General features: G+C 39.1%; 4 protein-coding genes and 2 non-coding genes across 17 annotated transcripts; 4 read left to right on the top strand and 2 right to left on the bottom strand.

Annotated features, from left to right (window-relative positions):
- Window positions 1-17,202: 17,202 nt before the first annotated feature.
- Window positions 17,203-53,099, bottom strand: Reep5 (receptor accessory protein 5). Its single transcript, XM_020183985.2, has 5 exons — window positions 52,881-53,099; window positions 52,276-52,369; window positions 35,347-35,485; window positions 24,072-24,240; window positions 17,203-19,265 (listed from the first exon to the last, which is right to left on the bottom strand). Exons 1-5 carry the CDS (start codon window positions 52,996-52,998, stop codon window positions 19,216-19,218), a joined length of 570 nt encoding a protein of 189 aa, XP_020039574.1. The 5' UTR covers window positions 52,999-53,099; the 3' UTR covers window positions 17,203-19,215.
- Window positions 53,100-80,184: 27,085 nt separating this feature from the next.
- Window positions 80,185-111,927, top strand: Pkd2l2 (polycystin 2 like 2, transient receptor potential cation channel). The gene is made up of 14 exons (XM_020163324.2): window positions 80,185-80,302; window positions 81,168-81,266; window positions 83,075-83,208; window positions 85,049-85,305; window positions 88,651-88,872; window positions 93,051-93,279; window positions 94,876-95,046; window positions 95,321-95,502; window positions 102,332-102,452; window positions 103,400-103,501; window positions 105,447-105,511; window positions 106,612-106,666; window positions 110,812-110,924; window positions 111,780-111,927. The coding sequence occupies exons 1-14, from the start codon at window positions 80,272-80,274 to the stop codon at window positions 111,874-111,876; spliced, it is 1,878 nt and encodes a 625-aa protein (XP_020018913.2). The 5' UTR covers window positions 80,185-80,271; the 3' UTR covers window positions 111,877-111,927.
- A 591-nt stretch (window positions 111,928-112,518) lies between these two features.
- Window positions 112,519-220,391, bottom strand: Fam13b (family with sequence similarity 13 member B). 12 transcript variants are annotated; one of them, XM_074076943.1, is made up of 24 exons: window positions 220,212-220,391; window positions 191,374-191,540; window positions 188,381-188,572; window positions 187,745-187,957; window positions 185,364-185,541; window positions 184,920-185,058; window positions 176,970-177,130; window positions 161,542-161,583; window positions 160,609-160,764; window positions 158,837-158,969; window positions 148,214-148,278; window positions 146,066-146,114; window positions 145,505-145,652; window positions 142,220-142,285; window positions 140,106-140,316; window positions 139,268-139,397; window positions 138,652-138,733; window positions 129,781-130,010; window positions 127,442-127,525; window positions 127,070-127,165; window positions 117,996-118,079; window positions 117,744-117,907; window positions 117,095-117,196; window positions 112,519-115,826 (listed from the first exon to the last, which is right to left on the bottom strand). In XM_074076943.1, exons 3-24 carry the CDS (start codon window positions 188,535-188,537, stop codon window positions 115,703-115,705), a joined length of 2,814 nt encoding a protein of 937 aa, XP_073933044.1. In that variant the 5' UTR covers window positions 188,538-188,572; window positions 191,374-191,540; window positions 220,212-220,391; the 3' UTR covers window positions 112,519-115,702. The 12 variants fall into 12 exon arrangements, with proteins under 12 accessions (XP_073933044.1, XP_073933043.1, XP_073933041.1 ...); XM_074076942.1 differs by lacking the exon at window positions 220,212-220,391 and adding an exon at window positions 213,097-213,224; XM_074076940.1 differs by lacking the exon at window positions 220,212-220,391 and adding an exon at window positions 204,979-205,118.
- An 8,656-nt stretch (window positions 220,392-229,047) lies between these two features.
- On the top strand, window positions 229,048-229,152 carry LOC141424427 (U6 spliceosomal RNA). The gene has a single exon (XR_012449361.1). It is a non-coding gene; the product is annotated as a U6 spliceosomal RNA (small nuclear RNA).
- A 2,139-nt stretch (window positions 229,153-231,291) lies between these two features.
- LOC141424552 (small nucleolar RNA SNORA76) lies at window positions 231,292-231,428 on the top strand. The gene has a single exon (XR_012449453.1). It is a non-coding gene; the product is annotated as a small nucleolar RNA SNORA76 (small nucleolar RNA).
- Window positions 231,429-239,808: 8,380 nt separating this feature from the next.
- Wnt8a (Wnt family member 8A) lies at window positions 239,809-244,146 on the top strand. The gene is made up of 6 exons (XM_020185235.2): window positions 239,809-239,888; window positions 239,981-240,014; window positions 240,231-240,369; window positions 241,471-241,596; window positions 242,262-242,404; window positions 243,598-244,146. Exons 1-6 carry the CDS (start codon window positions 239,809-239,811, stop codon window positions 244,144-244,146), a joined length of 1,071 nt encoding a protein of 356 aa, XP_020040824.1.
- The last annotated feature ends 21,850 nt before the right edge of the window (window positions 244,147-265,996 follow it).

The raw sequence follows: 265,996 nt of genomic DNA, 5'->3' as shown, positions 1-265,996 counted from the left end.
ATATATCATTTATATCTTTTTTTCGGTCTTTTTTGGTGCTGGGATCGAACCCAGGGCCTCATGCATGCTAGACAAGTGCTCTACCACTGAGCTACATCCTAGCCCCATTTATATCTTTTAGATATACATTTTTGGGGGGGTGGTACTGGGGTTGAACTCAGGGTCTTGAGCTTGCTAGGCAGGCACCCTAGCTCATGAGTCATGCCCCAGCCCTTTTTGCTTCAGTTATTTTTCATACAGGATCTTACATTTTTGCCTGGGCCAGCCTGGACCACGATCCTCCTCTTTACTCCTCCCCAGTAGCTGGGATCATAAATGTATTCCACCACACTCAGTTTTATGGTTGAGATGGGATCTACTAACTTTTTGTCTGGGCAGACTTTGAATTGCAGTCCTCCCAATCTTTGCCTCCCAAGTAGCTGGATTACAGGTCTGAGCCTCCATGCCCAGCAGATAGCATCTATTTTTGGCAAGGTACTCAGGTGATTTGGGGTTTTTTGGGTTTTGGGTTTTTGAGGGTTTTGGGGGGCTTTTTTGTTTTTTTTTGAGACAGAGTCTTGCTGTGTTGCCCAGGTTGGTCTGAAACTCCTGAGCTCAAAAAATACTCCTGCCTCAGCTTCCCAAGTAGTTGGGACTATAGGTGTACACTGCCACACCCAGCTCCTTAGGTTATTCTAGTATGCCATTAGCCAAGTCTGAAAACATCTGTTCAAAATGTGAAGATTTATCATTTACTAAAATGCAATGCCTGAACTGTCAACATTACCTCAGATATTGAAAATGCAAAACTTTCAGCTCTACTCTAGCCCCACTCAATCAGAAACTTTGGAATAAGTGTCCAGCAATCTGTTTTAAACTCTCCCCCCCAACACACACACACCTTGAAATTCTGACACACACTAAAATTTGAGAACCACTGATCCAGCCAAAGAAACTCATTGGTCATAATTTCTGACAATAATTATACATATTAATAGGGGTCAATGTGATATTTCCATACATGCACACAGCATGCACAGATAGAATCACCTTTTTTCCACCCCACTAATACCCTACACCCTTCCCAATCCCTTGTGTTAGAAATATCCAATCACAAATCAGATATACACACTAGAAAATTGATGGGCAAGGCAAAATTTACCCTGCAGAAGGATGTGTGTGTCTCTGACCTAAGTCAGGCAAGCCAGCACACACAGGAGGGTGGAAGGACCCCTCAGTTTTTATCCCTGACGTAGGACTTCCCCTTGCTCTAAGGAGAGAGCTCAGGTTCAGTCTGGGATTGACTAAGGTCGAGGTTTAGGGGAGGGCATAGGGGAAGAGCAGACATGATTGGAGAGCATAGACATGAGACTTGACTTGATTGATGTACCCAAAGACAAAGAGGTGACCCACAAGGTAGGAATTTCTAGGATTCTGGGAAAACTGAGGCCTGAAAATGACTGACTTGGAAAGGCAGCACCAAGTATATAATTAACTTGTGGGCCAAGGGAACCTTGAAGCAGAGATTCCTCTGGACAATGATTATCCTAAGACTAGCAGTTTGAGTTTTAGGACATCTGATGACAAACAACTCTCTGCTTAAAGGCAGAAACTTTACAGTCAGGCAATGTGCCACCCAGTACATAGACAACTGGGGAAATTAGCTAATACCCACACAATGACAGATATATTCCATAGTATAGATATTAGGTGGAGGACAGAAAGGGGTTCAAACCCACAAACCCAAAATTAGGAATCTAATGCTTTACTGACTGAGCTAACTCTTTGACAGAAAAGACTCAATTTAGTTGATTCTTATACCTAGTAATCACTCTTTTACTAATTTTTATTTTCCATATACAAGGGAAAATATGCATGTTGGCCTTTTTCACTTAACAGAATGTCCTCTAGTTCCACCATTTGCCATAATGACAAGATTTCATTCTTCATAGCTGAGTAACATTCTTTATGTGTATATGACACATTTCTTTTATCCATTCATTTGCTGATGGATACCTTAACTGCTTCCATATCTTAGCTATTGTGAATACTGCTGTAATAAACAAAGGCATACCTATATCTCTTTGATGTATTGATTTTATTTCCTTTGTATATATACCCAGAAATGGGGTAGTTGGGTCACATGATAAGTCTAGTTTTACTTTTTGAGGAACCACCATTCCATTCTTGTAATAGCTATACTAATTTACATTCCCACTAACAGTGTATAAGAGTTCCTTTTTCTCCACATCCTTGCCAGCATTTGTCATTTTTTGTTTGTTTTGATAGTAGGCATTTTAATAGAGTGAGATGGTATCTCGTTATAGCTTTGATTTGCCTTTACCTGGTGGTTAATGATATTGAGCATTTTGACCCCAAAACATTTGTGGGTCATTTGTATTTCTTTCTTTAAGAAGTGTCTATTCTGATCATTTGTGCTTTTTTTTTTTTTCCTGTGGTACTGGGATCGAACACAGGACCTTGTGCATGCTAGGCAAACACTTAGCCCCTGAGCTACATCCCCAGGCCTCATTTGTGCATTTTTTGATTGGGTTTTTTGTTCTTTTTTGTGTGTGTCCTTGGATATTAACTCTCTGTCAACTGAAGTTGGCAGCTTTCTTTCATTCTGGAGGATGCAACTTCTATTGATTGTTTCCTTTGCTATACAAAAGCTTTTCTGTTTGAAGTAATTTCATTTTTTTTTTGCAGTACTGGGACTTGAACTCAGGGCCTTCACCTTGAGCCTCTCCACCAGCCCTAATTTTGTAAAGGGTTTTTCGAGATAGGGTCTGCCTCCTGAATAGCTAGGATTAAGGCGTGAGCCATGGGCACCTAGCCATTTGTCAATTCTTGTGTTTGTTTCTTATGCCTATGGGTTCTATACAGAAAATTGCCACAGTTGGCCATAGATTCATGGGTTTATCTCTGGAATTTCTACTCTGTTCCACTAGTCTATGAGTTTGTTTTTATGTCAATACCATGCTGTTTTGGTTATTGTGACTCTTCCTAGGTCTTGAAGTTAGGTATTGTAATAATCTCTGACTTTGTTTTGCTTAAAATTGCTTTATTTGGGGACTTTTGTGCTTCTCTATGAAGAATTTTAGGAATATCATTGGTATTCTGATAGAGATTTCTTTGAATCTGTAATTCACTTTGGGTAGTATGACATTATGTTAAAGTTTTAATATTATTAAAATATTAACTCTTCCAACCCATGAACATGGGAGATCTTTCCACTTTTTGTGTGTTTTTTTCCTTACAATTTCTTTTTTCAGTGTTTTACAGTTTTCATTGTAGAGATTTTCTTTTACTTCATTGATTAAGTTTATTCCTAAGAGGGCTTTTTTCATAGCTATTATAATTTATCCTAGATTGCTTTTATGATTACTTTCTTAGAAATTCATTATTGGCATAATAGAAAATCATAGAAAAACTACTGATTTTTATGTGCTGATTTTGTGTTCTGTTACTTTATCAAATTTATCCATTCAAATAGTCTTTTGGTAGAGTCTAGGGTTTTCTGTGTATAAAATCATATCATCATTAAACAGGAATAATTTGACTTCTTCCCTTCCCATGTGTATGCCTTTTCTTCTCTTCTCTTCTCTTGCTTAATTACTTTGGCTAAAACGTCTATTACTATATTGAAAAAGAACAATGAGAATGACACCATTGTCTTATTTCTGATCTTAGAGGAAATGCTTTCAGTTTATCCCATGATGTTGGCTGTAGGTTTGTCATATATAACTTTTATCATGTTGAGGTACAATCCTTCTATTCCTCCCTTGTCAGGGCTTTTGTCATGAAAGAATGATGAATTTTCTCAAATGATTTTACTGCATCTATTGAGAAGATCACACAATTTTATACTAATTTTGTTGCTGTGATACATTATATTTATTGAATTGCATGTGTTGAACCATCCTTCCATCTCTGGAATAAAACCAACTTGATCGTGGTGAGTGATCTTTTTCATACCTTGTTGAATTCAATTTGCTAATGTTTTGTTGGGGAATGCTGGCCTCATAGAGTGAGTTTGAAAGAATCCCTTCCTTTTAGTACTTTGGAATAGTTTAAGAAGAATTAGCATTAGTTCTTCTTTAAGACTTTGATAAAATTCAGCAGTGAAGCCATATGGTCCCAGGATTTTCTTTGTAGAGAGACTTTTTTTTTTTAAAGAGGGATAAAAATGTTTAATTGTTGAAATAAATTGAGAAATTCAGAAACTCACATTGTGTTAGTAAGCAGTTATACATATCATTAGCAAATTAAGAACTTTCCAAATACCCCACTAATCATCAATCATAACTCCTTCAAAATAGTATAGAATTAACATGATGACATGTGACAGTTACACAAGGGTAGAATGGGAGACTCAATGGCTCAGAAGTACTTGTAGTTACATCAGCCTTTGATTAAAGAAAACAAGAATTTAATCAACATGTGCACATGGCATGCAAACTTAACTACTTTGTTTTTAAACACTGCAATGTGATATTGTTAGGAAAAACGCTGCTCACAAAGAAAGCTCAAGAGAAAAGTCTCACATCCATAGAGCAAAGTTTAATGGCAGGCCCAAACTGCCAGGCTGGCCAGAGAAAGATGGCTCAGCAGCGATTCTGGGTGAGGAGTGGCTTTTATAGAAGGGGAAGGTTAAGGAAGTTAGTGCATACACAGTAGTCTCTGGTAGGGGTGGAGCTGTCTTAGGGTGCAGGAATTTCTGTTAAGGGTGGGGCTGTCCTTGGAAGTTTCTCAAGTGAGGTCTGAGGATAAAATGGCCACCAATTTATAAATGGCAAATTATTGTTCTATCATTCCCCCATTTTTTCTTTAATAATGATGAGGGTAGGGGCTGAGGATCAGGAATTGGGGCAAAGCATCGGCCTCTTTAGCTGCTTCCTGCTGGCAGGGGGCATTGTATGGGGCAGGATCCTCAGATTCCTGCATCCTGGTAGGTTGATATCCCTGGATGTACAGCTGGTTAAACTTTTAATTAGCACTAGCAGACATGTATTACGATACAAGGGAGGAAGCTTAAGAATAGGAGAGCAAGATCATAGGCATTAGGACGGGCATTGGCCAGGAGAACCACTGTGAAATGTTGTTCCCTAGACAATTTCAAGGGTCTTCCAATTTCCTTCTCCATTTTTCTAACTGTTTCTTGATAGGTGTCACCACTGGGGGATCCCATTGAGCTTGATAGCAGTGGGTGTTGTGAGAATGACCAGATGAGGGCTGGTCCATCAAAGTCCCAATGGAGAGGGTAGAATATCCTTTTTGGAGAACAAGATGCCCTGGTTTAACAGAAATTGTTATAGGGTGGGGCAGGATCTGGTCTGCATGCTCTCTGAGAAGTTCCCTGAGAAGGTTAAGATAAGGTAGGTAGTCAGCCAGAGGAGCAGAGTCTGTTGGAGGCAAGTTTATTAGAAGGAACATAAAAGGTGTCTGCTAAAGGACTGCATATCTGTAACTCCCAAGAAAGCTGTAAGCTGCTTTATGGTATGGGTGGGAAGGAAACGGAAGATTGGGTCAATGCACTCATGACTCAGGGAGTGAGTCTGTTCCTTTAAGGACGTGCCTAGGTAGGTGACCTGTGGGAGGCAGAGGCTGTCAGGATTTAGGTTAAGTGTAACACTCTTGGATAAAAGAGAGCTCTAGTTCATTTTTATATAACTTTGTAAATGTTTGTACCATATTTAGATAAAGTATAGATACAACAATGTTACAAGATGGTCATTTAAGACACATAAGCAAATATGTAAGTGAACTCTGATTTAGTAGTACTTAAAGCTTGACAAGGTCAAGCTTTGACAGATAAAATCTTTCTCTGTAATAGTTTTTTGTAGATGTTACTCAGAGCAGAACAATATTAAGAGAACCTTGTTATTTTATAGACCTAGAGAATTTGATTTTAGTTTGACATGATCCTAAAAATCTTTTAGGCAACTCTTAGATTATACTCAACTTTAACTTTATTACACACCAAAGCTTTTTATTATACACTTTTAAAACTTACTCAGACCTTTATATAACATACTAAACCCTTTGATGGCTTGTTCTTATCCCTCCTATTTAAAACAATCTTTAGGACAAACCCTTCTTTACAAAATCCTTTCTCATCCAAAAACATTCCTTTTTCCTTTAACTTCTCAAAAAATACATTCACTATCTATCTATATCCTTTCTAGTTGTTTACTTTGTAACTTGTATTTTAAAATTAACTTTTATAAGAATTTTAAATTTATTATAGGGGCTGGAGCAACTAACTAGTAGCCCTTGTTGTTTTAAGGAATTTATGATAGTCTTAAGGCCTCATTGTCCCTCAGGCTTGAGGGGATATTGTTTTGGTGTGGAAACTGTGAGGGATTTTTGAGTTTTATTTGAATAGGGAGGGCCATCCTGGCTCACCCTACACTCATCTCATCAGTCCACACTGTGGAATCTCTTTGTTCCTGAAGGAGGAGGCAGCAGAGACAGCTGCCTGGGGGAGGAGAATTTGAGCTTTTAGTTGAGATAGTAAATCCTGTCCCACCAGGGACATTGGAGTTTTAGGTGCTATGAAGAAAGAGTGACAGACGAGGAGGTCTTCCCAAGAGCAGGCCAGAGGCCGGTTAAAATAGCGCTCTAGGGGCTTGCTAGATTTACCCTGAACGATAACCTTGTCATTGGACCGGGGACCGGAGAGAAAGGTAAGACAGAGAAACGAGCTCCACTGTCTAGCCGGAAAATGGTCTGTTTTTCTGCCATAATGGCTATCATAAGGCTCTTCAACATCGATGCCAAGAAGTGGAGCATGGACAGGAGGCTGGGACCTATCAATCCATAGGAGGTGACACCTCACCTTCCATCTGGAGGCGGGGGCACTTAGGCCTCCAGTGGTTACCCTTACAGAGGGCAGGGTCCTGGTTGGGGGTGGGGCTGTCTCACAGGCTGTCCCCCCTTAATTATTTTCTGCAGAAATGCCCCTCCTGTCCACCATGGTAGTGAGTTCAGGATGCAGGCCCCAGTCGGGTGGGGGCAGCAATGAGGTCATGGTGTCGCTTATCTTTTTCTCTCCTGTTAGTAATGTCCTGGTTATAGTATACAGACATGGCTAGTTGTATTGGTTGATCCAGTGACTTTTCTTCTTCAGCCACAGACTGAGTTTTTTACAAATATCTGGAGTTGACTGTTAGAAATTTATCTTTGAGGAGAACCTCTCTCACCTGTTACGCTGGGTCCACTGTGGTATGCTTTCTGATAGCGTCCTTAAGATGTTGCAGAAAGGTAAGGGGATTTTCTTCAGAGCACTGCTATAAAGCAAAGTTGTTATTTTATATTGACACCTGATACTCTGGAGAGCAGGTCTCTGAACCGTTCTGGGCCTGTTTCCTCACTTGAAGAATGAGGGATTTGGTCTAGGTTAAACTACTTTCTTCCACTATGAGATGGCTGAACTGACATTAACACCACTTATCTTCCTTACCATTTTTTTTTTTAAGCAATGGTGGGGAATTGAACCCAGGGCCTTGTACTTGCTGGGCAGACACTCGCCCACTGAGCTACTGCTTGAGCCATATCACCAGCCCCTTTTGGTGTGGATCTGTCAAGGACTGCCTGTGCCCCTGTGGGTAGGCACATTTATTCCCTCATTTCCAGGTGCCACTAGTATTGAGGCTCATTGTAAATGGTAATCATTTTTAACCTGAGTGGCCTGGGCTAGAACCCATTGCTTTTCTAATGAGACAAGAGTCTGATCTAGTAGAAGCATAATATCCTTTCATGTCAGTTGAAAGGTTTGGATCACAGAGATGAAGGCTTGAATGTATTTGTCTGGGCATCAGTATAGCTGTCCAGATGTTTTTTAATTTCCCTTAGGTCTGATAGCTGGAAGGGGACATAGACTCATCCTCTTCCTTCCATTACCTGTTGAAGGGGGAAGCACCCATTAGGATGTTTTGAATATTGGGGTGGCTTAGAAGGTAGGGCAGAGGGTGGAGCAGTAGGGGTGGGCTTTGTCATTGATAAGGGGCTTTTCTGGTCCTCCTTTCCATGTTTATCCTGTGACTTACAAAGAATGGCCAGTGTTTGAGTATCTAAATAGCAATTGTGGAGCCAATCTGAGATGAAAGAAAATTTGTATAGAGGACCTCAGCTTACTTTTTTCCCTTTTATAAAAAAGGTCTAATTGGAGTATGGTATTGTAATTTAAGGAACCCTGTGAAGGCCACTTCTCTTAGTCACCCAAGGCAAACTGAGGCCAGGCCTCAGTACAAAGCTTCCAGCATCTACAAGCCAGAAGACTGGAAGGTGCAGGTCCCATATAGAAAGAACAAAATGCTAGGATCCTGTCTTTTAGCTAACAGCAGACAGCCTCTTTAATAAAGGCTACCTTTTAAACAAAGGAATAAATTGTAAAGTTAGAGAAGGGCATTCAGAGGGCATCCTGGGCCAATAACAGTACCATATGGGACAACTAGTGTTAATATTTGGAGGGAAAAATTTATGTTGAGGCCGAAAGTATAGAAAATTTTAAATGACAAGTTTATTACAGTAATGTCCACTTTGTTATTTTTGGGACTATAACCTTGAGCTAACAATTGGCTTACAAGGGCTGGGTCCAGTGCCCCGAGGTGTGAGGTGGGGCTAGGAGCAGGGCTTGTGCAAGGTGCCACTCCCTCCACACACACCTGGGACAAGGGAGCCTGACTGCCTAGGCCTGATCCTGTGGCCTGTCGTCCCTCTCCCTTCCTGTGTACTCTGCGCATTTTATTCTAGGGGAAGTGGCGGTGGGCTGCAGCCACCGCCATGTGCGGCTGGTGGCCTAGGATGTGTGTTGGGTTGGCCTATGGATTCTCTTAGCTATGGCAGGCATTCCTGCCTGTGCACGAGTGTGCCTATTTGCTTTCCCTCCTCCCCTTGTGAGGGCAGAGTTAGGGTGTTAGCATGGCAGCTGTAGTTTTTTGTAAGGGCTTTTTGTAAAGCAGCTGATTTAAAGTTACTTTAGACTGAGAGGCCTGAAAAACTAGTTGGAATAGCTTAAGTCATAAGGTACTATGCTACAAGTTTTTCATGGGAGGCAGGGTCCCAGTAACCCCAGGGAGGGGAAGGCAGACAGAGACAAAGGACACGTGGTGAGACCATGGAGGAAGCAGAAAAGGTGTCCTGACATCTTAGGTAAGGGAAGGGAAGGCAGCGCCTGGAGGCATGACACACACCTGAGGGATTAGCCATCACCTGTGCCTCTAGGTTGCTCCCATTGACTGGTACTGGAACACTTTCAGCAACAGAAAACCTCCACTCTCTGGTTGCTGTCTCAGGAAAAAGGAGCATTAGACAGGGGTGGGGGGGGGGGAAGAGAAGCAGTCTTCAGATGCCATAATCAAACAGGACACCCCCAATGTAGCATGAGGCATACCTGAATAAACCCCAGGCTTGGTCTCAGCCCACAGGGAGGGAGCATGAGCTCTCCCAGAGCTGGAATCACCTTGAGGCCAGAGTTGGCAAGGAGTGGCTTGACACCATGATGGGAAAGTCCCTCAGGAAGATAGGAAGAAACAGGCAGGAACAGCAGCACAAGAAGTCTGCTTACATGGGGAAGGAGGAGGTTTGGGAGAGGATTTGGTTTGTTTAGAAACTAGTTTAGAGGCTAATAGAACCTGTGCAGGGGAACAGGAAGTACAGAGGGAGGGTTTGGTGTGGACATAGGAAAAGGATTGGGTGTAGGGTATTTCCTTCCATTTACCAGCATGCTCACAGAAATTGTATAAATCCCTTAAAATACTGGGATCAAAAGTGCCATTGAGTGGCCATTTGGAGACATTGTCTAATGGGTATAGGGGCCATGCCTGATTACAGAGAAAAATGAGCTTTCATGGCTTAAGATCAAGAGTTAGGCGTAGGGGCCCAAGATTGGCCAGAAGACATACCAATGGGGAGTCTGAAGGAATTTTGGATGGTCCAACTCTCATGGTAAGGCCTGACCTGAGGAGAGATATGGCAGGCATCCCCAAAATATCAGGCCCTCAGGAGAGAGAGATGTGGAGTACCCAGAGGGAATGTCTTCACCATGGGGGTCCACAGTCCCTAGTGGGGAACCCGGTTCCCAGGGATGGGAGAGAGCCGAGACCTAGCAGTAGGATTTCGAGGAAATGAGAGAGAGAGATCACGACTCTGTGTGCGAGGAGGACTCACCAAGAGAGGACCTTGAGGGAAGATTGGCTGGTGGTGGATGGCAATTGGAGGTGCGCTGGGGTGGAGGAAACTCCCTGTAAGCTGTGAGAGAGTGGCGTTTTCTAGGATCAGGGGTTCCAGCAAAGCAGCTCAGATCCAGGAGGAAGGGAATGGGAGTAGAGAGAGAGAGAGAGAGAGAGAGAGAGTGGGATGGGGTGGGGGAGGCCGGGAGAGCAAGGTCAGTGCCGGGAGTGCACCCCGATCCAAGTCACGGCACCAAAATGTTAGGGAAAACGCCGCTCACAAAGAAAGCTCACAAGAAAAGTCTCATGTCCATAGAGCAAAGTTTAATGGCAGGCCCAAACTGCCAGGCTGGCTGGGGGAAAGATGGCGCAGCAGCAATTCTGGGCCAGGCGTGGCTTTTATAGAAGGGGGAGGTTAAGGAAGTTAGCGCATGTGTAGTAGTCTCTGGTCGGGGTGGGGCTGTCTTAGAGCATGGGAATTTCTGTTAAGGGCGGGGCTGTCCTTGGAAGTTTCTCAAGTGAGGTCAGAGGATAAAATGGCCACCGATTTATAAATGGCGACATTACTGTTCTATCAGATATACTGTTCCTAATGAAATTCTCTGACATTTAGATCATATTTGAAACTAAATAATAAAAAAGGGAAGAAGATATAGTAAGAACCCATTTACCTATTTCACAGCTAAAAATTAATGTGAAGTAGAAATAGTGAAAGATCAGAGACAAATATATACTTTAGGCAATTCATTTATAGTGCCCTACTATCCTAAGTTATAAAAAGAATAAAGATTTTGCTATATAAAAGCTATCAAAAAAGTATCAATGAAAAGACATGACCTCTGTGAACTGTGTGTTGAGGGGCCAGGATGAAAAGTGCTGCGGAACCTGGAGCCCAGCAGACCAGGCCCAGCAGCCACAGCCCCATGGGAGTCTTCACCCATCTCACATGGAAGGGCTGCAGGACATTCCACAAATGAGCACTGACCCCCCAACTTTCCTTTATTACCCCAGCATTCAGCAGTACTCATGGCTTCAACATACACTGACAGTTGGGGGCGAGGGGCACCAGGACAACTGTTTAGTTTACTGGAAAATGTGCATGATTTGATGTCTCTGGAGCCAAATAGCTCCCATCTTGATGAGAAGGCTCTTGATTAGTGAGTTGTGATGTTATCATCCTCTAATTTTTTCATGCAGTCTTTGGACACCATATTAACTGCTTCAGACGGAAGGCCAACATACACACCTCTTGTCCTCTTCTGTTACATCTTTAGCTGCTCCTGCAGGGCCTCGGCCAGCGCCGCACTGGTGGCAGTGGAGGTCCCGCAGCCAGGGGAAGCTGCGCTCGGGTGCTGGTGTACTGGGGACGGAGACCGCATGGGGCCCCACAGGACTGGGGGACACGCATGCCAGTCCCTCCACCCGCTGGCCAAGGAGGCACCATGGGGCAGCAGGCCGGGCGAAAGCCATGGGGCAGCCGACCCCCTCCCAAGTCCCTGCGACCCACTCTGGGACCCTGCGGGAGCCACACGTCCCCTCCTAGAGAGACTTTTTATTACTGATTCGTTCTCATTACTTCTTATTGGTCTATCTAGGGGTCTTTTCCTGTCCTCATGATTCAATTCTGGTATTCAGAAATTTGCCCTTTCTTACCAGTTTTCCAGTGTTAGCATATAGTTTTTTCGTAATAATCCTAAAGATCTTTTGGATTTCTGTGGTGTCAATTGTAATGTTTCCTTTTTCATCTCTTAATTTTACTTATTTGGGTAGCCTCTCCATTTTTCTTGCTTTAGTATAAAGATTTGTCAATTTATCTTCTTAAAGAATCAATTCTTTGTTTCATTAATCCTTTGTATTTTTTCACAATCTCTGTTTCATTTATTTCTGCTCTGATATTTCTTTCCTTCCACTAACTTCTAGTTAAGTCCCTAAGATTCATCCTTGGGTGTTTCTGAAATTTCCTTTGTATATATTTTTTGAAATTTCACCTCCCTCTCTCTCTCTATATATATATATATGTATGTATATAAATAAATTATACATATATTGCTATAAATTTCTCTCTGAAAACTGCTCTTTGGCTGGGCACCGGTGTCTCACACCTATAATTCTAGCTACTTAGGAGGCATAGATCAAGAGGATCTCTGCTAGAAGCCAGCCCAGATAAATAGTTCAAGAGACCTTATCTCAAAAAAAAAAAAAAAATCGTAAAAAAAGGGCTGGTGGAGGGCCTCAGTGAAGGCCCTGAGTTCAAACCCCAGTACCACAAAAAGAAAAAAAAGAAAGAAAAACTGCTCTTACTGGGCACCAGTGGCTTCATGCCTGTAATCCTAGCCACCCAGGAGACAAAGAGAGCTGGTGGAGTGGCTCCTTCTAACTGTTGCCTTTTTTTGTTTTTTCTGACTTCCTTGATGACCCACTGTTTTTCCAAGTGTGTTGTTTAGTACCAGTGTAGGTGTATACTTTCTAATCTCTTTGTGATTGACTTCTAATTTTATTCCATTGTGATCAGAGAAGATGATTTAAAATTTTTTTGAATTTATTGACTTCTTTTGTGGCCTAATATGTAGTCTATGCTAGAGAAAGTTCCATGAACTAATGAAAAGAATGGGCTGGTAGGGTGCTTCAAGTGGTAGAACACCTACTTGGCAAGTGTGAGGCCCTGAATTCAAATCCCAGTACCAAAAAAGAAAAAGAATGTGTAGTCTGCATCTGTTTGATGGAATGTTGTTGCTATTGTTGTGTGTTGTGGTGCTGAGGATTGAATTGAGGCCCTCACACATGCTAGGCAGGTGCTATAACACTGAGCCACATTCCCAGCCCTCATGGAATATCTATTGATGTCTTAATTCCATCTTATCCATAGTATAGTTGACATTGATACATCTCTGTTGTTGCTGTTAGATTTGGATGGTCTGTCCATTGATGAAAGTAGAGCATTGAAATCATACACTATTACTGTATTGGAGCCTATCTCTTCCTTTGGGCATCACAGTGTTTGTTTCATAACAAACACTTTAACATTAGGCACATATAGATTTATAAGTGATTATATCTTCTTGTTGAATTGATTTCCGATCATTATACAGTGACCTTACTTGTCTCTTCTTACAGTTTTTGTCCTAAGTCTGTTTTGTCAAATACACATATAGCTACTGCTGTTCACTGTAGACTTCCATTCGCTTGGAATATGATTTTCTATGCTTTCACTTTTGTTCTGTGTGGGTCATTACTGGTAAAGTGAGTTTCTTGTAGGCAGCATATTGTTTACATTCAAGGTGGCTAGTGATAGGTAAAGACTTATTTTTATTATTTTGCTGATTTTCTTCTAGTTGTTTTGAACATTGTTCTTTTCCTCTCTTGTTCATCTTTATAGATTGATGGACTACTCTATCAGTAATGATTGATTCTTTTCTTTTTGTGGTGTCAGGATTTTGCATGTATTCAGCAAGCACACTATTACCGAGCTTCACCTTTTGCCAATAATTGGTTCTTTCTCTTTTTCTTTTGTGTATCTATTCTTCTGTTGGGATTTATAGTTTCACATGTGTTCATGATGATAGTTTTTTTGTTTTTTTCCTTCCTTTCTGGATTTAAGATTCCCTTAAGCATCTTTCATAAAGATGGCTGGATGATCATGAAGGATAGCATTGCTGAGTTAGTAATATTGACTGGCAGTTATTTTCTTTCACAACTTGGACTATAGGATTTATGAATTGCATTTTTTTGACATTACTGAGGTTTGAATTCAGGGCCTCATGCTTACCAGACAGGTATTCTACCAGTGGAGCCACTCCACCAGCCCTCTTTTCTTTTTTTGAGACATGATCTATTTCCTAGGCTGCCTCAACCTACTAAGTAGCTGAGATTATAGGCATGTACCACCTCCAGCTTTTTATCCATTTCAATTTCTTTGGAATCTTGCTAGAGTTACTGTGTTCCTTTGGAGGTATTGTATTACCTGCTTTTTCATATTTCTTATGCTTCTACATTGAGATTTGCACATCTGGTAGATCAGATATGGTCTTCTTAGTAAGCAGTTTTTCCTGAAGATGTCTGTTATGTTGGCCTTGATTCTTGCTGGGCACTGTGGTGCTGTCTTCCTGTATCTTCTTTAGCTTTAATTAATGACTTTAGGCACAGTGTGTGCCATGGCAGTCAGAGAGACCCACTATCCCTGCAAGAGTGGGGACAGTAGCAATTCAGGCAGATATGGCATAGACACCAGTATCTATGTGGTGTTTACTGTGTAGCTATTCATATAATGGGAGCAGTGGGCTCCTATCAGGCAACAGCTGTTTCATCAGGCACTGTTGATATTAGCTGTGCTAGTTGCTAGTGCCTCTGGCAACTAGCATTGTTGAAGCACTTGTCCTCTGACCAGTCAGTGGTGTAAGCCCAGTTGCTGTACAAGGAAAGGTGGTCATGAGAACTTCAGCACACTTTATGCAGTACTCATAACCTGTCCTGACAGTGATACATGGCCAAAATGCAGGGACAGGCTGCAGTGGGATTCATGTAGTTGAGGTGACCATAGGAATTGCATGTTCTTCTCTGATGCTTTGGTGGCAGTGCCTGCCTAGTAAAGAACCTTGCTGGACAAAGTTCCTCTCAGGGGCCTCCCTATTCCTGTAAGCTTGGAGGCCAGGTGATAGAGGCATGGAGTTGCACAACGGCTCCTCACAGTGCCTGTAGACAAGAAAGCAGTAGGAACCATGGTGTTCCCTCTCCACACTTCCAGTAACAGGTTCCTGAGCTCAGTGCAGCTGAGGAGAGGTAATAGGAACCACATGAGCACCTGTCCTCAGTCCTGGCACTGGAGTAAGTTCACATGTACTGGCTATGCCCTTGGTTTCAGAAGGCAAGCCCCCTGATCTCCTGGTCCTTGAGGGCAGCAATGTTCGTTCTCTTCCCCCCAACAACCATTCCCTATTTTGCAGAGCACCCAGTGGCCTTACATTATAGTCACTCTGCTAGAACCAAGTTGGATTTGCTAGGCAGCTACTTCCCAAGCCAGATAGGGAAATATGCAGGGGTTTCTGACTTCTAGTACAGATAGTCTCTAAATTCAGACAATATCTCCCTTCTCAAGAAGGCTCCTGGCTACTGCACCCTGGGTGTTTGCTGGAAAATGACACTGAGATCTTTTCCAAAGCAAGGCTTCTGTGCAGATTTCAGATTACTTATCTGACTGGGCTGCAAGGATTGGGAAATTCCCATTAGCTAGGACTGCCAGCATCAGCACTGATGGGAATTTGCTGGGGACTCCATCTTTCACACTTACCCCTACAAAAGGGAGACTCTTCTTCCCTAGGCTATGCAGCTGAGGTGTCAGATGCTGGGGTATTTTTTTTCTTTCTATGCTCTTGTCCCAGGTCTCTGAATCTAACCAGGTTCCAATCTCTCTCTGATTCCAGTATTCTCCTGCAGTCACTCACCTCAAAATGCAACTAAGTGAGTGCTAGGCATCTCCATCAGTCATTTTTCTTTCTTTCTTTTCTCTCTCTCCTCTCTCTCTCTTCTCTTCTCTTCCTTCTCTCTCTCTCTCTCTCTCTCTCTCTCTCTCTCTCTCTCTCTGTCTCTCTCTCCTCTCTTTCTTTTTTGGTGGGACTAGGATTTAAATTCAGGCCCTTTGCAGTTGCAAAACAGGTGCTCTACCACTTGTGCCAACCTCCAGCCCATTTGCTCTGGTTATTTTGGAGATGGGGGTCTATTTGCCCAGGCTGGCCTCAAACCACAATCCTCCCAATCTCATCCTCCCAAGTAGCTAGGATTACAGGTGTGAGCTACTGGCACCCAACTTCTACTTAGTCATCTGATTATGAAGTATATGTTTAGAGATTTTTAAGAGTAAACATTACAGTCAGGAGCCAGAAAAACCTCAACGTATCATTTTAAATGTATTTACTTTCCTGTCATGCTATATGCAACTATATGGTGCCATTTATACTAAATGCCATGATTATTTATACAAAAGGCCTCTGTAGGAGACCAGTGACCAAAGCACATCCTTTTTGGGCAGCTGGGGATGAAATCTAGGTCCTCACACATACCAAACACTCTTTACCACAAAGCTGTACCTCAGGCCTGGAAGTATTTTAAATTTCTTTTCTTTTTTTTTTTTGGTCCCTTAAAACAGCACAGAATGACTTGAAAGGACATACAAGATATGTTTACTACATCCATCTATCTATGCAATATACCATCTTGGGTCCTATGAGACTTCTTTTGTGTGTAATGCAATATGCAGGCAGAAAGCAGTGATACTGATAGAAATAATTGATGGCATAGTTTCTTTAGGGGAAGTCTTTTCCTTAAAAGGACTGAACCAACAAAGGAAAATTGTTAGCCAGGTAAGGAATGGGTTAATAAATTCAGTTCTCATTTGACTATTTGCTTTTGTGGGGCTTTTTTCCTAACCCAGAATTATCTGAGCAAAGTTTTAAGTAACTACAATAAGGAACACTAAACACTGCTGTTTATTTACAGTCTTCCCTCTTATCTGCAGTCTCACTTTCCTTGGTTTCAGTTACTCAGGGCCAACCGGTCTGAAACAGTACAGCACAGTAAGTGTTGTAAGAGACCACATTCATGTAACTTTTATTGCAATATGTTAGTTTTTCTATTTTATTATGATTTCTTATTTTTCCTAACTTATAAACTTTATCATAGTCATGTTTGCATAGGAAAAAGCAGTATACGTAGGGCTCAGTACTCTGAGGTTTCAGGCATCTACTGGGGGTTGTGGAACATATCTCCCTTTCATGAATGGGACTACTGTACATCCATTCTGTTCAGGGTGGATGATGACTTATTTAAAGGCTATGATCATTTTCTGCAGGCCGTGAGTGGAGGACTTGCCCCACAGTAGCAGTAATCTCATTGATGTGAATAATTAAAGAGGAAGAATTGTTGCAAGAATTTTTTGTTTTGAGAAATTTTAAATGTTTAGTAGGAATTCTTTAGCTTCATATACCCTCACCATTTGTATACAAATAAACGCTTTCCCTTCTAGCCAGACACAGGCTCCACTGGTTTTTTTCAAACATTCTCGTCATAACAGTATTTTATTTGGGAAATATAAACAGAGAATCCAACTCATAACTTCTACCATTAATGTACAAATCAACTGGCTAAAAGAGTAATTTAAATTTGATGTAGAATGCACTGTAAGAGAAAGCTGTGATACCAAGACAACAAAAGATCTGCATTTTAGAATATATTTTGCTATACTATCTTTTATACTTATATTAATCTTTAAGTGATTACAAGTAATATTTTATGCCTCCCCAGCCTAATAATATATTCTGTATACTGACAACCTGATTATATATTCTATATGCTAGAAATTGTTAATTTTCATTCTTTTACCACCAAGAAAAGTATACTTTTATTTATGGGAAAGGGATTTTTTTAACCTAGATTTGATTATTTTCCCAATAATAATTGTTTTCTAAAAAGTTTTTTCCCTAATATAATGCTTAATAATCCTTGGCTTTCACAGGAAAAAATAAATATGATCCATGTTATCATAGTATTTGGCTGACAATACACCTTATTTTTTGTATCTTTAATATTTTTATCACTATTTTTATCACTATGATATCTTAACTGATTATTACCTGAAGGAAAGCCAATCAAGTTTATTTGCCTTGAATTTATTTTGACTAAATATTTAATATTGTCAGTTTTTTAGACAATTGTTTTCGTCTAGTTTAGTCTTCTTCAAAAGAATCAGATTTTCTTCCTTTTTTTCCCACAGATTTGAACTCAGGGCTTCACACTTGCTAGACAGGCACTGTACCACTTGGGCCACACCTCTTGCCCTGAAGTTCAGATTTTCTAGTCTAGGCCTCCATAATCTATTTGGCCAATCAAGATTCAGGCATTAATTTAAACTTTTTAATTGTTCATCAAAACAAAATAAAGATGAAGGCATTTAAAAAGAGTACAAATAATTATTACTAGTAGACTAGGGAGGCTTCTTGAGTTCAACCTTTAAAGGGCAGAGAAAAAGCAGTTGGATTTCACCACTGCCAACCAGAGGACAGATTATGTCACACTCCCTTTCACTTCCCAGCACCACTCTCAGAGCGAGGCATCATCTCTGGCATGCTACTGCTAATGGTGTCAACAAGAGCTCACATTACGTGTAATCAGAGGTGGTGTGTCTTGGGAGTTCCTTAAAATGACTTTTAAAAAGACAGAATAAGCCAACACATTACTCAGGAATGGTTTCCAAATCTAAAACTCAGAAGCAGATAAGACAGTATTACTATTTCTACAAAGAATTAGGAGCTGTAGATTACTGGTGTGTGTGCAAATTTCCCCACTTTTCACTAGAGCTGTCCTGGAATTCAGGTCTACAACGTTCGGAAAATGAGTAGCTCATTCTCCATTCAATCTCACTACATATTACTCATTTGTATTAATTTTCTGAACTATTATTTAGCAGATCACACCAGCGTAACAGTACCTTCAGCTTTTAGCAGGTGGTCTTATTGTCCAGAACTTATAAATGACATATACAACCTTCTCTTTGGCTCATTCCTCATAATCATTATGAATGTTAGAGTGACACACTAACATTTTCAGATATATATATATATGTGTATATATATATAGGCACAAATACATTAAAAACATTTTAAGAACAATATAAAACTGTACATTACATGAAGTGGAACCATAAAGATTATCCTAAATGTTAATTATAGAGAAAATGCATGCAAAGTGAGCCCAGTAAAGTACACAGCCTGTGGGATATGTAATTTTATTTTTAGTTTATAGTTCCTGAAGGATAGTAACAGATCTTTTCCTACTCAGAGGCAAAATATATTTTCAAAATTATAGATACTGCCCACTGCATTAAATTTAAATGAAAATGCTCCCTGTGTATACAATAAAAGTAAGCAAAACAACTTACAACACATTCCATTTTTTTATATGTCAAAAATGTTTCCAAGGCAGTATTATTAAAACGGTTATGCCACAGTCCTTAATGTAACATCGAGCTCTACATGGAAGGTACAGAGAGGACAGGAAAGTGCCACATAGGAGCTTAGGTGCTTTTCTTTTCTTCGCCCAGTAAATTCACAGTAGCTTTCTTGGCTGTTAGGAGGGAAAATAAAATTTTATCAAAACTTTTTATAATAAAAGTTCATTGCCTAATGTAGCTACTAGATAAAACTTGGATGACTCATGTACAGATGACAGCACACTCAGGTTTGTGGTCATGGCTAAGAGGGGCTCCAGGAAACAGACAAAGCACTTCTTTAGAGCACAGATCCTAAAAACTTAAGCAAAACTTATTTATTTTCTTTCTTTCTTTCTTTCCTTCCTCCCTCCCTCCCTCTCTCCTTTTCCCATCCCTTCTCTCTCTCTCTCTCTCTCTCTGTCTCTCTCTCTCTCTCTCTCTCATCTTTCTATCTTTCTCAGATCTAAGAGACTTGAGTGGAATTCTTTCCTTTTCATTCTCGCTCTCTCTCTGGTAGAACTGGGGTTTGAACTCAGGATTTTGTGCTTGCAAAGCAGGCACTCTACCATTTGAGCTGCACCTCCAGTCCATTTTGTTCTGGTTATTTTGGAGTGAACTATTTGCCTGGGCTGGCTTCAACCACAATCCTACTGACCTCAGCCTCCCAAGTAGCTAGGATTACAGGCATGAGCCACTGGCACTCAGCTAGATGTGAGCAAAATTCTTGAAGGTCATCTGGCCTTAACATTTCTGGGATGGTGTCATCTAAACTATCTGCCCTCTCTCCTTCTTTAAGCATCAAAAGAAGCAGAGATTCCTTAGAAGTAAGGTTCCCCAGTCAGTTTCTCTTTCTTTTTCCCTTTTTGGTGGGATTGGGGAATTGAACTCAGTATTTCATGCTTGCAAAGCAGGAGCTCTACCGTTTGAGCTACACCTCCCCCAGTCAGCTTATTTGCATCTAGGTACTTGCCTATAAGGTTTAACTAGTCATCAGTCTGACGAGAACTAAGTCATGCTATCTATTCCATGGTGATAAAAACCAGAGAAACTCCTCATGCCAGAAATACTTAACACTCTCTCACTGTGCCACCATTTCCCTCTACAATGGAAATAATTTGGGATCTATTATAAGAACCACTGTGATGTGTGAGATGGTGGGTGGGGCTAGGTTGCCCCTCAGTGAGATTCTACAAAGCAGCTGCTTTCGATGGAGCCCATTGTCAGTGATGAGGACCAAGGAATCCCTCTTTGTCTACCAGCTGCCCGACAGCTGCTCTCCCTAAACTCAAAATTGCTGAACAAAGTTAACAAAGAAGAAATTGTAGCCATTCTCAACTAGCCTGTGTGAAAATTCCTAATGAATCCAGAAGCTCTGAGAAAAGTCTACAATGTGTCATCATATAAGTTCCCCTTAATTTAATTCCTATGCTTCTGTTTCAGAATAGATATTAAATTGTATATTAAAGTACTGATATGTACAAGAACTAAGAGGCTATAAAAAGGTGGATGAGCCAGACAGAAATGACATCACCAGGGATTTTTGGTTAGGCTAAGGGCTGGAGGTACAGAAAAGAAAGTTCTAAAAAAAAAAATGGGTAGCCAGGCGCCAGTGGCTCACACCTACAACTCTATGTATTTGGGAGGACAAGATTGGGAGGACCACAGTTTGAGGCCAGTCCAGGCAAATGGTTCATGAGACCCCCACCTCCAAAATAATCAGAACAAAATGGACAGGAGGTGTGGCTCAAGTGATAGAGCACCTGCTTTGCAAATGTCAAGCTCTGAGTTCTAACCCCAGTCCCGCTAAAGGAAAAAAAAACAAAAACAGAAAAGAAATTGGCAATCCCAAAAGGGGAGGACATGAAGTCTACAAGTTGGAACATACTTAAAGTTGTTTTGGGTTTTTTTTTTTAATGTACTGAAGCAGACTAGAGTTTTATGCCCAGAAAAAGGAATCCAGCTGTGCACAGTAGCTTAAGCATACAATCCTAGCTACTTGGGAGGCCAAATGTGGAAGACTGCAGTTCTAGGCCAGCCCAGGCAAAAAGTTCACAGGACCCCATCTCAACCAATGACTGAGTGTTGTGGTATGCACCTGTCATCCCAGCTATACAGGGTGGTACAAACAAGGAGGATCATAGTCCAGGCCGGCCTGGTCATAAAGTGAGACCCTATCTCAAACATACCAACACAAAAAGGGCTGGTGGCATGGCCCAAATGGTATGGTACCTACTTACCAAGCACAAGGCCCTGAGTTCAGTCCCCAATACTGCTCCCTCCCCCCAAAAAAAAGAAGGAAAAGAGGGAGGAAGGGAGAGACAGAAAGAAAGGAAGAAAGGGAGGAAGGGAGAGAGGGAGAGGGGAAAAGGAAAGAAAGGAGAGGAAGGAAGGGAGAAAGGTAAGAGAGGAGAGGAAAAGGGAAAAGAAAGGAGGGGGGAAGAGGGGGAGAGAGAGAGAGAGAGAGAGAGAGGAGAAAAATCCAGAAGCAAGAGGTCTGTCAAGGAGTGTGGGACATATATCCTCTGGGGCATCAGTGCTGCAGCACTGTCTTACTTCCCAGTGGTGAGACCACCTCTCAACTCCCACTTCTAACTCTCCACCTGCTCTGTAACTACTCTGTATGGACTAATTTCACTTTAAATTCATGGACCCAGATCTCAAGTAAGCCTTCGGTACTCTGTGGCAATCACATGACCCTCTCCTACTCTGTCCTGGGAGGGTCAGTAAACTATAGCCACAATCCTTTACCTGTAGTCATATTGTCCTAGGTTGCTTTACACTACAATGCAGACCTGAGTAGTTGCAACAGACACCTGATGGCCCACAACTCCTGAAATATTTTAAATCAGGCCCTTTACAAAAAGTTTGTCAAACTCTTTTCTACACAACTATTCATACCTCTCCTTTTTCTCATCTCCTTCCTTCCTACTTTTCTGAGAAATTTGAAGCAATCAGAAAATCACTTCTTAAGGCTCCCAGTCACATATATCCACCTACCAGCATCCCCTCCTATTATTATAATGTTTCAGCCCCTCTGACCAATCCCTGCCTTTGTATCCTAGATCCTATCTCAGGTCTACTCAAGGACAAAGCTTTCATGGAATTGCTCTGCTCAAAGATAGCAATCCACCCTCTCTTATCATTTTTTGCTCTCTGCTGGATCATTCCCATTAATCTACAAACATGGCTTGTTTCTCCTACCTTAAGAAAGTTTTAAAATTCTAAGGACCACATTCTTTTCTTCCAGTTAACAGCCCCATTCTTGTACTCCCTTCTGTAGGAAATTTCTCAAAAGTGTATATTCACTAATGCCTTTTCTCCCATTCTCTCAAATCCCTTCCAATCAGGAGTTTGTTCCCAGAACTCCACAAAATTTGCTTTCTCAACATCACTAGTGCCTTCTTCTTTGCTAAATTCAATGGTCACTTCTCAGTCTTCATCTTACTTGACCTGTCAACAGCATGTGACACATGGATTACTTCCTCCTCTTTGAAATACCTTCCTCACTTGGCCCCAAAGACACCACACTCTCATGAATCTCATCTATCTCAACTGGCCTTTCCCTATCAGACTAACTGGCTGACTACTTCTCATCACTCTTGTCTCTTGATTCCAGACCTATTTCCTGAACTCTTGACATCTGTATCTACTAGCTGTTTGACTACTCCATATAGGTATCTAATAGACACCTTAAACATATGTCCAGAACTGAACTGCATATTTCCCCTACTTAAAACTATACCAGTCTTTCCCAGCTCAATGGCAACTTTATCTTCTAGCTGTTCAGGCTGAAAAGTTTGGTCTGTGCCTTGACTTTTCTCTTTCAAACTGCATGCCTGATCAATAAGCAAATCCTATTGGTTCTACTTTCAAAAAAATCAAGAATCTGATACTGGCTAGGGGTGTGGCTGAAGTGGTAGAACGCTTGCCTAGCAAGCACAAGGCCCTCAGTTCAAACCCCAGTACCACCAAAAACAAAAAAAAAAAAAGATACTCACTACTCCCTTACTACTAATAATACAAACCACAAACCAAGAAACTATTATCACCTCCAGCCAGATCACAGAAGGAACATTTTAACTTGTCTCTCAATTTCCTCCTTGTCTCCCTTCAGTCCACTCTTAATACAGTGGCCACAGATCACGTTACTCCTTTGCTCAAAATTCTCCAACAGCACCTTGTCACACAGAGTAAAAGTCAAAGCCTTTCAGCGGCCTATAAGGCATTATGTGATCTGTCACTTGGCCTCTGCCGCAACCTGTCCAACCTTGTCTCCTACTTGCTGTACCACTGCTCCCACTCGGTGCTTTTGCACATGCGGCAACTGGAGCGATCTTCCCCATGGTTCCTTCCTTTACTGCTTCCAAGTCTGACTCAGTATAGCCTTCTTGGTGAGGACTTCCTAATTCTGCTACTTAAAACTGTAACCATTCCTCCAAGTCCTGTTTTTGTCCATCTGCTTTATTTTTCTCTATATCGTCTGCTATTGTGTTTCTCAACTAGGCTGTAAGCTTAGGAGTATGGTTTCTTTGGTTCACTGACAGTGCTAGGAACATGTTTGGCACAAATTAAGCACCTCAATAAATAAATATTGAAATCAATCAGGGGAGCTGAGAGAGAGGGTATTCTTTTGTACCTATAACAAAAACAATTTGAACAGCATACCAAACAGGTCAACCTGAACTGAATTAAAGAGATTTGTATTTATATATACAGATGATCTCTGAAATTTCTGCCTGCAGTAGGGAAGTTGCTTTTCCTAAGGCTGCATTAAATATGTGTGTCACAGAGGAAGTATCTGGGGAAAAGTAAAATGCAAAAGACAAACTCTTTGTAAAGAAATTCCTTTAGAGGCCATGACATTTGACTGAGAAAAGCTGAACAGACCCAATGTATCACAACTTCTCCACATGCTGAACCAAACTGTCCTCAAGTCTTACCTTCTTTAGTGATGGCATCTGCAGTTTCTTTGGCTTTGTCTTTCAGGTCCTTCACCACACTGTCCACCTGGGACTGGTGCTTCAGGAAGAAGGGCCGGATGATACGCTTGTAGAGCAGCTCAGCCCCATTAGAAGGACTTGGGGCCATACACCACAACAGGAAGCCACACTGTGCGAACAGAGCAGCACTGGTAAGAGGGAGGGGCCCACTGCTACTCTGAGGACAGGTGTGTCCTCTAGCATTTTCTCTAATAGCATTTCTAGTGTTTTCTGCAGGCTAATGGTAGATTTTTCTCAGGTGGAAAAAACTTGACCAATAATGAACTAGTAAGGAAAGCTAGAAATGAAAAGGAAGGATTAAAACATATGAGGCCCAGTAGCTTTTTCGTTTACAGCAATAAGAGACTTCTAATATATAACGCTAAAAAAATCTGTTTTAAAAAATGTCCTTACCTGAGTGTATAAAGCCCTGCACACTACCAGGTATGAGTGTGCTACCTACAATCCCATGCTTGGGAAGTTGAGAAGGGTTGGTGAGTTCAAAGCCAGCCCGGATTACATAGCAAGTTCCAGGCAAGCCTGAGCTACGAGAGACTTTGTTTCAAAAACCAAACAAGTAAACAAAAAGGCCCTGTACAGATAAGTCTGATGTCCATGAGGCTTGTTTTCAGTAGGCCTGCTGAAAACAAGTCTGTCACATTCATCCATCCTATTACAGAACAAATACTCTGACCATAGATTGTTCCCTTGAGAGGACCTAGTTTTGGTGGATCTATAGCCTTCAAGGGATCTTCATAGTGAACTGTTCAGTATCTCTCACTTTGAATGTAGTTATTATACCTCTTTATGGCTCTCCTTTGCCATTGAGAAAGTTGACAAGAATTCTACCCTAATAACTTAAAATTAAATGCTTACTATTTACTGAGAGAGGTTTTTTTTTGTTTTCTTGCAGAGCTAGAGACTGAGCCCGGGGCCTGGAACATACTAGGCAGGCATTCTAGCACTGAGCTATATCCCCAGCCCATTTATTCAAATAATGAATACTAACTTGGCACTTCAAATCATTCAAACAATTTATTCCTCTATATAGAGGAAAAAGGTGATTTGCTCATTTCCCTAGGACATTAAATAAATAACATATTGAGTTATTTTAGTTTAACAGATTCTAACTACATTGTATTCCACACAGCCTACATGATTCCACATAAACCAAGAAGGGACTTCCAGGGATTCCAAATCTGCACTTTTATAACTTTCTCTTAAAGTAAAACCCTCTGAACTTCTTATGCCTTAAACCCACAGGCTTCTTCTTATCCCAGACCAAGGAAAGCATCCAAATAATCAAGATGCAGGGCCTTTCTAAGGAAGTCTGTTCAGTTTGCTCTACAGATGCAAAGACAGCAAGAAGCTAACACTAAGGACAGAGAGCTTGAGCTTAAATGTTTACTCCATCAACACATCCTGGCTCTGGGAATTTGGGTTACATTCTGAATATGTATTACACTCAAAAGAACAAAATGCAGTTACAGGGGGCATGCCTGTAGTTCCAGATACTCAGGAGCCTAAGGCAGGAGATCAAATGAGTCCAGGAGTTTAAGACCATCCTGGACAACAAATCTACAAAGTTCTGGAAAAGTAATATTCATTAATTAAAATTTATTACAGATGCACAAGAATTTTTAGACGACAAAGGGTATAAGACTGAATTAAACTATATATACCCTTTTTTTTAACAGAAGGTCTTGCTATATATAGCCCAGGCTGAACTTGAACTCATGATCCTCCTACTCAGTCTCCTGAGGGCTGGGAATGCAAGCATGTGTCACCGTGTCCAGCCCTTTATGCTTGGTGTAAAGAACACACCTAGGGCTGGGGGTGTAGTTGAGACATATTTTGAGTGCATGCCCAACATGTACAGGCTCTGGGTTTAATCCCCAGCACCACAGAATAAGTAAGAAACGTCTAAAACAAAACTAATTAGGAACACTGAAAATAAAGGAATGCAAAAACATTCATCAGACAAACACCAATTCCCAAAATAGCTCATATAGGAATATTAATAAACATTATTTAAGGCAAAATAAGTAAATAGAATAAGGAAAACAAGTTATTAAGTATTAAAATTCCTGAACTTATATAATTTTTGAAATATGTAAATATAAATAGCTTTTTGTATATTTGTATTTTTATAATATATAATTTATATTTTTACAATTATAGCTATATTTTTAAATATATAAATTTAAAGTTAAGGACTAAAGTATACAAACATAGATTTTAACAGTTCCATCAGGAATTCATATCAAATTGGAAATTACCAAGAATACGGAACAAAGAACACAAAATTAGAAATCTTCTTTGTTGTTTGTGTACGAGAGTTCGAACTAGTACTGGCAAGGCAGGCATTCTACCACTTAAGTCATGCCCGGGTCCTTTTTTGCATTAGTTATTTTGTTGATAGGATCACTTGCTTTTTGCCCAGACTTGGACTGAGATCCTCCTACCTAACCACCTGAGTAACTGGGAAAACAGATATGTACCTTAAAAATTTAAAAATCTTAATCTAACAATATATACAGATCTTTCTAACAGGGATTCTTTTTTTAAGAGGTGAGTCCTGCATGCTGTCCAGATGCCTAAGCTGGCCTCGAACTCTTGGGCTCAAGAGGATCTTCTGACCTCAGCCTCAGCTTTCTTAGCAGCTGGGACTACAGGAATAGCCACTGCACCTGGCTAAAAAGGGATTTCTACGAATCAGTTCAGCAGACAGAGGATAAAAGGATGGGCTCATAGAAACCGAGTTTCAGTCCTGGATATTCATTTGCCAGTGGGCAAACCTTGTATAAGTTACTTAAAGGCTTAGTTTGTTTTTCCTCTATAAATTAGGAATTATTTGAAAATTTAAAAAGTCTACCTCTTACAATTTTGTAAGAAATTTCTATAAGAAAATAAACAGTATTTGGATACTTATTCGCATAATTGGGGCTTTGTTCCAAGAATACTGTGTCTTTTACCAATATCCATGAAACAGTAACAGGCTAAGTTATTTGTTTTAAATAGAATAAAAGCAAATCCCAGAACCAATATTTTTTAAAAAAATGTTTTGCAGCTCTCCTTTTACTACCTGAAATGAAATTCAAAGTAATGATATACTTAACAAGTAATATAATTCTAACTACAATAAAAAGGAAAATGTGCCAGGCCTATACTCCTACCTACTTGGGAGGGAGAGATCAGGAGGACTGCAGTCTGAGGCCAGCCTGGGGAAAAAAGTTCACAAGACCCCAATTCAACCAATAAAAAGCTGGGTACAGTGGCTCACATATGTAATCCCAGCTACTCAGGAGACAAAGATCAAAAGGATCATGGATTGAGACCAGCCTAGGCAAAAACTTTGAGACACCCCAATTCAACCAATAAAAAGCTGTATGTGATGGCACACCTGTCATCCAGCCATGAGGGAAGGATACACAGGAGGATTGCAGCCCAGGCAAAACTGCAAGACCCTATTCAAAAAAACCAAAGCGAAAAGGGCTTGGGGAAATGGCTCAAGTGGTAGAGCATGAGGCCCTGAGTTCAAACCCAAGTATTGCAAAAAAACATTTCAATATGCAAATACACAAAATTATATGACAAAACACCATAAAATACTCATAAGTAGAATTGGTGGCTGTAATAGGTATAAACAATATCCTCCATATTTCCACCAAAGGTTGAGAATTTCTGGGCTGGAGGACCTATACAGCCTGTTTTCCTCATTAAAGCACACTGCCAAATGCATTCACTGCTGTTCTCTCCAAGTTATAATTTTAAGCCCACCCTCCCTTCACTTTTCCCATTCCTCACATCTGATAGACTCCAAGCTCATTATTGAGATTTGATTCTGGAACATACCATGTTCCAAGTGAGGAAGGCTCAGGAAGGGAAAGGGTGGCCATAGGAAAGGGAGGGGTTAAGGATTCAAATTAACCATCTAGTGTAATCTCACTACACATCCACAATAACACTACATACACGAACAGACAAACACACAAAAACTAATCTGGGGCTGGGGTGTAGCCTAGTGGTAGAAGGCCTGGGCCCTGGGTTCAATCTCCAAAACTGTCTGTTGTTAAAGGTCCAAGCAACCCAATGGAATCAAGGCCACACCATCAATGAGACACCTCAGTATGGGTAGGAGGTGCACATGTACTGTTAGTTCTCCTGGCAACTCTGCTCTAGCAGATATGATTGGCCAGAAGATCTCAGTGAATTACCAGAAAGGTGCCAGAGAAAACCTTGGTTTTCTGAGCTACACATCTGCATTAACCCAGACTAGAGAACTAAGTGACTGAATTTTTCACAATCTATAGCTTTCAATCTTTTTAGTGCCAGGTTAATTATAGTAGGCCCTGCAGACTATCTCTGCAGCTAACATTTCTCTGTGGAAGCCTTTAGATTTTAATATCCAAGTTTCATATAATGTTTTCCCATGGTCAGTTATATAGGAAATGCTAACACTTACACACCCCACTCAAACAAAATAATGTCCAAGGAAGTCCTGAGTTTTAATTTTGAAAGAACTTCATAATTCCTCTGGACATTTTTTTTTTTTTGAGACAAGTTCTCACTATGTTGTCCAGAATGGCCTAGAACTCTGGATCATCCTAACTCTATCTCCAGAGTACTGAGATTAGGATTACCTTGCAGTAATTTTGTTTTATTTTATAACTTTTTTGGTGGGACTAGAATTTGAACTCAGGGCTTTGTCCTTGCAAAGCAGGTATTCTACTGCTTGAGCCACACCGCCAGTCCATTTTGCTCTTGTTATTTTGGAAATGGTGTCTCACAAACTATTTGCCCAAGCTGGTCTCAAACTTCAGTCCTTCCTGATCTCAGCCTCCCAAAGACCTAAGGTTACAGGCATAAGCCATTCATTTTAAAAAGCATGCAGAGTTGGACAGATGGAGTGGCTTAAGTGGTAGAGTTCCTACCTAGCAATTCTGAGGCCCAGAGTTCAGACACCAGTACCACTGAAAAATAAATTAAAAAAGAACATTCAGAGCACCAAAAGGGATGTACTATACACTACTGTGCACAAAGCAAGTTTCTTACTAACTATAGTAAGTGGCGAGCAGGATGTTTTTTTAGTACCTAACATTCTAATGTGATATTTGCTACTTATATATAGGTATTTTGCTGTTTTATTAATATATAGTAAATTGTTTGGGAGTTTTAGATGACCTGAAATACATTAAATTTTTCTCATTTAAAATAATGAAGCTGGATGCAGTAGTACATGTTTGTAGTTCCAGCTACTCAGGAGGATCACTTGAGCCCCAAAATTCAAGGACAGCCTGGTCAACATAGTGAGACACTATGTCAAAACAAACAAAAAAAAAAGGAAAATAGTTATTCCTCCATAGAATATCTGATTTTTAGGAATCAACAATGGAGAGACAAATCCCCAAATGAGAACCAGAGGTATCAAGATGAGGTAACATGGTTCACTGGATTATCAAGAATCAGGAGAGATAGGGTTTGCTTCATAACTTCAGGCCAGTCTAAGAGCCAACCTTCTCTTCTAAAGAGTTTTAGGAAAGTCATAAATTAATGTCTTTAAAGAAAGTATATCAGATAGCAGTAGTATTACCTAAAGTTCTTGCTACTGTTGAAAACCCGTGAAACATTATCTGCCTATGTAGATGCCAACCTTTTAGCAATCCAGCTAAGCTTTATGTGTTCTGGATAAATTAAAGCAAGACCACCAGACAGGACAGGAGTGAAGTATCCACATTTTGTGTCTCTTCAAAGTGATTACTTTGTAGGTTACACTCCAGACTGTTAATTGAGTACTCTCTGGTGCCCTCTAACTATTGTCTTGAGACAGTAAAGTAATTACTGCTTTCTACGTACATCCTTAGCACTTTCTAGTTCTCAAATGAAATCACTTTCTTACATTAAAAATAAAGTTAATTACTGTTCAACTCTTAAGGTGATTTTCAGCTGTCAGCTTTTACAACTCTCTCCTATTCTGAAGCCCAGGAATATCAAGTTGATTAAAGTCATCCACACAGATGTAGCCATCTTTTTCAGCAAGCTGCCTTCAAAGTGCCCTCTGACAGTTCTCCCAGGGGTAGCCATAAGACCACGTTACCTGCAGTTCAGACAAAGAACACATGGGCATTATAGCTGGACTCTTAGAACTATCAGTACTGACACAAGGAACTCATAAATTCCAACAGGCCAGACAATTCTATGGTTTCAATACTGTCACCCTCTGACTTTACCTCAGAAGAGGTATGTCCAGGGTAGGGATATAATTAACACACAGGTAGGGGACTATCCTGGTCTAATACAACTGAGTTAATGTCAGAAAAACTGTATTTTAACACTCACTTCCTAATATGCTGCAATGACTTGATCAGAAATCGAAGTCTTAGAAAAACCTTTGCAATGTAGCCAGAAGAATAGTGATAGACTAAATTTAAAACCAGTTGCTCAAGCTGGGCACTGTGGTACATGCCTATAGTCCAGTTACTTAGGAGGCTGAGGCAGAAGGATCACTTTAGCTCAGGAGTTTGAGGCCAGCTTGGGCAAAACAGTGAGACTCTGACTCAAGGAAAAAAGCAAAAACGATTACTTGGTCTGCATGATAAAAACTAAAAAAAGAGCATAGTAAGGGGAATATTTCCCTATCTTTTTGGCCTCCTACAAAGGCCTAAAAGAAAACTGTTATGCTCTTTGTTAGTGGGAAGAACAGCACAGGTACGATCTGGATCAGAACTTAAACCTGCCAGTTTACTTAACCTTGTTCTAGAAACAAACCTAGAAAATGACTTAGGTGAAGGTAAACATGAGGTACAAGGATACTCATTGCCACATTATTTATAATAGCAAAACAACTATCCTCAATGTCTCTCAAAAGGGAACTGGGTCAGTTATTAGCTATAATTGGGCCACTATGTTAATTGAGTAACGTAGGAAAATATTCATAATGTAGTAACTGAAAAAGGAGTGGTACAGAATCATATACATTGTATGTGATCTCAATCATATGTAAGTCATTTAGTCAGATATATGTAGTTTCTATGTATACCTATATAGATAGACTAATAAATTTGAACACTAAAAATAGAACAACTACTCCAAGATTTTAATGGTAGTATGATTTTTTTTTTGTGGTCCTGAGGTTTGAACTCAGGGCCTACACCTTGAGCCACCCCACCAGCTCTTTTTTGTGATGGGTTTTTTCAAGATAGAATCGCGTGAACTATTTGCCAGGGCTGTCTTTGAACCATGATCCTCCTGATCTCTGCCTCCTAAATAGCTAGGATTACAGGCGTGAGCCACCAGTGCCTGGCATATATGTAAATACATACACACACACATATAAATTGGTGGCACTGAGCACTAGGGTTTGAACTCAGGGCCTCAAACTTGCTAGGCAGGCGATCTACAGTATGATTATAAATGTTATTTAATTTACTATCAAAAACATGCCTTTCCTACACAAATGTAAGCAGTATGTTCACAAAGTGTCCCCTAGACCTAGAACAGAATCTAGCACATAGGGGTTCTAAATAAATATCTGTTGAATAAAGAAATAAGCATATATGAATTTTATAATCAGAAAAGAAAGGCTTATTTATTTTCTTAGCATAATGGGGACTGAACCCAGGGCTTTGCACATGCTATGCAAGCACTCTACCACTGAGCTACATCTCCAGCCCTAGTTTTTTTGAGATAAGGCCCAGACGGCCTTGAACTCAAAATCCTCCTGCCTGAGCCTCCCACATGCTGGAATTATAGGTGTGTACCACTATACCCAACCCCTCCCCCACAAATAAAAGGGATTTTAAACCTACTTTTCAACACTCCTGTGCAAGGACAGACCTCACAGCAAAATCAGAATACCTATGATCATCTAGCTAAATACAATGTATATTATCTCCTCAAACAAACTTTGACACCCAGCCACTGGCTCCTCTTATTTTTCTCCAATCTTATAGGCTATTTTAGAAAAGATGAGAAAAAAAAAAAAAAGCCAACAATATTAATTCTGCAAAAGATAAAATATATAAATATCCTTACCTGTTGGTCTCTTTTTTATATTCCCATACAGTCATTATGCTATTCCTTAAAAATGTGAGATTTCCCTAAAACTTCAACAGATTCTACAAGTCCAAGGCCCTTTCTCAATCTGTTCACTGAAGCTATTCAGAATATGCACGGATGCAGGAAGACAGCATTTTGATTGCCAGCATCAATTTATAATCATCTCAAGTATATTTGGAACATGAAATAAGGCCACTCATTGACACCATGATGGCTATGCAGCTGGGGACCACTAATGGATGAACATTCATTTTACCATTTGGGAAGAAATTTTGCTGCAAAGCAGTTTTTTTTAATGCTTCCAAACCAAATATAAATGATTCAGTGACTGCCTCTTATTCTGAACCCTCTTGCTACCTCTGCCAGACAGTATTAACATTAACAGATGTGAACAGAAGCAAGCTAGAAATCAGCTTGCTCATGTTTGGAAGTCTGAGGTCCTAGTAACAGGGTATTATTAGTCACTGCAGTGAGCCAGTGGCCCACAGCAAAAGCCACATTTCTTTCCATTAAATTCTGCACAGTAAAGTCACTGCTATTAGAGAAAACTTATTAAGGGGTTCAAAATTATTTAAAGTTTAAAATATATCATATCCAGGTTAAAGATTATAAAAATAAGCTGATGGCTCATGCCTGTAATCCCAGCTATTCAGGAGGCAAAAATCAGTAGGATCACAGTTTGAGGTCAGAACAGGCAGTTAGAAAAACCCTATCTTGAAAATAGCTAACATAAAAAAGAGGGCTAGCAGAGTGGCTTAAGTGGTAGAGCGCCTGCCTAGCTTCACCTGTGTGAAGCCCTGAGTTCAAACTCCAGTACCACCAAAAAAAAAAAAAAAAAAAAAATTTATGTTAAATGCTTTTGAATAGCAAAAGCAAAAAATCCAGCAATCTTTGAAATCTTAAATCTTCAAACAGACCAATTTTCTTCTGTTTGTCTTGAAAGGAAAATTCTCCAATTGCCTTACAAGATATTCTGTGGTGATGACATTGAAAATGCAAGTAATCTATATTGATCATGTTTTCATTTCATTTTTTAAAACTTTATTTACCTTCTTGTCTTTTTTTAACCATAGTGTTGCACTATGTACTACTCTATAATGTTTTATAATTAATGACTTATGCAGCAATTTCTGTGTCTATACATATGGATCTATTTCATTCCACTTAACTGTATTGATGTACTATTAACTCACTTAATCATTTACCTTTTGATAGACTCCAGTTGTCCATAATTTTTAGTCATAACAAAAATTACTACAATGAGTACCCTTCTGAAACCCTTATTGTACTGTGACTACTTCCTTAAGATACAATTGTCAGGGTACAATTTTTTAATTCAGTAAGAAATTATTTCTGGGCATGGTGGTACATGTCTGTAATTCCAGCTACATGGGAGGTGGAGACAGGAGGATCACAGTCCAAGGCAAAAGCATGAGACACTATCTGAAAATCAAACTAAAGCAGAAAGGGCTGGGTGAGTGGCTCAAGTGGTAGAGTGCCTGCCTAGCAACCATGAGGGCATACAAGTCCTGTCCTTGTGAGGTCCTGAGGAAAACAGGTGGTGACTAACCAATCAAGCACAGTTACTTCCCTACCTCTCCAGCGCCAACTGAATACAGCTAAGAAGCATCTTTGACAATGGAGGGTGTGGGGTGAAGCCTAGCCTGAGGGTCTGCTTTGTGGCAAAATGTTATTAGCTGGCTCCTCTGCTCCCCACCACAGGATCATCCACTCCCTACCCAGAGCTCAATAAGACTAGTGTGAATGAACGTAGTCTTCCTCCATTCCACTGCCTGACAAGAGTATCAAAGACCTGGAGGAAAATGTGTTTACAGACCAAAATAATAAGAAAAAGATGAGTACAACCATTTTTAAATAAAAACAACATAATCAACTACAGATTCTGTCAGGAGCAAAGCTATTAGAACTGGCCGATCTAGAATTTTGGAACAGTTTGCTAACCATAGTAAAAAAAATAAGAGAATATGATCAATATGAAATAAAACAAGAAAACACAGGAAAGTGCCAAGCAAAATTAACTGGGTTGGAAAAAATATAATAGTTGGAACAAAAAATCACAATATATGGTATTACTTGAGAATGGTTATAATATAATTATGCAACAAATGTGAAAATTGTAAATTCAGATTGAGAAATCTCCCAGGAAAAGTACAAATAAATAGATTTTAAAAGCAGACAAGCAGAAAGATAAGAGCAAAGCAAAGAAAAAATAGAACTATGATTACCCAGATTAAAAATAAAGATTTTATCAGTGACAGTACAGAATTACTTGAACCTTTAACTTATACCATGTGTAGCCTTTATTAAAATGAATAGTAATAAAAAGGAAGAAGGGAAAGAAGAAAACCCAAAATCCCTGGCTGGACACACCACGCTCTTCTCCAGCTGTTCAGTTCACAAGTCTGGCTCTGAGAACCAGAGGCATTATTTACATCATACCAACTAACTGGGAGCAGGAGCTCTTATGGGAGACATGTGAGGAACCACCTGAAGGCAGCTTGTCTCACTTAGTGAAAAAAAACCACTCCATTAAGAGTTTTCATTCTCACTCACCTCTGGTGCAAGTCAGAAGTCCACAGATATCCTATCAGGAATAAGTTTCAACTTCCTGTCCCCTTTCCCAGAATGTTGATAATTAAGGCTAGACTTGTGCCAAACACAAGGTATGGTAAGGCTGATCCCTGACTACTGCAACTGCCAAAGTCACTAAAATAATTTTCTCAGAGAGCCAGCTGCACATTTTTCCCAAACCTATTACTAAGTAGTTTTTCTTCCAGAAATAACGACCCCCGCTCACAATGTGAATAACTGATTATCTGCGGAAATCTGCAACGCTTCTACATCACACGTAGACAACTGCATGAAGACAAGATCTTAGCAAACTAACGGCAATACTTGCACTAGGTTACAGCATTTCCATCCTTTACTATTACCAAACACATCTCGAACACACAATTGCTCTGAATGTTCCCAAGACAGTATATAAATGAAAGTGGACATTAAATCCTGTCTTCTTATTTATAATCTGAGACAGACCTGTGGATGGCCAACATTCAAGCATTTGTTCCTATTCCTTGTCCTGAGATGGAGTTTTTGTGGCAGGGGAGCAAAGCAAATACATATGTGAAAGGAAACAGTAGTTTAGAAACCAATGTACCTTCAGCATGTAGTAGAAGGGGAACCATGAGAGGAAGAGATCAGAGAAGAATTCGGCAATGCTGAACACACCATATACTACCCAGTAGGTCAGCCACTGGGTATCATCATCTTTGTTGGGACTCTCTATGGCTTTCATTCTGAAAGGCAATACAAAGAAAGTAGATCATTTAGTAAGATCTCAATGAAACATCTTCAAACATTATTCTTTCACAACCTATTCTCCATCACCACTGACAAACTCAAGCAAATGTATGCCCTGTATCACTAGATGTGAAATTACAACATAAAGACACAAGCAATGTGCAGATACCAGAACAAGCTATTACCACCACTTGTTCCCACTCTTCTGGCCACCAGAGAAATGAGCACAGGCTGTCATTGCCGGTAGATCTATAGCCTGCCAGAGCCTCCACCCAGGCCCTACGACTGCAAACTAGAGCAATGGCTACTCCCAGGCTGGTCCCCCAGGGATCTATCAGGAAGAATTCTCTCATGGTAACTAGGCCCTTACGCATGTTTAGTAGTTGAAATACATCACAGGTAAGTAGGGGGTTCTCATAAGGGAACTTTTAGAACATGTCGGCACTTCCCAAAGTCCTTAACATACTGCATAATGCACAGTGAAAACCTCATGGTGTCCATTTAGTTCAGACAGTGTATGATCCTTAGGCTGCGGACCCTCTTCCCCACACCAGCATGATGTTCCCACCCTAACATTCTGTAAATGGATGGAAATAAATTTTAAATAATCTTTTACTTCTGAATCACAGAAATGTTCTTCAGTCCTAGGAATCTCTTTTAAACCACTTCTCATCCTCTCCTAAGATATATCTGTATATTTATCGTAACTGACTGAGCTACACTAAAACCATAAACCAGAAGAAATCTGAATTTTCTAGTCTGTAAGACAGATTAACCACTGAAAATACATTGGCTTCTGTGAAACTTCCCTAAGGAAACAAGCTGCTGAATCATGCTGAGTCATCCACTGAGAAAGCCCTTGTAAAGTTGATTAGATGCGGCCAAGTATGCCTATGTCCGTGCACGTGTGTTTTAAGAAAATAACTACGGGACGGGGGGCGGGGTGGGGGGAGATGGATGTGATGGTGTATGGAAGTGTTAGAGAGGTAACTTCAGGACTAGGCAAAAAAAGGTCACTTTCAGCATAAGAATCACATTGCATGAATTTAAGAAAGCTAATTACAGAGTAATGTCTTAAAACATGTGAGCTAAGTCTGTGTCTTAGCTTTCCACAGACAGAAACCAGCTAAGGTAATGGAAGGCCAAAGAAAAAGTATAGGCAAGCATGTTAACCAAAACATGAACACAGCGTACCTTTTAGATGTAAGATGTTTTCCTTCTGCTTTACTTGGTTAAGTGAGGTTTATCTATTTTTATTTAAGTGGACTGTTAAAGTTTTTAGTATAATAAAAATCTGTTTCTTATAAATTTATCCTGTCCAGAGTGGATACATAATTAAATTTCACTGGATTTCAGTTTTGTAGACCAGAATATTCCATGACTACACTCTCAACAATATGAATTCAAAAGTTGTCATGTTAGTACACTGGAACATTATACAGTTAATACTACAAAGTAGAAATACAAAAACTCACATCTGAGAGGCTGAAGTAGAAGAATCACAAGTTTGAGGCCAGGCTGGGTTACACAGCAACACCCTGTCTCAAAAAAACAAAACAAACAGGGCAGGCAAGGTGACTCACACCTTTAATCCCAGCAATTTGGGAGGTGGAGATCAAAATCAGGAGGATGGAGGTTCGAGTCCAGCCCAGGCAAAAAGTTAGTGAGATCCCATCTCAATAAAAGAAAGCTGGGTGTGTTGATATGCATCTATAATGCCAGCTATGCTGGAGGCGTTAAGTAGGAGGATCACAATCCAGGCTGGCCCAAGCGAAAAAAATGAAAGACCCTATCTGAAAAAAAGCCAAAGCAAAAAAAAAAGGCCGGGGGTGTGGCTGAAGTGGTAGAGCTCCTGCCTAGCAACCATGAGTTCCTGGGTTCAAACCCTAGCACTGTAAAAAGAAAAATAAAGAACTAAAAATCAGACACATACATTGACCACAACTTTGTAGAAAACCAAGACACATGAGACAGGTCAAAAAGATCAAAAAGAGTCTTACTAAGCTAAAAAGAGTTTGTTTGTTTTTTGACAGAAAGTAGCCCAGGCTGGTCTTGAACTTGTGATCCTCCTGATACTGCCTCCAGTACTAAGATTACAGGTGTGCATCACCATGCCCAGCTAAAAGGATTTTCTTTATAGAACTTCTCATAGTATTGAAGCATTTAATTATTGTTTTTAACTTTTGGGGGATTTTTTGTGGTACTAGGGCTTGAACTCAGGGCCTTCACCTTGAGCCACTCCACTAGCCCTTTTTTTGTTTTGATTTTTGTTTTGTGACGGGATTTTTCAAGATAGGGTCTCTTGAACTATTTGCCCAGGCTGGCTTCGATCTGAGATCCTCCTGATCTCTGCCTCCTGAGTAGCTAGGATTACAGGTGTGAGCATGCTAGGCATACGCCCACCTGTTTTAACTTTAAAAAGTGTGATGTTCATATTTTCAAACTGTGTCTACAATGTCGTAACATCGTAAGCCACTGGAAACAAAGACAACCGGGGCTGGATGCAGCAGCATACTCCCAGCTACACGGGAGGTGAAGGTAGTAGGTTCATGGTCAAGGACTGTGCCAGGTGAAAATGTGAGACCCTCTCTGAAAAATAACTCAAGCAAGAGAGGCTGGGAAGATGGCTCAAGTGGTAGAACTCCTGCCTAGCCATCCATCACTAGTTCAATCCCCAGTACTGGGGAAGAAAAAAAAAAAAAAACTGTAAGAAACTAGGACTCAAAAGGTGAGGTGCTCCTCTAGTCATAGTGAGAGAGGTGAAGTTAAAACGGGTTTCTTGAGTACTGTTTACTTACATAGCTTCTGAATAGACTTTCTGGTCCAAGTGAGTAGACACAGGTGATCCTCCAACAGTGTACTTTACTGCCTTGAATGTTGGATCGTATTACAGCTGGGTGTATCAGATGAGGCTATAACAACTTATCAAGCAATAGGGAATTCAAGAAGTCAAGTGCTCTAGGTCACTTGTAGTCTAGCCAATATGGCCAACGTAAGGAATGGTAGAAAGGGGTGGGAACCTAGTACCTATTTAATTTAACCCTCATAATAGCCTATTAAATAGGTATCACTGTGCCTATTTTTGAGAGGAAGCAACTGAATCTTGGAGAGGAGAAGTAAGATGTGAGGGCACTAAGCTCTAAGCAGCAGACTGGGTTATACCTAAAGTCCAAAGCCTGTGCTTGTTTCCCTACCCCATGCTGTTTTCTTAACTAGAAAAACAACTCACCACCAGACTGGACAGCACTTGACAAAATGTCTGATACAAAGTAGGCATTCAATATTTATTGAATTAATAAAAATGTAATAGGAGTTTGCAATCCTACTTTTGGAGGGGACCACAGAAATCTAGTCCTATACTGAAGAAACCAAAACTCAAAAATCTGGTTACAGAACAGAAAAAGAGGAAAGATTCATAATTTCGAGGTCCAAATCCCTAGAGAAGCTCTCCACTCTCCTTACTTGGGCAGTATGGGGGAACCATCAGAAGTAACAGGATGGTGCTGAGTTGGTGCTCTGTTCTGCTGGTCCATTCACCAAGGGAAGCTACTAAAATACACATGCTTGGGTCCCTCTTGAGCCCTACTGATTGAGCTATCTAGCAGGTAAGCACAGGCATGTGGTTTTTTTGTTTTGTTTTTTGGTTTTTTTTTGGCTTGTTAGGCTTGCTAGGCATGCGCTCTACTGAGTCACTCCCCCAGCCCTATGTTCTTATAAAGTTGTGCAGGAGCTGCTGTTATGACTTATGACTGTAATCCCAGCACTTGGGAGGTAGAGGCCAACCTGGGCTACATAGTGAGACACCCAACTCAAAAAATAATATTGTGCAGCTGATCCTAATTCAGAACCACTTGAAAACCATCAGCTCAAAGTTTGTCTTAACAGGACCACCCCTATTCATATGCAGGAAAGAAAATCCAAATGGGTCCAATGAGCTACACCTAAAGGGCAGGTTATCCATCCCAGCAATGGTGGAGAGGCCAAGACAGAGAAAAGTTGCACAGAAGCTGCACATAGAAGCAAATTGAATAATAACTGCAAGTAGAACAAATCTACTCTAACAGGACCTAGAATGTTCATCTGAACATTCTCAAATTTTGCAAAGAATTCAAGATAAAAACATTTAATCAGAACTGTTCAAGATCAAGAACTACATCTAAAAGCCCTGTATTTGCAAGAACATCAACCTCTCCAGGTCCTTTGGGTCACCAGCTAAACCCCAGCAGAGTTCTGGAACTCTTGCAACAGCAGCTAGCAACAACTGCAACCGTTCTCTACACTGGCCCAGGTTGCTGTCCTATGGGCCTCTCTCTAGTTGCCACTTCATCCTCAAGTGGCAGACACTGATCTTGGCTCTGAACTCCTAGGCTATAAATCCACGTTTTACTTCTCTGAGCAGAACAGACGATGGTGTTATAAATCCATTACTCTCTGAAGAGCCTTACTGCCATAGTCTTATCACTGGCCCAAAGCCTGAATACCTTGGCTCAGTATTGTAGCTTCCTTGTTTTATCTCCTAAGCTACCTCCCATGTCTGGGGGCGGGGCTCCACTTCACCAAAGCAGATGGAAAAAGAGAAGCTAGGTTGGGTAAGCAGCAGAGACAGGGCTAAGGTGGAAAAGATGGCTGGCTGTTCTGTGCAGACAGTCAGCAGTTTTAAAATTCATGGAGCAGAATTAAGAATAATATAATTTTGAGTTAGAGACATCTCATAGGTGAACTAGCTCAAATTCTACATTTTATATACAAAGAGAATGAAGTTCAAAGAGGACAGTGTAATATCAAAATGAATTTCAGTATGTTAAAATAAAAGATTATGCCTCGAGCCTACTAGGCAAGTGCTCTACCACTTGACAGGCACACACCATCACACCCAGCTTTTACTGACTGAGATGGAGTCTCACCAACTATTGCCTGGGGTTGGTGTAAAACTATAATCCTTCGTCTGTACCTCCCAAGTAGCTAGAATTACACATTTGAGCCACACCTGGCTGTTTGAGTTTACTTTTCAGATAGGGTCTTGAGATTTTGCCTAGGGCCAGCCTTGGACCTTGATCCTCTTATCTCCAACTACTAACTGGGATTATAGGTATTTGCCACCATGTCCAGCTTGGTTTTTTGAGGTAGGGTCTCATTTTTTTTGCCCAGTCTGGCCTCAAACATCAATCCTCCCATCTCTGCCTCCTCAGATAGCTGGGATTCCATGTATAAACCAACACACCAATCTTAAATATTCTGGTGTGAAGCCTTTACAAAAAATAACAAGGAATGATAATCTAAAATATAATGTTGAATGTAAAAAGCAGAGATGGGGATTATGGCTCAAGGCCAGCCCAGACAAAATAGTTAATGAGACCTCATCTCAAACAATAAGCCAAATATGGTGGTATGTAGTTATAATCCCAGGCTTCCTGGGAGGTATAGGTAGGTGAATCAAAGTCTGAAGCCGGCCCAAAGGAAAAACTCAAGACCCTATTTAAAAAATAACTAAAGCAAAAGGGGTTAGAAGTGTGGCTAGAATGCATACCTAGCAAGTCTGAGGTCCTAATTCAAACCTCATTACAATAAAAAAAAAAGTATCAAACTTTCTGTAACTACTCCTTCCTATGAGACTAACTGTCTCTTTAGGGCTTTGTTAACAACAAACAGTAAAGGGAACACCAGACATTCATTTAATTTCTCTCTTGAGGAAACAGCTAATGATTTTCTTAAAAACTTCTGTAACAATAACCAGGCACAGTCTGTTGTGTTTTAGAGCTTTAAAAAGGCCTTCAACACGTACACATAGAGAGAGAAAAGAGAGCCATACAGCCCAACAGATGAAATTGACTCATTTGAACAATTTTTTTATATAATTTTTTTTGGAAGCAGTAGGGCTTGAACTTAGGATCTCACACTTGCTAGTCAAGCACTCTACCACTTGAGTTACTCCAGGAGTCCTATTTTTTTTTTGGTACTGGGGTTTGGACTCGGGTCTTGCAGTTGCTAGGCAGGTGCTCTATCACTTAAGCCACGCCCTCAATCCTTTATTTTGCTTTGGTTATTTTTGAGACAGGGTCTCGCTTTGTGCCTGAGATACCTGAGCCACAATTCTATTTACCCTTCCTGTGTAGCTGGGGAGACAGGCATGCCTTAGCTTGCTCATCTGAGGATGGTAGTCCTCACTGTGTGGCTGTGAAGATTAAAGTGGTGAGGATGTGTGAAGCACTTAGGAACAGTGAACGGCAAAGTCCCTCCTTACTGGGTAGTAACTATAGTACAGTAATCACTTATTATTCACAGGGAAGTAAGAGATTAAAAAGAGAAAAGAAGACTCCACTCCCTCTGGCTAAGTAAAGCTGGCAGAGTCTATTATGGTTAATAAGGCTAAAAGATTAGTAAATTACCCACGGCCTTTAATTATACCCCAAATCCCAAATGCTGAAGTCCCTCAAATTCTGCTTGCTAGGTAGTAGGGAAAAAGAAAAAAAGGAAACTGGCAAAAACATTCTTCAGACCACCCTAAAAGATATACTGGCAAAAATTCTTTTCATTGGTATTAAACTGGTACTGATAAGCACTAACTCAGTGACAGCCCACTGGGCCCCAGAAATTGGAAATGTAGCCCATTTACTTGTTCACACCTTGGATGCTGTTAACTGAAAACAAGGGCAAGAACCAGGTACACCGAAGAATTATGTTAAACACGCCTGAAGAAAACAGTGGTTGAGCAGAGACGATCCTGGGCTACAACATTCTCCTAGCACCCTGGTTGCTGCTACACTAGGGAGCCGATGCATAGACGAGGAGTACATGGGAAATCTCCACCTCCTGCTCAGTTCTGCTGTCAATCTAAAGTTACTCTAAAAAATACAAAAAGATGAAATCCATTAAGAATATCATTTCACAAATAATATGCACGAGGCCCTGGATTTGATCCTAGCACTGTGCAAAAAAAAAAAAGTTAAGTTTAAGCAATTGTAAATATGATAAAAAAAAATACCATCTAATATGCTACTCAACTTTTATCTATAGTTATGATTACAAGTTACATTCTATCATTAAAAATTAAAATTAGTAAATACAAAGAACAGCTATGGGAAGAAAAGACATAGTTTCTGTCTTTTAGGTATTTCTGACATAGTTTCAATCATTGAGATTTTCTTCTTCCAAAATTTACAATTTAGTTTTACTGGAATGGTCATTACATTCTCTTACTTAGTATGGCTATACATTAAGCATTTTGACATTGAGGTAGCTCTTTCAGATGCAAAGCTATTCCTGCCTAATGAATATTTCACCACCTTCCCTCATGTCATCAAATTAGGAAATATCAGTTTCTTACATTACAATGGAGCATTTATGAATAGATCTTACATCTGTGTATTATATACATATTGTATACAATGAAAGGAAAGAAAAAAAACTCATTTAGAAGATTTTAAGTATTCATTCCTACATCCTGTATTCCAAATGATACACTTACTGCCTAGCAGGCAGTAAGACTGCCTGGCTTAATAATCTTTACTTCAGTGTAGTATTTCTTAGGACTTTAAAGAAATGAAGTAAGTAAGTAAGATTGTCAGTTCAAAGCAAAACACTGAGTGACTTTTCTCCACTAAATTCTTACTGGTGGTGATGACATGAAATGGGCACAGGTGGCTTACCAGAGAGAACAGCATCTCTGGGTAACTCACCACAGAGTATCAGTGATAGTATATATCATACACTTACAATGCACCAGACACTATACTTAACCCTTGGGGCCAAGAACCTAAAATCAAGTAAAAAGATAGTTCCAGAGCCAGGCATGGTGGCACACACCTGCAATCCCAGCATTTGGGAGGCTAAGGCAAGAGAATTTAGAGTTTGAGGCCAGTGTGGGCTACACAGGAAGTTCTAGCCCAGTCTGGGTTACATAGCAAGGCCCTGTCTCAAAAAAAAAAAAAAAAAAGGTGTGTTAACATGTGTACTTGGGAGGGAAGTCCTATGAGGGAGTTATAGACATGGAAATAGAGCTAAGTAAAAAATGGACTTAATGTTAAAAAACTGATAGTCCAAGTTATACCCAGTGCATAGGAACACAAAGTCCACTGAACCAAAGCAGAAGAAAACCACAAGCCACATAACATACTTCAACCTTGCAAGAATGTTTTTTTGCTCCTTGAATAATGATGTCTTAAGCTGCCGATTTAAGCACGGAAAAAAAAAAAAAAAAAAACGACCAGTAAGACAAAAACAAAAAAAAGAATAAGGGGGAAAACTATGATTAAAAATGATTGTTTAAAAGCTGAATGACATAAAGTTAGAGAGTGATTAAGTCAATTTCCCTTTGTATATTAATAAAAGTAACCACCCTTAATTGAACACTTATAGAATGCTTGATTCTGTGCTGTTTGAAGTGTTACCCTCCCCTTTTACAGATGAGAAAACTGAGTTTTATAAGAGTTGTTTGCCCAAGGGTATGTAATACACTTAGTAATTATCAGCTCAAACTCTCAATTCTCAAACTCTCCATTCTCTTGCTTCTGAATACTCATGCCTAGACACTCAGCACACTACAAGTACTGTATATGGTTCCTAAGCAACTCATTATTACAATTCACATAAAATTAAGCAATAGTATGTCTTCAAAGTATTGACTTTACTATTAAAATCAATTGTACCAATCTAAGGATTTTAGCAAGTGAATTATACTACCAGAAAGGAAATGTACCAAAAGTGGCTCGTTTAAAAAAGAAAGAAAAAAGGTTAGGAGGTGCAGTTGGTTAAAGAACAGAAGTTTGCTTCTGGTCCACGTGCTTTATGTGTCATCGTTAATCTGGTGAAGTGTTTAAATAGCAAATATTCCCGAGCTCAAGGCAGGTTCCTCGAAGCTTGAATCTGAGGAACATGGACCGTAATGTTCATTATCCTTACTGCTTATTATCCAGCAGAAACACAATATGACCACCCACCACAGGATTGCCTTTGGCTGAGCTTATCAGAGAGAATATAGGAATTCTGATAACTCAAAATGATTTTCCGATTAGCAGTGCTTCACCTAAGAAGGAAGGAAAATAATACATCTTAAGACTTAAACATTAGTATGTTTCTATGTCATTGAGGAAACAAATTTCTTCTTTACAGAAAAAAAGAAGGTAAAAAAACTATGGGTGATGAGAAGGTTACACTTTATCACTGAAGGATGTGTGTGCTTTCAAAGCAAGAGAGATGACTGATACAGACAAAATGCAACTAATTTGCTTACCTACTGTTTATGCCATGTATCCCCCCACACCAAAACAAACAAAAACCATGAGATAGCTGGTGGTTAGTATGCTTCTATACATATTTATATGTAGAAACTATCTTCTCAGATGTCTATACAAAAACAATGAAAAATATACTATGCTCCTGTACTCTTTAATACAGTAACTCCTACTGTAGCAAATGACATACCTACTATACTATAAGTTAAATTAATAGGCAAAACCTACCAGGACAACCCTTTGTCAATAAAACTGATGGCTCAATAAATATGTTTGTCAAGTATGGTATCATAAAGTTTAATTTAAGCTAGGCATATTGGTGCATACCTGTAATCCCAGTACTCAGGAGGAAGAAAAATCACAAGTTTGAGACCAGGCCAAGCTATATAGTAAATTTGAGGCCAGCCTGAACTACATAACAATCCCTGTCTCAAAAAAAAAAAAAAAAAAAAATCCAGGCTGGTGGAGTGGCTCAAGTGGTAAAGCACCTGCCAGCAAGCATGAGGCCTTGAGTTCAAACCCCAGTATCACCAAAAAAATAAACAAGGTCTGGGGCTATAGCTCAGTGCTAGAGTACCTGTCAGCATATGCAGGCTCCTGGCTTCCATCCCCAGCACCAAAAGAGAAAAAAAAGTTTACCTTAAGCGTGGTAGAGCACTAACCTAACAAGTATGAGGCCCTACGTTCCATCCCCAGTACCACTTAAAAAAACTCTGGAGCCTGGCTCCTTGGGTTCAAATACCAGTTTCACCACCTACTCATTGTGAGACCTTGATCAAGTTACTTAACTTTTCTTTCTGTTTCCTCATCTGTAAAAATAGGAATAATCCTAACAATTACATAATAGGGTTGGTTTGAGCATTAATTGAGCTATATTTGTAAAGGCCTTAGACAAAGACAGATACATAGATACATGTAATTTTCAATTAAATAAAATGCTACGCAAGTGTCCAGCAACCTACAGGGCATAAAAATAAAATTCTTTGTATTGGCTAAAACTTAAAATGGGCTGGAGAGGATACTCAGAAAACAACACATCACCGAAGTGGGTATGAGATGTCAAAAGCATTAGCAAACATTAAATTAAATATAAATTCCACAATGCTGGACTCGTATTTAATCTTTCCAGTCTGGCACTAACATATGCCTAAATGTGCTTTCACATTCCCGGTTCTCATCCCAGCCTGGCCTCTGTGTGACCTTGGGAAAGACTTTGCCTTTCTCTGTCCCTGGACCATCATTTCAAAACTAAAGGAAGCTGTGGGTGTAGCTCAGGGGTATAGCGCTTGCCTAGCAGGTACAAGGCCTGGGTTCAATGCCCAGCATCAGAGAAAACAAACACAACTACAGGAACTGTACATCTGACCTCTAAGGCCCAACTCTGGCAATCCCAGAAAGATGGTAGCCTGATTCTTAAGGAAAATATGAAAAGTAATACATATTTTTACAGAATTTTTAACAAAAAGGTAGCTAGGTAGGACAGAAAGCCAATTCTTCCCCTTTTCTCTCACTGCAGGGCAAAAGTAAAAATAGAAAACCAAGTCATTAGACTGCCTCATAATTTTATGGGAACAAGGCTAGCGCCCCCAACTGAACTAGTACCACACTGGAGGGCCACACCAGGTAGGGGTCATCTTAGGTCTCAGGAAACAGACTCTGCATATAAAGGTGCAGCACAGCATCACATTTTCCAGGTCTCAGAGAAAGACCTTTATATGAACAATGCCATTCAAAACAGGGCTGCTGAGCTGGGGCCGGTGGCGCATGCCTGTAATTCTCGTAACTCAGAACTATTTTCCAGCCTGGGCAAATAGTTCACAAGAGCCTATCTCTAAAATACCCAATACAAAAAAGGGGCTAGTGAGTGTCTCAAGTGGTAGAGCGCCTCCCTAACAAGCATGAGGCCCTGAGTTCAAACCTCATGTCTTTCTCTCTCTCTCTCTCTCTCTCTCTCTCTCTCTCTCTCTCTCTCTCTCTCTGTCTGTCACACACACACACACACACACACACACACAAAACAAAAACAAGGCTTCACTAGACATAAAAGACCACAAAGTATATGATCCTATTTAAATGAAATGTTTAGAATAGACAGATCCATAGAGACAGAAAGTAAATTAGTGGTTTCCAGGAGCTGAGATAAGAGAAATAGGAATGACTGCTAACGATTTCCTTTTGGGGAGATAAAAAATATCTAATGGAATTAGATAGTGGTATTACTTATACAACTTTGTGAACAAATGGGCCACTAAACTGTATACTTCAAAACCATGGTACATGAATTATATCTCAGTAATGGGGAAAGGGAAGGTCTACCTTTATCAGAGGTTTCTGTTATTATCCAGTAGTCCACCTTCTCTTATCAATAACAGAGGGAAATAAGGAGATTAAGGAACTTCTGTCAACAGTTCTTGATAACAAGAAGGCTGGGATTAGATTTCAAAGTGCCTACATAGGGTAGCCAAAAAGTCTGGAAACACAGAGTCAGGGATTAAAGGCCCTGTTCCCAAGGAGTTCAAAGAGAAATCATGTACACAGAAAATAAGAATGGCCAGTGAGAAGGGGATACACTGGAAGGCACTAACTGCCCCAGTGATCACTGGCCAATCCTTCAGCTCCAAGATCTACATGCTCCAGAACTCAGTGAGGCCTGAGCTTCGCCCAGGCATCTCCCAAGGGGGTGAGTAATAAGAAAAGGCAGGAGGCCAAATGAGCTATTCCAAATTTAATTTCTGCATCTTGTGGTCTCTAGGCATTTATACAGAATGCCCCTCCCTAAGATGGTCCAGGGGAGAGAACAGCAAGAACAAAATTGAAAGGTGAGAAAAGGAAATAAATCTCTGGTAAGAGTTTGGCAGAACTACCAATTCCTTCCAGAGGTCACAGCAGCCATTTATGCTTTATCTTAAAATTTAAGTTGTGTCATGTCACCCCCTATTTGAAACCCATCCGAAGCAATCAGAAATAATGTATACTCCCTACAAATGTCTGGAATAAAATGTACACATTACTCATGGTCCTGACCCTGGCTACTGGCACCCCTATGCCTCTCCAGTACCTCCCTCACTATTCTTCCCTGTCACAGAGCCAAGGTGTCTGCTGCCACAGGGCCTGCCCGCTCTACTTCCTCTACCTGGCTCTGCTCTTGGCTGGCTCTTTCTCATTCCTCAGATCTTAAATAGTATTACTGATAAGTATCCAAAAATCTTTCCTTTTATTCCCTACTATACAGTTTCCTGTTTATTTTCTTTTGGGGGCTTCCCATGCTGTTATTATTTGACCTATTTCTTGCCTTTTTTTGCCCAAGCAAATTGTTTATTCAAAGAGAAGAAAGAGCACATCTATCTTATTCTGCACCATATCTAAAGTGATACTATAATGCCCAGCATATGGCTGGCATTTGATATTTGCTAAACAGATGAGCCTGAATTTCTGAACTCTGGCTGAGAAGCATGAAGAATTATAAGAGGCATGGAGAATAATGGAAGTGAAGGTAACTGCTATAATCTGACTGTTGGTGCCCCCAAATTCATATGATGGATTCTCATACCCAATGTGATAGTATTAGGAGATGAGGGTCTTCAGGAGGTAATTAGGTAATGAGGGCTCGCTCTACCCTCATGAATGAGAGCTCGCTCTACCCTCATGAATGAGATTAGTGCCCTTATAAAAAAGGTTTGAGGAAGTCTGTTTGCCCCTTCTGCCCTCTGAGGATGCAACAAGGTGACATCTTTGAAGCAGGGAACAAGCTACCGACTGGACACCAAATCAACTAGTGCCTTGATTTCTGACTTCCAAGCCTCCAGAGCTAGGAGCAAAAAAATTCTGTTGTTTATAAATCACCCAATCTAAGGTATTTTGTTATAGTAGCCCAACTGGACTAAGATGGCAATTATAGATCGCACTTTAAGCAACAAAGATTTGAGCACTACTAAAAACCACCATTTTCAAGGACTTTTCTTTTAAACATTGGTTAAGCAACAAACAGATCTGATTAGATTAACAGAATACTGACTGCCTAAATGTTATTAACTAGAGGTCTGTTTGCTTTATACTGTCTATACAATCCTTTTTTTCCTTGAACCTCCTGCACAAAAGCAGAACTCTAGGTAGACCTCTGGACTATTCCAAGGGCCAGCAGGTCATTTTTCCCTCCCTTTCACCCAATCTTCACATGCAAAAAGAACTACCTGTGTAGTGGTTACTAATGCCACTCTCCGAACATTGGGTCCTCAACACTGACTGTACATTAGAATCCCTTAAAAATTTTAAAATATTGAGGAGCCTTTAAAAAAAATGTAGACTAGTACAACCACTCTGGAAAAAAATTTGGAGGCTACTTAAAAAGCTGGACATCGATCTACCATTTGATCCAGCAATACCACTCTTGGGGATATACCCAAAAGACTGTTACTCCAGAGGCACCTGCACATCCATGTTTATTGCGGCACTATTCGCAATAGCCAAGTTATGGAAACAGCCAAGATGCCCCAGCACTGAAGAATGGATTAAGAAAATGTGGGATCTATACACAATGGAATTTTATGCAGCCATGAAGAAGAACGAAATGTTATCATTCGCTGGTAAATGGATGGAATTGGAGAACATCATTCTGAGTGAGGTTAGCCTGGCCCAAAAGACCAAAAATCGTATGTTCTCCCTCATATGTGGACATTAGATCAAGGGCAAACACAACAAGGGGATTGGACTATGAGCACATGATAAAAGCGAGAGCACACAAGGGAGGGGTGAGGATAGGTAAGACACCTAAAAAACTAGCTAGCATTTGTTGCCCTTAATGCAGAGAAACTAAAGCAGATACCTTAAAGCAACTGAGACCAATAGGAAAAGGGGAACAGGTACTAGAGAAAAGGTTATATCAAAAAGAATTAACCTAGAAGGTAACACCCACGCACAGGAAATCAATGTGAGTCAATGCCCTGTATAGCTATCCTTATCTCAACCAGCAAAACCCCTTGTTCCTTCCTATTATTGCTTATACTCTCTCTACAACAAAATTAGAGATAAGGGCAAAATAGTTTCTGCTGGGTATTGAGGGGGGGGGAGCGAGAGGGGGTGGAGTGGGTGGTAAGGGAGGGGGTGGGGGCAGGGGGAAGAAATGAACCAAGCCTTGTATGCACATATGAATAATAAAAGAAAAATGAAAAAAAAAAAGAAAAATACAATCTTTAAGAACTTTCCGAATTCAAGTATCCCTAAGTAATATTTTTGTCATAAAAAATATTTGTTTAATAAAATCCAAAGTAAAGAAATGAAAAAAAAAATTTTTTAAATATTGAGGAGCCTTTAAAAAAAAAAAAAAATAGGCCATATCCAGACCAATTACATCAGAGTCCATGAGCATGGGATCCAAGCAGCCATCAACATTTTTTAAAGCTTCTCAAATGACTCCCATGGGTATACAGATCTAATGACCACTCTTTTAGGGAAAAGTCCAAGTATGCAGAAACCAACCTTCAGTTAATTTCATATTGTCATAGAATCCTATGTTTATTTAAAAGATAAAAGAGTTGGACCTACCAAAAGTTAGCATCCTATGAATAAATACCAATCTAGAGATAATTTAATGATTCTTTTAAATCAAAATCATTAAACTTTATCAGATTTTTAAATATCTTTCCAACTCCTATTAAAGTGTATTACACATATCATTTTGTCTCAGAAAGTTCAAATTCTATCGGTAAAGAGAATAATCCTAAAATATGCAAAATTCACTTCCTTATATTACTCAGAAATTTGACCAGCTCTACTGTTTCATAGAATTTCTAGCAACTGACTAACATTTAGCATCTTGTAAGTAAAGAGTTAATAATGCCCAATTGATTGTGTAGAAATGGATGAAAGAATTATAATAAACAAATGACAAAACTGAATTTGCTGGCTTAAGCACACTATAAAATGTGACTGAAATTTTTAAAAATGTGACTGAAAATGGCCCTTGCTGGGATTAATTCACTTCTGGTCAAGGAGAAGCACATTCTAATTCTGCCCACATTTCCAGTCACAGTCACATCCATGTTCACACACACGTGTTCCATCTGGCAACAAACAACTTTCTATAGCTCACACAGTCTCATCACACCAACACAGAAGATGATGTTTCAGCTGAGTACTGAGGTTGAAAAAAAGCAAGTTTATGTAATCCGGTAATTTTAAGAATCCATATTATTTTCTGGCTTAATATCAAGTAGCAAAACAACTATCACTCAAGACTAGTCCTGAAGGTGATCAGTAAAATCTAAACCACACACCAGAAAAATGCTTCAAAATCTTTCTTTCTAAAAGAACTGGAAGTAGAACACACAAACAGAAGGAGGCAAGTAACCCAGTGCACCACTGGGTTATTGTGTCTCTGATAACAGACACAATGGTGTACAAGCTATTTTTAATTAAAATGCCTTTAAACTTTCTATATACCATCTAGCAGGAGATGAAATTTTACAGAAAACTATTACTTTTGTAGCTTTTATCAAACAAGTTTTCCAGGTGTGCCTTGGGGATCTCTTGGTATACACATGACACCTGGCTGGTACATTAGGAGGCAATGCTGGAAAGAGTAAAGCTCTTCTCAACCTGAAGACTGCCAACTTCAAAAGCAGGCAGTGTCCTATAGGTAGCTGGACTTCACCCGTACGAGTAAAGGTGTGCACCAGACCAATACAGTAACAACTACTCACGGGCTTGCAATTTAATTGCTTAAGCTACAACTAACTTCTAAAAACACTTCCTCCCTTCCAGTCACGTATTAAAATTCTACCCTGAACAATGGCAGACACAATATGTTACCTGAATCCTACCCTCCCAGGTTAATCTTTTTTTCTTCCTTTATTTAATCCCTACGGTCAAGGAAAGTTGCAGAAATCAACTGAGTGAATCACAGACTTTCTTGGAGTATAAAACAAAATTCTTCTGTGGAGAGGAATAACTCCGATTTAAACAAATTAGAAATGAGAAATTATAGCATATTTTCAAAACACACTGTAAAATAAAAATCTCATTAGCTCCTAATCTTATAAAATTCACTTTAAATTTAATGATACAAATGAATCATCATTTACATAACCAAGGAGCTACAGAATGGATGAATTTTACAAGGCTTGTTAGAGTACACATTTTCCAAATATTCTGTAATAATTGGACTTTTTAAAAATCAAAAAGTCCAAATTCTTCCCCTTTGTCTGAATTAAGGAAGCCCTAACCGATGGGGTTTTACTGTCTACAGACATAAACATATGGTGAAACGCCCATTAAAATAACAAGCAGGGCGTAGCAACCCGCTGGTTCCTGTTGCGATCCCCCACCCGCAAGGACAGCCCGGAGCTCTAACACTCGGTCGGGGCTCCTCGACCCGCCAGTGCGAGCTGATGAAAAAACACTTCTGGCTAGTCCAGAGGAGATCCGGGATCGAGTTAGGGGCCCACACGTGTAACCTTAAGCGTGGGGACCTCCACCTCTCCCTGGAGACCCGGGGATACACCGTCTACCACAGCAGCGGGGATGGGGCCAGCTGCGGAGGGAAAGGGTGAGCCACTTACGAGACGTAGGCTGGGTAGCCAAATCCTATCAGGTTGCAGAGGAGAGAGGCTCCACAGCCGAACATCAGGTACAAGGCCACCAGCCCGATGACACCTGGAGACACGAGGACACAAGTGGGTCGGATGGCCCCAGCGGCGCTCTGGCGGGACACCCCCGCCCGCACTGCGAGGCTCGGCCTGTTCCAGGCGGTTTCCTCCCGACCCGACTAAAGGAGAAAAACCCGACCCCACGAAGGTTGGGCCTGCGCGCCCGTGAGGCGCAGCCTGGGGTCGGGGGATAGCCGCGGCCCTCCCCCTGGGTACCTGACCTCCCCCCCGCGGGTGCCGCGCCCTGCACGGGCCCGCAGAGGCCGGAATTCCCCGGCGAGGCCGCTCCTGGACCGGCACCCGCCCGCAGGGGCCCGGCGCGGAGCACCGCGACACGTCAGCTCCCGGCCCCGGCCGCCCCGGGATGGCCCGCAGGCCCGAGCGCGGCCCCCGAGGACCACCCGCCCCGCCGGCCCAGCCAGCCCTCTCCCCGCTTGCTTTCTTCCCCGGCAGCTGGTGCAGCCGCGGGCTCCGGGGACAAGCCGGGGCAGCGACCCCCGGCCCGCGTGGCCACCCACCCAGCGCGATGAAGCGCCGGTTCACGCCAGTCTTGGCCTCGAGCTTGGCCAGGAGGTCGGTCATGCAGTTCTTCTCATGCAAGAACTGGTCGAACCTCTCCCTCATGGCTGCAGACATGGCGGGACCGTCGCGCCGCAGCCTGGGCTGCTGCCGGTGCCGGGTGGACGCAGAACAGGGCTGGCGGGGCGGCGGGCGGGGACCGCGGCGCGTCTGCGCGTCCTCGCGGCACGCGCGTCCCCTGTCCCCCGCCCCCCTCCACGCCCGGCCCCGCCCAGCCCCGCGCCCCGCCGCGCCACTCCCCGGCCGAGGCGAGGTGGCCCCAGCTGTTAACAGCCTCAAGCCACTAAGGGGTTCAAAGGGCGGTGAGGAGACCGGTATTTTGTGTCTTTTGTGGGGACTGGTGCAAAATGATAGAAAATCGACAAGCGTCCTTGTTCCTGCCAGCAACTGAGTGGGACTGGTTTGGTGGACTTACACTGCAGTGCTAAACCTGATAGGGCGCTTTTGATGTAAAAATGGAAATGTATGACTCCTGAAAGAACTCTGCGAATGCAGGCCTGCTTCCTCCCTGGGCCAGGACTCGCAGAGGCAGAGGCTTGAAATCAACCCCTTTGCTTCCTTCAGCTTGTGGTGCCCGGGTTCCTCCTCTGCCTAAACTAGGCTCTGATGGTGATATCTCGCCCATATTGTCTGAGGACACTCATTTTGAAGTTTCTGACTCCTGTTCTGCACCCGGCTGCAGACTTTTCCTCACTGCATAAATTCAAAGGCTCTCCATTACTGACAAACTAGAGCTTGGTTTCTCAGGAGAGCATGCAAGGCCCTATGGGGAAACAGACCCCCAACATTCTTAATTCCCGAACTGCTTTTCCATTTATGAAAAAAGAAAATGACCTTGCCCACTCCAGTGTTCTCCTTTTATGCGAATTCTCCATCTTCTTTTCTTCCCCGGGGGGTCTTAGCCCAACTCTCTAAGCTGCCACCAACATTCAGACAAATTAGTGAGCAACGATATAGAAAATTAATGCCAGGCATGGTGGTGCCAGGCATGGTGGCTCAGGCCTCTAATCGCAGCTACTCAGGAGGTAGAGATCCAGAGGATTCGAAATCAAGGCCAACATCAGGCAAAAATGTGAGACCCTATCTGAAAAATAACTTAAAAACAAAAATGGGAACTGCATGGCTCAAGCAGTAGAGCTCCTGCTTTCAGAGAGTGAAACCCAGCCTTACCCAAAAAAAAAAAAAAAGGGCTGGAGGAGTGGCTCAAGAATTAGACAGCTTGCCTAGCAAGCACTAGGCAAAGTTCAAACCACAGTACCACCAAAAAAAAGAAGAAGGAAGAAGAAGAAATGAAAAGTAATTAATTATATCATTATAATAGCCTCCCAACCCGGCTTGTAACGGGAACAATGACAGAGGTGACTCCATTTTGGATGAGAGAGGCACTTTAGGAGCAGACATGTAAAAGGACATGGGAAACATGGGAAACAACAGGCTTTCTGTTACCAAAATAACAGAATGCAGCTGCACAGTGTTGGTAGTGGGCCCCAAAGCTAGGATGAATTGAGCAGACTTCCAAGGCCAAGACCAACTGACCAGACCTTCTTGGAATGCTCTGTTCAATAAGGAACGGGACAGACAGGGGGCCAAGTTCAGTGAGATGCTGACTTGGTGCCAACCAATTTCAAATACAATTTCAAGGTAGAATAATTGGACCTAAGCCAGGTAGCACCTTCTATCACCCCATAGACTTCAGCTATACTATGACTTTAGCTTTCCTAAGCCCCTCCTGTGCTAGGGAGCTTTTGCTGTCCTTTCAATAAACTTTGTGCCGCTTTACTCTTAACTCCTGGTCCATCATCTTCAGTCATCTACTTTGCCAGGATAGCAACTTGGGATCAACAATCAGTATCAGGCTGTCCATTTCTCTCTTCACTTACAGTTAATTCTCGATGTGTCAGTCAGAGAGATCTTTTTAAAATGTGGGTGAAGTTGTGCTCTTTTTTTTTTTTCTCTTTACACCCCGCACCATGGGCTCCCAATCTGTCTAAAAAATGGCCTGGATCACAGGTGCTTCACCCCTCCCCTTTCTGATTTCATCCCCTACTGCCTGCCTCCTTGGTGAGCCCCGAACAAGCTAAGCACACTCCTGTCTCTTCTTCTCTCTTAGTGGTTCTCAGCCAGGAGTAATTTGGCCCTGAAGGGATATGTAGCAATGTCCAGAGACACTTTGATTGCCAAATTGTCACTACTGAGAGGTTCGAAAAGGATGCTAGTGGGTAGAGACTGAGATGCTTCTTTCGCAGGACAGCCAAACAACAGAGAATTATCCAGCCCCAAATGTCAAGAGTGCTGAGGTGCCAAAAATCTCTTTTATTTTTGTTTTGTTTTATATAATTATGGGTAGTTCTATGATATACATATACTTTGGGGATTGGGAAGTTGGTTTTTATTTGGGGCAATACTCAAGTTTGAACTCAGGGCAGGCACTCTGCCACTTGAGCCACGACCGGGATAGGATCTCAGTATGTAGCTGAGGCTGGCCTGGTACTTGCTGTGTGTCCAAGGCTAGCTTGAACTCACAATCTTCCTGCCTTAGACTTTCAAGTGCTAGAATTACAGGTGCTTTCCAGTACCACTGGCTAAAACCCTCTTCTATCTAAGAAATTCTTTCCCTAGAAAACCTCCTTCCTTCTCTCACTATTAAGCCTTTGCTGAAATGGCACCTCCTAATCCCAAATCACAATACTTAATGGTCTCTAGCTCCTGTTTCACTTGATTTTTTTCCTCCATAGCAGTTACTACTGTCTGATATTTTATGTGTTCTACATTTTTGTCTTTTTTTCCACACCAGTTTATGATCTCGTTGATGATAGGTATTTTGTCTATTTTATTTGCTTCTATCTTTCAAAGCACTTCAAACAGTGCCTGGCACTTACCAGGTATTTGATAACTATGTTTTAAATAAATGACTATCTCACATGTATAGCACTACCCAGTATTCTAAATGTTACACAGAGTAATTCATCTAATCCTCACATGAGGAAGGTACTATCTGTCTTATCCTCATTTAAAGGAAGGAAATAAGGTACAACAAGGTCTCATAGCTTATAGAGGGCAGAGCAAGAATTTAGATCCAGGTTCTTATCCCTATATATTCTGGGATTATGGGTTCAATTTTACCCCCTCCCCACAAGAAGACAATATCTTAGATCTTGTTAGGCGATAGGGTCTTCATAGAAGTAATAAAATTAAAATGAGGTTATAGGGTGGGTTACAATCCAGTATGATTGTTGTCCTAAAAAGGGGTGGGGAGCCAGGCTCCAGTAGCTCATGGCTGTAATCCTAGCTACTCAGGAGGCAGAGATCAGGACGATGAAGGTTCACACCCAGCCCAGGCAAATAGTTCCATGAGACCCTATCCTGAAAAATCCTTCTGGTGGAGTGGCTCAAGGTGAAGGCCCTGAGTTCAAGCTCCAGTACCACAAAAACAAACAAACAAACAAAAGGGGTGGAGAATTTGGAAACACACACACACACACACACACACAGAAGATAACTGATGAGAAACAGGGAGAAGATAGCCATCCACAAACTCAGGAGAGACAGCTGGAACAGGGCCTTCCCTCACAGCCCTCACAAAGAACTGACCCTGCTGACACCTTGATCTTGGACTTCCAGCCTCCAGATGTGTAAGACAATAAATTTCTCTTATTTAAGCCACTCCTTTTGTGGTACTTTGTTATAATTGCCCTAGCAAACTAATAAAAATCAGCTAACAAAGTAAAGGAATTCTGAGCTTTTAATAAGTCTTGAGTTTGTATATTTTCATACTGAGTATAGTATTTGTTCACATCAGGAAGGTGATACTACTTTTAAGTACTTAAGGTGATTCACAATTTGATAGTCTTATTTATTTTTAGCTAAGGAGCACAATCCTTTTAAGTACTCAAATCAGTCATACAGTGACATTTTGTCCTTTATCAACTATGCATGTAGTATCTAAAAGAATACTGCTCATTTGAATTTCTTTTATATAAATATTCTCCCAGCCAAGTGCTGGTGGCTCACACTTGTAATCCTAGCTTCTCAGGAGGCAGAGATCAGAAAAATCTCGGGTTAGAAGTCAGCCCTAAGCAAATAGTTCCAGAAACGCTAAAACTCCAGTGCCACCAAAAAAAAAAAAAAAAAAAACTCCCTTCCTAATTTTCTCCTGACTTAAGATTTCAGATTTCTTCTTTCCTCCATCATTCAACCAACCACACACTGGTAAATGTAGTAAGGCATGGTATGTGGAGCACTGTCTCTGGATCCAGTCTAAACAGGCTAAATCCCAGCTCAACCATTTAGCTGTGTCACTTTGGGCAAGTTTCATACACTTTCTGTGACCCTGTACCCTCATCTGTAAAGCAGGAATTATTACAATAGTACCTATCTCACAGGTTCTCATGATTGAGTTATGTCTCATAAAGTTTTTAGAAGAGTGTCTGATGGAAAGTGTTGACTAATTAAGAAAGAAAATTATAGGTAGGAGCTAAACCTTAGAAAAAATTTACATAATTCTTGTCCTTAGAAAATAGCCATCAGATTGCAGGAGTGTGAGACCTTTAACTCCTGCTGTCATCACTACAAACCTCAGACTCTTTCACAGATGACAAGAGATTTAAGATACCAACCCTGCCTCAGGTCTCCAATGAGTCACCCACTCCTATTCATTGAGTATGTCCTATGTGCCAGAACACTGTTACACCTGGAAACCAGACAGACCAGGCATCTGTCTGGGAAGCCATGGGGTAGGCTGGGCTGGTGCCAGAGCAGGTTGACTTTGGCAGTTCTTTTGTTTTGTTTTGTTGGTGGTACTGGGATTCGAACTGAGGGCCTCATGTTTACTAGGCAGGTGCTCTACCACTTGAGCCGTTCCACCAGCCCTTAACAGTTCCTAAGAAGGAGGTCAACCCAACATGGGATGGCACCAGTGCTGTTACTACACCAGCCATGACCTGGCGAAGATTCTGCTGCACAACTGTGATTGGGTTATTGTGATTGGGTTATTCTTCTTCTGTACAACTGTTGGTTTGGGGTATTTGAAGTCATAACACATTTGTTCTAATTTTCATCTATATTGGGAAGAAGAGGTAAGCCTAATTTGTCCGATAATCTCTTCATTAATCTCCTTTTCCCTCTCATTGGTAGGGTAGCCTGGCTTTTATCAGTGCATGGCACCTAGAAGGCAGCCAGCCTTCTCAGTCCCTATAGATACCTGTCAGCATCCACCCCGCCCCCCCTCTGCTGGAGGAGGCTTTGATGACATGCCATCTAAATGAAAAGGGGAAAAAGTAAACAAAGCCTGAGACTGAAACTTGCCAGACACAGAAAGAAAATGCAGAGGCTAAATATAATTCAAGAAACAGTTTTAAAAGGTATAAAATGTGAAAATTACCATGACTCATTGAATATATTTGAATTACATTTTGTTTTCCTCATTTGTCTTGGTTTTAAACATTTTCCACTGAAAATGTGGACAAAGCATTCTACTATATTTCTCCATTTATCAAATAAGAAGTTAAATTTCAGAAAAACATTGCTCACAATTGAGAGGAAACCAACCTGAGAATGTCCATTAGTTTAGCAAAAGTATTTTTATTCTGAAATGAAATGCTATGTGCCATTGCTATTGCTCATAAATCTAAAGATTTTTATCAGGCATAAAAATGCCCCTTTTTACCCTTCATTTCTCTAGTGGCACCTGCATGGCAGACAAATAGTCAAAGTCACTCATTGGCAGGTTGTTTCTCCATGTTCAAGAGCAGTTAGTCCAGTTCTGGACAAACCCTGGGTTTGGATTACATAAAGGGGTAGTATTGTGTTCATTGGCCCTGGGGTGTGGATCCAGCCAAAGAGAACAATCTGTATTTGCCTCATAGCTTGAGGGGTGGCATGCAGTTTTGCTTTTCTTTTCATGTAAGAGAAGAACCAGGGGAGTCAATTTGTTGCACTTCCCTTTGTGACTAAGCATCAGGGAAATTTAATTAACTTAAATAAAGAAACAGACCAATTATATTCATTTTCTATTAGTACTGTTCCAAATTATCACAAACCTGGTGACTTAACAGTCTAACTAAGACTAACTTAGTCTTAACTAAATGTGTCTTGGAGTTCTCTATGCCAGAAATCTGACAGAGATTTACCAGGTTAAAATCAAGCTGTTATCTGTAGGGCTTCACGACTTCTTGGAGGTTCAGGGAAGGATTGCTTCTTTGCTCATTTGGGTGGATGGCAGAATTCACTTCCTTGTGGTCATAAGACTGACCTCCCCACTTCCTTCCTCACTTTCAAAGCTAGCAACTGTGGGTTGAATCCCTGTCATACTTCAAATCTCTTTTCCGCTGTCTAATCTCTGACCCATCTACTTTCTACTTTCATATGATTAGATGGGCCTACTCAAATAAGCCAAGATAATCCCCCATTTTAATGTCTGTAACCTTAATCATACCATGCAATGTGTGCTATGTGCTATAGTTTGAATCTGGAAAGTCCCCAAAGATCCATGTGCTAAAGTCTTAGTTCCCATCTTGGCATTGGGGTGGGGATGGAAATTTTAAAAGGTGGGGGCCAGGTTGGAGGCTTTGCTCTATCATGCACTCCCGTCCACCATGTGCTTCCTCAACACAGGCCAAAAATAACAGGGCCAATCAGTCATAGACTGATACCTCAAACTGTGAGCCAAAATAAAGCTTTCCTCTTTTTAGGTTGATTTATCTCTGGTGTTTATTACAATAATGGAAAGTTGAATATGAAAGGTAACATATTCGTAGGTTCTGGATATTAGGCATGGGCATTTTAGGGAGAGGTTCTTTATTCTGTCTACCACAATGGCCTTACATGGGAGACCCACATCCAGCCTCAAGGTCCCTGAAAAGAATAAACATATTGAGATCAGACAGCTGGTTGAGTCCTTTCATTCAATCTAGGGCCAATCCAGGACATAATACAGGGTTAAGGCACAGGACCTGTAGCAGAGGCCCTAGCCTAAAGTTGTGCTGAAGAAGTGTTATAGCTAATCTGAAAGAGTTACAACTAAATGAAGTAGACAGTCACAAGAGTTGATACCTTAATGGTAGAGCACCTGCCTAGCAAATGTGAGGCCCTGAGTTCAATCCCCAGTACCACAATGAAAAAAAAGTTGATACCTAAAATTCTAATATATTGTCTGGTTACTTTGATTCATAAAGTGGTATCTGTGAAAATCAAAATACTCTAGGAGAAATAAGAGTACATTTTCATCAGTAATTTGACCATAGTAAAGAGGGGAAAGTGAAAATGTGTTCTGAGCACCTGTTTTGTGTTTGTCAGTTTGCATGTAGGAGTGCAGAGTGGCAGGTGACTGAAGACTAAAGCAATAGATTTCCCAAGATGCAAAGGAGTGAAATAAAATTGTTTAGTTTCTACTTTCTTCCCTTGCACTAACCAGTGGCCAAGGGAAATGGACTAGTTAGGCTTACACAGATGTGGGCAAGGAATTGGGCTAAATACACATCAGGTCAAAGTCAAGCTGCCCTCTGGGAGCAGCAGCTGAATGATGCACTCTTTATCTCTGAGCAGTTTCTAAATGCTTCCTGTCTCCCTTTGGTCTCTGACTTTCAGCCTTCTTTTTTTGGAGGCATTTTGGCCCACACTCTCCAGCTCTTGCACATCAGTCAATCCATGACCATGCAGGCTGACTCAAGGACGTGCTTATTCCTTTGAATACATAAATAGCTTTTGGTCTGTGATGAGCTCTGCTGCCACATAGACCACAAAACCTTTTGCTTTCTACCCAGAATGGTCTCTCTAAAACCGTAGTGAAGATTTATAACTCACTAGTATTGCAGGGATTTGGAACAGGTTTGGAGGGACAGGCTTAACTTCTTTCACACCTTTTTTTCTAACAACTTTTTATCCACCACCATAACAAAAACACCCTGCTAAAAATGAGAATTCATCACTCTAAAAAAAAATGATGCATACTGTCTCTAAATAACACCAACTGTTCTATCATAATAACCAGCTTTATAAATTTTAACAAAAGTCACAAAAGAGCCTCTAATTTGATACTTTTGATGATCATTCTTATACATGTAGTTTTGACCTGGAAACTTCTAATTTTGTTCAAGAGTAACTTAATTGATATTTAATATACTATACCCAGTCTATATCACATATTTATACATACACATACACACACACATATATGGTATGTTTATAATCCAACACACTGGCATATGAAATAGATCAAATGGGGGGTTTTATTCTTTGAGGTTGTGATTTACTTTTAGGATAGATTTATTTATATTTTAGACAGCACTGGGGTTTGAACTTAGGGCCTCACAGTTGCTAAGCAGGTCCTCTTAATGCTTGAGCCACTCCAGCCCTCCTGACTTACCTTTAGCTTGTGTTTTGAACATGTAGGAAGACCTTTATGTTTAGAATATCTGATATAAATTGCAAAGCTTTTATTTAATACTAAGCAGTGCCAGAATTAGACCATATGACAATACCCTAAATGAATCACAAAAGACTTACGTATAAATTTAAGTAGGGGATAAGCAGTTATCCTAATAAAATAGAACAGAAGCCAATTTCAAACTCTTTTTTTTTTTTTGGCACTGGGGTTTGAACTCAGGGCCTCACACTTGTTAGGCAGGAACTCTACCACTTGAGCCACTCCACCAACCCTTTTTTATATTGGGTATTTTCAAGATAGGACCTCAAACCTCAGTCCTTCTGATCTCTGCCTCCTGAGTAGCTAGGATTGCAGGTGTGACCCACTAGCACCCCTCAGACTAATATTTTTTAAATAAATTAATTTTCATAGTTACCTCAAATCATGTTTCCAATTCTTATTAATTTAGAGGAAAAATTTTCAAAAGTCATGAACTGAAGACCAACATCAGTAGTCTTCTCTTTTTTTTCTTTGGTGGTACCAGTGATTGAACCCAGGGCCTCAAACTCACTAGACAAGTGTTCTACCACATGTGTTACACCCCCAGCAAATAACTTGAAAGTTATTTTCATTGTTTTTTTTCTTTTGGCCTAATGGGATTTGAGCTCAGGGCTTCACTCTTTTGAGGCAGGCACTCTACCACTTGAAACTATCAGTGGTTTTTCATTTGCCTTAGACATCATCTCTACTGGCAGAGGTAAGTGAAGAGTTAAAACAGTTATCTTAGGATTTTACGAGTAAAAACTGTATCAATAATTACTTGGTGTAGACAGCCAAGCTATGGCCTTCCAACAGAGAACAACTGGACATGGGTAGATTTTTCGGGATGAATTAGTTTTAGACCAAGGAATAGTCAGTATTGGTTTTGTCAATTACAAAGTAGATTCCAGAACGCAATTCTCTTACCCTTGAAGTCCCTTCTTAGCAATATTGACTTAATTTTTTTTGGCAGTACTGGGGCTTAAACTCAGGACCTTATGCTCACTAGGCAGGCGCTCTTACCACTTGAGCCACTCCACCAGCCCTGAACCCAATTATGTAGATTTAATTTGTCAAAGGATATTTTTAGAAGGCTAATGACTGAGATTGTTTAATGTTCATTCATTCATTCACTGGCAGCTATTTACCAAGCACCTACTATTTTCTGCTAGGCATTGAAGACACATCAGGAACCAAAATGGATATGGCCCCAGCCTTATGGATCTCACAGTAGATAATAATCATAGTAACATTTGATATCTATCAAGAGTTTGAAACAAAGTTCAGGGACCTAATATGTACATTTTTCTCATCACTAAGAAAAAAACTATTATCAATAAGAAAGCTCTCATTTTGACTCTTTATCATCTGATACCATTTGTTCTCTCTCTCCCAGTAACTCTCAACTCTGCTATAGCAAATCCTTTTCAACTCCATCAGCTTCTCTGTTCCCTTTTCCTCAAATCCAGCAGGAGTTGGGAGAGCAGAGGCTTCTTGGTTGAGTCATTTTGCTACATTACATAACAAATTCATAAATACTAACAGTGGAAAAAAACTAAAACAGTGTGGAAAAATCCACTGTTCATCCCTTATCTTTCAGTCCCCCAGATTTGTCCTAGGGGTGTCACTTATTAAATGGTCAGACCCATGAAGACTGAAGAGAGAGTTAACCAACGACCTGACCAAACATTTGACCATAATGATCTCTCTTATTCTATGTGGAGACACTTAAAACTGTATAAATAGACACTTTCTTGTTTTACTTTGGCGCAAAATAGGTTAGCACTTAGCAATTGTTTGTTATGCCTTAACATCTGTTAGCAATAAGATTCTAGCATACCACCCAACATGAGTAATTCTGAGGGAATAAAGTCAGAGTAGCAGAGTAGCGGTCACCCAAAATAACCCTGGAACTGCAGCTTTGGGCATAGCAACCCCTAGGCAAAACTCCTAAGGAAGCAGAGCTGTGCATCAGTTAACTCCTCTGTATTATACACATCTGTATAGTGCCTGTAATGTGCCAAGTATTCTGCAGAATCCTGCCCAAACATAAATTTTAGCTTCTTTCTCCTGATTTTTCTTACCCCTACACACCCTACATGACCAGAATTGCAGTGCTCTTCACCTTTTTCTCTCTTGATTCCTTTCATCAAAACTCTTTTTTTTCAGTACTGGGGATTAAACCAGGGCCTCACACATCCTAATCCTAAACAAGCAAGAGCTCTACCGTGTAAGCCACTCCCCCAGCCCTTTTTTCTTTTTGTTTTTGAAATAGGGTCTTGCCAACTTTCCCCAGGCTGGCCTTGAATTCATTATCTTCCTGCCACCACCTCCTGAGTAGCCAGGATTATAGATTACAGGTTTGACTACCAGGCCTGCCCCAAAACAAAACAAAACAAACAAAAAAAACCAACTTTATAAATTGGGGAAAAAGTGATTTTTGGAGAAAGGGATCCCCCTCCAGCTGAGGCAATAACACAAATGGCAAGACTTTAGGCATTGGTGAAGCAATTGTGGAGACTTTTTTTGACCTGAATGTATATTTCTCAAGATCCACCATGCATGGATAGGACCAGACCTGATTTGGAGTTCTGAATACTGTTTACTTTTAGATATGAGCCCTAATAAACCAAAGTGATTACATTTGAGTTTTTTTGGTCTTAGTATAACTAGACTAAAAAAATTTCAAGCATTAGAGTATATATTTTTTTAGTCTGCAAGTAAAGTAACTTATTCATCCAATAACTGCTTGTTGGGTACCTATAAAATGCCAATAACGCTGTTAAATAAAAATAAACATTTCTTTTGGCATTAGTAACTAGATATAAAATATACCTGATCTTAGCCAAAAGGCCAGAAGTTTTTTGTTTTGTTTGTTTATTGTTTTGTTTTGTTTTGCGGCAGGGTCTCCCCACATAACCAAAGCTGGCCTCAAACTCTGAACCCTCCTGCCTTAGCCTCCCAAATGCTGCCCATAGGCCCTGCCCACAAAACATAAAATAAATAAACATAAATTTGATAAGATGTGTGCTGAACATATTTAAATAAAACTATATAACCTGACTGAGGCATGTAATAGACCAGGGACATATTGAATATTATAAATATGTTAACTCTCCACAAATGTCACCACATGTTTAGCATAGTCTGAACATCTGAGATTTGACAAAATGATTATGAATTTCACCAGCAAGAAGAAACATACAACCAACTAGGTGTTGATGCTCACAACTGTAATTCCAGGACTTGGGAGACTGAGACAGGAGGCTAACAATTTTGAGCTATGGGGTACATAGCAAGGCCCTGTCTCAAAATGCCAAATAAAAATGAACAAAAGAACACAATTTGGTTTGTAACTAGCCACATTATTTTCTGTACAAATAAAATCATGTATCTGTGTGTGAAGATATGGATTTATATTTGTATCTGCATATAAAAACACATGATTTTTGCTCAATACAGGGTCATGCTGGTTACATACATATTACTTGGTAACTTCATTTTTCATTCTGTAAAATATAAAGGGTGTTTAGGATCTATTAAGTAAAAAAATAAGGTTGTAAAAAGTAGAAAAAGACAGTAGTTTGGACAAGTAGGTTCTTTGGCAGAGAGAGTATAGGTGATTTTTTTCCTATACTCATCTTCCTAAAAGTTTTAAGCTTTTAGAAATATTGAACATGCATTGCTTTTTCATGTTATTTTCATAACTAGAAAAAAATATATTTCTATTAGAAAGAGAAAAAACAATATTACTGAAAGACATGAGAGATAGCATTGGCTGAGGTCTTACCAATAAACAGTGGGTTATTACTCCTATGATTTTCTATCTCCTGTCTAAAAGTTAATATTAATATTCTATATCTTTGTAAGTCAAAATATGAGCTATATAAACTGAATATATTTCAAGTGAATTGTGAATACATTTAGGATTTCTGGATGGGACAGAGCATGTTTTTGTGGTTTTATTGACTTAGTTATTTCTAATAAATTCAGCAATAACAGAAAAGACTGATGCTCTCTCACAAGGTGAAAAATGAACTGCAATCATTTTTCTTTGCCATTTTGTTATTGCTATAGGTGGTGAGATTGATTTCCTCTGTACATCCAGAGAAGTGAGCTATAAATGAACTTTCCAAGGTGAGCGGAGGGAGAACACTTTTCCCCAGAAACTTCTGTGTCTCTGGCATCTACTGTGTTATGCTGAGGGCTGTGAGGACAAGACTGGCCTGCTGTGCAGATTCAGTCCTGGCTAAGCTGGGTGTGGGGTTTGCCTAAGCACCTCCACAGCCTCTTCTCTGCCCTTTCTTCTCTGGGGACAAGTGCTTGTCTACTCTCATTTGCATTTTCTTTATAAAATCTGCTTTCAGAAAAGAGCCTGAAATGTACTCATCAAGTGCCACCTTTACCAAAGGTTTCTGAGTTTACATACGGAACAACCTTGACACAAAGCTGGGGCTAGAATGGCCAAGTTCAGGACAATCTATAGAGCTCCACTATATATCTGAAGAGAAAAGCTCCTGCACCATATACCCTACATCTATGTGGAGCTGGTTTGTACTCATGGTAAAAGATTTTATTTCATGAAATTCTGGCCAAGTATATGGGTGTACTTTTTGACCATGGATATTTTTCTCCTACATCTATTATGGTCTTGCTTTTTGTGCCTCTGTTTCTTCTCTGTTTTCTTCTTTTTCTCCTCTTAAGAAGCTACAATGTAATGAAAAAAATTGTTACTTGTTAGCTTTATCAAATAATTACATTTCCATATAGTTTATGTTGAGTGAAATAGCTGTCAGTTATTTAGAGGTATGGGATCAACGATATTTTATATTTATTTAAAGCACTGATCACCAACTGACTGCTGTGGTTTGTTTATAACACAGAATTTAAGTGTTGGAAACTCAGTTCCTAATGCAGCAGTGTTGAGAGATGGGACCTTGAGAGGTAGTTGGGGACATGGTAAATAGAACAGTTAGTGGATTAATGGATTATTGTGGGGATGGTTTTGTTATAAAAGTGAGCTGTCTTTGGCATGCTTGCTCCATCTTTCCAGTTGTTGAGCCAGCAAAAGGCCCTTAGCAGAAGCCAGTGCTGTGCTCTTAGAATTTCCATCCTCCAGAACCGTGAGTTATTTTAAAATGACACAGTCTGTGGTATTCATTTAGAGAAACAGAAAATGCTGACATTGTGTTATTCATTTGTTGGTTTATCTCTGCCAGTACGATGGTAAAGTCTCTGAGGCTGGACCTTGTTCTCATTCTCTGTTGTATCCCAATTGGGTACCTTTGCCAAATTACCTCAGGGGTGCTTCATTTACCCTGTCTTAATCCCAAGCCTTTCCCCTAAAAGTAATGACATGTTGACTTTTATGGTCATTACTTCCTTGGTCTTCTTTATGGTTCTGTCACCCATAATGTAGCTCCAAATCCTGATGTTTGAGCCAGGTCTAGTGGTGCATACCTGTAATCGCAGTACTCAGGGGGCTGAGGCAAGAAGAGTGAGTGTTTGAGGCCAGCTTGGGCTACATAGTAAGACCCTGTTAGAAAAAAAACAAGCAACCTACCAACAAACAAAAAACCTGAAGTTTAATTTGGCTTTAAAAAATGTACATCTTTTATGTCTCTTCTCCTGTAACCCTTCATTACCTTCTTACCCCACCTTTTCCTATACAACTTAGTTCTGGGGGGAAAAAAAAGACTAGATTGTTTGACTTGACTTCTGGAGCTTTCCACATCTGGATTTTTCTGATTACATTCCCATGCAGTTTACCCAGTTCTTCTGTCTTCTGTGATTTCTATCAGTTGGTAGTGGGATCAGGGCAATATCTCTTTGTGTCTGACAGATAGGAAACAGGTGATATCTGATTATCTCTTTTTATATGATGTTAGCAGTCATTGGTCCATTTACTTAAGTCACAAACTGATGATACTTTTTTGGAGGGGGCAGTACTGGGGTTTGAACTCAGGGCCTTATGCTTACTAGACAGGCACTCTACTTCTTGAGTCATTCCACCAGTCCCTTGATGATACTTAAATTTATTCATTTCTTCTTAAATTAGTAGATGTAACACTTCCATAATGACAAACTTCTCTTCAATTTCTATTTGTATTCTTTGTATGAGAAAGGCAGAACAATGCTTGATGAAAATGCATTTATATATATACATATAAAACATATAATATATATTTATATATATAAATGTAATCATAAAGTGAACATATAAAATAAGAGAAATTCATAATCACAGACTGATAGTGAAAGATCTACTAAAAACATACTTCAATTAGAAGAACAGTAAACTCAGGAAGAAGAAATTAGATACAAGAAAAAATGAGAGTACAGAAATTGACAAATTAAGATGCTAAACACTATCAATTATAAAAATAATATGTGCTTACTGGTTAATTAAAGCATGTTTAACTTTGTGTCTTGTTCAGGAGAAAGAAAAAACACTGCATAGTTGAAGAATTTGTAGAAAAAATGTAGAGATAAATATGCATGTGAAAAAATAGAAATACGTTTTATAGCCTCAGATTCAACAAAGAGGAAAACACCTTCATTAGTCCTGAAGAACACAGAAAAGGAATTTGAAAAAATGAATAGTAAGAGAAGACTTCAATTACAGGGTAGAAATAAATTCAAATATACCAGAATCACTCTAAAAGTTAATTAGATAGATCTCATTTACTAAAAGATCAGACATCCATTTCATTTATAAGGAAGCAACAAGTAAAACTACAGTTCAAAAGGCACAGACAAAACCATCCAGAAATTCAAAAATAAAAATGAGGAAAAATATGACAGTCTAGAAATGAAAAAGAAAGAGTAGCAGGAATGTTAATAGCATTTAATGGATTTAAGAGCAAACAAATGGAATTTAAAATGAGAAGCATTATTTGGGATAAAAATAAAACTCTTTGATGAAATAAAGAATAATTTACCAGAAGACATAGCAATTAATAACCATAGTTTTGATTAGGCATGGTGGCGCCAGCCTGTAATTCCCACACTAGTAAGGCTGAGGCAGGAGGATTTTGAGTTCAAATCCAGCCTAGACTACATAGCAAAACCCTGTCTCAAAAAGAAAACATAGTTTCAAAATGATAGAATAATGATCCAAAGCTCAATCAAGGAGGATGATCTCCTTTAATTTTAATAGACCAAGATGGCCAAAAGAAATAAAATTTATAAGCTTGATTGCATTGAATAAAAACAAATAGAGCAGAGTGTCCCACCTGTGTTAGTTACTTTTGAATAGCTATGACCAAAATACCTGAGAGAACAACTTAAAGAGGAAAGATCTTTTTGGGCTCAGAGTTTCAGAGGGTTCAGTCCATAGTTGGTTGGGCCGCAGAGCTTTGACAGAACATCATGGCAGCAGAGGTGTGTGAAGGAAGAGGCTGCTCACCTCATGGCAAACAGAAAGCAGAGAGCAAGGAAAGGACTGGAGATCAGGTATAACCTTCAGAGGGTTGCCCTGGGGACCTACTTTCTCCAGATAGGCCCCACCTCTTAAAATTTTGACCATCTTTCAAAATGTGCCATCAGCTAGGGACCAAGCCTTCAACATATGAGCCTGTGGGGGACATTTCATATTCAGACTGTGACACCACCTGATGACCCTCCTAAGCCAGTCGGTGAGCAGAGCGTGGTGCGTGTGGCTGCCTCTCCACCGTTATAGACTATATTAACATTAATCAAGCAAGGTAGATACAAACAAGAACTTGCCTTGCGGCATTTTTCGTTGTTGTTTTTGGTGCTGGAGACCAAAGCGAGGGCCTTGCTCATGCTAGGCAAGCACTCTGCCACTAAGCTACCCTGTTTTTTGAAACAGGGTCTAATGACGTAGCTCAGACTAACTTTGAACTTGCTGTGTAGCCCAGGATAGTCTTGAGCTTTCTGACCTCCTGCCTGTGCTGGGATTACAGCTATGAGCCACCATAACCAGTTAACAATTTTTTTGAACCTGGGAAAAACTGAAAGTAAATTTAAGTGTACATCAATAGGAAAATGAATTTGCTAAAATTAAATTTTAGGTAGCAGTTCAAATAAATGTTCTAAAGTACAGTATAAATGAGATAAATTGCAAATACATATTGTGAAGGGAAAAAAAGGGAATTGCAAACTAATAATTAGAATATGATAGCATTTAAAATTTTGGGGCTGGTGGCATGACTCAAGTAGACCACCTACTTAGCAAGTACGAGACCCTGAATTCAAATCCCAGCACCACCCAAAATAAATAAATAAGTTTAATTTGATTTAAAAACATACACAGCAATAAAATGTTGTTCACTGATACATACTTAGAATTTTTCTTTTTCTTTTTTTTGGTGGCACTGGGGCTTTGAACTCAGGGCCTCACACTCACTAGGTAGGCATTATTAATGCTTAAGCCTCCCTGCCAGCTGTTTATTGATACATATCAATGTGGTAAAAAATATGAAAAATGCATGAGAATGATATATAACTATTTATAGAACGATTGATCAATAAAAGGAGAGACTTACAATGTTTTAAATATAAATATGCTTAAATATGTGAGTACCATATTCTTTATATATATTTACTGGTATGAGTAGACTTACTAAGTTTTTTTTTAAATTGTTTTATTATTCATATGTGCATACAAGGCTTGGGTCATTTCTCCTCCCTGCCCCCACCCCCTCCCTTACCACCCACTCCGCCCCCTCCCTCTCTCCCCACCCCCTCAATACCCAGCAGAAACTATTTTGCCCTTATCTCTAATTTTGTTGTAGAGAGAGTATAAGCAATAATAGGAAGGAACAAGGGTTTTTGCTGGTTGAGATAAGGATAGCTATACCGGGCATTGACTCACATTGATTTCCTGTGCGTGGGTGTTACCTTCTAGGTTAATTCTTTTTGATCTAACTTTTTCTCTAGTTCCTGGTCCCCTTTTCCTATTGGCCTCAGTTGCTTTTAAGGTATCTGCTTTAGTTTCTCTGCGTTAAGGGCAACAAATGCTAGCTAGTTTTTTAGGTGTCTTACCTATCCTCACCCCTCCCTTGTGTGCTCTCGCTGTTATCATGTGCTCAAGACTTACTAAGTTTATACAAGTCTAAGATAATAGTCTGAAGTCACTAGAATGGCACTCATAGGTTTCTGCTATCGTTTTTCAGAACTGCAGCAGCTATATCAACAAGGCAATAATCCGGATTCCTTGGGAAATCTGGCAGTTGGGAACCACGTGTTGCTTTTAGCTGAGTTGCCTTCAGTTACTTGTCATTTCTAAACACACTCAAATTGGGTTTGTATGACTTAGGTTGAGTTAATTCATCAAGAGTTCATTTTTATTGAATGTCATGTCTGGAAGGTACAGTAGGATATTCAAAATGCATATGAGATATTTCCTCTTCTCCCAAAGAGCTTAAAATTTAATTCTAGAGATAAGACCAACAGAGAAGAATAAAACCAAGAGTGGGCTAATTACTATATCACGTGTTATAAGAATTTAGAAAAGCTGGAGATGAGGGTGGACTGTGGTAGCAATTGGTAAAGCTTTGTGAGGTGAGGATTTGAAAATCTGAGCTGGGATTTTTTAAATGAGAAGAATTTATTCTGGTGCAGAATGTACTTTAAAAGTAAGACTTTCCTCATGCTGTGTTCTTGTTCCAGATCTGTGAAAGACACGCCTCCATCAACTATCAGCTCTGGATTTAAAAGTAGTTCAACTTTAAAAACGTTGGCCAGTGGGGAACTTTGGGGTTGTATAATTCAGTACTCAGTTCCTTCCCTGCCTCTATTTTTCACTAGGTATAAAACCAAAATGAGAACAAGGACCATGCTGTCCTTCCTTCTGTCCCATTGAGTCTAGTGTCTTATGGTAAGGTCAGAAACCCATCCAAATGTACAAAAGTGAAAAAGAGAGCTTACTGGACACATACTGAGGCTTAGTGGAAGTCAGTCAGGCTTCAGAGGGCCTGTGAATTGGAGAGTCATGCTTGAAATCCATCTCATCTTTTTCTTCCCTGTTTTTCTGTTCTGTCTCGTTTGCTCATCTTGAACATAGTCCAAAATGTCAGCTGCTAAAATTTATTTATTTTATTCATTTTTATTATCATATTATTATTTCATTGGGGGTACATTGTGACATTTACAAAAGTTCTTACAATAGATCATCGTTGAATTCACCCCCTCCATCATTCTCCTTTATCTTCTCTGCTTCCATTTCCAGAATAGTTTCAACAGGTCTCATTTCTCCATTTATCAAAACTTTAGATATACATTCCTTTTGCCTTTGCAATCCACCTCTTGGAATTTATATGGTATAGATATATCTATACAACTGTGCAAAAAATCAATGCATAAAGAGCATGGTTAAAAAAAAAAAAAGCATACAAACATGACACAATCTAAATATTCATCAGGAAGAGACTACTTTCCAGGCCTGTAGTCCCAGCTACTAAAGAGGTTAAAGTGGGAGGATCACTTGAGGATAAGAGTTGGAGACCAGCCTAGGCAACATAGTGAGACCTCAAAAATTAATTAAAAAGGGCGGCGGGGGTAGGGGGGTGGCTCAGCAGTAGAGCACTTGCCTAGCATGCATGAGGCTCTGAATTTGATCCTCAGCACCACAAAAAAGGGACTGCTTTAATTAGACAATACTCACTAAATGATCTATGTGGTAGACATTTCTAGTGCTTACAAATATTTCTCGATTCCTTGTCCTTCTGAGTACACAGAAAAATTATATGCATCCCTGCTCCTTTGTGGTTTGGGATGCCAATGTATTTGCTTTTGCCCATGGAGATTCTGCACGTTCTCTTCTGCCCCAGCAAGTGTAGAATCATGTACTGAGATGGAGTCATGAGATGAAAGCCATTACAGGGAGGACAGCAAACCTCACTTGAGCAAGAAATAAACTTGTTTTGTGTTAAACCACTGAATTGGGGGGCTTTGTTATCACGATATAATCCTGAGCCAGACACAGGATACTGTGCAGCAATAAAATGAATGAGATAGATATATATGTACTGAAATGAAAAAAAGTACAGGACATATTTAAGTGGAAAAAGCAAGGGGCATAACTACATATAGAATTATTCTATTTGTGATTTTTTAAAAAGGTATCTATAGAAAGACTGAAGAAATTTTTCAGATTAAAAGACACTGAAAGAGATGTGACAACTTTATGCAATGTAGATTTTTGGTTAGACCTGAACCAGAAAAAAATTCTTTTTCTTTTGCTATTAAAGACATTAGTGGAGGCTATGGGTGTGAGTCAATGGTAGAGCACTTGCCTACCATATGTAAGTCTCTAGGTTCAATCCCTATCACAACCACCACCACCACCACAACAACAACAAAACAGGATGAAAAAAGATACATTAGTAGATTAATTAGTGAAACTTGAATAAGGCTTATAGATTAGATAATAATTTTATGTTAATTTCTTAATTTTTATAATTGTACTATGGTTATAAAATAAAATGCTTTGTTTTTTAGGAAACACAGTGATGTATTTGTGGTACAATGGCATCATATTTGCAATTTAATCTCAATCTGTTCAGAAAAAATGTATAGAGAGAGAGCAGCATACATCAAGTATGGTAAAATGCTAATATTTGGGAAGTCTGGATGAAAGGCATGTATTTTTGTAATTTTTCTATATCCAAAATTGTTTCAAAATTAGAATCCAAAAATATCTTTCTCCATATGTCTATATGTTTATATATGCTTAGAGATATTTGTAGAGCTGTGCAGTTTCCTCTGCGTAGGTGGATGGGTAGATGGAACTGGTGTTCTGGGACAGAAAGGAGACTTATATTTTTCTTGGGTGCACTTTCATCCCACGTGAATTCCCCAGAGATAGTAATGTCCATTGTTATTTTTAGACATTACAACACTTTGAGGCAAATTCTTTTAGATAATAAATATACCAGATGACTCCTAGCAAAACAGAAACTGCTGTGGGAGAAAGATGACAACCTGAACCACAACCACGGCAAGAGGATTTATCAAGATTCACATACAAAGAATAAAAGATAAAACAAAAAGGATTCAACATACAGTATGAAAGAGTGTTTCTGGAAACTGTAGCATAATGTTCTAATTTTAAAATTTAGTAGATAAATTTAAATAAAAGGTAGTAATAGTAAGCTCTGAGTTAGTGTCCTGGAAAATTAAGTGGAAGAAATATTTCAAAATGTAGAAGAAAAGAGGAATATGAATAGTGACAAATATAAAAGATTTGGAAGGTAGATACTGGAAAGGCAACATGCAAATAATATTATCTGAAGGAGAAAAGAAGCAAATGGAGGAAAGACAATAATATTAAAAAGAAAAAAAATAAGGGCTTAAAGGCTAGTGGAGTGGCCCAAGTGGTAGAGTACCTGACTAGCAAGGACAAAGTCCTGAGTTCAAACCCCAGTACTGCTGCAAGACAAAACAAAAAGCTTGTGTGCTTTAAAAAGAAGAAAAATTGTCAGTGCTAAGAACAAGTTACATATGAAGATTAAAGGCTAATGGTTGATGAACTTTGTATACAAGAATGAATATAGAGGAGGCAGGCAAGAGAGATGGCCCAAACAATGTATGCACATATGAATAAATGAATTTTAAAAAGAATGAATATAAAATTTGTAAGCCTGTTGAAATCATCATAAGGAGATTAGAACAGGAGAAAAATGGAGGGGATGAGCCAATTTGGAATATAATACATATATACATGGAAATGCTGCAATGAAACACCGTGTATGCTAGCTATCTCTTTTTTTTGTGTGTGTGTGGTACTGGGGCTTGAACTCAGAGCCTTCACCTTGAGCCACTCTGCCAGCCCTTTTTGTGACAGGTATTATCAAGATAGGGTCTCATAGATTATTTGCCTGGGCTGGCTTCAAACAATGATCCACATGATCTCTGCCTCCTGAGTAACTAGGATTACAGGTGTGAATTACTGGCGCCCAGCTCAATTTTTTTTTTTTTTTTTTGCAGCACTGGGGTTTGAACTCAGGGCCTCATGCTTGCTAGGCAGGCACTCCTACCGTTTTAGCCACTCTGCCAGCCGTTTTTTTTTTCCTTCAAAAACAGAGAACAGAAAGGTAAAACAAGTCCTGTCTGAGGGTTGGTACCAGTGGGATGGGGGAGAATATAAGGAAAGGATGCAAGAGGGTGAATGTGGTGTAAATATTATGTACTCATGTATGAAAATGGAAAAGTGAGACCTGTTGAAACTATTCCAGGAATGGGGAGAAGGGGGATAAAGGAGAATGATGGAGGGGGCGAATTCAACTGATATATTGTAAGAACTTTTTTAAATGTCACAATGTACCCCCAGCACAACAATAATATGATAATAAAAAAATTTTAAAGGCCTTACTGCATTCCAATCAGGTTGATTAACTATGTACACTTCTGCCCCACTAATGTCACTCCCGCTAGTCCTCAGAAATAAATGCAACAGCAGCACGTAAGCACATGCCTCAAAGGACTTTCATTGTAGCACTTTTTATAGGGACAAAAAACTGGGAAAAATGTATTTCCATCAATAAATGATGGATTAAATTGTGGTATGCCCACTTCATAGACTATTAAGATACTATTAGACTCAAAAGAATAACTCTATCATCAGTTGAGTTAGACTTCCACTACGTATTTTTACTAAGAAAAGGAAATGCAGAGAAATTAATGCCTTTTATTTTGTAAAACAATAAGAACAAAATATCCATATACACATGCCTGTTTAGTTAAAAGAGTAGGGAGGAAGTATGCAAGGATTCACACTAGGCTGTTAACATTTCCAGGACCAGAGGGATGGGGCTAGAAGGGAGAGGGAAGGTAGACAAGACTGGTGACATAAGGAAGGCAAGGAAAATGAGCAATAATTCAGTTATTCATTACATGCATAGAACTTACATAGAGTGGGCTGATGCTTTTCAAATAATACTTTAAATTTGTGAAAGCTAACATATGTTTTTGTATAGCTTTTATGGCTGTTTTCTAATTATAGGGCTCTGGCTGAGTGGAAATTTTATATAGTGGGTGTATGCTATATTATCCAAGCTTAGCACTGCAAATTCTCTTCTGAAGAAAATTTGATGAGCAGATTTTAATGTAGGTACTGAAACAAGGCCAAACCAGAAGTTCTTCTGAGAACTGGCAGTCTGCCTATTGGTCATTATTGTTTCCCAAACAAATATATCTGAAGAAATGATATTTAAAACCTAGAGGTACATAATCTTTAAGACATATAATTTTGAAAACTGTAATCTCATGGTTCACATAATCTCTGTCATGACTACAGTGGTCTATATGGGGAAATATTTAGAAATTACAAATCTACTTTTGGCATATTAAAAATATCATGGCCTGGACTATTTAAGCATAAATTTTGCTTACATTACTTTTCTCAGAATGAGTCCCTTCATTGATTTGTATAAATTTTTCATATGCAAAGTTAAGAAAATTAATTCTTAAAAAATTAACTCTAGAAACAATGAGGTTCTTTTAAGTAGTAAAATAGAAGGTACTAATTTTTGCTTAAAAAGAGAAATTTCTTTTAAGGCTGTATGAGTGATAAAGTTTAATGTTTAACTCTCTTCATAGACATTTGCATTTTAGAGGGAAAAAAGGCTTGGGACAGGCATAATATTCTGAAATACATGAACATCAATGAAAATAAGGATTTGACCCCTAATAGGCAGGGAGCCTTCTAGGATGCAAACAACTAGAACCAAGAGAAATAGGACCTATTCCTGTCACACAGGCTCCCTACCTGAAATCCAGCTCCATCCCTCACAGCCCAGTAGCCAACAAAGGCCAAATGTTGATCCTCTCACTTTGATTAGAACAGTTGCCAAAATCCTTCAGTTCATTTCTAACTTGATCTTTTATTATTGTCTCTACCTTGTAAAGTGAAATCTCCTCACCCAACACTCTCCTTTCCTGTTCCACACCCCTTCCCAAATCTGAATCTGCTTAGGGCCATCTAGACCTGGTGTTTGTACTTGGTTTATGAGGTGCAGTTCAACTGTTCACTCTCAAATAGTTTTGATCTGGACTCTCCTTCCTTCTTTTCAGGGCCCTTTACTGTGCTGACAGAAAGCTACCTAGGATGTAAAACTGTAATCTCAAGTTTGCTTGAAGAGTGTTGAGTTGAAATGGAACCTAGGTTGAGTGATTTGAAAGGTTAAAGGGCCTACTAGAGTCATTACGTGGAAGTACTGCCAAGCTAATGGTCAAGTTGACTGCTCAGTATGTCCCCAGCCTGTGGGACTCAGGGAGGCAGTGCCACATCCTGCATTTCAGGCCTCCTTCAGGCTGTTCCCTCTGTACCTTGTTAACTCATTGATTTTTTTAGACTTATTGTTAGCCAATGTGTAATCCTGTTCTGCTTGAGACACATTTCTGCAGTATCCTATTTCATTCATGATACATTTTTTATTATTGTAATTATGTCTTCAAATTCTCCAACTTTTAGAGGTTATTCTTGTCTAGTGCCAAATGAGTGAGATCTAAGTTCCCACTTCCATTTCCAAGGTTGCCCTCTTGCTTTGGACTGCTGCTGTCCTCCTGCTAATCACCGCTAATCCTCTTAAACCTTTTTATGGGTTGCTTTGCTTTCCTAGTAAATATTGTATTATTTTTTTGTCACTGTGATGAAATATCTGAGGCAGAACTCTTATGAAGAAAAAAGAGACTTATTCACCTCAAAGTTTTAGATTCAAAGGCTGGCATAGGCTCAGCTCTGAAGAGAGCCCTCTTGGCCATATTACATCATAATGGATAGCAAAAGTGGGAGTGTGTAAGGGAGCAAGTGGTCACCTCACCAGAGGAAACGAGAACTGGGTGGGGCCAGGCTCAGGCTTTTAAAACAACTCTCTGGAGAGAACTACCAAGGGACACCATGAGAAATACCTTTTTTTTTTTTGCGGTACTGGGGTTTGAACTCAGGACCTACTCCTTGAGCCACTCCACCAGTCCTTTTTTTGTGATAGGCTTTTTTTTTTTAGATAAGATCTTGTGAACTATTTGCCCAGGCTGACTTTGAACTTCAATCTTCCTGATCTCTGCCACCAGTACCCCAGAAAGATGCCTTTTAAGGAAATATCCTTTTAAGGACATGTTCCCAATGACCCAAGAACTTCCCATTAGGCCCTCCGTCTTAAAGGTTCCATACCATTCCCCACTGAGGACTCAGTTTCTGACATGGACCCTTGAGGGACAAATCACAACCAAACCATAGTAACTACATACCCCAAATTTTTGTACAGACCTCTCACTGGATTCTCCAAGACATTGGAAGAGCAGGCTTACTGTGTTAAGTCAGAACTCATGGTTTCAAGAAACAGAAAATCAGCTTCAATGGCTCAAAGAAAAATACCAATAATGACAGCAAAAGGGAGTGTTAGCTAATGTGTTTAAAAACACAAGGACTGCACGTAGTTCAAGGTTTGGTTGAATTCCAGGGTTCCAATAATAGGAATCATTGGAGGAATCAGCTTCTCTTCATCTCTTGCCCCTGCTTTTCTCTGTTTTGACTTCATTCTCATGAAGGCTCTCCTGGGTGGCAGCAGAGAGGATTTTTGTTCCTAGGACTTTAGCAAGTCCATCAAAAAGAAGAAACATTTCTTTCCAAGTACAGAAAACATCCCAGTATTAGGAGTTTTGCAGCCTGGCTTAGATGTCTAACTTATTCCTTAAATAATCACTTGGCAAATGTTCTTGGTGACTGGGGGCTAGGTTGGAGGGACTGGGATGAGGAATCAACCGTACCCACCACACATGAATGAGAGCAATGGAGGAGTTACTACTTGGGAAGAAAAAATGGCTACATGTTACCAGAGGGAAAACCAATGCTGAAAGTTTAGAGAAAAAAACAAAACAACAAAAAAAAAATGGCAGATGCTCATTACATATGAACATTAGCAAAGAAAATTTTTAGCTTAAAACATTTTAAAATCTACCTTAAAATTAATTCATATTGCTGTCCTGGGTTTTCCGTCTCTGCAGAAGGAGATGACTCAAGTGGTACAGCACCTGCCTAGCAAGTGTGAGGCCCTGAATTCAAACCCCAATCCTGCCAAAAAAAAAAAAAAAATTAAACCTGAAAATACCTCATATGTATAGGCAGGGTTAATAACTATTGAATAGGACAATTTGCAAAATAAGAAAAGCCAAATAGGACAAGCATGGGAAGCATGTTTAATCTCACTTGTAATTTTTTAAAAAAAAACTACTGACTAAAACAAGTTAATATTTTAGGCTGGTAGGTGAAAAAACTAGTAAAACTGGTAATACCCAGGGATGAAGACAGAAAGCAGAAAACATATGCAAGGATACCCTATCATTGTTAATAATACCAAAACTTTGGAAACAACCTAAAAGCTGCTGTGTAGACAATCAATTAAATGCTAATAGTAAAGTCACACAGTGAGATAGAGAACAGTTAAAAATGATCACATGGAGACTGGGTGTGACCCAGTGGTAAAGTGCTTGCTTAGCATTTTCGAGACCCTAGGTTCAATCACCAGCACCTCATGCACACAAATCAATCACATAGACAATATTAATTGATAGAAATGCTGTCTATTGTGTATACTCTATTAATACTTGAAGTATTAATTTTTCATCTTTTAGAATAGGTAACATATACAGTATTAAGTAAATTTTTAAACTTTCCTCTACTTACACCTAACCTCCTGACCCACCTTCCATCTCATTGCCTGTCAATGAAACTTTGGTTCATAAACTGCCAGGTCACTTCCTGCACAAATAAAATCATAAGTCTGTGTGTGTAGATATGAACAGATCTGTATCAACATTATTTGTAGCCATATACTCATACAGGATTTCTTAACAAAATAGGGCTCATAAAGTGTGCATACATGTTACTCAGTAACTTCCTTTTTATGCTATAAGATATAAAGAATGTCGATGGTACATTAAATTAAAAAAATAAAGTAAAACAATAGGTATAGTGTGAACCTGCTTTTGTAAAGTGTGTAGACAGAAAAAAGTTGAACCTACTTTTGTAAAGTGTGAGTGTGTAGACAGAAAAAAGTTTTGATAAGTAGGTTCCTCCATGGAAACAATACAGGTGATTTTTTTCTATATTCATCTTCCTATTTAAATTTTTAAAATAATGAATTGTTTATAAAGTTTTTAAAATAATATGTACTACTTTTCTTCATATTACTTTTATAGCCAAAATAAAACCAATTTTCATTACAAAGAGAAAAAAGTAGTATTACTGGGAAACATAATATTCTACGTATTTGTAAGTCAAACATGAGATACATGAACTGTATTTAAAGTGAATCGTAAGTACACTTAGGAATTTTTTTTTTTAGTGGTTCTGGGGTTTTGAATTCAGGGCTTCGCATTGGTTAGGCAGGTGCTCTACCACTTGAGTCTCACCTCCAGCCCCATTTTGTAATCTAGGTAAGATGGAGCGTGTGTGTTACTTTTCTTTTCCTTTTAAAGACAAAATCTGATTACGGAGCCCAGGTTGGCCTTGAGCTCCAGATCCTACTGCCTCTGCCTCCTGCGTGCTATGCCACGAGGAAGAAATGAACTACACTTTTTTTCTTTTTTTGTCATTTTTGCTACTGTCATAGGTGGCGATGCTGATTTCTCTTCTCTCCACAGACGCGAGCTATAAATGAGCCTTCCGTAGCAGCGCGCCACCGCACTTCCCAGCCTGCGGCCAGCAAGGTGCGACTTCGGAATCCAGGGGCTCACCGCAGCGCGCGTTCCGGGCGTGGAGAAATTCGAGCTCTCGCGGGCGCAGGCGCTGGCGCTGACGCAGGCGCAGGCGCTGACGCAGGCGCAGGCGCTGACGCAGGCGCAGGCGCAGGCGCAGACGCAGAAGCTGACGCAGGCGCAGACTCAGGCGCAGGCGTTCGGCCGCGTGCGCCGAAGGACGTTCGCGCCCGCGCGACGAACGGGCGGCGGCGTCTTGGTCCGCGATGGCTGAGGCGTCTCGGTGGCACCGAGGAGGTGAGGGTTCGCCTAGAGCGAGAGGTGGGGCGCAGTGGGCGTTTCGCGCACACACTCCCTTGTAGTCTGATTTACAGAAGTTTGAAAAGCGTGGTCTAAGGAGGCTGGAGCTGGCCCCGGTTACCAGCTGTGCAGTGACTGTCCCCCGACTGCTGGAAGGAGTCGCGGCCTTGGGCGGACCCAGCCAGCAGGGCCGCCGGAGGAATTTGTGTGTTTTGTATGTTGGTTTTCATTTTAAGACACGACTGGAGAGGAAACATCCATGTCATAAAAACCTGTTCGTATACAGTCATGAAATGGCTGTCCACTTACCCACAGGAAGATTTAGTAATTATCCCTGGCTCATAAAATTGGGAATTAAAAGAAACAAGCTGTGCGGGCTTTCCTTCACGCAGTGTGACAGCTCAAAGTGGTGATGGTGTTCCATCATTGTTACTTAGATACATTATAATTGTTTGGCCGGTGGGCCAAACACCCCATGGTGATCAGGAACTCTGCTCACTTTCCACTCCAACCCCTCCTTCCCTTCATGATTACCATGGCAACTCCTGCTGGCAGGCTATGGGTCTGACCCATATTACCCCGAACTCCTCCCCACCAAACCTCGACCTATCCCGATGCCCCATAATACCTTAAGCTCTTGACTTCACCCAGGATATAAAAACTGGGCTGCCATTTCTCCGGAGCGACTTCTCTGGCCCTGCTCTTTGGGGATGGTGAACCTCGCCCGAGAGCGCGCTCTCAATAAAGCCTGCTTAAAGCCTGCTTGCTTTATTATTTGGCTCCAATTTGGCCTTCCCATCAGCGTCGACCTAACAATAATTATATAGTAATGTAAAGAAATTTTTTGTTTTATATCTCACAGGGACTTCAAAACATCTGTATTACAGAAAGGAAATAGAAATTAGAACCACGCTTCAGGAGTTGTTGCTCTACTTTATTTTTTTAATAAACCTATGTATATGTAAGTACACGGATGTAGATAAGGATGTTGATTATTCTAGAAGTTAAAATATGGAGATAAAAATAAAGCATACAGACTTTATAGATCATATGTCGTCATACTACTAAAATTTCCCCAAAACAGTAACACATATTCCACCTCATTATCCTACGATTAACACTTATTTCCTGTTTTTAAGGGGCAAAACTTGAGGCCACAAATGTAACGAAAAGCTTCCTTCATCAACACTGAGTGAATATAATTATTCCTTTCATTTAGTAGATTTATTTGAAGCATAATCCCTTGGGTTGACAATTGTAATTTTATCTCTAGGAGCCATGTAGACATATTAGCTCAGTTTCATAAGTAAAGTACAAATGGGACCATACATAGAAATTCACCTGGTGAATTAGCTTTGTTCTTTTCACTGAGGTGTTGCACAGATAATAGTTAAATATGTTTGTGCTGAATCCATGCAGACCTTTAAGGAGAACTAGGAAAACCTTTGAAGCCAAAATCTGCTGTCTTGGGTCCATGGCATTGCCTTAATATGTGAAGGACATATTAAAGAGCATTTTATCTGTTAAGTGCCCAACATACAGTAGTTCTAAGCTCACTTGCAGGATTTCTCTCATGTCACCATTGCTACACATTGGCACTTGTGTTCCAGTGAACTAATTCATTGGTGTTGCAGGGGTTAAGTTTGAGTCAGGGCTAAATTAAAGACAGCGGTAACTAACTATAAATTAAAGTATCTTATGTTTATAGGAGCTTAGTTATAAAAATAACATGCTTATAGAACATTCAGAAGATGGAAAAATACAAGCAAAAGGATTGTTCATAATCCCACTGATCAGCGATATTTTAACACTTATAGTGAATTGAAAACAGCTTAAATGTCTACCTTAGTAAGGGAATTTAACATTGTGGTATATATAGTGAAATAAATGTAACTATTAAAGAATGGTATAGGTTCATATGTACCAGGGAATATTGAAGATACATGGTTACTTTAAGGGCTTCTGGAAAAAATTTAAGACATACTTAGTCTATTCTCTGAAATTCACAAACACCCCCCAAAAAGGAAGAAAGAAGTAACATTTTTTTAATTCTTAATATGTACCAAAGCATGAGGTTTTTGGGGGATGTGTGTGGTGGGGGGACTGGGGTTTGAACTCAGGGCTTCACACTTGCAAACAGGTACTCTTATCACTTGAGCCACACCTCCAGTCCATTTTACTGTAGTTATTTTGGAGATAAGAGTCTTGTGAACTATTTGCCTGGGTTGGACTTGAACCTTGATTCTCCCAATCTTATTCTCCCACATAGCTAAGATTACAGGCATAAACCAACAGCACTCTGCTCCAAAGCACATTTATTTTAAATGTTCTGTGTGCAACATGTTACCCCTCACAACAGAACAAAAAGTAGGAGATATCTCTACTACAATGGGGCTCAAACCCTTACCTGCTGAATTCAAAGATCATAGCTTCAGCCACTCACTGTACAATATTTCCTATTCTCACTATAGAGAAAAAAGCCAACATGAAGTATAGTGGATATGTTGTGACCTCACTTTCATAAAGAAATTTTTTTTATAAATGTGTGTATGGAAAATGTCAAATTTTTTATGACCAACCCTAGTAATGGGATTATATGAAACTTCTTCCTGCTTTGTATATTTCTGTTTTAAATTCTTAATTATGACTTTATAATTAGGCAAAATAATAAGGTGGAATTTTCAAAACAATGGGGAATAAAACATAACATTTAATCCTGACAAACTGAGTAATTAAACATAAATTCTTACAAGAAATTCTTCTCCTTAGTGACTTTTGGGATGGTAAATCCACATACGTATTACTTAAACAAGGTTATGTCATCTCTGTTTCTGGACACTTCTGTACCTAATGATGAAAGAACCAACTTTAAGTCTATTCGCAGCATAACTGATTTTTGGAAGGTAAGGTATGTGACTGTGGTTGAAGTAGCTATTCCATAAACCCTTGCCACACCTAGTAAGAGCTCAGGGAATATTTGTTGAAGGAATGAGTAAAAATGAGTATCATTTCTTTAAATTATTAGAGTCAACCAACCCTTAGTGTTTATTGAGAGCCTGTATTCACAGTATGATACTATTCTTACAGCTTTAAGTTTTTGATACTTTTCCAGACATTTCTCATTTCCTTTGGAAAATATAAGACTTGATTCTTAAGTGAGGATTAGGATCTAAAGTTAGTTTATAATTGTGTATAAAAAATACATATAAGTGACTCAGGACTTCAGTGCTTACAAAGCAGGTGCTCTACCACTTAAGCCACACCTCCAGTCCATTTTGCTCTAGTTATTTTGGAGATGAGGGTCTCGTGAACTATTTGCCCAGGCTGGCCTTGAACCTTGATCCACCCAATCTCAGCTTCCCAAGTAGTTAGGATTACAGGTGTGAGCTACTGGTGCCTGGCTAGCATGCAACTTGTACTATGTATGTTACAGTAGTTTACAGTATATAATAAGTATATAGAGAATATTGCAGTATTTTGAATTACAAAAGAGAAGCATTCTTACAGCGTTGAATAGACTTGGTTTTACCAGTACACATAACATAGGAATTCTTCCTATGAAGAAGAAAGAACAGTTAAGGGAACAGCAGTCTGAGATCCCATGACACGTGTGCATAAAGGACAAGACAGTTAGGAAGTGCTGTGCAGAAGTGATGACTGAAACTGAGTTTTAAAAGTATGAATAAGGGAAGTCATTCTAGGAATAAGGAACAATATGTACTATCCATGATTCTACATGTAGAGCTATGTTTGATTTGTAGGCATACAAAAGATAAAATAGAAAAGAGAAAATTATGATTGGACAATGGTCACAGCATGAATACCATGCTAGGAAATTAAAACCTACCAAGGACATAAAATCATTCCCTGAGAGGGAGAGGATGTGATGGTTAATTTTATCAACTCAGTTGGATTGAGAGGTGGGGTTAGGTTAGTAAAACATACCTCCAATGTGTCTGTGAAGGCATTTCCAGAAAGGATGAACTCTGGGACCTGGGTGGAATGAAAGTGAGGAAAGGAGAATGTCCTTTACAGCACAGGCATTCTCTTTCTGCTTCCTGGCAGCCATGATGAGAACTCTGTTCTGCCATGCCCATCACACTATGATGGATTGAAACCTCTGAAATCATGAGCTGAAATAAATCTTTCCTTCCCTTCAGATGTTTTGTCAAGTATTTTGTCAGTGATGAGAAAGTCTGACTAACAGGAATGAGATAAGGGCTAAAAGATCATAAGTCATTAGAATGACAGGAGAAGAATTGGAGCTCATCCTACCTCTCTTTTATTGTGCTGTCTTGAGACATGTACATGACCAATGGCAAAGACAACAAAGGAAGAGAAGAAAAAATGAACCCTGTATTTGTGATGATTTAGAATGAGCAGATAGACCGCCAGGAATAGCAGTTTCCATGGCCAGAGTTGGGGAAAGAAACAGGAAGGGTATAAACACATTTAGGGTAAAGTCAAGAGCTCTGATATTTACATATTGCAAGGCAATGTTCAATATACTCATAAGCAGGAGAGAAGAGGGTTGTGGGATTAAATTAGTTAATACTTATAATGTGCTTAGAGTAATGCCTAGTACAACTCTTGCTCAATAAGTATTCGCCAGTAGCAGCATTATTAATATTAAAGGTGTCTTGGACAGTAATTTTCATACAACCTCTTATACAAAATGTTATGAATACAGACTCTGTGGATATAAAAATATTTTTCCCATGACATTTATCTTTCGATACGAAGTTTATGGAAGGACCCCTTTTGGAAGGTTTATACTGGGACTCATGGTACAATAACCAGAAGCTGTATAATTTAAACAACAGCAGTCGCATCTATTATGAGAACATACTTTTGGGAGTTCCCAGAGTCCGACAACTAAAAGTCCGCAATAATACATGCAAGATCTATTCACCTTTTAAATCTTTGGTGAGTGAATGCTATGACAAATATACTTCGGAAAATGAAGACCTGTCTGATTTTGGCCTCAAACATGATACTGAGTAAGTAATATATAAAATTATGCAGTAACTTGTTCTAGCAGATACCATTGTATATTTTAAAAATTATAAAAATGTGTTAGTTTTCCAACTAACACAGGCTGTGGGCTGGCAGGCAGGTGACTCGGAGATAGCAGTGCTTAAAAAGAAGAGTGGGGCTGGAGGTGCGTGTGGCTCAAGCCTGCTTTGCAAAGCTTTCTTTGCAAGTGTGAATCCCTGAGTTCAAACCCCAGTTCCATCAAAAAAAAAAAAGGTTAATTAAGAGTGAGCCTTTTTTTTTTTTTTTTCCGGGGTGGTGGAGGACTGGGAGGGTAGAGGGGTATTTTTTTGTTTTGTTATTGTTTGCTTACCTTAGGATACAAAGTTTTTTTTTCTGGCTATGGAATGTGAAATACTTAGTCATAGTGGATACAAGGCAGAACATCAGTTTTTGTTGTGCAGTAGTCACTTGGCTTTTCTGGCTCTGGCCAGATTCCCTCAAATTCACCCCGAAAATTTTGTGGGATCCTTAGGGAGCATCTTGGGTGTTCTTTCCATTTTCCTCCCTCTTTACTCTGGCTTACCTCAGTGATGTTTTCTGTGGCTATCACTACTAAAGTGGGCACTTGTGCTCTTCAGGCAACTGAATCTAATGATGCTTGCCAAAGATACTGTGGTCACCGTTCTCCAGAATGGCTGACTCCAAAGTTGGGGTAGACTCACATCTACACTCCATGTTGAAAATGTGGAAGCCCAAAGCCACTGGCACCGCCTTCCCTTGACAAAAATCTACTGGGATCAGTGCTGTTTACACTTTGTGCTTTTAGAGTCCTGTGAAATTGTAGGAGAAAGAGAATAAACCTTTTTTGTATTTAATATTCTACTGAAGTGATATAGATATTTACAAAGTTCTTCCCGTTCCTACTCATAATTCTCACTCTCCAGAAAACAGCTACTCTTTGCTCTGTTATCACTCCTGGAACATACTTCTAGGATTTTTTTTTTTTTGGTGGTGGTACTGGAGTTTGAACTCAGGGCCTCACCCTTGCTGGACAGGCACTCTACCACTTGAGTCACTCCAACCCGCCCTACTTCCTGTTTTTATATAACATCCTCATACTGCTATTACTTGAATTTACAGTCTGTATATTTATTGTTTTCTATCATGGAACGTTGTCTGTTACGTAGTTCTTTTATGTCACCTCCTGTACACACACTTTAGGAAAAGTTCCTTGTAGCCTTTCATTATTAATTATACCATGATTATTTTCAATCATTGGTCAATAGTTTATATTATAAATATGAGTTATGTTTATATTTCTTCTCTTGAACAACCCCCTCTGACCCTCTAGGATTAATTGCTTTGTGGATTTGTTGACTTTTCTTCTTTTTTTATTTTTATTTTTTAGTATTATACTGAGGTTATATTGTAACATTTACATTGTGACATTCACCCCTCCTTTTATCCCTCCTACTTTTTTCTTCTTTATGTGTGTTTCCACATTCTTGAGAGCTTGTGTAATGCTTATAAATCTAATAAATTCGTAAGTATGATTGCACATTCTCTTAAATATTACAATACTGTTCACTCCCCTTTCAGCTCAAAATTATAAGATAAAAATAATTATTTAATTATAAATTTTAAATTAGAATTTTAAGACCTCTTACTTATTTTAATATTCTGAATTCTTATGACAAGTCCAAATACTTTAAATATCAAAATTCACATTATGGATGAGGTTTTTTATTATTCTGGCAGTACTGGAGTTTGAGCTCCAGGCCTCATGCTTGCATGGCAAGTGCTTTCTGCTTTGGTATTTTTTTATTTTTTTTATGCCCAAACTGGCTTGGATTGCAATCTTCCTATTTATGCTTCATATGTAGCTGGGATGACAGGCATGTGCCTCCATGCCCAGCTTTTATTGGTTAAAATGTGGTCTTGTGAAGTTTTTGCCCTGGCTAGCCTTGAACCCCAGTCCTCCCAATTTCCACCTCCCAAGTAGCTAGGATTATAGCTGTAAACTACCATGCTCAGCCTGGATTAGATTTAGTTTACTATGTTATGCTTAGCTAGAATTTCGAGTTTAATACCTATAATTCCTCCACAACCAAAATAAGAAATGATTTGCATGTTTATCTAAAGTGTAAAATTCATTAATTAAAAACATTGCATATTAAAAATTAGAAGCCAGGCAAGAGTGGGTATAACAAATTTTCCTATTTAACAGTCATATACCAAAAAACACTCAAAATTACAACTATGAAGCTGTAATTAAATTATAAGTACTTTTGGACTGGGGGTGTGACTCAAGTGTAGTGCCCTGCCTAGCAAGCACAGGGTCCTGAGTTCAAACCCCAATATCACAAAAAACTGTGTGTGTCTGTGTGTGTATGTGTATATGTATATATGTGTGTGTATGTATATATATGTATAGTGTTTTCTTAGTGGTATCACTTTCTCCCCTCCTGCTGAAAACATAGTGTATTAATAGAAAAACAAGTTTAAGCAGTAATCTTTGGTGGTACTAGGGTTTGAACTTAGGACCTTATGTTTGGTTGGCAGATACCCTACTACTTGAGCCACTCTGCCAGCCCCTAAGCTGAATACAGAGATTGAAAGGAGGAATCAAGGCTTCCTTCTTTTGACTATATTGTAATTAAGTTAGAAACCAAAAGAATGGGGAAATAAAATTTAGTTTTACACATTTTATATTGATTTGTGTGCTTTAATTAAAATAGCTATGTAACAATATAGACATTGTAACAAAGTTTTTACTTACTAGGCTTTTATAATGAAATATAACTTCTGTAAGATGAAGTATGAAGTACATTTTCCTTCATACTGACATAGATATTTCTGAATCAAAACCCTTGATACTATTTACTTATTTATTTGCAATGCTAGGATTGAACCAATGCCTTACATATGCTGGGCAACCACTGTACCACTAAGCCTCGTCCCCAACACTTTTTTTTTTCAGTGTGTTGCCCACAATAAGCACCAAAAAGTAAAAGCATATTAAATCTTAGTCCTTTTAAGTTAATATTTTAATTCATTGCCCTTCTTTAAAATTATTATTATACTTACGAAGTTTTTCTTTATTTTTAAGTACTGGGGTTGGAACTCAGGGCCTTGAGCTTGCTTGTCAAGTACTCTACCTCTTGAGCCACAGCCCTCATCCTTTTGCTTTTAGTTTGTTTTTAGATAGGATCTTGCTCTAACTTTACCCAGCCTGACCTCAAAACATGATCCTCCTACCTTTACCTCCTGAGTAGCAAAACTACTACTTTTGAACCAAAGGTTAAATTCTTAGAATATTTTTGAATTGGGCTTTTGCATCTCTCCATTATTCTTTTTATATCTAACAGATGGAAGTACTCCACTTCTAATACCAGCTCCCTTTGGCACTGGGGATTTGCTGGTGTTTACCGGAATGGGGGATATATTTTCACTTTGTCAAAATCAAAATCTGAAACCAAAACCAAGTTCACTGATCTTCAACTAAACAGCTGGATCACAAGAGGAACGAGAGTTGTATTTATTGATTTTTCATTATACAATGCTAATGTAAATCTGTTTTGCATCATCAGGTGAGTGACTCAAAACTTTTTTATTAGTATATTGAATTTAGAAGGCATTGGGAGTCCTTAGGGTTTCAAGTTTGTGCATGCTTATGCTGACTAAAATCATAAGCTATTATACTCTCTCTTCAACAGAATTAGAGATAAGGGCAAAATAGTTTCTGCCTGGAAGCGAGGGGGGTGAGGGGAAGAGGGAGGGGATAGGAGGGTTAAGGGAGGGGACGGCGGGGGGGGGGGAAGAGGGGAGAAATGACCCAAACATTGTATGCACATATGAATAAAATTTTAAAAAATCATAAGATATGAACATCACATTTATTTTTCATTACTTCACTACCTATTTAGGAACATGGAGAATCACTTATGTTAGTTTTATACTGCTTAAAGATGTATTGTGTTATTTCTTGTCACTCTGTAGTTGCGTAGACCTAACATGTAGTCTTGATAATTTCTTCCTATAGCCAAATCATTATAATCTGTTGGTTGCTTTTCAGAATGGACTTCTTTATTAAGTTATTCATATTTGTCTCAAGAATGAACTATTTAAATTTTGAACAAAATGAGTTGTAGCCAGTATCCTAGAAATGATTAGAGCCTGTGATATATTGCAAAAATGGACCCAGTTGTTTTTATGGGGTTTTTTTGGGGGGGAGGACTGGGATTTGAGCTGGGTGTCTCACTTGCAAAATAGATGCTTTACTGCTTGAGCCACAACTCCAGTCCAGAGATGGGACCTCATGAATTATTTGCCTGGACTGGCCTCAAACCTTGATCCTTCCAATTTCAGCCTCCCAAGTAGCTAGGATTACAGGCATGAGCCACTGGCACCCAGCCACCAATTTTTCATGTATTTGTCATGTAACCTGTCAGTGGCATGCCACCATGGGCAGGCAGGTTGCAGTGCTCCAGCCCTTGATGCTGGACTCAACCATGTGATTTGATTTGGTCAATGAAACGTTAGCAGATATGCTACAAGCAGAAGCTTGATATGAGTTTATACATTAGAACTTGCTCTTTTGTATTTCTATAGTTGCCATGAGAAGAATTTGTGTGGGCTGAGTTACTGGAACCCGGAGGGGAATGAGAGACATGTAAAGCAGAGCCATCTCAAAGAAGCATAGTGGGTCCAGCCCGATGGCACATAAACTGGCAATCCTAGCTGAGATTAGTCTAGTCAAACCCAGCTGGGTCACCTGAGTTATGCAAGCACATAATCAGTATTTATGGTAAACTACTGCATTTGGGGGTGGCTTGTAATCTAATAAAAGCCAATTGATACAAGCCTAACTTGAATCTCAGCTCTTTACCTCTGAATCTGTTAGGAGGTTTTTGATTGTAGCAGAAAACCCCAAATGAAATGGACTTAAAAAATAAATTTACTTTAGTCATATAGCAGCAATTCCAGAATTAAGGCAAATACTTTTTGTAGTAAATTTAAAGGCCTGCCTCTATTTCTTTGACATGGTTTCAGTTTTGTCCTCCTCGGTGTCAGGTTTTTTTTTTTTATTCATATGTGCATACAATGTTTGGGTCATTTTCCCCCCCTTCCCCCACCCCTCCCTTACCCCCTCCCGTCCCCTCCCTCTCCCCCCACCCCCTCATTACCCAGCAGAAACTATTTTGCCCTTATCTCTAATTTTGTTGAAGAGAGAGTATAAGCAATATCAGTGTCAGTTTTATCTCAAGCTTCCCCAAGATGGTTGTCTATAAGCAGAATCTATGGTTATATGATGTTGATATCCATAAGGAGAGAGTAGCAACCAGAGAGGAAAAAAATTCCTTCCATTAGTCTGATTGGGCTACCTTAAGTCACCTCCCAACCTGGACCATGCTAACTAGTAGAACTGATAGGGTTCTCAAATCAAATACTGGCAAAGGAAATAGGATTACCACGATTAGATCTGCCTGAGGACTTAATCTGCTTCACCTATGTGATCTGGGGATGAGTGGGTACCTGATTACCATTAGGATTCTGATAAAAGGAAAGTATTGGGGGCTGGGGATGAGGTTCAAGTGGTAAAGCACTGCCTAGCATATGCAGGACCCTGAGCTCAAATCCCAGTACCACCAAAAAATGGAAGGAAGGGTGGGTTAGAAGATAACTGCTAGAGAGGCGAACAACAGAGTCTACAAAAATGTCAGTGAGCCACATCTCATAAATCTTACTTTTTTTTTCTCGAACTGCAACACGGAATTGGAGTTTACTCAGACTAGCTAATTATGTAGTGGTGGCAGCAAAACATACCATAGCCTTTAAAGTTTATAAAAATGAATGAAACGAACTATCTTAAATAAATAACCAATGTACACGTTATATCTTTCATTTCAAAGTTCTTTTCTCTCAGGGAATCAGAGTTTTGTTTTGTTTTTTTGTTTTTTTACCAACATCACTCACCCCTCCCAATAAAAAGAAGAGAACAATCATTTCTATGTCATAAATAAGATTGGAAGCATTGGGGCAATAGCTTAAAGTCATATGAGGAATTTTTTGTGATAAGAAATTAAGTCCACAGTTCCTGTCTCTAAATTTTATGCTCATTCTGTTATCTTTTTTTTTTTTTTTTGAGACAGGATCTCACTATGTAGCCTAGGTTGGCCTCAGTGGAATCCTCCTGCCTTCACCTCCCAAGTGCTGGAATTACAGACCTGTACCACTGGGCCAACTCTGTTACCTTTCACAATATTTTTTGAGACTTCAGATTGTCACATGCACGTGCACACACATACACACTGACATCCTCATCTCTCACCACATAATACCCCGCACAACTTGGGGCTCTGCTAACAAGAAGGCCGTTATTAGATGCAGTCCCTCAACCTTGGATCCCAGAGCCATGAGCCAAAATAAATCTCTTTATAACTGAAAAAAGAAAAGGAGAGAGAGGGAAAGGAGGGAGAGAGGAAGGAATCAGATTTTGAAACTGTTAATCGGCATATCTAATCAGTAGTTGTATGGAAGCATAAAGTCTACACTATGACATCAATTTGTTTTCCCTTTTGTACACATTAGGCAAGTTATCAGAGTTCTGAGTTTTTCCCCTTTTTATTCATTAGTCAGTACTTCAGACCATACTATATGTTCCTTTTACTTCACTTACTTATCCCACACTGAATATATACTATGTTCAAAATGTAATGGTTATAGTTGTCACTGAGGTTTTGTCTATTTTTGTTTTTTTGGGTTTTTTTGGCAGCACTTTATTCCAGAATCAATAAATGTTGCCAATATCTTTAGATAGGAATAACTGTGATAGAAATGCTAGTTCCTTAAATTACTGCCAATTCTTAATTATCTAAGATTGTGGAGAACACCAGAAATCCAGTGAACAACCTTTTCAAATTCAGTGTCAGAATTATAATTTTATTTGTATAGATCTTTGAATCTAACATTCAATGTCTAAAGTAAAAGAAAATATTTGTCTTAGTAGAATATGTGACTTTGGCATTTAGAAGTCATTTGTATCTCTGATAAGCTAATGGGGAAGGATGTATTTCCCTCCTTTGAAATACTCAAGAATTATATATTTGGAGGACAGCCTTAACTAATAACAGGACCTAAGCATGGCATTTTCTTAAACAATGTCTCATTCTCCTATGGAGATAAATTAGTATTTCCAGTTATGAACAAGAAGTCTGAACAAAAAATTGGATGAATATCTAACTAAAATTACATCTTTCTCATTTATATTTTTTGACCTCTGTGAATATTCAGGATATAGAAAAAGTTGAGCCAATAAGAAATAAGCAAATCCTGCCCAGCATGATTAAAGCCCTAGGTTCAGTACCCAGTACTGAAAACTAAAATTCTACTAGAAATTTTTTTAGTTGAACTCATGACCCCGTGGAAACACATTTTGGACAAAATAAGTGATTATTGCTGGGTGTGGGGACACATAACCTGGGGACCTAACTACTTGGGAGGTGAAGGTAAGGAGAATGATGGTTCAAGACCAGTCCAGGCAAAATTAGGGAGAAACCCTATCTGAAAAAAGTGAAAGGACTAGTGGGTGTGGCTGTTTGCCTAGCAAGTGTAAGGCCCTAAGTTCAAAACCTCCATACCACCAAAATAAAAATTTATTATCATTAAAGTATACATCATCATTGACTAGAAAATTCACATTGAGTCAAGTAGTAAAAATACAAACATTTTAAAACTCATAAATACTTTCACAAACTTAATTTTATAGATTGGTGGCAGAATTCCCTGCAACTGGAGGAATACTTACTTCATGGCAATTTTACTCTGTGAAGCTCCTCAGATATGTTAGCTACTATGATTATTTTATTGCTTCTTGTGAAATCACATTTTGTATTTTTCTTTTTGTCTTCACAACACAAGAACTCAAAAAAATGAAAGAATTTAAGTTTGCCTATTTCAAAAGTGTCTGGAACTGGCTAGAATTACTACTTTTACTAGTGAGTATATTCATATAAACTGAATTTTCTATTCATCTAAGACTTATTTTGAAAGATATAAGTATCAAACATAAAATGAACTGTCATGCTGCATACTAATGGTGTGCTCTGAAGGTGAAAAGTCTGTTTTTTTCTGATTTGGTCCATGGCAGGGCCAGCAAAAACCCTATTCCTGCAGGAATAGGGGACTCCGTAAATATTATGATTTAATATACACAGTAGGTCTGCCTCCCAGTACTCAAAAAGTATATAGCTGTGGGATTCAGTGGTGAGTGCTGTAGTCCCAGGTACTTGAGAGGCTGAGGCAGTGGGATCACCTGAGTCATGGCCAGTCTGGGCAACTTATTGAGATTCTGCCCCACCTGAAAGCATCCCTTGACCCCTTCCCCACCAAAGCAAGAATTCCACTGGAAGAGTGGCTCAAGTGGTAGAGCGCCTGCCTCGCAAGTGTGAGGCCCTGGGTTCAAACCCCACTACCACCTCCCCCCAAAAAGTATTCTTTGACCATCATTGATCTTTCTGAGCAGTATTCTTGATAATGCAGCTTTCATAAATTCAAGCTGCCATACCAATAAAGAAATATAAATGTAATCCACTCTTCAATGTTGCCTAAATATACTTTCCTCCTCACACTAAAAAACTGAAGGTAGGGAAGGAGCTTGAACAACCAGAGGGTACCTTAGAAAGACAGAGGCATCAGAACTGGGAAAATAGTCCCTAAAAGAAATACCAAAGACTTTCAGTCCTAGTCACTGGAACCTACTAAAATAAACAGTTGTAGGCATGGCAAGACAAGTGTTAAGAGCTTGGTCTTAGAAACAGTCAATGAACAAATATTTGGGAGTTAATCTGATTTCTTACCCTGATTGAACCTTAGTTATATCCAATTCAGTATTTAACCTTTTTTCCTAAAACCAGATTGCCACATACTTCTTCAGTATCCAAAATAACATCTAACAAAGGGCAGAGCAGTAAATGTTTAACTCTCTGAGTATTTCAGGCAAGGGAAATGTCCATGACATTATGAAGCTCTGATACCTAAGATAACCTGGTTCTGAAATCGTCAAGGGTTGTTAAGCCTTTCTAAGAAGGTTTATTTTTTGTAATTGCAAATTCTTTTTTTTTTTTGGCAGTACTGGGCTTTGAATTTAGGGCCTACACCTTGAGCCACTCTGCCAGACCTTTTTTGTGTTAGGTATTTTTGAGACAGGGTCTCACAAAACTATTTGCCCCAGTTCTGGCAGTTCTGGTTTTGAACCACAATCCTCCTGACTTCTGTCTCCCGAGTAGCTAGGACTATAGTCATGAGCCACCTGCACCCAGCTGCAAATTCTTTGTTAGTATTACATGGTAGAAAATATTAAACTCTGGTCTGGAGGCATGACTCAAATGGGAGAGCACCTGCTTAGCAAGTGCACTGCCCTATCACTAAAAAAAAACAAAGGGAGGGAAGGAAAGAAAAAAAGAAGGGAGGGAGGGAGAGAGGAAGGGAAAGAAGAAAGGAAGATGAACTTTTTTCATGTGTTTCTTCATAGGCTACAAGAGATTTAAAGGTGAAATAGTCTCCACTTTAACCCTTTTTATTTTCCCATTTAGTTGTGTTTTATGGCTGTTTCCTTCTACATATACTGTAATTCGCAAATTTTTCTATTACTTGGACAGCTGTTGAAAAGTACTGAAAAATATCCAGACTTCTATTTTCTTGCATACTGGTCCATTTATTACAATAACATAATTGCTATTACTATCTTCTTTGCATGGATAAAGGTATTTACATTTATATTATATTTATTATATTATAACATATATATATAACATGTTAGCATAATAAAACTATGACTGTGAGGAGAAAAAAAGCATTTTCTCAACTATTAAGTGATTTTGAAAGTAGCTTGGCCTTGTAATTATTGCTGGCAATCCTCAAACACCTTTGATTATCATTAAGTACCCCCTTTAATTTGAAGCCAAAGTCTTCTGAAATTAACTAAGTAATTCTAATCTTTGGTATACTGATATTTCAATTAAATTTGTTCTTTTGCAGATATTCAAATTTATAAGCTTTAATAAGACAATGTCTCAGCTATCATCAACCTTGTCCCGCTGTATGAAAGACATAGTAGGATTTGCCATCATGTTTTTTATAATATTCTTTGCTTATGCCCAGTTAGGATTTCTTGTTTTTGGATCACAGGTTGACGACTTCTCCACTTTTCAAAATTCCGTGTAAGTTTGTAGGGTAAATGTAATTAATGATACTTTAAATTTTTCTAATAAAAGTCATGGACATGCCTATGATAAATATGTAACATAAGCTTAATTATGTTAAACATAAGTTTAATTAATTTAAACTTGACTCAATATTTTCATTGAAAGCTAGGTATCTGTCATATTGAAAGTAAGGCTTGGCATCAAAGGATCCAAATGGATGGTGGTATCCATCTTTTGAGTGTTACTGGGGCAAGTTAGAAAAGTCATTTCTCATTTTTTATTGGGAGTGAGAAATAACACTGAAGATAATAGAAATTGGCTTCCATGTTTCTGTAGCATTCATTTTCTAGGCAAAAGACATCATAAGTTTCACTAGATTTTTAGGAAACTGTCTAAAGAAATGTCTGAAGTTTCCTCTTTTTTCCATCCACATGTAAATAATTGAAGTAAAATGTATAAAATTTATAACACTTTTCTGAACTAACCCTTTAATTAACCAGTAGTAGGACAAAGAATAGATTGGGAACCAAAAAGATGTTATTCCAGTTCTGCCATTAGCTAAATTTTCGAGACTTTAATTTCATTTGTATAATGAAGGGACTGAACTAATGTACCCCAAGAGCCCTTCCAATTTCAAATGGCTAAGTTTGAAAAGTCTAATAGCTTACCCTGAGTAATGTTTGCATTTTCAGCAACTTCTTTATCCATTTCTAGGATCTTGTTTATTTTAAGTGTTACCTAATAACAAAACTTGGTAACAACAGAACCTTGGAAACTGGTCCTGGGTAGTAGGGAGGAAAGCAGTGTAAGGCACAAAAATAACCACACAGAGAACTTTGAAATGGGTTAATAAGGTAGCTTCTGCTTTTGGTAATGATAGTCCACCTCCTCTTGGGAACAGTTTAAAAAGCTGAATGAAATGTGAAAAACATTGAAAATTAGCAAGAAAGTGAGTAATAACTAGGCCCAAATCAGAAATCAAGAACCTAGAGAAGACCAGCACCCAGAGATACTTGCCCTGAAGAATTTTTCCCTGTCTCAGTGTTATTATTTTGTGATGCTGGGGTTTGAACTCAAGGTCTACACCTTGAGCCACCCCACCAGCCCTTTTTTGTGATGGGTTTTTTCAAGATAGGGTGTGGTTTTGAACTTCGATCCTTCTGATCTCTGCCTCCTGAGTAGCTAGGATTATAAACTTGAGCCACCAGCACCTGGCTATTGTTATTATTATTAACAGATATTAATCATACAAATGAATGGCGTTCAATTTGATATTTCCATACACACATACATCATGCATTTGTCATGTCCATCTACCCTTCTGTCTCTCTCCCTTTTACCCTTTCTCCCCCCTCCTCTCCCTTCCCTACCTCTCTGGTCCCCTTCACAGTCCCTAGTAATTTCTCTTCTACTTTCAGGTCATCCTAGTTTTCTTCCTTAAGTTTCTACATGTAAGAGAAAACATGTTTGACTTTCTGTGTCTCTGGCTTATTTTACTTAACATTATGTCCTCCAGTTCCATCCATTTTCCTACAAATGCTAGGATTTCATTCTTCCTTTTGGCTGAATAATACTCCATTGTGTAAATATACCATATTTTTGTAATTTATCTGTTGACAAGCTACTAGGCTGATTCCATATCTTGGCTTTTGTAAATGGCGCCACCTGTATCAGAGTATCTCTTTTTGTTTTGAGACAGGATCTTACTATGCAGCCCAGGCTGTCCTCAAACTTGAGGTATTCCTACCTCAGCCTCCAAAGTGCTTAGATTACATGCATGTACCACCACACCCAGCTGACTTCATTTGGTTATATACCCAGGAGTGTATAGCTAGATCATAATGATAGTTCTAATTTTAGCTTCCTGAGGAACCTCCACACTGCTTTCCATAGTAGCTAGACTAATTTACATTACATCAATAGTGTATAAAGGTTCCTTTTTCTTCACATCCTTGCTAGCATTTGTTTTGTTTTGGCTTTTTGTTTGGTAATATTCATCTGACTAGAGTGATATGGAATCTCAATGTAGTTTTGATTTGCATTTCCTTGATGTCTAGAGATGTAAAGCATTTTTTTCAAATATTTATTGGCCATTTGTACTTATTTTGAGAAGTGTCTGTTCACATCATTTGCCCATTTGGGGACTGGATTACTTGTTCTTGTCATATTTTCTGAGTTCTGTTTGGATGATATCTCTTTTGCTTTTATGTAAGCAGCTTTCTCCTAATGGTGTGTGTTGGAGTCACAGTTGCTGTGTAATGTTGTGTTTATTTTCACCAAGACTTCATAGTGTAATCTCTCTGTAGATTCTTTGGCTGTGAGTAGTGAATTTGGGCACAGTGTATACCATATCAAAGAGACCAGAATCTCCAGACTGTCCCTACTCCTGTGAGACCTGCAGAGGAAATTCAGACAGGTACGGTGTAGGTAGCCGAGTGTGTGCACCCTCTGTGGCTACTCCTACAATGGAAGTCATAGTGTCTATCAGGTGATTGGAGTTTCCCAGCACTGTTTATACTGACTTTGTTACTTGAAAGAAGTCATAGTGAAGATCCTGAAGCACTTGTCCTCTGATTTAGACACTGGTGCCCCCTTTCTGTGGCACTCAAAATCCAGTCTTGTTAGCAGTGTGTAGTCTGACAAGGTTCTGATGCAACCAATGTAGAGGACCTGTATAGGTGTGTTTCCAGCAAAAGTTGTGTTATTTTTCTTTATTCTATGGAGCAGGACATCAGATTCTCTCCCCACCCACAGGTTGTGCCCACCTAGGGATGGGTTGATGGCTGGGAGCTTTTGTCCCCCATTCTTTAAGGTGTCAGTTGGGGGTATCAGTAGGATTGGGTCATGGCTGGAGGTGGGCACAATTCCTCTAGGCTGGACTGGATCTGTAGCTCAGAGGCCAAGCACCATTTATTGTGTGTGAGGACCTAGGCTTGATGACCACATGACAATAATATTGATAAATATAATAAAACAGCAACAGAAGAGAAAAAAGAAAATTCCTCCCAGGTGAGGCTCTTCGAGGAGCAAACAAGGGTATATGATTGTGTCCATGCTGAGTAAAGCTTCTATCTTCTTAGGCTGCGCACACTAGGGTCTGACAAAGTTTGGGGTTCACCTACGGAGGACCCACATACATGTGGTTTCAGCAAAAGTTGGCAGGGGTTTTTCTTCCCCATTCTTTCAGTTGTACTCACCAGGTATAAGTGGGAATGAGTCGTGGCTGAAACTAATTGGAATTCCTCTCAGCTGAGTTGCTTACTGAGCTAGGCAGCACCAGGTGCGCACGTGTGTGTGTGGTGTGTGTGTGTGTGGTGTGTGTGTGTGGTGTGTGTGTGGTGTGTGTGTGTGTGGTGTGTGTGTGTGTGGTGTGTGTGTGTGGTGTGTGTGTGTGTGTGGTGTGTGTGTGTGGTGTGTGTGTGTGTGTGTGGTGTATGTGTGTGTGTGGTGTGTGGTGTGTGTGTGTGGTGTGTGTGTGTGGTGTGTATGTGTGTGTGTGTGGTGTGTGTGTGTGGTGTGTGTGTGTGTGTGTGGTGTGTGGTATGTGTGTGGTGTGTATGTGTGTGTGTGTGGGGTGTGTGTGTGTGTGTGTGGTGGAACCCAGGGCCTCAACCTCACTGAGCTAAATAAGGCCCCAGGCCTCAAGCATAGATTCTAGAGCTCCTTAGACTGCTCGCCCTGTGGGCAAGACAAAAGCTAGAGTTGCGTGGGTCCCAGACATCTCTGAGGGCTGGGTCAGCGGATTGGCCATGGAACCACAAGTTTTGTGCTGGAAGGTGGGGCAGCACAAATTCCCAAAACTCAGATTCTAGAGGGCAGCAGCCTGTGCTCCTGCCGCCATGTTCCCCACAGTGTAGAACCCTCCTCGGCAGGTTTGTGTTGGAGTGCCTCCCCTAAGCCAAACTGTCCTGTGAGGCAAACACCTGCTGAGGCAGTACTGTGGAATGCCAGCTGGGTTCCAGAGATGGGAATATGCAGTGGTTTCTGACTCCCAGAGCAGTAGAAACTCAGCTAATAGGTCATTTCTCAAGATGGCTTCCAGATACTGGAGTTAGCTGGCAGATGCGAAGAACACCTTTGCTAATGCCAGCCTGCTGTGTGGACCCCAGGTCTCTTATCTTTCTGCAAGGTGCCAGCTCTGTGCTGACAGAGCTCAATGAAACTCTGTCTTTCACCTTTACCCCCAAGTGGGGAGACACCGCCTCCCCTTGCTGTGGAGAGGGCAACAGATGCCAGAACTCTGTTTCTCTCTATGCTACTATCCCAAGACTGGATTTCATCAGGTCTCCATCTTCCTGCTGTTGAATTCTGTGCTCGCCCACTGCCATTCACCTCAGTGCACACTTAAACAAGGAGGAGCAGATCAGTGCTGCTGCTTCTGTTTGTCTGACTTGCCCTCTCACCATATCCTTTGTTGATTTTTGCTTTTAAATTTATTATGGGAAAATAAATATGACAAAATTTGCTACTTCAATTATTTCTAAGTACACAGTTCAGTGATATTAAGTACATTAGTATCTCCAGAACTCTTTGGAAAACTGAATTTATATTCCCATTAAACAACAACTTCTCTTTCCCCAGCCCCTTTGCATTTTTTGTCTCTGTGATTTTGATTACATTAGGTACGTCATTTAAGTGGAATCATGTAATATTTGTCTTTTTGTTCCTTACAAAAGTTGAGTGATATTCCACTGTATGTATATATCACATTGTGTTTACGTAGTCATCTGTTGATGGAATTCTAGAACTGAAAATTATAGTAACAGATTATTTGATGGGAAATAAGATATAGCTGAAGAGAATGAAAATAAGTCAGAAGAAATTATTAAAAATGTGACAAAGAGACAAAATTTAGGAAAAAGGTATGAGATCCAAAGCATAGAATAAGAAAGCCTAACACAGTTAATCTGAAGAAGGCAGAGAGTGGAATACAGGCAATATTTGGAGACGGTTTAAGAATAGCTTCTACTAAGCTGGACACTGTGGCTCACACCTGTAATCTTAGCTACTTGGGAGGCAGACAGCAGGAGGATCATGGTTTGAAGCCAGCCAAGGCAAATAGTTTATGAGACCCTATTTCGAAAATACCCAACATGAAATGGGGAGGAGCTGTAGAATGGCTCAGGTGATAGAGCACCTACCTAACAAGCATAGGGGCCTGGAGTTCAAACCCCAGTACTGCAAAAAAAAAAAAAGCTACTACTAAATCAATGCTTCCAAGACAGAGACTGGAAAGAAATATGACAAATGGCACACTATTATTGAAGTCTGTTATTTTAATTTAATAAGAAAGAACTCAAAAATTAGCAAGGGTATCAAGAAGTTACTATTTTCACTCAATTAACCCTGTATGTGTAGGAATCATTTGTATCTTTTAGCTTGCAAAAAAAGGGGAAAAAATGAATAAACTAAGTGCTAATCAAGAGGACAAAGTGGGCAATTACAATGTATTTGGACACTCCAGTTCCTGTATCATTACTAAGCATTTGGTAAATTGGCCAGGTTTTTATTACTCTCCCTATTATTTACAGAGCAAAGGTATCTGAACACTTTCCTAATTCAGAATGGCTGAATGGAAACTTTAGTTACCTGGCTAGCTTCTGGAGAGGATAAAAGAATTTATATTTATATTTACATCTTTTCTTATATAAACACAACTCAAGGCTTAAAAAAATAAAAGTTAGAAATGCTGATATAGATTCTATATAATAATTCTATATAACAATGCTGATATAGGTTCTATATAATAGAACCTCTTATTCTTCTATACAAGAAAAAAAATTCAATTTGTGGTGAGACTGGTCTCCTTCCATCTTCTGTAGAAGAGCATTACATACCAGTATTAAAAGCATGGTTTGGTAGGTCTTAGCTACATACTGGAAATGAAGTTCCAGACAACTCTTAAGAACTCTAGTTAGCCTTTTTATTTGAATGCATTTTCTTCTGTCATTGTACATAGCCCTCTACTCCTTTTATTGAATGGCAAAAGCAACTAGGGGCAAGAAACTATCCTTTTGACTGACTGAACAATCATGCAGCATGCCAATATACTATTAGAAGTTTTTTTCCCAGGTATGCCCTTAAATAACACACATGATTTATAAGTAGTATCTCTGATGCCATTGCAAATTAATGTAAGAAAAGAAGATTTCAGGTTAAGAAATTCTAATTTACTTCTGCTACCACTATTGTTTAATGCCTTAACTTTGTATCTTTATTTCCATCTTTGAAATTACAGAAATAAAGGTTTATAATATTATAAATGGTATTTCACATCAAAACCAAGCCATTATAATTATTAAAGAGAATAAAGTCTACCTCGGAATAAAACTACCTTCCTTGAGGATCATTACCCCAGCACTTATTTGACACTAGCAAGTAACAAATTATTGGAAACCCTATTTTAACAAAAATTGAGGTAGTTAAGACAAAAACTATACACATCATTGACAATATAAAGTTTAGGGATCTTGGGTCTAGGTACAAGTTGAAAACTCACTTGTTGCACAAAGTCAAGTATTCTAGGTTTTAAAAGGCTACAGGAATGGCTAAGGAAGCCACTGACAAAACCAGTTTTTAAAGAGACATCACAAGGTTCATATGTTGTATGGGGAACATTGAATTCATATTGATTAAATAAATTGAAGCCTGTCATTTCCTAAACTACCTATTCAGCTGTTAGGGAACTTTTCTGCATTGTTTTATAGAATTCTGTTGTTAAAAGCAAAGAGTGCATGCCATATGTAGCTAGATACTTCCTTAGAAGACATTTAGAAACTCCTAACAGTTGTCATGTATATACACAAGGAATATATTTTAATATTTATCTTTCTTCTTGCCAAAGATTTGCACAATTTCGAATTGTTCTTGGAGATTTTAATTTTGCTGGTATCCAGCAAGCCAACTGGATCTTGGGACCCATTTACTTCATCACTTTCATCTTTTTTGTATTCTTTGTCCTGCTGGTAAGAGTGACCATATATTCTACCACCCACTCATTCCTGGTTTTGCTTCAACATTTTTAAATAATGAAATTGTTCATGTAGAAGAAATTGCAGTATTATTGCTTACCTGTCAGAGCATGGACCAAAATGGCATGAATCCTGGCAATCAAGGCTCTTTCTAGTCCAATGACTACTGATGTTTACAAGTTGTCCAGTGGGGAATGGGGTCACCCATAGTTAACATCTATGTGTTTGTTTTAGCTGAATGTGCTAAATCCTTTACATAAATAACTTGAATGTCTCAGGTCTGAACAGGCTGGAACAATCCATACTAGGAGGAATGAATTAAATCATTAACATTCTGCCCATATTTCAGTGGTTTTTGGCTCTTCTGGCTGAGCTTACATTAGTAAGATCATCAATTTAAGAAACTTCATAGAACTTAAAAAATAAACACCCTTATGAACATATAATCACATTATTCTAAGTTTCCTTCTCATGTGTAATGTTGGAATTAAGAACTAGTTCACATGAAATATTCTACATTCTGCTTTTTTCATTTACCATAAACATATATGCTCAAATCCACAAATTATACATTTTCCATTCTGCTCTGTTGTAGCCACTTGCCTACCATGAAACATGAGTTACTGTTAAAATTCTAGTTTTACAAACTCTAGCAATTTTTAGTCATTAACTTTTTTTCTTTTTTTGAGATGAGGTCTTGCTATGTGGCCTAGGCTGGTCTTAAGCTTGTGGATTCAAGTGATTCTTTTGCCTCAGACTCTTAAGTAGTTGGCACTTGATACCATGCACAGCCCCAGGGTCGCTAGCATTTAAACTAAATTCTTTTGTGGTGATGGAGATCTGATCCAGGGCCTCCAGCATTCTAGGCCAGCACTGTACCACTGGGCTATAGCGCCAGCCCTGAACTTTTACTGGAATAATAATTGAATATTTTTCCCCAGAACATGTTCTTGGCAATAATTAATGATACCTATTCTGAAGTGAAAGCTGATTATGCAATAGGCAGAAAGCCAGATTTTGAACTCGGTAAAATGATTAAAAAGGTAAGTCAAATTCTTTTTCCACCTATAGTCCTAGGAAAACTATTCAGTTAATACTCTGTTAAGTCAATTAACTTAAACCCCCAAGTGGTGGTTGTTTTTTCCTTGTTGCTGGGTCTTGTTTTTGTTTCTTAGTCCAGAGTTACTTCTATTTGTGTTATTTCACTACTAGGGAAGGAAAATATGCTCTCTGGCTTTAAAAAAAAATGTAGCCAAAATTATGTCAGCTCCACAATCAAATAAATAGCAATAAGGTTATTTACTGAATGCAGAGCATTTGACTACTTTTACCTCCCAGAAGTTTTCGATTTAGATGCTGGTAAATTTCTGTAAACAATCTGAATTCAGCATTCTATGCCTTGTCTTCCTCACTTAAGGCAGTATTCTCAATCACCCCTAGATCAAAAATGCTGGAAAGATTTTTTATTTTCTTGACCCTTATATAGTGTGTCGTCAAGGCCTGCACATAGTTTCCCTCTTCAGAACTTGCTCACACTTATGGAACTTCAAAGACCCCTTGAATTCTCCCTGCCCCACTGGATTAGGGCTTTCAGTAAATTTCACCTGGCCTTGCATGTGGTAAGTCTTAACTGTTCTAGCTTCTTCCCGTGCTGTTCCGATTCTGAGCCTATCACCTCCCTGGACCTGTTAAAGTAAGACTATAGTGTTTCTACCTTTTTTGCCTTTATTTGTAAGACCATATGTCCCAGTTAATGTGTTTTGAGCATTGTGTCATACACCGTGTTTATTCTCATTCTGTCCTGGGGGCCTCTGCTCATCAGGGAGTGCCCTTACCTATGATGAACTCTCACAGCTCCTCTCTTTTGCTCCCATTCTGCTTTCCTTGACAGATCTGCCCCTCCTTTCAACATCCACCTAACTTTGAATTGTAGCAGAGTCATGTGTGTCCTGGTCTCACCTTGCCTACCAGCGTGACCACCACTGCATGCCCCCTGGGTCTAAGCACAGCATTTCACAGAGGAAAAGTGCTAGCTCTTGTGGCATTAGTGAGACTTAAGAACTTATCCGTAAAAACAAAAACAAAAAACCTATAATCTTTCCATTTTTCATCTTTCATCTTGTGTATGAGGTTGTTGGTTATATGCATTAAAAGAGTTAACATTCTTGCCAGGCAATGGTGGCTCACGCCTGTAGTCCTAGCTACCCAGGAGACAGAGATCAGGAGGACTGCAGTTCGAAGCCATCCAGGGCAAATAGTTCTCAGGACCTTGTCTTGAAAAAACTCACCACACAAAAAAAGGGCTGGTAGATTGGCTGAAGGTGTAGGTCCTGAGTTCAAGCCCCAGAACCACACACACACACACACACACACAAAAGTGTTAACATTCTTAATGCAGTATATCTTACTACTTTTTAAAAATTTTTTGGAGCCAAGTGGGGTGGAACATCCTTGTAATCCGAGCTGGTCAGGAGGCAGAGAAAGGAGGATCATGGTTTGAACTGTACCAGAATAAAAAGTTAGACCCTTTCTCAAAAAGTAAGCTGGGGCCAGATGTAGTGATACACATCTGTAATCACAGCTATAAGAAGAAGTAGGAAAATCAAGGTCCCAGACCAGCCCAGTCAAAAGCACACGACCCTGTCCAAAAAATAAAGCAAAAAGGGCTGGGGGAATGGCTCAAGTGGTACAGCACTTGCTTAGCAAGTGCAAGGCCCTGAGTTTAAACCTCAGTACCACCACCAAAAAAAAGAAAGAAAATTATTTTCGTTTTTAAATTCAAGTGTGATGCCCGAAGAGAACCCTCTTTGCTTTTTCACAAAGGCAGAATCCACAGATGGAGGCAAGGGGAGAGGCTATCATGGCATTTAACCTCACACTTCTTTAGGGCAACAGTCCCCGAAACAAACATTCATTTCCCTTGACCAGATGCTAATGATACAGGATATATTTTGATGAATTTTTCAAACTCTCTTTGATTGTGCTCAGAGTTACCATAATGCTCTAGAGAAACTCAAGCTGAGGAAACCTCAAAAAGATGAAGACAAGAACATGTAAGATGACTTCTCAGATTTTCAATTTGTTATTTTAAAGTTCTGCACAGATGTTCCTCAGTGTCTGATGGGGTCACATCCCTATAAACCTACTATAAGTCAAAAATGGATGTAGTATATTGAACCTACTGAACATCGTAGCTAAGGCTGTGTCCTAAATATGCACAGGACGCTTACATTAGCCTACACTGGACAAAACTCCCCAATGCAGTCTGCTGTACAATAGAGTACTGAGAAGCATGTAATTTATTGACTTCCTGTACCAAAAACCCGGGCAGCACAGAACACTGCAGAATATCACTTGTTCCCCCTCATGACTGCATGGTGACCAGGAGCTATGGCTCACTGCCACCATCCGTCATCGTCAGAATGTATCTTGGGAAAAGATCATATGGTTTCTAATGAATGGGTATCACTTTTGCTTCATTGTAAGACAACAGTAAGGTGAACAATGGTTAAGTCAGGAAACACATGTATTTGAGGAGAAAATTATAGTGAGAGTTAAAATTTTGATTGCAAGACCACCACTAACCAATATGGTTGCTGTATGGTTGCAGACATACATTGCGGTAGTGTCTGAGGATGTCATGAAACACTAAGCGAACTTAAAATTAATATAGGGTTGGCATGTAGCTCAGTGGTAGAGCACTTGCCTAGCACCCATGAGGTTCTGGATTCAAGCCCCAATGCTGCTAAAAATAAACACATAATATATAATGCATGCCATGCCACACAGAAAAAGCTGTAATAGAAGCTGGGAGAGTAAAGTCCTTCTAAAAAGGTAGAAAACTGGTCTATGTTAAGTGCATTTATTTAGCTATCAAAATATTTTACACACAGTACTTAATCTGAATAATACTTATACTTGTACTTAACATGTACATTTATTGGTTAGTGTCAAAATGTTTCCCAAACACAAACTTCTGCCCAAAAAAGTGAACTTTTTTTTAACAGCTTAAGACATGTGACACTCATAACTTATTAATGCTCACATTTTCTAAACATTTGTCATCAGAAAGGACAGCATTTACCACAGCTCTGACTTATGGTGGCACTTCTCTTTTTATTGATGCTTGATTTCTATTTTATATTCCCACTAGCAGAACCACTGGAGATTTAGCTGAACAAACCAGAAGAGAAGGCTTTGATGAAAATGTAAGAATTTAATTTTTTCATAAACACAAGTGGTAACTGTACTAGAAATCTGCTTACAAAGAAGTTCTATTAATAATTTGCTTTATTTAGAGAAATAGCTGTCACCTCCTAATAAATCTCCAAGAATGGAGGTCCTTCTTATTTGGATTTTGGATGCACCACTGGGCTCCAGGTGCTTCCTCTCTCCTTGGTGCTCTCAGCCAGACTCCTGGTTCTCCAGGTGTGCACTCACTGTGGACTTACCACACAGGCTATGCACAGTGAGTGCACTCTACTGAGCATTTTGATATAACAAATAATGATTTTATTTTTTCTATTTCAAATTTCAATACAGATTCAACAAATGAAACAAGGAATATGTACATATATATGTGGATTCCTTAGACAGATACCCTGCATTCAATTAAAAAAGAAAATTAGATCATTGCTCTGCTTGTGGTCACCTCCCCACAACAAATAAATAAATAAGCAAGCAAGCAAGCTTGGGGAGGCAACAGGGTTGGGAGTCTGGAATGGGCAAGCAAGTAGACACAGTGAGGTTTCTAATGTTAGGGAAGGGAGTTACAAAACATGGGAAAGCTAATTGTTAAAATGGACTTTGTGGCATTGGATTAGAATTGTAGATGTGGGTGCATGTATGTGTACATATGCACATCCATGTATTTTCTAGCTCTGCTCATTGACAGGGCTGGAGGAAATGACTCCCCAGAACCAGTGAGCAAAACAGGTACCCAGATCTTGGTTTCCATATACTGTTCTCCTCTAAGAGGAACCTAAGCTCCTTAGAGATAGGACTGATTCCAGCACTGGCAGTATAAGGTGGCCTGAAATGTCTTGCTGGGCAGACATTAAGAATGATGGAGATCTGTTAAAAGGACCCAAGAGCCAGTTTAGACAAATAGTGAACACTGATTTTTATTGATACCACTGAAATAAAATAGGATTTCATGAGTGCATACTGATCTAAACATACAAATGAATAAAAGTCTGATGAGGAATGAGAAATTTACATACCTTGCCACAAAATGCTCATTAAAAAATAAAAACAGTAATACTGGGGTGAAGTCTCACTGGTAGTACCTTAAGAAATCAACATGACCATCAGTACTGGAACAAACCTGAATTAGATGCCATGAATACAGCATCCCTTCAATAAAGGCAAAACGCATATATATATATATTATGTAAGAAATTACAATGAGGGAAATAATCAAAAAAGAAAAATAAAATACATCACTAAGACATCTTGTATAACTATGAGAATAGCTTTTGAAATACTGAATGAAATGGATAGTTTTTATATGACGATAAGATTTATCAGAACTGAGCCAAGAGATAAAGCCTAAAAAAACTATTCTGTAGAAGAAATAGTCATTAAACAGCTACCTCCAAAACTAATCAGATGGCTTAACAAAATTCTACAAGATTTTAAGAAAAATGATTTTAAGCTACTTAAGCCATTCAGAGCAAAGAAAAGTTGAAACTTCATTATTTTTATAAACTGACTACAAAACTCACAATTCTTAAAACAAAAAGATCTAAATATTAGCAAGTAAAATACAAGAGTAAACAATAATATATACTAGTATACAATAATACACCATAATTCAGATAGGGTTTATCCTACAAATTAAAGTATGGTTCAAAATTGGTTAATCAACATATTAACAATTCATTGTATTAAAAGAGCAAAATTACATGATTATTTTCTACATTTGCTGGGTATTTGGTAAGTTTCAACACTCTGTCTTGTAGGGGAAAACAATAAAGATAATTAATGCTTTCTTGATACAATAAAAACAATCTCATCCCCTAAAGCCCTACTTGTAGGAATATACCAGACATGTCAGGGAGAAGACAATGATATATTGGAGAGGTCAGTTGAAATGATTAGGTAAGAAATGCATTAAAGGTCTGAGTCAGAGGACGAGATAAAACTGCCTCTGAAATATGATTCTAATTTTCTAGCTAATGATGAACCAAAAAATTACAACAAAAGAGAATTAGGTAGTGTCTTGCCTTATAATAAGATGTGTGGTGTTTCCATTATCTTGAGTTATGGACATGGAAATATTAAAAGGCATCCCCAGAGAATCCCCTGGATTCCAAACACAGCCCTCTGTCTGCCAGTCTCATCACAGTCATGTGATTTCTCTTGGTAATTGAGATTGATCACCTTAGTTGACAACCACTCTTTGGTCCGCTCAGGTCCTGTAGCACAAAGAATGCCAAGCGGCCAGGCAGTAGGCTCAAATTCTTAGGTGGATCGCACCCCTGGTGGATGCATGCTGTCTGTGAGGCTCTGTCTCTTTGGACCTCTCCCCACTATTCTGTATCCATCAGTTAGGGTTCAGTCAGAAAAAAACAAAAATCAAGTGGGTCATGGTAGTAGTTCAAAAAGAGGGGGTTGTATTGACGATTTGTCTCCAAGATACTAGAGGACTTTACAGGTCAATGTGAGCACTTTGGCCATTCAGGAACAAGGTCGTATGGGGAAGAGGTGAGCGAAGCCTAGGAGTTGGGAGACCTAAGATTCCCTAATAAGGGGCTGTCTGCCAGTGAGGAAAAATGTCACTTTCTATGGCAAGAAAGGCGTCACAGAAAAAGTGACGGCTGAGATGGCTTGTTTGAAGGATGGGTCAAGTCTCTATGCTTAGTCTTCAGCTCCTACTACGAATGCATCTACATTATAGTCAGTCTTGTCATTTAGAAAGTTTCAGAGCCTACCACTTTAATACCACATCAACAAAACTTGGAGGCTTTAGTATGTCTAAAATAAAATTACAAAGATTGAAAGCCATCCTCTTGCATCAGGGATGTTGGTTAAACAGACACTATCTGATTAACAAGTTTCCCTGGCCAGAACAAATACAGTGTATGTATCAAGCAAACACAGAGAAAATAAAAACAGACTTGGTGGCTCTGACCTGTAATCCTAGTTGCTTGGGAGGTACTTGACCACGGTTCAAGGCCAAACCTAGGCAGAAAGTTGGTGAGATCCCCATCTCAACCAAGAAGCTGAGTGTGGTGGTAAAAACCTATTATCCCAGCTACATGGAAGACAAAAGTAAGAGGATCTCACCCCAAGGCTTGCCAGGCCAGGAGGGGGAAAAAAAACACAAGACCCTATCTGAAAAATAACTAAAACAAAAAAGGATTGGGATGATGGCTTGTGTTAGAGCACTTGCCTCGCACGCATAAAGCAGAGTTTAAACCCCCGTACCGTCAAAAAAATGAATAAATAAAAACAATGTCTTTGTTGGTAACGGGGTAGGGAGGGTTGGTTTTCTTCCTTGAGAAAAGGTCTACATATGTAGCTTAGTCTGGTCTCAAAATTTGTGCTCCTTCTGCCTCAGCTTCCTAAATGCTTGGATTATAGATGTGCACTGCCATATCTGGCTAAGTTTTTGAATCTCACTTTTGGCACTCTCTTCTCTTTCCCTTCTCATTTTCTAGGGCCGTCCCTAATTTCCACTATATACTTTTCCTTGAAATTCTGAAAAAGGTATTTGGACATACTGTGGATTATGTAACAGTGCACAGGAAAGACTCTTTAGGATCAGAGAAGGGAGCAGCAACACATATTTGCTGGGATGAGGTTTGTTTTGGGGCATATGAACAGATTGTGGCTTACACAGACTAACCAATGCAGTAATTATTCAAGGGAGATTTTTAATTATGTCTGCACTAGTCTGGCTGAGAAAGGCTGCTAGAAGTTCAAAGAATACCCAGAGATGTATTTTGAAGTCCATTTGTTACATTAAAGAACAGGGCAGTGGACATATGCAAGGCCCAGAGTTCAATTCTCAGTGCCACATTTAAAATAGAGGTATAGAAAAAATGTCAGCTTTGACCAAATTAAGGAGAAAAGCAGGAAAAAACTCAGAGATGCAAAGGGGGAAGAGGCAGTGAAATGAGATTTCTTAAAAACAAACAACACCCCCTACTTCCCTAACTGTGTTAAACAGCTCTTTTACCAAGTCCTCTGAAGTGATTTTGCTAAGGTACAGGCTGTGCGGGAAAGCCAATGGGGCTCACCATCTGAAGCTTGAAAAGTATAGTTAAAGCAACAATCCAGTGATGCTTGTGTACCAGACTTGAAATAGACTAAGGATTGCAGCTGCACTTATCCTCTAAATTGACAGGAGATTGAAAAGGCAGAGCAGATGAAAAAGTGGAAAGAGAGGCTTGAGAAAGAGTATTATTCTTCAGAAATGAAAGAGGACTACCAGCCTGTCACTCAGCAAGAATTTAGAAAGTAAGCATTTGTTCTAACCGGGGTACTATTTTGACACCATGATATGGGGACTGAGGAAGTGAGTTAAAAAACATTTTTCTGAGCCCAGAACCTTATTTTGATACATCACTTCCATTTTTTTGCCCAGCTTTAAAATTTAAACACAGCTGGTATGTGTGTGTGTGTGTGTGTGTGTGTGTCGGGGGGCAGGGCGGGGGTTACAGGAGGCAGAGACAGGATCATAGTTCAAGGACAGCCTCCACAAAAATTTGCAGGACCCCATCTCAACCAATAAAAGTTGGGGGTGGTGGTTCACACCTGTCATCTCGGCTAGGTGGGAAGCAAGTTTAAACAGGAGGATTACAGTCCAGGCCAGCCCAGACATAAATGCAAGACCCGATCTGAAAAATAATTAAAAGCAAAAAGAGTTTGGGCTGTGGTTCATGTGGTAGAGTGCCTATCTAGCAAGCATGAGATCTGAGTTCAAACTCCAGTACTGCCAAAAAAACAAGTAGTAATAAAAAAATCACAGCACTCTGTTTCCTTAAAAAGTGAGATCAATTGTTTTTGGCCTACATCTCTTGAGAATGTACCATTTATATTTGAGAAGCATCACAGATAACTGTTCTGCATAAGTTTTAGAATGTATTTGGGGCTTAGCATACTATCTTCCCACTGAAAGCATTTCACAACAGGCACCAACGACCTGCTGTGTCTGTTACACCAAAGTGTAACTGATTCATTCTCTACTAACTTCTAGATTTTTTTCTTTTTTGGTAGTACTGGGGTTTGAACTCAGGGCCTCATGCTTGCCAGGCAGGCACTCTGCTGTTTGAGCCATTCCACCTCTCTACTAACTTCTAATTTGTCTTCTAGACTCTTTTTATATGCTGTGGAGCTGGAGAAAGAACTGCACTACATCAGTTCAAAGCTAAATCAAGTAATGAGAAAGCTTTCAGCTATACAATACTGAGACAAGTGGAGGTGAGAATGTGGTATGATCAATACAGTGTTTCTAACAGACTTACCCATAGTTGTGATTATTTCCTAAATGTGTCACCATTTCAGACACACTTTTTTTTGTGTAGGGATCAAACTCAGATCCTTGCTCATGCTAGACAAGCACTCCACCACTGAGCTACAAACCCAGCTGAGACACACTTTAAAAATATAAAACCAGGTAGGCACCAGTGGCTCACACCTGTAATCCTAGCTACTTGGGAAGCTGAGAGCAGGAGGATAGCAGTTTAAGGCCAGACTAGGCAAAAAAAAGTTTGCAAGACCCCCATCTCAACCAATATCTGGGTGTGGTGGTGTATGCCTGTCATCTCAGTGATGGTGGCAAGCCTAAAATAGGTTGCAGTCTAGGTGGGCCTGGGCAAAAAGCGAGACCCTATCTCCAAAGTAACCAGAGTAAAAGGGACTAGAGGCATGGCTCAAGCATCTGCCTAGCAAGTACAAAGTACAAAGTACAAAGCCCCAAGTTCAAACCCCAGTACTGCATCCCCCCAAAACAAAAAACACAAAAACCATGTATCACCATGTAATCAGTGCTGCTGAATGGAATCACTGTACAACATGCTTTCTGTATATACACACTAGTACACACATAGGAGTTTTATAAAGAGGTTTATTAAATTCTAGGAATGTGAAGGAAAGTACAAAATAATGCTTATGGTTTATGGGGCAAATCTCTAATAGTTCAAAAAGTAGGTGGAGAAAGACAGTTTTCTTGTAGCTACAGAGTATAAGAACTATTGGTACTTTCAAGCCATTGATAAATTGATAAAGGCTTAGGATTCTGGAAAGCCAGTATATATGACCCATGTAAAACAATCTGCCCCCATTCTTCAGAATTCAAAGTATCCTGGAAAAAGAGTGTCAAAGAACAAACTTCCCAGCTAAGTCTAGAAATTTCATTTAATATCTTCAAACTTTGGAAATTCATCTAGGTATCATTTAGTTTCTCAAAAATAAAGAACAGGGTAGGCATAACAGTGTCTTAAGAAGTTATGTTTGGAAACAGGAAATGAGGATGCTGCAAGAGCCATTTACATTTGTAAATCTGTGGATGACTGGTATTTTGGAAACTGTAGGGAAACATTTCTAGTTTTTCTATGTTATATTAGCCCTCCCTCCTCACCCTCAGAATAGCCATATGTTTTCTTAAGCACTGGTTTTTTAAACTCTTCCTGGGCTCAAGGGACCCTTCTGCTCCGACCTCTGAAGTAGCTGGGACTACAGTTGAATAAAGTAATTTTTAAACCACTACCCACCTTTCCTTAGGCCAAGCTCTGCTCTTAGAAACTAGGCATCAGGTTTTCTTACTGCAACAAGAAATGGTGATGACTCTCTCTGCAGCTTCTCCCTAGAAGCTAAGCTAAGCATTCAGTGGCCTTTCCCTGCCTTATCACTCCCTAGAGCTGTGGCCAATTGGATCCAATTGGTGCCCCCTGACATGGGTAGGGTAATTCAAGTAAGCATAAAGAACATTAAGGCAAAGGGAACATCCTGAGGTCTCAACCTTGTTCTTTTTTAACACCTACTGGAAAAACAAACATACATTTACAATGACTTAGAACATTAAGGTTCTTTTATTATAAAACTCTATACAATGAAGTGCCAGACACAGCAATGCAAGTATACTGGTGGACATATATATCTATATAATATTTATATATAGATATAGTTTTTATTTGTACCAAAGTAAAACTATCACAAACTGCCGAATTCTACCACCTACTATTCAACTATGACACAATACTGTCACAAAGCGTAAGTGCTGCCATGCCATTTTTACCTAGTCTACTCATGGCCAGACATTAACATTGAATAACCAACATCATGAAGCAGCTGTTAATTCTAAAATGAAACCAGTCAGGCCACTGACTTATAAAAATATGGTACTCAAATAGATTCAGCATTATAAAGGAATATATTATTTAAAATATTTAAATAGTGCACATGGACATTTTTGCATGTGGTATATAAAATAAAACATTCATAAAAAACAATATAACAGTGCACATAAAATTAGTTGCTATACTCCTGCCTGGAGAAAGAAAGAAATTCACTGAACTGTACACCACATGATGAATTCAAATCAAAGTAATACATTTTTTGGCATTTTTTATTTTACTTTTCTAGGAATACATTATGAATAGCCTATTATCAAAAGGAAACCACACAAAAAGGGCTGGAGTTAGTGCTTTTTTAAATTCCTCAACTACACATTCACTACCACTGGATTTTCCCCTCCCATTGAAAAAGGCATTGCACACACAAGAGAAATGCAGAGTACTAGAAACACTGTTACCAAGCTACCATGTGCTTACTATGCAATAGTGCCAAGAAATCTGAGGTGCATGCTTCCCTCACCTTATTAAAGGATGTTGCAAAATTCCATTTTTGTATGAAACAAACTTTTAATATTAGCTAGTTAAGAAAAACATGCATGTGTCACTACATGCAAAACCTGGGCACAGCAAGATACTCATCAATCCAAAAAAGGGGGAAAAAATTTACACTTAGATTAAGCCTGACCCAAATCTGTTAACACAAATCAAGTCACTATTCCATAAAAATGATTAGCAGAATGATACCAGGAGAGTACCTGAAGAAAAGCCATGCAAAGCCAAAGAAAAAGAAAACACATGCTAAGAGTATGTGACAAGGGATACACCACTACACATCCCGGGAGTGACTACTTTAAACAGCATGTGATTTATGAGTCACTTTAGAGGGTGTTTCTGTCTCTATTTTGATGATTAAAAGAGAGGGGAAAAAAAGGTGCAGCCCCTGAAGGTACATGAAAAACTGCAGTGGTATAGCCCTTGTTAAGAACAGATTCACTTAGGCATAATGATTATTTTGCCAATTTAGGCCCATATGATTAAACACACAAATCTGAGCACCATCAGAGTTTCTACATACTGACATGGCTATTTTCTCACATTATCTGGAGGGGGATGGGGGAAAGGCGCAGGGGGCAAAGGCGCAGGATCTGATCCAGAAAAATCACATCATCACCAGCTGAAAACAGCAACTTAGGAACAAACAGTAACTTAAGTCCCATAGGCAGTATGTGATATGATTCACTTCTGTGTGTGATGTGTGGTATGTGTTTTCAATAGACTAATAAGCAAGGTCACTTTTTGGTCTACCTACTATTATCTTCATGCAAGAGTTGTGTGACCACTGAATCACAAATTTCTGTTAGCATACTACCTGTGAGGAGGTGTCACTTTGGAAATTAAACAGAAAAGTGTTCCACAGTAGGACTTGAAATTTCACTTTGATTTTGGTTTTCTAGGAAACATAGAACACAGTTGCATATGTCACTTTTATAGGCTTTTCTCTCAAATTTTCAGTCATTCTGTAAGAAAAAGGCAACCGAAAAATTCAGTGTGAAGATTTTTCTCTCAATTTTCTTCAGTAATGGAAAAAAAAAGTAATAAACAAAAAGCTTTGTATTTCCACAGTTCTTGAAGTTCAAATGATTAAAATTATAGTCTTTTTGTAATAAGTAAGATGTATCTGTAGTAAAAGAAAAAAAACAATGAAGGAAACTGCATGTTTGCTAAAGGTGGAGAGGACAGTCTATGATTAATACGGAACATCACTTACGTTCCCTAGAGAGGGCCTGCTCACCCTCCTATCCTCTGTTTAGTGGCACCACAACCAAATTCAAAATGAGACTGAGTGCCTCGCAAAACAAACTCAAGCACCAGCCAAGTACACATGATGATAGCTTCAAGGATACAACTGATTTATGATAGGAATTTTTAAGGAATGTATTATTATATGGATTTTGAAGAATCTTGTTTGCTAATAAGAACTTCAAGAAGCCTAAGCTTGGCTTTAATTTTCTTGTACTCCCTGTATTCCTCAAGCACTGGAACACGATCTTCTTTCTGGGCATTCCTAGGAGAGAAAATAAAATCTGTAATATTCTAGAGACTGCCTAGAAAATAAAGACTCAGAGTTGTCCTAATATGAAATAATACCACCAATACAAGTTGAAGTAAAAAGTTACTCTGCAAGAGAAAACTATTCCTACTTTTGATGGACTTTTCTACTAACAGATTAAATTATGCTATGCTAAACAATGACCAGCATAGAAAACTAGAGGTAATCCAATATTTTAATTATACATCCACTGTTAAACTCTGCCAGGTCTAAGTGCTAGAAGGCTACATTTCATATGTTTAGTTAACTGTGGCTCCAGTAAATTAAAATGTAAAAGTAAACCTTCTTACCTATAACAAAAGAATAGTTTTATTAACTTTATATTAATGACCTAATGCACTTCAGTTTAATCACCAGCTAAAGCATCAAATCATCATCCAAAGCACAATTATAAGAGAAATTTTCTTCCAATAATATAAAGAAATAGAAGGCACATGGAAAGGGCATTCCTGTCCTTCATATTTTCTTAATCATATACGCCAACCAATATAGGAGATTCAAAGCAGAGGAAATTAAAGTACAACTATTTTGGAATTTATAATACAGATCAGCTATTTGAAAAACCATTTCTGAGGTATATGGTAGTTTTACCCTCAGTTTTGGTAACCATCTGAATGGGAAAGTATTTCTTTGTATAAGAGGTCTCCCCACACCTCGAGTCAGCTGTGCAACAGTTAGATAAAAGCATGTACCGTATTCTTTTACGGGAGCCAAGTTGTTACACACTTTGGGACCAGGCAGCTTAGAATAACCCAACCATCAGCCTAAGTACAATTGTCTCAGTATGAAAACTAAGAATCCAAAATACTGCTACTATAGGACCCTTTCTAAAACAAGAACCATCTCATTTCACAACAACTTCCTAAAAGATGAGGATGCAGGATAAAACAATATAAAATCATTGTGGGCTAGGGACATGGCTCAGGGCCCTTTGTTAGATCCCCAGCACTGCAAGGGGAAAAAGAAAACAACCCACTGTAACTCAACCAACACTCCCCAGGAAAACCTCTGAATATTTATTTAGATGTTGTTTACTCCAGCTCTGACTTTTCTTTGCCATTAAAATAGCGCTTCAGAGCATAAAAGAATATTGTAAAATTTAATTTTCAATGCTAACATCCTGTACATACAATTTATTTTTAATCTTATATGTTCCCCTATTTTAACATATTAGCATTTTGTGAGTTAAAAGAGAAAAGATGCCTCTATGATGTTCAACAAACCTTCCATTTTGTTGATAAAATGCTTCTTCAAATTCCCGTAATGTTTTACGTAGTTTCTTTTTTTCAGCTCTGGCTTTCCAAAGCTGTTCCAGTAATTCAGGCCTAAAATTGAAATGGAAGGAAAACATCACTTAAAGGGCACAGTTGATTCACTATATTCTTAACAGTAGTCTAGCCCTGGCTGCAAATGAACATTATTAATTGGGGAGCTTTTAGAATACACAATACCTAAGCTCCACTACAAACCAACTAAATCAAAAGAGTTGACAGTGGCGCTCACTATCAGTACTTAACAAAAAAAAGAAAAAAAAAATCTTCCTAGTTGACCATAAAAGTGGAGTAAGCGTTAAGACCACTGTCATAAAACTTACAAGAGGCTAATATGCAACAAACATAAAATTTGAGATAGTTCCTATACTTTGCTATAAAGTGAATATAGGATTTCTGCTTTGAATTTGTGAAACACTATATTTAATATATAAAAGAATGAAAATGACAGTATGTATTTGTAGATCAGGATTTATAAGGGTGTATCCCCAGATCAATTCTTGATTAATTCCCCCTCAAGTACTCAATTATTTAACACAGGATTTCTTGGCATATAAATCTTATTATACAATTAAGTTGAAATCACAAACCAGAAACATACATCGAAGCTGCTCGAGTACTTGATAATGAGAGATTCAGAGCCAGTTTCTCTTGATTTTCTTCAACATCAGACTCTGAGTTTTCCAATGAAGACTGTGCCTGCACAGCTGTTTTCAAGATGTCACTTAACTCAGAGGACAGACTAACACCATCTTCTTCTTCTTCCTAAAAAGATATCCAAAGAATTAAAAACAGGCCATGACTCCCAAATTCCCTTTCGGAGAAATCAGGAATGATTTCTCTAAAGGATTACCTTGATTTCTTCAAAAAAATGTGCAGTTTCTCCTTCTATGATTGGCTGTAACATCTGACCCCGACGTTTAGTGGAGGGAGAGCCCTGTAACAACCAATTTTAAGTATTTAATATATTTAGTGAGCTAGGCACTGGTGGCTCACAGTAATCTTAACTACTGTGAGATTGGGAGGATCGAGGTTCAAGACTAGTCTAGGCAAATAGTTGGAGAAGACCCCCATCTTCAAACTAACCAAGCAAAATGGACTGGAGGTGTGGCTCAAGTGTTGCTTGAGTGCCTGCTTTGCAAGCACGAAGCCCTAAGTTCAAATCCCAGTCCCACCAAAAAACAAAACAAAATTAATGTTTGGAAATTCCTTGTGTAGCTATCCTTATCTCAAACTAGCAAAAAACATTATTTTAAAAATCTTTTTTCTTCTACAAAATCAGGAGAACAGGAGGGCAGAACAGGTCCTGGGGTGTGTGTGGGAGGGGGTTGTTGGCACCAGTGGGATGGGGGAGATGGTGGGGACAGGAGGATGAACATGGTATAAATAATGTGTACACATGATACCTGTTGAAGGAGGTGATAAAGGAGAGCGACGGTTTCAAGAGAAACTGGCTCTGGATCTCCCATTATCAAGTACTTGAGCAGCTTCGATGTATGTTTCTGGTTTGTGATTTCAACTTAATTGTATAATAAGATTTATATGCCAAGAAATCCTGTGTTAAATAATTGAGTACTTGAGAGGGAATTAATCAAGTGTAATATATTTGATACACTGTAAGAACCTTTGTAAATGCCACAGTGTACCCCTACCCAGCAGCACAATAAAGAAAAAAAAAATTAATGTATTTAGTGAAGCTTCATTTACAGATATTAAACCTTACTTTCACCTAAAGGAGTATCTTAATGGTAAAGCATATGCTCAGCATGTCCAAAGTCCTGGGTTCAATTCCCGCCACACCACATATACAAAGAAAGGCCAGGTATGGTGGTACACACCTATAGCCCAGCTACTCAGGAGGTGGAGATAGGACCGTGGTCTGAAGCTAGCTCAGGCAAGAGAAACTAAAAGTAAAAGATGTGTGACTTAAGTGGCAGACCCTGAGTTCACTTTAGTCCCACCACCACCAACAAAAAGAAACCTTTATTTTCAAAACTGTAAGTATATGCTTTTAATTTTTTAGAAGTTCATGATTTACTTTTATTTTTATTCATACATACATAAGGGTGATAAATGATTTATGTACAGAAAAGTCTTAAAAGAGTTCATTCCATAAATATCTCAAATTTCTAGAGAAAAAGGGTTTACTGGAAACATTTTCCTTTTGGTTTTCTGAGTCAGGGTCTCATTATGTAGCCCACACTGGCCTTGAACTCATCCTCTCAAGTGCTGGCATTACAGGTGTGAACCATCACACCCTGCTCGAACATTTTTCTTTTTAAAAATAGCTGTTAAATTTTTTTTTTTGTCTAAGGACCCTTTTATATTCTTTTTTGAAAATCCATCCTTTGAAAAATATGATTCAAAGAAGGAGCTTCTCCTTACCTACTCATGATTTCTATTTGGGCAGAGCAGAAGGACTCCAGCCAGTTAGTTTGAGAAAACACGATGCCACCATGTGCCCTGGATGTCAGACATGGAGCTAGAGTTGTTTTGAGTCTCTGAGGAGACTTGGACTTTTGAACAATTGTGACACTATTGATACTTTGGGGACTCATGAGATGGACTAAATGCATTTTGTGTTACGAGTCTTTGGGAGTCAAGAACGGGATGTAACGATTTTGAATATGAAGTGACCCTCAAAACATATGCACCAATGTGCAAAGGTGACCCCTGAGAAGTGACTGGGTAGTGAGAGTTCTAACCTCACCAATGGATTAATCCATTGATGAGTTTATAGTTGAATGAGCTACTAGGAAGTGGGACCTACTTAGAGGAAGTCACTGGTATGGGCTTTGAAGGTACATTTTGTCCCTGGTCCTTTCTTCTCTCTCTCTGCTTCCTGGCCACCAAGAGATGAGCAACCCTGCCTTGCCATAACCTTCCTGCCATGATGTCCTATTTGCCATAGGCTTATAAAGATAGGACCAAGCTACCATGGACTGAAACCTCCAAAACCATGAGAAACACGGTTTCTCATGGAAACCGTATGCATGGAAATATCCTTTATAAAATATACAACTCAAAAAACGTGTACAATTCCATCACCACTATTAATTCTAGAATGTCTCATCACCTCAAAAGAAACTCTGTGCCCACTAGCTGCAGTATTTGCCCTATCTCTTTGTTGTCCTTTAACATGTCCTTTGTTATACGTTAAGTCAGTTTGTTTTCTTTTTTGCATGTATTTTCGGTGTCATATTTAACTGAAAAACTCCCAAGGTCACGAAGATTCACTCTGCTTGCTAAGAGTTTTGTGTTTTAGAATACTGACATTATTATAGAGATGAACTATAATGAATAAAATACATTTAAAAGAACTATTAAATTATCATGTGAGAATACTTACTATACAGGAGTTTTTGTTCAAAGAAACCTGATTTTATCTAAATAAAACAGTGCTGAAAAGGCAAAATAAACAACAAGGAAAAAAATAAAAAGCCAGCCACACATGGAGATGCCTGTCTAAAATCCCAGCACTCAGGAGGCTGGGGAGGAGGATAGCAAGTTCAAGGCCAGCCTGGGCTACAAAGCAAGATGATGTCTCAAAAAACAAAACCAGCTACCTAATTAAAAACACTGAGTTCACACGAGGATTAGTTAGCAAGTGCTCAGCAGGCCTTCTGTGCTTCCTGTCCACCCTGGTGTGAGACGTTCCAACACACCCACCCCACAGAACCACTAAGAAAGGTGGTGTGGGTACTACGGATGGATACAGAGATCTGAGCACACAGACCCCACTAACACAACCTGGAGCAGCAGAGCACAGCAGGCTGAGGGCCCGCACCAAGGAAGAGATTGAGGCTCCAACTGAGTGGGTCCCAGCATGTCTAGGCACAGTTTCAGAGACATGTTCTGACTAGATGCCCTAAGGGAAAAAAAGAGCTGCTCAGGAGACCTTTAGGAAAATGTTAGTTGATTTGTATTTGTCACTGGTTTTGTTGTTGCTGTTTGTTTTCTTTGCAGTGAAGGGGATCAAACCTAGGGCCTTTGCACATGCTAGGCAAGCACTTTACCACTGAGCTACAACCCCAACCTTTTGTTGCTGTTTTGCTTTTTGGGTTTTTTTTGGTATATCTGATTTGGGGAACTTTGTAGTCTTTCTCTCACTTTCTATTTAGTTCTGCTTTTTATTCTGCAGTCATCCATCATATGTGAGCCTGATACCTGCCCACCCTCATATTCAGTCTTAAACCATATGTTCTCCTTTCCTTTCCTAATGCCCTCCCCATTTATAACTTTCTTCCCATCTACAATTACAACTGCTCTCTCAGCCATATTTTCTTCTACCTCTATTCCCCCTACCCACAATCCTTTGATACCTATACTTTTAGCAAGTAATTAGATTGCCAGATCGTCTTTGGGGTTTTTGTTGTTTGGGTTTTTTCTGTCTGTTGAGTTTTCTCCATTTCTCTTCCTTCTCTCTTCCTCAACACATTATCTATCTTTCCCCACTTTCTCACTAACCTTAGTGAGACTAAGCTTAGTCGCCACCACTTTCTGCCTTACAAAACCATACACATTCTATCAGTCCTTGGAATTATCCCTCCATCTCCTTTTCATTGCAATCCTTTTGTTATTTTTGTGATACTTTTGTGATACTGGGGTTTGAACTCAGGGCCTACACCTTAAGCCACTCCAAGGGTGTAATGGGTTTTTTGAGATAGGGTCTTGTGAACTGTTTGCCTGGACTGGCTTCAAACCAGGATCCTCCTGGTCTCTGACTCCTTTGTAGCTAGAATTACAGGTGTAAGCCACAGGCGTCCAGCTCATTGCTGCCCTTTAATTGAGATCTTAGATCACAAAGATTCATCGGTGCTCTTACACTCCTCTAAAGATACTGAACCAGAACCAGAAGTAGTGATTAGATTGCTGTAATCTCAAGGTTATGGTTCATCAACTTTGACAGTTTTTGCAGCTATGTTTCCTCTCCCTGAGTGGCACCTAGCATCTTGAGCACTTAAGTTGAATGTCTGACTACTGAGCAACACCCCCCTCCCCAAATCTAGTAACAAGAAAACATACCACAATCCAGCAACTACCCAGTCCTCCCAGTCTTAAGTAATCCCCAACTAAAAGTCACAGGAGACTAAAATGTCCAACGAAAATCTCAGCCCCAGATTCAGAAATCCCAACATAACAACAAAAATAATATGAAAAAACAAGCCAACAAATCCACAACAAAGGACTTAAATGATAGTGAAGAGGAAGAAATTTCAAGCAATTAATTCAAAAAATGACAAGAATGATCATTGAAATTATAAGCCCAGCACTGGTGGCTCATGCCTATAATCCTAGCTACTCAGGAGCCAGAGATCAGGAGGATGGTGTATTGAGGCCAGGACAGGCAAATAGTTCATGAGACCCTATCTCGAAAACACCCAAAACAAAAAGAGCTCAAGTGGTAGAGCACCTGCCTAGCAAGCTGAGATCCAGAGTTCAAACCCCAGCACTGCCAAAAAAAAAAAGAATGATCACTGAAATCAAAGAGTGGATTTATAAGAAGCTGAATGAATTCAAAGAGAATACAAATAAAAAGATAATTGAACTCAAAGAGAAAGCAAACATCTGAACAAAATAGGATGAACGACCTGTTTCTTACTGAAGAAATAAAGGGGAAATCAAAAAGTTCCTAGAATTTAATAAAAATGAAAACACAGCTTACTAGAACCTTTGGATGCAGCAGAGGTAGTGCTAAGAGGAAGGGTTGTAAGTGCTTACAAAAAACCCAATCTCAAGTAATCTAATGACATACCTCCATCTCTCAGAAAAGAACAAGAACAATTCAAACCCAAAATCAGTAGGCAGAAACTGAAATAATAAAAAACAGGGCAGAAATTAATCAAAGGGAGAATAAAGAAACAATACAAAGAATCAACAAAAAAGCTGCTTCTTTGAAAAGATAAAAAAGATTGATAAACCCTTAGCCAAACTAACCAAAAGGAAGAAGACCCAAGTATAAAATTTGAGATCCCTTTAAAAAGGAGCTATCACAACTAATACCAATGAAATCCAAGGGTCATTAAAGGAATACTCAGAAGACCTCTACTCCAATAAACTGGAAAATCTAGAAGAAATGGACAAATTTCTAGAGGCACTTGAACCAGGAGGATATAAACCACTTAAACAGACCTGTAATAAATAAGCAGCAAGATAAAAGCAGTAACAGTCTCCAAAGAAAAGAAAAGTCTAGGTCTCGATGAATTCACTGATGAATTCCACCAGACTTGTAAAGAACACCAATGCTTATCAAACTATTCCATGAAATAGAAAGGGAAGGAACATTACCAAACTCATTCTATGAAGCCAGGATCACCCTGATACCAAAACTGGATAAAGACCCAACAATTAAAAAACTACAGACCAATTTATTTGACGATTATAGACACAAAAATCTCAGTAAGATACTTGCAATCAGAATTCAACAACACATTAAAACTTGATCATACACCATGATCAAGTTGGTTTCAATCCAGAGATGCAAAGATGGCTCAACATATGCAAATCAATAAATATAATACAACACATAAACAGATTCAAGGACAAAAATCAAATGATCGTTAATAGATGCAGAAAAAGCCTTTAACGAAATCCAAATCCATCCTTTTATGATAAAAGCTCTGAAGAAACTAGGAATAGAACGAATATATCTCAACATAATAGACGCCGTATGAGAAACCTACAGCCAACATCATACTAAATGGGAGAAACTGAAATCATTTCCTCTAGTGTTAGGAATGAGACAAGTGTGCCCACTCACTCCACTGGAATTCCTAGCCAGTATAAGAAATAAGGCAAGAGAAAGAAATAAAAGAGAGTCAAAAGAGAAGGAAGAAATCAAATTATCCCTACTTGTAGATAATATGATCCTGTACTTAAAAGATAGTAAAGACTCCATAAAAAAATAAAAACACAAAGAACCTCTTCTATCTGATTAACACCTTCAGCAAGGTAGCAGGATATAAAATTAACAGAAAAATCAGTAGCTTTCTATATACCAATAGTGAACAGGCTGAGAAGGCAATCAGGAAAACAATTCCATTCACAATAACATAACATAATATAACATTAACATAAATATAACATAACCCAACACTAACATGACACAACTAACATAAAGTACAGTACAATACCTAGGAATAAACCTAGATAAAGAGGTCAAACTCCTCTATAATGAAAACTGTAAAGCCCTGAAGAAATTAAAAGACACAAGATGACGCAAAGACCTCCCATGCTCATGGATTGGCAGAACTGTGAACGGCTATAGTACCAAAAACAATCTAGATTCAAGGCAATTCCCATCAAAATCCTAGAGTCATCCTTTACAGCTATAGAAAAAGCAACCCTAAAATTTATACGGAAGCACAAAAGACCCTGAATAACGCATGTCATCTTGAGCAAAAAGAGCAATGTTGAAGGTAACTCAATACAATACTAGAAATTGTATCTTGTGGGGAGCGGATTATGAGAAGCCTGTGAGAACTTGTCATAAGGACAGTTGTGCTCAATGATCTACAGGCTGAGTTTGGCATGGCCCCAGCTGCAGAAGAGTGCAAGGGCAAATGCAGCACAGCTGCTTTTCCTAATTGTTTATGTTCAGAGAAGTAAGAATGCAGGTTTCTCTTGTTAAAAGGTCACGCCCTCCCCAAGAACTGTTGCTTCACATCCTTGTTTACCACTGTATATAAAAGACTCACTGAAGGAGGATGAAAAGGTTTTTGATGGGGGATTAATGGAAGTTTTTTTTTTTAAATTATTCATTTATTCACATTATGAAAGAGTTTTTGATGGTGGATGGATGGAAGGTTTTTGATGGGGGGAGGGGCTGATTGGCTGGCTATGGGCTGCTTGTGAGACTGCTGCTGCTGCTGAGTAGCTATGCTAGAGATTAGAGGAAACATGGGACAGTGCGAGTCTAAGGCAATAGACTTAAGAATAGAAAAGAAGCAAAGTTTTAAAGAAAGACTTTAGAAGTAAGGTTTTAAAGAATAGAGAAGAGAGAAATAAAAGAGAATAACAGAGAAAAGAGAAGTAAAAGAAGAGAAAAATAGAGAAAAGAGAAGTAAAAGAAGAATTATTAGAGAAAAGAATCAACAAGGCTGATCTCCATCTGAGCACCCAGCACACCCAGCACACCCAGTCCCAACTTTCTGTATGTCTGTCTTCTATCGTTTGTCCTTTCTGCATCTCCAGTGGCCCCCAGTTAGGTCAGGGAGAACAGAGCTTGAGAAAGCTCTCTAGGATACCTCAGAGCCATAGTAAAAAAATCATCTTGACACTGGCACAAAAAACAATGGTACAGAATTAAAGACCCAGAAATAAATAAATCTACACAGTTATAGCCATTAGAATTTGTTTTTTTTTTTTTTGTCAGTATTGGAGTTTGAACTCAGGGCCTTGCACTTAAGAGGCAGGCTCTTTTAACACTTGAAAAGAAAAAGAGCCACCTATTACCCCATGTTTTAGTTTTGTTGTTTTTTTATTTATTTATTTTGGTGGGACTGGAGTTTGAACTCAGAGCCTTGAGCTTGGAAAGCAGGCACTCTACCTCTTGAGCCACACCTCCAGTCAATTTTGCTCTGGTTACTTTGGAGATGGGGTCTCCCCAAGTATTTGCCTAGGCTAGCACCAAACCGAGACACTCTAAATCTCAGCCTTCCAAATGGTTAGGATTACAGGTGTGAGCCACCAGGCACTCAGCTTAGCTATTTAACTTTTGACAAAGGAGCCCAAAATATATACTTACAAAAGACAGCCTCTTCAATAAATGGTGCTGGGAAAACTGGTTATCTACCTGGAAAAGACTAAAGCTAGACCTATATCTCACTGTGTACAAAAATCAATTCAACATGGATCTAAGGTCTTAATGTAAAACCTGAAATGCTGAAACAACTATGGGCAAACTCTTAAAGGCATAGGCAAGCATTTTAAGTAAGACTCAAGTTGCCCAAGAAATTAGGAAGAACTGACAAGTGGAACTGCATCAAATTAGTAAGCTTCTGCACATAAAAGGAAACAATTATCATCATGAAGAGATAACACATAGAATGGGAGAAAATCTTTGTCAGCTATTCATCCTTTATCTAAAGGATTAACATCCAAAATATACAAAGAGCACCAAAAAATAAACATCAAAAGAATAACCAAATGAATTATACAAACAGTTCTCAGAAGTAATAGCATAAATGGCTAAATAAGCACATAAAGAAATGTTCATCATTCTTAGCAATAAAGGAAATGCAAATCAAAACTACACTGAGAATCCATCTCACCCCAGTCAGAATACAATCATCAAGAAAACAAAAAAACAATAAATACTGGCAAGGATGAGGTTGGGAGGGGGAAGTGACCTTTATACACTGTTGGTGGGAATGTAAATTAGTCCAGTCACTATGGAAATCAGTATGGAAGCTCATCAAAAAGCTACAAATAAGCCAGGCACCAGTGGTTCACACCTGTAATCCTAGCTACTTGGGAGGCTGAGATCAAGATTTTGTTTTCCAACCAACCCAGGAAAAAAAATCCATAAGACCCCATCTCTCAACAACAAAAAAAACTGGGTGTGGCGGCACACACCTATCATTCCAGCAAGTAGGCAGTGTAAAATAGGAGGATTACAGTCCAGATGGCTTGGGCAAAAAGTGGAATCCTATCTCCAAAATAATCAGAGCAACAAATTGCTGGAGGTATGGCTCAAGTGATAGAGTTCCTATCTACCAAGCACAAAGCCCTGAGTTCAAACCCCAGCACCTAAAAAAAGCTAATAACAGACCTATGTGAGACCGTACCTGAAAAATAACTGAAGCAAAAGGGGCTGGGAGTATAGGTCAAGTGGTAGAGAACCTCCTGCTTAGCAAGTTCAAGGTCCTGAGCTCAAAACTCTAGTACTGCCTTCTCAAATGAGTAATATTTGGTTGTTTTACTTACAAGGACAGGAGTGATGCTAGCCCTTGTCAGCATCTGTTTTACAAGCCTGTATCTATCATAAAGAGGTTTAACAATGTGCCTTTCTTCCCTGGTCACCTGAAGCCAAAAAAAAAAGTAAGTCACCTAATCATCAGAAATCTACAATGTTCCAAACACTGACTCCCCCGACCCAAAATTTTTAAATGTTAAATGCTTAAATTTTAAAATATTTAATGCTTAAATTTTAAAATGTTTTATATTAAGTAGGTAATCTCCCAATTCAAGGAAACAGTGCTTTATAACACACTTCTGAAGAGTATAGACCACAAAAGTGATTCATGGTCTTTTGTAAGATAGAAAATCAAATTTTTTTTTTAGCAAAAGAGGTATTACCGGCCTTCCATGTTGACTTTCATAGTAAAGAAGACTTTTCTGGAGAGAAGTTTTCTCTTCTACCAGATGATCTTTCGTCATTTTCTAGGATTGGAAAGGAAAAACCATTGACACCATTATTATTCTCCTCATTCCTACAAAGCAATGAGATTGAAAGCACAGACCATTCCCAATGTAGCCCAGGCCAATTCATTCTTTGCTTTATGAATTTGCAGGCAACATTTTTCAGTCTATGTACAATCTGGTCTTCTAATACACAGATAACAACCCCCTCTGCTGGTTTGATTTATATTCTATTTAAATAAATTAGGAATACTGGCTTTGGTATATTACTTAAACTCTTCATATTCAATACTAATCTGTAAAATGGCAATAATTCATTCTACCTCAAAGGACTTGAATGAGGACTAAATACATGTGATGTGATGTACTTGTAACACTGCCTAATTAGCACACAGGAAGCATACATAACTATGCTTACTACTATACTTAATGTTGCACATAGTCTTTTGTTAGTATCAAGACTACTGGATATAATCTGGGTGTGGTAGCACACACTTGTAATCCCAGCACTCAGGAGGCAGAGGCAAGAGGAATAAGCATTTGATGCCAGCCTGGGCTACATGGCAAGATCCTGTCTCAAAACCCACGGGCTAGTCATGTAGCTCAGTGGCAGAGCATTTGCCTAACGTGTACAAGGCCTGGGTTCAATCACCAGCACTGAAAGAAAAAAAAAAAGACAAAAACTAGTAGATGGAGACACACACATCCCAGATATATGCACAGGTTTTTAAGGTCCAATGTTTCCTAAGCTATTATGGAAACCTTATAGCAGTACAGTGGAAAAATGCAAGAAAAAAAAGTCAAAAATGTCAATTTGTAACCTTAGACATCAGCTCATGACCTAAATTTCCATTCATCTGGGTTGGCATATTATTTACACTGAAATACAAGTATCCTATCTTTAAGTTTTCTAAACAGTAGAGTAAGCAGAATTCCCCAAATTTATTTGTCCACAGAACCTTTCCTTTTGTTCCTTAGGCTCACCTATTGCCATCATAATGAACCAATGTCCCAGAACCCTTCAACTAGTCCAAATAAACCCTATTTATTTCCAGGCTAATACTGCCCTATCTCTCACCAGAGTGAAATCAGAGATTAAAAAAAAAAAAAAAAAAAACAAACATATTCACTGGACAGGATCTTCCTATAGCAGGTAACACTTTTTTTTTGGTGGGACTGGGGTTTGAACTCAGGGCTTTGCACTTGCAAAACAGGCAGTCTACCAGTTGAGCCACACCTCCAATCCTTTTTGCTCTGGTTATTTTGGAGATGGTGGCCTCAGGAACTATTTGCCTGGGCTGGCCTTGAACAGCACTCCTCCCGATCTCAATCTTCCAAGTAGCTAGGAGATTACAGGCATGAACCACTGGTGCCTGGCAATAGGTATTACGTTAGATTAATGCAGTAAAAGATAGCTAAGTGTAGACTTTATAAACTCTAAATACTGTGATTTCAATCTCAAGCTTGAACCTTAAATCTACAATAATGAATTTGAGTACAGCTAATCCAATGAAATCACTTATAAGAGAAAGGAGGTTTTCTAACAGGAAAAAAGAAAAATAATAGTTGGGAGAGGGAAAGAATGACTAAGTCAGCTCTGTTCAAGGGAAACCAAGACTTCAATATTTAGATCACGACAGAGGTATACTCTCTTGTCAAGATAAAAATATGGCAGGAGTCACCATTACCTATACAAAAGTTGACCTGAAATGATCCTCTCAGCTCTCCCAGCATATTTCGTGGTACATGATGTGGGTTGCTGAGTGCTTTCACTGGAAAGCATATGCTTTACTAAGCAAGAGTAATTGTTCTTCAAAAATTTAATTCACTTAATCCTCATAAGCAATCATATCAACTTAATATTTTTTTAATGGATGCAATCATATTTATATATATCACAGAGTTGTTGAAGGGACCAAGTGGCAGAACGCATATAATGCAACCTGTCGATGTCTGGCATAAGGTGAGAGTTCAATATGTGCAGGAACCAGATTCAAACTCAGCTCTGTTTCATCCTCATTATACACTTACCTTGTCAATGACCTCTAACAGAAATGAATCAATCAGTAATCTAGTTTTTTTTTAAGTTTTACTATTGTGATTCAACTCCTGGAAAGATTTAGCACTTACATACTGATGAAAGCAAGTTTTTGAATCTGCAAACCTCACACTACCTAGACATCTAGACATCTCTAACCTGCTGTGGTAATTATTTTGTTTCAGGGATTCTACAGACTAGCCTGGTCAAAAAAAAAAAAATCACAATTCAACATTACCTTGATATCTTCTGGAAGACACCTTTCAACACGTTTTTCCTTCAGTCTTTTCAGAATCATTTCGAGGGTTGCTTCCTTAGATGGTTTTTTCTCCTTCTGAATGATTCTGGGTTCACCTTCATTCTCTTCATCTTCATGGTCAAGAGAAGAGCCAAAACTTTTTGGAAGAGTGTTACTACGTGGACGTGTCTGAGGTACAAATTCTCCATCAGAGCTTTTATGTTTTGCATCTACATTTCAGAAATAAGAGAACAGATTAATAATAATTCATAGTACTCAGGCTCAGATATTTGAAAGAAGCTATTGATTCTTTCAATCAATATCCTACAAATATAAAGTGAGATACAGGAATAAACAAAACAGACATTTGTCCCTGTGTTTTCATGGAGCACATATTCAGGGAAGGAAAAACAGTATCAAACAACTGGATTAATAAATAATTTTAAAGAATGCTAAGTGCTATAAAGAAGATGTAATAGGATGGTGTCACAGTGCTAAAAGGAGTATATTCAACTACACTAAATGGGATTGACAAGGAGGCCTTTACAAATGCTGTCATTCTTTTTGAATATGGAATGACAAGGAGTTGAACTAACATAGATTATTTGGAGAAAAACATTTGTCCCCAACTGAGGGACAAATAGCCTATGCAAAGCCCCTAAAGTTTTCATGTTTGAAGAACAGAAACCAAGACATGAAAAGTGACAAAATTTGCTAAAGGCAGAGTGTGCAAGGCCTTAAAAGCCACAGTACAGAGTTTGGACCTAAAATAATTCTAAGAGGGAAGGCTTGAACAAAACAGTAATGTTATTTTTTTTATGACAATCCTGGCTGCTTTGCAGAAGATGGACTATAGGACAGGTTAGAGTGGAAGAAATTAGGAGGCTAATGCTAGTAAACTTCATGTTAACAATCAATGGTTGGAAACTGGCATTTAAACAAAGAAATGCTTAACAGAACTGTTGGAGAAAATAAAGTAATCTTGTAAAGGGGAGTTAAGAGAAATAAACTTAACCACAGGACTGCAAACTCCATAACAGTAGGGACAGTGTCTGAGTACTTGAAACTTAAGAGATACTAAAACTTTTACTTGTAAATTCAAATGAAAAACCAAAGCAATGATCAAAATTGTAAACCCACAGTTGATTTTTTTTTTTTTTCCTTTTTGAGCAGTATTAGGGTTTGAACTCAGGGCTTCATGCTTGCCAGGCAGTATCTACCTACCACTTGAGCCATGCCTCCAGCTCCACCATACTTGATTTTTAAAGTGACTGTAATTATTAAAAAGTATATTCACACTGGGCACCAGTGGCTCACGCCAACAGTCTAAGCTACTTAGGAGGCAGAGATCAGGAGGGTCATGGTTAGAAGTCAGCCTGGGCAAATAGTTTGCTGAACTCTAGCTCAAAAAAACCCATCACAAAAAAGGACTGGCGGAGTGGCTCAAGTTGAAAAAGCACCTACTTAGCAAGTGTGAGGCCCTGAGTTCAAACCCCAGTAACACACACACACACACACACACACACACACACACACACACACACACAAAGCATATTAACAAGCCAGACACAGTGGTATATGCTTGTAATCCCAGTCCTTGGGAGGGTCAGGCAAGAGGATCACAAGTTCTAGGCCAGCCTGAGTTACATACCGTTTCAAAAAAAAAAAAAAAAATAGTAACAATAATTAAGGAATAAAAATGCATAGTCACAAAAATACCTTAACAACTGCTACCCTGGGCTAATACCCAGAAAAGCAAGACATAGTTTATAATTCAAGAAGACTTGTGGGGCTGGTGTGAAGTAGCTCAAGAGGTAAGAGCACCTGCCTAGCAAGCATGAGCCCAAGTTCAAACCCTAGTACTGTAAAAAAAAAAAAAAAAAGGCGACTTATGATTTAGCAATAGTCTTTATGGTATCAACAATTCACTATGTCTCTGTGTGTGAGTGTGTGTATTTTTAATCTTTTGAGGCACTGGGGACCAAACGCAAGGCTTCACTCTACCACTGAGCTACACATCCCTACCTCCCTAACTAGATATTCTTACTCTTTGAAAAATCTTAATGAAATACATACCAAAACCCAAAACATCTTACTATATAAAGTATATTTTAGACAAACTTTAAATCCACATATGAATCTATAATCTAGGACATCTTTCAAAAGAATGATACTAATAAATACAGAAGAAAGACATTTGAAAGAACATAAAACAGTAGATTTCTCATCTCATGATATACAATGTTGACCTTAACTAATTAAAGAGCAAAAGGAAACTTCTATTTTTGTCAGAAAATCATAATACTCAAAACTATCAAAAAAACCATTATTTTTACAAAAATAATAAAAAACATTTAAAAATGCAAATAATAGACTAGCTGGTAGTCTGTATTTTATCTGGCACAGACTGCAGAGGCTCCTGTATACTACAAGTGGGAGCTTTCTTCAAATCTATAGCTGCTTAGAATAGTACTTGTTGGTGGAGATTCCAAGTTGGCGGCTAGAGGGAGGAAGCAGAAAGCGTGCCTCCTATAGTGAAATCTTGGAGAGACACTGGAGACACACCTTGCAGGCAAAACCACCAAGAAGAGGCAAAACTTTGACCCCTCCACACCTCCAGCCGGCGCAGAGCATCTCCACTTCACGTTAAATGGAGAAAAAAGGAGGGCCCCCGGGCTGCCAAGTCGCCCCTGCCCAGAAGGCTTGGGAAGATGTGGACAAGTTTTGTTCTACTTTATTCGTCCCCTTTGATGAGACAACTACAGAACAACACCTGAGGTACCATCTCCAGGATTGGAGACTGAGACGGACACCAAAATTATTACGACTGAAACTCTGAAACTTCATTGCATTTGAACATGGAGGTCTTTTTTTTTCTATTTTTCATTTTCTTTTCTTTTATATATATAGATATATATATATATCTATATATATTTCATTTACTTATTTTTTATTTTTATTCTCATCTTTATTCTTTTTATTTTATATTTTCAATCCTCTCTGTCTCTCTAATGCCTGTTCAGCTTACTGTCAATTAGTACACAAACACTCCCCGTTTATACCGTTGAAATTTTTTTGTTTGATTCCTTGTTTTGTTTTTTCCTACTTGTCTGTTTTTCCCTTTTCTTTAACTTCTTGCTTTCAATCTCCTCTCACCCTTCCATTCTAAATATTACCATTGTTATTATTACAACCTAGAAAATACTTAATTGCACACAGTACAGGGACAGTAACAACACCAAGGACAATGACGGGAAGACAGAAAAAACAGGGAAACCAGTTTCCCCACAGCAAAAAATTAGTACAGGAATCAGAGGGGAATGAAGAAAACAGATACTCAGATCCAGACTCCAACAAAATGAAGATAAACTATGCCAAAGAACCCAATGAAGCCCACAAGAATAATTTAAAAGACATACTACAGGTACTCAATGAGAATTTTATAGAGATAATACTGGATAGGGTCAACCCAAATGTATAGGAGACACTCAAGAAATTCCAAGACAATAAAAATAGAGAATTAGAAAAAGCAAAAGAAGAAATAAAGGAAACCACAGAAGCACTGTATAAACACCAAAGTGAATCAGAGAACACGATGAATAAACAGATAAATGAACTCAGGTCAAAAATAGACAACATTAAAGAGGAGACCACCCAGGATATGGAAAACCTCAGAAAAAAGAACGAAACAGAACTGCAAAACAAAACGGAAAGCCAATACAGCAGAATAGAACAAAGAGAAGACAGAATCTCAGAACTTGAAGATGAAATGGTAATTAAAGGAAAAACCGAAGAACTATTAATTAAACAACTCAAGACCTGTTAAAAGAAAATGCAAGAACTCACTGACTCCATCAAAACACCAAACTTGAGAATCATGGGCATCGAAGAAGGAGAAGACATGCAAGCAAAGGGAATGTGTAATATATTCAACAAAATAATAACAGAAAAATTTCCAAATCTAGAGAAAGCTATTCCCATGCAGATGCAAGAGGCCTCCAGGACACCAAACAGACCAGATCAAAATAGAACTACCCCACGACATAGCATCATTAAAACAACAAGTTCAGAAACTAGGAAAAGAATATTGAAGGCTGTAAGAGAGAAACAACAAATAACATACAAAGGTAAACCCATCAAAATCACAGCAGACTTCTCAACAGAAACATTAAAAGCAAGAAGAGTGTGGGGTGAGATCTTCCGGGCACTGAATGAAATTAACTTCAACCCCAGGATACTCTACCCAGCAAAACTATCATTCAAAATAGATGGAGCAATAAAAGTCTTCCATGATAAGCAGAAACTAAAACGATATGTGAACAAAAAGCCACCACTACAGAAGATTCTTCAAGGGATTCTGCACACAAAAAGTGAAACCCAACTTAACCATGAAAAGACAGGCAGCACCAAACCACAGGAAAAGAAAAAAGCAAGAAAGTAGAGAGTAACATCAACTTAGGTACACACAATCACACCTTCAAACAACTAAGACAACTAAATGACAGGAATCACCACATACCTATCAGTACTAAAACTTAATGTTAATGGACTTAATTCACCCATCAAAAGGCACCGCTTGACAAAATGGATTAAAAAAGAAGATCCAACAATTTGTTGCTTACAGGAGACCCATCTCAATGACAGAAATAAGCACAGGCTTAGGATGAAAGGGTGGAAGAAGATTTACCAAGCCAATGGCCCCCGAAAACAGGCAGGAGTAGCAATACTTATCTCTGACAAAGTAGACTTCAAACCTACATTGATCAAACAAGATAAAGAAGGACATTCCATACTAATAAAAGGGGAAATAGACCAAAAGGAAATAATAATCATCAGCCTGTATGCACCCAATGTCAACGCACCCAATTTCATCAAACATACCCTGAAAGACCTAAAAGCATATATTAACGCCAACACAGTGGTTGTGGGAGACTTTAACACCCCATTATCATCAATAGCTAGGTCATCCGAACAAAAAATCAATAAAGAAATCCAAGATCTAAAATATACAATAGATCAAATGGATCTACTTGATGTCTACAGAACATTTCATCCAACTTCTACACAATATACATTCTTCTCAGCAGCCCATGGAACCTTCTCCAAAATAGATCATATCCTAGGGCACAAAGCAAGTCTCAGCAAATATAAGAAAATAGAAATTATACAGTGTATACTATCTGATCACAATGCAGTAAAAGTAGAACCGAACAACAAAAGTAAAGACAAAAAACATGCAAACAGCTGGAAACTAAATAACTCATTACTTAATGAAGAATGGATCATTGATGAAATAAAAGAGGAAATTAAATAGTTCCTTGAAGTCAATGAAAATGAAAACAGAACCTACCGGTACCTATGGGACACAGCAAAGGCAGTCCTGAGAGGAAAGTTTATAGCCATGAGTGCATATATTAAAAAGACTGAAAGATCCCAAATCAATGACCTAATGATACATCTCAAACTCCTAGAAAAACAAGAACAAGCAAATCCCAAAACAAATAAAAGGAGAGAAATAATAAAAACAAGAGCTGAAATCAACAAAATAGAAACCAAAAAGACCATACAAAGAATTAATGAAACAAAAAGTTGGTTCTTTGAAAAAATAAACAAGATCAACAAACCCCTGGACAACATGACTAAAATGAGGAGAGAAAAAAACCCAAATTAGTAGAATCAGGAATGCAAAAGGGGAGATAACAACAAACACCATGGAAGTTCAGAGACTACTTTGAGAACCTATATTCAAATAAATTTGAAAATCTTAAAGAAATGGAGAGATTTCTAGATACTTATGATCATCCAAAACTGAACCAAGAGGACATTAATCACATGAATAGATCTAGAACACAAAATGAAATTGAAGCAGCAATCAAGAGTCTCCCAAAAAAGAAAAGTCCAGGACCTGATGGATTCTCTGATGAATTCTATCAGACCTTTAAAGAAGAACTGATACCAACCCTCCTTAAACTGTTCCACGAAATAGAAAGGGAAGGAAAACTGCCTTAACACATTTTATGAAGCCAGTATTACACTTATCCTAAAACCAGGCAAAGACACCTCCAAAAAGGAGAACTATAGGCCAATCTCCTTAATGAACATTGATGCAAAAATCCTCAACAAAATAATGGCAAACCGAATTCAGCAACACATCAAAAAGATCATTCACCACAACCAAGTAGACTTCATCCCACGAATGCAGAGGTGGTTCAACATACGAAAATCAATAAATGTAATAAACCACATTAACAGAAGCAAAGACGTTTGAAAACCACTTGATCATCTCAATAGATGCAGAAAAAGCCTTTGATAAGATCCAACACCATTTCATGATAAAAGCTCTAAGAAAACTAGGAATAGAAGGAAAGTACCTCAACATTATAAAAGCTATATATGACAAACATACAGCCAGCATTATACTTAACAGAGAAAAACTGAAACCATTCTCTCTAAAATCAGGAACCAGACAAGGATGCCCACTATCTCCACTCCTATTCAACATAGTACTGGAATTCCTAGCCAGAGCAATTAGGCAAGAAGAAGGAATAAAAGGAATACAAATAGCTAAAGAAACTGTCAAAATATCCCTATTTGCAGACGACATGATCCTATACCTTAAAGACCCAAAAAACTCTACTCAGAAGCTTCTAGACATCATCAATAGCTACAGCAAGGTAGCAGGATATAAAATCAACATAGAAAAATAATTAGCATTTCTATATACTAACAATGAGCAAACTGAAAAAGAGTGTATGAAAACAATTCCACTTACAATAGCCTCAAAAAAAATCAAATACCTAGGTGTAAACCTAACAAAAGATGTGAATGACCTCTACAAGGAAAACTATAAACTTCTGAAGAAAGAGATTGAGGAAGACTATAGAAAGTGGAGAGATCTCCCATGCTCATGGATTGGTAGATTCAACATAGTAAAAATATCTATACTCCCAAAATAATATACATATTTAATGCAATTCCCATCAAAATTCCAATGACATTCATTAAAGAGATTGAAAAATCTACTGTGAAATTTATATGGAAACACAAGAGGCCACGAATAGCCAAGGCAATACTCAGTCAAAAGAACAATGCTGGAGGTATCACGATACCTGACTTCAAACTATATTACAAAGCAATAACGATAAAAACAGCATGGTACTGGCAAAAAAACAGACATGAAGACCAGTGGAACAGAATAGAGGACCCAGATATGAAGCCACACAACTATAACCAACTTGTCTTTGACAAAGGAGCTAAAAATATACGATGGAGAAATAGCAGCCTCTTCCACAAAAACTGCTGGGAAAACTGGTAAACAGTCTGCAAAAAACTGAAACTAGATCCATGTATATCACCCTATACTAATATTAACTCAAAATGGATCAAGGATCTTAATATCAGACCACAAACTCTAAAGGTGATACAGTAAAGAGTAGGAAATACTCTGGAGTTAGTAGGTATGGGTAAGAACTTTCTCAACGAAATCCCAGCAGCACAGCAACTAAGAGATAGCATAGATAAATGGGACCTCATAAAACTAAAAAGCTTCTGTTCATGAAAAGAAATGATCTCTAAACTAAAGAGACCACCCTCAGAGTGGGAGAAAATATTTGCCAACTATACATCAGACAAAGGACTGATAACCAGAATATACAGGGAACTTAAAAAACTAAATTCTCCCAAAACTAATGAACCAGTAAAGAAATGGGCAAGTGAACTAAACAGAACTTTCTCAAAAGAAGAAATTCGCATGGCCAAAAAACACATGAAAAAATGCTCACCATCTCTAGCAATAAAGGAAATGCAAATTAAAACCACGCTAAGATTCCACCTCACCCCTGTTAGAATAGCCATCATCAGCAACACCACTAACAACAGGTGTTGGCGAGGATGCGGGGGAAAAGGAACCATCTGACACTGCTGGTGGGAATGTAAACTAGTACAACCACTCTGGAAAAAAATTTGGAGGCTACTTAAAAAGCTAAACATTGATCTACCATTTGATCCAGCAATACCACTTTTGGGGATATACCCAAAAGACTGTGACACAGGTTACTCCAGAGGCACCTGCACACCCATGTTTATTGCGGCACTATTCACAATAGCCAAGTTATGGAAACAGCCAAGATGCCCCACCACTGACGAATGGATTAAGAAAATGTGGTATCTATACACAATGGAATTTTATGCAGCCATGAAGAAGAACGAAATGTTATCATTCGCTGGTAAATGGATGGAATTGGAGAACATCATTCTGAGTGAGGTTGGCCTGGCCCAAAAGACCAAAAATCGTATGTTCTCCCTCATATGTGGACATTAGATCAAGGGCAAACACAACAAAGGGATTGGACTATGAGCACATGATAAAAGCGAGAGCACACAAGGGAGGGGAGAGGATAGGTAAGACACCTAAAAAATTAGCTAGCATTTGTTGCCCTTAACACAGAGAAACTAAAACAGATACCTTAAAAGCAACTGAGGCTAATAGGAAAAGGGGACCAGGAACTAGAGAAAAGGTTAGAGCAAAAAGAATTAACCTAGAAGGTAACACACACGCACAGGAAATTAATGTGAGTCAACAACCTGTACAGCTATCCTTATCTCAACCAGCAAAAACCCTTGGTCCTTCCTATTACTGCTTATACTCTCTCTTCAACAAAATTAGAGATAAGGGCAAAATAGTTTCTGCTGGATATTGACGGGGTGGGGGGGAAGGGAGGGGGCAGAGGGGGTGGTAAGGGAGGGGCTGGGGGTAGGGGGGAGAAATGACCCAAGCCTTGTATGCACATATGAATAATAAAATAATAAAAAAAAAATCAAAAATACATAAATAAAAATGCAAATAATATTACAAAATAGCACATCTTATACCTTTAATTTGCTTCCGCAGTTTGGTAAGCTCTGTCATCCATTTTAATACCTTTGGGTTGGCTGCAATATCACTGTAGGAGGGCTGAAAAATTATGAAGCAGAATCACTGACACTTTTGTGGTAATGTCCAAATAGTATCTTATGGTTACCATAGCACAGACTTCATTTATTCCTGATTTCTCTTCATCAGAAATGGCATAAAATTAAATAAATCTCTCCCAGAGCAGCTTTTGAACCGGAAGAAGCCACATTTGAGCATGGGTCTTCTGTCTCCAAATATAGGACTCATTCCACTTCACATGTTCTAATTATCAAAACACACACTCTTTCTTTCCCTCCCTTTATTTCTTCCCTTTTCTCTTGGTATTTTTTTATTTTGACAGAGCAGGAATAAAAGTTAATATGATTTGCCAAAGTAAGCAGTTTGTTTTAAAAATTCAAAAATCTATTTTGCTAATGGAGCTATAAAGAGGCAAGGATTTGCAAGAATACTTGCCTAAAAATCAAGAGGCTAAGGTTTATGTATCAGGAAAGAGCTAGACAAATGCTCTCCAAAGACCCTCCTCCCAGTTCTAATATTAGATCTAGTTTACTCTAGGCAATGATACAAACTTACCTTGCTGTTTCTTTCCCTTTCAAACTGGTCCTCAAATTGTCTGATTTTTTTCTGAAGTTTCTTGACCAACTGATAAGGAGTTCTGTCTTCTCTTTTTTCATCTTTTGAACTAAAAGATGATCTTCGAATCCTGAATTAAAATGACAGGCCAGAATTATCAAGTATCAGCATTATATCATTTATTGCCTTGATGTATTACCATTACTAGTAAATAGATCTTACAAGTGAAATTACGTCCCTATCACTAAAAAACAGCAATTAAGAACACTATAGTGTTGTAGACCACAAAACTATCTAACACAAGTGTTGATGAACAGAGTTTGGAATATTTAAAACTTACTTCAACTGAAGGTGTAGCTCAAGTGATAGAACACCTGGTTTGCAAGCATGAAACTCTGAGTTCAAATCTCAGTACCACCCATCCCACCTCCCCGCCACCCCCGCCAAAAAAAAACTTGTTTGGACAAAGGCAATAGACAAAGATATCAAGCAGCTTGGAGTTCTTTTAAATGTTCAAATTGCAAAGAAAAGTTTTTGACATTCAGAATTAATTTTAACAAAAACATTAAGAACTAGCCAGCTGTACTTATGCTTTCCTTTCAGAGTTCTGTTATTTCAGTATTGAATGAATAAATAAGGAAATGTCTACTTTACAGCAAATCTCAAACACTGCCTATATCTCAATGAACTCAAAATTTGTTGCAAGGGGAAAAATTTTACAAAAACATGCTTCAGGAAATAGGGAAGAAGACTTTGAACAATAGGCCTAGAATAAATCTTTCTGAGGACCTGGGTATATACTAGGAATTGACTCTTGTAAGTACATAAAATCATATACCTAGCAAAAGAAAGCGCTTTAGAGGAGGAATCCAGTGATTCTGGATCATGTAGAAAACGCTGGCTTTGCCCAAAATCTAAACTGCGATGTGACAATACTGGAAGGCAGTCTTCTCCCAGAGGATGATGATTCATTCTTCCAGCTTGTGGAGACAGCTGAGCTTCTCCAGATTCAGAGTCCTCCTGCCAAGACTTAAAAGCAGGAAATGGCTCTGTAAAACAAACACATACAATACTATGATTCTACACAGGAAAAAAAAAAAGGTACAAAATATCAGCTATATATTCTTTATAATAACTTTATTATGTAGTAATTCATATATTTATTACATTTTAAAAATCAAAAGATATTCTGATCTTTGTAATGTCTATTGTACTTTTAAATTATCCCTTCACTTTTTAGCTCAGAGTTCTAGTTTGATATAAGAAGCTTAACACCTTAAGTTTCTGAACCTAGTGGCAAAGCAAGAAAGGACACTGTCAGGTTCTTTAAATTTTAATTCTGAAGATGTTATTTAATAATCCTAATTTAGTATTATAAAGAAGTATTTTTCAAGTAAAGTCTACTTAGAAACAGCACACTCTACAGGTATATGTATCATCCTTCACTATTAGGTGGTTGTATTAAAATGCAGAAGCGCCTTCACATGCGACACAGAACACTCTGAGAGCACACTCTGTTCTACCATCTCCTAAGGAGGAGGTAACTTACCTGTCAGCAACTGGCCTCTAGCATTAAACTATGGAGTTATTTTCTATTATGGGATTCCTATATACAACGTATTTTTTAATAATTGAATACCCATAACAGTACTAGTGAGAGAAAACGTAGCTGGGCACCCGTGGTTTATACCTATAATCCTAGCTACTTGGGAGGCTGAGGAGGATCCTGGTTCAAGGCCAAGACCCCATCTCCAAAATAGCAGAGCACAAGATAGGAAATCTAACTCAAGTGGTACAGCGCCTGCTTTGTGAGTACCTGCTTTGCAAACATGAAGGCCTGAATTCAAACCCCAGTACTATGAGAGAAGGAGGGCAGGAAAGGGGGAAGGAGAGAGAGAGAGAGAGAGAGAAGTTAATAGTTTTGTTTTGGGTTTTTTGGGGGTTTTTTTGGTGGTACTGGGGTATGAACTCAGGGTCTCATGCTTGCTAGGAGAAAATACTACCACTTGAATCACACCCCCATTTTTGCTCTGGTTGCTTAGACAGCTTAGATGGTGATCCTCCTATTTATGCTTCCCATGTTGCTGAGAAGACAGGCACATACCATCATGCCCAGCTTTTACTGGTTGAGATGGGGGTCTCATCAACTGAGTTCCTAGGCTGGCCTCAAACTGTGATCTTCCCAATCTTCACCTCCTGAGTATCTAGGATTACAGGCATGAGCTACTGTGCCTATCAGTCCTTCTCAAGCATATTTATTTTATTGGAGTTATCCTGTATGATCTAAAATGAAACCATGTTAATATAACTGACGTATCTACACATACAAGGTTTGATTACAGAGTATATATAAGCCATAGACATCATTCACAAATACAGCCCAAATACAAAATTAACTTTAACCATCAGTGACTATGGGGGGAGGGGATTTTCCCATTTATACATTAGCTTAATTTATAACTAAAATTTAAAACACTGATACTGAGTTTACTAACAATAGCAAAAAAGGAATGGAAAGATGGCTTTACAGTGTCAAAATGCAAAAGTGATGCTTCTTTTTCTTCATACAATAGTTTAATTATTGCTTTAATAATGTAGTTTAATTCTACATGTTAGCTATTTAAAGCATCATCCTTTTTTAGGGTTCTTAGAACACAATTTAGTTGGTTTTTGAAGCCCAAATCAATCTGGTAACATAAAATTGAGTACAAAGCGTGCAATCCCACAATAAACTCAACAATAAAGGAATTTCATAGCAACCCTTGTACCTGTGTCCCAGAAATATTTTAAGAAAAAAACGAAGTAATAAAAATGATTTTTTTTCTGGTTATCATTTTTAACTCAAAATTATTTTCCCAAGATTGAGGGACAACAGGAGAAGGGCTAGTAAAAAGACAAGCAAAATGAACCATAAAAAGGCAAGATAACTAAACTATGGCAAACTATACTTACCCTCCCCATCTCTCTGCAGATGCATTGTTTTGAAATCAATGAGGGGAAAAGTGATAGGGCATGATGCTAATAAAATGGAAAAAAATGGCAAAAAATACTAGAGTGAACACACAGCACAGTCAGAACAAACCATACACATAACACAAAGCCAAAGATACCAAAAACATTTCCCTAAGACCAAGTTAGGCATTCTTCTCAAAAATTTTGTTTAAAGAAATTAGTACTAACCAAACACAAACATACATTTCCATTTCAGCAAGCAAGGCAAAAAAAGAAAAAGTAGTGCTATTTTATTAAAAATCATAAAACTGAAGAAATGGACAGTCTTAACCAGGTACCATTTGAAGCTTTTCAATGTAATTGATTTGACAGAAAATCTCCCACACAGGACTGGTGGTGTAGCTCAGTGGTAGAGCACTTGCTTAGCATGCACAAGCTCCTAGATTGGTACCCCAGGACCAAAAAACAGAGAGAGAGAGAGAGAATTTGAGGGAAAAAGGGTATCCACCTCCACTGAAAGCCAAGACTTTTTTTTTTTTTCGGTAACTGAGGTTTGAACTCAGGGCCTACACCTTAAGTCATTCCACCACCAGCCCTTTTTTGTGATGGGTTTTTTCAAGATAGGGTCATGCAAACTATTTGCCCCAAATGGCTTCAAACTGCAATCTTCCTGATCTCTGCCTCCTAAGTAGCTAGGATTACAGGTGCAAGCCACCAGCACCCAGAGTAAGCCAAGACTTTTTTAAGAGCTGCTATATTCATAGTGTTGATAGACATGTACAACCTGCTTGCTGTGTTCTGCCACCTACACTTTGAGGAAAACAAAAATCAAAGGCTACAAACTAGGAAATAGTGAGGTGAACCTTGACTTGGAGTGACCCTCACTTCTTTACTAGGAGTCACACCAATCAAAGTACATCTCTGATTTTAAAGTACCCAAATCCTAAAGAAACAGATTAACTTAAGGAAGACTTTGTGCTGGAGTGCAGAGAGTACTTGCCAGGCCCACTTGAGCCATTCTGCCAGCCCAAGAAGACTTTTCTCTTTGGAATATCCTAACACCTAATTGTGGTAGAGTTGGAAGGAACAATATGGTTTATTGACAGCAACTTTGCCAAGCCCTTTCATGGTTCAGGGCTGGGAAGTTCACTCAGCTATTTACCACTGGCTTTCTGAAGGTCACTAATCCCTATTCCTGAAAAAGCAGGAGGCCTATATGGACTTGACATGACTGTTGAGCAAGATGCATAACAGAGAAGCTCAGGTACTGAAAACCACATCAGGGACCATTTGACCACAAGGAACCTCCTTTCCCTGCAACAAGCTTCAGGCCATGGATTCTTTTTAAAAAAAAAAAAAAAAAAAAAAAAAAGACAATCCAGTATCAGGTTCTGTTTTTTTTTTTCATTTTTCTTTTATTATTCATATGTGCATACAAGGCTTGGTTCATTTCTCCCCACTGCTAGTATCAGGTTCTCTTTGGAGAGCCTCCAGAAGCTGAAGCTAGAGAGAATGCCCAGTTTACCCAGATAATGGAAATCACTCGCTCTTCTATGTTTAAAACTTAGGATCAGGAGCCCCCAGCCAAATATCACAAATGGTTATTTATTTGCTTCTTCTAAGAGGAAGAAGCAAAAGTACATCAGAATCCCAGCTTAATCTTTCAAAGACTTCTTTCCTTACCAAGGCTTCAAAGGATGCTGTTAACCACTGCTCTTTTTCAAATTACTGTGATTCAATAAATAACTAAAAAGGACATTTGATCTTGACTGCCACCAGTATGCAAACATATCCTCTAACTCTAAGAAGCTTCTTCATAAATTCTAAAAGTCCTAAATAGCCCAGAACAACATAAATGAAAACCAATTTCCTGATTTAGTCTTAAGCTAAGACTCATAATATGCCACTGAGCATGATAAACACTGAGACCTAAAAATAAGGGGTGGGGGACAGCAATAAAGATAGGCACAGACTAGGACTTGGTGGGAGCTTTAAAATAAAAATGCCTAGATCTTACACACACACACACACACACACACAGCAACTATGATCAGGTGAACAGACTTACTGTGACAAAAGGAGTTCATAGCACTAGCATTATAATTCCTCTTATTTTTGCCATTGTATGTAATCAGATAACTTGCCAAAGGTGAGATAACTCGGGAATTTTCAAGTGAAGATGTGTACTTGGCTTAAAATTCCTGAGTTGTCTCATTTTCCTTCTACCTAGGAAGGCTTATGATCCAGAAATACTGCTGGATATAAATTTGTTGCTTGTTTCCTCTCTCCTCCAAACATTTTATTACAATGTTGACAAGAATATTGCAAAGTTGAAAGAATTTTATAGTGAATACCTATATACCAATCACCTAGATTCTACCATTAACATTTCACTACACTTGCTTTATAATATTTATCCATCACATTAACCATCTTTTTTTCCCACAGATTTCAAAGTAAATGGCAGATACTCATATTTTCCCCATAAACATTTCAGCATGCAAATACTTTACTGAGGTTCAGTATTTATTTATAGTTTTTGACTCTCTTAATATAAAAATAATGAAATGTAAAAGTCTTACGTGTACATTTGCTGAATTCTAGGAAAGGCATATAGCCATGTTGCTTGATAAATTTAAACTCTGATCCTTTATTGAAACTGTTATGGTGTCCCTGTGATACATTCATAAACTAATACAGTCAGGTAATAAGTACAAATATGGGTTTAGGGGTGCCCTTGAAGATCATTTTTTTTAAAGTATTCCTGATGGTCACAAGAACAGGTAGCTAAATGCTCTCTGTTGAAATTGCTAAGATTCTCAAGACTTAACACACTGGATTTTCAAAGCCTGGGGGACGGCATCTGATTTCATAATTAACAAAAACCTACCCTGGCATGATTTTATTTTTTTAATCAATTCTAAAATCCATTTTTGTTTGTTTGGTCACTTGTTTGTTTGTTGAAACAGAGTCTCCCTATGTCTTGAACTTGCGAATTCTCCTGCCTCAGCCTGCTGAGTGCTGTGATTATAGGCCTGCACCACCATGCCCAAATCTAACATCCACTCTTCAAAAATAACGGATCAGATAGGTAAATTCTAGTGCCCCATAATCTCATTAGTGTATTTGAGTAACAAAATTCACTGACTTATCCTCTATGAAAAGTGAGAACAGAAAGTCAAGATGAGTAAGGTTGTTCAACAGAGGGCAGTATCTCATTACTTCTTTGGGTAATGTCAATTACAAAAACCATATCTGGAAAATAATGTGTGTGGATAAAATTACCTTCCCATTTATCACCATCAGAAACATTCTTCAAATCTAAATGTGGAATTTGAATACATGCTGCTTCCCCTTGAATACCAACACTTTGACCTCCTGGCATTTCCGATTCAGTGTTGGCATTCATATCACGTATCTTGCTACTAGAATCCTGTATTTTAAAACAAGAAATACATTTCACAACCATGATGCTTTTCACACCCAGCTTCAAAACAGCCAACACACATCCTTATGTAATCTTTGCCAGTTAACTGTGCCTATTATTTCAGCTGTCCCACTGCCACCTTACCACCATCCAAACTAGTTTTAAATATAAACTTGCAGTTCCTGTCTTCCTGGAAGACAAAGTTTGGAAATTTGGAAATCAGGAAAGTATTTTCATAACCAACAATCTCATAACCAAAAGTGGCATATTAAGTTGCTACGTAGCCGTAACACATTTGATAAGAGTATTTATATTTCCTTTAAGACTATTCAAAGAAAGAGTTAAATGCCAGATACAGTAACTGATACATTAAACCTAGCAACATTTTTAAGGACCATAAGATTAAAACCAGTTCTTACCAGAATCAAGTGTGACAATGTATCACTGTCAAATAATAAATATTCTTTCCTAAAAACACAAGCAAAGTTATTAGTATACTAAGAATAAAAAGGTTTCTATTACTATATACTTCTTACCTAGATTCCTCTTTCCCAATATAATTAGCATTTAAAATGTGAGAGGAGAAAAATACAACTGGACATATGCCCATTCTTTGGAGCCCTATATCTGAAATCGCACAATACTGAAAAGATCCACAGAAACAATTCAGGTTCAGAAAAATCAAGCAAATTTCCCACCACACTCTCCACACACAAAGCCACCCCACAAAAGAAAAATCTTTATGAAACAAAAATTAAAATCCACAATAAACAGAAACCAAAAGAATGGATGTATAATGGAAAAGACTTTGAAAAAAATGTTAGTTTTAACCAATAGCTTTATTCTTCCCACTTTGAGATATTTTAAAGATTTCTTGTAAAAGATATAGGTCTGCTGTTTACTTTAAATCAATGTTCTGTTACAAGATAATACTACAATCAAAGGTTACTACTTCCTAAACTCTTTCTCTTCAAAACCTAACAGTAACACAAAAAAAAGAGAAAATTTCATTCATACTTTATTCCCCCCAAAAAACTAACCCATATTAAAAACAAGTGTTACAACAAGCTGTCACAAATGATCTCTACCTGTTTGGCCAGTCAAAAGAGCATCTATGGTTATATAGTAGGTTATATACTGTAGGAAAGTTCCTTTTCCCAAAGACATCTGTGGCAATTTACAAAACACTCAAGTACTATTTCTAAGTGATGATAATAGGAATGTGCATTCAAAGACAAGGCTTGATCAAATATGGCAAGTTATCTCCTCCTATATATAATTTCCTTATTCTGGCTGAACTTGAAAAATGAACTGACAAACTAAAAGCCCTTCTTTGCTGAGGATGGGAGTAAATGATAGGATGTGTAAATTCTAACAGACTAAAAAACCTAATCATCTAAATTTGAGAAACATGAGTGTTAAACATGCAAAATGTAATCCACCTAACCCAGGTACTCTTTGGATCTAAAAACAAGTTTGCTAACCTATACACAAGTTGAAGAGGAAAAAGCTTTTCCAAAAAGATTGAGTCCTCACTAAATGGATCCTTATTGTTCTACCAAATCCAGATGTCATCATTCTGGGGATGCCTGTTAATGCTGTAAATCTTATATCTTCAGCCCATAGCTCCAAAACTCCCTGGGCTGGAAGAGGATCCTTCCTGCCTCCTGAAAGGAAGCACAAGGAACTGCTGTAAGCAGGAAATCTGTGGACCTTCAGAGTATGAGGATGCTCCAGAAACATGGCTCCAAAGAATTTACTTACCCTTAGAAAATAGGTTTCCTACTCACAATTAAAAGAGACAATGGCATTATCACAACTTTACCCTAGCCAACAGGCTATAAGCAAATTAGCAATGCTTTTTAGGGTCTCTCAATATTTACAATCTACTTTGTAACTTGTATGTTTTCAGGACATCAAATCATCTTTCCTAGGATTGTAATATACTTCTTGGGAGCATCTAAAAGAATGATGCAAAAGATAACAAAACCTAAGTCCTGTACTCTGACTTGAAACACTCCAAGAAAACATCTATTCAAAGGAACTCTATGGATACTCTACATTTGTTTGAAAGCTCAGTGCCTCAGGCATCTCCCTTCCTATCTTCCAGTTGGCTGGGGAGGTAATTAAGCATGAAATACAGATTATACTTGAGATACACCAAGGATGAGCAGAAGGGGAAGAGAAACATCCATACATATTTTTTTAAACAATTATCTTCTCTTTTGGTTAGTCACAGTTCCAAGACCATGAGTTAACTCATTGACAGGTATGTTCATGGTATCAATAAATTTCCTATTTTTTTATAAATCAAAGTTTTAGGTGTTTACAAGAGGCTGTGTTCTTCTCTCTGAACATTTTCCAAGTTATCACTAATGTCTGAAGATGTGAAATTTTTTTGGACATTTAACATGCTTTATGCCCACTATTCAAATAAGAAGCATGAATTTTTTGCATAACTAAAGTGTATGTTATAACGGACATATTAATCTAAAAATTTCACCCCAAAAATCTGTGAAGTTTCCAATTCTTACAGTGATTTACCAGTCAACAAGAGAAATGCTTACCTCTCAAGACAGCCATCTTCACTATCACCGTGGTCACTGCATGGCTCTAACAATATATCTACAGACTGACAAAAAGAACACCATACTATATTAATAAAGCTCCCAACACTCATATATGAAAGAACGTTCCAATATAAATTAAGATATTAGATTACAAGTTAGTCAAATACCCTCTTTAACTATCATTTATAATAGTTTCTAGGAATTGGCAGCTCTTTGTACAGAGTAATAAATTTTTCCTTAAAATCTGAATCATGTTAAGTATATCAGGGACTCCGCATTTTTCACTACCCTGTTAGGTAATCGGTACCACCCCTATTATCCTTCTCATTCCTTAAATTTTTTTCTACTTCAAAAAAATCAGTCTTAACCATACGTGATTGATGCATGAGAGCAATCCCAGATACTCAGGAGGCAGGGATGGAAGGACCATGTTCTGAGGTTGCCTGGGCAAGCATGTAAGACCTTATCTGAAAAACAAACTGAAGGAAAAAAATACCTTTTTTTTTTCCTTCAGTTTGGTGCATGGCTCAAGTGGTAGAGTGCTTGCCTAGCAAACAGGAGGCCCTGAGTTTAAACCTAAACACAATCCCAAAAAACAGTACCACCAAACAAACAAACAAAAATAATGGTCTTGGGTTGGGGATGGAGCTCACTGATAGAGCACATACTGAGCATAACCCAAGACCCTTGGTTTCAATCCCCAACAAAAATGATGGCCTTCTGATCCTGCTTGCCTACTACTTGCTTTATTTCTCCTCAACCACAAAGATGTACCTTGGTGACTTCCTAGCAAGAAAGGGAACAGTTTTGGAGGACTTTTTCTTTTTTCTTTTTTCGGTACTAGGGTTTGAACTTAGAGCCTAGAACTTGAGCCACTTGACCAGCCCTGTTCTGTGTTGGGTGTTTTCAAAATAGGGTCTTGTGAACTATTTGATTGGGCTGGATTCAAGCCACGATCTTCCTGATCTCTGTCTCCTGAGTAGCTAGGATTACAGGCGTGAGCCACTGGCACCCGGCTACTATATACATTTGAAACAACTGTTTTCCACATAGGAAAGGCCCCTGTGAACCTCAGAAACACGGGAGAACAATCTTCCACTTTCCAATTCCCACACAAATTAAAAACTTTCCAGGTCTAATACAAATGCCTTGAGCAATACTACAAAATGTAAAAATTTCTTGGTGTTTTGATAATCCTCTCAAAAGTGAACAAAAACATGGAATTTTTTTTTTTTTTTTTTTTTTTTTTTTTTTTGGGCAAACTGTTTTTTGGGTTTTTCTGTTTGTTTGGCAAACTGGGGTTTGAACTCAGGGCCTTCACACTTGCTAGCACTACCACTTGACTCACATCCCCAGCCCTTTTTTTCTTCAGTTGTTTTTCACAGAGGGTCTCACAATTTTTGCCCACATCATCCTTGAACCTCGATCCTCCTACCTTCACTTCCCATGTAGTGGGGATTACAAGCATGCACCACTACATGTGCTTGTTCTTGGAGACAGTCTTGCTTTTTTTTGCCCAGTATGGATTTTAACTTTGATCCTCATATCTCTGCCTCCTAAGTAGCTGGGATTACAGTTGTAAGCCACCCTTACCCTGCCCTCTTCTTACATTCTTTAGAAACTATCACTTGCCCAGGGATGTTTTTAGTATGAAAGAAGGTCCACAATTTCATGGGGGGAAAAAAAAAAAGCTACTGAAGTACTTCTCTCTTTTCCAACTACATAAATCCAAGAGGCTGAACAGTCTTCTACTCTTCAAACAATCTATAGTAACAGATTGAATGTTAGAGCAAATATGAGAATCTGTCTTCTAAGACAGACAGGCATTTATTATATTTGTAAATGTAAAATAATGCCACTCCTCAAACTAAGACATTTTGTGAAAATAATTGTTTATGAAGAAAAAAAGCAGCTAGGCACAGTAGTATGCCTACTCAGAGTCAAAAGAGAAGAAGGGCAATTCATGTGAGAACTTAAGTCTCAGTTTCCATTTCTAGTATAGTCAATGTTCATAGATATACCACTATATAAACAGAAGTTCTCTGGGTTCCTCAATAATTCTTAAGAGCAAAGGGGTCCCAAAAACCCAGTGTGAGAACCAGTGATCACTGATTTTATACTCTAAACACAGATTTATATTCTGAAGATTTCTAGGCACATGAAAAACACATCACTCCGTATTTAAAATATTACCCAGAATTTTAAAAGCTCCTTGGTATCTTACTCAAAGAACCAAACTCAAGTACCAGCTATACCTTCCTTGTCACAACTGAGAATAGCAATCATTTAATGTGGCTGCCTTAGAGTTGTGATAAAATCAAAAGAAATAGCTTATAAAAAATCTAGAAATTTATAAAGGCATACTATTCCTTCATCAACTCTTATTTAACCTCATTTGCTATGAAATAACGGAAACAAAGTACAAAGACTAATATACCAAATACTCACATGCCCCACAGTCATATTTAGACAACGTAATTCTTGTTTTTAAGACAAAGTCTCACAATGTAGTCCAGACTTATCTCAAACTCAAGCCCTCCTGCCTTAAAGTTCTGGGATTATACCATACCTGGCTGAAGGCCAACATAATTTAATTCTTAAATTTGCTTTTTCAAATAATGAAAAGTAGTAAACAGAAAGACAACTAGAGGCAATATAAAAGAATGATGAAGTATGCCCCAGGACAAAGAAAGTCAGGTTAGAATTTATGGCTAAGGTTCAACTTAAACGAATAAGGAATATATATTTTCTTTAGAAACCAGCTAAATTGTATGTTTCATCACTTAGAGAAATTTTACTTCCTCAGAATTCAAGATAAAACATCCTTTATACATGGGAACTGATATTTTCTAAAATATCAGTTTTCCTGGGCTCGTAGAGTGGTTCAAGTGGTAGAAAACCTGCCTTGTAAGCACGAGGCCTTGAGTTCAACCCCCTATACCACCAAAACCAGACAAACAAAAACATCATCTGGAAAATAATTTATATGTTCTCTCCTTCCTCAAGACCCCCTCCCCATATGCCTTTCCACAAACATCAGAGTCCTCAAAAGGAAGGCTAAGGCACTCTGGATCACAGCTAGAAGCTGTGATGGTGGCAGTGGCAGCAACACAGGAACAGCTGATGTAGTCATACTGATGTCTTAGGGGCTGTCAGGACTTACTGCCAGGAACTAATCAAAATTTAGTGGACTTCTGCAATTCTTTATCTGTTCTCTATTCCTTAGCCATGCATAATTGATGCTTCTACAGTGCTTAGTTCTACATTATCCCATACCCACACAACTATCTCTGCTCAAGCAAGCAGTTGCTGCTAAATATTCCCGGTTCTATGCTGCACAATCTCATTTGATCAACAAAATCTTAATAAACTGTATATTAGGAAAGTTAAATCTAGCCTAATCTCTATTACTGAATTAATGTGATCAAAACTGATTAAGTCCAATGATGATACAAGTCAAATAACAGCCAGTTCTTCCTCTTGGTTGTCTGCTTGAGTTTCCCAAATACTTCTACCTACACTTTGGAAAGGAGATAACTACATTCCAGCAATTTCTATATTTGTAATAGATGAATGAATATTTCTAATTTTTAGGGAGCACAACCAATGAAGGTGCCCTGAAGATTTTTATGAGAAGTTTACTGATAAATGTAGTATTCTAATGTGAGCTCTAATCAGGCTATTGACGTTAATATAGTTTCAACCCCTAAAGCCCAAATTAATATACAACTTATATCTATTAAAAAAACCCTCAGAGACCAATCTCAGTATTAGACAAAAAAATCCTATTTACTACAGAAACAAGGAACACTTTTGAAACACTGATTTGTAAAAGACTTATCTAATATGTTACCCAAAATATACAAAGAACCATTAAACTCAACAACCAGAGCCTGGGCTGGGAATGTAGTTCAGTGGTAGGGCACGTGCCTAGCATGCACATGGCCCTGGGATTGATCCCTAGCACCAGAAAAAGAAGAAGAAGTAGAAAAAAAGGGGGGGGACATAGCTCAAGTGTAGAGCACTTGCCAAGCAAGTATGAGGCCATATGTTAACATCTAAGTACCAAAGAAAGAAAAAGAAAAGGAAAGCAGCCAGTTTAAAAATGGGAGAAAGCACCAGGCACCAGTGGCTCGCACCTGTAATCCTAGCTACTTGGAGGGCTGAGATCAGGAGGACCATGGTTCAGGGCCAGCCTGAACAAATAGTTCACAAGAACCCATCTCCAAAATAACCAGAGCAAAATGGACAAGAGGTGTGGCTCAAGCAGTAGAGTGCCTGCTTTGCAAATGTAAAGCCAAGTTCAAAGCCCAGTACGGCCAAAATAAAGAAGGAAGAAAGACATCTCAACCAAATATGCCCATAGTAAATAAACATAAGATGCTCATCAGCATATGTCATTAGAGAACTCAAAATTCACAATGAGACAGCACTACACACCTATCAGAACAGTCAAAATCCAAAACACTTAATAAAACCTAATGAGACAAGGATATGGAATTCTCATTGCTGGTGAATGAATGAGAAATTCATCCAGATTTATGTAGGCATTTATTTTATAATATAGATGACATTCAAATCAATGGGGAAAGACAGATTATTCAATTAAGTTCATGTGTTGGGATAACTAGGTAAATATCCCAAAAAAAAAAAAAAAAGGAGAATCCATTGTTAACACCTTACACCAAAACAAATTCCAAAAAGATCAAATGTTTAAATGAGTAGAATTCAAAAACCATAGACGTATTGGCAGACTACAGGCTGCTAATTAAGTCCAGCCATTGGTACCTGAGTACTTGCTAACTCACCTGTTGGTCTGATTTCTTTCTATGAAGGCTCTTATAAACCTTTACCTATTTCTTCAACTCCTATTCCTCTCTCCTCACCTTCTGCAAATAAGGCATTTCATTTTAAAATGGTCAAAAACATCTGAAACAAGACTCTTCAAACTGCCAATCAAAATTATTCTGTATCTCCTTTAACTAAGGATTAGAAGTAGCTGGCCCTATTTAGGAACAGTTTCTCAACCTGTGCCCACAAACATCTTCCCTCCCATTTCTCACTCTACATGTTCGCCGCCCCCAGCATCCTTTCCTTCCCCCCCTCCACAATCTCCCTTTTACACTCATGTTCCATCATCATAATTTCATTCTTCTTTATGGCCGAATAATGCTCCATTGTGTGTGTATGTGTGTATATAAACATATATATATATACACACACACACACACACCACATTTTCTTTATCTACTCATTGGTTGTTGGACTGATTCCATAGCTCAGCTATTGTGAATAGTGCTGTGATAAACCTGGGTGTGCTGGTATCTATGCTGTATGCTGCTTTACACTCCTTCGGATATAGGCCCAAGAATGGTATTGCAAGGTCATAGGTAGTTCTATTTTTAGCTTCTTGAGCAACCTCCATACTGATTTCCATAGTGGCCAGTTTACAATCCCACCAACAATGTGTAAGGTAGGGTTCTTTTTCCCCTACATCCTTGCCAGCATTTGTTGTTGCTTTCTTGATGACAGCCATTCATCTAGAATCTCAGAGTCATTCTGAAAATTGAGAAGTCAACATAATATTCTAGGCTTCACGCATGACCCAAACCCACCAATATTTCCTTATCTTCCAGACTATATTCTCCCACGATACCCTGAACACTACAATTAGCAATGCTTCAGTAACAGCCAACACTTCCCTATAATCCTTACATTGGTTTATTTAGTCTCTAACAAAATCCCTCATCAAATCCAACTCCATAAAAGACCAAGTTCAAAATCCCCCTCCCCCTAAAAAGCATATCATAATTATCCTGGCCAGAAGTTCTTTCCTCTCTTCTGTAAGTTTATAGTACTTTATATCTACCTATACCAGCAGTGGTTATATTCTGCATGATAAACTGTGTGTATATCCAACCTAAATTATCAAGCCACTAAATTTGGGTGTTTTTTGTTTGTATTTTCCAAGTAACCAGCTACGTATGTTTCATTAAGCAAATTCATATGTTCAATTAAACTGACTTATTCAAGTAAGAAGAAAATCAATGCATATTGCCTAGGGAAAAAAGGGGGTAATGTTGGTTTTTTTCTTACAAGGCCAAGCAACAGTAAGAGTTTCCTAAAACCAACTGTAAAAATAATTAATTTCTATTTTCCTAACAAACAGTGATAAACCAATTTTATTTAACAAATTAGATAAGTCAGGTATGGTGGTACATTTCTATAATCCCAGCATTTGGAAGACTGAGACATGAGGATGGCCAATAGAGGCCATCATGGGCTACACGGTGAGTTCAAGCCAGCCTGGGCTACAGAGCAAGACCTTGTCTCAAAACAAAACAAAAAACAAAATTAAGGGCTGGGGCCATGACGCAAATGGTAGAGTACCTGCCTAGCAAATGTAAGGCACCAAGTTAAGCCCCAGTACCACAAAAAAAAAAAAAGTATTTATGTGCTGAGTTGCCTACTATGTGTCACATGCTATTCATTTATTTGGTCTTACATTCAATAAAAACTAAATGAATATTTACTATGTGTTCTAGATGAGGATGCAATAATGAGCAAAAATCTCAGACAAAAATCTTAACCCTCATGAAGCTTACAGTATAATGGTAAGAGACAGACAATAAACAAACTAGCAATTTTTAAATACTGTAAGATATGTATGATGATGATAACACTATCAAAATGGAGGTGACAGCAGAGGGACAAAAAGTTTAGGCACAGAAGTGAGGTGGGTAAGTGAAAGGACCTGCTAATACATAGAGAGTGATGAGAATATTTGGCCTCATTGAGCAGGGAATATTGAGGAAAGATCTGCAGGATCGAGTAAGGAAGTGAGCCAAGGGATATGTGCATGGAACCAGAGAAGACCTTAATACTCAGTTATCTCAATTGTATTTGTCTATCAGTCAGTATTCTCTAGTGCCTCTTGCTGTATTTTAAACATAGATGGCACCAGAAGATTCTGGAAGAAAACAAACATTATTGGGCTGGTGGAGTAAATCAAGCTATTGAGCTCCTGCATTGTGAGCATGAGGCCCTGAGATCAAAGTCCAATGCCATAAAAAAAAAAAAAAAAAAAAAAAAAGAAAGAAAGAAAACTGACATTATCTAATTTTCCTTTTGAAATGATCACTCTGGCTACTTCACTGAAAACAAACCACAGGGAGACTAAGATAAGGAAATTGGTTAGCAGGCTATATTAATTCAAGTGAAATGTTGAAGACTTAGACTTGCATGGTGGCAGTAGAAGTAATAAAGGTAGTCAGACTCTAGATAAAACTTTGAAGGCATAACCAATAGGACTGAATATGCAGTTTCAAAGAAATCAAGGATGACTCAAGGGTTTTAGCCTGTACAATGGAAGCATAAAATGCCCTTTACTGAGATTGTAAAAGACAATAGAAAACAAATGTGTTGGTAAGTCACAGGAAATCAATTAGGTGATGTGATGGAGTTTAGGACATGTTATATTTCAAAGCATGGCATATACCTTAGCATTTTAGAAAACTACAGAAGTAGAAAAGTCACACTCATCTTTCCCTTGCCCCTTCTTTCCTGAAGAAGTCATGAAACTTTCATTCCAGAGGCACCTGCCCTATACCTAGCAAAAAACCAAATGTTATCTCTGAAGACAGGGACACAGATCCCCCTAGTTTACCGTTAGAATACACCTTCTTGATGTACTGATGTCTCCACCACAGTCTACTTTTCATCAAACTCAAGCATAAAAATAAAATATACAGGTTTTCTCACCTCTTTGAGTGTTCATTTCTAAAAGCATTAGTGTCATGTAAAACTTTTTAAAAATAAATGTATAGGCTTTCCTCATGTTCATCTGTCTTATGGGTGCATGCCCTCAGCTACAAACCTAATGATGGATAAGCAAAGAAATTTTTTTCAGCCCTAAAGATGCTTGCAAGATATTCCAGTGGAAATGTTGGATGAAACAGCTGGATATAGGAATCTAAAGTTCTAAGAAACAGGTCTTGGCTAGAGGTTCAAATTTGGACATTAGCAGCATATAGATGATATTTACATTCATTAGACTAAATGAGATTACAAGAAAGTGAAACTGAGAACTAAGCTACTCCAAATATCAGATATCCAGAAGATGAAAAGCAATCAGCAAGGGGATTAAGAAAGTGTGGTCAGTGAAGAACAGGGAGAAGGAAAAAAAAAAAAAAAACCACAAGTAGTGAGATATCCTGAAAGTCAAATGCAGAAAGTATGAACAGAAGGAATAATTACAAAACTGAATCAAATTTTGCTATTAGGTTAAGTAAAATGTTCCAATAATCACTGATGACTTGCAAGATCAGTTTCAGAAGAAAGGGTATGGGCAAATGGACAGCTGAACTGAGTTTAAGAGAGTATGGCAGGACACAAATTAAAAAAATAGACATGGACAATTCCTTCTAGCAATTTTATTATGTAAGGAAGCAGAGATATCAAGATGTAGCTAAAGTGGGATAAAGAATCAAGAAAGGGTCGTTCCCCGCCCAAAAAAAAAACATGGCAGGAAACAGAGCATAAAAATGTTAAGGCCTAGGGGTGTGCTTCAAAGCAGTAGTGCCTGACCAGCAAGCACAAGGCCTTGAGTTCAAACACTGACAATGCAAACAAACAAACAAAAAAACACCACAAAGGGGAGTGGGAGGGGAAGGGGAAAAGGAAAGCAATAGCAGATGGGAGGGGAGGGGAGAGGATAGGGGAGGGAAGTATTTTAGCTGGGTCTAGTGGTTCACACCTATAATCCTAGCTTTATGGGAGGCAAAAGATTGGGAGGATAGAGGATTGAGACCAGCCAGAGCAAAAGGTTCACAAAAATCTCATCTCAACCAAGAAAAAGGTGGACATGATCACACACCTGTCATTCCAGCTACAAAGGAAGCATAAATAGGAGGATCATGGTGTAGGATGGCCTGGGTAGGCATAAACACAAGATCCCACTCAACCTGCAGGCATGGCTCAAATGACAGAGCACCTGTCTAACAAGCACAGTCCCCTAGTACCACCAAAAACACTGATGGGAATGATTGGGTAGATAGGCAGAAACTGGTAATTCAGAAAAGGGCAAGGAGCCAACTACAAAAGCAGTAACTAAGTATGTAAAAAGGTATTAATCTAATATATACAAGTTCAGTGAAAGGAGCAGTAGGAACTTAACGTCTGTGAAGCATTCTCTAGTGAATGAAACATCTTATAATACCATTACTTCTTTTTATCTTTATAATAATCCTCTAACTTGGTATTACCCCCACCCATCCACACACACACACATAGAAAAGCAAAAAGCAGCTCAGAAGCCAGGTAAGTTGGCCAAAGTCCCACAGCTATTAAGTAAAGATTTAAACACACACACACTCACACACACACCCCATCTGTGCTGGCTCAAAATTATATCTATTTTATTGTATGGTTTATAATGGAAATATGCTAAAGAAAACTTCCTTATCCATTCATTTAGTGTCATATTTTAAAGTACTATAAAACCACACTTTGAAATATGTCTTAGGGCTAGAGGCATTGGCTCAAGTGATAGAACACTTGCCTAGCAAGCAGAAGGTCCTGAGTTCAAACCCCAGTATTAAGTTTAAAAAAATTATTATTATTATTTTCCTTTTTTATGTTTGTTTTTTGTTTTGTTTTTGAAGTGTGAGGGATCAAATACAGGGCCTCTCACAAACTAGGCAAGCACTCTACCATTGAGCTACATCCCAACCCTGCTTTTATACTTTCAATTGCAATTAATTATTTTAAAAACAATAATACCACAAACAAATGTGACAATGATAATAATTTAGCTATTTTTAAAACAATGTTCATGGGTTTTCTGTACACAAAAAGTCCCAATGGCAGAGCTCACAACTTGTGCCCCTCCCTTTGGCATATGTTAAGCAGATTATTTTGGGAAACACAAGAGCAAACAGAAACATTACCCTTTTTGTAAGAGAAATTTTCCATCTATAATGGAAATCTCCATTCCTAAGGGTGTCTCCTCTACCAGGATGAGAGGATAATGAAATCACTTTTTCATCAATCTGCTCTAACAGAACTTACTTTTGTCTAAGGTGCTTTTCCTGATCATCTCTTTATAACTGGAACTCCCCAACACCCTTATTTATTTATTTCAGAAGATACTGATGGTATTTAATCCACCCCTGAGAGATTTACTCTGCTTCCCCTATCTCCTGTATGTATATAAGGTATACATATTATTAAGCTTCTATTTGTTTTTCTCTTATTAATGTCTTTGGTTACAGGGGTCAACCCAAACTATATCTCTGTATCATATTCTTCAGAAAAACTGAGAAATACAGAAAAGTTCTGAAATATGACAAAACTCAACCTCAATACCACCTAATCACCTCAGTTAGCACCAGAATTTATTTTGTTTTCCAGGAAATATTTTAAAATAAGATGTTTTACACCTACCTCTCCACCCAATGATAGTTACTAAATGCCACTGGGAGAATGTATATTCTTGGGGATTTATAAGTATATAAGTAAAAATACTGAACTATACCTAACTCGTGGTATCAAAGAAACACATGAAACAATCAGAGTTATGCTTCTAGCACACGTAAGACAGAGATTTTCTACATTTCTTACCTGGTTATTTTCTTGATCCTCAAATACAAAATCTTGCTGCATAACTTCATTATCTAAGTTACTGCCAGCCACAGGTTCTGAATGGTCTCTGTTACTATCACTGGCATTAATAATATCATCTGCAATATCAACCCTAGTAATGAAGATAAAAAAAAAATCCATCAGGCCAAATGACAAGTCATGTCTTTAAAATAAATATCAATAATGATATAAAAAGTTCGTTTTTTTGTTGTTGTTGGGTTTGGTTTTTTGTTTTTGAGACAGGCTCTTCCTATGTAGCCCAGGATGACTTCAATCTTCCTCAGCCTCCCAAGTGCTAGCCATGTGTACTACCATGTCTGACTAGTAAAAAACTTTTACTTGTTAATAAAAATGTGTGCTTTGCATAAAAATCCACTTTTTGTATTGCTAAGTTTAATTATAAAATCTAGAAAGTTTATTTATGTACCTCCTTAAGATGTAATAAGAGACCCTGAGAAAATTTTCATAGGCAAATGGCTTCAAAAAAATTTATGTGCCAGAACAATTTTCTTTACAAATGCAAACATAAGCTAGTACTACACGCTAGCGTCCAACACTTCATCACGTATGACAGCAGCAACTTCCTATTACAGGTTTTCCATTTTACATAGTTTAGAATTTACAAAACATTGCAGTTTTTTGTACACAAAAATACTACCAATGGTAGAATATGAGTTACTTCCCCAGTGGTGACAATAATGAGTATTGTCGGAACAGTGGGCACAAGCTTCAAGATCCTAAACTAACGACAAACCCTGAAGAATTCACTCATATTGTAAACTTTGAAATTGTTTCCTCACTATTTCCAACTTTCAAATACTTTTTTTCTTTCCTACTCAGCCCAAATACTTCCTATAGTTAAAGTTATGTAAGTATATTTTTTATTTTGTTTTGTTTTTGCAGTGCCTCTTGCATGCTATGCAAGTGCTCTACCACTGAGCTATAACCCCAACCCCCAGTTGTGTAAGTTCTAATCATGTCTTCATGATTAAAGCTTCATCATGATGTGAGGCCCTGAGTTCAAACCACCCACAAAAAGAAAAAGAAAAAAAAAAAAAAAACAAGCTTCATGATGGAAGGTGGGCCATCATCACATAGAGGTGCAATGGTTGCCAATGCCATCTATGCCACACCTGCAGATGTTCAATACAGTATTCCTGAAATAACATTCTAACCACCATTTTTCATACTGTTAATATTTTTCATTTCTTATTTCATAGCTATTCTAGTGAGCCCTTTTAAAATATTTAAAAGTTTAAAATACTCTTTTAAAAAAAGTCACTCTATCCAATCATCTATTTTTTTACCTTCTTATGAATACTCCAACTCTGGGTACTCTTTCACATCTGTTTCTAAGATACGAACTGATATTCAAAAAATATGAAATTCATTGTGATCTCTGAGAGGCATATACATATATATGCCTATATATATATTTTGCACAGAGCAACAAGTCTAATGTTTTGAAGTTAATTTTCATACAGTGTAGTCCCTTTTAAGGCAAGCACACTGCTTCATTCAGTGTTCACGGAGCAAAACCTGGCTGTGCTGGACTTAATAAAAGATACTTTATGGAAGAATTATGAGATTCTCAATGAATATACAACTTACATAAAAGTATATACAAGTCACTTTTACACTGACTTTCAGAAATCCCCAAGCAAGATGAGATTCCATTACTTAAGAAAAAAAAAATTAAGATAATCAAACCATTTTCTAACTTTAATAAATAATAGTAAAATATTTCTTACTGGCTACTAGGCCTTTCCCCATCACAATTAATACTTCTTGCTTCATTATTACACAGCAGACTTTGCTGCTGTAAATTCTTAAGATCATGATCTATGCTGCTCTGCAGATCAAAAAGGTGCTGTTCCACAGCTGCTCTAATTGTTCTTTCTAAAACACTGCAAAACAGAACACATGTTAGTGAGAAATAGTCCCCTTAGCTGGGTATTAGGCCACATAAGTTTAAATGTTAAAACCCATGACAAGCAAAACAAATTACTATGGTATCTAAAAGGTAAAACAAAGCATAGAAATAAATACATAAAAGGACACATAATATGGCTTAAATTTAAGTGGTATTTGCCCAAATAGATGATCCTATGCAAATCAATCATAACATTGCTGCTATTTCTACAGTGGGAAAGATAGGCTGTTCCAGTAATTCTTCACTATACAAAAAGCCATTTACAAAGATTTCTCAAAGCTAAGTTTAAAAGCTGGAATAACTTATGAACACAGCTAAATAAAAGAAACTATAAGAGCATTACTCATATTTTAAAAGTAAACCATTAACACTTTTGAGTTATTTCAGGGAATCAAAAAGATCAACTGGAGAAAGCTCATAGTGGCACATGACTAACACCTGCACTCGGGAAGCTGAGGTAGGAGGATTTTGAGTTTGATGCCAGCCTGGACTACATAGTATGACTTGTCTCAAAAACTAACTAACTAAATAAACAATAAAAGAGGCAAAGAAAAAGAAAGCTCATCTTTATTTAATTGTATTAATGTAAGGTCTCTTCTTCATTTGTTTCTAATACAAAAAATAGTAACCAGTTGACTGCCTATGCACAATCTTTCTTCTAAAGACAGCAATAAGTACATGATTTTTATCTTTACAGTTTAATGATGTGTCAAAATCTTAAAAATTTAACTTCTGTAACTATATTACTTACTCTGCAGAGGGTGGTAAGATGCTGGTGGGAGATATATGGGCACTGGAATAAAAAAAAACAAATCAGCTTTAAAACTTTTCAATACTAGCTGGGTGCCAGTGGCTCATGCCTGTAATTCTAGTTACTCAGAAGGCAGAGATCAGGAGGATCACAGTTCGAAGCCAGCCCTGGACAAATAATTCACGAGACCACATCTCGGAAAAAAAACCATCACAAAAATGGGCTGATAAAGTGGCTCAAGTGGTAAGAACACCTGCCTGGCAAGCATTGAGGCCCTGAGTTCAAACCACAGCGCTGCCAAAAACAAAACTTTTCAATACTAAGTGACTGAAAAATATACTAAAAAACTGCCACGTTTGCATTGCACATGACAAGTTTCATGTTTTTGGTTACATATCAGGTTGCAGATATTTTCTAAATCTTGTTGGTACAAGTATCAAATATTAAGAAAACTGACTTGAGATAACATATCATTACAAAGACCATAATTTTAAAAGTATTTATTGAATATTTATTAGGGGCTAGAAGTGTGACACACATTTATCTCAACAGCTCTCAATATTCTAGGAGTTATAACTATTTCCCCCTTTCCACAAAACCGAAGCTCAAAGATGTTAATTAAACTGCTCAAATGTACATACCCCCCCCAAGGGTGGGGCCCCCTAAACCCCTGCTATTAGGAAAGATGCCCAACTGCCTTCTAAAAGTTAAAAAATGTCTAAAGACAACAATAATACACAAGAGCATAGCATAAACATTTCTAGCAGATTATGATTATAATTTTCTTAAGAAACTACTTTTCACACAAATAGGCATTTAAAAATATGTATTAGGCCAGGCTCCAGTGGCTCAAGCCTTTAATCCTAGCTACCCAGGAGGCAGAGATCAGGAGGATCACAGTTCAAAGCCAATCCAGGCAGATAGTTCTCAAGACCCTATCTCAAAAAAAAACCCATCACAAAAATAGGGCTGGTGGAGTGATTCAAGGTGAAGGCCCTGAGTTCAAACCCCAGTACCGCAAAAAAACAAAAAAGTATTGGGGCAGAGGAAATGGTATATGAAACTACTTCACCTGGCACTCACTTGGAGAAACACTGACCTATTTCAATGCCAGAGGAATAGTTGCCTTGGATTTAAGTGAATAGTAGTATTAGCAGTTCACGAATACAGGTTAAGTTTTTTTTCAGTCATCTGTCAGATAAGAGGTAAACTATGACATTGTATGTGTGGGCACATCTGACATCAGAGCTACCACTTAGTCACAAGAAGGAGAACCCTTGCACCACTTACCTATACATCACACCTATAGCTGCCCTGTTATTCTTTAAATGTAAATTTAGCTCTAAAAAGATCCTCTAAATAATGTACAAATAGCCAGGCTCAGTGGCATACAAATGTAATACCTAGAAGGCAAAGATAGTAGGATCATGGCTCCAGGCCAGCCTGGACAAAAACTGTTAGCAAGACCCTACCTCAAAGAATAAGCTAGGGCTGGGCACAGTGACTCCCATCTACAATCCAAGTTACTTAGGAGATAGAGATCGGGAGGGTCATTGTTTGAGGCCAGCCAGATCAAAAAGTCTGGGAAACCCCATCTTGATCAATGGCTGGGCACAGTGGTTTGCACTTATCATTCCAGCTACTCAGGTAAGCACCAACAGGAGGACTGCAGTCCAGTCCAGTACAGGCATAAAGTGAGACCCTATCTCAAAAAGTACAAATGCAAAAGAGGCTGGAGAAGTGGCTCAATGGGTAGAATGTCTGCCTAGCAAACGCAAGATCCTGAGTTTGACCCCAATGCCACCAAAACCAAGACATATTAGCATCAAACTGCACAAGTGCTTTATCAGACAACAGTCAATGATCATATTTTGACACACTTTACCCTTCCCTACCTATAAAAAAATTGGGGGACTAGGGGCGTAGCTCAGAGAGGCAGAGTGCTTGCAAGAGTGAGGCCCTGGGTTCAATTCCTAACACAACAAAAAAATAATTATAAAAATTTAACTGCCAGTGTTATGTATGGATGAATTAATTAATCTCAGCCCTAACTGCCTGCATGCTAATCCTTTAAAGGGAAGTGCTTAAGAATGTATTTAAAGGAAGTTTTTTGGAACTTCATTTTTAAAATTAAAAAAAAAAAAACAAAAAACAGGGAGAAAAATCATGTGAACCTGCATAAAGAAAAGTGTAATCATCCATCTTTTTCTAGTGGTTTCATGTGAGCTTCTCTAGAAAAAAAACCAGGAAAGATAAATGAAGCTTTCCCTAAGAGCTTTAATGTCAGCTAGGGTCTTTTTATGATATTTTGCTGCAACAATCTATTGCTTACATTTTAAATTTAAATTTCAGTTATGAGTTGCTACTTAATTATACAAGTTAAATTTTTATGTGGTTATACTTCCTTGGTAACAACAGCAATCTCTACTCTAATAGAGAGTATTTTTCTCTTGAGAAATATTCATTTTATTTTTAATAATGAACTGCAATACCCTGACAACATAGTATATCCTGAATCATGTGAGGAAAATTTATAAATCAAACACCATTTTCTTCACCATTTAATTTCTGATTTGTAGTAAAGCAAAAACTTAATCTTTTATCAAGTTCTAAAAAAATTCAAATTCCCAACTACTTAACTCCATTAATCTGTTACTAAAGTATATCATGTTTTAATTTTTAACTGACCTTATATCCTCTGTTCTTTCTCAAATATGCCACTGTTATTATTTATTTTCTCAGAAGAATTCTCTCACCCTTTTTGTCAGATTACCACAAAAATGCTAATATATAAAGATATGAGATATTTCATAAAGAACCAAAAAAATAGAAAAAAAAACAACCTGAATAGAAATGCAAATTTAAAATAATGAATAACAGAATATTTTTTGCTGATGTTAAGATGTGGCAGGAAGGCACGGTGTGGGGGGCGGGGAAGAAGGGAGATAAGGAGTGCTACAGTGAAACAAAGAAAAAACAAAGTTGGGGAATGTTATCCAAGGTAAGACCACAGAAGGGTCACCTCGCCCCAGAGGTTAAAGTGGCCAATGAAATAGCATGTGATTATGTATGGGACAAGCTATACCCCCCCCCCCGCCATTTCTGTAATTTGCTCTAAATGGTATATAAGGAAGGCCACCTTCCTTTGTTCTCAGGGCTCAGCCTTTGGACTCGAGTCTGCTGAGTCACTGCCAGCCTATTTAATAAACTTGCTTCCCAAAAGCTTTGGTGACCCCCTCTCTGTCTGAGCCCTCCTGCAACATTTATGGGGGCTTGTCCGGTATTTGGAGGGCAGTGTTTTCACCTCCTTGTCACTGGCTCAAAATCCCCAAGCCTGCCAGAAGGCCACCCCTGCCAGGCACCACCAGACCATGTTGAGTCAAGGCAGGAGCCTTTCTCCCAGTAAGCCAAGGAGATGAGCTCCAGTTGCACAAAGGAACCCAAAAAGGCTCCAGAATCAACTTGGGAGCCCCACTCATCAGACTGGTGGCAAGAACCTGGGTTTGAATTCAGGCCTGCCTCAGGAGTCTGATCAACTCCCAAAGACACCCAAGTAACCCCCCTTTGGAGTAAAACTGTGTCTTTCAGGTTCAGGGAGGGGGTGGAAATACTGTGCTATGTGAGAATGTGTGAAAGAGTGAGCCTGAGGCATAGCCTGGCTACAAAGCAAGTGCGGGTTCCTTGGTGAACTCATATGGTCTAGGGTGAGCCCTAACATGGCCTCCAGTCCAGGGCTTATATAGACTCACTACAACCAAGAGACACCTAACCACCCTCTCGCCCTCCCTCCCAGGGAAGCACCCAAGACAGACAAAAGGAGTGGTGTTATTTGTTTTCCCATGTGCCAGAGAGGACCCCTTACCTCCTCTCCACACCCCTCATCCCTTCCGTTTCTGTCTCTATCTCAACATCTGGCAAATGGGAGAATTCGGAGGAGGTCAGAGTAAGAACACCCCCTAGAGTGCATGCTTAAGAACTTTAAGAGGAGGATTTAATGGAGATTTCAGGGTCAAGCTAACTCCTAGCAAGCTTAGGACCGTCTGTGGGCTGGACCAACTCAGGAGGATTACATGGAAGGAACTCGCCTCCTTCTCTCCCTTTTGTGAAAGGCAGGATATAAGGTTTCCCGTAGATTTGCCAGAATACTGTCAAATACCTTGTGTTTCACCTGCCACAAGGACAAAGTAAACTGGGCCCTGAGAGGAAACAGGTCATCTGCTCCATTCAACCCCCAAGACCCATCAACAGAATAGAGAATTTCTAGGAGCTGCACTTTTCTGCCAGATATGGATCCCTAATTACTCTCTCTTGACAAACCCTTTTATGAAGTCACAAAGTGGGAAGAATGGGAACCCATGGTATGGGGAGAAGAGCAAGAAAAGGCCTTTAAAGAAATCAAGAGGGCACTCACAAACTACCCTGCTCTGGGTTTGCCAGATGTGATGAAGCCCTTCTTCCTACATGTACATGACAGACTAGGGACAGCTGTAGGAGTCTTGACCCAGCTTCTAGGTTCCTGGCACCGGCAGTGACCTATTTAATCAAAGCAACTTAATACAGTTTCCAAAGCCTGGCCATGCTGCCTGTGTGCCCTGGTGGCCACTGCCATCTTGGTGGCAGAAGCAGACAAACTCACTTTGACACAAGAGCTCACAGTCCAAGTTCCCCACTCTTGTTTTGACTCTCATGAAACATAAAGAAAATTATTGTTTAACAAACTCCTGAATGGCCAAATATCAAAACATGTTATGTGAAAACCCACATATCCAGCTTGGGGTTGTTAAGACTCCAAACCCAGCCACCCTATTACCAGTTGATTCAGGCCCCCCGGACCATGACAGTTTAGAGGTTATGAATGAGGTGTTCTCCAGCAAGCCAGACTTGACTGACCAGCTTATTAGTCACTCAGACATTAAGTATTTCACAGATGGCAGTAGCTTTGTCCGGGATAGCACACGTTTTGCCAGATATGCAGTAGTGACTCTGGACATTGTCAGTGAAGCACAACCACAATGATGGCTAGTCAGAACTCTGCACAAAAGACTGAGCTTATTGCTCTCACACAGGCACTCCAGATCACTGCAGGAGTACGAGTAAATATCTAAATCTAGCCATCATTAACATTCATGTCCATAGATTCCTATATAAAGAAAGGGGGGCTCATTAACTCAGGAGGAAAAAGTGTTAAATATGGACAAGAAATTCTGTAATTACTAGAAGCTGTATGGGCCCCTAAGCGAGTAGCAGTCATGCACTGCCAAAGGCACCAGAAGTGGGAGACAACAGCCGTTCAGGGAAACCAAAAGGCTGATAGGGAAGCCAAGACAGCAGCCCTCATAGGAAGACAAACCTCAGCCTCACTGACAGCTGCCTTGTTCCCATGCCACTTACCTGAATGGGACCCACACTGTACTTCACAAGAACAGTCTTGGTTTGAGACTGAAGAAGGACATTTTCTACCAACCAGATGGTGGAAATTTATTGATGGCTCATTGTCATCCTGACTCACTGACTCCCACATTTGTCAAGCAGTTCCATGAAGGAACTCACTCAGGCCAGACAGCTCTTGAGACCACCCTGGCCCAATATTTTTATGTCCCCAAGCTCTCCAACATAACTAAAACAGTTTGTGTGTCAGCAACAATCCCCAGCGGGCCAAGAGCACCACCCCAGGTGCCAAGTGCTGGAGGAATTCCTTTTGAAGACATGATTGTGGACTTTACTGAGATGCCACAGGCCAGAGGATGTAAATATTTGATGGTGTTTGTCTGTATCTTGTCAGGATGAGTAAAAGCCTTCTTCACTCTGAGAAAGCCCAAGAAGTGGCCAGGTGCCTGTTAAAAAAAATCATCCCTCAATTCAGAATACCTGTGTCAATAGGGTCAGACAATGGGCACTGGCCTTTGTGACTGAGGTACAGTTAATGGCCATGGGAGGAAAAAGAGCTAAACCCAGAAAAACACTTTAATGAAACCACTCTCCCTAGCCTCAGGGAGAGTGTTTGGCTCCTAAAAACCTCTATTATTGGGAATTACTGTATCTCCTGTCCAAAAGGCCAATTCTTCATCCTGGTAGGGGACTTGACCTGCTTGGGACAAAGTTTTATAATGATGCTACTCAGGAGACTCAGTGGTGAGGGGCTCCCAGTCACACAGAGCCCCTACCTCACTTGCTGGATAACTTCCCTATGCTTGCAATAGCCTGAAATAATCTAACCACCAGCACAGAGTGGTGGGCGCCTAAGGGCTGTCACCTTGAGCCACTCCACCAGCCCTTTTTTGTGTTGGGTATTTTCAAAAACAGGGTCTCACAAACTATTTGCCCAAGCTGGTTTCAAACCCTGATCCTTCTGATCTCTGCCTCCTGAGTAACAAGGATTACAGGTGCGAGCTACCAGCACCAGGCTAAGAAAACACTTTTTAAAACTCTTTAACAAATCAATAGGAAAAAGACAACCCATTAGAAAATTAGTTAACAGACCTTGAACAGGCATTTCACAAAAAGAAGGAATTGGCCAAGACATGTATATAAAGTGGGAATGTATTTTTCATAAAATGACATACATTATATATCTACCATTATGTCCATACATTATATACCATGTTAGCAAAGATATGAAGCAATGAGAATTCTTACACTGCTAATACAAATGTAAACTAGAATGGGCAATGGGCACTTCTGAAAATAATCTGGTAATATTTAAAGTTGAATACATGTGTATATCTTTTTATGTACATGCACATATACACCATTTCTGTATAAGAATGTACACAGTGATATTATTCATAATGATCCAAAATAAAAACACATTATATAAAAACAAGTTATGATAATATTAGTCCTAACAATCAAAAAGTTAATCCAATTGTCTATCAACAGTAAAATGAGTAATGGTGTAATCATATAATACAATACAGCAACAAAATTAACAAACCACAGTGATGTGCAACAGCAGATAATCTCACATTCAATACTTGGTAAAAACAAACAGACTAAAAGCTCTAAAACACTCATGGAAGCAAATAAAGCCATAAAGTCAATGTAGGATCATTTTAGTAGAGAGGGAGGGGGTCAGATTTGAGAGCTACTGTCAGTGTTTATTTCTAGATGTGGAAGGGGGTTACATGGATATTTGCTTTATACCAACTTTACACATTTATGTCTTTTTCTGTAAGTAGGATATGTTTTCCAATTAAGAAGGAAAAAGCAGCTTTAAGAAAGGTAGCTTCCAAGGTCCTCTCCGCATACATCTAAGGTAAGGCCCAAGAGTCAAAACATTTAACGAACATGAATGATGGTTCTTATCCACACTAGTGTGAAAAACACTAGCCTAGATCTATATCCTGCCTCCAAAAAGACCAAAATTTAATAAAATTTCCAGATATTCAAAGGAGTTAAAAAAAAGGTAAAAGTTCTGATGGTTTTATGTTAGATGGATGGGAAGAGATCTTTTTGCTTCCTACTCCTTTTAAATTATTACTGGAAAACACAAGTGTATATAAAATTAGTAATTAGCAAGCTAGCTTATTAGCACAACAGTAAAGAATCCTTAACCATAAAGTCTATGCTGAGACAATCAAATGAGTCTTTCAATAAAGAATCATTTAAAAAAAAAAAAAAGAAAGAAAAATTATTTGAGTATTAGTAAAGACTTCTCCCAAAGATACAGCAAAATCTGACAACCCTTTAAGAGTCAGATTCCAACCCCAAGTCTACACACAAAATTGATTATACACTTTGTTCTCTGAGCTGCTAAAGGACAAAGAACTAACTTAGCTTTTGGATTTCCCAAGAATTTAATTGTTCTTTATTTTCAGAGGTCAGCCAAGTTCTGTAAGTAAAAGCCCTCATGCATAAACCAGGGCCAATATACACATACAAATGGCTTTTTTTTTAAATGTAAATAATAAGGGCTGGCAGAGAGGCTTAAGTGGTAGAGTGCCTGCCTAGCAAGCAACCCTAGTACCACTGGGAAAAAAAAAAAAAAAAGTTAACAATAGCTATTTGTCTGCAGCTAAACAACACAGCAAGGGTGTGATTTCTGATTAATAAAGATACAAGAAAAATAACTGCTAATTGATGTCAGGCCAAATTACTTAGGTACTATATACCACCTAAAAATGCCAACTGTATTTATTAAACCTCCAGACAAGGAAAGCCAGACTAGGACAAATAATAAATCACAAAAGACAAACAAAAAATCATCATACAAGTACAATGTTAGACTATAGTCATTCCTTGCCTTTTCTCCCTTCTGCTGTTAACTCTATTTTTAAATCTACCTACACTCTCTTCTTGAGAACATAAAACTAATCTTAAAATCATTTAATTCCAATCATTAAATTTTTATAATTCAAATATCATAGAAAACTTATTTTTAAACTATTATTTTAATTTCCCAATTATAAATATTTAATGTTACAAACAGTATTTCTATAAAAATGGCTCAGCCTCCATTAACTTTAAGAAGGATCACTTTACATGTGCAACAGAGCCTTGCAAGTCATTCTAAATACCCTTGTCATCTTCCAACAAAAACATCAGGGAAAGATTTCACTTCACAGAAACTGATGGTGATAGGCTTATAAAGACTGCTGAGCAATTACCAGTGCTGAGTCCTCCTGAACAGAGCAGTCTATACTCTGCAGCCTATACATAAGCAAATTGCAACATGAGGTCACTACTGGCAAGGTAACCAATCAACACTCCACAAATTTCATTCTAAACCTTTGCAACTTTTCAGGAGGTGAAGAAAATTTTCAATCTGGCTAAACTTGCAACAAAAATATTTAAGCCTACTACAGCATGTGTTAAAGGCTTGGTCCCCAGGGTAATACTATTTTTAGTGACAGAACCTTCAAGAGGTGGAGGTGGGGACTAATGCAAAGTCCTTATGTCACTGGGGGCATGCCCTCTAAAAGGACTGTGGAACCCTGGTCTCTTCCTCTTTTCTCTTTTTTCCTAGCTTATGAGATGAACAGTTTGCTCCACTACATGCTCCACTACCATGAAGTACTATATTGCCAAAAGCCCAAAGTCCTGAGGCTACTCAATCCTGGGCTGAAACCTTCGAAACCATGAGCCAAAATAAACCTTTTCTCTTTGTAAGTTAATTATCTTAGATATTTCACTATAGTGACAGAAAGCTGACTAATACAAAGCCCAGTATCACCAAAAAAGTACATAAACCATAGAAATTAGATCTGGGGAGTGGGGAGAGAACCGATTCCAAAACATAAACACAAAAACAAAAATCACATATCCCTTTAAAAACAAAAGTAAAAATCCTTTCTTCACTTTGCTCATTAATTTGGGAGTCCTCTATACCTGTGACAAGAAAAATACTAACAAAGAAAATACAATCTAGAGACTGTAAAGTCCAAGATGAAGGCACTGGCAGATTCAGTATCTGGTGATAGCCTGTTCATGGACAGTCACCTTTTTACTGTGTCTCACAGGGCAGAAGGGGTGAGGAATCTCTCTCAGACCACTTTTATATGAGTACTATTCCAAATTCATGAGGGCGCCACCCCAAAGACTTAACCATCTCCCAAAGGTCCAACCTCTTGTTCTGTCCTCTTGAGGATTGGATTTCAACCTAGGAATTTAAACATTTAGAACATAAAAGCAACAGATTAAAGGCAGAAGATAATATGAGAATCCATTAAGCCAACTGTTAAAGAGATTAGCAAACATGTAAAAATAAAATATTGGCAAGGAAAGTACAAAACCTGGTTACTTTACATTAAAAATATTTTACTCTCACATACAATGAGTTTATTGTTAGTTTAAAAAACTAAATAAGGAACTGGGAGCATGGCTCAAGTGGTAGAATACCTGCTTAGCAAGTGTGAGACTGAGTTGTTCAAACTCCAGTACTGCTTAAAAAAAAAAAGAGCAACAACAAAAAGAAACACTAAATAAAATTCTCAATCACTCAAACACCAGAGGCTGGTGATATAGCTAAGCATGAGCAAGATCCTGAGTCCAATACCTAGCACAAATCAACAACAATAATAATAATGACAATGATGATAATAAACACCAATATAACCCAAAGAAACAAGTTCTTTCGGGTCTGTGTTAGTCAGTCAGCTTTGTGTTGCTGCAACAAAATACCTGACACATAAGCTACTAAAAGACAGGAAAAGATTTATTTTGGCTCACAGTTTCACAGGTTTCAGTCTATAATCAGCTGGCTCCATTACTTTTAGGCCTGTAGGAAGGCAGAAACATCATGGAGGAATGGTGTGGCAGAGGAAAGCTGCCTACCTCAAGATAGCCAGGAAGCTAAGAGGAGTTAACAGGAATGGACCAGGACTAACATAAACCCTTCAAAGGCATGCCCCCAGTAACCCATGCCCCACCTTCCACAGTTCCACTATCTCCTAAGTCTATTCAAATCCATTCAAATGGATGAAACCATTGATCAGGTCAGAGCCCTCATGATGTATAAACATCTTCATGGCCACACACACACAGGTATGCTTTACTACTCTCCTAGGCATCTCTCAATCCTCAATAAGGATCACAATCAAGATTAACTACCATTGGGTCCTCAATTATTAATCATATAAGGGAGCCATATAACCTAAAAAAAAAAGAAAATATTGAGAACCACTTATTGAAAACCATTAAAGGCAGAAGGAACTGACTAATTAAAAAAAAAAAAGTGAGGTCAAGAAGTTATATTTTAGTCACAAAAAGAAGTGTCCTTCTAAAGCACAACTCAGCAAAGAAATATTCTCAGTAGTTAAAGATGCTCAGTTTTAATTTCTAATATGGTAAACAGATACAAATCACATTAACAAAAGTTCATTGGGAGACAGACGTCAAAAAATTTGAGAGTATAAATTTTGAGACCAAAAAGTTTGAGAACTGATAGTTCAAGCAGTGATAAACATCACTAAATGTTTATTTCCCTTAGGTTTCTAACATATCTTCCTAGGCTACTTCTGAAGAGAACTAGCCAAGATAAAGGTAGAAAAGGTGGGGTAGTTGCCAATGGGGTGGGGCAGTCTGTCTATACAGAATGTTACAATTTATGAATTTTTGGCTTTCAGACCAGGAATGGTGACACACACACCTGTAATACCAGTCTGGGTTACATAGTGAGATCCTGTCTCAAAACAAGACTCTAGCTCAAAAACAAATACAATTTTGGAGGTATGGGATCAAGTGGTAGAGCAGCTGCCTAGCAAGTGTGAAGCCCTGAGTTCAAACCCCAGTACCACCAAAATTAAAAAATACAATTTTGACTTTTATTATAAATAAAACAGGGAGATATTTCAGAGATTTAAGCAAAGGAATGAAAATGATCTGACTTAAGTTTTTGATTTTTTTTTTAAAGGGATATGTAATACTAACAAAATCAACTAAACTACCCAGGCATAGTGGTATATCTAATAATTCTTTCTAAAAGTGCCTGTTCTAAACCTTGCATACATGTTCATTACTTCATTCCACTTCAGCTTTCATTTGTTCATCTTTTATTAAGCACTTATGAAATAGCATGCATTTTTATTTACTTTACATCTATATACCACAACCTTCAGTCTCTAAGTCCAGCTGCAAAAAGCTGCAAAAAGTCACTGAGGATGTAGCTTAGTGGGTGCTTGCTTAGCATTCACATGGTCCTGAGTTTCACCCCCAGCACTGGGGGGAAAAAACTGCCAGAGTCAAGTACCAGTGGCTCATGCCTACAATACTAGCTACTTGGGAGGCTGAGATCAGGAGGCTCACCGTTCCAGGCCAGCCTAGACAACAGAAGTTTGCATATCTCATCTCAATGGAAAAACTGGACTTAGTGGCATGCATCTGTCTTCCCAGCAAAGCCTGGAAGTGTAAAACAAAACTGTGGTTCAGGCTAGCCTGGCCAAAAAGCAAAACCCTGTCTCCAAAATAACCAGAGTAAAAAGGGCTGGAGGTATTGGTTAAGCAGTAGAGTGTCTGCCTAGCAAGTGTAACCCCCAACTTCAAACCCCAGTATTGAAAAAGAAAGAAATGCAAAAATAGATGATTAAAAAAAAAAATTTAAGCCAGGTATGGTGATACACACCTATAATTCCAACACCCAGGAGGCTGAGGCAGAAGGATCACAGTTTTTGAGGCCAGTCTGGGTTATGTAACGAGACTCTGCCTCAAAACAATAGAAAAAAAGAAAAAAGAAAAACCCTGAAAAATAAAGTACTTAAATTCTATGGCTGTTTCTACATCAACATTTATATAAATAAATAAAGCTCAATTAAAAATCAGCAAGTTAACTCAACTATGATGAATGTAAAGAGATTTATATGCCTGAAAAGCACTGTTTTAGTTATTAAAGTAACATATATCACACAATAAGTAGTCCTTGTACCTTTTAATCTTTGTGCAATCAGTCAAATCTAAAATAAAAGAGATGTATAAATATTAACCAAAATACATAAATATCATCACTAAATCTGAAAGACCACGGTGATAGACACATTGGATTGTGCTGCCCAATACCTCTATCCCCTTCTTTTTTTTTTTTTTTTGCAGTACTGGGGCTTAAACTCAAGAGCCTCAGCCCTTTTTTGTGATGGGTCTTTTTCAAGATAGGATCTTGCAACTATTTGCCCAGGCTGGCTTCAGACTGTGATCCTCCTAAGTAACTAGGATTACAGACATGAGCCACCAGCGTCCAGCACTATCCCCTTCTTTTAATACTAGTCCACTGTTTTCCTGGGAAAACTAACTCCTCCTTCCCATTTCACAATATTGTGATAGACACATAAATTACAATGACCAGTTCTACACTGGCCAAAGGACAGACCATCCAACTCAATTTAGGGCACATCCTCTCCCCACCACCCTGCAGAAATCTGATCTTCAGCAGAATGACTAATAGGAGAGGAATTTTCATAGCAACTGTCACATGCTTAAATGACCCTCTATTACTAAACTCCACAAAGATATCCATGCTATTTTTGTATTTCCTTTGATTCTGAAACCCATCTTTCATCTTTATTAACAAATTGCCTTTTCTTTTTTATTTAACCAGGGTCTATTTCTATGACATGTGCTTTAAAAATTCTGACAACCACTAAATCATTAATGAATTCTAAAATAACTGTGTTAGAGGAAAGAAGGATCTATTACAGAACCAGCAGATGGTCAAAGGGAAGAAATTACAGTATTTGAAAAAATATTCAACCTTGCTGGTAACTAATAAAAATACTCATTAATGAATTCCCTCCTTTAAACTGGCACTGTTGAAAAAAAGTTTCTGCGATGATAGAAATTTTCTACATCTGTATTGTCCAGGATACTGAGCACTTGAAATGTGTCTAACACAACTGTGAAAGTAATTTTTAAATTTCATTTAATTTTAATTAATTTGACTTTAAGTACAAAAGTACTAGTAGACTTACTGCAGAACACAGCTCTACGTTAACAAAATAATTATATCTACTGTTTCATGTTCTCAAGAAAGCATTACTAGTAGCAATATATGGGTCAAGTCCTTCAAATAGTCTGGAAATATTTATCAAAAACTATACAAAGGCTCATTTTTTTTGAGGCTAATAAACATATCAAATTAATACAAAAGAAGAAAAAAGGGCCAAAGAATGAAAGGTTTTTTTTTTTAGTAGCAGTATAGTGCTAACAAACTAGGTGAGAACTCAAAACGTCCCAAGAAAGGGGAAAGGGGGTAATAACAGTCAAACTATAAATACCTTACTATATAGTTAATACATATCTCAACACATAATTAAAATATAGTTGAGGTCATCACAAATAAATTAGAAGGCCATGTAAACACAAAGAATATCACAAACAAAATGTTAAATCATACAAGAGACCAAATAAACACATTAGATAATATATCATAATCATTTCTGAAGAAGTTATATATATAATATAAAGATCAGGGGGTCTACAGAGAAATGTAGTTGTATTTAGCAGTATATATTTTAAACTACTTCCTAACATTTCTAAATGACGTTGGACATTTCTTCCTTTAAACATTACCAATTTTGTTTTATTTTTTGATGCTATTTCCCAGGATGGTCTCAAATTAGTGAAATTCAAGTGGTTCTCCCACTTCAACCCCCAAGAAGCTAGAACTACAGGACTCAGGCCACTCTACCCAGCTAATTTTCTCTTTCCTTCCTCTCCTTCTTTCCTTTTCTCCTTTCTTTTCTCTCTTTCCTTACCTCTTTCCCTTCCCTCCTTTCCTTCCTTCCTTTCTTTTGACACAGGATCTCACTATATAGCCCAACTTAGCCTGAAGTTTCCTATGTAGCCCAGGCTGGCCTTGAATTCACGATTCTCTTGCCTCAGTCTCCAGAATGCTGGGATAACAGATATAGACCACCACACACAGCCCATCTAATTTTTAAATGACCTTTTACTTTCTGACTAAAATTATCATTTCCTCTACTTTTAACCAACAGAAACTTAATGAATGAAAATAATCTAGTAGACTATATAGCTTTGACCTTCTAAATAAAAAGGGTTTGTAAACCATGAAGCTTTACAGGGAATTAACACAGAGCTATATATGGGCAAATTCTTGAATTCTCTACAGCTTCCTAAACAGTATATTCAATGATTTCAACTATTTGCTGGTATAGTGTCTCCAGGCTACCACATTTTTCAAATTTACTCAGTATGTCATATATATACTGTCACTTTATACATGAAAAAGAATAGAAAGGGTTGAGGATGTAGCTCAGTTGTAGACTGCTTGCCTACCATTCATGAGAACCTGTGTTCATTCTCTAGCATTGACAAAAAGGAAAAGAAAAAGAAAAAGAAAGGATTGGAAAGTGCTACCTTAATGGATTAAGAATCTCTTTTACACCCTTGGTTCAACCCAGTTGCAGCCTAGAAGCTAGAAATGAAGTCAATTCAGCCATGGAATTACATTCTGTAGCAGTTCTATCTCCAAAGGTTCTAAAATTTTACCTAGCCCAATTAACAAGTGAATAAAACTTTTAAGGGAAAATATATATAAAGACAGGGTGTGGTGGCACACATTTGTAATTCCAGCACTCAAGAGGCTAATGCAAAAGATCATGAATTCCAGGCCAGCCTGGGCTAACTGAAACCCTGCCTCAAAAAAAAAAAGGCTTTAGGGGGGCGGGGCGCCGGGTGGTGTGCGAAACAGGTTCTCACTTTGAAGGTCAGGCTACCCTTGAATTTGAGATCTTCCTGCCTCAGTCATCCAAGTGCTAGGATTATAGGAATGTGCCACCATGCCCTGACAAAAAGGTTCTATTTTTTTCAAGAACACAGTAACTGAAAATACTAAGATCCTACTTTAAAATTTCTTCTTGTTCTTTTTTATATTTAAATGTCAATCTTTCACATATAGTTATAACTTGTGTTCAGTGCTTCAGACAGTCTACATCTACAATGAAATGCTCAAAAGCTAAAGTTCATTCAACCAAAATAATTACCTTGTTGATGCTGTAACACTACTTGATTCCAGGATGTTTTCTGTCATCCTTAATTGTACCATCTCTGGCATGTTATTTGATTTTTCTGCACCCTCTTCTGGAAGTTCTTCTATGTGTTCTAGCTTCTCATCCTCCTCTTCTTCCTCAGATAGCTCATTAACCTTAATAAATAAAAGGAAACCCAAAACTAAAATTTAGTGAACTGTTTCTTGATATATCATGAACATAAACAACTAATTTTTTTAATTCCTCATTTCCTAAGATCAAACTATTCCATGAAATAAGAAACTGTCAACTTTTTTATATCAAAATAAAATTATAAGACTGGGGGTATAGCCCAATAGCAGAGCACTCGCCTAGCATACGTGAAGCCCTGGGTTCAATCCCCAGCAGCACTGCAAAAATAATAAAAATTAAAAAATGAAGAAGAATGAAATCTTATCATTCGCAAGTAAATGGATGGAACTGGAGAACATCATGCTGAGCAAGGTTAGCCAGGCTCAGAAGACCAATAATCGTATGTTCTCCCTCATATGCAGGCTTTAGATCAAGGGCAAATACAGCAATGTGATTGGGCTTTGATCACATGATAAGGCAAGAGTACACAAGGGAGGTATAAGGATAGGTAAGAAACCCAAAAAACACAATAGTATTTGATGTCCTCAATGCAAAGGAACTAATGCAGAAACTTTAAAGTGACAGAGGCCAATAGGAGAAGGGGATCAGGAACTAAGAGAAAATGTCAGTTTGAGAACAATCAACTTAGAATGTAACACGTAAATACATGGAAGCAATGCTAGGAATCTCCCTGTATGGCTATCCTTATCTCAACTGCAAAAATGCTTTGTCCTTCTTATTATTGTTTACACTCTCTCTTCAACAAAATTAGAGATAAGGGCAGAACAGTTTCTGCCTGGAAGAAGGAGAGGATGAGGTGTAGGGGGGGAGAAATGACACAAACATTGTATGCACATATGAATAAATGAATAAATAAATAAATAAAAATAGATAAAACTGTAAACAAGACAAACATAACATTCTGAAGCAGAAAGCGGTAACAGCGTTAGGACATCAGCAGGAATGTGAATAAGATTGCAAACTATTAAAAGGCCTGCACACTGCAGTTAACATTAAGAAACCTTCATTTTCTAATGAGTTTTGTAAGTCTACAAGCTACAAAAGACTTCTGATTTATTTCTCCAGTTTCCAGGTACATTAAGCAACTCATTTTAATACAGAGTAAGTATGAAAAATGTAAGGTGCAAAACATTGTCTTAAGTGTTAGCTACGAGCCAGTGCTGGTGACTTACACCTATAATGCCAGCTAGCTAGAAGAGATAAGGAGGAGAGCGATTCAAGGCTAGCCTAGGCAAACAGTTTGCCAAGACCCCATCTCCAAAACAGCCAGAGCAAAATGGACTGGAGGCATGGCTCAAGTGGTAAAGTGCCTGCTTTATAAGTGCAAAGGCCTAAGTTCAACACCCAGCCCTGCCAAAAAAAATACTTATGCTTTAGAATTAAAGTTTAGAAATTAAAATTTTAGAATTAAATTTTGAAATAATATTAAGATGTTTATGAAGAAATGGAACCCTATAACAAGAAGAAATTTTTATGTGGTTTCTTCATTCCTTTTCTTCTAAGAAATTTATTTCTTACAGCTCTGGAGGCTGTAAAATCCAAGATTGTGGAGTCATAACTGTGAAGGCTGCCCTTTTGTTTTGTTTTCTGTTTTTTGAGACAGAGTCTTGTTATGTACCCCTAGCTGGCCTTGAACTTGCAGTCTACCTGCCTCAGCTTCCAAAATTCTGGGATTATAGGCATGTCCCACCACGACAGGCAGAAACAATGTTTTAACCATTAAATACAAGATTACAATAATCTTTCTGGTAGGGGATATAAAATATCCTCCATTTATCCAACTGGATATATTAAGAAATAACTAACAAGGGGGGGGAAGGGAGGGGGTGGGGGAAGGGGGGGAGAAATGACCCAAACATTATATGCACATACGAAATTTTTAAAAAATAAAAAAGTAATAAAAAAGAAATAACTAACAAAAAGACACTAATATACTTGGGAAGGAAAACCAGTAAAATACTTTCTGTTTGGGTTTTCTTTTCTTTTTTTTTTTTTGGCAGCACCAAGGAGTTTGAACTCAAACTCTCACACACACTTGCTAGGCAAAATGCTCTACCATTTGAGCCATACTCTCAGCCCAGTAAAATATTTTCAAATGAGAAATATTTTCAAGTTATACCAAAAAAGAAGTAAGTCTTAATACCTTTCAGACATCTTGTGGAGGGGGGCAGTACTGGGGTTTGAACTCAGGGCCTCACACATGCTAGGCAGGTACTCTATCACAACCCCAGTTCTTAATATCTTTTAAAAATTAATACTCATCATTAAAGACACTAGTACTAGCTGAGAATGGTGGCACACACCTGTAATTCCAGAACTCCAGATGGTTGAGGCAGGAGAATCTTGAGTTCAAGGACAGCCTGATCTACATAGTAAGGTGGGGTGGGGGCATGGGAAAGGGGGAAAGAGGGAGAGAAGGAGGACAGGAGGAGGGAAGGAGGGAGTTCGAAACCCCAATACTGCTTTAAAAAAAAAGTATAACTATAAGTAATTATATGTTAGATTCTATCACATTCCTAATCAATAAATACAGATTGTATACTTCAAAATATAGAAGTTAAAAGCCAGACTGTACAGGCAGAAAGACCTATAGTGACACATCCCTTCTAGTACCTATCTCAGGCAACTTTTCCAACTTTTTCCATTTATAGTGTAAATAGAGATGCTATACTACTTACCTTACAGAGCTGGTTGAAAGGATTATATATATAATATACATATAATTCTTCAGCAGTGTCTATAGCTACCATTACAACAGGAATTAATATACAGCATATATCCTAGTTTCTACATGTAGCACCATTTTTATAATGATAAAACGAAGAGGATGTATGAAAATCACTAGTAAGATGGGTCACTCATTCATTTACAATAGTCAATGACCTCAATTTCGGAGTATATACAGCAGGTAGTTTAATTTGTTCTGCTTGCAAATGCAGTCTTCAACAATTCCATAAAATAGTGACAGAAAAAAACTAAAAATCTTTGGTCTAAGTGGTTATTAGTCAAGAAGTAAGATTTATACACAAAGGTGAAAATATCAGATGATGGGTCAGTTTTTAAAGTTTATCAAATTGAGAAAGAACCTTCTTCCCCATCTATGTACTTAACTAATTAGTGAAAGTCAAGACTTAAGCAATAGCCACCTAATAACCTACACAAGAAAATAATTGGCAAAAATGTATGCATTGTTTTCAGAAGTATAAAATGGAAATTATTGTAGCTCATTAATAAAAGCTTGGGCACAACTACAGAATATCAAAAGGTGGTTTTTGTGTATTTGTTTTTGGTGGTACTGGAGTTTGAACACTCAGGACCTCATCCTTGCTAGGCAGGTGCTCAAAAGATGGTTTTTAAAACTGAGAATACTTATTCAGTCAACACACTTTGGGTATAAAGATAATATTTTAACATAAGTTATATCACTTTTTTAAATTGTTGTTTCTACAGTCAATAGCTCTTAGGAGCTATAAAAACCTTATACTCTCCTGTACTGAATATACCATATTCAATTTAACAAGATTTACATAAATTAATAGACATTCTCCAGTATTTTCGTCAATAATCAACTAAGATATGACATGAACAATAGCCTGTGAATTTTTCTTCTCCCCAGTCACTACTTCCAGGCCTCTTGAATCTAACTTTCTTTGTAAGAATGAACTCAATTATTTTGAGGAACAGTAAACATTAAGGACAGAGTAAGTAACAGATGAGTGCCTAGCTCAGTGATCTAGCCCTTGACTTGCATACTCAAGGTCATGGGTTCAAGTTCCAGCACTGCATAAATGAAAAAATAAAATGTACACAGGAATACTTTAAAAAAAAAAAAAAAGTAAAATGCTCTTTAACCTCACAGGTGTTCAACCACCTGAGTCATGCCTGAAGTCCACCTCCACGCTAATCTTCAAAAGTTCTTCCTGATCCTCTCCTTGTCAATTTGACCTGCTTATCAATACTCCATTCTGTTCATTAGTTATTTTAAATTTGCCCTATGTATGCAGCTGCCTCAGCTTTACTTATGGAAAACCCTCATCCATACTTACGTCTCTTCTTTCTCTGACTGCTGTAATTCCCTTCTCTAGGGCCTCACGAAATACCTACTCTCCAGACTCGTTTGTGGAAAATGCAGCTACCTGCCTTCTGAAACTTATAAAGAAATATAATTATCACCTCCATCTTCAAGCCATTCTACTGGATCCTTGTATTCATTTAAGATCCCACATAAAGTCCACCAGACTCTGGGTCATTTCTCAAATACTCCCTATTCATCATCTCCAACTATCTCTCTCATGCAATTAATAAAACTATCTACTACCCTGAGAAGGGTCTAACAACAAAATACTTGCATTAGAGGAATGAAACTCCAAGAAAAGTGCTATTAAAATGTTCCTTCAAATATCAAAATTAAGAGAAAAAGCAAAAACAAAAGCCAAACTTCACATTCACAGTTTAGAATTTGTACTTTTGTTACTTGAAACCCACTTCAATCCAGAAATTTGTAATTAAAATAGGTAAGAAAATAAATTCTGATAATTAGCAGCATGAGTCACTTAATTAAATAAAACTCACTTTCAGGACCCCATTATACTATTCTATATATTGGGCATATTCTGCTCAATATGCCAACATCCTCTTTTCCACCCATGAGGAATTCAATGCTACCTCCTCATATTTCTTAAATTATCATTCTAAATATAAAGCACAACATATTTTAAGCCAATTTTTCTAGTGCATAAAAAAATACAAAAATATTGTGTAATACATTTAAGATACAAATTTTAGCATACATCTGGTGTAATACATTTAAGATACAAATTTTAGCATACATAAGGAAGACACAGCAATAATAGAAACATCAGAAAATTACATCACAATATAAAACATAATCAAGGCATCCCCTTCAGATTTTAGAAGTGTCAAGATAAAAATCATTAAGCTGGCATCATCAGTTTTTTACAAGTCAAATCATCATAGAAGTGTAGAAAATCAATGATACAAGCATATATAACCTATCTGGGCTCTGGTGGCTCACATCCACAATCCTAGCAACTTGGGAAGCTACTAGCAACTTGGAAAGCTAAGATCTGGAGGATTATGGTTTGAGGCCAGCCCAGGCAAAAACTTCATAAGAACCAATCTCAACCAAGAGCTGGACATGCATGTCATCCCAAATTATGTGGGACTCTGAGATAAGGAGGTCTAGATCTAAATTATCTGCAAGCTGAGCATGGTGGCATATACATGTTATCCCAACACTCAGGAGGCAGAGTCCAGCCCAGGCAAGAAAGTTTTTGAGACCCCATCTCAATAGAAAAAAGCTGAGTGTGGTGGCATACACCTGTCACCCTAGTAATGACTGGAAGTATAAAATAGGAGGAACACAGTTCAGGCCAGCCTGGGCAAAAAGCAAGACCTATCCCAAAAATATTCAGAGCAAAAGGACTAGAGGTACACCTCAAGCATTGTAGCAACTACCTAGCAATCATGAAACCCTGAGTTCCAACCCGATACTGCCAAAAAAAAAAAAAGAAGAAAAAGAAAAGCTGAAAAAGGTATACTTCAAATATTAAGAAGTATTAGCAATACAAGTTTACAAAACTACAAAAACTCTTTAAAACAAAAGCTGGGCTATTCTGAAAGTAAAAATCCTATTCTCTTAATTCACATAATCAGATACAGGAAGTATCAGAACTAGTGAAAATCTGTATGATAAACTACCTTTCAAGAGATCCTGCTTGAAGTCAGATCCCAGTAATCCTAGCTACTCAGGAGGCAGAGATCAGGAGGATCAAGGTTTGAGGCTGGTCAGACAGTCTGAGAGACCCTATCTGTAAAATACACACACAGGGCACCCTCTCTTGGGACTGCCTCCCCTCCCCAACTCTGGGAGCTCAATTCTCCCACTTTACACTTTTCTATCTCAATAAACTCTCCCACATTACGCTTAAAATAACACAAACAGGGTTAGCAAAGTGGCTTAAGTGGTAAACAACCTGCCTAGAAAACATGAGATCCTGAATTCAAACTCCAGTAATCACCAAAAAAAAAAAAAAAAGACAGAGAGATGCTGCTTTATAGTCTCACAGCAAATGAAAGAAAGCCACCCAAATGTCCATAAATAAATAGTGTGATCATGTAATTTATCATCAAAACCTGGACACATCTGATAGTGATAGGTGGGACTACTAAATATTATACCAGATACTGATATAAACCAGGACTCCAACATACCACCAATTTTAAGGTTCTATCCTATGCAATAAGAACTATAAAGATGTAAAACTAAAAGAACATTCTCTCTACGCTCTAAAAGGAAAAAATATTCAAGATTTACTCTTAACTGATATACAAGAAGATACAGATCAGTATATACAGTATGCTACTTTCTTGTTTTAAAAAACTGAGAAAATATTTACTTGTATTTGCATTTTTAAAACTCTGAAAAAAAAAACAATGAGAGAAGAGCAGGGGAAAAGTGGGTATGTGTGAAACCAAGGCATTTTATCTTTCTTATTTTTTTTAAACCAGGTTCACTATTATCCATAAAAAAAAATAAAGTTAACAGCCCCACTCACACCCAAAATGTAAGTAACTTCATAGGTCTTAATGTAAGTTTGGTGACAACCACTTAAGCACAGAAGAAAAGCCTCCAAACAGATCTAAATCACAAATTCTAAACCTGCACAGTCTCAACTAGTACAGCTTTACAAAACATTGAAATTACAAAGCTTCAATATTCCCACTGCATAGAAGGGAAAGTATCTGGGGTTCTTGAACAGTTTCAACCATCAAGCAATAGTAGTAGCAACAAAAGATCATAATGTAGTTTCAGAAATAGATTTTAGAGCTAGCACTGTGGTTCAAGCACAGGAGGCCCTTAATTCAAGCCCCGTGCTAAAAAAAAAAAAGGATTTTAATATTCTAAAGTCACAGAATTTAAAAAATCATTTGCTAGCTGGGCATGGTGACACCACATGCCTGTTATCCCAACGCTCAGGAGTCTGAGGCAGGAAGATCATGACTTCAAGAGCAGACCAAGCTACACAGTGCATTTCAGGCCAGCCTGGGATGTACAGTATATCCTTATCTCCAAAAAAAAAAAAAAAAGATAAAATTATATGCAACCTAAACTATGATATCAAGATGCTTTCCATTGATGACAATGATTTCACTACTATATTAACCAACTGTTATGTTAGTTAAGAATAACTTCAAATTTCTAAAAAAGTTTGCATAGGGTTGGGGATGTGGCTCAGTAACAGTGCTTGCCTAGCATGCACAAAGACCTGATTTCAATTCTTAGAAGCACAAAATAAATAAGTAAATAAAATACACATTAAAGTTTGTGTTGGTATCCTCTACATTAAATTACTCACCCTTTGCCATATTCCTCTATATTAACACAATTTCTCTGCAAAAAAGTACAAAGTCTCTACCATATACTCTGACTCAGTTTTTCCTGGCCAAGAGTTTTTAATTCAGCAGCAGAGCACTTGACTAGCATGCTCTAGAACCTAGATTCAATCCCCACAACAGCCAAATTACATTAAAAAATAAGTGCCTTTTCCTATTACCCAAATTAAGGACAAGATGTTGTTGGGGTTTTTTTTTTTTTTTTTTTTGGGGGGGGGGAACAAACCCATACGCTATATGGATAATTACAATATTACTCCTGATTTACAACTATTAATCAAGAGAACCACCTCTAGTTCAGTCTATAAATTGTGCATAAATCTGTGTCAAGGCCAGAAGAGTATATTCTTTAAAACAAAAATTCTCTCTCCAAATAGAACTTTAAAATATTCTCACCTGTTCAGTAATTGAACTCAAATCATTTGATAAAAAATCTTCTTCATTCTCAAAAAATTCATAGTAGTTTTCCAAAAGTCCTGCCATTATCCTGCTCACAATTTCTTGTTCTTTCATATCTTCCACATCTGTATAAATGCTAAGAACAAGAATAAAAGTCCAAATTGAACTGAGTGCTTAAATTACAGGTAAAGTTAGAAGAGAATCTATGAGTCACTTAATAAAACTGAGCAATTTATGTCATCATTCTGTTCCTCAGTTTTCCCATCTGTAAAACCTACCTAATTTGTACCCTGTTCACAGCAGTGCTGAGAGGATTAATCAGATCTACTATAAAAAATAATGGTTCATCCAGCATCCTATGATCCATGGGAGACAATATAATGATTCTATTTCACAAATCCAATCTTTAAAAATTAAACAAGAATTTGTGAAACAACTTACTGGAAGACATCCGGACCAAAGACAGCAGCCAAAGAATTTGCAGACCAAATTTCTTCATGATGTGATGCTATGTTAGCTAAAAACCTACACAGAAACTTTAACAAACTGTAATTAACAGGTGGAAGCTGTTGCAAGAGGAACCTCAACTTTCTTCCAAATTCATCTTCGTTATTATAATCTATAAAACATAATGACAGGTTACCTTAATGAAGTAAAAAGTAAAGCTCAGATATTTTGCCAAGTTCACATTATTCCACCCACACCATTTTTTTACTGTAACAATTCAAAACCTCTTCACTTCCTCTACTAGAGGCCAAATACCTTAGGACTTTGCATTTCACTTATTAAGTGGGAGAAGTGTTGGAAATGGGGAGGTGGAGAAAGGAATTCAATCTCTCAATTTCTGAAGGTTGGTTTCCTTATCTATTACTAACTGGCCTCAATTCTTTAATTTTTTTTTTTCATTTCATCATACTGTTTTTTGCATGACTATACCTGTGTTTCTAAACTAGTGCCAACCAACTCTAAGAAGTCAAAATACATTGACATTGCCAGTCAATACAAACTACTAATGAACAAAATAGAGACACAATTCAACAAACTAATAGTATCAATAATAATTTTCCACTTCAATGAATGGAAAAACAAGGAATGAACAGTGCCCTGACAGACTTTCTTTCTTTCCCTAACATTCTAAAAAGAAAAATTAACTTTAGCATTATTACAGAACTAAATTAAAGAGTCTTTGGTTTTTCATTTGGTTTTCTCCTCTAAAATGATACAGGTTTCTTTCTTAACAAGTGAATTTTATCACAGAAGCTAGGCCTTGTGTTTGTCATGTTGATGAGTTTTCATTAACAGAAGCATAGCCTGTATTAACCAATGGATTGATGATGGTCCCACTTAGAAGAGGTAATTTCTTAGACGCACTCTCAAACTGAAGTAATTTATTTATTACTATATTCTATTTTGTAATTTTCTACAGGTTCTTTTTTTTTTTTTTTTTTGGTCATTTCTCCCCCCACTCTCTCCCTTACCCCCACCCCGGCCCCCTCCCTCTCCCCCCTACCCCCTCGCTACCCGGCAGAATCTACAGGTTCTTAAAATTAAGGAAAAGAAACTCTCTTTAAAAGGTATTGGTCAGGCACCAATGGCTCACACAATCCTTATTCAGGAGACAGATCGGGAGGGTCATAGTTTGAAGCCAGCCCAGGCAAACAGTTTGAGAGACCTTATCTCGAAAATACACAACAGAAAAATGACTAGTGGAGTAGCTCAAGCGGTACAGTATCTCACTAGCAAGCATGAGTCCCTGAGTTCAAACCCCCAGTACTGAAAAAAAAGAAAAAGTTATAGTCAAGCCGGTGGTGTGGCTAAAGTGGTAGAGTGCCTACCACTCTACCACTTTAGCAAGTACAAGGCCCTGAATTCAAACCCAGTACTGCCAAAACAAAAAACAAAGGTTGTGGACATCATATTGGCCAACTCTGCAAAACAACAAAAGTCAAAAAAGTGTACCAAGGGAGAAATGACCCAAACATTGTATGCACATATGAATAAAAGATAAAAAAAAAAAAGTGTACCAAGAAGGGATATAGTCATATTAGTTTAACTTAAAATTTAAAACAAAAATGACTTTTCTATACTTTGTAGTATTACCAACTGTCCATTCAAACGCACCAGTATTTTGATCTTAAAATTAAACAGTCCCTGGACTAATGTTTTTTAAATAATTGTGCCTGTAACTGGTAGAAAGTTAATTTTAATAATCTAAGTATTCTGTAAAAAACAGAAAATCATGTATATCAACTAAGAGCAAAATATAAGTATTACAAAACACAACTACTATACCATCACTGACTTACTTAACATACTCTCTACCTTTGTAGCACTTATCATCATGTGTCATATACATGTTTATTTTATATATATTTTATCATCTATTTCTTTCTACTCCCTTTAAAGTTTTAGCTCGAAGAGGACAGAGATTTTTTAACTAGTTTTGTTCAGTGTTGCATTCCCAGGAGCTGAATTAGCAAAATGAATACTCAATAACATATTTATCTATAATAAACAGAGAGAATAATCTTTGTTCAGAGATCTAAAAACTGTTAAAAGATAATGAACAAAATAAAATAAACAATATTCTTTTCCTCCTTCTCCTTTGCCTATGTCTTTTTGATCAATCATCAAAAAGAAAACAAGACTACAGGGATTCAAGAAGTTGCTATTCCCTTGACTACATCATATAGTCAAAAAGAACAAATGAGAAAATATGAAATTAATCTCTGAAATACTATGTTACTGATTACATGTCAAGATTTCTAAAAGGTAAGGACTCTAAATTAATAATGACAATTGATTAAGAATCAAATTGTTACCTTGAGAAAGCTGCATCAAGTGAATATGCAAACTGCCAGGAATAACAGGTTCAGGAAGTTCTTGAAGGAAAAACCTAAGAAGACTAATAGCTGAGGGAACATCTGCTTCCTTAACCAAATCCACTTCTTCTCCACTGTCGTATCTCTGCCGAAGCCACTCCACTGTCTCAGCATTTCCATTGACTTGAAAAAGTCCTTGTTGCTCCAGACCTCCTACATTAGTTCAAAGCAAAAATTAAGCTGCATTTTCCATTACTTGACCACATATACTCATTCTTTAATCAACTTAAAATACTTAAACTTTTGGAAAGCCTTTCTTGGCTCCCCAGATTTGGCTAAAAACCTTCAAATTACTCATTTAGAAACGTATTATCTCTGAGGGATATTCTATTTTATCCCACCCTTTATATCCATTAAAAATATTCCTATTACCCCCACTAAAAATGTTCTAGACTGGGCAACTGTTATTTCTAGGTATGTGAATTTAAGTAAAAACATACTAAAGCCTTAAAAAGAATTTTTATCATTTTTCATGTTTTGCACTTTCATATTAAAAAAATTTTAATCCAAGATCAAAAAGGGTTACGTTGTGTTTATTAAATCAAAAGCTAGCCCTCAAAGTAAGGAAATGTATACCATGTTCCTCAATATAGTCCACAACGTGGCGGACTATGAACGGAACCTCATTGTCTGGATGTCCTCCCTGCTGCAGCTCATCAAGTGGAATTCCAAATATTTTGTTAGCAAGAACGGAGTTGCAGTTACTCAAGGAAGGGGAGGAGCTCTTCCTCATATCTTTTTTGCAGCCAGAAATCAAAGCTGTCTTTTCTGCCAAATGAAAGACAAAAAAAAAAAAAAAAAAAAAAAAAGAACTATAATGATTAACAAATGGCAATATGACTAAATACATTAAAGAAAAATGCTTTATACCTGAATGTGTTCCATCTATTTGAAAATGTTCCAGTTACTAGGCCCATGGTGTATTTTACAAATAAAGTTCAATATACTTATCTAAGCATTTTTTCAACTATGAAATTAGCTTTCTCTTCCCCCTTTCCCCCACAGTACTGGAGTTTGAAATCAGGGCCTCAAGCTTGCTAGGCAGGCACTCTACCACTTGAGTCATGCACCAACCCATTTTTGCCTTCTCTTTTATTTCAGTACTGGAATTTGAACTCAGGGCCTATACCTCAACCCACCTCACCAATCCTTTTTTGTGAAGGGTTTTATCGAGATAGGGTCTTGAGAACTATTTGCGCAGATTAGCTTCAAACCATGATCCAACTGATCTCTGTCTCCTGAATAGCTAGGATTACAAGCGTGAGTCACTGGCTCCTGGCTCCTTTCTTTTTTCTTTTTTTTGGTGGTGGTACTAGGGTTTGAACTCAGGGCTTTGCAGTTGATAGACAGGTGATCCACCTACCTCCAGCTTTAATTATTTTTTCAAATAGGGTCTTACATTTCTTTTTTTTTTTTTTTTTTTTTTTGCTATGCCTCCCACATAGCTGGTATGACAGAAGTGTACAACATTCAGCTTATTGATTGAGATGCGGACTGGGTAACTTTTTATTGATTGATTGGCCTGGAATGGCCTCAAACCAAGATCTTCCCAATCTCTGCCTTCTGAGTCCCAGGGATTACAGTCGTGAGCCATTGTGCCCAGTCATGATATTAGTTCCGAATGTTCTCTTTAGTGTTTGCATATTTAACAACAATGGCAAAACTGGCCAATCTAAATTTAGTAAGTAACATTAATGTCCCCAAAATAATTAAGTGTCAAATGTGATCCCAATAAGACCTTTACTGACCAAGCTTATTAATGACAAAGTTTGTAAAAAGCCAAACCCATCTTTGGACTCTGCTATGTATGAACTTCACCTAAACCCTCAATTCATAAATACTCAAACAGGAGAGAATCACTTTTTATAAAGTGATGGGCTTTTTATAAAGTGATGGGCTTTTTTTTGAGGTAAGATCTCAATGCGTAGCCCAGGCTGGCTTCAAACTCAAAACGCTCCTGCCTCAGTCTCCAAACACTGGGATCATAGGTATGCACTATCATACTGGCAATTTTTTTCCTTTTTTTGATTTTTTTTCTTTATTCATTTATTCATATGTGCATACATTGTTTGGGCCATTTCTCCCTTTTCTTTTGAATAATTATGAAACAACAATATTGATAAAAAGACTTCCTCACTGAACTGAAAAAAAGGTTCAAGGTCAGCCTAAGGTACATTCATAGTGAGTTCCAGGTCAACCTGAGCTACATAGAAAGACCTTGTCTCAAAAAAAAAAAACAAAAGACAAAAACAAAAAAGTCCAGAAGAAATAGTTAGCTTAACTTTGTAAGAATTTGGATCAGTAAAGAAGAAGTAGGAGAGGACCAGGTATAGTAGAACATACCTACAATCCCAGCTACTAGGAAGGCAGAGATCAGGAGGATCACAGTTCAATGCTGGCCTGGGCAAAAAGTTAGGGGACCGCATCTTAACCAGGAAAACTACCATCTCAACCAACAAGCTGGGCATGGTGGAACCAAGCATGGTGGTACACCTGTGATCCCACAACTGGAAGGCATAGGTGTAGGAGGATCATAGTTTGAGGCCAAGAAACCCTCTCTGAAAAATAACTAAAGCAAAAAATGGCTGGGGGGCATGGTTTAAGTAGAGCTCATGCCCCAGAGTTCAAACCTCAGCACCACAACCCTGCCCAAAAAAAAAGAATAGGAGGAAATAATGCCTCAGATGACTATCTCTGATATCTGAAGCATTAGAAAATAAGAAATCCCAAGAAAAATTCATTCTCTACATCTATTACTTTGAGGTGGGCACAGGTGGCTCATGCTTATAATTCTAGCTACTTATAATGAGACTGTGAAGCACTCTAGACAAAAAAAGTTTGCAAGACCCCATCTCAACAGAAAAAAGTAAGCACTCACCTGTCATCCCAGCAATGGTGGGAAGCATAAAACAGTAGAATCACAGAACAGTCTGGCCTGGGCAAAAAACAAGACCCTATGTCCAAAATAACCAGGGCAAAAAGGGCTAGATGGCTCATACAGTAGGATGCCTGCCTAGTAAGCACAAGGCCACGAGTTCAAACCCCAGTACCACACACACATACACACACGCATGTGCACACACATGCACAAGTGAACACACACATAAAAAAACTATTATTTTGTATTGGGAAGGAGTATCTTTAAAAGGAAGAAAAACTCAAAAAAAGATGAACAAGACACAACCAACTACAGATCACAAAGACAAATCTCAAGATTCTAAATTTTGAAGGAAAAAAAAAAAAAGAGGCCCATTGGATCAACTGTATACTCCCTGGATTTGGATCAAGAGTGTCACAACATGACTAGGAAGCAAACCAGCCAATTACAGGAACAGTAGAAATTAACTTAAGGAAAAGAAAATGCCATAAATTTACATGGTCAAGCAACAGCCTTTCTTTGACACACCTGTTTCCAGCTAATAACTCTAAAACCTTCAAGTTAATAATCAAGTAACAGCTACAAGAATAAATGATAGTAAAAAAAACAAGGGAAAAAAAGAACAGCTACAAGGGTCAAAATCTGACAATCTGTGGATTTACAAAGAACAGGTACCATTTTGAAAACTTACCTCTGAGTACTTAAACACCTAAGTTTAAAAAACGGCTTCTGCACCAGCTACCCTCACTGAGCAAGCATTCATTTGTCATTTATGGCTGTTTGAGATTATGGCAGAAGATCAGCCTGTAGTTCCTCATTGAAGAAACGCAGAACTTGATCAGTACTTCAGCAGTTAATCTAGGAAAAAAAACAATTATTTAAATTTCCCACAACACCTTTAACTGTGGGGGAAAAAACAGAGTAAACAGTGAAGTTCTTTTAGGAGTTTACCTATTCTGAATGGCATTCTTGGGCCTGAAAAATCTATAATCTATTAAAAGGCAAAGGTGGGGGGGTGAAGGAAGGAGATAAGGGGAAGGAGAGGGAGGGAGAAATTTCATGGGAGAATCTTTGACAAGGATTACACCATTCTAATGATTCATTTTCCTCAATGGAAGCTTCATTTGCACACAAAACACCCTACCCCACCCCATTCTGAGGATCAAAGAATCAATAGAACAATGGCTGTCTGAGCTTTCTGGTTTTAAGGAGCAATAGCACATGCTGGAAGAAAGAACAGAATCAAAAAGGCTTGGATTCAAATACTAACCCCACCATTTTATAGATAAGTAACTCCAAACAACTTCCATGTCTCTATGCTTAGGTTTCCCTGTATAAAGTTAAATTACCTAACAGATGTTACATTTAACTAAGATAATGTATTCAAGTAGTAGACAGGGAGTCTCTTCTGTCCTCTGCAAAATACTAAAAGACCAGCAAATGGAGCCAGGTGTAATAGCTTATCCTGTAACTCCAGCACTTGGGGGGGCTAAGGCAAAAAAGATCACAAATTTGAGGTCAACCTGGGCTACAAAGTGAGTGTTGGCAATAATGGCACTGATAAACCACAGGTTTCAGTTCTTACTGCATGCACCCTTAAGCTTCTGTTTCCCAGGGTCACGGTCCTGCCCCAAGTCTAGCTTGAATTCTCCTTCTGCCCCAACCTCCAATCGGCATGAACCATAAGATCCTAACCAATCAGATCATGCCGAGTCTCACTGAGAGGTATTTAAGCCCCTCCCCCCTTCCCCCTCCCCCTCCCTCTCCCTCCCCCAGCTCTCTCCCTCTCCCACAGAGCAATAAACAATCTCTTGGCCAGATCACTCCTCTCCACGTGGTCACTTTTGGGGCCTACAGTGAGACCCTGTCTCAAAAAACAAAAACAAAAAGGGGGGTGAGGACAAAACAGCAAATAGGCTGAGGAGGAAAAAACTTGTTGGGCAGTATATTTAATATTAGATCTCATCATCCTCTGTAAATTCTAGCAACAGATTTTTTAACATTTTTAAATAAACTCATTGGTAAAATACACTGTAATACTTTGCCCAAGCTCCAGGTAAGCAGAAGAGTGGGACTGTTGACAGCAAAATGGTGTTTTTAGAAGACCTTGGTTCTTTCGTTCCAGCATGGAAGAATCCAAGCAGAATGTGTGGGTGTAAATGGGATTTATTAAAAGTTAGGAAAGGAAATACAAAGGGAGTGCAGGTGGCAGAACAGCGTGCTTTTCCTCTTCAGGTGCTTTTAAAACCTACACTAACTCATGGGAGGGCAGACCCAGGAGATTCCCACCCTATAAATGAATAAGTGGGGAGGGGTATGGGTGGTTCCCAGCCAGGTGAGGGTGGTCTAGACCATCCCCAGGCAACCTACATGAGCCCCTAACTTTTCCTACTTCTAGCCTACCTCAGGATCATTTAATAGGATTTTCAAAAAAGTTCTATTAGTAAAATATACTTTGCTGAGGAACATCAAAACCTGAGAGAAGGAAACCAATTTCCACAACAAATCTTATTTCTTTTTTGGGGGACAGGGAAGGTGGGATTTGAACTCAGGGCTTGGCGGTTGCAAATCAGGTGTCCTACTACTTGATTATACCCCCTAGTAGATTTTGCTCTGGTTATTTTGGAGATGGGATCTTGCAAAATATTGCCCAGTCTGGCTTTGACCCTCAATTCTCTAGGATTACAGGCATGAGCCATTGACAAGTCTTTCAGTAGTTGATTACTTCCAAAACATCCTAAAAAGCTTGCTAAAACATGTACTTCATCTATTTATCTAAAAAAAAAAAAACCTTCAAAATTGACTTATATTAAAGATCCTTTAGAGAAGTTATCTCTAAAGATAAAAAAATTTACCTTAAAAGTCAAGTTACATTAAGTCAGGTTAGTACCCTGATAACATAAAGGAGGATTTTCCTTGGTATCCAATGAAGACTCATCAGACAATTCTGTCACCTGAGGGTATAGCTCAGTGGTAAAGTACACACTTAGAATGTTGGAAGCCTTGGGTTCAATTCCACACACACGAAAAAAAAAAAAGATTTTGCTGAAGGCAAGTCGTATACATCACTAAAATGGCTACTATCTCATCTTGTGTCCTCTACTAGACAACTTGAAAAGCATTATCTTTCCTGTGGCAATGCTGAATAGGAATCTATGAACACATCAGGCAAAATTCATTCTCACTACTAGAAAAACAACCAATGGCAAAAATCGTTCAGATGATGAGTTTCTCTCCTTAAGAGCATCAATGATAATAATGAACCCAGCAAACATTAAGCGAGCAGTTATTATGCTCCAAGCAGTTCCATGCAATTTTCAAGTATTGAGAATGCAATACTGTAACCTTTATAAGATACTGCAGAGACGTTCTCCAAGTTATAGAGTCTGCCCAGCTAATAAGAGTTAGAGGCAGAAGTTGAACCCAAAGAACATAACTCCCAAAGTCTATGCTCTTCAGGGCTAGAGGTCTAGCTCAGTAATAGAGTGTTTACTCAGGATACAAAGACTCTAGATTCATCTCCAGTACCACCCCCCAAAAAAGTCCTAGCTCTCCATCACTTACTATTTGCCCATGTAAATTCTTACAATTTACAGTATCATAGAATCTCATAATCTCAAGATGGCCATAAAGTCTTAAATACATTACTTAGGAGTGCACTTACTCCTAGCTTACTAACGAACAAGTGCTTTAGGAGAACAAGCCTGTTCTCCAAAGCACACCAACTAATTATTCATTTGAGACTTCTACCTACAATACACTACTAGAGGCATGGCTCAAGTTGTAGATCATCTGCCTAGTAAGCAGAAAGCCCTGAGTTCAAACCTCAGTGTTGCCAGAAATAAATAGCATTTATATTCCCATCCCACAAAATAAAGAACCCTAACTAAAAAATCTCTCTGTGTGCGAATGCATCCATGCTTAGAGAGCATCACGTAACATAGAGTACACTGCTAAGACCACTAGGACCAGAGAATGGCCCAAAATAACATTTCTAAACACCACAAAAATATTTTTGACATTATTTAAACTTGTTTCCCATCGTTTTCCACAGCTTAAGTCATGTAAATATTGCTTTCACACTCTACTGGGTTGAATGATGTCCCCCCAAATTTTGAGGCCACCCAGAACCTCAGAATTGTCTTTATTTGGAAGTAAGGGCAAATTAGTGAAAGATTTCAAAATGAAATCATCCTAGACTTGGGGCAGGTCCCAAATTCAATGACAGGTGTCCTTTTAAGACAACAGAACACACAGAGAGGCCATGTGAAAACAAAGACAGAAACTGAGTTATACCAAAGGCAAGAAATGCCAGGAACCATCAGAAGCTGAGGAAAGGATTCTTCCCTTAGAATGGCCCCACCAACACCTTGATTTTAGACTAAGCCTCCTGAACTGTGAGAGAAAATTGCCTACTATTTTAGAGTCATCCCATTTTTACTGATTCATCACGGGAGCCTAAAAAACTAATGCTACATTCTAAACTACATTATTCGCCAGGTATGGTGGTACATGCTGCAATTTCAGCACTCAGGAAACTGAGGCAAGAGAATCTTAAGGTCAAGGAACCTTACTAAAATCCTATTTCAAAAAATAAAAAAAATGGCCAGGCGCCAGTGGCTCACACCTGTAATCCTAGCTACTCAGGAGGCAGAGATCAGGAGGATCGCAGTTCAAAGCCAGCCTGGGCTAATAGTTCATTAGCCCCTATCTCAAAAAAACACATCACAAAATAGGGCTGGTAGAGTGGCTGAAGGTGCAGGTCCTGAGTTCAAGCCCCAGTACTGCAAAGAAAAAATTTTTTTTAACGTAACAACAAAAGAAAAAAATGTTTTTCTTTTTTTGTGGTAATACTGAGGGTAGGATTTAGGACCTAGCACTTGCCAGGCAAGCGATCTACCAACTTAAGCTATGTCTCCAGCCCTTTTTGCTTTAGTTATTTTTGGGATAAGGTCTGTTGGGGTTTTTATGTTTAGGGCTGGCATAGACTTCAATTCTCCTATTTATGCTACACATCAACTTTTTGCCATTGGCCTCAAAACACAATCCTCTCAACCTCTCAATCTCCACCTCCTAAGTAGCTAGGTTTATAAGTGTGAGCTACTGTACCCAACCTAAAAAAGAAAATATTTTAAAAGTACATTATTAAATTCAAGGGCCAGAAGTATGATTCAAGTGGTAGTGTGCCTAATTACCCTAGTATCAAAACAATAAATAAATAAATGAAAACATAAGTGTACTTTAAATTCTCAAAAAAAAAAAAGGAGGACGATAGGGGAAGAAAAGTTGGGGGTGCACCTCAGTGGCAGAATGTGTGACTAGTGCGCACGAAGCCCTGAATCCACAGCAAACCAACCCCCACAAAAAAAAAAAAAAGGCAAAGAAATGTCCTGGAAATAGGATCAATACAATGCAAAGAAAGCAATTTCTTTTCTTTTTCACAACAGGGTCAATGTTGCCCAGACTCAAGCGATCCTCAGAGCTCAACCTCCCAAGTATCCAGGACTACAGGAGTGTTCCACTATGACCAGCTAAGAAAGCAATTAAATAAAAGACTTGACACAAGAGAATGTGTAGACTTTCAAAATAATCAGAGATTTCCAAAAGCATAATGTTACTATAAATCAAAACAGTAAAATGATTTTTAAAAAGTGACAGCGTCCTTGCATGGGGATATCACAAGGAATAGGAAATCGTGTTCAATCGTGCATTGTGTACTTCATGAGACAAGTGATAAGAATATACTAATAATAATCAATAAAACTAGGTGATAGGCACATTCAGGAGAGTATATCTTCACCTAAGTTCTGCTACAGCTTGGAGGTACTTTGCCTTCAGGTCAATTTACATATTCATACACAGTGTAGCAACGAACATACTTGGGGGGGTGGGAGAAATAGGGTTGGAACTCAGTGCCTTGTGCTTGCTGGCAAGTACTCTACCACTTAAGCCATGCCCCACAGCCCTTTTTGCTTTATTTATATTTTTAGATAAGGTCCTGCTTTTACCCTGCTGGCCTTACACTGCATTCCTCCTACCTCCCTCTGCTTCCTAAGTAGTTAGGCTTGAAGATGTGTACCAACCAACATTGTCAGCTTGTTTTTTAAGAGATGGTGGCAGAGGGGCATCTAACTAACTGTTTTTGCACACGTGGACCTGAAACTGCTACCCTCCTATTCTCCCTCCTGAGTAGCTAGGATTACAGGTGTGAACCACCACACATGGCTCAAAACACCTTTTTTTGATAGTGAGGAATCTTTTATGAAATAAAATCAGTAATGAGGGTCTTTTCAAGGGAGTACAACACCATCATCAATACTATGGAGTATAACAGCAGATAGTATTAACTGAGCTCTTACAATATGACAGCAACTTTTATCTTTCCTGTTTTGTTTTACAGTGCAGGGAACTGAACTCAGGATCTTAAGAATGCTAGGCAAGTATATTACCCAGGCCTTCCAGTAACTATTTTGGGGAATTTAAATTATATCAAATCCTTTAGTTCTTACAACATCACTATGAAGGCAGAGCATTTCATTATATCCATTTCACTGACAAGAAAACTAAAATGCATAGAGAACTTACTATTCCATGTCATTATAGTGGTAGGTAGTGGTGGCTACGCACAGAATGTGAACTGAACATTTTAAAGTGGTGAATGCTATCATGTATAAATTATACTTTAATAAACCTGAAAAATCAAAAAAGAAATCATAAAATAAATGCACGGCATCACTTTAAAAGATTAACAATTCATTTAGGTGTGATCACCCATCATCTTCTCCCCTTCTAATGGTATCCTAATAAATCTTTGCTTTCTCCTTTAAAAAAAAAATTTAACTGTAAACATTTTATAATAGCATCTGACATTTTTAAAATATACTTTTTATACCAGGTGTGGTGGTGCATTCATATAATCCCAGCACTGAGAAGGCTGAGGAGAATCTCAAGATTGAGACCAGCCTGGGCTACACAGTAAAACCCTAACTTACTTTTCTACCACAAGAAAAAAATGTTTTTAAACCATTATTTCAAGAATCTGAATACCATAAATAAAACAATTAAAATTGTATCAATTTTATACACAAGTACAAAGTTTTCTCAAAGAAATTTCACAAAACATCATCATAGGAGCATTAGAGATGTGCAATAAAGTTGTATCATTTTACAAGTAAGGCAACTTGTGGTAAGAACTGCATGTGCAAAAGATAAGTTGTCATTTTATGTAAGTTCTACATTCAAATGGAATAAAAAGGAACAGAACTTACTTTCACCTAAAATGCTGTGACAAAATAGGATGCAATTCACACAAAAAGGTTTAAAAGAACAGCTAGGGGCATGACTCAAGTGGTAGTCTGCTTAGCAAGCACAAGGCCCTGAGTTCAAACCCTAGTACTGCCAGAAAAAAAAAAAATTACGAAATGTTTTCAGTGAAATGTTAAAAAAAAAAAAAGAATAGATGATAAACCTTGAGAACAGAGATTTAAGTTTGTAGACTATTGGTATGTCTGACTTAACCACAACTAAAGGAAATAAATTTATCCCTGCCCTATACATTCAGCTTTTCACTCAGCCAGTCTCTAAAAAGCACTGTAGTTCATTCTAACTGAACAAGGATGATAGTACAAAAGTTGCCAATATGCTCAATCAGTAGTTTCTTCCTAGCCTGAGAAGCTGATAAAAGCATAAGTTATCTGAGACACTTAATAGAGAGGCTGAACAAATGTCTTAAAAGCACATAAATTTATCTGTTAATAAATTTAAAAGCCACCCACTGTGGTGGCTCAAACCTGTAATCCCAGCTGAAGAGGCTGGGAAAGGAGGATGGCCAAGTTTGAGGCCTCCCTGGGCTACACAGGGAGACCCTGTTTCAAAAAACACTTGTTTTTCAAAAGTTCATAGATATTGCTTAGATTAGGAAAGCATAAACTCATTTGATTATTAAATTCACATTTACTTTGTTGTTAATTAATTTATACCATGTACAAATAATACAGAATTTTAGGCCACAGGCTAGTGGCTCATATCTATAATCCTGGCCACTTAAAATGTGCAGATCCAAGGCCAGCCAGGGCAAATCCAAAATTACCAGAGCAAAACTGAATGGAGGTATGGTTCTTTGCTTTGAAAGTACAAATCCCTGAGTTCAAACCCCAGTCCCACCACCACCACCACCAAAAAAAAAAAAAAAGAATTCTTTTTGTATATTTAGGACTAGATTTTTTTTTTTTATTAATGTGGGGTCTATTATTCAAAAGTTTGAAAATTTCTCTGCCTTAAAAACCCTGCGGGCTGGTGATATATAGCTCCGTAATACAGAAGGCCCTGGTTTCTATGGGATGGGAGGGGTAAGAAAGCTCCAGTATCACACACAAAAGAAGTAATAATGACAATAAGAGAAAGTTTACACTATTTCTTACAACAAAGAGAAAATATTGGTATCCTTTACCCTAAGGACTTGTTCCTCTGTATTTTAACATACTGCTTAAGGGAATAATGCTCCATGGTAATTCCACAAAACTAGAATGAACAATGTATCAGAATCAAACAGATTTCATAGGATTATAGCTGCCAAAACATGGTACTAGTTACAACATATATTTCACAAATTGTAACACTAAATATAAAGCATTTCAGCCAGGCACCAGTGGCTCACACCTATAATCCTAGCTACTCAGGAGGCAGAGATCCGGAGAATCACATTTCAAAGCCAGACCAGGAAAATTTTCTTGAAACCCTATCTCAAAAAAACCCATCACAAAAAAGGACTGGTGGAGTGGCTCAAAGTGTAGGCCCTGAGTTTAAGCCCCAGTAGCACCAAAAAAAAAGATAAATCTATTGGAAAAGTCCTAGCTAATTTTGAGAAACACTCAAAAGGGTTTCATGACCTCAGTTAATTATTTTCTAACCTCCAACCATAATTTCAAACTATTTAAGTCAAAAGTAACAAAAATCACATATGAGGATAAAATCCTCTGCACCTAAATCTTCACATCTACCTTCCTAACTGATGTCCTTAACACTAAAATCTAATCTTCAATCTCCTGAACAAAATTTCTCAATCTTTTCCCACTGCTCAAAGCTCTGGATCCAAATCTTTAGGTTAGAAAAAAAATTATGAGCATGTGTCCCCATGCACCCATGGGTATTTCTAAAATAGGGATATGAATGATATACTAATACATTACACACATAATAAATGCACATAAAAGTAACATTTTAAGAAATTTAAGAATAAACAAACATCAATTTTAGTATTATATACACTCACTTAATAGTTCATACTGACCATCCAAAGTATCACCACCTCACTTTTGAGACCAGAGGCCTACAATACCTCCAACTTCAGTTGAATATCACAATCAAGACTTACCAGAATGATGGGAGATGGGCCTTAAAAAGATGACTAGCTTTTTTTTTTTTTTTTTGAGTTAGTCTTCCTATGCAACCCAGGCTAGCCTTGAACTGCACTCTTCTGCCTCCCTTTCCCAAGTGCTGGAATTATACGAATATTAAACCTGGGGCCAGGTGCCAGTGGCTCAACCTGTAATCCTAGTTACTTGGGAGGCTAAGATCCATAGGACAAAGGTTCGAGGCCAGCCTGGGTAAATAGTTTATGAGACCCCCCCTATCTCCAAAATAATCAAGCTGGTGGTAGAGAACCTGCCTAGCAAGCATGAGGTCCTGAGTTCAAATCCCAGTACGGCCAAAAACAAAAAAACCCTCAGTACAGCAAAATAACCAGAGCAAAATGGACTGGAGGCATAGCTCAGGTAGTAGAGCACCTGCTTTGCAAGAGCAAAGGCCTGGGTTCAAACCAGGTGGGTTTGGTGGGTCTAGGGGTTTGAACTCAGGACTTGCACTTGCTAGTCAAGCACTCCATCACTCTGAGCCACTCATTCCTCCGGCCCCAAATGTTCTTTTTGCACAGGCTTGTATAAAAACTGCTCTGAAAAAAAGGAAACTGACACATAAAAAAAAGCACTGACCCAATGTGCACGAGGACCTAGGTTCAATCCTCAGTACCATTAAAAAAAAAAAAAAGCAATGATCAGTATATATTTTTTTAATCTATCCTCCCTACTAAATTGTGAATTCCAAGCAAAAAAAATGCAAAAACAAGTCTTCACTTTTGTCTGTGCAATTCTGAACACTAACCAACAGCAGAATCCAGATATTTGAATTGATGTTATCTTTCCAGTACTTTCCAGTTCACTACCCAACTGAATCCACCAACCATCTCTGTGAGTTAAAACAGATTACCATTCCCTTCCTCAAAAGGTGAACCAAAAGCTCAGAGGGCTGAAGAAACTGCTTCAGTGTCACAGAGGGACTAGACCTCTAAGTAGGCTATCTTTTAGATGGATGCCTGTTCTAGACAATAACTATAGTTCTCACTGAATTTTTTTAAATTTCATTGAAATGTATGGGTCACCCATATGTAATTCACATTTATTTAATACACCATGTGAATGAGTTGGTGCATTAAAATAGCATTTATTATACTTCATTCCAAATATCTTTCATTATTTCCATTTCCAGTCAAAGTCAACTACTCACAGATTAACCTACTGCCTCTCTTGGGAAAGCCCAATCCCTCTCTAGCTTGGAAAACACAACTATGGTCAAGTTCATATGCACATACCATACTTCCTTTTTCTGTAACAAGTAACCCCCTCCTACACTTTATAAACAAAGAAAAGCTCTTCCAGAAGCTTATACTCATTGATGAAAGTAGGATCTTCTTTCAATGGGAGTACATTTTTAATACTGACACACTGGAAACGGGGATTTTTTTATTTTTTCAGTACTAGGGTTTGAACTCAGGGCCTTTACCTTGAGCCACTCCAGCAGCCCTTTTTTGTGATGGGTTTTTCAAGATGGGGGTCTCACAGACTATTTGCCCACGCTGGCTTCAAACCACTACCCTTCTGATCTCTGCCTCCTGAGCAGCTAGGATTACAGGAATAAGCCACCAGAACCTGGCTGGAGTTCCTGATACTGATACAAGTTTAGTTGAGACCTAAATATAGTCAAACTAACTGAAAACCTTTTTTGCAGATATAAAATCAGTCTCTTCACTGTAAGACAGAAATCTTTAAAAAAATTGTTAAGGCCGGGCGCCAGTGGCTCATGCCTGTAATCCTAGCTACTCAGGAGGCAGAGATCAGGAGGATTGCAGTTCGAAGCCAGCCTGGGCAAATAGTTCACAAGACCCTATTTCAAAAAAACACATCACAAAAAAGGGCTGGTAGAGTGGATGAAGGTGCAGGCCCTGAGCTAAAACCCCAGTACCACAAAAAATAAATAAATAAATAAAAATTTCAGTATTTCATTCATTTTCAGAAAAGTTAGATTTTCAAATAAAAAAATTAACCCATGTAGAAAATAACTTTAAAAGAACTAGCTACATCTACAACTTCACAATGAAATACATAATTCAAAAATGGACAAAGGACCTGAATAGACATTTCTCCAAAGATATACAAGCACAGGAAAAGATGCCTATCCTTTAATGAAATGCAAATCAAAACCAATGAGCTACAAGTTCATAACTATTCCTATAGCTATTGTCAAACAAACCAACAACAACAGAAAAGTAACTGTTGGCAAGGATGTGGAGAACTTGGAACCCTTATGCAATGCTGGTGGAAATAAAAAAATGGTTCAGCTACTTTGGAAAATGGTATGGCCTCAAAATATTAAACATAAAATTACCATATGACCCAGCAATTCCACTTCTAGATATATACCCAAAACAATTGAAAGCAGAGGCTTCAAAAGTTTTACAGCCATACTCACAGCATTATTCACAGTAACCAAAAGATAAAAACAATTGACATAAAAAAAAAATTGACATATACATCAACACATGCTGTATAAATAAAATGTGGTGTATCCATACAATGGAATATTATTCAACCTTATAAAAGGAAATTTTAATACACACTAAAAACAAGAATAAACCTGGACTGGAACTGTAGCTCAATGGAACACTGCTTAGCATGCCCAGCACCGAAACAAAACAAAATGAACCCTGAAAACACGCGAAGAGAAATAGTCAGACACCAGACACAAGGGGATAAGTATTACATGATTCCACCTACATTAGGTACTTAGACAAGACAAATTCACAGAAAACGAAAGTAGAATAGACGTTATGAAAGGCTGGGGCAAAGAGGAAATTAAGAGTTGTCTAATGGTTAGAGTTTCTATATGAAAAATTTCTGGAAACAAGCTGGGGTGCCAGTAGCTCAGACTTGTAATGCAAGCTACTTGGGAGACTGAGTTCCAGAGGATCACAGTCAAGACCAGCCCGGGGAAATAGTTCAAAAGACCCCCCATCTCCAAAATAACCAGAGCAAAATGGACTGGGGGGGTTGGCTCAAGCAGTACAGCACCTGCTTTTCAAGCACAAAACCCTAGTTCAAATCCTAGTGTCACCCCAAAAATAAAAAATGGGGGGATATCAATGGTAGAAAGTTTGCCTAGCATATATCAGACACTGAGTTTGACCCCAGCATCCAAAAAAAAAAAAGTAATTTGTATAGTAATTTATACTATTATAGCCCCCAGCTTTAAAATTAGTGTACAATGGAGGAGCCGGGCAAAGATGGATTGAGGTTATTAGTAAATGATAATAACAAAAGTGGTTTTGCCGGGTGCCAGTGGCTCATGCCTGTAATCCTAGCTACTCAGGAGGCAGGGATCAGGAGGATCGCGGTTTGAAGCCAGCCTTGGTAAACAGTTCGAGAGACTCCATCTCGAAAATACCTAACACAAAAAGGACTGCTGGAGTGGCTCAAATTGTAGGTCCTGAGTTCAAGCCCGTGTACCGCAAAAAAAAAAAAAAAAAAAAAAAGTGGTTGTAATTATATTGGTGGGAAATACTGATAAGTCACTGTATTCATTTCAGCCATTTTCTGTACTAAAACAACATTCTAACAAAGCACAATGTAACAATTATTTCACTCAATGAAAAATGTTATGCCACTGGGATAAAGCCCTTCTACATACTCCAAGAACTTAAGCTGTGTTCACACAGATGCCTAATTGGTAAAACAACTAAACTGGAGAAACATATTGCCCTAATTTGGAAAGAAACACAGATCAAGAAAGTAAGAGGAAGGTCTGTAGGTATGGTTCAAGCGGTAGAGAGCTAGCCTAATAAGTGCGAAGCTCTGGGTTCAAACCCCAGCCTCCTCAAAAAAACAAAAATATTAACCAGTTCGTTCAATTCCATTCAACAAGTATTCAGTAAGTGGTTCAGTACCCAGTGGCGTGAGAAAACCAGGCCAAAAAGTATTTCAAGGTTACAAAAAATGACAGTTAAAGACAAGGCTTTACATTAATCCAACCACAGAAAGTCAAATAATGCAAAACTATCATTCAATGTCGGCCTCCATAAGCAAGCGCATCCCAGTTAACGTTAACAGCCTCCAATTCTGTGTCCGGATGCCATTTTTAGTTTAGTTCCTCCAAAGTATGGTAAATGCTCAACCTTCTGCACTCATTACATGGCGTAACGAAGAATGAATGAAATTACGTAATTATTTTTCTAAGTCTGGTTTTAACTGATTACAAACAACAACAAAAAAGAGGTTAACAATTCCCACTGGGCAAGTGTGCCAACTGATTCAATTTCCTACAACCTTATCTAGGAAACCAGGCACCCTACCTGAAACTTAATGCCCTACAAAGGGACCCCTCTAGCTCAGGCAGAGTGCATTGCAGATGAGGCTCCGCTGCACCAACAGCCCAATTTTGGCTACATTCTCTGAGCGATTTAAGGAAGTCAGCAACCTCATCTCACGTGACCTCAAAAAGGGGCGCAGTTGAGCCCGGAATAAACCACACTCTTTTTATTTTTTTTTCGGCATCGACTTGGCCGCCCAGGATGAAGGAAGTGAGCGCGGAGGTGGCGCAGGCCCGTGGACAGGCAAGGCTAGCAAACAAACGCCGGGCGCTGTGCCTCCTGCTTTGCGGGATCTGGGAGGCGAGGCAGGAGCACGCCCGCTCACGCGCACTGCAGCGGCTGAAAAATCGAAGCCTGCCACACCCCCCGGCAGCCTGGCACGGCCTCATCCTCCTCCTTTACCACCAGAAAGAAGGCCTTCTCCACCCAAGGCCCACCTACAGGGCTGTGCCCCTGGTCCCCCGCACTCCTAAACGCAAAGCCCTGGAGCGGTGCGAGTGGAACCCGGAGCTGGGGAGTGACAGAGGGGGCAGGGCGGCGGCGGCCGTGGCGACCGTGCCCCGCGCATGCGCAGGTCGGAGTACCCGCCCGTTTACCCACCGTTGGAACCACGAAGCCCAGTTCCCTGGCCTCGGCCGCTTCTCCAGGACCTGCGGCGAAGGAAACAAGGCGAGAACTGAGGCTCCAAGTGGCTTCGCGACCGACGAGTTTCTTCCTGAGGCGGCTGCTGGCGGGAGATTGAAGCTAAGGCTGTGGCACGGGGCCAGCCCGGTAGCGACCCCCGGATTCCCCGGTGGTGGCAGCGGCAAAAACGCGAAGAAAAGGGGGCGGGAACGGCGATGGAGGCAGCGGCTGAGGCGCAGAGCCTCCCTAACGGAGAGCGGGAGGAGAGAGAAGGGCGGAGGGCGGGAGGTGAGGGGCGGGCGGGGGCCGGAGCGGACGTGACGTCTGTGGGAGGGGCGGGCGCGCTGCTTGGAGCCCCACCCCACACACATCCCATCCCCCACACCCCCACCCCCACTCTCACCCCCACCCCCGGCCAGGGCTCTGCAGTCTGCTAGCTGGAACACCGCGGTGATTTTCCCACGCTATAATTGGGCTCGCAAGTTAGGGTGCCTGGAGCCAGGCGGCGGCCGGAGGGAGGTGTCTAGAGGTCCCGAGTTTGGGGAGGTTGGGAAGGAGAAAGAGAAGACTGGGGAGGGAACGTAGGAGGTATAAAGTGAAAATCAGGAAGACTGAGCCGCGCCTGGTCTCTGCCGAAAGGGCCACCCCCGAACCCCCAGCCGGAGGCCACCCTTATCAGGGTGAAGATAAAGAGTCAGGAGGCTGGCGGGCAGGCCTAAGTGTTGACTCACGTTCCGATTCCTAGCGAAGTGGGGAAGTTGGGGACTGCAGGACTGAACTTGCGTCCTGCCTTCCCCACTGTTCTCCTTCACCCTAAGGACCTGACCTGGACTCCAGAGATTATAAAGCTATGGTGGAAGTCGATAGACCCCATGCTCTCAACTGGAACCACCCAGACCAACCCTGCAGCTCCCTAACGTTTAGACCGGTGTAAATAGACCGCCCATCTCTTTTTTGCTTTAGTCTGTTGAAAAGCTTTGAGGACCTCCGCTGAGGAAAATGCAGGATTCAGCTTTTGGATTCCCTCAGGGCGGATGGATCTAGACCTGCACAAAGAACCACCACAATTCAATTGTCCCCTACCTGCCTGAGTCAATAACCTGGAAAATGTAAAACAAGAATCCTCATAGAACTTGGGACAAGATTTATAAAAAAAAAAAAAAAAAAAAATTATAAAATAAAAAAAAGTCACCCTATAAGATGATCTGTAAATGTGTTACGGAGACCAGGGTGGCTCCCAAATTTCATCGGAGAGACAAAAATCATCTGTAACAAGTGTCATAGTCCCAGGTGAGCTGTCATAACTGAAGGGTGGGGCCCACAAAGAGTCTAGAACCACAGAACGTGAATAAGAATTTTTGATGGGGCTCCCACTGTCCAAGAAAGAGGTGACTCATTCTAATGATCAAGACCAAACAACCATTACCAGGGCAACTAAAAATCCTAGTTCAGGGCTGAGGTGGGAGCACTCCGTCAGTACCACAACAAAAAGTCAATTCATACTTATTCAACTGACTTATTGAGCACTTTCTACATTTTGGCCTTTTTCTTTTTTGTGGCTTTGGGAATTGAATCCAAAGCCTTGCTCTCAATCACTCTACCACTTGAGCTATGCCCCCAACTCTTTGGTTTTTATTTTGTTTTTGAGATAGGGTCTTGATAACTATACCCGGCCCTAGCCTCCCAAGTAGTTACAGTTACTGGCATGCATCACCATACCTAGCTGTTCCAGCCTCTTAGGACCCATCAACAAATAAGATCCCTGCCTTCAGGGAATTATATCCTAGCAAACTTAGATTCTGTATATCCTTTATGAACAAGAAAGGCTAGGCTCTTAATCGATAACTGACAAGTAGCCTTTCCATCACTCAATCTCTCAAAACGCCCAGAATGAAGTGATTGTCCAAGGCACATGAGTGAGACTAGTTATACTAGCTATACAGTCTGTCAAATTGAGAGCATGATTTATAAATCCATTTCTGTTTACTGGGTTGAACTATGAGGTTGCTTTATCCAAATTAGTTTTTCAGAGCCTGATTAAAGTTGAGTGAAGTGAAATGTAAATTTGTGAATCTGCCAAACTGAGGATCAGACAAAGCCTGGTTTCACAGCAGCCCAATCAAGTTGTCATTTTCGCATTTAGTCTTGTATCTCTCTTTGAACATCTTAAATAAAAGTTTTACCTGTGGTTCCATGTTTGGAGAGTAGGGGCTATATGATTGCTTCAAAAGCTTAATCACAAGCAAGAAAAATCCTAAATTAGTAAATCCTCCTGAGCTTCCCCACTTATGCAACACAGGCCCTTGTTGACATAACTGACTATGATAGGTACTTTTTATAAAACCCAACATGTAAGCTCCCAAAGGACAGAGACTTCCTTGCATCTATATGACATGGTCCCAAAATACGGGTTCTTAAGAAACAAGTGAATTAACTCAATGACCATTTTCCCCTTGTAATACTCTAGAACATGTTCTTGGAAAATATATTTTCTAGATCCTACTTGATAATATAGAATCAATACATTCAACATACACAGCTCATGGATAATAATTTTTTTAAAAACTTGCCATCCCTTTAAATCTGCACGATGGGAATAAATCCATCATGCACCTTATTGAAAACTCAAGCAAGTTCTGTGAGTTCTGTCTTACACTTAGAAATAGTCCTGTAGTCACCACCACATACCAGTGGCTCATACCGGTAATCCTAGCTACTTGGGAGGCTGAGATCAGGATGGTCAAGGTTTGAGGCCAATCAGTGCAAATACTTCGCAAGACCCCATTTCCAAATAACCAGAGCAAAATGAACTGGAGGTGTGACTCAAGTGGTAGAGCACCTGCTTTGCAAGCACTGAAGCCCTGAGTTCAAACCCCAGTCCTACCAAAAAAAAAAAAAAAAAGTCCTGTGGCAATTGAATCATGAAGATTGAAACTTTTTCCCTCTTCTACAGTTGAAGACAGCTTGCTTCTACAGCTTGCTCTGGAGAGGGGAATATAGTCTCTAACCCTACCTAGTCTTTCTCCTTTCTTTCCCATCTTACTAACCAGAACCAAAGGGAGGCAGAGAGAGGAAAGGAAAAGAGAACAGGAAAGTTTTTAGCTTTTTCTTCAATACAATGAGTTAACACTTCCTGGGCTTAGTAGATGTCTATAGCTGACTTTTCTGATGTGCACTTTTATGTTTACTTCAGAGACCACCATCCCCCTCCTCTGGTGGTTTCTTACTCATAATTCCCTTGATCTGAGCAGAAGCACTCTATTCTGCAAGTTTTACTCCCTCTTTCAGCCCATACAAATCTGGTGGCCCACCTCCAACTACTTGTTTATTGAAGACTGTTCAGCTGGTGGAGTGGCTCAAGTGGTAGAGTGCCTACCTAGCAAGCATAAGGCCCTGAGTGCAAACCCCAGTACTGCGAAAAAAAAGATGAGGAAGCTTTCAATACCCTGTTTGGCCAATGGAGTGGCTCAAGTGGTAGAGCACCTGATTCACGACCACGAGGCCCTAAGTTCAAGCCACAGTACTGCAAAAAAAAAAAAGAAGAAAAGAAAGATTGTTCATCTCTAAGGGGCCCTGTCAGATAGGATCTAAGATAACTCTCACGCTGGGCCCTTTGCAAATGATCCCAAGTCACCCCTTATTGTTGTACAAGGTCATGGTCTTGTTCTTCATATCCTCCATGTGGATCTGTGTGTGTATTTATTTTCAGTTTTCCAGCAGGTGGCAGTAAAATGTTTTGTCCAAATTAACATGACTAATTAATATTAATATAGTAGATGGAGGTGAAGTGTCTTTTTCCTGATGGTGCTGTTAGGCTAGTGGCAACTTTGTACAGCTGGCACAAGGTTCATGGGAATTTCACATGAATTTATTGCCTACACCTGGGATTATAGGCCAATCTCAGTGCAGATTTAGCATTCCTCTGCTGTACTACTTAAATAGCTGTCAGCTCTAGGAATCAGACAAGTCAACTATGCCCCTAACAACAGACACATCTCAAGTTCTCTGAGTAGATTTTTGGGTAGGTTTTTTTTTGTTTCATTTTTTTGGTTTTTTTGAGGCACTGAAGTTTGAACTCAGAGCCTCACACTTGTTAGGCAGGTGCCCTTACCACTTGAGCCACTCCACCAGCCCTTTTTGGTGATAGGTTTTTTTTGAGATAAGGTCTCAAGACTGTTTGCTGGGGCTGGCTTTGACCTGTGATCCTCCTGATTGATCTCTGCCTCCTGAGTAGCTAGGATTACAGGCATGGGAGCCACCAGCACAGCCTTTCTCTGAGTAGTTTTGAAGCAGCCCCTCACCCACCCTCCTCCAACTCTAGAAGCAGGGAGGAATCTCCTCTGGTAAGAATGACAACATACCAGCAGCAGTCTTCAAAGAAACCCACCTCAATAATTCTTACTTGATCTCAAACTAACTTAGTATTTAGAGTTATCTTCCTGATTTTGTCAAAATCCTATGGAATTTCTAGAGAAGGGTCCATCTCAGAACTCACTTTAGTGAGATTGTGTGGGAGGGGGACGAGCATTGGGTTGTAACATCTTGACACTTCATTTAAAACAATATTTCTTGCCAGCCGGTGGTTCATGCCTGTAATTCTAGCTACTCAGGAGGCAGATCGGGAGGATCGCAGTTCAAAGCCAGCCTGGGGAAATAGTTTTTGAGACCCTGTCTCAAAAAAAAAATCACAAAAATAGGGCTGGTGGAGTGGCTTGAGGTGAACACCCTGAGTTCAAGCCCCAGTACTGCAAAAAAAAAAAAACAGTAGTTCTCAACCAGGATGAGTTTGAGGTGGTATCTGGAGATATTGTTGGTTGTTAAAACTGGACAGGTATTAGTGGCAATAAGGATGCTACTAAACATCCTACATTGCATAGGACATCCTCCACAACAAAGAAAATTCTCTGGATGAAATTGTGACTTCTGATTGTAACAAATAGAATTACAACTTGGCAGTCATAAAGAGAATGCCTCAAAATTCCTGCACTTTTTCTTATTTTTTCTTAAAAATGCTTTATCTATAGGTAAATATATTTTAATATATTACTAGCATCAAAAACAGCATTTCAGATAGCTATTTGACCTGAATGAAAAGTGACTGGTATAGACCAAGACCAAGCCTCTGCGTTTCTAAGAATCCTTCTAAGCTAGGCTAGGCCAGGAAAATTATTCCTTGTGGTAGGATTTTCCAGTTGTTTCTTTGCAGGATGACTTTCAGCCCAGGAAAACAACCATTTTATCCAACTACTCTGAGCTTTATGTGTCCCAGAAGTAAAGGTCAAGTCACCAAAGAAGGAGTTTTTCTTTGCAATCCAGACCATGTCCTAGTTACCTGAGGGACCACAGCAATGCACTGCCTCCCCAGGGTCACCAGTGTCAACTGGGAAGAGACTTGAAGTAACACTGTATTTCTGTTGTCACTCTAAAACTTATGCCCTCATTATTCACAGAGAATGCAAATTATTTTCCCCCTCCTTTGCATTCATTTGATTGAATTCAGTTCTTCCAGATATAGCAGATGTTGAGCCCTTCTCCTACAATGAATAAGAAAACTGATCTTAGACACTTAGAAATTGCTTTGGCTAAAGCCAGGCACTGGTGGCTCATGCCTATAATCCTAGCTACTCAGGAGGCAGAGATCAGGAGGATTGTGGTTTGAAGCTAGCCCAGGCAAATAGTTCCCGAGACCCTATCTTGAAAAAAATCCATCACAAAAAAGGGCTGGTGGAGTGACTGAAGGTGTAGGCCCTGAGTTCAAGTCCCAGTACTGCAAAAAAAAAAAAAGAAAAAGAAATTGCTTTGGCTGAAAAGCACTGACTCATCACTTGGGCCTGCCAATGACCAAAGTGAAACTAAAAGCAGGATAAAAGCTTGGCATCCCTGCCTCCATTTTACATGTCTCCTTTACTCAGTCTCTCTCTCCTACAGTCACCTTGGAATCCAGAAAGGACAGGAGTGATGGATAAACATCTGTGACAAAAAGTCAAAACTCCCCGCCCCCCATCCCACAATAATGAATTCCTTATCATGACCAGATTGCTAGCTTTGAGTTAGGACAACTATAACAACTTCTCCAGAACCCCTGATAAAAATCAACCAGATCTCACTCCACACTTTGCCTGGGACTGCTTAATCACATGTACCTCTCACCCTTGCCCTAGTTATTCCTCTGTTTAAACCTAAAGCTCATATCTACACCATGAAGAGGGACTGAAATGCCTACCCTGCTTTGTTTCTTCCTGTGGTGTGCAGGGCCATGTTATAAATTTCCTTTCTCCACCCACAGAGTGGGAGAAAATATTTGCCAGCTACACATCAGACAAAGGACTGATAACCAGAATCTATAGGGAACTTAAAAAACTAAATTCTCCCAAAACTAATGAACAATAAAGAAATGGGCAAGTGAACTAAACAGAACTTTCTCAAAAGAAGAAATTCACATGGCCAAAAAACACATGAAAAAAAGCTCACCATCTCTAGCAATAAAGAAAATGCAAATTAAAACCATGCTAAGATTCCACCTCACCCCTGTTAGAATAGCCATCATTAGCAACACCACCAACAACAGGTGTTGGTGAGGATTTGGGGAAAAAGGAACCCTCTTACACTGTTGGTGGGAATGTAAACTAGTACAACCACTCTGGAAAAAAATTTGGAGGCTGCTTAAAAAGCTAAACATTGATCTACCATTTGATCCAGCAATACCACTCTTGGGGATATACCTAAAAAACTATGACACAGGTTACTCCAGAGGCACCTGCACAACCATGTTTATTGCAGCACTATTCACAATAGCCAAGTTATGGAAACAGCCAAGATGCCCCACTACTGACGAATGGATCAAGAAAATGTGGTATCTATACACAATGGAATTTTATGCAGCGATGAAGAACGAAATGTTATCATTCGCTGGTAAATGGATGGAATTGGAGAACATCATTCTGAGTGAGGTTAGCCTGGCCCAAAAGACCAAAAATCATATGTTCTCCCTCATATGCGGACATTAGATCAAGGGCAAACACAACAAGGGGATTGGACTTTGAGTACATGATAAAAGCGAGAGCACACAAGGGAGGGGTGAGGATAGGTAAGACACCTAAAAAATTAGCTAGCATTTGTTGCCCTCAACACAGAGAAACTAAAGCAGATACCTTAAAAGCAACTGAGGCCAACAGGAGAAGGGGACCAGGAACTAGAGAAAAGGTTAGATCAAAAAGAATTAACCTAGAAGGTAACACACATGCATAGGAAATTAATGTGAGTCAACTCCCTGAATAGCTAGCCTTATCTCAACTAGCAAAAACCCTTGTTCCTTCCTATTATTGCCTATACTCTCTCTTCCACAAAATTAGAGATAAGGGCAAAATAGTTTCTGCCGGGTATTGAGGGGGTGGGGAGGAGAAGGAGGGGGCGGAGTGGGTGGTAAGGGAGGGGGTGGGGGCAGGGGGGAGAAATGACCCAAGTATTGTATGCACATATGAATAATAAAATAATAAAAATTAAAAAAAAAACAATCTCGTCTCTGACCAAGGTTATTTGAGTACTAAAATATGGGTTAGCTTTTGTTCACACATGACTGTCATTACCTTTTTTAATACAATGTTAATTTAAAAAAAAAAAGCCACAGGAGCCAACAAACACCACAAAGACATTCTATCCATACCAATTTTATCACTTAAAAAGGTAAAATACAGCCAGGTGCCTCATGTCTATAATCCTAGCTACTCAGGAGGCAGAGATCAGAAGGATTGTGGTTTGAAGCCAGCCCCGGGGAAAATAGTCCATGAGACCCTATCTTGAAAAAACCCATCACAAAAAAATAAAAAGGAGGCTAGTGGAGTGGCTAAAGGTGTAGGCCCTGAGTTCAAGCTCCAAAATGGCCCTCCCCCCAAAAAAAATGAGAAAATATATAAGTTTAGTGCACACAGGTTGAGGGGAAAGCAGGTTGTAACTACTCTCTAATCCTCTCAGAGCAATGGAATACTATCAAATTCAAATTTAATCAATTTTCTCTTAAGTACTCTACTGTGAAAAAAGAAAGGACTAAAAACACCACCAAAATAAAAATCTTCTGATAAAGGAGAAGTAACTCACCATTAGAGAGTGGTATTGTGGGCTCTTCTGAGGAATGCACTGGGAATATGTCAGTGCCACTTTGCCTAGGACTGTTGTGCCAGCATGCAAGAATGTGTGTTCTTCATGAACAGAAAAACATTACTAGCTGCAAAGAGAAGAAACTGTTCCAGAGTGTACAATTCCCATGCCAACTTCCACAATAATGGCAAATACTGTTCTGCTTTTAGTAACCCAAGGTAACCTTTGTGTCACTTATTTATTTGACACATATTTCTTTAGCAACTATTATGGACCGGACACTGTAATAGAGGACAATAATTATAATCTCTGCCCTGAAAAAGATTCATCTTATGTATCTCTGAAACAGAAAGCTTTTGGAACAGGACCAAAATTAACAGTGTAGAGTTCAGCTTCTATATTCACTCCCACTGCCCCTGGTGCCAGTCACATACAGTTTGGGGAGCTCAAACAATTGACAATAATGCTCATCTTTGCCAAGTCCACATTTCTGTCCTGATAACTTGGAATTCGGTGCAATATACAATGTGATCATTAGCTGTAAGACTAATTTATTTTGCCTTCTTGATTAAATTCCTGTGATTGGCTAGATATTTTTTCTTTTAGAAATAAATAGAACTGTTAGAAATAAACAACAAAGAATAGATACCCTTTCTCTATTCCCTCTCCCTGTATCTATGTAGGGGAAAAAAAGTGAGATATGACCTTCATAAACCCATAAACTTTCTTCTCTCTTAGCAAGGTAGGATGGTCTTGCCATTCTGGAGACCCTATCCCTTCCCTAGAGGCCTCAAGGTCTTCCTGCCATTTGAACACTCAGGCTTCTTTTCAGGCATCTTTCAGTGGTACCATACCTGTGGCAAATTGATGGCCCAAAGGTTTGAAGATTGCAATCTTATCAAAAACAAGTACATTCATTGAAAAAAGAAGAAAAAGAAAAAAGAAATGTTCCATAGTTTAACCAAATATGTTGCTTTTTTAGTAAGATTTTGCTATTTGCTTCTTTTTGTTTGCTTTTTATGTGTTGTTTCCTTCTCCTGGAAACAACTGAGCCCCTACTATGTGTCAGATACTGTGCTAACAGCAATAAACACTGCATTTGAATTCTCTAGCCCTTATGACCTCTGCCTTGTGGTGACCACAATGTATGTCTATAGCTTGGCAGACTTACTGTTCAATAACCCAAGTGCAACTGAAGTTTCACTTCATCTAAGAAGCCTTCTGTGACCTCATCTCACCAGAAAAAGGCAAGCATAATCTGTGAGTCTTTTGTATATTGCCCATATATCAGGTTAGCAACTGCTCCAACACTGGGACTCTTGAAGGATGAAAAAACAGAAACAAAACAAACCACCTGACCTGCATAGGAAAACAGTAAGGATACCTAACTATCTCCATCTTAACAATGGATGAAGGTGAGAAAAAAAGGAAGGGGAAAAAAAGCTTTTGAGAATTCCTAAACAATATTACAGGGGGCTAAAATTTCATACCACTTTTGTGACCAAGAAAACCCTGAGCTAAAAATTAATTTTCCCAGGCACCTTATATAATAAAAAGTAAACTCTCTCTGGAAATCCTATAGGGAAGGCTCTAAGAAATATGATCTAAAATAAACTTTAGGATAAAATGTCACTAAAAACATAGGAAATAACTTCAGAAAAATACCTACAATAATTAAGTATCCAACAAATGTCTAATTAGAGTTCAATAAGTAGATAACAGAATAAAGGGAAGGCAATGTTTTTAAAAAATAGTGGCTAAAATTTGTCCAGAATTAATGATAAATTTTAAATTTTGGAAGGCCAAAAGTTGCCATGCTGAAAAAAATAAAAATAAATCTGCATATAGTAAAAATAGAGAAGGAGGTTTTCAAATGAGACAGAAGGGCTGGCAGAGTGACTCAAGTGGTAGGGCGCCTGTCTAGCAAGCCAGAAGCCCTGAGTTCAAACCCCGGTACCACCAAAAAAAATAAATAAATAAATAGCAAGGAAAGACCGATTACTTTGAAAGAATGAATAAGAATTGGACTAAGAGCTGACTTTTCTATATCAATGAGGGAAAACAAAAGAGATTGGAATATATCTTCAAAAAGCTAAGAAAAACAGCTGGCCCAGTGGCTCATGCCACTCGGAGGCAGTTTGGGAGGATCACACTTCAAAGCCAGCCTGGACAAAAAGTTTGTGAGACCACATCCCAACAAATAAAAATATTTGGGCATTGTGCCATGTGCCTGTCATCCCAGTTACACATAACGCATAAATAAAAGCATAGCTACAATGATCACAGTCCAGATCCACCTGGGCATAAATGTGAGACTCTATCTCAAAAGTAACCAAAGCACCCGGGCGCCAGTGGCTCACACCTGTAATCCTATCTACTCAAGAGGCAGGATATCTGGAGGATCACGGTTCCAAGCTAGCCTGGGCAAATAGTTCCCCAAGACCCTATCTACAGAAACCCTACAAAGGTGGGGGGAAGAGGGCAAGGGGAATGGGGAGGTGGGTACCCCAAACAATGCATACACATATAAGTAAATGTAAAAATTATACAAGAAAAGAGAGAAAAATTATTTATGGTGTATAATATGATGGTTTGATGTATCCATTGAGACATGATTAAATCAAACTAATTAACATAAAAAAAACCTTCACAAAAATAGGGCTGGTGGAGTGGCTCAAGATGAAGGCCCTGAGTATAAGTTATTTGGTACCACCAAAAAAAAAAACCAAAGCAGGCTGGGCACCAGTGGCTCATTCTTATAATCCTAGCTACTCAGGAGGCAGACATCAAGAGGACTGTGATTCAAAGCCAGCCCAGGCAAAAACCAAGAACCTATCTCAAAAAAAGGACTAGTGGAATGACTCAAGTGATAGAGCACCACTTACCAATCATGAGGCCCTGAGTTTAAAACCCAGGACCACAAAAAAAAAAAAAAAAAGCCAGAGCAAAAAGGACTGTGGGTGTGGCTTAAGTGGTAAAGTGCCAGACTAGCAAGCACAAAGTCCTAAGTTCAAACCCCAATACTGCAAAAAAAATCATTTTTTAAAGTTATGAAAAAAACCCATAGACCCTGAATTCTATACCAAATGAAACTATATGGTGTGTGTGTGTGTGTGTGTGTGTGTGTGTGTGTGTGTGTGGTACTGGGGCTTGAACTCAGGGCCTTCACCTTGAGCCACTCCACCAGATCTTTTTTTTTGTGATGGGTTTTCTTGAGACAGAGTCTCACAAACTGTTTGCCCAGGCTGGCTTTGAACCATGATCCTCCTGATCTCTACCTCCTAAGTAGCTAGGATTACAGCCATGAGCCACCGGCACCCAGCAAATGAAACTATATTTTAGGGAGGAGAGTAAAATAAAAACATTTTTAGACTAACAATGTAAGATTTGAAAGATCAGATAAAATTCAATATTTGGGGGAGAGGGAACTGGGGTTTGAACTCAGGGCTTTGCACTTGCAAAGCAAGCACTCTACCTCTTAAACCATACTTCCAAATCTATTTTGCTCTGGTTAGTTTTCGGAGATGGGTTCTCTTAAACTATTTGGCCATGGTGGCCTCAAACTGCGGTCCTCTGTATCACTAGGATTATAGGCATGAGTCACCAGTGCCCAGCAATTTTTTTTTTAATTTAATACCAACAGATGCTTATTAAAGTAAATACCAAAAGATTTACATCTGGAAAAAGGGGGGGAAATCCTAGAAGGAAAATCCAGAATAGCAATAATATCTAAAATCTATTGTTCGATAATTTGGCATATTGGGCTGGCAGAGTGGCTCAACTCAAGTGGGAGAGTGCCTGCCAAACCAGCACGAGGCTCTGAGTTCAAATCCCAGTGTCACCAAAAAAAAAAAAACAAATTTAGGAATACATATGTGGGGGAATTTTTTTTAAAGCAGGAATGACTAACACAAAGGTCATGACACTTATTTCAAACCCCAGTACTGCAAAACAAAAGTGTCTGGATGCTAACGATTCTCTCTTTCTTTCTTTCTTTTTTTGGTAATACTGGAGTTTGAACTCAGGACCGCATGCTTGCTAAGCATTATCCTCTTATTTCTTGATTTGAGTGTAGGTTTCATGGATGTTTGTATTAAATTATTGAGTTGTGTACATCTTTGAGGCATTTTTGTATATTAATACTTAATGATAAAAAGATTTTAAAGCAAACTTAGAAAAGAAAAGCATAAGAGAAAGTCTTCATGGTTTTTTTTTTTTTTTTTTTTTTTTTTTGGTAGGACTATGGTTTGAACTCAGGGATTCATGATTGCAAAGTAGGCAATCTCAAAGCAGGTGCCTTACCACTTGAGCCACACCTCCAGTCCATTTTGCTCTGATTATTTTGGAGATGGATCCTCTCAAGCTATTTGCCCAGGCTGGCCTCAAACCACAATCCCCTGAATCTTAGTCTCCCAAATAGCTAGGATTACAGGTGTGAGCCAGCACCCAGCTAGTCTTCATGATTCTTTTTTTTTGGGGGGGGTGGCACTGGGGTTTGAACTCAGAGCCTCACACTTGCTAGGCAGGCACTCTACCACTTGAACCACTCCACCAACCCTTACTTTAGTTTTCTTTCTTTTCTTTTTTTTTTTTTTTTGCAGTGCTGGGTATGGAACCCAAGTCTTGTGCATGTTAGGCAAGTGCTGTACCACTGAGCCCTTGTTTTTGTTGTTGTTTTGTTTTGGTGATACTGGAATTTGAACTCACAGCCTCATGCTTGCTAAGCAGACACTCTACCACTTGAGCCACTCTGCCAGCAATGATTCTCAAATAAAACACAGCTCTCTTATTATAAGGAACAGACTTGTAAATTCATCTTCTTTAAATCTGAAACCATAGAAAGATTGAAAATTCAGCTGGTCACCAGTAGCTCATACCTGTAGTCCTAGCTATGTGGGAGGTTAAGATAAGGAGGATTGCGTTCAAGGTTGGGGGAGGTAGTGAGAGCCCCATCTCAACGAATGGCTGTGCATGGTGGCCCATGCCTGCCATCTCAGGAACATTGCAGTACCACGCCAGCTCAGGCAAAAAAGTTTGGTAAACATCATCTCAACACAGAAAAGCTGGAAGTGGTAGCATGCACCTGTCATCACAGTTACAGCAGGAAGCCTAAAATAGGATAGTGGTCCAAGCCAGCCTGGTGAAAAGTGAGACCCTATGTCCAAAATAAGCCTGAGCAAATGATTCACCAGACCCTATCTCAAAAAACCCTTCACAAAAAAGGGCTGGAAGAGTGGCTCAAGGTGAAGGCTCTGAGTTCAAGCCCCAGTACTGTTAAAAAAAAAAAAAAAGACAAGCCAACATGAAATTGAAAAAGCAAAATAGGAATTGCACATAGGAAGATATCCAAAAGGCCAATAAATGTATGAAAAATACTCAACCATATTAATAGTTAGAGAAAGGCAAACTAAAAGATACAACTATACATCTGGCATAAAACATCCACTAGAATGGTGAAAATGAATGAGTCTGATAAGGACATAGGGCAACAGATACTTTGGGGAAGTGGTGCTGTCAATGTTCTCTCTACTTGGCTAGCAATTACACTATTTGCTTTATAATTCTTTTTATTGTACACTATGTTCTGTGCACAATGTGTTCATTTTGCAGTTTTAGAAGTTTTAACACTAAAGAGCTTAGGTCTATCTGGTTTGCTTTACTTTACTCCTAAAGCTAACTTGGAAGTGTTGATAAATATTAAGAGTTTAAAGTGCAGAAAGTACAATATATTTAACTTAATAGTGCAATGTTGTCATTAAACACTATTACAGGATGAGCCACCAAGCTTAGTAGATATTTTGCTTCTGTTTGTATTCTGGACTGTTGGGGATTGAACCCAGGGTCTTGAGTATGTTAGACAAGTGCTCTACCACAGAATTACGACCCCAGCCTGGAACATTTTTTTCTTAAATACAAGTTTCTCTCAACCTTCTAGACCTAAAAACTACTGGTCTTTATCCAACTGTGAAGTTGAATCTAGGCAAGTACTTGTGGAGGAAGGTTTAGAGATAATCAAAGTCATGCCACCACCATTTCTTCAGATGCAAAAATAATACATCTTCATTCCTAGGTTTAGGCATCAAATATAATAGAAGTAATAATACATAGTCATTGGGAAAATACAAAGAATTCCAAATAAAATATGGGCTGGGAGGGGTAAGGGTGTAGATCAGTGATACAGTGCTTACCTGGGTTCAATCCCCAGGACCACAAAAATACTACTACCACTAATAATGATGACAATGATAATATTAAATAAATAAGTAAAATGAAAAGCAAAATTCTCTACCTCCAATCTTACCCCCCAAAGTAAACCTTCCAAGGTATTATCCCCCAGACCTTTTCTCACATGTCAAATGCTCATACTCACATGGTTATTTTTTTTCTTAAAACAAATAGGATCATACTCTAATGCTTTATACCACAGATTTTACAGGATAGTCCATACAAATATGTCTAAGTAGCAAATTTACTTCCAGTTTTTCCCGTAAAAACCAGTACTGCAACATATGATTGTATATGCATATATATGTTTGCGTAGAAAAGATCCCTGGAAACAAAACTGCGCGGGTAAAGAGTAACACACTTAAAACTTGCTTAAACTTTGACCAACAATGGATATTATGTCTATCTTCACTTTTTACCAACCTGATGAGCAAAAGCAATGGCACACACTATTTAACCTTCATTTTCTTAATTACAAGTGAATTTGACTATTATGCTTCCTGGTTACTTGTATCACTTATCCAGTGAGTTATCTGTCCATCTTCATTGCCTATTTTTTTATGCTTTCAGCTTCCTCATTTTGGTCAAAAACATAGCTACTATATTGAGCACTTGGCTATATGCCCCTTACTACATTAAAATAAGTTATTTTAATAACATATAAGTTTATAAGAACATTAAAATAACTTATTTTAATAACTTAGAAGTTTATAAGCACTTTAAAATAAGTTATTTCTTAAAACAACTTATTTTGCAGATTAGAAAATTGAAAACATACAGAGATGAAATTCAAATCTTAGTCAGTTTTACTCTAACAGCTGCACTTCCTCTTCTATACCAAAAAGCCTGGTTTTACCCAACTACAGAAACCTCAGAGGGAAGTGACTCACCCCAACACACAGCTCCATAGAGGATCATTTCAATCCGCATCACCAGTGGGCTTTCACCACCCCGTTCTTCTCCCAGAAAAGAAGGTTGAAAGCTGCCCAGGCAAACTTGGCTGCCTATTATCTGTGTCCTTAGAGATAAAGAACCAGCCCATGGGACAAGGGTCGAAGATAAATAAAATAGAAACACTAAGAAACATGGAAACCTTGGCCTCATTCCCTCCTATCACAGTCAAAGCAGAGCACCATAGCCTGACAAGTATGCCCTCACTTGCCTCGTGATGCCTACCTGCCATGCTATAATTTTTTTAAACTGAGGCTTGGAGAATTCTTAATCACAGGTCTGAATAACAAACACATAGTCTGAGCCTTTCTTTTGATGATCAAAATGATTATTTTATAATCCTTTCATTAAATAGCTCAGAGTGAAAAGGTGGTCCTAGGAATATCACCTGTGTTTTTGTTGTTGTTGTTGTTGGTTGTTCAATCAAATCTGATTAACCTAATGTGAAATACAGGAAATGTGATTCTCTGGTGTGTCTAATTCTCTCTCTCTTTCTCTCTCTCTCTCTCTCTGTCTCTCGGCAGCACTGGGATTTGAATTCAGGACTTTGGGCTTGCCAGGCAGAAACTCTACCACTTGAGCTACTCAATCAAGCCCTGTGATTCTCTGGTCTTATTATTCAAAGTAATCATTATCTTCCAAAGAAAAGGAAAGTGGGGTAATTATGTCTGAGAAACTACCAAACTCCCTTCCAGGAACAGTAAACACCTATGAAATGAGTTAGTAATAGTTTGAAATTGGATACATGGAGGTACATTAAAGTTCTTTCAACTTCCATATAATTAAATTTTTCCAGTAACTAGCTAGGCGCCAGTGGCTTACGCCTATAATCCTAGTTACCTGGGAGACTGAGATTGGGAAGATCTAGGCTCGAAGCCAGCCCAGGCAAATAGTTCAAAGACCCCATCCCCAAAATGGACTGGAGGTGTGACTCAAGTGATAGAGTGCCTGGTTTGCAAGCACGAAGCCCTGTGTTCAAATCTCAGTCCCACAAAAAAAAAAAATCCAGTAACTAAAAAGTAAAAAATTAAAAAGTGCCAGGCAGCGGTGGCAAAGTGACTCAAGTAGAGCACCTGACTATACCAAGTGAGACCCTGAGTTCAAACCCCAATAACCACCAAAAAAAAGTGCCGGGCACTGGAGGTCCTGTAAGAGTAGGACAAGTCCCTATTTTTTTGAGGGCAGTAATTCCATCTGCTATAATAATAACAGCTTTCAAAGCACTTTCACAAAGGTGTTACCTGATTCATCCTGTAAATGCATATTATGATTGCAAATTCAACATGGAGCTTTCAACTTATTATTCCTTTTCTTCCTGGTCTTTCATTGTTTTTCTGTGATAAATCTAATCTAGGGAGGGCTAAATTTCAGTCAGTTGGAGGTAGGAGGGGAGGAGCAAGTCCAGGATGGAGAGACCTTTATCCAAAGGGCAGAAGCCTGGGTGGGGTTAGTTTCAGGACACTTTAACAATATTATCAGAATCTTTTGCTTTCTTTTTAGGGGCTTGCTTTGTAGCCTAGGCTGGCCTCAAACTCTTGATCTTTCTGCCTCCACCTCCCTAATGCAGGGACTACAAGTATGTATCACCATGCCTGGCAGAATCTTAAACCTTTTAAACTCTCCACTTTTATACACGTAGGGTGAGCCTTTCCTTTGTAGAATCATCCTTGAATTCAAGGTGGTTCTTCTATTCCAAGACAGTTAAACTGGGTCACAAAAAAAGAGCCATCTCCCCAGGATCATAACACAAAAGGGAGTAAAATTTCATTTCCTTCAACTCCTAGAATCTCAATTTGTGAAGCTCAATGTAAAAGGCAGTGTTAATTATGCTGCTGCAGTTTGTGATAAGACTTTCAAATTCTTCGTATCCCGCCAGGATGAATCCATGGCAGGACACGTAGGTGTAAAGGGAGTTTATTAAAAGTTAGGGAAAGGAAATACAAAGGGAAGCATAGTGGGGACCAGGTAGAAGCCAGAAGCTGAGAGAGAATTTTTTGCTCTTCAGGTGCTTTTAAAACCTATGATAACCCATGGGAAGTGGAGAACAAAGTGATTCTCAGCTAATAATCAGTGACTGGGGAGAGGCATGTGTGGTTCTCTGCCAGGTGAGGGTGGTTCCTGATCCAAAGAATGGTTAACCTACCAGTCCTGAACTTTTCCTACTTTAGCCTGCCTCGGCAGGACTGATGTTTTCAGCTACATTGTTTCCAGACAATTTGATCACCTGCTTCAGAGAGCTGTCCAAGCAGCCTGTTCACCTCAGGAACAATGTCACTATGACCTCTCCAGGCCCACAAATTCTGTCCTGCTTCAGTTTCAGAAGTTCCTACTAATTTTCCCCCTGTGATTGCAGAGTCTTATTCCTGTGTAACAATGTCCTCTTCCTCCTTCTCCTCTTCCTCCTCCTCCTCTTCCTTCTTCTTTTTTGGTGCTAGAGATTGAACCCATGGACTCGTGCATGCAAGGCCAGCACTCCAACACTGACCCCTGACCTGGAACTCTTGATCCTCCTTTTTCAGTCTCCCTAGTGCTGGGATTATAGATGTGCACCATCCTGCCTGATCGTCCACTTCTTTGCAAGTTAACCCCAAAAAACTTCTTCAGCCATCCTGAATAGGCCCTCTTGCTTCTTTATGTGTGTGTGTGTGTGTGTGTGTGTGTGTGTTGGTGATACTGGGGGTTTGAGCTCAAGCCCTGCACTTTGTAGGTATTAGGGTGAACAAAAGGAAGCCGTGTTAGAACTAGACCCCCTCCCCCTTGAAAGTAACTGACTGAAAACTCTCCGTGTTTAGCTATTTACTGGAAACTCCTCACGGGGCCTAGAAGGAATGATCCACCCTTAAGCCATTATCTGCAGAGGGTCAGAGGGCCATTGAGGATTATTCTTCCCAGTGATCTTCCTGGGGCTTCTCTACCTACCTCATAAATATCCCCAGTCTTTGAGTGGCTGTGGGCTCCAGCTCTCTTCCTGGGGACCCTCTCCTCAGGACCACTTCCCCACAATAAGCCGTGTGCTGTCTATCCATTTTGCACTGCTTTCATTTCTTTCTTTTTTTTTTTGGTACTGGAGCTTGAACTCATCCTACACCTTGGCCACTCCACCAGCCCTTTTTTTGCGACAGATTATTCCAAGATAGGGTCTCTCGAACTATTTGCCCTGGCTGGCTTCAAACTGCTATCTCTGCTTCCTGAGTAGCAAGGATTACAGGCATGAGCCACACCGCCTCTTTCATTTCTAATAATACACAGGACCTCTACCACTTGCTCCACCAGCCCAAGCCCCTCTTGCTTCTTTGTTGTCTAACTGAAGTGTATAAAAAGCAGTGAAAATTAGGTGGGTTTGGGTATAATGGTAGACCATGTGCTTAGCATGGATAAGGTCCTGGATTCAATCCCCAGCGCAAAAAAAGAAAACCTAGACCAGGTGCCAGTGGCTCATGCTGCTGGGTGATAAGCATTATGGGAGGTACTTGTTCAAGAACTGGAAGGAATTTCTCTCAGCTGCTCAGGACTTAGTGTCAGTCTCATCTTATTTAAATTCTGTTGGCTGAGAACCCTGGAGCTGACAAAGAGATGATGATAAGGGTCACATTAGACACCCTGATAGACCCACATAGAGAACTGGCTCAAGCTGCAGGGCATCTAAAAAGGAAAACTGAAATCTCCCCATGTTACTTCAAGCACTTCTGCAGGCATCCCCCATTTCCAGCAACTCCCTGCACCAGCCCTGCTACTGCAAAATTTAATTCAGCCCAGTGAATGGTTAAGGGGAAAAAAGTTCCCACTGTCCATACAACTCTTCCACATCCTTTCCCAGCCTCCAGCACAATGGTAAGCAATGGGAAGGACAACCAATGAAGCCTGAGCTAAAAGCATTACCTCATCAGGGTGAGCCCCAATTGGCTGAAGTATTCTGGACAACGCTTGCAGGTTGGTAAGTTAACCCTGTCAGGAACACAGACCCCACGTGGGACCCCTTTCCCTCCCCTGCTGCTCCTTGTTTCCAAATGAGGGGAAAAAAGGAGTGCTTGGGGCAAGACAGACCTTTCTCCAACATTCTTCACAGGCCCACCTAGCCCTGCCAGAAAGTGATTATGAGAGCGTTTGTATCTCTCCCACAAAATTATTCGATGACTTTTGGGCCAAAAAGTAACCAACTGCAACAGACTAATAAATATGGGTTAGGTAAGAAGAGGCAACCAGTCTGGCTCTGGTGGCTCATGCCTGTAATCCTAACTACTTGGGAAGCAGAGATCAGGAGAATTGAGGTTCCAAGCCAGCTCAGGCAAATAGTATTTTATATAATGTTAAAATACTGGAAGGGATTGTCGTTTATTGATTCCATAAGGGTTTTAAAGCACCAAGTTTTCAAATTTTATTTTTTTTTTTTTTTTAGTAAACTAGGTCAACAAAGCACTTTTGTTTCAAAGTAGCTCATACTTGAGACTTCTTCCACTTTCTAGCCAGGCAGCAAGTTCCAAACCTGTGGAATCTGTGGAAAACTCTTCAAACCGGAGTTCTATAGCAGAGCAATTTAGTGATATAAAATAGGACTAAAGGCCAACATTCTCTGGAGAGAACAGATTCTGATTTGTTATCTTGTGCCCTGTATAGATAGGCTGTGGGAATGAAACAAAGGGACTCTGAAAAAGTGATTACTCACTTTGGTGGTCATATCCTGGCACCCTTATAAAAACCTCTTATTTGGTGGGCTGGTGGAGGGGTTCAAGTGGTAGAGTACTTGCCTAGTAAGCTTAGCAAGTGTGAAGCCCTGAGTTCAAACCCCAGTACTTCCACCCTCACCCTCCCAAAAAAAACCCTTATCTGTAGCACCTTCATTTAGTCAGTTGACATTCATTGAGCACTTCCTTGTGCCTGTTGATATTTTTGTTGTTGTTTTAGTTCTGTTTTGTATTTTTTGCAGTATTGGGGAATCAAACCCAGGGCTCCCTGCATTCTAGGCCAGCATTCAATTCCTGAGCTATGTCCCAACCCATGTTGCTGTTATTATAAGAAAGTTTTTGTCCCTGGGGAATGTGTTAAATGCCTTTCCCACCCACTCAATCCCTTTCTTTTCTTTCTTTCTTCCTTTTTTTTTTTTTTTTACTTGTGCTAGGGAATGAACTCATGCACTTGCAAGCAAAGCACTATCCTCAAGCCCCCCCACCCCCCCACCCCCCCTACTTTTTTTATGTTTTGTTTTATTTGGTAGTCCTCAGGGGAGCTAGCTAAGCAGGTGTTCTACTGCTTGAGCCACAGCTTGAGCCACACCTCTAGCCCTCAAATGCCTTTTTTTTTTTTTTGCAGTACTTAGGATTAAATCCAGGGTCAAATCCACGGTCTTGAACATGATACAAGGTTATTACGCTGTCAGTTAGCTTTCCCCCAGCTCTGTTTTTGTTTGTTTGTTTGTTTTGAGATAGGGTCTTGCTGTATAATCCAAGCTGGCCTCAAACTTGTAGTACTCCTTGCTTCAGTTCCCTGGGTGCTGGGAGATTTATAGGCATGTACTACCCTGCCTGGCTTATTTTATTTATTTTATTGCAGTACTGGGGATTGAACTCAGGACTTTGTGCTTGCTAAGCAAATACTCTACCACTTAAGCCACACTCCCAGTCCTGTTTACTTTTAGCTTTGTTTTTCAGATAAGGTCATGCTTTTTGTCTGGACTGTGATCCTCCTACCTCTGTCTCCTGAGTAGCTGGGATTACAGGCATGCATCACCATAGCCAGATCCTTATTTTATTATTTTTCTTTCTTTTCTTTTCTTTTTCTTTTTTTTTTTTTTGACAGCACTGGGTTTGAACTCAGAGCCTCATACTTGCTAGGCATGTGCTCTTATCTTTTGAGCCACTCAGGCAGCCCTTTTTTTGTGATGGGTTTTTTTGAGATAAGATCTCCTAAACTATCTGCCCTGCCATGATCCTCTTGATCTCTGCCTTCCAAATAGCTAGGATTACAGGTTTGAGCCACTGGTGCCCAGCTCTTATTTTATTTACTATCATATTTATCAAATGACCACAAGTTCTTATTAATGGGATGCACAATGACTTTGGAATCAGATTGAACACCATAGTGACCTTCATTTTGTGCTTTTTTTTTTTTTTTTTTTTTTAAAGTTCTGGGGGTTTAAACATGGTTTTATGCTTACAAAGCACTTGAGCCATACCTCCAGCCCCTCCTTTTTTTCCAAAGGAAAAAAAATAATAGGAAAAAGAATACACAAAATACTCAAAATGCCTATATGCCTAAGGCATGGGAGTAACAGACTCCTTGTATTCCATTTTGATTTTTTTTTTTTTTAGTACTGGGGCTTGAACTCAGGGCCTACACCTTGAGACACTTGAGGTAGGGCTTTTCCAACTACTTCCCCAAACTGGCTTCGGATGTTGATCCTCCTGATCTTTGCCTCCTGACTAGCTAGGATTACAGGCATGAGTCCCTGGCAACCGGTTCCATTTTGATTTTCACATGGTACTTGCTTTTTAACACACACCAGCTTTGTGAAATACAACATCAAGGCATCAAGGAGCATAGCACAATTTAATGTTAAACTGAAGTGCCTCATACTTTAACATAATAAAGTTTATATACAACAAACCTATAGCCAACATTATACTGAATGGGAAAAAACTGAAAATATTTCCTCTAAAATCAGGAATGAGACAAGGGTGTCCACTCCACTGTTATTCAATATAGTATTTGAATTCTTAGCCAGAGCAATAAGGCAAGAGAAAGAAGTAAAAGGGAAGGGAGAGGAGGTGGGGAAAGGGTGTAAGAGGATGAATATGGTACAAATACTGTGTATACATGAATGTAAATGGAAAAAAGATACCTGTTGAAACTATTTCTTGAATGAGGGGAGGAGGGGATAAAGGAGAATGGTGGAAGGGGTGAATTCAAGTGTGATATACTTGATAAGAACTTTTGTAAATGACACAATGTACCCCCACTCAGCACAACAATAAAATAAAGTTTTAAAAAAAAAGAAGAAATAAAAGGGATACAAATAGGAAAGGAAGAAGTCAAATTATTCCTGTTTACAGACAATATTGTGGGGAGTGGATTATGAGAAGTCTATGAGAACTTGACATAAGCACAGTTGTGCTCAGTGATCTACAGGCTGAGTTTGGCACAGCCCCAGCTGCAGAAGGGGGCAAAGGCAAAATGAAGGACAGCTGCTTTTCCTAAATTGTTTACTTTGGTTTCTCTTGTTACAATGAGCCCCTCCCTGAGAACTGTTGCTCTGCCTCCTTGTTTACCACTGGATATAAAAGACTGGTTGAGGGAGAACAGAAGGTTTTTTGATGGAGGATGGAATTGTTGGTTGATTGGTGGGCTGCTGAGTTATGCTAGAGATTAGAGAAAACAAGGGACAGTGCAAGTCTGAGAACTAAGATTTTAAGAGAGATTTAAGAAAAAATGGGACAGTGAACGTCTGAGGGCAAAGACTATAAGAGAGATTATGCTAAAGAAAAGCTAAGAGAGAACATGGGACAGAATGAGTCTAAGGAAAGACACTTTAAAGAATAGAAAAGAAGACTTTAGAAGCAAGGTTTTAAAGAATAAGAGAAAAGAAGCAAAGTCAAAGAGTTATTAGAGAAAAGAAGCAACGAGGCTGCTGTGCGTCTCCATCCGGAGCGCCCAGCACACCTAGCCCCAACTTTCTGCACATCTGTCTTCAATTGTTTGTCCTTTCTGCATCTCCATTCACCCCCAGTTAGGTTCAGTAGTAACAGAGCTTGAAAAAGCTCTCTACAGGTGGCACCTGAACAGGGACCTAACTATGGGGGGGGACTCAAAGCCTGAGCCAAGAAGACACTCCCTGGGAAGCGCACATAATAGAGAAATGAAAAATAAGCAAGGAATAGAAAAATAAGCAAAGTGAAAGGGAGAGTGAATTGAATATAGTCAGGTGTAAAACATGGGAAACTTTATATATAGGCTTTAAAAAAGCTATGTTAAAGAAGTTAGGTAAAAGGAAAAGAAGTAGAAGAAGAAACATTAAGGTAGGAGAAATACTGTAGAAGAACTGTAAGATAGGAGAACGGTAGAAGAAGAAGAAACATAAGGTAGACTACTGTACAATGGTAGTAGAAGAAATACGGTAGAACAGTACTAGAAGGAATACGGTAGAAGAAGAACCATGGTACAGCGGTAGAAGAAGAAATATGGTAGAATAAATATAGGATAATAAAGAGATGTTATAACAAAGAAGTAAGGAACTAGAAGTAAGAAGTAAAAGAATTCCTCCTTGGTAGCCGAGCAGGGATGTGGGACTCACCCCTTACAACCAGTCATACGGGAGTGTGAGAGGCAGTAACAAGATGGTGTGGGCGGTGGAGCCGCTGAACACACCCCACCTTAAAAGTAAAGTTCAATCCAGGGATTCTGATTCTGATTCAGTGTCAGATGAGGAGGGTCAGGAGGACACTCCAGCCCATCAGTACTGGGAACGATGCATTTGGGGTTACCTCCACCAGCCAAGAGATTTCCTACTCTTGCTATGAGTCCCCTACAGGCTGCCTTGCAGGCGGCTGGTAATCAGAGATTTTACCTTGTGCTTGAGGTTTCAACAGAGGTTTCAAGACAAGTCCTTGGATTGGGGAACAGGCTTCATCAGGAGCATTTAAGAAATAAAAAAGAGAGACAACATGGTTCTATACTTCAAAGACCCTAAAGGCTCCACCAGAAAACTGTTAGATCTGATAAACATTTTCAGCAGAATACAAAATCAACATTAAAAACAAAAAAAGAAACAAACAGTAGTGCTCACTTCTCACTTCGGCAGCACATACGCTAAAACTGGAACAATTCAGAGAAGATTAGCGTGGCCCCTTCAAGGATGACACGCAAATTTGTGAAGCGTTCCATATTTAAAAAAAAAAAAAAATCAGCTTTTCTATACACCAATAACAAGCATACTGAAAAAGAATTCAGGAAAACAATCCTATCCACAATAACCTCAAAAAATACAAACCACCTAGGAAGAAACCTGTCCAGGAGGTAGAAGATCTCTACCACAAAAGCTATGAAATACTGAAGAAAATTGAAGAAGACACTAGAAAAACAGAAAGGCTTTCCATATTCATGGATTGACAGATTTAATATTGTGAAAATGGCTAACCTACTGAAAGCAATCTACAGATTTAATGCAGTCCCCATCAAAATTCCAATGACATTCTTCACAGAACTAGAAAAAAAAAATCCTAAAATCTTATGTGGAAGCACAAAAGACCCCAAACAAACAAAGCAATCCTGAGTAAAAAGAGCAATGCTAGAAGTATCACAATTTCTAACTTTATACTACAGAGCCATAGTAACAAAAACAGCATAGTACTGTCACAAAAAACAGACATGTAGACCAATGGAATAGAACAGATGATGCAGAAATAAACCCACACAGCTACCAGTCATCTAATTCTCAACAAAGTTTCCAAAAACATACATTGGAGAAAAGACAGCCTCTTCAGAAAATAATACTGGGAAAACTGGATATCCACCGTAGAAAACTGACACTAGATCCCTAGCTTTCACCCTGCAGAAAAGCCAATACAAAATGAACTAAAGACATTAATGTAAGACTTGACATTTTGAAACTACTAGAAGAAAACACTCAAGATACTGACAGAGGTAACAACTTTCTAAGGACTTCAATAGCTCAGGAACGGCAAATTGACAAATAGCATTGCATCAAATTGAAAAGTCTCTGCATAGCAAAGGAAACAACTACTAGAGTGAAGAGACAGCCTACAGAATGGAAGAAAATGTTTGCTAGCTAGTCATCTGATAGGAGATGAATATCCAGAACACATAATTACAAATTAATTATTTATAATTACACAGTAAAAGAACAAAGAATACAATCAACAAATGGGCAAAATAAACCAAACAGACAACTCTTAAAAGAATACTAATGGCCAATAAATACATGAAAAAATGTTCAACAGTTTTGCATTAGAAAAATGCAAATTAAAAGTACTTTGATGGGGGAGTGTATGGCTCAAGTGGTAGAGTGCCTGCCTAGCAACAGGAGGCCCTGAGTTCAAACCCTGGTACCACCAAAAAAAAAAAAAAAAAAAAACCTTAGAGATTCCATTTCCCTTCAGTCAGAATGAATATCATCTAGTGAGGGGATATGAGGGGTGGAGAGGGACCTTTATACAATGTAAATTAGTGTAGCCACTAGGGAAATCAGTATGGAGCTTCCTCAAAAAACTAAAACTACAACTACCACATACCAGCTATACCAGTCCAGGGTATATACCTGAAGGAATCAAAGCATACATTAGAGAGACCTGCATACCCATGTTTGCATTTATTCATGTAAGAAGTACTCAACTGCTTTTGCTGCAAAACATGGACTCCTTACTTGGCTTACAATTAACTAAACACAGGAGAAAAGCTGGCATCCCTGACTCCATTTTGTACCTGTTGTCCTTTGCTCTAAGCCATTCTCTCCTGCAGCCACCTTGGAGTCAAAGAAGGACAGGAATTATCAACAACCTTACGGGACTGAAACTTCCCGTAAGGAGCAGCAGAGACTTGCAGGACAGTCCACCCCTCCAAATGAGGATAATTACCTGTAATGATGAGACTGCACCCTGGGGCAGTAGCCATTTCATGGGAAATAGATTGCTCACCTCAAGTGAAGACAGTCATAACATCTTCTCTAGAACCCCTCTGGGAACCCTTGGACTGAGATAATGGTCTCTGGTTAGAGCACACCTGTGACTGGGACTGCTTAACTATGCATACCTTTGTTCCCTGCCCCCAGGTCTTTATCTATTTAAACCTATAGCTCATGTCTGTACCCTGAAGATGGCTGGAGATAGATGAGTGCTTTCTCTGCCTTCACCTCTTCAGGCCTCTTTATTTGGAAAGGCATGTAGAAAACCAGGGTTTTGGGGCTTGAGTCCAAAACTCTGGTTTCATTAACAATACCCAAGTTATAGGATCAGCTTAGGTGTCCATCAACAGATGATAGATTAAAAAAAAAAAAAAGTGGTATACACTCTTCCTTTGAGCCCCAGTCATGCCTGTGCATGGTGCTGGGGATCAAGCTGCAACTCCAGGGCACATGCTTGTGCATAACTGGAATTAAAAAAAAAAAAAAAGTAGTATATCTAACAATGGAGTATTACTCAGCCATAAAAAAACAAAACTCCAACCAGGTACAGGTGGCTCACACCTATAATCCTAGCTACTCAGGAGGCAGAGATAAAGAGGACTGCAGTTTGAAAACAGCCCAGACAAATAGTTCCAGAGCCTCTATCTCAAAAATACCCAAAACACACAAAAAAGGTTGGCAGAATAGCTCAAGTGGTAGAGAACTTGACTAGCTCCCCCCCCCAAAAAAAATAAAATCCTGTCATTTGCAAGAAAATGGATGGATCTGGAAATCATCTTAAGTGAAGTAAGTCATTCTCACAAAGACAAGTATGACATGTTTTCTCTCATATGTGAAATCTAGGGGAAAATAGAAAGGAGATAATTTGTCAAGAGGAAGGGGACAATGGGAAGCAGGGAGGGAGGACAAGAAAGGGTAATGGGGGATAAATATGATCAAAATACATTACATACAGTATGAAAATGTCACTACTTTGTACAATTAATATGTCAATAAAATCATATATAAAGAGTAGAGAAAAAATTTAAAAAAATTAAAGGTAGAGGAACAATAGCACAATTCTTTTTTTTTACATTTTTATTAGCATACATTAGTTGTACAGGGGGTGTTCACTGTGACTTTCATACATGTGCTTACAATGTACCTTGGTTAGATTTACCCCTTCCATAACAGCACAATTCTATGTTCAAAATTTTATATGTAGTGCGTATAAACATTTGTAAATGCAGAGAAAAGAACCACACTAAACAGTTCATAGTGGTTACTTAGGGAGAACAGGGAGACTCTCATTTATCACATCATACATTTCCACTTTATTTAATTTTTTTGGCAACAAGCAAGAATCACTTTTTTTTGTGTGTGGTACTGGGGCCTCATACTTGCTAGGCAGGTTCTCTACCACTTGAGTCACTCTTCTAGCCCTGTTTTTATATTGGGTTTTTCCAAGATAGGGTCTTGAGAATTATTCCCCACCCCGCTCCCCTGTTGTAGAGCCACCAGTCCCAGGCCCGCCTCCTTTTTTAAAAATACCTTTTTTTAGGCTGGGGGCACGGCTGAAGTGGTAGAGTGCCTGGCTTGTAAGAGGAGGGCCCTAGTGGGGTGCTGGTGGCTCACACCTATAATCCTAGCTACTCAGGATGCAGAGATCAGGAGGATCATGGTTCAAAGCCAGCCCTGGCAAATAGTTCACGAGCCCCTATATTGAAAATACCCACTACAAAAAGGACTGTTGGAATGGCTCAAGGTGAAGGCTCTGAATACTGGGAAAAAACAAAAAACAGAGGGGGGCCCTGAGTTCAAACCCCAGTACCATCCCCTCAAAGTAATAATGATAGTTTTTTAAAAATTAAAAAATAAAACATTTTTGTACACATTCAAATATGTTGCTTGATAATTTTTTAAATCATACCGTATATCTATATGTGCACTACAAGTTTTTCAAAGACAAAGATCATTTTATAAACTTGACTGTATGCCTGCTTTTAGTGCTAACCACTGGACTGGCCATCCATTAGACAATTTGTGAATAAAGGCTTAAAATTCCAGTGCAGAATCCCACAGGCTGGCAATAAGGAGCCTGCAGTACCAACTACTACCACCAGATGGCAGGGCTCACACAGAAGTGCTCTATGGAATTTCCTCATTTATTCCACTCTCCCTCCAACCTGTCCCAAGCAGTACTTCATTTCACTGTATTGCTATAAACTGCTTCAGCTTCTCTCTCAGACCAGAGTGAGAGCTCATCCAGGATAAAAATATCTTATTCATCTTGGACGACCCCCTCCCCCCAGCAAGTGTTAAGTACTGTCCTGAACTCAGCAGGTAAATATTTGAGAATGAAATAATAGGCAGATGGATACCTGCATATTTCTCTGAAAACTAATACAGTCCCACAACCAGCTCCATAATTTCTACCCCAACAATTAAGCAAGAAAAAACCCAGTGCAGTGCACATGCTTGAAATCTCAGCTACTTGGAAAGCTGAAGTGGGAGGTTTGTGAGTTTGAGGACAGACTTAGCAATTTAGAGAGACACCATCCCAAAAAATAAAAGTAGACCAAAAAAAAAAAAAAATCAAGAAACAATTGGGAAGCTCCATGTCGAGTCCAGAGATGGGGATTTACAATGGTGAGAGAATAAGAAATAAAAGAGTTTTTAGCCAGGCATTGGTGGCTAATGCCTGTAATCCTAGCCACTCAGGAGGCAGAGATCAGGAGGATGCAGTTCAAAGAGCCAGCCCAGGCAAATAGTTCAAGAGACCCTGTCTCAAAAAAACCCTTCACAAAAAAAGGCTGCTTGAATGTCTCAAGGTGTAGGCCCTGAGTATAAACCGCAGTATCACAAAAAAAAATAATAAGATTAAAAAAAAAAAGCACTGGTGGATTTAATCAAAGAGTGCCTGACTGGCAAGTGTGAGGCCCTGAGTTCAAAATAATAATAATAATAATAATAGGAGTTTTCAGAACTCTGAACTGAAGCCTATCTTTGGATGAGCCCCTCCAATCTCTACCTTTCCTAGGCTAGTAAGGAAGGTATTGCCTCTGTCATCCGAACAGCTCAGTCTGATGGGTGATGGGAGAAAAGTATCTTTATCCTGGGAAAGATCCCTGTGTGGTTGGGAATGGCAAGGCCTAGCCTTAGGCAGCTTCCAGTCTGATAAAGGAAATATACCTTCCAATGTGAAGCAGATCTAGTCATGGCTTGCAAATTTATCCCCCTGTGCACTCCAATCCTCACATGCACAGGCACATGTGTTCAACAGAAGCCCACTGCTTCTGTTTTCCACACAGGAAGGCCTCCTACTCCCCCCCCTACCCCCCCCCCCCCGCCCTACACACACACACCTGGAACCCTGGATCTAAAAGGGAAAAAAATTGAAGTATTCCTCTCTTTCTTCCCTGGGCATACTGGGGAACTTGGCAAGTCACTGAGACTATGTTGGGAGGCCAAAGGGAGGGGATCAGGAGCTCAAGCAGCTGTGGCATTTGGACTTGGAGTCAAGTTCCCCAGGGGGTGGAAAGCTTCCAGGGAGAAGGCCTAGAGACCAAAGATTGAAAATCCCTGAACTCTGCTTGGTATATGCAGGGAGGCTCTTTTTCTCCCTTCCACACCTCCTTATCTAATTAGCAGGAAATTGTAAAAAGTCAGAAATCCTATCTCCTTCTCTTCTTGCTTTCTCCAGTCACCTCCACCCCCCTCTCCACTCCTTCCTAACTCTTCCCTCACTTGCTCCACAGTCCATGCAGCCCCTGTAGACTCAAGGCCCCACAAAGAACCTGAAAAAGAAATGTGGAGGAACCAAGGATTTTGGAAATTTCATGAGAGTGCATATTTAGAAAGAAGCATTGGCTTGGGCTGCACACATTTTTTGTGTTCAAACTGTCCTGGGCTGGGTGCTGGTGGATCATGCCTGTAATCCTAGCTACTCAGGAGGCAGAGATCAGGAGGATTGTGGTTGGAAGCCAGACTGGACAAATAGTTCCATGAGACCCTATCTCAAAAAGCCCTTCACAAAAATAGGGCTGGTGGAGTGGCTCAAGGTAAAGGCCCTGAGTTCAAGTCCCAGTACCACAGAAAAAAAAAAGTACAAGCAATTGTCCTGGTTCAGCACTGAAAGTCCCATGTGACCACAGGAAACCTCTCAATTCCTGGCAAACCATGATGGTGGGATTATGACCACAACTGTCTTGGTCTCAACTCACTGTGTGACCCTGAATAAGTCCCCTCTCTCTCTGGATCTCAGTTGCTTCCTTGTAAAATTGGACTGTCTCAGACTCACTGTGGTTCCATGAATGGCCTCTAGGTTTCATGAAGCTGGAATGGCAAGGGTCACTCTGCTCTATTCTACATTGATTACAGCCCATAATTCCTTAGGATCCTGGAATCTCATCATCCTGGAACAACTGCCTCGCAGTTGTGAAGCCCTGAGTTCAAACACCTGTACCACACACACAAAAAAAAAAAGGTGGAAGGGACCTCTGGGATTACCTAGCCCCACCTCCTTTCCAAGCCCTGTGAATACCTTCACAGAGGTACATGGACTTACTCACTGGATTCCACTTACACTTTCTGTCCTACGTTATAGGACACACACCTTATCTCCTATTTATTAGACACTAAACTCTTTGAAGACAGGTAACTAGGACTGTGGTTCAGCAAGGGTTAAAGTCTTGTCCATATCTAGAACAAACAATTATTTGGTGTTAAATTCCACAGGGAGAATCTTTTGCACTTTATCTCCTGGTGGGCTAGAAGGAGGACCTTGGGTCCCAAACCTGTACTGGAGGCTGCTTGTATAGCTCCTGATAACTGTTATATTTTCAGAAATTTTGCAAACTGGTTGTTAAATACAGTCATTATTAAAAATTAAACAATACAAATTTATAATTAAGTTGTATTAAAAAAGATAATACTCAAAATTCATCACTTCTGAAGAATTTTTGCTACTTTTTTTTTGTGTGGCTGGGATTTGAACTCAGAGCCTACACCTTGAGCCATTCCACCAGCCATTTTTTGTGGTGATTTTTTTTTTTTAAGATAGAGTCTCGAGAACTATTTTGCTTGGGCTGGCTTCAAATCGTGATCCTCCAGATCATTGCCTCCTGAGTAGCTAGGATTATAGGCATGAGCTACTGATACCCGGCTACATTTTTCTATTATTTAAACTCTTGAGGTTATTTGTGTTCATTGTAGCTGCATGAGAGAAATACATGCTACTGTAAATTTCTTCCCAAATCCACATTGGCAGTTTGAAAATCAGCCATTGATTGTTGTAAACTCAACCAATCTGGCTCCTGTCATAGCAAAACTGGTTGTTAAACACTTACCAGTACACCACTAATTCAGAGACATTACTATTTGCTCTGCCTTGTCACCAAGATATTCTACACCCAATGCCATCTTCTGCTCTGGTTTTCACCTCCAAATTTCCATTCATGGAAGACAGAAACCAATAGTTGGATCACTGCTTAAAAACCAGTGAGCCAGGGCTATTGGTAGCTCACTGGTAGAACATGCACAAGGCACTGGGTTCAATCCCCAACACCAAAGACAAAGAAGAAAAGAACAACAAGAAAAATTGTAAACATGAATGAAGTAATAGAACTGGGTAAGGAAACTGATGAACAGGTTGGCTGGAAATGGTTTGTAGACTGGGTGTGGAATCTCTATCTCTGGCTCTTTCCTCCTTCCAGGACCCTCTGTCTGTAATTAAGGACGTTGGTCAGTCCAGCAAAAAAGATCTTACATAGACAGACTTCAATTCTAAAAGAAGCCTTGGCATGCATTTTGAAGACCCATCTGATGGACAACAGAATTCAAAAGTGAATAAGATGGGGTGGCATGTAGCTCACTGGTAGAGCACTTGCCTAGCATGCACAAGGCCCTGGGTTCAATCCCAGCACCAAAAAAGAAAAGACCAGAAAAAAAAAAAATGAACAAGATGATTTAGGGTGACAGCTGCGGAAGACATTGTCACCTCTGGCAGTGATAAATCGTAAATCTTAAAACAAGATTGCAGTAGGTAAGAGAGCTAAGAAAGTCTTTTTTTTTTTTTTTTGGTACTAGAGTTTGAAGTCAGGGCCTTCTGCTTCTGCTTGCTAGGAAGGTGCTCTGCCACTTGAACCATGTCCCCAACCCTGGGAGACTTTAGAAGTCATCCAACATTTTCTCCACTCCTTCATTTTACAGATGAAGAAACTTGAGTCCATGTGGTTGTCAGTAGCTTGCCCTAGGCCACACAATAAATTAGTGAAGAGGGCTCTTAACATCCTTAATTCCATTTAAGAAACTATATGGCCTGGTGCCAGTGTCTCACATGTGTAATCTTAGCTGCTCAGGAGGCAGAGATCAGGAGGATGGTGGTTCAAAGCCAGACTTGGCAAATAGTTTACGAGACCCTATCTCAAAAAAAACCCATCACATACACACACATAAAGGGCTGGTGCAGTGGCTCAAGTGGTAGAATGTCTGCTTAGCAAGCTTGAGGTCCTGAGCCCAATACCACAAAAAGAAAGGAAGAAAGGAAGGAGGGAAGGAAGGAAGGAAGGAGGGATGGAGGAAGGAGGGAAGGAAGGAAGGAAGGGAAGGAAGGAGGCACGGAGGGAGGAGGGAGGGAGGGAGGGAGGAAGGAGATGATCTTTTGAGAATCCAAGCATGAGCAAGCACAGTTTGAGCACACACACACACAAGTTCACTTCTTGGGGCTGGGTGTTTCAAATGGCAGAGTGCCTGCCTAGCAAGTACAAGGCCCTAAGTTCAAACCCAGTACTGAAAGAAAAGAAAAGAAAAACTCACTTATTTCATCTCTGCTTTCTAGAAAATAGAAGAATATTTTTATAGAGTACCAACTAAATATCAGGTGCTATGGAGGACACAGAATAATAAGACCTAATCCCTCAGACACAGGAAGTGTTATGACCTAAATTTTTTTCAAGGGAGAATGGAGGTGCCTACTTTTGGCTGTCACTAACTCTGTTAGTGACCCCAGTGAGTGGCACAGAAATCAACCCTTAAGAAGTGAAAGTTACAGATTAGATTCTCTCTCTCTCTCCTCTCTCTCTCTCTTTCTCTCCTCACCCCCCTCTCCATAGTACTAGATTTTGAAGTCAGGGAAAAAAACAAATTCTTAATTAGGAAAAGTAGGACACAGACTCAAGTCTGGGATGCCTCTTCTCCAAGAAGAGAACCTGATGAACAAGATGAGGCTGGAAGTCCAGTGAGGACTTCTAGAAAAAGGAAACAGAAAAAAAGCCTACAAAATATGAGCCTATGGTACATACCTGTAATCCCAGCACTTTGGGAGGCTGAGGCAGGATTGCAAGTTTGAAGCTAGCTTAGGCTAGCTTTTGAGACTCTGTCTCAAAAAACAAAAACAAAATAAGAGCCTAAATTTCTTATTAGGTTTCATATATTTTAAATTACTCCAGCAAATAGCTATCCACATTTCTAAACTACATTTCTGTACTTGTCTTGTTGCAGAAGGACAATAATCAATCTGCAGACTGGCATAAGTCGTGGCCTATACTCTAAGTGCACAGTTCTAAAGAGGACTGGAGACTCCTTGCCCTCCGAACTCCTTTGGTGGGGGAATCACTAGGATCCCCTTCCTATCCAAACAAAGTTCAGGATGCTGGGAAGTAATTTTGATGCTGTGATAGTCACAGGATGATGCTCATTTGTGCTTTACCCTGAACTATTCTTCCTTCCCCAATCCTAGAAGGAGCTTCATCAACCAAGAAATACCTCTATCCCTTTATACAGTCCCTACACTATCTATTGATGCCTTGAGCCCCTATTAGATGCTACATCTTCCTTCCTTCCTTCCTTCCTTCCTTCCTTCCTTCCGTCGTTCCTTTCCTTCCCTCCCTCTGTCCCTCCCTCCCTTCCTTCCTTCCTTCCTTCATACAGGCATCTTCCCCCCCCCCTCCCCCTGATAATGGGGTTTGAACTCAAAGCTTCTTGCTAGGCAGGTGCTCTTCCACTTGAGCCATGCCCTCAGTCCTAATCCAGGCACCTTCTAAAGTACTAGGAACACAAAGTGAATCTAAAGAACAGATTCCTGCCTAAGTAGCCAAAACTCTAGCTATAAAGTAGCATTATAAGGGAGCTGGGGGTGTCACTTCATGGTGTAACATGTATGTATCATGCACAAGGCCCTGGGTTCAATCCCCAACATCTCTCTTTCCAAAAGTGGTATTGGTGTCAGAAAGGTACCAGTCTTTTCAAATATAGCCCTGGGGTGCTCAAAGATTGATGGTCAGGTATATAAGCAATTAATAAACTGGAGATCCAACCCTCAGATACAAAAGAGGAGAGACAGACCTAATAGGACTGAAGGAAATTTACCAAAACTTACTTTGGTAGAACATAGTAGAAGGGACTGTTGCAGAGATGGCCCTGAATTGTTTCTCTTCCATGGTCCTACAATTGCATCACCTTATAGTGATCACGAGAAGAGGCAGGGATAATGTACTCACTTGTTTGGGTAAATGAGTAGGAGGAAGTCTCAAAAAGAGTTCCATGATTGTTAACACATTGGGAAGGAAGGCAGGGCAAAGAGTGATGTGTCCTATGTCCAGGGTACATGATTCTGAGAAATGGGCCCCTTCAAGCAGGAATAGACAAACTGTCAGTGACCCTCAAGGTGGGAGAAAGGCTTCAGCCCCTCCATCAGTCTGGGAGGGAAGAAGGGCTGGCTGGGGCGGGGCTCCCTTGAAGGCTTTGGGCTGATCCCTCCTCCTTGATACCCCCATTGGTTCCTGCAGCCCTGCCAGTGAGGGACAAATGAGAAGGACTGTTGATTTTTCTCCCTTGGTCATTCAGAATTTGCCCACATAAATACTGAGGAAGACTGCCCTCTCCTCACTTTTCTGCACTTGGCCCTGAGCTGGACCTGGTCCCCTGGGATGGGCAGGGCCATGGGTGACCTATTTATGCTGTGGGTGGCTGTGGGCATGTACTCTGCCACCTTCAGTGCCTCTGCCTGGTAAGTCCTTTCCTTCAGCCCTCATCTCCACCAACGAAGCCACCATATCTTATTCCCATTCATCTCTACCTTCCTTTTTTTCCTTTTGGTAGGTCAGTGAACAATTTCCTGATAACAGGTCCCAAGGTAGGATGGTCTCAGCTCCTGTTTTTACTCTTCAGGGATTCTAAGGGGACTATTCTGGTGAAAGAAGAGAGGAGAGGGGGAGATAGTGCCAGACCCCTCACCCAGAAACCCGAGATTGTTTCTTAACGGACAGCTAGCCCATCTGAGTCCTGCCTGCTCCTCCACCTAGGATTACCTGTGCCAGGAGGAAGCTCACAGCCCTTTTCCCCTTGTCAGGCCTATCTAACCTACACTACCAGTGTGGCCTTGGGTGCCCAGAGTGGCATTGAAGAATGTAAGTTCCAGTTTGCATGGGAGCGATGGAACTGCCCTGAAAATGCTCTGCAGCTCTCCACTCACAACAGGCTAAGGGGTGGTAAGTCCACGTGGGAGCACACCTGTGCAGGGAGCATACATCATGGCAGTGAGCTTGCAGCAAACGTATTTATGGAATGTATGTGTGTGTTCACATGTGTGTACAGTGAAATGGAAAAATGGCCAATAATCTGATAACCTGTGGTTTCCTCACTGTGTGACCTTGAATGAGTTACTTCTCTTTCAATCCCTCTTTTGTCTTTGGGGTCAGTTTGATCAGTTCACCAGGTGCTGAGTTGAATGAGACGGACAGAGATATCTCATTACAAATGTAAGAAATTATTCTAGTTTTTCATGCATGCCTGTATTTGTGTGTTTGTATATACTTAACTTGATCTAATTTTCATGAAATAAAAATGGGGAAAGGGCTCTATGTTTGCAGCCCCTGAATAAGTTTTACATTTTCTCAGTTATCATAAAATATAGGCAACAGTGAAGATGAGAGAACAGACTGAGTTTGTCTCAAGTGGTCTGGTATATGTGTATATGTGTATGAAGATATGTGTGTGACATGTGCATTTATAACTGTGTAGTAGTTTGCATAAAAGTCATTTTTGTAGAAACAATAATTGCCTGAGAAGAGTTGGGGGAAAGGGATTTAAGAAGATGGGGACATACAGACAAAATTGGGATATGTGAAAATGAAATGTGATGTTTGTAAGAAGTTTAGAAAGATAAGAGCTCTATAGTAGCAGCCACAATCCTTATAATTATCACATGGCACCAGCTTTGTGATCAGAGAGAAGAAAAGGTCCTTCTTCTTTCCTAAGCCCTGACTTTCACTATCTGTGATCAGCAGCTGTGGTTAGTGGACAGAGATCTAGGCTGGACTTCAGAAGAGCAGTGTCCTGATCCTAAGACCACAACTGGAGAGTGGCCTTGGTCTATCTCTGGTTTCACCTTCATCTGCTGCATGGGAATGCCCATTTCTGCCTGGATGAATTGAGAAGGCTGGAGAGACATGCACTGTTCTCCCAAAGGAAAAAAACATCCTCTTACAGTCAAAGGAGATGGAGATGAGGGTAGCACTGTTTTTTTCAAGGCCTCTGCTTTGGGTCATCAGGGTCCAAGTTTCTAGCCAGTCCCCCCTTTCTCTCCAAAGCCACCAGAGAGACTTCCTTCATTCATGCTATCAGCTCTGCCGGAGTCATGTACACCATCACCAAGAACTGTAGCATGGGCGACTTTGAAAACTGTGGCTGTGATGAGTCAAAAAATGGAAAAACAGGTAAGCTGGACTTTCTGATGGGGGTGGGAAAAGGAGAGAGGCTGCAGAGCTGAGTGCAGGCTAAAGTATTCTAGCAAAAGGAAAAGGGACACAGCTCCCTCAAACCCCTGGACCCTGGCAGCCCTTTCACTTGTGGGAGTTTCTGGATCTAGACTCTCCTGAGAGTTACAATTAGGTCCATGAGTCCAGGGATTAGTAGCTCTAAATCCAATAGGGACACTGGGAATGAAAAGTCCAAAGAAAGTTTAAAAGCTAGCCTTGGTATTGAAATGGCTTGTCCATAACCCAGAGCAACTCAACTATTTGCAGGCCACCTAAGAAACTTACTCAGATTTGTCACTAAGGAGGGAAGAAGTAGCTCTAATAAGACCATTGTAGAATAATGCTGCAGAGTTCCAGAATGTCTGAGCTGCAATGAACATTTGAAATCATCACGAGACAGTTGTGAAGGCTTATAGCCCAGAAATGCCTGAAGTGGGCTTTGGGAACAGGCCTCCACACACACACCCCTAGCACCTCTGTTTCCTTGTCTCACTTTCAATTATAGCTTTATACCCTCCTAGGGCTCTTAGGGATGGTTTGACTGTGTCAGCCAAAAAAGATGGTGACTCTTCTGGGACTTAGTAGGAAGCTATATGCAGAACTTATTCTTTCCTTATGTGTAGGAGGCCATGGCTGGATCTGGGGAGGCTGCAGCGACAATGTGGAATTTGGGGAAAGGATCTCCAAACTCTTTGTGGACAGTTTGGAGAAGGGAAAGGATGCCAGAGCCCTGATGAATCTACACAACAACAGGGCCGGCAGGCTGGTGGGTATAGGAGTCGGCCAGTATTGGCAACAGCTTTGCATTTGCACAGCCCTTCACAGCTTACCAAGAGCTGTCTCATACCCATGTTTCATCCTTACAACCATCCAGCAAGACTGAGACAGCCATCCCCATTGTCTGGGATGACAAAGCCAGTTAAGTGTGGGCCAAGTGGCTTGTCCAAGGCAATAGAGCTAATGAGCCTCAGAGCCAGACAATGAACTTAGATCTTCTAGTCCAGTCCTCTTATCACTTTAAGCCTAATACTCTGGCCTTCTCCACAGGCCATTTTCTGAGAACACAGAACAATATAGAATCAAGGCCTTGAATGAAAATTTTTATCATTTTAGCTGCATGTTCTAGAACATTAACAGGGACTTATTGTCCAGCCTTGTGTCTTAAAGTCTGCCTGTGCTGTGAGGAATTGGGACAGATATAGGCTTCTCTAAGATATATTCTTCCCAAGACTGCTGGTGGACTAGTATTTGAACTCAAATCTAGAAGCAAGTAAGAGTAAAAGATCAGAGACATTTCCCTGTGAACCTGTACCTAGATATCATAGTTGCCTAGGTGAAGGGGAAGAAATTTTCAAGGGACATATAACCATAGCTAATTAATTGCCTTGGAGTTATGATTTTAGACTCTAGGAATTTCCTTCCCTCTTCCCTCTGAGAGAAGGATAAATCCAAACCACCACAAATACTCTAAGACAGTAACAGTGTCACTGATCATATATATTTTCCTTTATAACTTTCAAATTACTTCCTTGATCATTCTATTCAGGGCCTCATGTATGCTAGGCAAGTGCTCTACCAAATAACCTACACAGCCAGCCCCTACTTTATTCAAATCTTGTTCCAACTGAGCAGATAGAGAACTGTGATCAACAAGTAATGGGATTGGGCCTGGAGCCTAGGTTTCCTGACCCCAATAACTTCAACATTTGCTGGCTCTGTATCAGAATCATCCAGGGTGATTTAAAGTCATCACTATCAGCCCCTTAACCCCTGAACATTCTGAGGTAGGGCTCAGGAACAAATATTTTTATGAGCTTCCTCAATAATTCTGATGCTTCTCCAAATCCAAGAGGAACAGCTCTAAAATATTCCATGTAATTGCCAGCCATTGGCCTTTCCTACCAAGAGCCATTATTATTTTTTTTTTCATTTGGGTTCTCTCTCTCTCTCTCTCTAAAGGCAGTGAGAACCACCATGAAAAGGACTTGCAAATGTCACGGCATCTCTGGGAGTTGCAGCATCCAGACATGCTGGCTGCAGCTGGCTGACTTCAGGGAGATGGGAGACTACCTGAAGGCCAAGTATGACCACGCTCTGAAAATTGAGATGGATAAGCGAAGGCTAAGGGCTGGAAACAGCGCAGAGGGCCACTGGGCTCCCACTGAGGCCTTCCTTCCTAGTGCAGAGGCCGAGCTGATCTTTTTAGAGGAATCTCCAGACTACTGTACCCACAATGCCAGCCTGGGCATCTATGGCACAGAGGGTCGTGAGTGTCTGCAGAACAACCACAACACATCCAGGTGGGAGCAACGCAGCTGTGGGCGCTTGTGCACTGAGTGTGGGCTGCAGGTGGAAGAAAGGCGAACTGAGGCCATGAGCAGCTGTAACTGCAAATTCCAGTGGTGCTGTACGGTCAGGTGTGACCAGTGTAGGCATGTGGTGAACAAATACTACTGTGTGCGCAACCCAGGCAGAACCCAGTTCCCGGGCAAGGGCAGTGCCTGGTGATACCACCCACAAACTCACGTGCACAACTGCATAAAAGAGAAGAGAGGGACACAGCTCCTCAATTGGAAGGAGTAGACTCAAATCACAGGGTTAAATTGTGGTTTTTATGATATCTCCTATACATGGGGAAATGGAGGGCTCAGACTATACAGCATATTTTTGGCAGAGCTGAAATTAGAACCTGAGTCTCCTAACTTTGTGGGCCCAATCTTTTCTGCAAGTTACTTCCTGGCCTTTGTGCCTATACTTAACACAGCTTGCTAAGAGGAGAGTTTGTTTTGGGGCCCACATCCAAAGGAACCTCAAAGTATTTGTTCCTTTAAGTTTCAGACCATGTCCAGCCCAGCTGTGCTTCTGCGAATCAGAGGGAAGTGAATCACAAAATGAAAAAGTTCTGTTCAGACCCCTGAAGGGGCAACCTTTCCCTGTTATGAACTGCATGCAGATACCTGAGGCAGAGACCACTTATCTCCTATTGGGAGGTTTATGGAGTGTTCAGCTTTTCACCTGAGTATGCACTTTTGAAAAGTTCTCTCCATCCAAGCCTAGGGATACCTAGGGAAACTAGCACTCGACATAACTGGAGGAATTTTCTAGCTCATAAACCATCTCTGGAGCCAAGGAAAGGGAATGGTCACAGTAAGTGGACGATTTGCCAGACAGGGTCTTCTAAGGGGTTTTCTCCAGAGAACTATAAAACATCTCTGTTTTGTTATTTTCCTAGATTGGGAACTCAACTTCATTTTGCAATAAATGCTTCTAGGATATATCCAGCTGAGACCTATTATTATGCCTTCTGAAACCTTAGAATCAGAAAGAGAATGGGCTAATAAACACACAGACACATACATGAAAGAAATGAAAAGGAAGGGAAGGGAATGGGAAACGCTGTTTCTGTGTCCCAATTATCCATCAGGCTACTTTCTAGTTTCCACAGAGGAAAAACTAGAAACATCCCGTTGAGGTATAGGCACTGACTACAGGAAAACAATACAGACTCACAGAGATTTAGAAGGTGTTATTTTAGTGCAACCTGGGCAATTTGGGGAATATAGAAACCCTTTGAACTTGGCCCATATTCAAAGTGTGTTTGCCCTCATAACTTGGACTTCCTAGGATGTTTATACACCAAGACCTGAGCCCTAGGCCAAGAAACTCAGAGAGATGTGGATTCTACTTTCCTCATTTACACTTCTACATCTTCCATTGGTAATCTTTGGAGAAGCAGTTGTTTCCCATAAAGAGTCCCAGGGGCTAAGTCACTGCTTCCTAAATCTGAATAGCTCAGCTTTGGGAATCTCTCCGATTTAATAGGCCTGGCACCCTTCAGGGAGATTTAATAAACAAGTAAAATGACTAATCACCAAGAGGAGAAATACTTCTAGCTTACTGTCTTAAGTTGGAAAATGATTGAAATGTTTGAATAGGACAAACTACATTAAATCTTGAGCCTACCTTAAAATATTGACCATTAAATAATATTCTTGAGAAATCTTTAGTAACATGAAAAACACATGTGCTATTAAGTGAACAAAGATGATTACAAAATAACATGTTCAGGATGAATCCAAGTTTGTTTTTAAAAACATGAACATATTTACCATCATGTAATATCAACATTGTTTTCTTTTCTTTTCTTTTCTTTTTTTTGGGGGGGTGCATACTGGGGCTCAAACTCAGGGCCTCCACCAGCCCTTTTTGTGATGGGGTTTTTTTCCAGATAGGAAAGCCAGGCTGGCTTTGAATCACAATCCTCTCAAGTAGCTAGGATTGCAGGTGTGAGTCACTGGGTGTCCAGCTCATTGTTCTCTTTTTCTATTTTATTATTTTATACTTGCCTACAATAAACATTTTTGTCCCCACAAAGAATAAGAGTCATTTCTTAAATGCCTATAGGAAATAACCAGTCAATTTAATTTTTGTGTGTGTGTGATAAGGAAGATGAACTGTTCCTTAAGGAAGTTGGTATCTCAAGAGAAACCATAAACAGGTGCCTTAGAAAGTCCAAAGTAGCCAGGCACTGGTGGCTTATGCCTATAATCCTAACTACTGGGGAGACAGACATCAGGAGGATCTCAGGCCAGTCTGTGCAAAAAAAGAAGATCCTAGCTCAAAAATACTCAACACAAAAAGGGGCTGGTGGAAGGACTCAAGTAATAGAGTGCCTGCCTAGCAAGTGTGAATTACTTCCAGTTCATTTACAACTATCACATATGTCAGAAACCACAGAAAATTAGAATTCATAAAACTGCAGCCCATGTCAAAGAAAGGGATTAAAAAACAAATTACTACAGTAATGACAAAGAGTGTGTATGGTATGTGAGTGCATAGTGGCAATGGAAGGGGGAATGGAAGAGATGCTATCAAGAGGTAAAATTTTTTAATAGGCAGCCAAAAGAAAAGATTATTTCCCTGAGGTTTACAGAAAAAATACAAACAAGGGCCAAAAAATTATATGGCCTTTATTTAATCCTCAATAAATAGGGATGCCAAAGTACCCATCCTGAACACTGAGTTGTTACACTGTGCTAAGCAAATGAACAAAATAAATTTAAATCCTCCCTGCGAAGTGCAATGTAAAGGACCCAGGCACCTGATGCCTTGACACTTTTCTCAGGACTGCGCTAATTACCCAAAATAATCTCAAGGGGAGTTTTCAGAAACAAAACTATTCCTGCTGCCTTGTTCCAATGATCACTCCGGCAGAATAAGCCTTGTGATTATTGTGGGGTTCTATCACAGATTTTCATTGAGAAAACCCAGAGAAATAGGATTTCCATGAAAAGTTTGCCTAGCTCCCCCTAAAGCTCATATAGTCTCCTACTCTCTTTTCCTTCTAAGCTTCTCCCATCCTCATCCATCTTACCTTTATCGCAATCAATCACACCAGCCAACCTTCTCACACAGGCCAGAAACTAAAGGAATTTAGATTTCTCTACATCCATCACCTTCCTGTCAGGGATTCATTCCAGCAGCATTCAGATTCACTAGTTACAGCCCTCCGCCCCTTCCCTTTTGGTTCATCCTTAACAAGCTGGCTATCATTAAAGGTGACAGAACAATAAAACTCCCATGTTCGATAGGTTCAGGGCCCAAGACAGGCAGATTGACTACATTTTCCTGGTGGATCTTGAAAAGTTTGCAGGGGATCAAACTCAATGAGGGAAACCTGTCCACACACCTATTCCACATTTCAGTAAATCCAGGCACTATAATCACCTTACTGGGAGAATGGACTCCTGTGTTTTCAGGCTAGATTAGAGAAGAACATATGCTTATGCTTGCCAGGCACCAATAACGCTTTTGCTCCCTAGCCTTCCTCTCCTCTTCCTCCTTCATCTCATCTGATTTTTGATGTGGGCAGAATTAGGGATTCTTAAAAAAAAAACAAAACCCTGATAGCCGGGTGCTGGTGGCTCATGCCTATAATCCTAGCTACTCAGGAGGCAGAATCAGGACAATCACAATTTGAAGCCAGCCCGGGCAAATAGTTCAAGAGATCCTATCTCAAAAAAAAAAAAAAAAAACCCATCACAAAAAAGGACAGTGGAATGGCTCAAAGTATAGGCCCTGAGCTCAAACCCCAGTACTGTGAAGAAGAAGGAAGAAGGAAGAGGAGGAAGAGGAAGAGGAAAAGGAAGAGGAAGAAGACGACCCTGAAACCTCTCTCAGAATCCCCTATCCTATCTTCTACCACCAAGCTACTCAACAATTGCTTGCAGTCTGGTGACCATAAAGAGAAAGGTTACTAGAGTGGAGAGGGAGTAATTGAGCACCTACTAAGTGCCAGGTGTTGAATAGGTATTGCCTCCTTCAATCTTCAATTGAAGAGTTACAGTTATTGGGGACTCAGAGACAGAGCATGTGCTTAGCTTGTGTAAGACCCTGGGTTCAATCACCAGCACCAAAACACTCCCTAAAAAAGTTTAAAAGCTACAACTATTCTCCTCTTTCTGATGAGGAAACTGTCTTAGAGAGGGTAAACACCCCAACCTAAAATTAAACCAGGGAGGTAGATTTTAATTCAGACTTGCTACCTCATAAAGTCAAACTCTTCTATAACCACTTATTCTCTGGGATTCCAGGATGCCTGTCAACAGTCTTACCACCATGACAGTTTTGCGGAATGACTGCCATTCATATGCAGTGAAAGGTGTCCTCTTCCTCCCTCTTCTGCAAGTAAGAGAGCCATATTTCTCAGCCCTTTTCCAGAATGAAGATCCAACTTTTGATTTGCAAAGACCTTCCTTAGAAAGATAAAGCAGAGAGCCTGGCTCCTGCTGACTTGGGAGGGCAGAATCCCGGTTCTCCAGGGGGTATTCAAAGGGAAAAGGCTAACCATTAGGTCTACCTTAGAGGTCAAAGTTTCAAGAGGAGATGTCAAGGGAGGGGTGTTTATTTTAAAGGACTGAGGAAAGAAAAACAGGCTCCAGAAGAAAATGGGTAAAATTGTAGCTCAAAATCACAAAATACTTATAATCCTCATTAATTATATTACATACTATATTATATCACATATTATGTGTTGATTATATTATGTATTGATTATATATTGATTGTGTTGATGTTGATTACCTCAAGTGGGGAGAAAATGAAAGCAAGGACCAGTGTTAAAGCCTCTAGGAGAGGTTAAAGACCTTCATTAGGAATAGAGCTCTGAGCCATCTAATCCGACTGCTCTTCCTACCAAAGGAGGAAAGTGTCCCACACAGGGAAAGAGATAAGACCAGACCCTAGGGCCTGTGCACCCAGTCAGGCTGCCCTTCTCAAGGTGAGGTATCTGGAAAGGGATGCATGAGGCCCAGCCCAAAGAAAGCATTGAGGGAGTCAGGCCAGGGATTTGGTCTCAGACTGAACTTGATCAGAGAGGGACTGGGGACGTGATGGGTGGGCAAGTGGGGATATGGGGAAAGGCCTGGTGGTTGATGTGCCAGGTGTCTAAACACTAAGGGCAAAAACTGTGATGAAGAAATAAGCAACCAAAGGAAAAGATTATTTTCCTTGGGCCTACAGAAAAAAACAAAAACGTATTTACCTAATAATTAGTGAAGGTTGAACCTTCAGTAAGTATGGATGCCAAATGTAGAGTACCCATCTCTACATTTCTCTTGATGATCTTGACAAGGTCCTTACATTTCTTTGCCAGGAGCTTCTTGCAGTCTAGAAGAGCTCACTTAGGTCAGCCACCCGTTTGTTAAGAGGAAAGCACATAATCCAAGGCCGAAAGAAGAAAACACACTGTACACCCTAGTTGTTTTTTTTTTTTAATTTCCACACCCTAATTTTTGCTTGGTGGTAGTGATACTGGGGTTTGAACTCAGGGCTTTGCGTTTGCAAAGCAGGCACTCTACTGCTTGAGCCACCCTCTCAGCTTGTTTTTGATTTTTTTTCATTTGTTGGTTGAGTTTGGTTTTTTTTGTTTTGTTTTTGGTGGGACTGGGATTTGAACTCACAGCTTGCAAAGCAGGTACTTTACTGCTTGAACCATATCTCCAGACCTTGGTTTGTTATTTTGAGATAGGTCTGCCTATGTACCTCAAGCTCTACTGCTTGACCCACACCCTCAGCTTGTTTTTGGATTTATTTTCATTTGTTGGTTGAGTTTGGGTTTTTTTGTTCTGTCTTGTTTTGGTTTTGGTGGGACTGGAGTTTGAACTCAGGGCTTGCAAAGTAGGTACTTTACAGCTTTAACTACACTTCCAGTCCTTGGTTTGTTTTTTTGAGACAGGGTCTACCTATGTAGCTCAAGCTATCCTCAAATTTGCTGTCCTCCTGCCTTAGCCCTTGAAGTGCTAGGATTACAGATGTGCGCTACTAAACCTGGCTGTACACCCTGTTGTGAAGGAGTGTCTGTGAGGGGGAAGCCAATTCTTCCTTTTCCAGGACAAGTGTGTCTGCTCTGAATTAGCCCTGCTACATGTTATGCCTGTTGTGTCCAAGGACTTCACACACTCCTATTCTCCAAGAGAAATAACCCCAATTGCTCCAGTTTTTCACTAGTCATCTCTTTTCCTAGATTGTCTTTAGAGCATTGACTTTGGGCTTCTGTGAAGAGGAATTAGGTGGGGCATAGGCCAGATTCCCTTCTCAAACATCAACCACTATCACTTTTCCTTATGTGTCTGAAGAATCTTATTATTAGCCGTCACAGAGCTTTTTTTTTTTTGGGCAGTGCTGGGGTTTGAACTCAGGGTCCAACACTTGCTAGGCAGACACTCTTACCACTTAAGTCACTCCCATACACCGCCAGCCCTTTTTGTGATGGGTTTTTTCTTTTTCTTTTTTGGTGGTTCTGGGTTTGAACTCAGGGCCTACATTTTGAGCCACTCCACCAGTCTTTTTTCGTGATGGCTTTTCAAATTTTCTTTTTTTTTTGCAGTACCTGGGCTTGAACTCAGAGCCTTCACCTTGAGCCACAACACCAGCCCTTTTTTGTGATGGATTTTTTTCGAGATAGTGTCCAGCAAACTATTTGCCCGGGCTGGCTTCAAACCACAATCCTCTTGATCTCTACCTCCTGAGTAGCTAGGATTACAGGCATGAGCCACCTGCAACCGGCAGAACCACTTTTATTATTATTGTTTACTAATAACCTCAATCTATCTTTGCCTGGCTCCCCCATTGTACACTAATTTTTTTTCTTTTTTTATTATATTCATATGTGCATACAATGTTTGGATCATTTTTTCCCCCTTCCCCCCCCCCCCCACCTCCCTTACCTCCCATTGTACACTAATTTTAAAGTTGGGAACTATAATAGTATAAATTACTATACAAATTACTTTTTTTTTTTTTGATGCTAGGGTCAAACTCAGGGCCTGACACATGCTAGGCAAACCACTGATCTCCACTTTTTTTTTTTTGGTGGGACTGGGGTTTGAACTCAGGGCTTTGTGCTTGAAAAGCAGGTGCTCTACTGCTTGAGCCAGACCCCAGTCCATTTTGCTCTGGTTATTTTGGAGATGGGGGGGTCTCTTGAACTATTTCCCTGGGCTGGTCTTGACTGTGATCCTCTGGAACTCAGTCTCCCAAGTAGCTTGCATTACAAGCTTGAGCTACTGGCACCCCAGCTTGTTTCCAGAAATTTTTCATATAGAAACTCTAACCATTAGACAACTCTTAATTTCCTCTTTGCCCCAGCCTTTCATAACGTCTATTCTACTTTCGTTTTCTGTGAATTTGTCTTGTCTAAGTACCTAATGTAGGTGGAATCATATAATACTTATCCCCTTGTGTCTGGTGTCTGACTATTTCTCTTCGCGTGTTTTCAGGGTTCATTTTGTTTTGTTTTGGTGCTGGGCATGCTAAGCAGTGTTCCATTGAGCTACAGTTCCAGTCCAGGTTTATTCTTGTTTTTAGTGTGTATTAAAATTTCCTTTTATAAGGTTGAATAATATTCCGTTGTATGGATACACCACATTTTGTGGTGTGATTGGTTTTTTGTGATAATGTCTTGGAAACTGTTTGCCCAGGCTGGCTTCGAATTGTGATCCTCCTGATCTCTGCCTCTTGAGTAGCTAGGATTACAAATGTAAGCCACCAGCACCCAGCAATGATGGCTTCTTTTCAAGACAGGGTCTTTTGAACTATTTGCCCAGGGCTGGCTTTGAACCTGAGCCTTCTGATCTTTGCCTCCTGAGTAGCTAGGATTATTAGGATTACAAGTGTGAGCTACCAGCACCCAGCCATCACGGAGCTTGGACCGCCCCACTTGGCATTTCTCAATAGCTGAAGTTCATTTCTAACTCTTTCCATCCCAATCAAATAGTCTTGCCAGTTCCTTACATGGGATTGACAAAACAGAGTGGTTTAATCATTGAGGTCTTCCAGTTCTGAGGGCTTGCAGTGGTATGGGGACAAGAACAAGAAACTGACAGGACATTGTTCTCCCTCCTTTGAGACTTGGATATGACCCAAGTCCAAGCACCCCCAGACCTCTGCCTTCTCTGCTTCACTATGAGTTTAGTCTGCTCTAAAACCTGTCTCCTTTCTGGTGTACTCACCGTCAGCCTATCCTATTCTTCCAATAAATGGTAACTCACTATTGTGTTCATGAAAAGCTGTTGTTACATCCTCAGCATTTGGTAAAATTTATCAGCTAATATTTTATCCTCCTTCTGATTTTGCTCACTTGTGTATTCAGGTTGGACTGTGTTCAGTAGCTTTACTACCACTGGACACTTCTTCACCCCTCTGGCAACCCATCAAGGCTACTTTGACATTTTCTAACCCAGGGTCACTTTAACCATTGTTTTGTCCCACCTGCCCCCTCAGGGCTCTCCCCTCCAGAAAGTCTCCTGAATTTACACCACTCTCTCCTGATGTTGGAGATCTCCTTAGATACTCCAGGGACTCACAGTAAGGAGAAAGAATAAAAAGAATAGTTCTCCTAGACACTGTTGTCTTTCAAACTCATATTCTATTTCTTTTACACTTTTTTTTTTTTTTTTGCAGTACTGGGAGTTGAACTCAGGGCCCTGCACTTGATAGGCCCTTGAGCCACACCTTTAGCTTCACCACTCTTAATTATAGGACCTATAATAAGAACTCTGATCTCCTCATCCAGAGTTAATTCTTGTCTTCTATGTCCCCTTCTATCTATCCCACAGAAATGATCTTCTCTAAATTTGCCAATGATCGCTGGATTCAAAATCCTCCTGCCTTTCTGCTGTGGTTTGAATATAGCTTGTCTCCTCTGAACTCATGTTAAAATGTGATTGCTATTATGTTGGTATTAGGAGATTGGTTAGGTCATTAAGAATGATTAATAACTTTCTCACGGGAGTGAGTTCTTACTCTTGCAGGTCTGGATTAATTACTGAGAGAATGGGTTCTTGTAAAAGAGGCTGTATCTTGTATTTTGTCAACTCTGTTTGTGCCCATTTTCATTTACCCTTCTACTTCTTTGCCATATTATGACAGCATGAGGCCTTCATCAAATCCAGCTGCTCAATCTTGGACTTCCAGCCTCCAGAACCATGAGCTAAATAAACTTCTTCCTTTATAAATTACCCAGTCTCAAATATTCTGTTACAGCAACAGAAAATGGACTAAGATAGTTCCTGACAATTCTTTTGGGGTTACCCTTCTCCTTGACCCCTATTATGAACATTCCCCTAAGACTCAGGTTGGGGCCCACTTTCTTCTCTGTTCTCACTGTGGAAAACTTACCTGATGTTCTCAAATTTTAGTTTTATTTCCCTGCTGATGACTCAAAATCACCATCACATTCAAGCTCTAGGCATTGGAGATTGAAAAACCATTTCTACGTAGATGTCAGAATTGACTTTCTGTTATGATTTGTTTCCATCAATGGTCTAATGAAATTTTGACTGACTGAAGCATACTCCTCTGAGTCATCCCTGAATCCTCACTCTGCTCAACTTTCCATATTTAGTCATCTTCCTTTGGTTTGTCCTCCAGACCTATCCCCTGCTGACTAATACCTCTGTATCCACTCTGGTTGTATCCTGTGTCTGAATTTTGCACCAATCCAGTGACTGATATCCTTTCTTTCAACTCTCCATCTAACACACTGCTACCATACTTACCATACTGATATATTCCATTCAATTCATCATCTACCTGATTTAAAAACAAAACAAAAACTTGGAATGTCCTAGAGGAAAATTCTAATTCTTTGTCCTGGCATTTTGAGTCTCATAAACATGACAATGACCTACAATTTTTCTATGAATAATGTATGAATATATTCTCATAAAATTTCAAATGACATAGATGGTCATGGTGGCACTTGGGGCTGAGGCAGTAGGATTTTGAGTTCAGAGCCAGCCTAGACTATATTGTGAATTCTAGGCCAGCTACTTAACAAGACCCTGTCTCAAAAAACAAAACAAAACAACACCCCCCCCAAAAAAAATTCAAATAATATAGAAGTGTAGGCTGGGATTGTTGCTAGCTCAGTGGCAGAGTGTTTGCCTAGCATGTACAAGGATCTGGGTTCAATCCCCAGCACTGCAAAGCAAACAAACAACAAAAAACCCACACATTTATTTATATATACTATGTTATTTATATATGTGTGTATGTATATAATCACCTTCACTCCTTTCCTTTGCCAGCCAACTGCCCTTCCCAGAGGTAATCGCTCTTAACTTGCTTTTCCAATTTTATTGCTGACTTTCTCAACTCCAGCTGGACCAACTTATGATAATTCCTTGCATACACCATTGCTGTTTGACTTCTGTATCCTAGTTGAGATCCTCTGTCTCCCCAAAATGCCTTTGTCCTGCCTCCTCAACTCTAAACACTTCTTTAAGGTTTATGTGCTCCTTGACATGGTCTTTAATTTATTTGGTAGAATCTGTGAATCATTGCCTATGCTACTTAGATGCTATGTATTTTTTTATATCTCAACAATAGGGCTGACATGTTTTTTCCTTGGAGATAAGACTGTGTTATTCACTTTGAGCCTTTGTAAGTCTCTAAGAACATTTTACATGTGGTGGGTGATTAGTGTTCTCCTAACACAAACTGATTTTTCCCTATGGTAGTAGGAATATACAGTTCATAGAATCTCAGAGATGTAGGAGACCCCTCTGTCCTCCACAAATTGAGGGCAATTTGTCATGCGAAGGTAGATCTCAGGCCTCCTGACCCAAAGTTCAAGCAACCCTTAGGCCTTCTGCTCTTGGGGATGTACTATTCTCAGAACCAATCAGCTGAGCAGGAATTAAGAAAAAGTAAGTTAATACCCAAAGGATGAACCAGCTATAAGAGTTGCAAGAAACATTAACAAGTGGTTATACCCAAAGTAGAAAAGAGCTAGGAAGATTCTGAGACCTAATCAACGTTTGATGTGACTACAGCATGGTTTCTGTGTGGTGACATGAGATGAACTTAAAGTAGTAGGCAGAGGCCAGATCATCATGCAGGATCCAGTAGGCCACAGCAAAAAGTCTGAATTTTGTTTTAGAGAAAAGGGAAGCCATTAAAAGGTTTTAAGGAGGGTGGCAATAGGATCTTATTTATTGAAACAAAAAAACCAAAATCCCTCATATTGGCTGATAAATGAAAAATGGGCAGGAAAGGAGCAAGAGCGGAAGGAAGTCTGAAGATAAGAAGGTGGTGTTTGTATTAGTCCAGGCAAGAGCTGATGGTGGCTTAGACTAGGGTAAGGAGAGAAGGCATGGAGCAATATATAAAAAAGAGGAAGAATAAAACAATTTGTTGATGAATTAGAGATGGAAGGGAAGGGGAGGAATCTAAGATGACCCCTTGTTTTCTAACTTCAGTAACTGTGTGGCAGATGGTGCCATTATGGACACAGGCAAAGTGAGAGAGGGCTAGGTTGGGACTAATGGGATGATAGGAATGGAGAGTTCCATTTTAAGCATGTTAATGTTTAAATTTTTCTGAGACATTCAAATGGAGATATTAAGTTGGGAATTGGCTAAGTCTGGGATATCTGGTTGATAAGTTAGGGAAGAAATCTGAGATAGAGATGTAAATTTGGAAACTATCAATATAGATAAAGTTTCTGAAGACATAGGAATAAATGGGATTTCCAAAGAAGAGTAGTAGGAAGTGAAGGGAAGAGGATGTATGTTCAAGTCCTAAGAAACACCGCATCTTTCCCATTTGATGTCCACACATGTCTGTGAGGAAGCTGTGCAAGTGTAGCGCTATGTAATTCTGGGAGTAGTTTGTTACAGATTCACTGGCAGGTAGGTAAATAAATGAGTAACCTCTGTGGGGAACTCCCCATCAACTTATTCATTCACAGGGTGCATTCTATGGGCCGGGGTCTATACTAGGTTCCTGCTAGCTATATAAAGATGAAGGCACATAGTTCCAACCAAGAAGGAGAGCACACCTTTGCCCATATCAATGTCATGTGATATACATTCGAATGGAACAGGGGCAGTGGGAACTCAATAAAGCTCATCCACATGGTGAGAGAGGCTGCTCTGAAGCCAGAATGGTTTTCTTCCTTTATTTCTATGTTCCTGCTTGACCTACATCTCCAATCCATTTTGCTCTGGTTATTTTGGAGATGGGCTCACTCGAACTATTTGCCTGGACTGACCTCAAACTGAAATCTTCCTGATCTCAGCCTCCCAAGTAGCTAGGATTATGGGTGAACCACAGACACCAGCCTGTACTTTTGTTTTAGACAAATCTGTGCTTGTTAGGATATAGGTAAAATCATGGCAGGTTGGTAGGGGCAAAAAGGAGGCTTTTGGTTCTCTACTGTTGACAACAGAGAACAGACCTTTCCAATGAGCCTTAATCAGTCAGATGTGGGGTGGGGGGTGGGCACTAGAGGAAAAAGTGGAAGAAGAAAGTGGTTTATTGCTGTTCACAAAAAAAGCAATAAAATACTTTGCCCTGAACTGCATAAGGGTCATAATCAGTATGATAAGGTACATTTAACATGAGGAGGAAATTGAAGTTTCATTTCCTTGCTTTTGTAGCACCCCTTGAATTGAGTTGATGACACCATTCAGTCAGTCAGCATGAGGCCTGCCTTACCAATTTTGTTTTGCAAAACAAAGCCAGTCATGGTCAAACTCAGTTGGTCAATTCCATAGATTAACATGAGAGGCCCCAGGAAAGCCAGGCAACTGGGATAGCTCTGGCTGGGAAATGATGGGTTAATCCCAGGCCAGCTTGGCAGGGAGCTTCATAAGGTCTTTTAGGCCCCTGGTATCCTCTCAGTCCTCACCCTTCCAAGAGTTTCCCACTCTCACCAGTGTCCTGGGGTTGACTCTAATCTCCAGAATTTGAAGGACATGGCTGGGCCTGAAGTTATGGATGCATTTCCCCATTCTGTCATATAATTGTTCTCAACCTGATTTCTTTAAACCAGGTTATATAGCATGGATGCAATAGAAAAAAAAACTGGCAAAAACTGGGGAAAATGAAAAAGCAATAATAGAAACAATAAAAAAAAATTTCTTTCAAATCTTAAGCTTCCAAATAAGTATACTTACACCCATCACCACAACCTTAAGAAAGCAGTGAGAAAAAAAAAATTGTTAAATATTGTTAAATTTTAAATATTGTTAAAACAGCCAGACATTTCTTGTTACCTCTATGGCTAAGATATTAGAAAAAAATTGTTTTAAATTTTCTGGAAAAGAAAGAACTGTTGATTCTTTTGGAGGATGATCCAAGCCCATTTCTGTCCAAGAGCTGCTAAAATATTGAGGTCACTTTAGAACATATGATAATCTGGGGTTATTCCTCAAAGTTTCTATTTAGCTGAGATAAATTCTATTACTTCTGTGTTTCTGAATTCTGATGTTTCTGGTGAAAAAAGAAAAAATTCTACCAATAACACATAGGGCTATCAAAAGCCAAGAAAATTTGCGTATGAAATGAAGTTGTCCAGATAATAATGGGGTTCATGTTCCAAAGAGGGTGCAAAGTAATATTTAGTTCCCTGAAAATTGTCTTGCACTTTTCCAAAATGATTTTCCTACAATTTCATTAATACAATTTAATATACAAAAAAATCAGGGAAGCAGTTTAATATTGAGGGAAAAATACTGATGATTTTGCCATAGATTTCACCATAATGCTATGCAAATCACTTTTTGGGTTTCAAAATCTTTTAATACAACTAAGAAGAGAGTTCAATTAGACTGTATTAAACATTCAAAAAAAATTTTTCAGTTCTCTCAAATTCTATTCTGAGCCTCTAAGTTTCTCTATTCTTACAGTTTTAGCCTTCATATGACATCTCATAACAATTGCCATACAGAAAGAATAAGTTACTTCTGCATCCTAGAAACTTACAGTATATAAAATAGCAAGAGGTAGATGTTCTTGATGTATAGTTTCACGGCTCAATTTCACTAATTTGAATTTTGTGCTGAAGGAAGCTTAATTATATACTTTTTTAAAGATTGGTATTAAATTAACACCACAAATAAAACTGCAGGTAGAAGTTTTAAACTGCTTATGCAACAACCTTTTCAATGCTTCTTGTCCAGGGGCTCCTAGCATATGAGTGGCATTCTGGATGTGAGCCAGAAACCAGGATCTAATTGAGGTTCAACTGTAAGCTTGATTTGTGACCTTGGGCATGTCTCTTAGCCACCCCCTGCCTTGTTTGCTTCAACTATAAATCAAGGAGTTGGACTAGATGGTTTAAAATTAATGGGCAAGTGCAGTGTATTGTGGCACATGTCTGTAATCTCAGCTACTTAGGAAGTAGGGATCTGGAGGGTTTTGGTTCAAGGCCACTCCAAACCCCCTCCCTCACTCGCCACACAAGGTCATCGAGAATCCATCTCAACCAACAACCAACAACCAACAAGCAGGTAAGATGCCCCTGTGATCCCAGCTACACAGGAAGCCATAGGTAGGAGGTTTGACTTCTGAGTTGCCCAGGGCAAAAACTTGTGGCCCTACCTGAAAAATAAATAAAAAGCATGGCTCAAGTGGTAGAGCACCTGCCTAGCAAGTGCAAGACCCTGAGTTCAGTACTGCCAAAAATAAAAAATAAAATTAATGGCAAAGTTGTTTTTCAAGTAGCTATTCAAGTGCAAGTAGTGGTTAAGTGTAAATAAGGGCATTAGTTCTTTTAATAATATGGTGAGTGAAAAGGGATTTAGTAGAGTCTTCTGAGTGAAAAAGAAGGCTGGGGATGTAGCTCAGTGGTAGAATGCTTGCCTAATATGTGTGAAAAGAAAGAAAAGAGCCAGAGCTGGTGGCTCACACCTGTAATCCTCTCAGGAGGTAGAGATCAGGAGGACTGAGGTTCAAGCCAGCTTGGGCAAATAGTTCATGAGACACTATCTCAAAAAACCCATCACAAAAAAGGGCAGGTAGAGTGGCTCAAGGTGTAGACCCTGAGTTCAAACCCTAGCATTGCAAAAACAAACAAACAAACAAAAACACTGTAATTATCAGCCCATAATAAACAATAGCATAAACTGAATAAGGCCATAAGTCCTATTCCACTGATTTATGATAATAAGCCCATTAAATGAATGAACTTGGTTTGTACCCAATATATAGTTGGCCTTGTAAGAAAAACAAGAAGTTTCTCCTTCTGTGAAAATTTTGAATTCTGTAGGAGAGGAAAAGTATCTTTTCCTTACCCATCCTAGATTCATGGCTAAGGCCCCTACCACAAGAAAAATTTTAAAATCTTGGCCCCACTAATTCCTATATAAGGCTTCTAGGACAAATCACTTTAACATCAAGATTATTGGGGAAACTAGATAACATAAGTGAAAGCACCTAGCACAGTACTTGTCATATAATAGGTAATGATATATAGTAATTCTTCCACTAGTGATGGGAACATAATCTATACATAAAGAGGTTAAAAATACTACAGGTAAATAATAATAATTAATGTTGATTGCTACTCTGTGCCAGCAGACATTGTTAGGTACTTTTACATATATTATCATTCAGTCCCCACATTGGCCATGTGAGATGGGTTGCTATCATTATCTACACTTTATAGATGAGGAAACAGACTGGATGAGATTGAGCAATGTTTTACATCATAGAAAGCTAGAAATCATGGATTTATGACAAAAACCAATTTGCTGCCTTCAAAGGCACATGCTAAACCATTTCATAATGTTCTGCTCAGTACATTACGTTAAGGAGGATATTAGTAACTGCCAGACAAGTCAGAATTTAAGGATAAGTTGTTCATAGACAAGGGACAAGCATGTCTTTTAGGCTAGTAATTATATTAGCAGAGAAGGGTATCTTCCAGTGTTTTCGATTTGGGGGAATAGGAATAAAGAAAGAGAATGGCTTTAGCTGATGTAGATAGACATAAGCAAAGTAAGCAAATAAACCATTCTAGATAGAGCAGAATCTATAAAGGCAGGTTCTAGGGAGATAAGTTTAGAGAGATAGGCACTGGCCAGTCTATAGGAGCCCTGAAGCTAGCAGGCTAACAAAAAATATATATAAAATTTTTTTTTACCTTATCATGTACACTAGAGGCTCAATAATTGTTGATTGTCACAAGGTAGAAAACTGATTGCAAACATAGCTACAACAATAATTGTTGATTGTCACAAGGTAGAAAACTGATTGCAAACATAGCTACCCCGTGTAAGTGAGTATTAAACCCAGGGTCTTGAATATGGAATATGCTAGGCAAACACTCTACCACTTGAACCATGCCCTCAGTCCTTTTGTTTTCATTTTCATTTTTAAGGTAGAGTATGTATGCCTTTTTTTTTCTTCTTCTTGTTCTTTTTGGCGGCACCGAGGTTTGAACTCGGGGCTTTGTACTTGCTAGGCAGGTGCCCTACTGCTTGAGCCATGCCTCAGCCTGTCTGGATACCTTTTTATCCCTGCTGGCTTGGAACTCATGATTCTCTTGTCTCCACCTCTGAGTAGCTGGGATTATACATGTATACTACCACATCTGGCTGGGAAATCTGTTTATGGTACAGGCAGTGACCATTCAACTTGAGTCCCCTAGCCTGTGTTAGTACAGTTTTTAATTCCTCCAGGCTATGACATGCTTCATAATTTCAGTCTTTACAGCAGATATGTGGAGGTCAACTGTATTCCAAGCCACTGATAAAGATGAAGGGAAATGATCTAGGTGAAAGAAAAAAGATGAAGAGATCAAAAAAGAATAAACCTATAAAGAGAAAAGTATTATAAGAAAATGCAAGGACATGGAATCCAGAAAAAAAAAAAAAAGTCATCTGAGATAGTCTAGGAAAGCTGAGGGTCAGGACTTAAAGCTAGGTAACTACTGAAAAGCCATGAGAGGAGGGTACATGGGGCACCCAGGACTTTTAGCAAGCTAGACAAAGAGTCAGTCTTCCTATAGACAATATGTTGGGACTTTCCATTTTAATGATAGAAAGAAGGATGATAATGTGATTTCACCAATGGAATAATGCTCTAATATTATGTCTTTATTTAATTTAGGACATAGAAATATTGTGTTCCTTTTTTTTTTTTTTCAGTACTGGGGTTTGAACTCGGGCTAGACAGGCACTCTACCACTTGAGCCATACCTTCAGCAATACTGTGTTTCTTACAATGTTTTCAAGTATTATATTTCTTCAAAATATCCCTGAGAGGCATGAAAGAGTTAATAATGGTTTGTAATTTCTGTTTTGAATCTGTGTCTCTAAAAGGTACAAACAGGTCAAGTTAGAATTTGGGGGTCCTCTTTGCTATCACACTTGATTTTAATTGAGCTCTGAAGTGAAAAATTGAAGTTTTCAAAGTCTAAAAATTTTCTTCTGGGCTGTTGAGTCCATACTCAAGCATTGGATGGTAAAGGAGTTTGCCATGACTAATTCTTCACAGTCCATTTGCTAAATGACACCTTATAAAAGCACCATTGAAAGGATGGACTTGTTTCCCAAGCTTCAACCTTTTGTAAGTCTACTTTGTATTGGTCCTTGTCTAACCATTTTATTGTGTAAGGAGGCACTGACCAGATAGTTAGATAGATAGATAGATAGATAGATAGATAGATAGATAGATAGACAGATATGTTAAAGATTCCTTGAAATATTCGTAAATTGGCAAGGTCCAGAAACACTAAGTAAAGTCCAAAGAGGTTGTCATTGTGACCCCAATATAACAGCCACCCAGAAGGATCAGGATTTTACAATCTTGTTTAAGATTTATTAACTGCCTTTCCCCAAAATGGAAAAGGCCTATTCTTATAAAATAATTTAACCTTCTCTATTCCATTATTAGGACATTTATACTGTGAAGTAACTAGCTCCTAACGCAATAGCTGAGAATGCTAATTAAGTAAATTAAGTAGGGCTGCTTCAAAATAATAAAAAAAAGTAATAATAATGAATATTGAGAGTGATGCAAACTTTGAAAGAAAATTTAAAGCAGACGCAGAAATTGTGGTTTACATTGACCTATGGTTGATAGTTTGTATTTCTTAGGGTCTTTCTCTATTTCATCTAATTTGCCCAGTTTATGGGCATTAAGTTTTTCATAATATCTCCTAATTGTCCTTTTTAGTACCTGTAAGGTCTGTAGTGATTTGACAACTATTGAGCTGAATGAGCATAACTGGTTTGAGAAAGAAAATGGGGTGGGGACTTTGAGTCTGCTTTGATAGGCCACATGAAGCCATAACTTTTTCAAGGCTCATTCCCCACTCCCCCACCCCCAGGCATGAAATGCAGCTAAGGCAAGTGGAAAAAAAAAAAAAAAGAAATGGAATTTTTTTTATGGTTCTAGTGATGGGGCTGTTGGTCTGATTAGCTACCCATTTGTCTGTAAGCTGCTTTCTCCTCCCATTCTGTGCTCCCTGCCATCACAGAGCAGCTGCTGCCCAGGAAACCTGAAGAAGGGACTCCCTCAGGAGCTGATGGCAGTGGCACTTGGAAAGTGCTGGCAGGGGGTGGGCTATAAAAAACAATTTGGCCTGGGAACAAAAGGCATCAATCACAGCAATGTCATTGGCCTTTGATTTGGATGGGGGAAGAGAACTTTCTAGGATCAGAATCAGGAAAGGGAGAAATGTCATTTTATTTAGTCATCTCCCTTTTAATGGGTCTAATTAAATTAACAGGAAAGCTAATGTATGACTGCTTCTACAAAGATCTTTTTCTTTAGTCATGGCATTGGGCAAGGTAGGAAAAAATTTCTGTCTCCTTTGCAATCTCTATCTGAAATTGCCAGACTCTACCTTTAGAAGTAAACTCTGTTAAAGGCTCTCATAAGCCTGGAAGTTTCTGATTTAACTAACTTTTGGAATGGAATAATAGAATCTAAATAAAAGGTACAAAGTTAGCACAAGGAATATTATTAATGAGGACACTAACAAAATAAAGAACCCAAGAAAAGTAACTGAAGTCATAGAAATAACAAACTGAGATGAATTGGGCCATATCTGAATTAAAAATCAAAACTTAAAACAGTTCTTAAAAAGAGTTAGCTACATAAGAGGAGGAGTGGCAATATTTCTGAGTTGAGAAAGTACATAAATATATATGTAACAATTTCAAATCAAGCTGGCTTATGGCAGCCTTAACTTAACCCCAAACAGACAAGCTATTGTCCTGGCCTCTCTTCTTCAAGCATTGCTCTCTTCAAAAGCTCTCCAAAAAAAAAAAAGATGTAGGAATGCACAGGTGAGACATGTATCATATTTCATGGCCAAGTATACAAAACTGGCAAGTCCTAGAAAGAGGGGGCCTCTGGTTTTTTTAATTTTTAATTTTTTGAGATAGGGTCTAGCTATTTAGCCCAGGCTGGTCTTCGCCTCTTGAGTGCTGTGATTACAGGCATGTACCACCACTCCTGGGTCCAGATCTAAACTTCTAAAGAAGTAAAGAACCACCTTAACTTTTGTTTAGTTCTAAGTTTCAAGAAAGTTACATGTTTACTTGCTTTCTTCTTTGAGTCCTGGAGACAGTGACTAAACAAAGTGATATATCTTAATTAACAAGAATACCACACTAGCATTCAGCATGAGAAAAAATGCATTAACACACCAGTACTTAAGGAAAACAAATGTGGGCCTAGTACTTTGTACACCTAAGAGTTTGCTGAAGACAGACTTCTGGCCTCCCAGTTTTCTGGGAAGTAAATAAAAAGGAGGTCTTCTCATTTTCCTATTTACCTGATACTATACTTTTCAGTTTCTGGCCTATAAAAAATGATAAAAACAAATGTGGGCAAATAAAGAATTCTGTAATTACATATATTATTTTCTTGAATTTATTCTACATCCAAAATAAATTTTAAATTATTCTGCTTTTCTCTACTTTTTTTTTTCCTTCATTAAAAAAAAAAAAAACAGTAGGTTTGGAGAACTGAGCTCACTTCCAGCAGGGAATTTTTCTGTTATACAGATGTTGCCTCTTCTTTTTTCTATGAGAAAAGGCTCTGAATGTGGAAATGATCTTCTAAAGCTGTTGCACTGGATGGAATAGCATTGTAAAAAAGAGTTTGCTTTTTCCTATATGTTTTGTACTCAAAATATAGCAATTAAAGTTTGTGGCTTGTCTTCCCAACACCGATGCTAAAGATAGTTGTCTTGTTACTGTTTTTGTAGTGCTAGGGCTGGAACCAAGAGTCCCATGCATGTAGGCAGGTGCTGTACCATTGAACTATGCCCTAAAGACATTTTGAAATAAAGTGGGTTCATAGTCTCAGGAGGAATATGTACAATTTGGAAAAATATTAACGTGGTGAACTTACAAATCATTTTGGCCATAGACAGCTTGAAGATAGTTTATTAATAAGCAAATGTTACCAACTCTTTTTTTTTTTTTTTTGGCAGTACTGGTGTTTGAACTCAGGGCTTCACACTTGCTAGGCAGGCACTGTTACAACGAGTCAGTCTGCCAGCCTTTTTTTGTACTGGGATTTTTCAGATGAGGTCTCACTAACTATTTGCCTAGGGCTGGCTTTGAACCGTGATCCTCCTGATCTCTGCCTCCTGAGTAGCTGGGATTACAGGCGTGAGTCACCAGCATCTGGCTATTGTTTATTTTTTTGAGAGAGGGTCTCCCTATGTAACCCAGGCTGGCCTCAAACTCAAAATCCTCCTGCTTTAGCCTCCAAAGTGCTGGGATTACAAGTGTGTGCAGTCATGCCCTGCTATACAAACTACTTTATAAAAATCATTATTCAGTTAATATTTAATTACCTTACTTTTTCATCTCATCTATTATTCAGTCTAGATTCAAATCTTCCTATACATTTCTAAAATGTCCTTTGTGGGGCTGGGGATGCAGTTCAGTGGCAGAGCATTTATGTAACATGTATGAGGCCCTGGGTTTGATTCCCAGGACTGTGAAAAAATAAAAAAGTCCTTTGTAGCTTGTCTGCCTAAAAATGATCCATTCTAGGAGCATGTATTGATCCTGATTATGTATCTTAAGTCTCTTTTAATCTAAAATAGCCCCTCTAAAACAGCCCCTTTTCTCAAAACACCAATTTGTTGATGAGATCAGTATAGCAATAAAGTAAAATATCGCATCTTATGATATTTTTTTTCTGGTTGCTTCTTTAATGTGTCCTACATATGGTCACTTGGTCTACTATATAAACTGGGAGTTTGGCCTAAAGGCTTGGAATTTTCTCTCTGTTCTCTATCTCTCTCTCTCTCTTTTGGGACTGGTATTTGAACTCAGAGTTACCTGCTTTCAAGATAGGCCCACTACAGCTTGAGCCAAACCTCCAGTCCATTTTGCTCTGGTTATTTTTGCAGATGGGGTCTTGGGAACTATTTGCCTGGGCTGGCCTCAAACCACAATCTCAGCTTCCCAAGTATCTGGGATTACGGTGTGAGCCACCAATGCCCAGAATTTTCTCTTGTTTTTTACTTAGTGCATATCAGTTTCATTGTGATATTTCTATACATGACTATAATGTACTTTGATCAAATTCACCCCCTCTATTACTCTTTCTTACGCCCCTCTACCCCAAGGCTTAGAAATTTTAAGGTACATGATTTTGTCTAGAATATATGCAGATGAATAGTATATTTCATTTTCTATCAGATCAAGAGCTATATAATATCCTGGCTGGTGGGGTGGCTCAAGTGGTAAGAGTGTCTACCTTTCAAGTATAAGGCCCTGAGTTCAAATCCCAATGCCACACACACACAAAAGCTATATAATAACTGAAATAACTGAGTGTCTTCCCATCAGTGATATGACAAATTGCCTTCTAGATTATGGTGATGATAGCCAGATATTTACTCTTTCTCCCTAACTTAATTTTATGATTTTTTTTTTTTTTTTGCATAGTGGAGTTTGAACTCAGGTCTCACACTTGCTAGGCAGGCACTCTACCACTTGAGCCACTTCACCAGTCTTTATGAATAGTTTATGAAATACTTTATGAAAGTACATTTAAGTCAAAATAGGACCATGTATGATGGTACATACCT

Source organism: Castor canadensis, chromosome 6 (assembly GCF_047511655.1).
Source record: "Castor canadensis chromosome 6, mCasCan1.hap1v2, whole genome shotgun sequence".
Classification (NCBI taxonomy): Eukaryota; Metazoa; Chordata; class Mammalia; order Rodentia; family Castoridae; genus Castor; species Castor canadensis.
Note: the sequence above shows the minus strand (reverse complement) of the source record. Positions and strands in the feature narration are given on the sequence as shown.

Bases quoted from the DNA above. Each gene is read 5' to 3' on its own strand.
- Reep5 (XM_020183985.2), bottom strand. From the start codon at position 52,998: ATGTCTGCAGCCATGAGGGAGAGGTTCGACCAGTTCTTGCATGAGAAG. The intron at 24,241-35,346 runs GTACATTGGTTT...CTGTTCGCACAG, and splicing joins CCTTCTACTACATGCTGAAG to TGTGGCTTCCTGTTGTGGTG. The intron at 19,266-24,071 runs GTAAGACTTGAG...CCCTCCTAACAG, and splicing joins AGATGCCATCACTAAAGAAG to CCAAGAAAGCTACTGTGAAT.
- Pkd2l2 (XM_020163324.2), top strand. From the start codon at position 80,272: ATGGCTGAGGCGTCTCGGTGGCACCGAGGAG. The intron at 81,267-83,074 runs GTAAGTACACGG...TCTTCTCCTTAG, and splicing joins TTTAATAAACCTATGTATAT to TGACTTTTGGGATGGTAAAT. The intron at 83,209-85,048 runs GTAAGGTATGTG...TTCGATACGAAG, and splicing joins GCATAACTGATTTTTGGAAG to TTTATGGAAGGACCCCTTTT.
- Fam13b (XM_074076943.1), bottom strand. From the start codon at position 188,537: ATGAGGAAGAGCTCCTCCCCTTCCTTGAGTAACTGCAACTCCGTTCTT. The intron at 142,286-145,504 runs GTAATTTTATCC...CCATTTTATTAG, and splicing joins TGATGGTGATAAATGGGAAG to CATCATGCCCTATCACTTTT. The intron at 118,080-127,069 runs GTAAGTAAAACA...TGGTTGTTACAG, and splicing joins CTAGCATCACTCCTGTCCTT to GGCTCTCCCTCCACTAAACG.
- Wnt8a (XM_020185235.2), top strand. From the start codon at position 239,809: ATGGGCAGGGCCATGGGTGACCTATTTATGCTGTGGGTGGCTGTGGGC. The intron at 239,889-239,980 runs GTAAGTCCTTTC...TCCTTTTGGTAG, and splicing joins ACCTTCAGTGCCTCTGCCTG to GTCAGTGAACAATTTCCTGA. The intron at 240,015-240,230 runs GTAGGATGGTCT...TCCCCTTGTCAG, and splicing joins TCCTGATAACAGGTCCCAAG to GCCTATCTAACCTACACTAC.